We start from the raw sequence: 288,358 nt of genomic DNA, 5'->3' as shown, positions 1-288,358 counted from the left end.
GTCCAAAATGGCTTTGACTTTTTGCATGACATTTTCCCCAATCACCCACGTATGTCGCTACCCCTAAATGATGGTGGTTGTGAAACGCCCCTTAGTCACCGAGCAGGCGAGTGGTGCGAGCGAGCAAGCCCTCATTGGTTAAGGTCAGCAAGACATTTTTTTTAAATGGACCCAAACAGAGCACGTTGCCGCACATTTTTCAAACTACATTGGCCAGAAGCCATAGCTTTTACAGCCAGTTGTGAAGAAGAGCTGATAAAACCATCTATACTTTGCTGGCTGCCACATTACTCAGGAGTTGCAGTTTCCTAAAGCACCTAAACATATGAGATTAATAGAAAAGATTGTCAGTTTGCTAGATTGAGGGACAGTTGGAAGAAATCACCTCCCTCCCCTGCCCACCAGTCCTGGGATAAATACTGAGTCAGGGTGTATGGTGGCCCTCACTGCTCCTTCGATAGAGGGGATCCGAGAAATAGACAATAGCATCAGAATTCCCCCTCTTTTGTCCCTATGCCTTCGCCTGCATAGCCCAATGTTATGCCCTTATTTGATATTTGTATTGCACCTGCTGTCATTGCAATGGATTTGAAGCACTGTGAAGTGGAAGGCACTTCGGAAGACCGTAGTCTGTGCAAACATGAAAAGGAAAAGAGCACCACATGCAAATGGTAATTGGAATGCACGGCTCTGAAAAACGTGCAGTGTCCTTTTAAAAGAATAAGAATGAAGACTCATTTTACAAGAAGCGACATTCAACAGTTGCAAATGGAGGTTTGCCACGGAATTGCACAGAAGAGCGTTATTTTGAGTGTGGACGTGGTATAAATCCAAGCGAAACAGGATTGTGTGGATTTCTACGATGTGCAGTCAGTCTAATCACTCAGGACATTGGGCCTCATTACACAGGATTACCGGCACCGGTAAGGTCACCCGTGCTGGTAATCCCTTAGCGCCCTACTACGAGGTCCCTCAGCGGGTCCCGTCCTCAACGACCAGGCGTTAAGGACGGGACCCGCTGAGGGACATCAGAGCTAATAACGGTACCGCAAATTGCGGTACCGTTATTAGCTCCTTCCCCATTCCCATTGAGCCCTATGGGGGCTCAAATGGGAATGGGGAATGGTATTTGGAATGGGGACTTACCGGGTCCTCCAGGGTCGGAATGGCCCGTTAAGTCCCCATACCGTCTACCTGGACCCGGTATGCAGTAAGGGAGTAGCCATGCCGCTAATAGCAGCATGGTTACCTCCTACCGTGTAATGAGGCCCATTGAGCGCTTCTGACAGGTGCGGGAACCTAACGGACAATGATGATTTTCATGGGGTCTGTGCTTTTTCCACAGATCTTCATAAACCATGGAAGTTGCTCGAAATAAACCAGGGATAGTGACAGATGCAGCTTTACTTCCAGCAACCACCGAAGCAGTGCCCTCTGTCTTTACTCATCTCTGCTCTGTACATTTGAAAGGCAGCACAGCCGGGGTTTCTCCACAATTATGGGTGTATTTACTCTTTGCCTCTCCTGTTGGTAGAGCTCCATCAGAATGGCCCAGGACCAGAAAACCCAACTTTGAATCGCAGTAACGGATCCGTGATATCCCTCTACAGCCATTCTGAGGACAGACCAATGAAACTGTAAATTAGGAGCCGAGACCTCTCAGACAACAATAGGCAATCTTTCAGTTTTATAAACCAAAAGTAAGAATCTGTGCCCATCTCATGCATGAAGGAAAGAGAGTTTTACATTTTATTTTATTTTATATTATTTACAGCGCAGACCCAGCTCGAGAGCAGCGGAGAGCTGTACAGAGTGTCGGTAGACGGCATTTGGGCTGGCACGTTTAACAGTAGACCTGTGAGGTCTGTGTGTCAGTATGTGCGTCCACTGGAATTAGTCTTTGGTCAGGTGTTGTTGAAAAAGCCATGTTTTGAGAGATTTGCAAAATTGGAGAATTGTGGGGCATTCCGAGCCGACACCGTAATCGAGTTCCATCACCGATCCCAAGACATGGAACGAATGATATGTCCTGCACACCCCACACAGTCTGTCCTTTGAATTATCTCAATACCGGAAGTGCTGTATGGTATCTGGAAATCCCTTGTGATCACAGCAGTAAGAATCTCATTGTATGCGTAGATATGCTTACATTCCTATCATGTGTCCCCAACATGACCCATCAAAGGAAGTTCATAAGACCTACTTGTAGCCCCTACAGGTGAGGCCAGGGTGCTAGGCTATGTGACTACTGTACTGAGTGTGTGTGCAAGGAAGTGGAAGCCCTCTGAGCTATTGCGGAGGGTGGAGGCAGCAGAGTGGTATAAATCCAGGTTTCCATGTCATTTCATCATGTGATGTTTTTTCGTTGGTTTTTTTACCACTGATTTTTTAATGAAAAAACTCATCGAATGTTTATTTTTTTATTTTTGGGGATCTCCCCCAAAACCCCCATTCCTTTTATTTTTTTATATATTCCCGAACACCCACACCCCAGATATATATTTTTGTAACCCCCCTGAAAATATTTATGAGGTTTTTTTGTTAAAAAATCCGCTGAAAAAAAACTGTGAAAAAACATCCCGCGATGGAAGGACGTTGTACCAAATCCAGTACTCTCAGAGGCCGTATGGCAGGTCATTAGAGTGTAGCTGACCCAGGAACACGATGCTATCAAGCTCCGGACCAGAGCGAGGTACAGAAAAGGGCATGATGTCTGGCACAGTGCAGTCCTCAGAGTGGTACCAGATCATGCGGCATCATGACTGGGTGTCTGTAAAGAGCTGACCAGGACCTGCTGGGGAGCAGATGCAAGGTGTGGTGTGAACTAAGGATTACACAACACATGCTTCTGTGTGTGAAACCATGGGGCTCCTTGTCAGTTCAGCCCAGGTGCACAGAATGCAGGATGGGGAGCAGACTTTACATAGCCTCAGAGCAGGAAATGGCTGAAAAGGGGAACCATATTCATGTCCTGAGAAGGAGGAATGAATGAACATTAGAATGTTTTACACGTCCTAGCAGGCAGTGATGAAAGAGAGTGAAACTGCTCATGTGTCCTCAGATTGTGGGATAAAAGAATGAGGGGGGTGTGAGGGAAATGAGGCCACAAGAAGCTGCATTGAAGAAGAGGGGAGAATATGGCCATGAACAGCAGTAGGGCTTTAACACCCTGCCTCTGAAAATGTAGTTAGAAAATACAATGTGTGATCACCCTTAAAATAGTTGCTTCCCAATGCTGGTCAACACGCAATGTGATGCAAAATTATAATCAGATTCTTGAGATTAACATAAACATCAGCATCAGAAGCTGTGTCATGTTTAGATTAGCTGTGGAGGCAAAGCATTCTTACACCATGCATTGCATGACTCAGGGTTCATAAATGGAAAATAACACCAGCTTTTGGAAGTAGCTTGTTGAATGGCTCAGCCGGTCCATTCAATTTTCTTGACGTTTGCTGCTCTGATTATCTTTCAAATTCTCCTTAATCCATATCAGACCACTGTGACAAATGTCCCACTCCTTGGGGCATAGTCCCATATTTGTTTTTGGTGCTCTAGTAGGGAATTCTGCCCTTAAATCCAGATCTACTAAACAGTCTCACTTGCAGACGGTGCTCTGTCTTTTAAAAACTGGTGTTGGCGGGTTTGTTCCCAGATACGGGCCTCCTGGCCATTGGGTATATAACTGAACTTGCCAACAGCCATAAATGAGACATCCCTTGTTTACTTGCTACTGGACGTCACTAATTTACATGTCTAGAACAGGGTTATTGTCAATTTCGCATTGGCCATTTTTGGAATAAAAGTGGCAAACAAGCAGGTTTCAATTGTTAACTGTGTATCCACATGGCCTGGTGGTGGAATTTGTTAAAACTAAATATACACAGCAATATCTGGTTTGATATAGTGGCCTATGAGGACATACCATTATAACTGCCAAAATATATCTGCTGGCATTTTATTTTCAACTGGCGTCCTGTAACTGGGTATGTCACTAACAAGAGGTTAGGTCAAGCCACAGATGCCTCCTTGGTTTTCTACCTGGGAATGCTTGACACCTTCCTGGAGGAACAAGTCATATCCCCATGGAGTTAGTAGGGAGCCCGTGATTTAATGGAAGCCCTGCCAGCACAAAAGGAATGTCATGGCAGGGAGATAATGACTGGAGCCTTTTTGATCTCAGGCATGATAAACATATAGTGTAGCTTAGAAGAGGAGCTGAATCCAGGAGATGTGTCTGGCCATCTTGGAAACACGTAGGCTGCACTTCCTTCCTGCCACCCCAACATCCTGCATGCAAAACACTCTGAGAGCTGACATCAGAAGGCAAGACACTTTTTACTGCAGCTGCAATTGGCCTCTTACGGAACGCTTGACATGGCCCAAAAATCTGTGGCAAAATGAAAAGCAGGTGAAACTCCCCCCTTAATTGAATCATCTTGAAAACTTATCTTAGACCAACTTGAAGAGGATTTGACTGGAACTTTGTATGGGGAAACTCCTTCCAAAGTCCACAGCCATAGGGGGAAGATAAAGATTTTCAAGAATGGAGAAGTGTCCCCACTTCTCACTTAAAGTGAACATTTAAACTAACCTGCTTTTGGGTTAGGCCTGCCTGTTGCTTGGACACGGCTACTCAGGACTCTGCCTACTGAAGTCGCAAACCTGCAAGCATCGCTGGAAACCTTCCCGGCTGGGAAGGGCAAAAGAAGAACTCACCTCTCCTCGTGGACCATGGGCAAGCCTCTCAACACCCTATGAACAAACAAAGCTGCCTTTGGTTCTCTCTGAGATTTTGAACTGCTTCAAGCACTTGCGAGCAACGTCGAGTCAAACATAACCTGTCTCTCCCAAGCTTCTGTGAGCCAAGTGCTGTTGCCGCTTGCGGAATTGTACAGCATTGCTAAATACTGTCACATCAGCTCGACCACCTAGAACCCGATTCAACGCACTGGAAAATGACATAAGCACAGCCTGACACATCTGAGTGTCAGAAAAAAGATATTAAAGTATCTACAGTGGTTCTGTCTCCCTGACCTTGTTCTATGGGCCCTATTGACAATTAAGACCCAATTTCCTTACTTTTTAAGATGCATATATCTAGAATTGAACATTGCTGCAGAGACAATTATTGGAACATCCCTGTATTCATATCCAGAGTTCCACTGCCAACCAAAACTGTGCATATTCTGTGAAATGCATTAGAGAGGAGGGTGGTTTGTGTTTTCTTTAGTTAGTCGTTTCTTTTTGATTTAAATCTTCTATCTTTAAAGAACCTATGATTATTATTATTGTAATATTTGAGCATGGACCTAGCTTAGGGAAGCAAAACAGTGCTTTACAATAGTATGGGGAATAACACGGCGAGGGAGCAGAGAAACAAGGGAGGGGGGATCTAAAACCAGGGGAGGGCAATTGGCAGGAATGAATCTGCAAGTCACCAGGGGAGGAAATAGTGGGGATCAGATCATCCATTCTCAGGTGTGGTGGGGAGTGGATTGGTCGTTTCTTTTATTTCATTTTAGAAGCCATTACCCATCCCTGTACCCCTGCAGAGCAATAGTCATTTCGTGACAATCCCAGTATGGTAGATGTGAGAGACAACTTTTATTTCTTCTAGCGCCCAAAACTTCTCATATAAAAGTATCTCTCTGTAGAGTCACACTATTAGTAAAAAAAAGTAGTACAAACCAGAAATGGTATTTATTTGATGCTCGCCCTTTTTGGATTTCCTTTAAGGTGCCAGAAAGGCCAGGGGGAATAACTTTTGCTTGGACAGATTACTAAAGTAATCTCTTCTCTCTGTACTCAAGCACAGATTAATATTTTCTGGGTGGGGAGGAAGTGTCTTGGTGTGGACCGGTTGAATGGCAATTAGATATGCGCCACCGCGCAGTCTCTGGATGAACTCAGGTGCGGGGCAGTAGCTGTGATAAGTCGTTGCCATGGTCACCAACGCAGTATACCATGGCTCCCAGATGTCACCCCTGCATTGCAACTGGAGCACTGCTGCGCAGCTGCTGCTGACATTCCATGGACGCAATAGTGTGCAGTGAGTAACCTTGTTGTGGCGGTGGGGGCTGTACCTGCCATAAATCGTCCTCATGCACACCATTGCCACTGAGCAAATCAGGGGATACCTGTGAGCAACTCAAAATTGCACCTGCTACGCAATACCTGATCCACAAAGCGGAAAAGTGGCGCACTCCTGGAAACACCTGTAGGATCTCTGAGATGCCCTGGAGCAAACCCTTGTGAAGACTGGATCCTCACATTAATTATAGCGATGTTCTGTCAGTGCCAGGAAGAGAGGTGCTGGTTAGGCACTCCCTTTGAGTTCCATGGTCTGCAGCTGGCACGGATGGGCACAACTAACATACAATGGCATTTGCAGTGACCTGGTCTGGAATCCCTTAGCAACACCCTTGTGAATCTGGGCACTAAAAGTCAAGAGTCTCCCAGGCCTCCCGGAATGTCTGAGAGCTTCCAGGGCTCTAAATCGCCTTGGCACGTTCACATTCCGCTGCATTCACAGGCGATGAAAAGGCTGGGTGTCAAGGGTTTAAGTAGCCAGGCCAGGATCCTTAATTTATGGGTTTATATGGTTATGCATTCAGATATATGTTTCACATAGTGAAGCAGTACACCAGTAAGTGAGCACGTATGTATGCATGGGATTTCTATGTTACAAACCCAGAGCGCTGGGCGAGCAGAAGGCCAATGAGAGCCGAGGGTTTCCTTGAAGAGCACAGTCGTCAGTTCCTTCCTAAAGTGCGCGAGCGATGGAGCCAATCCGATGTGCATCGCTTTATTTATCCCCTGACTTTGAAGCAGGGAGCGCCTGTTTTCTCTCCATCTTTAAACTCTGCCCATGTTGCTGCGTCTGCTGCTGCGGAGTGGGGACCTACATGCAAGGCAGAGGGGTCTCTGTGGTTTACAACCAGCAGAGGGATTTACACGCGACTAGATGGGCTATTATTAAAAGTGTGAGAGTGGCAGCATATCTGCTTGTGGCTGTCGATACAAGCTTCTTGCCGTGCTTTTACTTTTACGCCACAATGGTGCCATGTCTCTTTGGAATTTGAGGCTTTGTCCACACTGTGGGATGATCCAGTCTGTTCACTTTGGAATTGCCATCATGTGAGATATGATATGATATGGCATTTGTAACGCGCCTATACACAAGTGTTTCAAGGTGCGTATACACAAGTGTTTCAAGGCGCGACGAGGCAGGGAGGGGGGAACAAGGGGAAGACAGACAACGATCCTACTAGGCCAGGTGTCATTCAGACCGCGCAAGTGCAGGGGGAGGGGGAAGGGAAAAGTGCAAGGGGAAGGGGAGGGGGGAAGTGCAATACAAGTAAGTAGAATAAAGTAAATAAATAGGGCCAGCTGGTGGCAAGTGCAAGGTAAGTGCAGACAAGTGCTGGGAAAGGGGGGGCTGTAGGGATACAGAAACAGTCCCTCAGTGCAGGGGTTGCCAGGGAGGCAGTGCAAGAGGAGAGTGGCTGGGCCCAGGACCGAGGTCGGTGAGAGTGGCCCAGTTGCAGATTAGGTGCAGATTCAGTCGAGAATTTAGCAGGGGAGAGGGAGAGAGAAAGCAGAAGCAAAGAGGAAGGTTTTGAGGTGCTTCCTGAACCGGAGATGGTTCTCCTCAAGTTTCAGGGAGGCAGGAAGGCTGTTCCAGAGGGAGGCCCCTGCCACGGCGAGAGATCTACCCCCAGCTCGTTGCTTCGAGAAGCGGCTGACCCTGAGGGAGTTGGAGATGGATGAGCGAAGGGCTCGGGAAGGAAGATATTTAGGAAGAGAGAGTTGAAGGTATTTAGGCCCCAGGCCCCAGAAGGCCTTGTGGACAATGCAGAGGGTTTTGAACTTAATCCTCGCAGCCACTGGGAGCCAGTGTAGAGATTTCAGTCCTGGAGAGATACGGTCCCTGGGCTTGAGGCCAAGGACAAGTCTCGCAGTTCTGTTCTGGATGAGTTGCAGGGGGCGGAGAGTGGAGGCAGGCAGATTAAGATAGAGGCTGTTACAGTAGTCCAGCTTCGAGAGAACCAGGGCCCGGGAGACAGTGAGCTTCTGGGGGAAGGAGAGGAAGGGAAGAATACCTCTGAGGAGGTGCAGCTGGTAGTGTGACTTCTTAGAGACGTCAGATATATGAGGAGAGAAGGAGAGTGTGGAGTCGAAGATGACCCCGAGGTTTTTTGCCTTGCAGGTAGGAGCAGGAGGAGAGCCAAGCGAGGCTGGCCAGAGAGCTACAGGGAAGGAGGGAGTGGGTGTGCCGATGAGTAGAATCTCAGTCTTACTAGCATTAAGGCAGAGGTCATTGGCGGCACACCATTCCTGGATGACAGACAGACATAAGGATTCCCACCCTAGCTCTTCTATCCAAGGCACTTGTTTCTTAACTCTCAGTTGCTGCTTTAAAGGACTCCCACGTATATAATTGGCATCTTGCTATTGACTCAGTTTTTCTCCCCTGATGAAGATGTCAGAATCGCATAGGACATCGAAACCGGTCGGTCGTGTTCTAGATAGTGGCCGGAAGATGGAATTTTAACAATACATAATGGAAGGTATTTTTTAATCAGCCTGCAGCCCGAGCTGTGGTGAGGCCGCCCTGCGTTTGGCCAAGCCCTGTCTGTAATCCCACCCTTCAATTAAAACCCCTCTGTTGGTCGCGGGAAGTTTTCATGTCTTAATAGCTAGATGTGCCCCCAAAAGTACCTGATGGGAGTTAATTTCATGTTAAAATCACATTTTCAGAGAGCATCGACCGTTAGCTACTTGTATGCCTAGCCACAGTAAACCTCATTCCATGTCTCCTTTTTCCCACTAATAATGCACCGCCGCAAAATGCTTTCCTCCTCTTATACATTCACTTTCCCCATGTATTTAAAAATCTCTTTAATGTGTCCTGGCTGCCTTCCTCCCACAACAAAATTACAAAGCTTTTCATGGTGGCCGTTTCACCCGTTTTTTTCGCTGCATTTTTTGGGGCCAAGCCTCCGATACACCGATTCTATGCTCCCTCACTTCATGAAAACATTTGGTAAAATGGTCGTTCACCAAATGCTGTGAATCAAAAAAGCTTCTGTGAGTTGAGCAAGTACCATAAATCACACTGGTGCGTGAAGGTCCACACTGGTAAGAGGCCAAAGATGCTACATTGGTTGCGAGTTCTGTGGTGCACACAGGTTCCTCGGCCTTCCATAAATGAGCCCAGCCATGCATGTGTGAATCTGTGTTTATTTAGATGTTGGAGAGTACTTAGCATTACTTCAAACAGAGCTGGAAGCGCCTAGGCCTCCTTTCTACGTTCTCCCCTGGGGCCCCACCTCCTTATGGGTGTCCATGCAATTTATAAGCACAAAGACTAGTAAGCATCTTTCAGACTGCTGCTTGTGTTCGAGACTGGAATCCTATTAGCAGAATTTGTCTGGGTGCATGTGAACTGTGAGTTATAGGAGCTGAGAAAGGTGTTGGGGGTGATTGACGTGTGTGGTATATGTAGGAGCTAGTCATGCACTTGTTTACAAGTGAGTGGTGTTGGTGTTGTTTTGTATATGCATTGTGAGGAGTGTTTGTCACATGGGTGTTGAGAGGCAGATGAATATGTCATTCATGGCATCTGCTCCTGCCTCTATACCGTAAAAGTGGGATGACTATGTCATTCATGGCCCCTGCCCCCCCATCCCCTTACTGCAAATATGAGAAACGTTATGCAGTAAGGTATCCATGCCGACCTTATCCTGGAACAATACAAGAAGAAATGGAGCTGATGTAACTGAAGATGGTGAGAGCAAGTGGCCTCATTGCCAAACTGGCACACAAGAGTACAATAGACATGATGCAGATATGTACTCACCATGAAGAAACATGAACACTAGGTCAAATGTGCATTTAGACATGAAGAATGATGCTTGCACCATATAGAGATGAAGAATATACGAACGATATACACATATACCTTGCATAGAAAGGCAACAGTAATGAGTTGCCATTTTGAATAAAATGGACAGCAAAGCCATGCTAATGTGAATGGAAAGCCTTGAAGAAGCCTCCAAGCTGCAGGGATATTCGCATGGCTGAGTTAGCTGAAATACAGACCTGTACAGGTCAGACAGTGGCTACGCTGCCTCCTTCCAAGATTACTGTGAAGGAAGGGAGGTCGGGATAGCTCATAAGAAAACAGAAGATAAAAATTCCCAAGTGTAAGACATTTCTCTTAGATTAAATAGAGATCAAACAGGCTTTGAATACCAGGTGCCTATTAATCAGAAGCTTAATACTGTATGAGGAATAATGCGACCAAGTCTCCAGTGGCCATAAAGGGTAACAGCACCCATATTAACAGGGGCTAAAATCACAGTAAACACATCATAAAATAAGTCAAAACATGGTCTGCTTACACGTGAACTATAATTGGGAGACAGTGTCCACTCATTAACTCCAGACACAGACAGGTACCTGCTCAATTCCCCACAAATTCTCAGAACAGAGACGCCACAAAAGGCCAAGTTCAAAGCTAGATGCCCTGGTCCATGGCCTAGGAAATAAGGGATGGGTTCTTATTTAATTGGAAGACACAATTCCTGGGTGTCACTCCCCCTACCACTATTTTTGCTCATGTGCTGATGACCTGGAAAGTACACTCAAGATTAGTAGGACCAGTGCCAACCAATCACAACTCTCAAAATGATGCCGCCCTTTAACTGTTGCATTAGCCAATTACTTGCTGCTAAGATGATGTCTTTATTACCTGCATCAATTTAGATGTGCTCCAAAGTGGGGCCATCAGATAGTTATATCCAATGAAAGGACTAACCCATAAACATACTATAAGTAGACAATTCCCCTAACCAATCCCTCAACCCCATAGGTTTTTCCAAATAAGGTTGTGATGTGATGTCAGCTATGACATGTTTCTTGGTTATGACCTGATGTTTGGAATTGGTAGGAGGAGAGAGCTTTTGAGACTTGCATGCTTATTGCTGTCCCTGTTTTATGTGGATTGTTAATAAAGCAGAGTTTGCCATTCACTTTGACCATTTCCATCATTGGGAACAGGATTTCCTGACCTGTCTGTTTGACGTGTTCTAGAGTCTTTTGACGGCCCATTGCACATGCGTGATCATGAGAGACATAGTGAGAACATAATCTTTCCAAACACTGCAAGAGGATAAGTTAACATATTAGTAACACATTATGATATTGAATATAAGTAATATAACTAATGAATAAGTCAATGATCAACCAATAAGTGAGATATGAATAACATAAAGAAAATCTTATATAAGCCTCATTCGAAATGCATAGCCATAAATTACATCGACAGTATTAACTGCAATAATGAATAAGTGTACTGTACAGAACGGGAAAGATGGACAAAAATAAGAAGACACACACGATACAATATGGGGAGATGGGAGAGTGTGAAGTATACTGGTTTTAAGGAAAGTCAGGTGCAACATACTGTATCAGAAGTACAGACTTAATAAAGATGATGTGATTTGTCACAAAATGCTCCTGAGCCATGTGTAGACGTATTATGAAAAGTAAGATAATTAGTCAAATTAGACCATTTGATATCATGGTTAGCTGATACGTTGAGACGGGTAGACATGCAATGTTCAAGTCCCTGTATGTATTGGACGCAGTATGCATGAGATGGCTGCTGTGCTCTTGCAATTGTGCCACCATGTTGTGAGCACCTGCTGTAACATAAGGCTATTATTAAAAGTGTGAAATTGGCAGCATATCTGTTTGTTGCTGTCTATACAAGCTTCTTGCCGTGCTCTAATTTTACGCCACTATGGCGCAAATTATCTTTGGAGTTTGAGGCTTTATCCACTCTGTGAGATGATCCAGTCTGTTCACTTTGGAATTGCCATTTTGGAGACATAAGGATTCCCACCCTATCTCTTCTATCCATGGGACTTGTTTCCTAACTCTCAGTTGGTGTTTTAGAGGACTCACACTTTCAAAGTATATAATTAGCATCTGGCTATTGACTCAGTTTTCCTACCCCGATGAAGATGTCAGAATCACACAGGACGTCGAAACCGGTCGGTGGTGTTCCAGATAGTGGCCGGAAGATGGAATTTTAACAATTGAAGCCATCTCCACTGTTTAGCCACTTACGTTTTCAGTTTCTCACTGTTCTAATGTAGCATATGAATTATATTGCTTTTTGGTTTCATTAGATTCAATCTATTGAATTATTAACTGTATAGGTGTGTGACGTACCATTGAAGTGTGGTGGTGTTCTAGATGGTGGTCAGAAAATTTGATTTTGTGTCATATGATTGGAGTGCTTGAATGGTTTAAGTCCTTGATTTTGTGGATTTTTGTGAATGATTTGGGTCTTGCTCTCTGTGGATTTTCAGAATTGTGTCCACATTTGTTCCATGTACTGTTGTTCATTTGCTCATTGTAATTGTAATATTGATGTATGAATTGAATTGTTTTTAATTCCATATTAAAGAATATAATTTTAAACAATATCCCCATATCTTTTTTTTCCGCATGGAAGTTTCTGTATATGACATATATTGTTCCACCTGCCTTTCACAGTGATATTTTGAAATTGTTTCCAAGGTGCCATAATTAATTTGATGGCAATAGCAATAAAGAGATCATAAAGAATAAATTAAATATCAATGTCATCTATATTAAGTGCAATGCTACCAAGCAGAGTAATCGTGAAGGATAGTGGAAGGTTGATTTTGAAAACATTAGTCAAATGTTAATCAAATGTATCCAAACAATCTGCCAGAATGCATGCGTGTACGAACATTCATAAAACATATGCTTAAAAGAACCAGGATAATTCCCACAGGGCCAGTATGCTCTATGTAAAAAGAAAAAGTGGTGTTTTGTAATGTTGGCTGAGGTAAGAGTAAGTTTCACCTTAGACCTTAACCGCACCCAAATGCTTCAATCAAATACCTCGCCACCATCAATTTCCCATTGAGATACAGAGGCCCATTTCATAGTTGGTGGTATAACATTCAACAACAAATTATACAATTTGGCAGCCTTAATGTCAGAAGCTATAGCCAAAAATTGTAATTTTGTGGTATCAGGTATTAGTTCTTCATTAGTATAATGATCAAATGTATCCAGGCATTAATTAAGTTATTGTAGAGGTTGAGATCTGAAACCGGTAGAGAGAAACTCTCTCTAAAATCTCGGAAGGATCTCTTATTGGAACCATAACAAATTAGGTGAATATACCTGAAACCTTTGTTTAGCCCGAGCTTCCGATAAATAGTTCTCCTATTTGCTGGATTGATTTATTATGCCATAAAAACACAGAGTACCACTAGGAAGTTGACATTGTGAAAGTGAAAAGTAAACCCTTCAGAACGTTAGAGGAGGCCTTGATAGGGCTTGAAAGTTTAGAGGAAACAACACCAAAATTGTAAATGATATCAAAGATGTTAATTGGGGAAATAATTTCTTTTTCTAGAGTGAGCCAGGTAGGGATATCATTATTTACAGAAGAAGAGAACCACATACAAGCCTGCTTCAACGTGCCGTGACTGGACTTACAGTCTGGAAATCGGACCCCACTATTTTCATATTGAGCCTTAAGTTTACTGATGGCAATGCTCTAATTTTTCCCTGTGCCCCACAAGAACTTACCCAGAATAGAGTTAATGGGTCTAGGAAAGGAGGCAGAATGCGGAATTGGGAGTATTTTCAGATAATAGAGAAAAATAGGTGATAGCATCATTTTGATAGCCTCCAGACGTGCACACCAGGGCAGATACAGAGGAGACCACACAGACTTCAAATCTCTAAGTCTACCAAGAAGAGACTCTGTGTTGAGTTTGATGGTGCTAGAGACTGTTGAGGTAAATTGCAGTCCAAGTTATTTAAAACAGATTCACACAATTTGAAAATAACAAGGGGGGTCCTGGGAGACTCTGCCAGACAAGCGTCCTGGTTACAAGAGCCTTACCCATAGTCTTTAGCTCACTATCTTTCACAGAGGAGACATTTCCTAAACATATCAGTCTTTGTCCTGCCCTGGGGCAGTCCAGCACTGAAATGCTAGGCAATTCTCCTCTGAACAAGAGTACCAACAGCAACCCTAGATGCGTGTTTCGGTCTGGTTGAACCTCATCAGTAGGGTGTAGCTGTGCCTCTCTAAGAATAGTGAGCAAGGGGTCCACGTCTGGATTCCCCTAGTAACTGACGGTGAGACCCAAAGTTACTTGAAATATGCAAATAACAAGGGGGGGGTCCTGGTAGACTCTCTGCTAGACATGAGTCCTGGTTACAAGAGCCTTACCCAGAGTCTTTATCTCACTATCTTTCATAGAGGAGACATTTCCTAAACATATCAGTCTTTGTCCTACCCTGGGGCAGTCCAGCACCGAAATGCTAGGCAATTCTCCTATGAACAAGAGTACCAACAGCAACCCTAGACACGTGTTTCGGTCTGGTTGAACCTCAGTAGGGTATAGCTTTGCCTATCTAAGAATAGTGAGCAAGGGGTCCACGTCTGGATTCCCCTAGTTAATGAGGGTGAGACCCAAAGTTACTTGAAATATGCAAATAACAAGGGGGGGGTCCTGGTAGACTCTCTGCTAGACATGAGTCCTGGTTACAAGAGCCTTACCCAGAGTCTTTAGCTCACTATCTTTCACAGAGGAGACATTTCCTCAACATATCAGTCTTTGTCCTGCCCTGGGGCAGTCCAGGACCGAAATGCTAGGCAATTCTCCTCTGAACAAGAGTACCAACAGCAACCCCAGACATGTGTTTCTGTCTGGTTGAACCTCATCAGTAGGGTGTAACTGTGCCTCTCTAAGAATAGTGAGCTAGGGGTCCACGTCTGGATTCCCCTAGTAATTGAGGGTGAGACCCAAAGTTACTTGAAATATGCAAATAACAAGGGGGGTCCTGGGTGACTCTCTGCCAGACCGTGAGCTAAAGACTTTTGTAACCAGGACTCATGTCTGGCAGACAGTCTCGCAGGACCCCCCCTTGTTATTTGCATATTAGAGAGGCAGAGCTACACCCAACTGATGAGGTTCAACCAGACCGAAACACGGGACTCATGTCTGGCAGAGAGTCTCCCAGGACCCCCGTGTTATTTTCACACCATTTGAAACCAAAAGGTTGAATTTCATGTCTAAGACAGTAAGAGATAAGGGGTAGAACCTATGATTTCACCCTATTGAGCTTATACCCAGACATGGAAGAAAGGAGATCCAATCTATACATTAAATTATGAAGATGCATGTGAGATCTTTTATGAGTATAAATATGTCATTGGCATAAGCAGCAATATTGGTCTTATGTTTGCCACTAATAATCCTTGAAAAGTATATAACATTTCTAATAAATTCTAATAATGGTTCAAGGGAAAGAACATTTCAGAGGGAGACAAGGGGTATTTTTGTATTGTTCCCTTTTTAAGAAGGATGAGGTCTGGCCATTGGTAAGCATAGAAGGGGTACAAGTAAAGGAGTTTGACAAGGGATATATAACCCTCACCACATCCATGCCACCTTAATGCATGAAATAGTCCCAAATCAACGCGATTGAACTCCTTCTCGGTATCCAGCGCAATTCTTAATTATTCTTAATAAGAGGAATGACAACAAGTATTAATCTAGCATTAGATGAAATATTTCTACCTTTGACAAACCGCACCCTATCAGATTTGATCATTTTGGGAAGAAAAGGCTACATTTTATCAGAGAGGATTTGGCAAAAATCTTGCAATCAACATTAATTAAAGTTATTGGTCTACAACTCTTTTGAAGATGTGAATCTTTCTGAGACTTTGGATAATGAATTAATAAGGCCTCTGTAAATGTACCTGATGAAAATTCTGCTAGAAAAGTATTTGAATAGTGACTCCGACCTAGAGGACATAATATTGGAGAAGTGACTGAAAAATTCAATGGCCAAACCATAATAGCCAGGAGCCTTTCCTTTATGTAAGTCTTTGATGGCTTGAGCAGATTCATATTTGGTGATCCTATTGTCCATAACACTAAGGTCTAAGTTAGAGTAGGAATTTCTATTAATACTATGGAAAAAAGCACTAAGATTGGTTGAAGTGTGATCGCTTCACAAGATTAAAATAAAATATTTTAAAAACTTCCATAATTGCTCCAGTATCTGTGGCTGTAGCACCACTATCATTTTTAATGTGGGATATAAAGGTTCTATCCTTTTTAGGTTTAAGATAAGAAGCTAATGCTGTGCTGACTTTGTTGGATGTGTTGTTAATCTTAGATTTATATTTTAGAATGGCTTCATAGGCTTGTTCAGTTAATTTCTTATTAATGAGGAAACTCAAAGACAAGACCATACAGTGCCCATGTTCATTAGGAGATTCATAATACTGTTTCTCAGTGATAGTGAGCTGTTGAAACTCCTTTTTATGTTCTCTTTTTTCTTGCTCACATAAGCGATAACATGACCTCTTAACGCTGATATGAAAGCATCCCAATTATTAACCATAGACGTGTCATCATCGCGATTAGTAGAAAAATATTGTCGATGGAATCTGACAAAGGACTGTTGAAACTGCTTATCTTGCACTGGGAAGTTATTAAATCTCCACCTGTTAGGATGCTTTTTAATATCCAAAGAGTCTAAGGTACTTATAACAGGGGCATGACCAGATATGACAATATTTGCAATTTCCAAGTCAATTATGGCCCCGCATAGGGTTTTAGCTATGCAAATGTAATCCAGATGTGAGGGTGTGTCCTGAGAAATGGAATGAAAAGTGAAATCAAAGTCAGAGAGATGAGACAACAGTCAAGAGTCTACTAGTCTGACCTCTGATAAACACCTAGTGAACGATTTATGAGATCTAGAACTTTTGAAGACACATTTTGATCTCATCTCCTATCCATAAAGGGATCGATAATGTTGCTGAAAACACCGCAAACAATGAGCTTAATGAGGTTAGACTGCAGAATAACTTGAGTGATGGTGCTCCAAAAATCTGGATCAGGATTCGTTGGCCCATAAATATTCATAATGGATATAACATTTGTGCCTATTTGTAATTTAACCCAAACCTATCTTCCCTTATTGTCAGAGTCACTATGCAGAACTTTGTGGGGCAAATTCTTGTTAATGAGTATTACCATGCCATTTTTGTTCCCGTCAGCTGGACTAGCAATAACATCCTGAACCCAAAAAGATTTAAGGTTTCATAGATCCAGGCAAGGACAAATGGGTTTCTTGGATACAGGCAACTGATGGGATACATTTCTTCATATGTGATATTATTTTATGTCTTTTGTTTGGGTTATTGAATCCCTTTATACTTCATGACATGCATCTAAACACCATTAAATTAATAAAAAAAATGTCTAATTAACAAAATATATGCATAAGTAAACCTAGTACAATAGTGGTGGTGAGGTATTAGAACATTCAAAGGTTTGACACTGCGAAGTGGATGTTGCACCAAACATATCAGAAAGTGTACAACATATACCGGGAGATACACAATAGGAAACAGGTTGTTGTAAAACTTGACCAAATGACTGACCGTAATTAGAGAATAAGGAGTGAGTAGGAACATAGAATAGCATAAGAAAGAAAAAAAGAATAACCAAGAGTTAGTCAAGTTAACAAAAGGAGACAAAAGGGAGACGCACTCAGGGCTTGGTGGCACCAGAGGGGCCGGGAGTGTGCCCATGGGAGGAGCTGGTACCAAATCAGTTCGCCATCTTTTGGAGTAATACAGATATCTGGGGTACGTGACAACCCATAACATAGCAAAGGATATTAAGAGCAATGTATGTACACACTCAGGAAGTTGTTGCTGAAGTATTTGGTGGTTTTGAAGTATCCACATTTTCTGATTTTAGGAATCTAATGAATTTTTTTGAGATCCGTAGGATCATGAAAAACTGAAGTATGACCATTAATGGTGCTCTTGTATGAGCACAGATGGTAGAGGCCATATCTGATATTAAGTTGCTCCAGAACAGGGCTGTAAGACGAAAGTTCCCTCCTGCTTTGTGCCATTTTCTTGGCCACATCTTGGGAGATTCATATTCTGTTTCCTTTCCACATTAGAGCATTCTTTTCCTTTACCTTGGTAATAATGGGTTGCATTTGTGTATATTCCAATATTTAAAAAAATTGTTGTGCAGAGCCGAATGCAAAGCATGAGGTCCTGTATTAGGACCAATGCAGTGAGCCTGCAGAATATTGAGGCTGACTTCAGGTGAGACATGAAGAAGGGCCGGTAGCATCTTTTGAAGAAAAGATATAGCATCTCCTCCTTCGCCTTCACCTTCTGGAAGACCAGATAGGTGAAGGTTATTACCTCAACCCCTGTTTTCCAACTCCTCATTATGCTTTTGCAAATCTTTAATGGCCTTTTCTAGTTTCAAAACACAGGTTGATATATCCTTGACAGTACTTATTCTATTCTCTATTTCACCCATACTGCTTTCAAAAGCACCCCATTGGTTGTCGCTGCTGCTTTTGGTTTGTTGATTCCACAAATGGCCTGGGTGAACATATTTCTTGCAGGAGAACCTCCATACCTGGGTCTGAAGCCACATTAAGAGTAGGGGATTCACTCTTTGGCCTCTTATGCGTAGTGGAATGTGCAAAAGCCTGGATTTCTTTGACGACTGAAGAAGACACCTCTTCCAGAAGCCATTATTAGGTGCAAAGTAATTACTTTGTTAGAGCTGGCAGGGGCTGGGACATAGAGGTGTGTGGGATGCGTTATGACTCAGATGCAGTCAAGGTATGAGCAAAATTGTAAAAAGAGTCACTTCAGAAAATATTGCTGCAGTGCACCCATTATATTGCAAGTTGAAAGTGTCAGTGAAATAGCATAGAGCGCAGAAATAAATATTGTTGGACTTGTATATTCTTATCTTGCCTTTAGGTGGTGCGGCGTATTAACAAAGCAAGGCCAAGCTCAACGCACCAGGCAGCTCCTCACATGGAGCGGGCACCGGTCCGCAAGACAGACGCTCCTGCATTCATTGTCCTCAGTGCACACGTAGACGGGCTTCAGCAGGAAGGAAAAGATCTAGCCACATTGTCGACTCGTTGTAAAGTAAATAGTGAGGCTTGGTGTAAATATTAAAGGTTAATGTGTCACAGACCTTATTTATATAAAATAATGGGCGGGAGAAATTTGATCAGGCAGCAATTCTCCAACGGCACCAAGCCACTCCCTGCGCAGCACATTTTTGAGGAATCCACCCTCCAGCCCCCATCTTTTCTGCTCTGTGTTTTACCATGAAGAATCCCCTGCAGTCTAACAGCCTCTCTGATACCGACGGCCTGGTGCTATGTCAGAACCTAGTGAGATTGGCCCTCATTACACGGTAGGTGCTAAACCATGGTACTATTAGCACCATGGTTCATGCCGGTAATTTACCGATTCCGCCGTGGCGGAATGGGGAATTACCACGTCATTCCAAGGTTGGCAGGCGGTAATTCCCCATGCCGCCATGGCCCTTCCCCTTTCCCATTTTTGCCCCTTAGGGCATAATGGGAATGGGGAAGGCGCTAATTACGGTACCGCAAATTGCGGTACCGTAATTAGCACCAAGGTCCCTTCGCGGGTCCCTACTTTAACGGCTGGTCTACACCAGCCGTTAAGGTCGGGTCCCGCAAAGGGACCTCGTAGTAAGGCGGTAAGGGCTAACGGTCACCGGTAGAATTACCGGTGACCGTTAGCCCTTACCGCCTTCCGTGTAATGAGGCCCATTGTGTCTGTTGGTGGTGGTGGAGGGTGTATTTTTACTGTGTACTGTGTGAGAAGAGTTTAGAATTGAAGGAGATAGCAAGGTAAAACTCTGATCAAAATGAGTAGGACTTCTAGCCCCTGCCCAGACCAATGCCTGATGAATGCCTGACAAATGCCTTTTTGCCCTGCCCTAGATGGGCCCTGCCATGACGGGTAGAATTCCCAGCAAGCCACTGAGCATGGAAGAGTGAGCCTGAGTCATCTTTCAGCCAGCCAACCAGCATGTTAAGCAAGGCAAAAGGTGGCTACAGCACCAAATTGCAAGTAGCCCTTTTTATCCTTAGCTGTTGCTTATGGTAGTTGGCTGTAGTTAGCATGCCACCTAGCCCTTCCCCCACGTCTGCCAACTCATAGATGATTGTTTTGCTGCACATGCGATTCAATCTATCGATGTGTGCGAGAGAGAGGGGGAGGTAGGGTTTTGGGGGTATGAGAAGGGGGTCGGACATATGCAGTGTGAGCTAGTGAAATGGGACCTATGTGCAATAGGCCAGTGGTGGGAGTGGGAGGTTGCAGGTTGTTTTGCCTTGACTACACGTTATTCCGTGGGCATGTCTTCTGCATGCAAAGTATAGCAGAGCCTCAGCTGTAGACTGTTGCCCTCTGGGTGCCTAGACTATTTAAAATACAAGTTGCCCCTCTGGCATGGCAACCCATAGAATACAACTGAATCCCACGAAAAATTCAGTCCAGCTGACATAGCAGCCATCTCGGTGTCTGAACACAACCCTCTGCGTGATTTTGATGATGTTTTAAATGAGTCATCTCTGCTAGTAATTGAACAGTCACCTAATTCTGTTTACCATTTGAACATAATGTAATGTTCTTTTTATTTCCATGCTTGCACAGACTGGGGTCTAGCGAAGGGCTTTCTACCCCACAGGGCTTCGAGGCTATAAAAATGGCAATACGCAGGGCTATACCAATATCAAATAACATATATAGGCAGTCTGTGGGTTGCACCACTCCACCCTGTTCCCCAGAGGAGTGACAGCTGTTGTGGCACCATTTAGCTGATGTAGAACAATGTGTCCCACTGCTGGCAGATACTAAGATCAGCCTAATGGCCAGTCAGTTGAATTCATTATAATTGTTCTTTTGTAGCTCGTTTAATACCAGTGGGTGGTTTCTTAACGTGGGATCGGTTTTCGAACCTGTGTTGCGCTGTGTTGTCTTGCTTCCAAGGAAAAAGCGCTGCCCCTGAGCTGTCCTTCCTCCCTATGAGAATGAGATGAGTTCTCAAATGGTGTCTGATTAGAATCTGAGTGTTTTGTTTTAGGAAAACAGTTTTTTTCCCATACCGATAAGTTAAAGTAATAAATATCAAGGTCATGTATTTATAGGTCAAAGCATGACATTTAGGGAACATTTTACATGCCAGCATACTAAAGTGCATAGCATTACATTATTACATCCGTAAATGTTTTTTTTTAATCCTAAACAGATGTGTATCATTCGTTTCCCATGGCAAAGATATTATTACAAATATGGTGACATAAAAACCTTATAAATTACATAGTTTATCACAATTAGTGACCAATGAGGACCTCTCAATTTACCTATGCAATATGTTTGCTTAGTAAACTCTTTAAACATCTTTTTTTAATTTGTGTCGGTTAATGAAATTAACCTTTCGAAAATCTTTATAAAACACAAAATACAAAGATGGTAAAAAAAAATGCAAACTATTAAATATCACACTACAACTCAATGGGCCTCATTACGACCTCGGCGGTAGCCATGCCGCTATTGGTGGCATGGCTGCTGCCGAAATCGCCTCCGGGTTCACAGAATGAGGAATTACCGGGCCATTCCGAGTTCGGAGGGCCCGGTAATTCCTCCCTCTAAGGACCCGGACCTTCCCTATTCCCATTTCAGCCCCCATAGGGCTGAATGGGAAGGGGAGAGGGAGCAAACAACGGGCCGATTACGAGTTGTCCCGATTACGAGTTGGCCCGTTGTTTGCTCCCTATTCCCCTCGCGGGACCCGGTAAGCCAGGCGTGCTTACCGGGTCCCGCGAGGGGATGCCGTAATGTGGCGGAACGGGTTTAACGGGTCTGCATCCTTTTGCACACTGGTTAACCCGTTCCGCCAGGGTCGTAATGAGGCCCTACGTGTGTAAAAAGAAAATGTACAAAACGCAATGTTAAGAGAGGTACATATTGTAAAGACTGAAGGGGGTATCTGTACTCCTGCTCTCTATATGGCAGAGTAGAGGCACAGAGCACCCCAGCCAAGATTTTCTATTTGGTAACGTTGGACGAGCAATCAAGGCTTTAGCTCTCAGGAGGTGATGCAGGCTGGTTCCTAAATACAGTGTAGTCCCCAAGCACCCACAAAGGAATGTCCACACCCTATGTTGATGAAAACAAAGTTCTTTATATAAATAAGGTTTCAATTATATACACAATCACAATAACACACTTTGTGCTCAAGTTAACCTAAAATGGAAAATATATACAGTCTCAATGTGGTACCACCATTACTTCTTAGACAGTTTCAAAAAGCCTACAAATCAATTTATAAAGTGAACCAACAATAGACTTATGAGGAAAACAAGTTGGTTAAACAATTGTCAGAATACTGGGTCCCTACCACTAGGCACAGTCCTGTGTGAGGATTCCCCCACCAGGGCAACCTGTAAATAAAGATATAATACAAGCCCAGTCCATATATTGTTTTTATGAGTCTTGGTTCCCGCTAAAAAGATTCTACTGCCCCAATGTACCTGGAATAGCAGATTTCTTCGATGGGTCGTTGACAGATCCTTCTTGAGTGTCTCCCTTTAAGACAGGAGCCACGGATCGTCGATAGTCCTTGGAGAAGGTGAACCTTGGTGTCGAGAGTAATCGACAAAAAGGTTCGATCGCGTCGAGGCAGCAGCTTCGATCCTGGCGATGCTCGTCGATAATCGGTCGTGGATGTCCTGCGAAGACGAGGCGTGTGGTGCACCTTGATGACAAGAGTTAGTTGCCACAAAGAGTAACTGAAGAACTTTGGCCCAGCAAGGGCGTCGGGTCATCGGTGTCTTTGTGGTCTTTGGATGGCGGGAAACCCACCGGCGGATTCTCCTCGGTGGGTCGGCTGCTCAACTCTCTCAGGCGGGACAAAATGGTCAGCTGTGCTGGCGAGAGAGTCCTTAGATTCAAATGTCTTAGGCAATGGAGCATTACGGCTCCATTCCTCGGCGGCACGGCGCCAAGCTGTCCCCGCTTCTGGGCAACACGGCTTCGACGGGTCTCCAGCAGTTACAGTGGTGCTCCGAACCCTGGTCGACGACGGTGGACAGAATGTACAGGGGCTTAATTTCAGAGTGCTCGGTGGTCCCTGTCCCCGGTCAACAGTCTTTCGAAGATTGGCTTCCAGGGCACTGCAGTGAAGGTTTAGCGGTCTGCACGATTTTGCCTCGTAGCTCGGGGAGAGGTCTCTTAGCCAGGTGCTCTCTCGGATCAGTCCTCCACAAACTCGACAGCTTTCGGATCGGATCGAAGCAAATGCAGCAGCAAGTCTTCTTCTTCCAGCTGGGCTTCAAGGATAAGCATCAAGTATCAACTTCAGCTTCTGAACAATTTCCATCAATGAGAAGTCCCAAGACATACTGATTGGTCTCTCATTCACTCTGCTCGGTCACACTCAGGCAACCAATCATCCAGAAGGGCATTCAGGCAGCCAGGAAGCCAATCAGGTTCTCAATCCATTCAGGCCATTCTCCTCCCTCCAGACACTCACAACAAGGAATGTGTATTGGGACATGTACCCAGCCATTCAGCACTCCACACAGCATTCATTCCAGTTTCGGGCAGGGCTGTCTCAGTCTTTGTGTCACATACCAGAAACCAGACATCCATAACATGCAGTGTATATTGGCCACACTCTCCATTCACCCAGGTCCCACCCCAAGGGTGTTCCCACAACATACAGTCACTGGGTAAGGCTCCAGCCAGTCTGGCCTGGACTTCCCCACAATACCATATATGGAACTTCCACCCAACAGCCAGTCAGGGGAAGGGACAGAGTCAGGGCTTCCCGGGACTTTGGGAAAACAAGGTAACAGGCAATAGAAAGCAAGAGGCCACAGGGGCCATCTTGTTTCCTATCAGGAATCAATTGATTCCAATGGCAGGGCCTGAGTATCCCAAAAGGGAGGATAGTCAGAGCACCTGTCAGTTTCAGCATGGCCCTGCCACCAACCCATACCCTGCTCTGTGGGCCACACACAGGTGCCCAAAAACATCCACCGGGTTACACCCCCACCTATGGGTGCCATAAAGGTGTCCCACATGGACTCCTGTGCAGAAAACAACACAGAACGCACATGATAAAAGGACTTCAGGACAAGGAAATGAGGCACTGTCCCTCCAATGCATTTCCAGCATCACAGTGGCCCCCCAGACTGAGGTTAGGGTAGTTTAATCTCCCACGAGATTGACACCCTCATCCAGACGGTCAACATACCTTCTGGAAAGGCCATCCGCATTATAATGACTCTTCCCTGGTCTATGCTCAATGGTGAAGTCTTGCCCTTGTAGGCTAATGGACCACCTGAACAGTTTCATGTTTTCACCCTTCATCTGCATAGGCCATTTTAAGGGCGTATGGTCTGTTTGGACCTTGAAAGTAGACCCTGTAAATTAGGGCCTAAAACGCCTAAGGCTCCAAACTATACTGAAACATTCCTTTTCAACAGTAGCCCACCAAAGTTATCTACCCTTGAGTTGTCTACTGATGAATATGATCGGATGTTCCCTCCCTTTGTCATCTAACTGGGACAAGACAGCTCCAATTCCGGCGTCGCAGGCATCCGTCTGGACGATAAAGGGTTTACTACAGTCAGGCGCACACAACACAGGTGCCCTACACAATATTTCCTTCAAGCCAATAAAGGCCTTCTGTGAGTCTTTGGTCCAATTAACCTTCCTCGGTTGTTTGGGCAAAGTCAGAGCTGTCAGAGGGGCAGCTATGGTTCCATAGTCTGCCATGAAATTGCGATAATACCCAGTGAGGCCCAAAAAGGCTCTCACCTTCGTTTGAGTAGTGGGAGTCTCCCAGTCATGTACATCCTGTACCTTACTGGGGAGAGGTTGGGTTCGACCCACTCCTACCTCATGACCAAGATAAGTGACTTTCCCCTGAGCTATCTGGCACTTGGTGGCCTTGATAGTGAGGTTAGCCGTTTTCAAGGCCTGCAACACCTTATCCAAATGAGTCAAAATCTCTTCCCAGGTGGAACTGTAGACAGCAATGTCATCTAGATAGGCAACACAAAAGGCCTCCAGCCCACTGAGCGCATGATTGACTAATCTTTGGAAGGTGGCAGGTGCTTTCTTCAACCCAAAAGGCATGACTCTAAACTGGTAGAGCCCCTCAGATGTTGAGAATGCAATTGTTTCCTTGGTATGGTCCATCAGAGCTATTTGCCAATAGCCTAAGGTAAGGTCAAAGGTGCTCTTAAATTGGGCAGCACCTGTGGTGTCCATGAGCTATCAGCCCTGGGTAATGGGTGCGCATCAGTTTTGGTGATGGTATTGACCCCTCTGTAGTCCACACAGAACCGCCAATCCTTGGTACCTGCCTCGGAACATGCCTTGGGGACAAGGACCACTGGACTGGAACAGGGACTGGTTGAGGGTTCAATAACACCTAAATCCAACATCTTGGCGACCTCATCCTGGATGTGGTTCTTAACAGTGCCTGACATCATGTAGCATCTGCTTTTGATAGGTACTCTGTCACCAGTGTCAATTTCGTTCCTGCACCACGGGGTGAGGCCTGGTGTCAGCGAGAACAGAGGCGCATATTGCTGGAGCAAAGCCATGCAGGCCCTCTGCTCCTCTGGAGTCAGATCTGGAGAGAGAGATGCTCTCCCTCCACTGAGCCATCCTGAGGGTTGCTATGCAGCAAATCAGGAAGGGGCTCACTCCCATCCTCTTCTTGCTCTGAAGCTAGCAAGAGGCATGAGACTTCTGCTCGCCTATGAAAAGGCTTGAGCCTGTTGACATGGAATACCTGAGGGGCTACCCAAGGGACTCCCATGCCAACCAGATAATTTACTTCGCCCATCTTGGAGATTATCCAGAAGGGTCCAGTCAACGTATCTGCCAAAGTTCTAGGCTTGGTAGGCTCCATCACAAGGATCTCCTGACCTGGAGTCCAATCCACCTGTGATACTTTAAAGGTCATGCCAGTATTTGTTCAATTCCTGGCTTGCCTTAAGGTTCGCTGTAGCCTGGCCCATCATCTGTATCATCCTCCACCTGAGGCCTAACACACAGTCCCCCACTTGTTTGGCAGGACCGGGAGGGGTGGCTTCCAAACCTTCTCTGATCAAGGCAAGGGGCCCCCTCATGGGATGTCCAAAGAGTAACTCAAAGGTGCTGAAACCAACACCATCTTGAGGTACCTCTCTGTAAGCGAACAGCAGGCATGGCAGGAGGAGATTCCATTTCCTCCTTAGGGGCTCTTCCAAATCACCCAGCAAGCCCTTGAGAGTTTTATTAAATCTCTCAACCAGATCATTGGTCTGGGGATGGTAGGAGATGGAGAACTTGTAGGTTACTCCGCACTCTTTCCACATCGTTTTCATGTAACTCGACATGAAGTTGGATCCTCTTTCAGAGACAACCTCCTTAGGGTCTGCAACTCTGGTGAAAATGGCGAGAGGAGCCCTGGCAACCACCTTGGCAGTAACCGTCTGAAGGGGTATAGCCTCAGGGTACCTGGTGGCATGATCTACCAAAACCAGGATGAACCGATGTGCACCTGAAGTGGGAGGGTCAAGGGGACCAACAATGTCGATGCCAACCCTCTCAAATGGTATGCCAACCACTGGCAATGGCTGCAGTGGAGAATTGACATTGCCTCCTGTCTTGCCAGACAACTGACAAGTGGGGCAGGTCCTGCAGTGGGAGTCCACTTCTACTCCCATCCGGGGCCAGTAGAAATGGGCAGAGAGCCTTTGCTTTGTCTTCTTGGTACCAAGATGACCAGCTAAGGGCACCTCATGCACCAACTGCAACAGGAAGGGCCTGTAAACCAGGGGTACCACCAACCTCTTGAGTGCACCAGGTTCAGGCTTAGGAGGCTCCCTACAAAGGAGCGAACCCTCCCAATAAATTCGGATTGACCCAAGCACTTCTCCTTGTGCCTGGGCAAGGGCCTGTTTCCTCAGACCCTCGAGAGAGTGGCACTCTCTCTGTCCCTTACAGAAGTCTCCCCTAGAGGGCCACCCTTCAGCCAGCAGGCATTGAAGTTCGGGGTGATCCTCTGGGTTGAGCACCTCTCCTGCAGGAGGGTCTTCTGCCTCTTCACCCCCAGGAGATGAGTTTGGGTTCACCACTGGACGCAGCCTGTATGGAGCATATATCCCAGTGGATGCTGCTGAAGCAGCAGGAATAGAAGGGACCCCCTTGCCAGAGGTGGCCTTCTTACTCTTCTGTCTACTTGCCTTGGGTTTCCCCTGCGGCGTGGGTACCAGACTGTCAGCCGGACCAGGTGCGACCTGTGATCGGGTGACTGCCGCAGCAGTCATGGGTAGACCGTTGGTGATCATCCCCAATTCCACCAAATCATTGCCTAACAAAATGTTAGCAGGTACGTTGTCCTGAACCAGGACAGGAAGCTTTGCTGTCTTGTCTCCAATCGTAATGTTGGCTAAGGCTACAGGCGATAATTTGGGTGGCCCACAGCTACCCTGGTGGTTCTCAGAGGAGCACCTACATAGTCCTATGGCTTGAGCAGGGTCCTGTCCACCACTGTCATGCTTTCCCCAGTGTCTCCCAAACCAGTAGAAGGCTGGCCATTCAAGAGGACACTCGCATGAAACCTATGGGTGTTCTGTGGGATTATAGCCAGTACTTCTGCGTACTTGTCCCAGGCCCAAAGGGACACTAGGGAAATCTCTACAGGAGCACTGAATGTGATCCCTGTAGAGGAGGGGAGGACAGTGGCCTCCACCGCAGGCATGGGGTAAGGGTAGGTCAGGCTGACAGCCTGGACTCCAAGTGCCTTACCTTTACACTTGGTCATCCTTCTTGTGTTACAGAGCCCCACAGTCCCAACAAGTGCCAGGAATGTGGAGTACGGTACTGGAGCCAGTGGGAGCCTGCTTTGCATCAGGTGGACCACTACTCTTACTCCCACCCACATAGGACTTATCGCCACTAGATTTTTGGGTGTTTAGGAGAGGAAGGTTTTGGTTTAGTCTACTGTGAATGCTTCTGGGACTCCCCAGCCTTCTAGGAGGTCCCCTTTTCTTTGTCCTTGTCCTTCCCACTGGAGTCCTTGGCCAGCTTAAAGGGATCTGACATGTTCTGGTCAGCAACATACTGACGCAGCTCTGGTGAACAGGCTTCAGAAAAATGCTCAAAAAACAAGAGGTGTGACAATTCAACAAAGGTTTTCACCTTGTAACCATCAATCCACCCCATCATTTTCATATATGCAGCATTCACCCAGTCAATCCAAGAGAGATTCTCTCTTTTCCTAAATTCCCTGAACCTTTTAAGGTATTGGGTAGGTGTCTTGCCAAACCTTGCAATCAAAGCAGATTTCATGCACTCATACTGACCCCTTTCTTCCACACTCAGTTTCAGAATACAGTCATACCCAGTATGAGGCACTCTGCTTAACAAACACTTAGCCACATCTCTTTTGTCAACATCATGGATTCTACAAGCCATTTCAAATGCATCAATCCACTGGAGGATATCAGAACCCTCCACATACACAACAACCAAATCTTTCATAAACTTGGTGGCTGGGGACCTGACGCTCTCAACTGGTTTTGCTGATGTCTCCACTCTAGCTTTCTCTAGCTGCATTTTCAGACATTCAGATCCTTTTCTTTGAGTATCACTTGCTGTGTGCCAACTACTCTTTCTTAAGTTCAACTTCAGTTTCCAACTTTCTATATTCAAAAGCCAATGTCATCCTTCCTTAATAATTCAAGTTCCAAGGAATTCCCTGAAGAAACACTGCTGAGTTTCAGAATAGAGGCAGCAGGAATGGTGGCATTCCCAGAATCAGATTCAATAAAAACCGGGGCCTCAATGGTTGCACCCCTCCCCCCCTTCAGCAAGAGTTTCACAATCTGTCTGGTAGTCCACCAGGGCAGCTATCAGCTCAGCCCTAGACTTATCCTCAAAGTCTAACTCCCTGGCTTCACAAGCACTCTGGAGAGCCTCTCAGCTCATCAAAGTCAATTTACCATTTGCAATAGATTCCATTGATTGTAATATAGTTATCTAGCACACAACTAAACCTCAGTTTAACAAAGTGTAGATATTTTGTAAGTGGCAAGGTTACATACTGATTCTTAAAACCATACGCATCCCACTGCTGCCACCAGTGTAAAGACTGGAGGGGTGTATCTGTACTCCTCCTCTCTATATGGCAGAGTGGAGGCACAGAGCACCCCAGCCAAGAATTTCTGTTCGGTAACGTTGGACGAGCAATCAAGGCTTAAGCTCTCAGCAGGTGATGCAGTCTGGTTCTTAAGTACAGTGTGGTCCCCAATTTCTGTTCGGTAACGTTGGACGAGCAATCAAGGCTTAAGCTCTCAGCAGGTGATGCAGTCTGGTTCTTAAGTACAGTGTGGTCCCCAAGCACCCACAAAAGAATGTCCACACCCTATGTTGGTGAAAACACGGTTCTTTATATAAATAAGGTTTCAATTATATATGTTATGTTATGTTATTTTGCATTTATATAGCGCCTTATGTACCATTGGTGTGGTCTGAAGGTGCTGGTAGGTTGAACGCCCCTGGGAACCGAATTGAAGTCAGTAAAGAGAGTAGAGAGAGTCAAAGGTACGTTTGAGCACCGGATATGTGTGCAGCTGGTATGGCATTCATGCTGCTTCTTAGCGGTAGGTGTGGTGGTTGAGAGATCAAGAGTATGGGCCTCATTACGAGTCCGGTGGTAACCGAGGCGGTAAAACCGCCTGGCCACCGCCGGACTCCTATTACCATTCCGCCTCTGTGATTCCCTGAATCACCGGGGCATTACAGCCAATATACACAATCACAATAACACACTTTGTGCTCAAGTTAATCTAAAAGGGCAAATATATACAGTCTCAATGTGGTACCACCGTTTCTTCTTAGATTCCATTAAAATGCATCAACTGTAGACAGTTTCAAATGGCATACAAATCAATTGATAAAGTGAACCAACAATAGACTTATGAGGAAAACAAGTTGGTTAAACAATTGGCAGAATGCTGGGCCCCTACCACTAGGCACAGTCCTGTGTGAGGGTCCCCCCACAGGGCAATACACGTCCAGTCCATATATTGTTCATATGAGTCTTGGTTCCCTCTAAAAAGCTTCTACTGTCCAATGTACCTGGAATTGCAGATTTCTTCAATGGGTCGTCGACAGATCCTTCTTGAGTGTCTCCCTTTAAAACAGGAGCAACAGATCGTCGATAGTCCTTGAAGAAGGTGAACCTTGGCATCAAGAGTCGTCGAAGAAAAGGTTCGATGTCATCAAGGCAGCAGCTTAGGACCTGGTGGTGCTCGTACACGATCAGCCGTGAGCGTCCTGCGAAGACGAGGCATGCGGTGCACCTCGACGATGATAGTTTGTTGCAGCAAAGAGTTACTGAAGAACTTTGGCCCAGCAAGGGCATCGGGTCATCAGCATCTTTGTGGTCTTCGGGTGGAAGGAAACCCACTGGCGGATTCTCCTCAGCGCATCGGCAGCCTCGACTTTCTCGACAAGGACATGGAGGCCCTGTCCCTCCAATACATTTTCAGCATCACAGATATTCCATTCAATAAATAGTTCCAGAAATTCATACGATTTACAGAATCCCCCCCGATAAATGAATTGTCTAAAATGCATCAATTGCAGATGTGCTAACTCTGTAGAGTCTAATAGTATGCGTTGTACAGTTTCTATAGTTTTACTATCCTGACAATAATATGCTTGATTGCAGGTTAGAGGCTTTCTTCTCCATAATATCTCTGTGTATTAAGTTAAATCGGAGCTGCATAGTACATTTAGCCATCAGTTTAGAAGGATACTTTTTCAGGTATGGGAACCAAAAGGCCCTGTTTCTTATGCTTAAATTGTAGCTGTTCATACAAGGGGTAGATGTGCAGAGTTTCCATTGTAGTAGCCCTGTCGCTCTCATAGATTACTTTTTTTTACCCTGCATGGGTGCTCTATCAGACGTTCCACTGATGAATTTTTATCAAGATACCGGCTAAAGTTGATCTTTTTACGTACTGGATGGATGAGGTGGAGGAACTGTGATTATATTTAAAGACACCCTTAAGGTTCATAGGCTTACTCTTTCGCCTTTAGAAAGTTGTGAGTACACACTTATTGAGTTAAGGTTTAACCCTAACATAACCATATGTTTTCTAGTTTTGTATTGTCCACTTATTAGTACGCTGCTGTTTGCGGAACAATTGCTTACCCTGTTAGGGGATTTTGTCTAAAGTAACACCTACACCATCACTCTAGGTGATTTTAACCTCTGGGCTTATAACAACAAAGAGCATGAGGCTTCCTCTCTTTTATCTTCCCTGGAAGCAACACCTACTCATAAAGAAGGCAGTATTCTTGATTGGGCTCTTACACAAAATCTTTTAACCTCTTCTCTTACCATTAATGCTAGCCCATAAACAGACCATTTTTTAATCTCTTTTTTCATAACGCAACCAGCCTTATGGAAATCATCTCATTTTTATCCCAGGCTGCTTTCTACGGTAGGAACCCTCTGCAAAGTCCCACCTGAGGCTTTCACCAATCTGGCTGGCCCTTTGATATCTGATCGAGCTCCCATGTAGGCGACTAAAATCTTGACCAGCCAGTTCCATAATATCACCATTTCTGTGAATGATACCTCAGCCCCTATGACAGACAGAAAAGTGAAGACTGAAACCTTAGGTAAAACCTGGTTCACACCTGACATTATTGAAAGCAGGAGAACTAAGAGACAAAGCAAGAGACTATGGAGGAGACAACCCTGTCAGGCTGATTTTGACATTTACCAAATTGCAGAAGCCAGATATAAAAAAGAGGTTCTTAAAGCTTAGAAAGATAGCTTAGATAATAGAATAAATCACACAAACTCTGACCAAAAATTACTTTTTAGCATTTTAAGACAACTTGATGCAAAAAAAGTTATGGGCCCTGCTGGTCATAAAAGTGCTATATGGTGTGCCACAATTCAAACGGGATTTTTCAACAAAATAAAGTCACACCTTACTTCCATTGAGGCAAGCCGCCAGAACCTATCGAGCCCTATTTCTAAAATCTCAACTCAACTAACAATAATGTCTTGACAAATCATCACCTACAACCCCTTCTATTTTCATGGGAGATATTTGCCCAACTAGTATAATAAAAACATAATTGCTTTGCACCTCTTATTACTGAGATAGTGAATGCTTCTTTCATCACATCCACTCTACCCCCATGCTTAAAGGAAGTGTTGATAACCCCTATTCTCAAAAAAGAGACAGGTGACCGTGGGGACGCGGGTAGTTACCGCCCTATCACAAATGTTCCATTTTTATTGAAGATACTACTTAGGGCGGCCTTCTTGCAGCTTCAAGATTATATTGACACACACAATGTGTTCAGTATTCGGCAGTCGGGTTTCCATTCCTTGCATGTAACAGAAACTGCAATGCTTGACTTGCGACCTAACATTGCTAAGATAGCTGACAATGGGCGGATAGCCATGCTGATGCTCCTCAACCTCTTGGCGGCATTGCATCTGATAGATCATAAATTGCTGCTCGAGAGGTTGGGTAAACTGGTGAATTGTACTAACCCCACAAATTTATGGATGGCACCCTTCCTTGGCCCACGAATCACCAGAGTTGCCTCCGATGACTTCCAGGCACCTCCAGAGACACTGACATGTGGTGTTCCACAGCGCGCATGCCTTTCCCCCACATTGTTCAATGTGTACACTCGCCCAGTATTCGACCTCCTGGAAAGGGTCACAATCGGTCATACCATCAATACCGACGACACCCAGGTGGTCCTGGAGCGAACTGGAGATTATGATGAGGATACAGCAAAAATAAACAAGTTATATGGTATAATTCAGGAATGAATGACCACGAACTCTCTGGACATGCTAAAAAAATAAGACAGTATGTATGACCGTGGGCACCAACCAGAGAATACAAAAATTGGGGAAGGCAGGTACAGTCAATTTGTGATCTCTAATTGTACCATCCAAGTTAGTCCATGACTGAAGACTCTGGGAGTATACCTGGACTCATGTCTCACCATGTGATAAAGCATGTCTTAGAAAACAAAGCTGGATGTGCATATACTATGAAACTAATCAGGCAAATTAAACCTAGCCTGTCCTTAAAACATATTTTATCAGTGGCAACAGCATTGATAAACTCAAGACTAGCTTATTGCAACAGTTTACTAATCGGCACCTAAAAGGCAACATAAAAATATTGCAGAGCAGAACAGAGCTGTTAGAACGTTGTGAGGGCTGCTTAAAATAGACCATATGGTGCAGGCAAGGAAATCCCTGCACAGGTTGCCTGTACACCACCGCATCGCTCATAAAGTGCTCTCACTTGCGCGCAAATGTGTCAATGGTAAAGCACCTACCTGCCTGCAACAGCGGCTGAAAAAGAACGTGAATATACGCTTCCTTCAGTCAAATGCACCTGATAAATTGAATGTACCTCGCTCTAATCTTAAAAGATTTGGGGGTACTTGCTTTGACACATGCTCAGCAAGTCTGTGGAATACTCTTCGGCCGGATCGTAGAAATATTCCCAGTCTTATGACATTTAAGAAAGCCATAAAAACCCATCTTTTTAATTCAAAGGATTAAACAAATCCACACTTGTTGTCCATACAGCTGACCTAGGCATTTTCCAGCTATACCTTGTTTGTTTGTTTTTATTATTTATAGTGCGCACCTGACCCAGAGGTATTCGGCCACAAAGGCAAAAAGAGGGATGTTAAGCTTAAGTTACACGGAGCACAGGAGTGAGTACAGCTACAACCTTCTATTGTCTTTGTTATGTGTGTGCACTGAGGCCCACTGGCGTGTTGCACTTTAGAGAAACGTAATGATAATAATAGTAAAGATTAACATTTTCCTTTTAGAGCTGTTTATTTTGAAATTATTATTTTTAGCATATCCTTCAAAAGCTTCAATCAGCCTCTGAAGTCCGCTGGGGTCCTGTGCATCAGCAAAAAAGCCATCGTCATATGACAGCCAGGTTAACCGTCAAAAAATATCTGTGACGTTTCCCTACCAACATAAACGGCCCTACTCACTTTGTGAGATAAAACTGAAACGATTGTACTGAATGCAGAGAGGAGCCGGCACGTAGGGCTTTCTCCACCTGGTTATTTAGGATCCGTGTGGCTTTTGGTACCTCCACCGGCACAAACTGACTTCGCTGTAGATCAGCCCCAAGTCCCCCACAGCATAATGCAGCTCTGTCCTTCTTGAGCTTGAGTAGTGGGCTTTGTTCTCCCCAATCATTTACAACACCTGATGCAAATGATCACTCACGGACCTGAATATCCTCGGACTGGGATATACGGCTGAATCCCAGTGGGCAACACGTGTGTCACCTTCTCCTTCAGTCGTTCAAGCGATTCCAATTTCTTTCCAGTCCCATGTAGACCCTTTACCATGGACTCCCCTTCTCTTCCAATCTCTTGGCGACGTGTTCACAAAATATTCTCCTTCTCTTATAGACTTGCAACACGTGATCCTCATCCTCCCTCAACACGTGATCCTCACCCTCCCTCAACACGTGATCCTCATCCTCCCTCACCACGTGATCCTCATCCTCCCTCACCACGTGATCCTCATCCTCCCTCAACACGTGATCCTCACCCTCCCTCAACACGTGATCCTCATCCTCCCTCACCACGTGATCCTCATCCTCCCTCACCGCCTCGTGTAGACTTTGTAGCATAGGATTTCGCTTGTCTTGCAAGTTTTCAGACAGGTCACCAAGGATTCAGCTTCTCGCTCGGTCCCTATTAGACTTTGTGGGGGTTCGGTTGATTTATTTATTGTATTTATATAAATGATTCACTCCCTCTTTCTTCCAGTCCTTCTTGGAGTTGGGCTGGTTCTGAGATTGCATTTCCCAACGTGCATCAACCATCTTCCCTTCTTTCTTGCTCCCTCTTGAGCTTGGGAAGGTTCTGGGACTGTAGGGTGCAACAGGAGTCACATTCTTTCTCTCTCCGTCTTTTCTAGATGTGGTCCGGGTATGAACTTTCCTTTCTCAGCATGTAATAAAATAGTTTTCCTCCTCTCTCAGCGCCTTGCGGCATTGGGCAGAGTGCACGTCTTTGATTCTCAGCATGCACCAAGCCATTCGACCTCTCCCTCACTGTCTTTGTGAGATTTGGGCAGGGCATTTGACTTCCATTCCTACCATTCAAGAAATTATTAATGTTCTGTTTTGCAAGCATTGCTGGGCGTATCCTGGGGCTTGAACTTCTGTTCACAGGATTCACCAAAGAGATCAAGTGCTCTCCCATTGTCTTTGTTAGAGTTGTATTGGATATTTGGATTTCAATGCCCAGCATGTAAAAATGATTGCGTTCTCCCTCACAGTCTTTGTGAGACTTCCTCTGGGCATCCCAGCATTCAACACATTCTTAATGTTCTCCCCCATAGTCGTTGTTATACTTTGGATGGGTATTGGTCTTCTGTTCCAAGCATACAACAGATGATTTGAGTTTTCATTCAAATCTTTTGTAAGACTGGGGCTCGGTATTGGACTTTGATTACAGCATGCAACAAATAATTGAAGCTTTCTCTCGTAGATTTTGTTAACCTTAGGCTGGCTATTGAACTTAGCTTCTCAACATGCAACAAATGATTCCACTTTTCTCTCGCCATCTTCTCAGGCTCAGGTGTGCATTCCCATTTCGCAGTGTGACCGGGTGCCCACCAGCCACAAATAACCATGCTGGATCCGATTGCATGTCCAAGGGTGTTTATTGAAATATAGGCAGATTAAATGGCTTATGGTCTTAAGATTCTTCGAGGGTCTGCTGGGGTCGTAAGGGGAATTGCCACTAGGACTGTCCCTACCTATCTCAACTTCCCTGACCTTTCCCTCCTCCCTAGCACAGGCGTCCATAGCAGGATGTTAGTAACACCTGTCTGTCTGCTTGCTGCCTAATACTAGTTGGTTTTCCCTATGACGACGACTGACTAACTCCCTGGGGAGTTTCTATACTTTCCCTAACTTATCTCGCTTAGCACTATAGAGTGTTAAGGATGGTGTCTTCTTTCGCCCAGTGTCACTCTCCCTTCTCTCACACCGGCTCGTACCCGGCCCTTTATTATACTGGACTCTTAAGATGTTCTCCTTTCACGCCTGCTGTCTGTCGACTCTGACACGCCGTCTACCTCCACACTTTGATATTTGATCTCCTCCTGTTTCTCAAAGCCATCACTTACTGTGGTCTTTACCTCCCACTACTTCTGTTGTCGTTTCCTCCCACCTACACTCCTTCTGTACATCTACCACTGCACTCCTACTATTATCAACCCTTCGTGTCAAATACTACTAGTTCTGCTACTACCGCTCCCTCTCACTACTGTGACCTCTTTGTTCTGCTTCTGCTAATATTTGCTAACACACACTGCTGCCCACTACTACCAACTACCGCTCTGCTCCCTCTTCCACTTCCAATCTTATCCTTCATGGCCTCTGCCACTAACACTACTTACTACCTCTCTCTTATTCGCTAGCATCACTTTCAATTTTGTCACTACCGCTCACTACCACTTCCTCCGCTACCACTACCCCTACTCCGATCTACTACTTCCTTCTACTCTATCGCTATTCCACACACTCCTTACTCTCAAACCCAAACACTCCACAGCCCCCCCACCCTCACTCCAATAGCCTCTGCAATCCTTTAGCTCCTGCTTCCTCAGGCCTCACAGACATCCTCCTCCACCTCCTGTCCTCACCCAACTAAACCACACTCAACCATTTGCATAATCCTGTGTGGACCAGTGAAGTCATCATGAATAGTGGCTTTATTTAGGTCTGATCCTGGTGGTTTAGTGGCGGTTCTGCGCTCTCGTGGGCTCCAGCAGACCCTGCCTGCTGAAGCCGCACAGGTGTGGCGAAGGATGCCCTCTGCATTCCTCTGCGGCTGCAATTCCGCCATCTCACAAGGTAAGGAGGGGCTGAGAGGGGGTCCCACACTGGCAGAGGAACTGCAGGTTGCTTGGGGTGGGCTCATGTGCTCCCTCGCCTGGCATGGCCTTTATGCAGGCCCTGCCATACCAGCCTTAAAGACACAATTCAGACTTATTCAGGGGATCTTGTGCCTGTTGTTCCCATCCTCCTTGGACCTTGCTCTATTTGTGTATCTCCACTAACCTTGTCTTTGCAAGTGTGTAAGTTGTTTCTACTCCTTCTGCTGCATTCTGGCTATGTTTTTCTTGTTGCGCTTTGTTCTCTCTTCATGTCCTCGACACACCGTCTATAGCATATTATCTTATTTATTTATAGTTTACATTTATAGCAGCGCACAAAGCCCTGAGGCATTTAGGTGCTAGTTACAGTACAAGTAATCTCATGGTGCAGGGAGGGGGCTACCTCAGGAGTACGAGCAGGCATACGTGTAGATGCACCTTCTGGTAAAGCCTCACCTCATGGTGCATGGGGCATAGCATTCAAGTGTTAATCAAGTCACATCACCATGGCTAGATCCAGATTGAGGCAAGTTAGGCATACAGGATCATACCACGTATGCAAGGGAACAGTAGCATGATAAAAATGTCAAGGTGGGAAGGCCTCATGGCATGCACCGGCAAAGCATCAGCCAGTGTAATTAGGGGCTACATCAGTAATGCAGGTGCTGGAGACATAGTTAGTAGGGATGTGAGGTATGGTGCATTCTTAATGAAACAGAATAAGGCCTTGGGACTATGGAGAGCAGCGTCTCAGGCTGCTGGTTGGCCCCTTGAAGAGCCACATTGATCAGCCACTTAGCTTGTGCCAGGACGCAGGTTGGGGGGCAGTACAAGGGGATCGCTTAGCACAGCGTGGGTCGATACAACAAAAGGGCAGCAGGGATTAGAGGAGGTGATCTTCTTACCTTTGGGCATTGAATCTTGATCGTCACTTGCTGAAGGTCAGGTGTGCGAGGTAAGGGACTTGTCAGCGGAGCATCGTTGCCGAATCGAGTGAGTGGCCTGGCTCTGGCGGACACTGCCACGCACGTACAGGCATAGACAGGCATAGTCCTTTTCTCTGGTCCTTCGCTCTGGGCCCAGCACAGCACCATGCCGGCTGTGTATATTTAGTGTGGCTTGGTCGGTGCACAACCAATAATGGCCTGGTATGGGCAAGGCATTAGGCGGAGAGTGGGGCTGCAGAGGGAAGCTGGAATCAGAGGTGGCCATCTTTTCACAGGCAGCAGGCCCATCTTGCAATGTGTAGAGACCACTTGGGTGACTCTCGCTCATGGTAGAGAGTGGGCACCCAATGGACGTGGGGGCAGCCAGATGAACATTCTGCTAAATGTCCCCTCTAACTGGGGGGACATTCTACTCTGTGCTTCTTTTCCTTGTTTAGGCTTGCAGCAGTTTTTTTTTAACTCTCTTAGCTCACACACACACACACACACACACACACCGATTTCCATCACATGTGTGTGTTTCCATATCAGTGCCTCCTGCTCAGTCCCAGGATTATTCTCCATCAGACTACAAGTGGGGACCTGCAGTCTTGTTGCTGAATGCATTCAGGTTGGCAGTGCTTCCTTTTCCTCCTGGCCAGAGACCTTCTGTCTCCCCCTCTAGATGCGCACACCTCTCCTTCCTGTTAGCACTCTTCTAAAAGGACAGGAGCTCTATAGGCCTGGTCACATGATAACTTTCCATGGAAAACAGACTCTGGAATATTCTTGTACAACTCCTCAAAGAAAGGTTATTCACCACATAACATAACACAGTTTAATCAAATTACTTCTGCACAAAACCTCTAATGCTACTTGTGCCAAAACAAGTAATTTACTTGTAAACAGGCAGTAAATGAACTAACTTCAACTAAAAGAATAAATCACTAGAAATTGATTCTTATCTGTGAGCACATAAACAGCACAATCTTTTTTTCTGTCTACTCTGATCCAAGGACCTGTGAATGGTATCTGACCTATTCTTAAAAGAAGGAATTCCTATCATCACATCAAAGGTGAAGACAGCTCATAATTAACTTATTGACTTAGATGTAAGCTATGTGCACATTCCTTTAACAAGCATATGCAAATACAAACCGTCCATACTTCATTTTGGTTGTTTCAATTTCTTCTGGGACTTAAATTGCACTCATGTAATTACAGCATCCGCCAGCTCTCGCTCTGCCCAACAAATTCTGACATCGTTTTTGGCAGAGGGTAAAATGCTAAGTCATGTCCACCCGTCTGATATTTTCCCTACCAAGTCACCCAGCTCAGCAATCTTTTTTATAAAAGGTGTTTTTAGAAAGGAACCTTGTTCCTTGACTCTTACAGAATTTAAGGCAAACTTTCAACTAATCTAAGGCATTGTGATAATATGGCAAACACCAAGCATGTATTCACAAGCCTTGTCTTCTTAGTGACACAGATAGTATCACTTCACAATTCCACTCCATATCAGCCTTCGGAAACTACCTTGTCATTGCAGGGCCTAATGATGTATCAAAGAAGTCAAGACTAATTGTGATGTTTACATTGGTGGAATTCTAATTTTTTTAAACTTGAGATTTGCCTTTTTTTATTACAAAGCAGCTACCCTTTTTCCTTTTGAATCTATTTGTTTTTTTAAGGAACTGTTTAAAAAAAGATTGCTTAAAAACGTTAGCTCTGTGCTGATTCAAAGAGATACCATAAGTCTTGCTTCAATTTAGAGGAAGCGCAAAGCGGTATCGGCTACTCAATGACAGGTGGTGACAAGTCAGAAAGACAAAGCCAGAAATTGGCATAAACCGCAACAAACAGGGGCCATTAAGATAAGCTAAAACCAGCTAGTGATGGGCAATATCTGTATAGTAAAGTGTACATACGTCAATGTAAGACATCAACGAATATTTAAGCAGCGAGCACATATATGTATTTATTTACAGAATACTCCAGCAAGAGAAATGCACCATGGTAGATGAGATTCAATGTGCTTCATTCAAAGATAAATAACCTACAGCACCTTGGATAACATGGTAAGATTGATAGAGTAGTGGTCTGCGGAATGAAAATGTTATTACAGACACTGTAGAGGAATTATCCCAATAGCAGCATTAATCTTGGACTAATTGGTATATGTCTGCATTGATAGGTGAAGTGCAGATCATAAGAAAATGGGGGTCATCATGAGTTTGCTGATATCCCGGTGGTATTACTGCTAGGATACCAGCAAACGGTAATACTGTTACTGGCACCCGGTCCAGTGAAATGTCCACCGTATTCCAAGTGACGGTAACAGTGGTAAATCCCCATTCCATGAGTCCCATAGGACTCCATGGGGGGATTGCCGGTATTTCCAACTATTTTTTGTCGATAAGGTGGTGGAATGACCTCCAGCTTTTAGCCGGAGATCATTCCGACCACCTCACTGGAATACTTGTACTTTGCCGGTGCAGTAACGTGCCAGCAAAAGGAATTACCAGCCCATTATTAATGCACCGGCAAAGTTATGATGACTCCCAGTGACTGACTGTATGGGAAGGTTAATTTGAACGATAGAAGGTAACGATTGCTTTCAGAATATGATGGATCGCTCTTAATGGTGTTCACACTTAGGTTGGTGCACGCTGTAAATGAGCAGTTTTAGGCATGCAAATTAAAGCACATCAGATCTTGAATTTAGAAGAGTTTTAATTATAATGATAGGTGGTGATGATGTAGTGGAAAATATATGTGGTGAGCAAATGTGACTGCCAACACCACAGAATTGTAGAAGGTGTTCGGTTGGGGCGGTAAGGAAAGGTCCCACTGAGAAAGAGGGGTTCACATTGCACGTGCCATATTTGTGCCTGGGGGAGCGGCGAAGTTGGCGTGATGTTGCAATTTTATATGCATCTAGCATAGATAATGTGAATGGGCTCTGTGTTACTTTAAGTTATACTTTGTGTTTATGTTGATACATTTTAGATTTGCACGCAACAGCAAAATAAATGTCAAAATCGCCAATGAAATATAAACAGAATCTAGATATGATGTTCCACGAAGTGTCTAAAAGCTGGGCAGCGAGGAGTTTCATAATGTGCATGTGAGGAAGGAGACTTGTCACGGAAAACCCCGCTGTGAAGAAGACACAATAGTTATTAAACATGCATGCACTGATATAAACACATGGGGAATTTACAAATCTATATGCAGTGTGCTCTTTTATAAATTGGTTAAACTCTGCAGACAGGGTTTTTTGCCAGGTGAATTCTGAGTGACTGGGAAAAACTGGTTTTGCAGGGTTGGAGGCCTAATGTGAGGTAATGATTAGTCACAACATTAAGCAGATGGTCAACCAGCAAGCTGGCCTGGGGTTTTTATGGCTTGGCATTAACACAGAAGGAAGATATCATCTTTTCATTGCATGGGAGCTTGTTATTTATTGTTCAGAGGGATCTGGCTGTTTGGTTTTGACCAACAATAAACTTGGGGTGAAGTGACGCTCTAGGCCAGAATGACAGATACTTCATGGGTTTTGATTGTTTTCTCAGGATGTGACTAGAGGCCAAGCGTTTTGAATTGGAAGTCGTTTAGTTTAGAGTGTTCCAAAGACACCAGCAAGTCGGGTGGGTGAGATGGTTATCGCCAGTTCAAAGGGAACCTGTATATTCTTCCACTCCTCATATTGTTTGAAGTATTTTATGCAAACCACTTGTAATTATGTTTAGGGTTAGGAGCTCTCAGGCCAGCTGAGACTTGTAATACATTATGCTTGTATATGAATGAATAACTTTGTGAGGATGTCACGACATACCACAGACAAATCCTAAAAGAGGATGTGCTGTACACATGAACTGAAGATGGTAGTTAAGATAAAACATGACCAATGAGAATGGGGGGATTGGAGAAAGATTGGATTTCTTTTGTATAGGTTTTGACCAAACACATATGGGGGGTAGATTGTAATAAAATACATGGGAATGGGAGTGTTTTAACTTTTGAAAAAATTCTTCCCCATTCCCCCATGGGTCTCAATGGGAATGGGGAAGCTGGATGCACATAGGGCTCAATGGGAATGGGGAAGACGGATGCACGGGCACCGTTTATAACGGTGCCCGTGCATCCGACATACTGTGTTCGCAGATGCCTTTCATTCCGCCAGGTCAGACCTGGTGGAATGAAAGGCACCCGCGAGCACAACTCAGAGTTTGCCAGTCAGGAATCAACAGTACCGGAAACCTTACCGGTACCGTTGTATCCGGACCAGCAAGCTCGTAATGAGGCCCAGTGTGTCAATTTACCTCTAGCCACGAGCTGCAGGAAAATCAGGCCGCCACTGGCCAAAAACAGCTGGAATTGCCATTCCTGGTATTACGTGTGCCGGAAATACTGGCAATCCTCTCCATGAGTCCTGTTGGACTTCATGGAATGGGAATTGACCACCCTTTCTGCCACCTGTAATATCCTGGTAATTCTGAGATATTAGGCGGTGGAAACGGTAGGTCAGTTTGCCGGTATTCTGCTGGAATTACCAGTTGGATACCAGCAAACTTGACATGAAGGCCTATATACTCTCATTGTGGAACATTTTGTACAATTATGGCTTTTTGGCTTTCAATATGTTTCTCTACCAATTGGAAGACATGTCATGCCACCATCATAGAACAACTTTGTGAGTGTGTGCATTTGTGTGTGTGTTATGCGAGGTGCAGAAGCATGGTATGTGGGTATCCCTACATATTATCCCCACCAAAATATTTCGCCATTCATATGGTGGTTTGTCTCACCATAGGCAATATTTTTGGTAGGGATAATTTGTGCGAGCGGGGGTTGCAGGGTTGTCCCCCCCACATTTAAAAATAATGCAGGGATTGCGGGGTGTCCCCCGCAGGGTCAAAGGCTCAATATCGCCGCAAAAATACAGCGATATTTTTGTATCGTGACATTTTTGCGGGGGTATTAACACATGGAACCGGTATGTGGCATTAAATGTCCTGGGTTGCTGCATGCTCCTCTTGACAGACTTGGACAAACATCCATTGCATCTGTCTAATGGGTACATGCACATTATGAGTACATTTCTGGTTTTCAATATACTATATTTGACAAAATGACTACTGCTCTGTACAGGCACGAGTAATGGCTTAAATGACCACTCAGTCCCACAATACTACTAACTCAGCAAAGATCCCATTCCTTTCTACAGACAAGTCAGTGGTGAGACGATTGAGTCCTGCAGATCCAGTAGCGAGTCTTTTTCGAGGTGACTTTAAGACATATCTGTGAACTGAGTCAGCACTCAAAATGGGTTGAATCGATGTTCTGTGATGTTCCTGGGCTTCTGGGTTCCTGAGAGGCCCAGTCCAGTCTCCAAGGACAAGGCAAATCCTTTGTTTCTGCAGTTTCACTCCAGGAATATAGTATACCCAACAGAGTTCCAGGTGAATCCTTCTTGTCTTGGCTTTGGGGCTCTACATTGCTACTTACCTCTGGGTCCCCACTGCCACCCTAGCGTCCTCAAAAGCTTGGAGGCTTTTTAGAATTTCAGGTTTGTTAAGCTTGCCGCCAGGAGGAAGTCTTCTTTCCGGACATAGCACCATTTGGTCACTGGACTTCAAGACCTTCAGTGAGTCCATGTTCAGATCTACGTTTGAAACATAAAATAAAAAATACCTGTCAGTGTTTCTAACTTTGCCTGCACAGTCCTTGTTTTGGCTAACTAAGCTCTAGGCGCAGTGTGAACCAGATGTAACTGCTGGCTACCAGTGTGGTGAAATGCCTACTGCTTTGCAGGAGTATATGGAGTGCCTGAAACACCTACTCAGCCCCACATAACTAGTAAACCGGCAGTGATCCCAATCCTAAAGGTGAAACAGGCATAGCCCGACAGGGATACCTTCTTAGCCTGGTTTGATAAAGTGGGCCGATGGCAGGCTATACCCTTCAGATGGGGTGTGAGCTGCGCAAATTTGGGGTGTACCGAATAGCAGATGTAAGTATTCAGCCAAATACCGAATAGTTGGTTAAGTATTCGGCCAGTGCCGAATTCAGAGCCAAATAGCTGCCTTTAAAAAAAATAAAGTTATGTAGACAAGAAAGACACTTTGTAAATGAAAACACACTTTAAAATATGTACATCCATTTGCATTGCATTTCCTTGTTGTCTACAGAAGATGTTTGTGTAAACCATGAAAGGAATGGATTATCAGAAAATAAACCATTGAATAACAGCACAGTTTGTATTGTTGTGCATTCGTGGGTGTTGCTTGGTGGGCAGGACCCAAGTAACTAAGACTATCCCAAATGTATGGTATGTATGTATGCAATCACTGTGAGGGAAGACTGGGATGTGTCTACTTGTATTTTTCAATGTTACTTTTGGCCCTTTCCCATCTTCAAGAGTTCTAGCTCCAGCAAGGCAAGGAAATACTGAAGGAGTGATTACAAGAACCTTCTGACCGCTAAAGTGCTACTGAACACAAACCTTTGTGATGCTACAACCATGCTTTCTACATGTGGTACTGAGTGGGAATGAGGCATTTGAAAAATGTCTTTTCATTTATAGATAGTATTATTCTTTGTTTTTCCAGTGAGGAATGTGTGTGGTGTTTTGGGGTATGGTAAAAGACGCAGGCTAAGAATAAATAGGGAATGCTGAGTCCTTTATGGATCTCGGCTGACCATATAGGGAAGAGAAAGTGCTGATTTTCAGATCTTTAATTGGCATGTGCATGCTTATTCTACTTATTTGCTTGACTTGTACATCCATTTGGTCCAATCTTTCTAAATTGTAAACTTGGATCTCCTCATCATTATTACACAAATATCCCTTTTTTTTAACTCTCTAATGTTGGGAGGAGTATTTATGCTGCCACAGACTGGGGCACATATATTTTTGTAAAACTCCCAATAATTTGGATAACAACATTCTCTAGTAACATCTGTCACTTTTATCCAATTTAAAGAGACCCATTTTGCCAACATGAGACAGTTGGAGGGCAGGAATTGTAACATATGTTTCGTTATTACAAGCACATCTGTGCTGCAGGCACATTTTCCACTGAGCCACCTTATGTACTTCATAACCTTAACCTGCAGGCTGAATACCGTTTTTTTTGCTGCAGGGACACTAGCCCCTGAACTATTTTACTCAGTGTTTGGAATTTCCTGGATCTCCACAGTAGTTAAATTAGTCCATGTAGTTATATTACTTGGATGGGAATTGGTGGATTGGAACCTGTAACTTTCAGATTACTCTCACAGGTCATCAGCAAATTAATAAATCCCTAAACTGCATAGCATTTTCCAATAAAGACTTTGTAAACTATTGTTCCAGCTCAATGGTTTTCAACTACAGAATACAGGGAGACCAGAGACATATCATTGCGCATAAAAAATATTGAAGATTTTGCTTCAGCTCACCCCTCCCAAGAAGACCACCAGATTAAAGTCTGTCCGTCCAGCACATGAAGGGTTGAGACTTTGCACGTTCACACCCCTGCTCTGTCTGCAGTCAGTCAAAAAAGTGACAGAAGCATTTGTTTAATGATCCTTTTAAAGGATTAATATGACATGCCTGAATGTTTTCAGGCACAGTCAAAACACTACTTAATGTATTTTGTAGGGGAAACTATTTGGCGCTGAGTGAAAATTAAATGAAGTATTCGGCAGAAGTTGAATATCTAATTTTCAGCTGGAATAAGTACTCAAAGCCAAATTTCAGTACATCCCCTAGCACAAATGGAGCACACACAACAATGGTATGCTGATAACAGAATCAAAGTCCAAGGTTCTTTAAAAATAGTAACTTTAATAAAGCTAACAATACATACAACTGCTTAAAAACGGAAGACCCATCCCTGTAAAGGAAAAAACATGGAATGCATACGACTTTGGGGGCAATTGGGGCACAGAGCTGTAGGTAACTGATTTGAGTAGAACATGTATTTGTAATTCACAGTTACTTCAAAGGCGAGGAATGCAATCTTATCAGGAACCCAGGCTCTTTAAGGGACAGGACCACTGCAAACCCCTTTATTGCTTGTTTTGGCGGCTCAACCAGTGGCAAGTTGGCATCGAGGTGGCTTGGAAATGGGGCTCTCTGAGGATAGAGACAGAGCTCAAGACCGGATGAGGAAATGGCCCCAACAGGTCGAGTCTGGTTAAGACAAATCCTCCTCTGGGTCAATTGGGCAAGTTGATGGCTTCCAGTGGGTCGAGTTTACCTTTGGGTTAAGACCAGTGGTCGAAGTGGGCGGGAGCGGACGGGAGCGGTGTTCCTATACTTCTTTTAAATAGATTTTACAGCTCCTATACTTTTATTTTAAAAAGAAACCGTTCCGGAACGGTTTCGTTTTAAAATAAAGGTGTAGGAACACTTTGAAGCTTGCACTTTCAGTGCACTGCACTGGATGTTCCCTTAAACATCAGGCGCATGTGCTTTGGGGTTTGTATTGTGCATGGGAGGGGGTGCATCAATGGGGTTTGTGGGGAGCGGTGCAGGCCAGTAGGGAACATAGCTCCACTACTTCTTTTCATACACTTCGACCACTGGTTAAGACAATGTTTCTGATGAGTCTCAGGCTGTGGCAAGTTGGGTGCTTCCACAGCAGTAAACCAGTGGTCAAGTCGCTGCGGCAATGAGCTTCACTGGGTCGAATGGTATTGGGATTGCACAATTAAGCAGCTAAGCAGTTTGAAATTGTTGGAAAGCCAAGCACTGCAGGTCCTGTTGTGGCCTGAGGTGAGTCGAACCCGTTTGGAAGTGTCTTGAGGTTGTAAACAGTCTTTTTAGCCTTTTCTTGACTTCTGAGTTGCTTCGAGGACCAATCTGGGGTATATTCGCTTATTTACCTTGCCGTCCTCTTGCACTCTTTCTGTACCTTGCTGTGCCTGTGCAATTTGCCCTCTCTAACTGGGATGTCTCATACATTTTTGTATTTTTATATTTAGATCCTCCCTGCTCTGACTGCCTATGCACCATGCATCCGGCAAACTAAGCACTGCCTGAAGTACGCTCATCTTAAGTGCTCCACAGTCAATAACACTGACCCTCAGTGTACGGCTCACCTAGGCTCCAAGGTACTTTCTTTAATGCTGTACTTATAATCATTGCACTCCCCTATGCCTTCTGCTGCTGCTCCCTAATAGCAAATATAGATATATACATTCTCTTCCTTCTTTTTACCTTTTCATGCAGCCTTCCTTAGTGAGCATTTGAGTATCCTAGTCATCCAGTTGAGGATATCACCCATCGCTTACCACCAGCCACTTGGCTTCAACCCAGGACGCAGCCCTGAGTAAGGTCAGTGTATGACCACTAATTTGTGAAAACTAGGGTTTTTAAAATAGTTTTGTCCTATATTTCTGTGTAAACACGTTTTAGTACATGTCATTTAACTTACTACGCTTTGCAGTGCCCTACATTATCCGACCCGTTTTTTAACTCACCTCCCCTTGATTCTTTGTAGGGGAGACCACGCCTTAGCTCCAGAAGAAGGCTGTGACCCACAGAAAGCCGAAACGTCCAAGGACCAAAGTACCCATTGGTGCCCCGTCGTCCATTTTGTTATAAACTGTTTGTTGATTGATGTCTGTGACGTCGACCCACCATTTGGTCACCCTTTAGCCTGGCTATGTTAGACCTATCCACGGTCTTCCACCTAGAGTAATGACAACATTTATGCTCTATCTGGTTGGTAAAACTTGTTAAAAAACCATGATGTATTACTAGGACAACCAACATGTATTATAAGGATTCTTTCATGTATGAGCTTCCATGTTCCTTTTTTATTTTTATTTTCACTATTAAGTATATCCTTGTATTAATTTACTTAACTTTGTTTATGCTTATAGCCCCTTACCTTTGTTGTACCTATTGTCCACAAATGTTGTTGTATATAATAATTGCACTTCTGCACAGATTGTAACAACTGTGCTATTCCATGATATGCCAAAAAGAGCAATTAGGTCAGCAACATATTAAAAGCTGCACCTAACCTCACCAAAGAGAAAGCGCATGTTGTGTTTTTTTATGTACTCCTATCCATGAATAGGCAAAAAGTAATGCTACCAATGGATTGTTATTACACAGACTGAACTTGCATTGAAATAAGTTGCATACTTTTTGACTACTACAGCCCGGACATACCCCTCTCTAGTATATACCTTGGTGTGCCTCTGGCACACTTCCTCTCTTTTTGCTTCATGCTGCCTGAACTTCTCTCACTTTTCCTTCTTTCTTTTGGGTCAATCGCACCCTCTTTTTTCTTTCTGTTCTTCACAACACACTGTTTCTGCTTTTTCTGCTGTTGCACCGCTCGCGATCCATCTTTCTCTTGCTTTCTAGTGCTTTTCAATTATTATGCCGCTTGCACCTTCTGCTGCTACTGCTCCCGCTCCAGCCACCCGCACGCTACTGAGTTTTTCTCTCTCTCTCATGAAACTCACTGAGTAGCGCAGCGCTGGCTGGCAGTGTCCTTGGGATGTGTGTGTTAAGGTCAGGGTCTCACCACCTGCCCCTCAGACACTCCTGGGACCTTCACATGTACCAGGGGAATATTGGCCTGGATACGGCCAACTGGTCACAGCTTTCTCCATTCCGGCTCCATGGAGACACGGCTCCCTCACCATGCTGCAACCACTCTGACACACCGGGTCAGTGTCCTGGCATCCCATTCTCCTTCGGATCCTCTGGGCTTCTCCAGCTGCAATCTCCTGTTCCCTGGCTTCCACTGTCCATCCAGCAACCCCAGTTCACTCATTCACTCTGGCAGAACTCTCCCTTTTATACCGTAACTGAAGGTCAGTTGGAGTCAGATGTGTATGGTTAGTGTCAAATGCCTGACTCTATTAAATGGAAAGATTAGTGGAGTAGTGTAGGCCTCTCCAGTAATCTTCCTCTGCACAGTACTGTTCCTATGGGTAATCTTTCTTACTCCCAGTTGCCTCTTCCTCGTCCCAGTACAGGTTGGAAATGCGGAGGGGTAAACAGGACAAACCAGAAATTGATATTTATAGGCTGAATAATCATAGGTGATTGAAAGAAGAGGAGAGAGAGGAATCCCCTGGCTCTGTTTTTATACAACTGGGGTGATTCCCCTTTTGTTAGGTTACCCCCTACCCCTGGTACCCTGCCATGAAAGTACTGGTCTTGACAGCAGACCCTATGGTCTGAAATGGGGGAAGGTAAATAGGTGTTGATGTCAAACCCATGCTTTTGTCTCATCTGACCCTCCCCACTGTCTCCTTCTGTTCTGGTATGAAATGTCTGCCTCCCTCTTAGATCAGGGACAGTGGGACCTGCATATCCCATTAAGGCTTCATGGACTTCTTCCTCTTCGTCTATCATCCTATTTGGATACCATGTCTCATCTGGGGTCTTCCCATGGGTGCAACCCCGGACTTCCCTACTCTGGTGATCCTCCCTCACTCGTCCACCCCCAGGGTCAGGATCCAAACACGATGGCCCTTCCCTGGCCACCTGTACGAAGGAGTGAGAGAGGGAAAATGTGAGGATTCTGTCAGGTTTCTCAGACTTACCTCTTTCCTCACTAGGGCCGTTCTTACCAAAGGTTTCTGGATAATATGGTTCTGTTCTTGTTCATTGCCATTGCCAGCATTACTTTTTAGGTGATTGTTTGCACTTTAAAAGTCTTATACCATAAATACTGTGGCTGATTTCGGCTTAAGCCAATTAGTGAAATGTCCACCTCACACAGGTAATCCCACACCTGACTGCTTTTTTGACTCACCTAGCCAATTACAGGCTGGCTTAGTATCCATTCTTTTTTATCTATGGACAGACCATGCAGGAAATATTGGTACAAGCTCTATCTTCATCAAGACTGTTACCTAGGTTTCTGTGAATAATTGGACTAATGTATCAATGAATCATCTCAGTCCTATTTTTCCCAAATCCACTTTAAATTATGAGGATTTCCAAACTCTTTCTCCTGACCCCTCGCTTCTGCTGATCAGTTTCTACTCAAAATGGCCAAGGGCAATTGGCACCACCTTCTACATTGTGAAGAAAACCCTGACTTAACATATAAAGCCCTGGTTCCGGGCATAACTATTGCAACAACAAAACACTTCTCCATCAGTCGGAATGTCACTGGAAAAAGGGCTTTGCAGTTAATTTGAATAACTTTGTACAGAACTACAAATGAAAGAAGAGAGTAGCCAAAAATAAATGTTACTCAGACATACCTTTCTCTAGTTCTAATACTATACAAGAACTATTTACAGTCCTTGTATAATTTCGTACTCCCAGATTTTTAATAGTCCCCTCACAGATATTCTGCAAACAACTTGGTGTCTTCTTTTTTGGGAAGATTGAAAAAATCTAAGCAGTATTTACTCAATTAGCCCCTTTTGGGGGTGGGCGTGCTACCTCTTCTGGGTCTCATCAGAAGCCACTAGGAGGTATTGATCGATCTGATCCTAAAAGGAATGTTCTCGCATAGCCGTATAGGATCACCTTAGGATCCTTGTCCGCCTCAGACTTAATCTCGCTCCTCAATTGAAACTGATCTTTGCATTATCATTAATTATGAACTTCGTACAGAACTAGACCCCATCAAATTGAAAACAGCTGTGACTATCCCACTTTTGAATAAGCACATACTGGACTCAACTGAGCCATCTAATTTTCTAAACATTTTTCAGTATCCGTTCGGATTATTATCGAGTTCCCGCAGCATGAGAATATTGAGGTTTTACTATTCTTCACCTTTGAATCACGGTAAGTCAGGTATAGAATCTATGGTGCGACAGTTATTTTACAGAACAGAATTAGCCCTGATAATGGACCTGTATCCGAAATGCATCGGCTACTGTTTCTGAAACTTCAATTAGAAGAACAAGATTAAATGCACCAATTAAGGATGCTATGAAAGAAGACACACAGACTTTGTTTTCCATTTGTTTTTTATTTTGTAACAAGAATGGAATTAATGAAGTAGTGTTCACTGCATGTTGGTGTCTCCAGATCTGATGATTTATATCATTAGAATTATTTTCTTAATCAAGAGTGTGTTGCCTCTACCCTCTTTGACATGCACTGCTGTGGTGTCAATGAGATGTTCGTGGTTGAAAAAGCTGTACATGGCTTGACTGGATGGCTGGAGGTAACAGGCCGACATCCAGAATTCTCCAACTTCAATGCATGTCCAAGTTAGGCTTTATGTGCAAGAGCTTCAAAAATGGCATTGAGCCTTTTATAAGATGCAGCTCTTTTCTACTAGGAAAGTGGACGAGGTGCCGGATAATCAATCTTCTGAGGTAACTGAGGTCTGATGTAGGGGCTTGCGAGAAGGAGAGAGTCACACTTTTCAATCATTCAGATTCAAGAAATACTGACCTTACCCACTCATGATATTAACTGTCTGCAGTTTTTCACTTTTTATCTAATTAGTATTTGCGTAATTTAATCAAATCCCACTTCAAAATGGGGAGTGAGCTTTAAATAAGAGGACTAGTATTAGGTTTGCTCTACAAAACGACTAAAATTACCAGCTAAGACCAGTTTCCCTGGCTGGAAAAAATGCCGGTGGGAGCCATGGATCTATCTCCAGACCTGACCTGCCGGTAGATTACACCCCCACTGGCAAAAGAATTCCACAATTACCGGCACCTGTACTACCAGTGCCAGTAATTGCAGGACTCCCCTCCATGGGGGACTCCATGGAATGGGGAGGTACCGGCATTCCCGTTGCATGGGATGCCAGGTAGCAGGAATGCTAATTCTGTTTTGGTGGCATCCCACTAGAATTACTAGTCGGATACTACCAAACTCGGAGTGAGGCCTCTAAACCAACTGATCAGGGCATGAAAGATCTTGCGTGAGGTGTGGGGAGCCTCACTTGTGTGGCAATATTCATGTTATTGGTAATTCATCTTTGATTGTGGGGGCATGGAAATGAATGCATGCTTCTAGGTGTCTCAATAATAGCTTTTATTATCATTCAATTAAGACCTTATCTACGACGTGAAAAACCTTCATTTTTTTCTCATAACACATTAGAGATGAAAATCAAAAGATACCATGGGCCTCATTACGAGTTTGGAGGCAGCCATGCCCTTAATAAGGGCATGGCTGCCTCCAAACTCAGGTCCGGGTCTGTGGTCCCTGAACAGGGAAATACTGGGCCATTCCAAATTTGGAGGGCCCGGTATTTCCCCATTCAGGGAACCCGGACCATCCCCATTCCCATTTGAGCCCCCATAGGGCTCAATGGGAATGGGGAGCATGCTAACAACGGGTCTGTTAATGACAGGCCCATTGTTAGCATGCTGGTCCCCTCGCGGGACCCGCAAAGGACGTCTGGTCTGACCAGACGCCCAGAGCGGGTCCCGCAAGGGGACCTCGTAATGAGGCAGTACGGGGTTAACAGCGCCGTCCCCTTTACCGGCGCCGTTAACCCCTTACCGCCTCACTTGTAATGAGGCACCATATGTAAAAAAACAGACCTGCATCCTCAAAACCATGTCAGAGGAATCCCATCTTCAAAATATATGGCTGAAGAAAAAAGAAAAGAAAGTGAGAAAAGAAATTATGAACAAGGAAGACTCATACATGACTGAAACCCTGGAGACAAATACGTATGACAGAATGCAGAGAATGGGAAACCTGGGGCGTGTGGGGTTGAGGAGGTTACCAGGGGGTAGTAAGTGTGGCACCAATGGTTTTGCATCTAGTGGCAGTAACCCCTAAGCTGAAGGAAAGGAGAGATAAAATAATAGTCATGAACGAAGAGCCACAGTACACATATTTACTGACTGGATGTCAATTTGAGCAGTTTAAGAATGGTATATTGTGGGGAGACGGCAGAGGGCGTCGGATGCAGACCTAACTCCCTGTCGCTCCGCTGGGGCTTCCCGTATCCTTCATCATCCTGCTGTCTTTCTGGGATTAACCTTAATCGTATTGCCATCTATGTCGAAGGAGGTATAATTATGGCCAAGTTTATTAATGTTGGACGTGGTCCCCAGAATGATGAGTTCTGTTTTGTCATCATTCAGGCATAGACCATGGAGCGCCATTCATGCCTGGATGATGAGGTATATTCTATTCACCAAAGCCAAATCCTTATTGTAGTCCCCTGTAAGTGAAATGAGAATCTGGGTGTCATCTGCATAGTTAGTGTAGGTGACACCGAGACAGTCCAGATCATCAAAAAGGGGTTTGGTGAATATATTATACATGGTGGGGGAGACGCAAGACCCCTGAGGAACACCACAGGTGATGGGAATGGGATCTGCTGCTGCTGTTGTAGAGAAGACCCTCACGTTCTCTCACTTAACAACGATTGGATCCAAGCTACAGCTTGTTGTGAGAAGTGCACTGCTGACTCTAGATGGTTGCAGAGGACCTTGTGGTGCACCAGGTCAAACGCTGCTGAGAGATCCAGCAGAAGTAATAAGGCAGATTTACCTTGGTCTCTAAGCTCGTCGACCTGGGCCTTAAGATCAATAAGCGCAGTTTCAGTACCATGCTGTGGTCTGAAACCGGATTGCCGGGTGCTTTCTCTCTCACTCTCTCTCTATGCTCTCTTCAATAGCTGCAATGATGTTAAGGAAGGACCTGGCAGCAATCTAAAGTATATTAAGAAGTAGCCAGTCATTGCTTAATTCTTTTGGGAGTAGGCTACCATTCTGTGTGAAACTCTTGTTTTACTGTAATTATCACTTAGGGAGGGTTTGGAAAATAGTTATTTTGGCATTTCCAGTCAGTAATGTACATAATATATATGATCACGATTTTTGCCCCACTTGTAATGGCCTGGAAACAAGAGAGAGAAGATCAGAGAACCAAATTGTTAGAGCATTTTCTGGAACAGCGGAAATTGCAGAGTTGTGCCAATTTTTACAAAAACAATTTGGGTGTAAAAAGGGGATTACTTTATGAAACACCTGTGTATGGGTGCAATATAAATAAAATATCATATCATATGTTGTATTTGTAATTATTAACTTAAATGTTCCTGAGATATTCCCCGTTGTGATTATATGGAGTCACCACCCAAGCAAAAAGGAGATCTGATGTATCGTGTTCATCAAGTCGCCATGGTGAAACCAAACGTATACAAGTCAATGAATGTGACAGAATTAGAATCTCAATTGACAATTGAAATGCAATCCAACAGCTGTGGTTATTCTTATGGTATACTTCTTTTTATTAATCAAAACCCAAGATAATCACACAGCCTTGAATACGTATACGTAAGGCACATTGATCCAAGCATACAGACTGTCAGAAAGGTGTCATTATTTACCAAGCTGATGGAGACTGTGACAAACCCAATTACTTCCTGGTTTATCGGCAAGAAAACGCTACCCCAAATATCAATTCCTGCAGTGGCCAAGTGATACTTACCAATTCCCCCACAGCAAATTGTGCTCCAACTGTGACGAGGAAGCCCCACATGGAGGTAGGAGAGAGGTTCTTTGTCATATTTCCACATTTTAAAGCCCGAACACAAAACAACTGATTTTTTTGGGCCGGTTTATTGTTGGCTTTAAGATGCCGAAATATTACATACTGCCCTCCTCTTTCCACACCCCACACTTTCCCTCTCATTCTGTCATTAATCGGGGTGGGGGGACTTAACCCCTCGAACTCCCCATTTCCCCACCTACCACCCCTTTCCCACCTCTAAACATGCATCCTCCCCACACATATGCACACAGACACATACACGCAGACACACACAGATACATTCCCAAATTTACCTCTCAATCCCACGATGAGTTTGCTGGAGCTTACAGAGCCTGTTAGCCCCTGCACGCACTCGTGTGTGGCAGGGGCATCACAGTTCGACTTAGAAAGACTGATCTGTGTGATCACGGAGTGGTATTTCTAAATTGGTCTTTTTTCCTTCTGGAGTAAAAGAAAAAGGTCTTTTGACCTAGTACCAGCAGAGATGCACCTGCAGCGTTCTAGTTGTTACTTGAACGATGAAAATATTCTTTCTATGAAAAGTGAAGACGTTTTCTCCATAATGGTGGCGCCGGCCCACGTGCATCACTTGATTAAAGGGATGCCTCGCAGGTGCGGTGCCACCATTATGGCTAAAAGGCATTTTTTTCTGAAGCTATCGCTCACGAACGAGAGCTTCAGGCTGTAGAAAAAAATGCCTTTTCGTGTAGTGGCCGGGGCTGCCATGGGAGATTAGTGGGCCCGGGCAGGGCCCCGCCTCAAAATTAAATTTCGGAGCCTGCCGGGGCCCAGCCCTGGCAGGCCCCGGCCCACTTAAAGCCCTGGTGGTAGCAGCAGGAGCCGTGGGGACAGAAGTAGTGGCAGTGATTGCAGGAGTTGGAAGACTCACCTAGTTAGCCAGAATAAAGGAAGGAGTAGTGATAGCGGTGGTGATCGGAGCAGATGAGGCCGTGGTGGCAGAAAGAGTGAAGTGAACATTATTTTGGACCAAAAACGAAATGTTGGAGGGCTGTGTAGTAGAGCAAAAGAGGAAAAAGTAGAATACACTGCTTTACGAAGATGGAGCCGGGCGGAAGACCGCTGCAGCATCCCAAGAGCCAGCAGAAACCAGGGCTTTGTGCAGTGGTGCCGCCTCTGTCTTTCTAGGACACAATTGTGGCGTGGGCAGACTAAGGCTGCAGAGGAGGCTGCCTCGCCGCTCCGAGTTACAGCCCGTAGGCCCAAATTGGTAGCAAAGGGGTTCGCTGGACAGCTTTTTGACACCTGGTGCACGTTTAAAAGTGGGGAAGCAAACTGTGCTGTTATAAACTCGAAGGAGACAAGAGAGGGAGCTGTGGACTATGAATCAGCTGGAGCCTGAAGGGCCCCCGCTTCGGTGACTTTGATCGGCGCAGAGCCGGGGTGGTGTGGCAGACTGAAGAGAGCCAGTGGCACCCAGTCACAAGCAGAGCCTCGAAAATGCTGCAACTGCAACTCTCTCCACAAAGAAGATGCACCAGAGCCGGGGGCCGAGAGAGAGGGAGCGGCTGGGCGGAGTAAGGAACACCTAGAACTAGCCGGACCCTAACAAGAGCTCAGACAAGGTAAGAGCCAAATGGGTGCTGACTTGGAGGGAGCACTGAAAGGAAAAGATACCATGGCTATAGAAGACAGGAAGGCTGTAGGTTATTGTGACAGCCAATACATTGCCAGGTGAGTCTGTACCACGAACAGGAAAGGACTAGTGGGCAAGAGAGTACACCCATTTTGTCTGAAAGACCCTGAGTATAACGAGGCACATCGCAGATCAAAATACTGATCACCATCACTTACTCTTCTTCGTCCCAGTGGTTCTGGGAAAATAAAATGTACGATTCCTGCAGCAAAATAAACCGCGTCTGCCAGAGACTGGAAAACAGTAGTTAGTCGATTGCACAGAATCATAATTCTGAGGCAAGTTCAGGTATGTAGATTTACCCCCCTGACTCCCCAACACACACCCTCAGCCCCCAGCATTTAAGATCCACGTGATAGGGAAGTAAATCACTTCCCAAACAGTGGGTGGTTCAATAAGTAAGAGGAACTTACTTGTAACTTTATTTTGGGAACATTTTGCATTTCTTTCTTCCTGCATTGGAGCTTGCTGCAACAGTACAGTAGAAGGCTGCAGAGGAGCAGCCGAGAGACTGTTTATGATTCCCTGTAGTAGATTTTGAAGTGTTTAGAGTGTGAGGGTCAGAGTAGGTTTTTGACACAGGATACTGAACGTTATTTTTGACATTCTGACAAGCACTGTCTTCTTAGTTCATTTTGTTGAGGCAGGTAAAATCCTCATAGAGTTAGGGCTAGTGAGGCATTTTTCCAACCGCTTTTATTATTTGAATAAAAGCAGTGTTGAATAAAACCATCATCTGTGTCAGTGTGTTAACTCTGACTCTTCACAAAGCCCAGCACTGGAAACACAAGCAAACAAACAAATGATACCCTTTTGTGTTCTCCAAAACAGCAGTCATTGAAAACGAAAACAATTCTCAACACATCTACTCCCTGCCAAAAGTTAAATTCTCATCTACAGTACATGGCCTTTTTTCATTGCAAATGAACAGAGCAGCATGGAATCCTTTTTAAAATAAATAATGATTCCTATCTCCCCACTTGGTTCTTGGGAATTTAAATCAGAACAGCATTGCTTCTTAAACTGTAGCCAAGCATTCATTTTCATTTGAGTCTCTAACTAAATTTACATACAAATGAATGTATCTTCCTTTCTTGACCATGAGGAAAGTCACTAGCTTCAGATACCGTCTAGCAAAGTCTGCATTAAATGCGACAACTAGCAGAGCCACTGCAAACCTTGGCAACAAGGCTGGATTCCTCCAGAGAGCAAGGCACACACCTCTCTTCCGAGCATGGATGACAAGCCATCCCCCAATTGTGTAATTTAAAATGTTGGGACACTCCGCGAGCCATGCTGAGGCCCTCCACCCCCAAGCTCGGCAGCAAAGCATGGGCCGTGCCACACTCCGGACTGGACCGCCACGCATGCGCAATGAGCACAATGATCATGCTGCACACTGCACTAGGTGAAATATATAAGTATGTGTTTAAATCAAACCTTAAATCTTTCACATAGTGTCGAAACAAAGAGGCTGTCCCTGGCTAGTGGCACCCAAATGTACCAGCCAATGTGCGTGGCTAGCAATATTACACTCAGTAATGCTAACAAAGGAATATGCCAGTATCCCATGTATGAACATTCTTTTGTTGGCTTGACACTTAATTTCGGTAAAATTCTCTTGCCACAGGAAGAAAACTCGCTATTGCTGGCTGCATAAATGCCTGTTCAACTCCTGCACCACCATGTAAGAATACTTTCATTCAGTATTTCTTTGAGCAATTCAGAGGAGTCTTCAGACAGGTAATTCAACCTTATTCTCCTGCGCAGGTTTTAGTTGTTTCCTTTTTCAGGTAAAATCTGGAAGAAGGGGGGTTGTGCCAGGCTTCTGGTGGGTTCCCCTATCATTGTACTTGGGGTTGGGACAAGCAGGTTTTTTGATCTCACTCTGAGGTGATCTTCAGGGATCATGAGGAGGGCTGAGTGCAACGTGGCTAGTGAGCAGTAGCCCCTCCATCATGGTGGGAGGTGCAAGAATGCCTGCTGTCTACACACCCAGTTGTAGTCCTTTTCTGCAGCAGTGCCTATTTTGAGGTCTGGAATGAACATTGGCCCTCATTACAACACTGGCGGTAACCCATGGCGCTATTAGCACCATGGTTGCTGCCGGTGTTGTAACGAGTCCGCCAATGTTCAATGGGGAATCACCACCCCATTCCAAGGTTGGTGGGGCGGTAATTCCCCATTGAACATTGGCCTTTCCCCATTCCCATTTTTGCCCCATAGGGCTCTATGGGACTGGGGAAGGCGGTAATTACGGTACCGCAAATTGCGGTACCGTAATTACCTCGAAGGTCCCTTTGCGGGTCCCTACTTTAACGGCTGGTCCAGACCAGCCGTTCAGGTCGAGTCCCGCAAAGGGACCTCGTAATTAGGCACTAAGGGGTTAACGGCAGCGCAGCCTTTTACGGCACTATTAACCCCTTAGCGCCAGGGTCGTAATGACCCCCATTGTCTTATTACATCTTTGGTTGGCCCCTACAAAAACAGTCCCTTTGATGCAAAGACATAGTTCATAAGTCTCTTCCTTTCGCACTTTCACTGGCTTCTCCATTGCTTCGATCCACATCAGGTTTGCAATATATTTGTTCCAGAATGGTGCGCATGCTTCGTTCGCTTGGGCCAATACTTCATCTCTGAACCCCAACAGTCCTTCTGCAGCACAGCTCATTGATGTTTTGAGCCACTTACTTGTTACATATTTCACCCCTTGCAATTTTAGGTATGGTCTCCATGGACACTGGATGCTTTTGGGATTTTTGGTGCATTGCAGCTGGTCAGGGTCCATTACTTCTAGTGGCACACTTTGCGCCTGGAAAGTGCCTCGCAGCCTGCACAGTGCCAGATGATCTAGGCATTGAGCCTCTAAAATTGGTAATTCTTCTGATAGTAATAGCTTAGGTGCCCCTGACCTCTGTGGTATCAATGAACAGACATAACAACTCCCATTCACCCTCCTCTTCCCCACCGAGCTCATGTCTGCGTACCAACTAATCAAGAGCTCTGGATGGTGCACATCTTCTATTGCATCTAGACCAAGTCCATGGTATTCGTCATCGTTGGACCTTTTAAGTTGCCTCTTTCTACGTGCTAAAAATAAGTTATATACATTATCAAAAGAATTTATATATCCATGTTCATTGGTACTATTTACAGTATTGTTACTTTTGATCTGGTCATTGAAGTGGGAATACGTGGCCACAGTGTTGTTTGTTGAAAAGAATTGGGACACATGTATGTCTATACTCTTGGTAGTATTCACATGCTTAATAGTCCCGTTACTGGTAACATTTGTTTCCATTGGCTGGGGTGATGTGGTTGTATTTGTGTAGACCCTTGATGAGGCATGCAGACGAATGTAAGACACTTCTCAGGGGCACGAGAGAGGACGACAGGAAGCCTTCGAGGAGTGCATTGCCCCCATCCAGTTGGGATGGGACCAGTGCTTGTACAGTGGAGGGCTTGACTTTATGCAGGGGGGAGAGCTGATACCAAGCTGTCTGAGTTTTCTTAGCTATGTGTGTCTTGAAGGAGAGGTGTTTGTCGATGTGGAACCCAAGGTCAGCTCAGGTGTGAATCCCTCATTGTGCTTTATAAAGTGCTTCCATGACACTTTGTAGCATCATAAATCACATTTCATCATATCACCCAACTTAATTATCCTAATTTCACTATTTTCATTAACCTTGGGAGTATGAAAGGCTGGGTCGGTTGATCCTGGAAAGTATGTCAGTGGTTGAAGTGTAAAAAGAAATAGTGGAACTATGTTCCCTTGCCCCGTCCCCTTTTGCTCTCTCTCCACTCCCCCACCAGCCGCCCCACCCCCTACTCCACAGACACCCCATACTCAAAACCCTCTACAAGTCAAACACTGTACCATCCTTTTCTCCACTCCACTCCACACTGCTGTGTTTACAGTACTATTAAGACAGACCAGAACAAAAGGAAAGAAAATGCAGCATTTAAATAACCACCATTAGTTGGTCATTGTGCCCCACAGCGTGCAGCTTTAAGCAGCCTCCCCCTTCCAATCACCCACCATTCCCAACTCTGAAGGATGACACCTAGGTCTATAGCCACACACCCATACCCATTATCTGTACAGACATGGGCCTCATCACGAGTTTGGCGCTAACCCTTAAATGTGGCGGTAGCGCTATTACCGCCGCATTTAAGGTTCCGACAGATCATGACCTTTGTGGATTTCCCCCCAGCTCTGAGCTGGGGGGAAATCCACAGCAAATTTGCTGATTTTCGGCACGTTTACCGCCGGTGGGAAATCCACCAGCGGTAATATCGCAAATTTTCCCCATTGGGCCCAATGGGGAATGAGGAATTCCCAAATGGGCCCAATGGGGAATGGGCAATAACCCTTCCACCAAACCTGTGATCCGGCGCTAATAGCGCCGGGGGTTTGGCGGTAGGGCTATTAGCGCCGGCGCTAATAGCGCCAGCGTTACCGCCCAACTCGTGATGAGGCCCACTGTGTCTGCAGTAATCCATGGGCCTCATTACGACCCAGGTGGTAAGGGGTTAACGGCGCCGTAAAAGGTTGCGGCGCCATTAACCCCTTACCGCCTAATTACGAGGTCCCTTTGAGGGTCCCTACCTTAACGGCTGGTCTTGACCAGCCGTTAAGGATTGGACCCGCAAAGGGACCTTGGAGATAATTACGGTAGCGCAATTTGCGGTACCGTAATTACTGCCTTCCCCATTCCCATTGAGCCCTATGGGGGCAAAAATGGGAATGGGAAAGGGCCAATGGTGAATGGGGAATTACCGCCCCGCCAACCTTGGAATGGGGCGGTAATTCCGCCATCCACCATGGCGCAATCGTTAAAATACCAGCGTCAACCATGGTGCTAATAGCGCCATGGTTAACGCCTGGGTCGTAATGACCCCACATGATTAATGGCAGAAGACACAGATCAGTGCTGACCAGGGCTTTGCTACTGCTCCGCAATAAGCGTTATGTCCCAAGCAGTCTATACAAATGAACAACAACCCACAACCTGCAAGATAGCTCAGCCCTGTTTCAAATACGCAGTAGGGGAGAAGTTGCTAAATAAATAAATAAATAAAGGTGTCCATCACTGCCTGTCCTGGAACCGTGCTTCGGGATACATAAGGTATATGAAAGATGACTTATTTCCCCAAAAAGTAAGGGAGGGTCGTACCCTTTAGTTCCTTCCCACTTTGACCTATGTGTGACCTTCAGGATGCATATCTCTATACAGGGTCAAGTGGTCCATCCATGGCGTCTACAATTATTATGTATAACAATTTCAGGATGGCTCTCAACACCAGCCATTATTTTTAACAATGTAAATAGTTCTCATTTTATCAACTCATATGACTTGTCAGATTCAAATGCATACCTTTCAAGGTATAGATTGATTTCGGCAGCATGAGCATTAACCCCCGGGGTTACATGCCATATCGTTGATTTCATGTATATATAGTATAAAGTGATGCATGTTTCATGGATCAATTGTAACACTAGCAATTGTTTTCAAGGCGTCATGCACCTTGACATTTGATGCTTAGCCTGGCTCCGTGTGAAGTCTTTAATTTTCTACCTTGTTAAAGTTCACAGCTGTTTAAGGTAAATGGATTTTCAATGATGCGGAATGACCACAGGACATTTACACACAATATACAGTATTGTGCTCGGATTCTCAAATATGGTTTTCATGCCCTGCCAGGAGGGCAGACATGGCCTTTAACGCCCAAGCTAAGGCAAAGTGAGGGCCTCAGTTCAGGCTGTGGGCTGTTAAAGGCCATGTCCGCCTGACAGGCAGAGCATGAAGGCATTTCGCACCCCGGGGTTCGTCCGGGGTGCGTATGGCTTTCACAATTATTCATCGGGAGATCTGCACTGCCTGTGCAGCCGATCTCCCGATGAAAAATTGAGAAAATAAAGATAGCTGCTGCCACATGGAAAAGGGCTTAGTCCCTTATTCATGTCTTTGGCAGCCAGACGGGAGGTGCGCCGGGAGCCATAGTGCAATGCTCCAGCCCCGCAAGTAAGTTGAGGTGGTGGGGAAGGGAATCGGGTCATTTTTGCCTCACCACATTGAAAGAAAATAAAAGGCACCGCCCGTGGAAGGGCCTTGCATGCCTGAGACAGCAGGCAGGGATTGTGTATTCTTGCCCGCTGTTCCAGCCGCCTGATTGGCTGAGCACCCTTCCCTGGCTGGGAATACCAATAAATGAACACAAAATAAATTGTCTTGAGCTTTACTCGTGTTCCTTATTCTAACCCCTAAACATTCCCCCATGAGACCTCAGGCATAATGGACACAGGCATCCACCGCTGGGCGTTCTGTACAATTTGAAGTTCAAATTGAAATCAAAGTGTTATGAAGGGAATGTTGGTGAGTGTGCAATCTGGGGTTGCAAAAACTCCTACTTTGCCCCATAACTAAGATGGGAGTAGTCTCGACCATCAAGTGATAAACAAAAGAGTCCTAGTGGAATCCGTCAAATCAAAATGACCTATGCTAACAAAACCTAATGCCTTCCTAGCTCTTGTACAATAAGTGTATAAAAGAGAAATGTATGTAAAGGAAAAATCACTGTTCAAAAGAATAAATGTGGCTGAATCAGCTCTCCTCCCCACATTAGACCACACAGAGTAAGGCGGTCCCTGTAGACCGTATGACATACTATGGCTCAGGTTTTCAAGACAATAAACAGTTGCAGAACGTGGATCGAGGCCCGCCTGGCCTTCCACGTGAAATTCTCTCTTTGCAGACTTCCAAATAATGCTACAACAAAATCTTCATGTAGAGCACCCTCTGCCAGGCTCAGACCTCTTCAAAACACAGTACACGTGGGTCGCCCTCTGTCGGGCTCAGACATTTCAAAACACAGCTCATATAGGTCCCCCTCTGTCAGGCTCAGACCTTTTCAAAACAAAGTTCACGTAGGTCTCCTGCATCGGGCTCAGACCGCTTTCAAATGGTGAAGACATTCAAATGTGCGTGACTTTCTTTACAGACCGCTGAAGGACAGCTTTCACTAAAAAGTTCAAGGTTCAACTTTCACTCTCTCCTTCTCTAGGAGTTCATTTTGCTAACTTCTCATTTGCAGTTAATCAGCTTTATCATTACAAACAATGCACATTTCACTGAGACTTTCGAATGGGCTACTTCCTTTTGCCGGACCACTCCGTTACTCAGTATAGCTGATTTCACAGCTGTCCTTACTTCAAAGTTCATTCACACGTCTGCCATTCTTTGCATCTCATCTACACTCATGCAGCCTTCACTTGCGATATAATGTTGCCACTTCAAACTTTCTTTAATACACACTGGATTTTCAGGTCACTTGCCAACTCACCGGCTGTGTGCGTTTCTTTCTTTGTTTTATGTTTTCAAATTCACGAGTCAAGGTTGGTACCACAGGCTTGCCTCGCCTCCCCGACTCTGCCATTCACCAGGAAGGGTCACTGGTGTCCTTGAAACACAATGCAGCCTTCTGATGAGGGATCTGGCCTTCTCCAAGTGTCTTTCGCAGCCTGTTGGAGGCAACAACCTCCAGTAACAAACTTTTTGGGGGTTTTTGACCAGCTGCTCTCATCCCTTGGTCCGTCACTCTGCTCCAGTAGATTTGCCTTCGCCCGGGAAGTGCTGCTCATACTCGTGTTCCGCCTTGCTCAGGCAGTGTTAGATGACCAAAAAAGGGGGGAATGCCACGTCTCACCATCGGCTGCCTCACCCCCACTCCCCAAAGACCCCTCACCCAGGCGATCCTCCTGCACTTGTCCACCCCCAGGGTCTGGGTCCAAAGGTGATGGCTGTGCCCTGGCCACCTGAGAGAGAGATCCCCGAGGACTAGTGGGTGAGCCACCCTATGGTTTCTCACATACCCTTCCCCTATGCGATGTAGCCACATCTGTTTCACAGGGAAACCAGGAAAGGAAATCAATGTTCCCCTGTTTTTTACCTTTTTGGTGTTCCTGATTGAAACAGTAGGGTTGCAGATGTAAGAACCATTGCATAACTCGATGGTTAGAGCCCTTTTGTTGACTTATCCATACGAAAGGTGAGTAGTTGGTGACAAGTGTGAACTTTCTCCATAGAAGAAAGTACCTAAGATGGACTTCCGTCCATTTGATGGCAGGGGCCTCTAATTCCAACAGAAAGTAGTTCTTCTCTCATGGGAAGAGTTTACGACTAGTGAATAGGATGAGGATTTCCAATCCATCGTATATTTGCGATAAAACTGCTCCTAACACTGTGAGAGAGGCCTCAGTCTGTAACAAAAATTCTTTTGAAAAGTCTAGTACTTTAAGGATTGGGTTCTGACACAAGGTTTGTTTTAGGTTTATGTAACATGCATCATACTCATCAGTCCAGTGGATCTTCTGGGGCTGAGCATTTCTTAGCTTGTCTGTTAATCCCACTGACTCCCTCTGACTCCTCACCTGTAGATCTGGTGTCTGAATGACAGTGAACTGGGCTCTCTCTATAAGGTTGCCGCTGTGATGATGGAGACCTGCCTCGATTAGAAGCCACAGTGACCACCGGTAAACGGTAGCACTGCGGCCCCCTCACCGAAGCAGGCGAGTTTCCGGGGAAAAAGCCTTCGGTAGAAAAAACCCTGTGGTCGATGAGTCGTCTTGATGGTAGTGCAGACAGTAAGGAGTGGTTGATGGTGAGTTATCCCAGGAAGGTAAGTGGAGTCCAGTCGGCTGTGACCGGAAACAAACATCTATCCACACACACACAGGAGGAAAAAAGGAGGGAACGGCTGCTGCGAATCCTGTTACCGGAATGGGCAAAGGGCAGAGAAAAAATGGAAAGGTAAGGAAAAGAGGGAGGATTAGCGAAAACAATAACAGAAAGAAGCTGGAGAATGGTGGAAGGCGAGAGAGAGGGAAACAACGAGGTAAGGGGGAAGAGGAAGAGAACGGAGGAAGAAAGAGGCGGGAGCCAGGAAAAAACGGAACCCGCAGAGAGAAACGGCAACACCGAGCGCTGGAATTAGGAATGAAGAGAAAGCAGAGGCAAAAACTCTGATGTTGCAATGCGTGGCTTGTCAGGAGGAAGAGTGTAAAGTACTTCCCAGGCAGCTGTGCGCTAGCAACCTAGGAGGAAAAAGACTAGACCACCACCATAGAACAGAGATAGCGTGACAGAACATTCAATGGCTGCTCCAACGGAAGTGATTTCACCGCTTCCAGGAACCCGGGCGTATGACAGTTCTATCTGAAAAATCTGGGATGAACCTATGGTAATAGCCACTTAATCCTAGGAATGCCCTGAGGTCTCTCTTGGTCTTGGGTGTGGGGGCATCAAGGGCGGCTTTCACTTTTTTTGTTGATGCTGAACACTGCCAATCCCCTACACATAAGCCTAGGTATTTCATGGCTGATTGAGCCAGCTTACATTTGGATGGATTGGCAGCTAAGCCGACCTCCCTGAGGGTTCTCATAATAGTAGAAAGATGAAAAAGATGGTCTTCCCAGGTTTTACTATAAATTACAATGTTGTCAATATTAGCCCCACAGAAATCACAGTAAGGCTGTAGTATCCTGTCCATAAGTCGTTGAAAAGTGGCTGGGGCCCAATGCAATCCAAAAGGGAGGACTTTGAATTGGAATAGTTCCACTGGTGTTGAGAAAGCTGTCTTTTCCTTATCAGGTCCACGACCTGGGACCTGCCAATATCCCTTGGTTGAATCTAGGTTTGACAGGAATGTGTCATTTCCAAGTTCATCTATGAACTCATCAATGCATGGCATAGGAAAGGCATTGAAAGTGGAGATTTGATCAATAAGGCCGTTCAAATGTTCTTGTTTCTGTTTAGATAGACAACTCTGAACTTATTCCCCAAGTACTATCTCCTCAGGTACTTCTGTTGGGCTTCAGCTTTCTCCAGGTGAGTGTGGACTCAACTTCGGACAAGTTTCATGTGCTTTTGCAATTGGGTAGCTGTCTTGAGAGAGGGGAATAGGTGCCTCTTGTATCTCTTCCCAGGTCTACTGGAGCATGTCTAAGACATCTCTTGAATCTCTACCGTAAAGTAACTCAAAAGGGGAGAATCCGGTGGATGCCTGATGGGTCATTCTTACATTAAATAGGGCCCATGGGATCATGCGACCCCATTCCTTCCCATCCTCATCTACCAATTTCCTCTAAATCATTTTAAGTGTTTTGTTAAATCTGTCTACCAATCTGTCCGTTTTGGGGTGTTAAACTGAGGATCTTAAGGTGGTAATGTGTAGTTATTCCTTGACTTCATCCATAGGTTTACTCATGAAATTGGATCCCTGATGAGGGTCGGACAGGGACAAGATATAGGCCCGGTCACCCCAAAAAGAGTGGCCCACCCATCGCCTCAAAAAAGCGGCCCACCCCTCGTCTCACAACCCTTGACCCTTAATGACATCATGTTAAGGATTGTTTAAACATTGTTTAAACGTAAGTAAATGCACAGAGCTCTGTAAGAGTAACTATTCCTCCGAACTAAAGCAGGTTTGGGGTGGCGACGATGATATGCACTCACCCCTTATTCTGAGAATCTGAGATGGTTTCCTATCCTTTTGACTCCTGCGATGGCAGAGCTCTGGATTTATTTATTTATGCATTTGCAAAGCATGCACTAGCTCGGAGGCATCTGGGCACTGGGTACATGAAAGAACAGTGACAAGCGAGAAATACAAGAGTGTGAGAGGTATATCAAGACAGTATAAATCGGATTAGTTAAGGCAGACAACTGATGGTATATAATGTTCATGAGAGAATAAGCAATTTAGCAATTTCGCTAATTAAAAAGCCACATCTTAAGGTTCTTTCTGAGGGACTTGTATAAAGATTGAGATCGGGGGGCAGGGAGTTCCAAAAATGAGCAGTTTTGACGGGGAAGCTAGAGTCACCTGTTTTCATTGTTTAAATCTAGATACGCTGATCTTGAGGCAGTTGCAGGAGTGAGTGGGTCTTGAGTGTGTGGGTAAGGAGAGTCTTTGCGAGAGGTAGGGCAGTGCTGTGTTGGAAAGGCACTGATGGGTATTGGCCAGGGTTTTGACGTTGATACAGTCACGACCTGGGAACAAGTGGGCCTCCGTCCTAGCAGTTATGATGTGTTCCCATTTGGGAAGGTCAAGGGCATTGTGGAAAGCATTGTTTTGGATCACTTGAAGTTTATTGAGGTTTTGTTCGGTGGTGCCCACAAAGAGGGCGTTACAGTGGTCTAGTTTAGCTCCAATAATGGCACATGCAATGGCATGGTGGTTGCTGGTTGAGAGGAAAGGTTTGCAGGGATTGAGGAGTCTTGTATATGCAGCAGAGGATTCAAAAGCGTTGATGTGCCATGACATGTTAAGGGTGAGTCAAGATACATCCTAGTGTTTTGATAGGGGGGGAGACTAATATGGAATTGACGTCAATAAGGAAGAATTGGTTGGCCGGATCACGACTGGCAAGGGAGATATGAGTGCCAATGATAAGAATCTTCATTTTATTTTTATTCAAGCAGAGGCTTTAGGATGAAATCCAGCCTTGGATAGTTTAATAAATGGAGGTAAGGATGGAGGTATCTTTTGAGTTGATGCCTGAAAGAGGGATGAGGATCTGGGTATCATCAGAATAGTTGGTGCAAGAAATATCTAGGGAGTCGAGTAGCTCGAAGAGGGATTTAGCATAAATGTTGTAAAGGGTTAGTGAGACGCATGAGCCTTGTGGCACTCTTCAGGAGATGTGGGTGGGTGGGTGGGGCGTTTGAATTGCCGATGTAAACACAGGAAGACCTATCGGCTAGAAATGATGCCATCCAGTTGGTTGCTTGGGTGGAGAAATTGGCTGTAGAAATGAGATGGTGGCAAAGGATGTGGTGATTGACCATCTCGAAGGCAGCAGAGAGGTCGAGTAGGAGGGCGAGTTTAACTGAGTCTTGTAAATCATTGATCTGATTACTGAGATCAAGATGGGCGATTCTGTACAGTGACAAGGATGGAAGCTGGATTGGCAGAGTGTAACGCTCACCTGATTCCCGTAGAGGCGCCGGTCTTGACTGGGCGTATACCGTATCTTCAAAGGTGATGTGTAACACACGGCTGGCTCTTTGGGCTGGACCTCTGTGCACTGTATGTCTGACTCGAAGGGTAAGATGTCTGCAGATAGAAAATATGGGATTAATGAACTGGGTTATTGAATGTCTCTCTCTTCTTCCCTTTCTCTTCTCCTGTAGAACCCCAAAGGTTGACGCTCTCACCTTAGGTAAGTGAACGCCGTGCTCTCCATCTGCCTCGGGGCAGGGTGCTGTAACCAGTTTCTTCACTGGATAAGGCAAGCAGGCCTCTTGACTTCAGAGGACTGCTGTCCGTCGTTTACTGCACGAACGGTAAGTTTCGAGTAATTCTAATGTCTTTAAAAGTCTTTAGTAATGATGTCTCTTGTTTTTGCAGGGTTCCGGCGATGGCGGATGACGGGCTGAAGTGATTTGAAGATGGAGCCGTGTGATGAATGGAAGCGCCTGGAAGCACGTAAGTAAGCGCTTGTTGCCTGCTTCACGATACGCTCTAACTGTCTTTTTATTTTGCAGGTACAAGTTCGGAGCGGCTGCAGGGTGCCGGAATACCCACTGGGTTAGATGTGGAAAGGAGTAATGGCACGTGAGTATTAAAGTTCTCCAATGTCTTTAAACGCACCTTGTTTTGTCTTTCAGATGCGGGATGCAGCGCCGAAGGCCTCCGGAGCGTGCGAAGAGCTGGTAAGCTTTTGTCTTTCAGATGCCGGAATGCAGTGCGAAGACCTCCGGAGCGCACGAAGAGTAGGTAAGCCTTTGTCTTTCAGATGCCGGAATGCAGCGCGAGGCGTTGGTGACAGCCGATGGACCAGGTAAGTGAAGCGCTGTCACTGAAGACCGTAATGCTAACCTGTTCTTTCTTGTCTTTATAGGTGTTGCTGAAGACTGGATTCAGGATGGTAAGCCTTCTTCCTTAGGCCCAGGATCAGATGCAGAAGACACGATGAGCGTTCTGCTGCAGAGGATGCAGAATAACGCAAAGCAAGATTCATCCATCGGGTGTGGTTTAAATAACCTCCTGTAGTGCTTTGGTGTCTCCTTCCACAGCCACGCTTAGGTATGAAAAGAGTTCCTGCTTTCCAGAAGAGTTCCAGTGTTCTGAACCTAGGGAGTGGCTCCTGCCCCACCCAACAGGAAAAGTAGTTCCAAACAGAAGAGGATCAGAGGCTCAACTGGCAGGCAAGTAAGTAGCATGGTCTGCTGCAGGTAAGTCCACCCAAGCATTATGAGCCCGGCGCTTCCAGCGCTGGGACTGGGCATATTTATGAGCCTGGTGCCACTGGCGCCAGGACTGGGTCCAAAAGGTCCCAATTGGGACTGGTTGGCACTCGGAACCTGGGTTATGGATCTGCTTCCAAGGGAGTTGGGAAAACCCTGACCTTTTGGAAGCAGAGATCATGACAGTACCCCCCCTCAAGGCCCCTCCCAAACCGGGCTTCTCCGGGGGTTTTGGCTTGTCAGGAAATGTTCGGTGAAATCTTTTGATTAGGCGAGGAGCGTGGACATATTCAGCAGGTTCCCAGGATCTCTCTTGGGGGCCGTAGCCTTTCCAGTCAATTAGGTAAAATAGTTTAGATTTGGAGATCTTGGAGTCCAGAATGCTTTTGACTTCAAACTCGAGTTCTCCATCAACTAGGATGGGTTTTGGAGATTTAGTTAGTCGGGTTTGAGGTTGCACGGGTTTTAATAGAGAGACGTGGAAGACTGGATGTATCTTCATGTGCGGGGGCAAGTCCAACTTGACCGCTACTGGGTTTACTATGGTAGTGATGGAATAGGGACCAAGGTATCTTGGGTTGAATGTGCGTGGCCCTTTTAGAGGTAGATATTTGGTGGATAACCAAACTTGATCCCCTACTTGATATTGAGGTGCTTCCTTCCGATGTTGATCTGCTCCTTTCTTGTATTGTTCTTTAGCCCTTTGAAGGTGAGAAACAGCTTCCTTAAAGGCTTGGGTGATTGTAGAATGCAGGTAGTCTACTGCTGGTGTTTCAAGATCTTGGAGGGGATCCAACTCCGAGGTTCGAGGGTGACTGCCGTATAAAAGAAAAAAACGGGGTTTTCCCAGTTCCCGAATGGACAGAGTTATTGTAGGCATATTCGGCTATCCAAAGGATGTCTTTCCAAGTTTTTTCAGTTTGTTGCAGCATGCAACGTAAATACTGTTCCAGAGTTTGATTGGTCCTCTCGGTTTGTCCGTCGGTCTGAGGGTGGTGACTGGTCGATAGTCTCACATCAATTTGAGCCGACCGACAGCAACTTCGCCAAAAATGAGAAATAAATTGACTACCTCGATCCGAAATTAGAACCGAAGGAAAACCGTGCAGTCGGACGATGTTTTCGAGAAATTCTCGGGCCAGAGTTGCTGCTGTTGGCAAGCCTTTGAGCGGAATGAAATGCGCCATCTTGGAGAATAAGTCCACGATTACTAGAATCGTATTATATCCGGAGCATGGAGGTAGATCGGTGATGAAGTCCATAGAAAGCGTATGCCAATGGCGAGGTGGGATGTCAATAGGGCGTAAGAGGCCTGCTGGTCTTTCCTTTTGACTCTTGTTTTGGGCGCATACTCCACAGGACATTATAAAGTCTCTGATATCTTTTTTCCAAGACGGCCACCAGAAGTAGCGCTTGATCTTTTCTGAGGTCTTGGCCATACCGGGATGTCCTTCCATTAAAGAATCGTGATAACAAGAGATTGCTTTTTTCTGTAAATCTGTGCTGGGCAGGTATAATCGTTCTTGGAAATACAATAAGTTGTCCTTTACTGCAAAGTCCTTTCCCTGCAGATGCCAATTCTGTATGTCTGCTGGAGTTACCAGTTGCCTGGCTTCATCCTTAACTTCCTCTATGGATGGTGTGGCGATTACACCCAGAATTCTTTGTTCGGGAATGATTGGTACAAGTTTAGGGTTGATCAAGTGTTCTTCCACTCCCATCCGAGAAAGGGCATCAGCTTTACCGTTTTTTGTACCAGGTCGATAGGTAATTATGAAGTCAAACTCGGCAAAGAATAATGCCCAACGGAGTTGTCTAGAGGATTGGGCTTTTGCGGTTTTCAAATATTGCAGGTTTCGGTGATCCGTAATCACAGTAACGGTGTGTCGGGCCGCCAGCAGATAATGCCGCCAAGCCTTAAAGGCAGACTTGATAGCCAGAAGTTCCTTGTCAGTAATCGTGTAATTGATTTCAGGAGGCGAGAATTTGCGGGACCAAAATGCCACGGGATGCAACTGATTGGTTACCGGGTCCTTTTGTGATAGAACTGCCCCCATGGCAAGGCTTGAAGCATCAGTTTCCACGATGTAGGGGAGTTCGGGGTGAGGGTGTTTTAAGATTGGTGCAGAGATAAATTTAGTCTTCAAATCCTGGAAAGCTTGTTCCGCCTCGGTAGACCATTCAAAACGTTTGTTTTTCTTTAACAAGGCAGTGGTGGGCTGGACTATTCGAGAAAATTCGGGGATAAACCTGCGGTAAAAGTTAGCGAAGCCTAACATGCTTTGCACACCTTTTACGGAGGATGGTGATGGCCATTTGAGAACTGCATCGACCTTCTTTGAATCCATACGCACTCCGCCAGGTGATAATATGAATCCCAAGAATTCAACTTCAGTCACGTTGAAAACACATTTTTCCAACTTAGCGAAAAGTTTGTGTTGATGCAATTTTCGAGGACCATTTTCACGTGTTTCCGATGTTCAGATTCCGATGAAGAATAAACGAGGATGTCGTCAATGTAAACAACAACACACACATCTATGAGCTCTCTGAGGACATCGTTCATAAAATATTGAAAGGCGGCCGGGGCATTGCAAAGTCCGAAGGGCATGACCTGATATTCAAATAGCCCATATTTGGTGCGGAAGGCTGTCTTCCATTCATCGCCCTCTTTTACTTGTACCAAGTGGTAGGCTCCTCTAAGATCCAGCTTTGTATATATGCATGCTTTTCTGACTTGGTCCAGGAGTTCAGGAATCAAAGGTAACGGATATCTATTCTTGACGGTGATCTGGTTCAGGGAGCGATAATCTATACAAGTTCTAAGGTCTCCTTCCTTTTTTGGAACGAAGAACAAAGCTGAAGAAGCAGGGGACTTGGAAGGACGAATAAACCCATTTGCCAGGTATTGATCCAGGTATTGTCGAAGGTGAAGGTTCTCAGGCTCGGTGAGGGCATAAATTCTACTACAAGGAGGAGTAGATCCAGGTATCAGGTCTATCTGGCAGTCATAAGACCTATGAGGAGGTAGAGAGTTAGCCTGGTCCTTCCGGAAAACGTCTTGTAATTCTAGGTATTCGGGAGGTAACTGGGGAGTCTCTGAAGAAATTGCTGCCAGTGCAACACCAGGTGGAGGGTGACAAGTAGAGACACATTCTGGAAACTGGACCGTTCTTGCTCGCCAATCGATCAGAGGATTGTGTTTCTCTAACCAAGGTATTCCTAGAATAATCTGAAACTGAGGAGCCTTGATCACATCGAACACGATCTTCTCATGGTGTCCATCTTGACTTACTAGCGTCACTTCTTGAGTGGTATGCGTTACTGGTCCGGAGGCTATCTCCGTTCCATCCACCGTAGTAATGACGTCCTTTACAGCCTTGGGACAAAGAGTTAGATTCATCCTCAAAACCATTTCATGATCCACATAATTGCCGATGGCACCGCTGTCGACGTAAGCTTCAATTGCATGTAATCGATCCGGATTATCAGGGCTAATGAGGACCATAGGTATCACGAAATGCGAGGTCACGGAACTGGTTTTCACGCTCGGCAAGAGGACCTCTATTCTTGTCGGGCGAGGTTGTTTCCCTGCTCAGAGTTTGTAACTTTGGTAACTGCAGCTCCTACTGCTTTCTTGGCAGGTTTCACCGGACAGTCTCGAAGAAAGTGCCCTGAGTTTCCGCAATAGAGGCATAATTGCAACTGTTTTCTCCTTTCCCGCTCCTTTTGTGTTAGAGGACCTTTCAGGCCCCCTATTTGCATGGGTTCCCCGGAGTCTACTCCTTTGGAAGGAGTTGGCGGTTTGGAAAATACTCGAGCATCAAACTTGGAACGATCGGCCTTCCTGTTCTGCAGTCTTTGATCTATTTGAACGACTAAGTCTATATAGTCCGAACAATCTTGTGGGGGATTCACTACTTGGGCGAACACATCTTTGAGCTCTCCACGTAGACCTCTATAAAACAGCGTAATCCTTTTGTCCTCAGGCCATTGAGTTTCCACTATCAGTCTGTTGAAAGACGCAATATAAGCCAAAAGGTCTTGATTACCTTGTCGCAACGAAAGAAGCTCATTGTCCAAGGCCTGCCCCTGTGAATGTCTTGCGAACAGTTTTTCCATACTGAGCTGAAAAGCTTGAAAATCATGGAGGACCGGATCATCTTGATTTACTAGAGGGATCGACCAGTCTGCCGCATTGCCACTAAGGTACGAAAGCACGAAAGCTACTTTAGCTTGATCAGTTGGAAAGGCTGCTGGCCGGCATAAGAAATGCAACCGGCACTGATTGATAAATACTGCAAACCTCTTTGGGTCACCAGAAAATCGTTCGGGCGGAGCCAGAGGTACATTCCCAGGTAGGTTGATCTGCACTGGATTCATAGAGGATGTAGAAGGAAGATTTCCCCCAGATGCGGGTAACGGGGTCTGTCCGGCTTGTGACTGTAGCAATTGTCTAGCGAGATCAACTGTTCGCTCCTTGGAAATAATCAGTTCCCTTCTTAGAGCGTTCGTTTCCTGACAGGCTGCATGCACTTCTACCCTTAGTTCCCCAAGTAACTGGGCTAGCTGGTCGGTATCCGAGGTTTCCATAGCGCCTGGACGGGAGTTTTGCGGTAGGCTTTGCGTTCTGTAACGCTCACCTGATTCCCGTAGAGGCGCCGGTCTTGACTTGGCGTATACCGTATCTTCAAAGGTGATGTGTAACACACGGCTGGCTCTTTGGGCTGGACCTCTGTGCACTGTATGTCTGACTCGAAGGGTAAGATGTCTGCAGATAGAAAATATGGGATTAATGAACTGGGTTATTGAATGTCTCTCTCTTCTTCCCTTTCTCTTCTCCTGTAGAACCCCAAAGGTTAACGCTCTCACCTTAGCTAAGTGAACGCCATGCTCTCCATCTGCCTCGGGGCAGGGTGCTGTAACCAGTTTCTTCACTGGATAAGGGGAGCAGGCCTCTTGACTTCAGAGGACTGCTGTCCGTCGTTTACTGCACGAACGGTAAGTTTCGAGTAATTCTAATGTCTTTAAAAGTCTTTAGTAATGATGTCTCTTGTTTTTGCAGGGTTCCGGCGATGGCGGATGACGGGCTGAAGTGATTTGAAGATGGAGCCCGTGTGATGAATGGAAGCGCCTGGAAGCATGTAAGTAAGCGCTTGTTGCCTGCTTCACGATACGCTCTAACCGTCTTTTTATTTTGCAGGTACAAGTTCGGAGCGGCTGCAGGGTGCCGGAATACCCACTGGGTTAGATGTGGAAAGGAGTAATGGCACGTGAGTATTAAAGTTCTCCAATGTCTTTAAACGCACCTTGTTTTGTCTTTCAGATGCGGGATGCAGCGCCGAAGGCCTCCGGAGCGTGCGAAGAGCTGGTAAGCTTTTGTCTTTCAGATGCCGGAATGCAGCGCGAGGCGTTGGTGACAGCCGATGGACCAGGTAAGTGAAGCGCTGTCACTGAAGACCGTAATGCTAACCTGTTCTTTCTTGTCTTTATAGGTGTTGCTGAAGACTGGATTCAGGATGGTAAGCCTTCTTCCTTAGGCCCAGGATCAGATGCAGAAGACACAATGAGCGTTCTGCTGCAGAGGATGCAGAATAACGCAAAGCAAGATTCATCCATCGGGTGTGGTTTAAATAGCCTCATGTAGTGCTTTGGTGTCTCCTTCCACAGCCACGCCTAGGTAAGAAAAGAGTTCCTGCTTTCCAGAAGAGTTCCAGTGTTCTGAACCTAGGGAGTGGCTCCTGCCCCACCCAACAGGAAAAGTAGTTCCAAACAGAAGAGGATCAGAGGCTCAACTGGCAGGCAAGTAAGCAGCATGGTCTGCTGCAGGTAAGTCCACCCAAGCATTATGAGCCCGGCGCTTCCAGCGCTGGGACTGGGCATATTTATGAGCCTGGTGCCACTGCCGCCAGGACTGGGTCCAAAAGGTCCCAATTGGGACTGGTTGGCACTCGGAACCTGGGTTACGGATCTGCTTCCAAGGGAGTTGGGAAAACCCTGACCTTTTGGAAGCAGAGATCATGACACAGAGGCTGAGGATATGGTGTTGGTTGAGCAAGGTTTGGATTTGGAGATATGCAGCTCTGTCAAGGATTTTTAGAAGGAATGTAACTGTGGTGATGGGGCAATGGTTGGTGGGGATTGAGAGGTCAAGTGAGTGTTTTTTTAGTAGGGGGGATATCCAGGCTTCTTTGAGCTTGGGGGGCAGTATGTCTGATTCAAAATATGTGTTGATGATGCCGGTGATGAGGGGCAATAGGTCATCAGTGCAATCTTTGACAATTGGGCGGTGCATGTGTCGCCTTTGCAAAGGGAAAGTTTGAGGTCCTTTATTCTTTGAGCCACATATGTATCAGTGACTGTGTGACAGTTGTACGGCGGGAAGGATGGTGGGTTGGTAGGTTGAGGGGATGAGTTGAATCTCGCATTGGCGGTCAATTGTTTGGCAAGAATGTTATTTTGAAGAGAGGCCATTTTTCAAGATAGGGGGTTCTGGATTTTGGTATACCAGGAGTCATCAATGGTGATCGTGGTGTAAGGGGTAGAGGGGGACTCTAGGTCTTGTAGGATAGTGAAATGCTCACGAGAGTTGGAGTTAGCATTGGTGATTCCAGTGTTGAAGCTGGAGGCTTTTGCTGCGTGTACAGCGAGTTTGTTCTCATTGGCTAGTGTGGAGAATAGAGATTTGGTAGCGGTAGAGGGGTTTCGGCACCATTCTGTTTCACGGACTCATTTCTTAGCACAGTTAGCTGCGAGGTCTGGGGTGAACCAGGAGTTCCTGTGAGTGGTAGATTTAGATTTGTGAATTGGAGGTTTCCAGCCCTTTAGGATGAGGTAGCAATACCCCTGAGATGAATGGGGATGCAGAAGTTACTCAAACATCAATAATCGAAATGATTCAGGTAGTTGGCAAAAGGATAACTGTTTTAATTTCAATTATCTAAAACAGGGAGTACAACGGACATCAACTGACGTCTCAGCGCAAGTTCTCTCAGTGCATCTTAAAAAACACATTCTTTTATAGCAAAAAAATGACATGGGTGACGTCAACCTACGTATTACTAACTAGCCTAAGACAGTGAAAGAAAGTGATAGGTTTCTTAACATCAGGTGGGGCAACTAAGCCCTCCTCTTACACAGGTCACTATGAACGTCAGAAAATACACAACATGCCATTGGCTACACAAACTATAGGACCCTTAATCACATGGCCCCTTACCATTGGTTGGCACTCTAGCCTCCGTCAGTACTTTTCCACTTACGTTAGCATCACACAGGCTGAGCTTCCATGTGCTGGTGAGCTAGTCTTAACCATAGCTTCCCACCAATGAGCATAATCATCTATCATCACCTCAGTGGTCTGCTGTCAATTAGGAATTTGAACTTGTCCTTGGGAGTATTCTTTTGCTCTGGAGAATTCAGGGGAGTGAAGGCATAATCTGCCTCCATGCGCAGGTGTGGTCATCATGCTCATACAACTTATTCCCTCCACGTGACAGAAGACCACAAAATTGAGCTTCTGGTGCATTCAAATACTATTTTCTAATAGACCTTTGACGTCTTCCTTGTTTTGTCCATGCCTCCTGAACAGGAGTTTCGTTCTTACACACGATTGGTAACCAATGTCTGCTCAACCCAGCCTGATATTGCCTTGGCTTCTTGGCTCATCCAGCCTCACCTTTCTGGGATTCACTTTGTAATTCACTTGTTTTCTAACTGCGACATTATATATATAAAAAGGACCATAAGGTCAATTGTGCAGAAGGTCAATTCGGACCCCTGTAATTTGGTCAAATGTATCATTCGAACAATTGTACTCGAGCAATTTGGGTAATACTGTGGTGGCAGCGTATACTGAAGAGAGTTAAACGAAAGCAGGCCTGCAAAGAGCCCTGGTCACAGAACTAACACAAAGGACAGGAACTAACACCTCTTTGATATGCAATGTGTCAACTTGAAGCTATCTCCCACCCCTCTGTATGAAGGGCAGTGAATGCCATGTCTGGCACAACTGTTTACAGTAGGCAAGCCCTGCAGGGAACCCCCTTTCAGAGGGAAGAACTATGTGATTTGATGGAGACAGAAAAACTGTTTTTGGCACAAACTTCAAGGGATGCCTGTGCTTTGATCAGGAGTCACAGAGAGCTCAATTAAACAGAGAGACACGTTGATCCACGACAGACAGGAAGATGGGTGGGACTTAGTAGCACATGTTGTCACCCCTTACCTTTCCTGTTGCAAAGCACTCTGAGTATGACCTCATGCATAACAGAAGATTGTTGCTGGGGACCGAGGAATGGTTAATTAAGGTAGGCTTAGCCTGCACCAATCACTGGGGCCCATTTGGCTTTAAAAGAGAGTTGAGCCCCTCTTTTGGCAGATCATCCGATGGCTGTGAAAGGAGTAAGAAGAAGGACTCATTTGGACCCTGGCTGAAGGTACAATCTGCCTTTCAGCTTCCGCAAGTGAAAGAAGACCAGGATTTCCAAGAGGGAAGCAAGATCCCTCCCCTAAGCATCTCCCAGGGAACAGAGGGAGATACTGTACTCAGAGAAACCATCCAGCAGCTCTAGGAACCGTACACAACCAGCACACAGCATGCCTTGCTAGGTTCGGCCAGCAAGCTTCCTAGGTGGGAAGTGCCAGAGAGTCCAAGAACAAAGGGCAAGGCCATTGCCTGCAAAAACTCTCCTCAGCTTTGGGCCGTCTGACTTAAAAGACGACACAAGCCCTGCGAAGAAGCTAGGAGTGCCAGAACAAGCATCAACTAGCGTCCATCTTTTAAGGACATTTTCGCGGCAGTCTAGGCCTTGAACAACGACCGGCTGCACCACTGACTTGTCACGCTGCAGTCACTAAAGCTGCCCGAGACGCCTCGACCAGCATTCCAGATCCGCCAACCAGCACAGAGAGAACGATTCTTGACCCTGAGTCGCCATGTAGGCCAGCCTGCAGCCGTCCATCCAGCCTCGAATGCCGAACTGCCTGCCACCTGACACCCACAGCTGTCTCCCATCTTGAACTCTGTTGCAGGAGCTGCAAAGCATCCTGGAACCGACTCAACGCTGTCCAGCATCAATATCATCTCAAGCACCAGGTACATTGTGGTTCTGTCCCCCTGGTCCTCCTCTGAAGGCCCTTAGTGACATTTACGACCCCTTGCTCCCTTGGTGATGAAACCAAATAACCGTGAACAGTTAAGACTGATACTTACTATCCTGTCAGTATCAGGGGAGTTGCTAGGTCTGGAAAAGACCCGGGGCTAAACTGATGTCGGAACTGTTGGGACTGGGGGCTAGCTAGTCTTTTGGCTGTAGCTCCTGAGATTCTATCCAGGGCTACAACCAAAACATCTGGGGCTATAGCCCCCTTAGCCCCCCCTAGCAACGCCCCTGGTCAGTATCCAGAGTGCATCCCTTTTCTTCTTGAAACGGTCTGTCCTCTGTGTTCCTTTACAGGGTGGGATGTATTTTGTAGTGTGCTAGAACTGTCTACGACCTTGTGCAGATAAGCCTGCCGTTCCATCCATGTTACCAAAATTGGACAAGGTGGTTTATAATTTACTTGTGTTTCCAATCTGTTCAGATCCCTTCTGGTGTACTAGAGGTGTGGGGCTGATTGATGGTTTAGAAACTGATATTCATCCCTTGACCACTGGTTCCCCTGAAAGTTGATTCGTCACAAGGGTTGTGTTGAAAGTATGGGGCGATTCTATGCTGGTGCATAAATGGGAATTTCTGGTACCCAGGGAGGTAGATTGTGGTGTCAGGTGTAGTTGTCCGGGATGTGGAGAGGCAGCAGTGTGTGTGTCTTGGTTGGCTGGTTGGGGGCTTAGTAGTCAGGTGTGTAGCATGCTGACTGGTGGGCCATGTGAAAGTAGATGGGAAGGGGGAGTAAGGAGCGTATGGAGGAATGAAGTGGGGGGAGGAGCAAGTATGGCTGTGTTGTTGGTGAGACTGGTAGGAGGGGGTCAGTAGCAAGTGATAGGTTTACCTGGAAATGGGTGCGCAGAGGGCAGTTTGGTTGCAGGTGCGACAAGATTGGTTATGAGAAGAGGCTCTCCTGCAAGGCTCCTCCAGGCCCAGACAGGCCACGACATGTAGGCCTTCGGTGGGGCTGGCTTCGCCTGCCTGCTCCCAGACAATTGCGAGAAGTGGTAATGCAGAGATTAGTTAAATTAAAAAACAGCTCTTAAGCAGCAGCTTCCCTCGTAGTGTGTCCATGCTTTTTTATTTTCTTCACTGAACGATTTCCTGATATTTTCTCGCGCCAAAGTCTTGCCTGGTATAAAAGTCACATAACTAGTTTGGGTGGAGCTGCAGTGCGTGGACACTCCTCCCCCATACCTGGCTGGGATCCGGGGAGCGGCCGAGCGGGGCACAGTGACAGACAGCAGCAGTGAAGGACTTGTTCATCTGCACTTTGCTGTCGTCGTCTGCCGCTCTTTGTCAGTCACCCACCATCTCCAGCATGCAGACCCCCGGGCTCAAGCGCGCCACCCGCGGCGGGGGAGCCACGCCGCTCTCCCCCACCCGCATCACCCGGCTCCAGGAGAAGGAGGACCTGCAGGAGCTCAACGACCGGCTCGCCGTCTACATTGACAAGGTGCGCTCGCTCGAGCACGAGAACGCGGGCCTGCGACTGCTCGTCAACGAGTCCGAGGAGGTGGTGACCCGCGAGGCGTCGGGCGTCAAGTCGGCGTACGAGCTGGAGCTGGCAGATGCCCGCAAGACCCTGGACTCGGTGGCCAAGGAGCGGGCCCGCCTGCAGCTCGAGCTCAGCAAAGTGCGCGAGGAGTACAAGGAGCTCAAGGACAGGTAAGATGGCTGAAATGTCCAGCATAATAATATTTGATATAGCTCTTCGATGACGCTTCATGGCACCATAAATAAGATTCCTATCTATTACCCAACTCGAACATCTTCTGGAATATCAAAGGCTGTGTTAGTCGCTCCTGGAAAGTCTGACCTTCAGGATACATATGTCTACTTACATGGCAGATTGGTCAATCCATCAAGTCCTCATTTATAATTGCGTAACATTTTCACGATGGCCCTCAACACCAGCTATTATTTTTAACAACATACTTGTTCTCCTAATATCAGCTCATGGAAGCTGTCAGATGTATAGGTGGTAGTTGCAGGGGATAGGCTGATTACAGCAGGCGCACTAACCCTCGGGGTTACCATGTCACATTGATTTCATGTACATATAGTATACAGTGATGCATGTGGTTGGATCAATTGTAACACTATACATTGTTCTAGAACTAAAGGCCTCGTGCACCCTGACAACCTGTGGTGGACTGGGAACCAAAAGAGGCCCTGGAAGTAATGTGCAAAGTGGCCCATATTACACATATTCAGCAAGCCCATCTCTTTTCTATGGGGAAATTTGGATTTGCGGAAATCTCCAGAGCTCCCTATTGGCCCATACACCCCTGCTGACAACTGATGCTTATCACGCCCCGCGTTGTTAAAGTTCACTGCGACTAAAGGCAAATGGCTTTTCTACGTTGCAAAATTACCGCAGGCACTTCACACACGCCACCATACAGTATTGTTCTCAGACCTTCGAATATCAATAAATAAATACATTCTTCTGTGCTCTCCTCGGTGTTCCCTAAACACCCCCCACCTTTAACTAACACATCTGGCCTATCCCGCAACTAGAAGAGTTAAGGTCGAATGTGGGGGGTACATCCACTCATGTCAAATGGAGCCCAAGGCAGTGAGGTCTATAATTCATTCATTCACTCGTTCATTCGCTCCCTCGTTCTCCCGAGGTGCAAGACGACGCAGTACTTAACACCTTTTTTTTATTGCGCACTCATTCGGGTGATAGTTTTGTCAATCCTAGTCAGGAGACGTGCAATGAAGTTTCGCGCTCTTTTCAGCGGTCTGCGGTAGTTCGTGTCGCGCACCCCCACCATGAAGTTACTGATTCTCGCGTGACACCCCTGTAGAGCTCTGCGGAATGTGCGTTTGTGTTCTCATTTCTGTGAAATACGACGATTTCCCCTTTGAGGTGCTGTGCGCTTTTATTTATTCATGTTCAATGAATGATGGCATGTCTTCAGGAGTGTGTAGTGGTCCCTGCTTGATCCTGAAGGTTCATTAAATGGACGAAACCTAATTCAGGGCAATTTAACAAACCCACTAACCCCCACAAGACACGAAATTTTAAAATTTTTATTTTAGCTAATCTAATGTAATTAACTACAATGGGGTCACTCCCACACTCTGCCACAACAAAAGTGGTGATGGTTGGAAGGTTTTGAATTAATCTTAGCATCTGGCAACCCTCTTCGCCCCACCAAGCCATTACAGAACGGGAAAAGACCACATGAAAATCGGGCATGGTCCCACCCAAAGGTATAGTATAGCCTGAACTGCTAGGGCACATCCCTTCTACACGAGCCCATAAGCATCCCCAGACATCTTTCATCCTCATTGGGCATCATCAGTGTGGAGTAGCTTGGGTCTCTAGGCCTAGCAGGCACGAGGCCTACCTCTGGGCATAACCGTCCCACTCCGGGTGGCTTAGACACAACAAAAGACGTCATGACTGGAAGGTTTTGAATGAATCTTAACCTCTGGCATTGCTCTGGGCAACCCTCCAGACCATCATCGTTCTTCGCTTGCCAAGCCATTACAGAAAGCGAAAGGCCATATGGAAATCAGGCTTGGTCCCACCTAAAAGAGGTTTTCCAGTCCAAACTGCTTGGTCACATCCCTTCTGCATGAGACCATAAGTATCCCTGACATGTTTCCGCCTGAGTCTGGCTTGCAATAACCATTGATTTTATTTCAAATATTTCAGGCAGTAAAATATTGATATAGATGACGCCCAATGTATTACAAGAGAGTGCCCCTGAATCACAAATCAATTAACGCTGTATTTATTATATAATTATTATATTAACATATTTATTATATAAAGCTCTCCTTTCCTTTGCATAGTAGCTAGACTGCTTCTATTATCTCCTGAGTTATCCACTGGTTGACCTAGACCTTAACTTGATCATGTGGTGAGATTGGAGCCAGAGGACCCGGTTCGCACAGTTTCAACCCTTTAAAGTACTGTGATGAAATGATCACAGCCCTGCAAGAGTATAAGAATGAGTTGAGGTTAAACTACCTACTCTTCCCCACACCACTACTAAACCCACAGTTATTCCAATCATAAAGGAGAAACAGACACATCCCAAAATGTACAATTCCCTCTCCTCTTTTCATAGCTATATATTCATGAGTGGTGTGGGCTGTTACCAGTAGCAACCCAGTTAACCTATTTGCAGTGGTTCTAAAACATACCAATGGCCAATACAGGTTATATGAGAATCGATTTTTAATGATGAATAAAATCCAATCAACAAACTAAAATAATTTACAAAAGAACACCCCTGTAAAGAAAACACAGAAAATGTGTATTTTGTAGAATGCCATTAGAGGAGTGGAGGTGACCAGGCACGGAATTGCCACAATGTCAATGTTCAAGAGTGTCTTGGAAGAAAAAGTGAGAGAAGGGGGCTTAAAAGTCACTTTGCTCCCACAAATTGACAAGGAGGACATATCTCTTCACATTACCTTATTCTTGCCTTTGGATCACAACAGCGTTGAGCAAGGCTTTCTGGTTTCAGACCAGGAGTCTGGGTGCTTTTGGTGCCGAGCCAGGCCAAGTTGTGGAGCGGCGACAACAGGTTCCAACGATGTGGTGCTGTTGCGCAGCACCCGCATCTTGCTGGTCAAAGATGCTGAGAATGGCGGGCTGTGTCTGGTTGGCATTGCTGAAAGATTCTGTGACCTTGGGGATGGAGAAGCAGAGACTAACCTTCGATAGCGAGCAGGCTCAGCTGGCTCAACACAGCACTGGCACACTGCAGCAGTGTCAGATTGGAGTGCGAAGAAGCTGGTGACTAGGCATGGTGTCGGGTTGGGTGTGCTAAAAGACTCAACAGGTCTCAGATGCAGAGATGCCTGAGCTTCAGTGTTATTGTAGAGTGAACTCAGAAATGAGGAGGTAATTGTGCATTGAGGTCAGAGAGAGACTCAGGTGGTTCCCGTGCAGCAGCTTGGGCAGCATCTATGCAGATCAGAGATGCAAGGAGACTAGATATGGATGTATAATGTTATATCCTTAGTAGTTGCCATATCACAATCCTGGATTGGGTCATATTTAAAGATTCATCAGCCACCCAACTGGATAAGGGATACAATTATCAGAATTTAGTTCAGAGGTGCAGACAGTTAAAAAGCTACCTATACCTTTAGGGACTTCCCAACAGCTTCTGGGGATGCAAAGGAAACCTTTGAACTGCTCTGTGCAGCTGCAGAACTGGCACTGTAGATGTCATGTCATGACGCAGGTTAGTGCAAGCACATGTGCACACTATATTTTGGCCTGGAGCATTTATTAAAGCGGGGTCTGTTTAGCAGACCTGCCTTTCAAAAACAAAAATACCTGCATCATTTAATTAATACATTGATACATTTATAATAAATAAGCAATTAAAAAACAAAAATAAAAAAAACAGGGCTTTTGCTCCCTCACAGATGGCAATTGGCCACAGTCGCCCTACTGATTTTTACTTCAGTAACTCCATCTATTAGAATCTCTTTTCCATCAAAATTGGGCGGTTGCCCAAGTAGAGGTTGGAAGGTAGTGCAAGGATGTTCTCCTCTTCCTTGGTTCAAAGCAGTGAGTACTTCTTGAGGGAGCAACCTTACTTGAGACCTTCAGCCAAATAGGCACAAAAAAAACAAAAAAACTCATCTTGTATTTCCAAAGTACAGAACTAGTATAAATTGGTGGGCAAATCTGATGTGTCTTTCTCATGTTTGGGGTTTCATGAACTTGACACTTCAGCCTCCACCATGTGGGCAACCTCCTCAAGCTTAAATTCAGGCGAGTTTGTCAAGGACTCTGTAGGAATAAAAATACATTTCAAAATCACAAATGGCAGAAGGACATCTCTTCCCGTCAAGTTCTAGTTCAGTGTCTCTGTTTGGACTGTGATCTCTAAAAAGGTCTGGAGACGAAGGAATATCATATTGTTTTGGTTTTTCAATCAAAGTTATTTTCTTTTCTTTATTTCTCTATCGTGTGACTAGGGATTACTTCGCTAATCTCAATCTTCTCCTTTAAACTATTTGTTATACTTCTTTTAAGTTTACTATTTTAATTATTTGGTGGTGGTGATGCATCTTTTGAAAAAATAAATGAGAAAAAAATCATGGTTCTAGCTCAACCGAGTTCTCTTCTTTCTCAAATGCAATTGACACATTTTTCTTGTCACTGAACTTTACTTTCTTGTTAGTAAAATTGTTCGCTATTGGCCTTCTCCAATTGTTCAGCAAACTCAGTGGAATTTTCACACAACGTAAAATAATCTTGCTCAAAGTCTGGCATACCTTTCAAAAACCTACCCCTTTCCCCCTTCTCCCTGTATATTTTTATTCGGAATATGTTCCTCTTGTCAATTTTCACATTTTCCTTGGCATTCAGCATTGGCAATGTTTCTGGGAACATTAAAATAGGGATTTCCTGTTGGGCTCCCAAATTCTGATCCACACTGTCTGTTAATTGTTTTACCTGTTTCTCCAATTGAGAAATCTTTTCTCTTCCCACTTGCATAGGGAGTGGTCTTTGGTTATATCTCTATCCCTCCTTTGTGACTAATTTTCGAATCTAGGGGAGTAATTCGGGTAATTCTGATAACTGTTGTTGTTCGGTCTTCGCTCAATCCTGATATTGTGAACTGTTATACTGTAACTTAGCAGGAGGAAGGTTCGGAACGTTAGGAATGTTATCTTGGTAATTAGTTCTAGGAGGTGATGATTGGTTTCTTTGCCAAGAGAAATCCTGGTTTGTATTTCCCTCGAAAGCTGATCCTGGGTTCTGATTATTTCTATCTTTGGAGGAATATATTTGTAGCCCAGAATAGGCCTATAACCTAAGTCACGGTCTGAAAAACCTGTGTACGAGCGTGATAGAAATAAAATATCAATATCAATACTGGGAACTTATGCAAGTCTACAGTTTCATTGGATCAGCATTTTGCATGCCAGCTGCTGGACTAGTTGCTTGTCTTTGAACAGAGGGTCTTCTCTGCTGGTTAGCATCTTTACAGCAGAGGAGTAAGCCTTTCCTCCCTCTCTAAGTCTTTTGAAGCCTCAACACACAGTAACGACACATCTCCCTAGAAAAGGTATCCTCAGCACATATTGTTATAGGCAGACTTGTGAGTTTCTTGGGGGTTTCTGTGATTTGAAAGATATTTAAAAATGGCCGTTTTATGATAGGAACATTTGCAATGATTTTGATTTTCCAGCCCAGCAAAAAAAGAGAAAACTACGGTGAATCCATTCATTTTATTTATTCAGTGTTGTTTTGTTAATTCTTGAATCAATGTTCCCATGAGAATATTTTGCATTTTTACGATTGGGGGGGGGGGTCAACATTTTAGGGCCTAATCTGCTTGATTGGGCCTTTCAGAAAATATGATTGTGGTTTTCTTTTTCTATTTCTCCTTATTTGGGTCTACTTCCCTTATTAGAGTAACGGCCACAAGTTGAATCCCCCGGCCTGCTTGCATATTTTCTTTCCCTCTTACAATGACTTCAGGAAGGTATCCTACGTGTAGGATACAGAGGGTCCTCTCTTTTCTCTGTTGCTCTTTATGGATATAGGTTTCAAATCTATTTGAGGGGGAGTGGATAGTGTTGTGCTTCTTCCTATTGTTCCTCAAATTTAGTGATTCCCCATCTACCTAGGGGCTTTGGGTTTCCCTTATAGTCCCGCATCTAGAAAGGGGTTTTAAGATGCCCTTTCTGGGTTTCATTCCTTGTTTCTCAAGATTAGCCAGATGGGCAAACGGTCTCATTGTTGGATCATACATTGTAATTCTTGTTCTCTCAATTCATTTTGGCACATTTCCTCTCCTGACATACTAAATGCACCACTCCCTCCTCCTACCACCTGAAGGTCTAGATATTCCTCTGTGTCTGACAGGGAACTCAGCTGTTCTTGTCTTTCTGGGTGTGTTTGGGAAGTGGAGATGGTAGTCTTAGAATAGGAGAGAGACTTCCTTCATCCATAAAACTTATTTTTTTCTGAGCGTTAGCTACTGATTCAGGATTTTTCTTTAATGCATTGTCTTAATTTAGCATTATAATCAATCTTAATGATCATTTGTTGATTGCATTGTACATTTAGTAAGTAAATCTCCAGACAACCATGCCACGAAAAAACAATCCTCTAAGGAAAAAAGCTTGGTGCATCTACTTGCAAGGAAAACAAGATTTATTCGGTATACAGAAAGGAACAAGATGTCAGAGAGTGCCATAGAACCCAACTGCCACTGAGCTCACTGGGTTAGTTCAATGAATGCAGACAGTTAAATAACAAATAATCGTCACTCATGACACAAACAGTGTTATCCCACCACCTTCATTGGCTACCACCTATATACATACTAACAGTCTTCTATAGTCCCTTGACCGATTGGCCACCTGTAGCTACCTTGCCCTTCCAACATGTGGTCATCTACTCTGTCACCTTAGTTGCCCGCTACTTGATTGAAGGGTTACGTGATACATTACCATTACGGCGGGCATAGTCACATGGCGTGCACCTAGTCGTTAACATGAGCTCAGAGTATACTCTCGAGGTCATATTGACCCTTTAAAATAAATAAGAACTTCTCTTGATCCCAGGCACACAGGTGCCCCATCATGCCTCAATGTCGCAGGGCAAAATGTTTTGGCCTCCCTTCACGCTACTCGTAGTAGAAATGGCAGAATGGTTCACTCCTGACTCCCCCCTTATCGGCTGCCTCTCGTGAGAGCTCCGCCTGGGCCTCTTAGAGACCCCACTAATAAGCAACATTCTGGAGGATTTAGGGATCTTGTTTGTGGGCATCCGGCAGTTCAAAAGGGATGGTCATTATTCTGGGGGGTGCTAGGGTCCAAAATCCAGACCAGACCTCTGGCAGCTCGAAACCTCTGCCCGACTCCCATGGGCTAGTCCTTGTGGGATGGACTCCCATGGTCTAGTCCTTGTGGGATGGGCGCAGCCCTGTCCACATGTGGACATTTGCATTCCTTTCAGGTTTTGCAGGCCTGCAATACAAGACCATTGTATTTTATGTGTCCGGCCTGTCGGCCTCTACCTGCAGTTTCCCTGCTGGGGCTTGGGATGGGGAAGTGATTGGAAACTCATTGCAATGCCACGCTGCTATTTCTGCAATGCCTTGTGGCAATACCTAGGCCTCGCTTTAAACACAGCAGTACCTTAGAAGTCTCACAGCGGGAGGCAGGACCTACGTTGACGTTGATATATATGCTACATTTCACTTCTTACACTCTGACATTACTCATGCCCTATGATGGCCCTACCTACGTTTTCATGATTATTTAAAAACACTACATTTGTTATCCCCACTTTATGTGCCCCACACCCTGCAGCGCTCACATGCATTTCCTCATGCATTATTATATTTTCCTCAATTAAATCATTTGGGGGGACATGGGACCTGAAACTGCATCCCAACATTCCCCCCTTTAGTTAATCCTCCATTAACTAACCCGGCTGCCTCTCATGCTCCATAATTGTCATCCTTGGGTATTTACACCCTGCATATGTTGCGTAAACTCCCCCCATCTTGGGCATACTTCACCGGGGTACATGTGAGATAAAAGGTGTCACTATCTCTAGCTAGGTCCAATTAGTGCTCTACATCATTTTCTGAGTCCAGTGGGGGTGAAGTTAAGGTTCCAGTTAAGGACTGTTCTATTCTGCCTATGCACTGTTTTTGTGATTCATCTGTTTGAGCATGCCAACGTGCCCCTATCAAGACCATCATCATGGCACTGTTTGGGAGTGTCTTTACACAGCACCAGAGTATCATTTGCCATGTGCAGAACAGAACCATGCAACCTCACCACGATAGAAACCAATATCTTCACCACTGCTCCAAGCCGAGAACAGTGTATCAAACCAATCTTCAACTTCCACGCCTGCTTCATTTTCCAGGCCCGTCTTCAACTTATAGAGAGCCCCTATGATGTGTGACGGGACCCCTTTTCTCCATCATTTGGGGGGATGTATGTGCAGCATGATAGCCCAATTTGTGCACACCCCCTTACATGGTCACCCAGAGGTCCAAGACATACAGGTTCTGGATATTCACCCACTGGATCGCACACAAATCCGTCTTGATCTTGTTCAGCCCCTGATCCATAATGTTAGCTAACTGGATCATCTCCCACCTCACGATCGGTAGCCACTTGGCTTTGGCTATGGCTTGGACCCCTGGCAGCAGGAGCGAGGAGAAAAACAACTTCATTTTGCTATAAAGGCAGTATTTATCTGTGATTTCTTTCAGCAACTTTGAGGAATCTTCAGACAAATAATTTGATTTGTTCTTCTGTTTTCTCATTGAGTGCTTCTTTCTCTTCCCTTGTGGGGGTTGGGATTGGGGCTGTTTGAATAGTGTTGTGACAGATCTGGGAGCTATGGTCAGGTGGGTCTCAAGATCCACAAAATGGCTGAATGCAAAGTTGTTAACAAACATGTACCTCTCCATGATGGTGGGAGATGCATGTATTCCCGCTGACTGCACACCCAGAAGACATCCAGGAGGGCTGCTGTACCCTTGCTGAAATCAGGGATATACATTGTCTTATTACATATGCTGATGGTTCCCACTGGAAATGTTCCATGCCCTCGAAAACAGAATTTGTATTCATTCACTATTTATACTTTCACTGGAAACTTTGGCTTCAATCAATTTTAATTTCGAGAGATACCTGGGCTGTATAGGAAGATAGCTCTTGTTTATGGTCTATATTACTTCTTCTTTGAACCCCTCCAACCTCCCTGCTATGCAGCTAACTACTGTCTGCTCACATCTATTCGATCCATATAACAGTTGGTTCATTCTTAGCAGTGGGCGTATTTTGCACCCCAGGTCTTTTCCATTGTTCGCACATCTCTCTTCATCTTTATCCATCGGTGCAACTTGTACATCATGCCCGTGGAACTTACTCTGATCCAGACACAGTGCCAAATGAACCCAACACTGGGCTTCTTGAGGTGGCATCTCCTGAGGTATTAACATTTTGGATGCCCTTGATGTGTGGGGGATGAGAGAGCAGACATAGCAAATCCCATTTGACCGCTGCTTCCCCACTGAGCGCATGTGACTATACCATAGATTAGTACATTCTGGATGGTACACATCAGCCGTTGTATCCAGTACAACCCTGGTCATACTGTGTTTCCTTCTCAATGCCTCTTATCACTCGAAACCTCCAGTGCCATGTGGCTGTATACACTACCCGTGTTTGTGGCGCAAAACCAAAACCATCATGTTTTATACTACAACCCCCTTTATATGACCTACCCATATAACCTTTTCTAGCAAACATATACACAGACCTAAAAGAAAAGCAAACAAAGATACAACACAGTACAATAAATACATGACGCTTGTGATGACGCTTGTGATAAGACGTCTGCAATGGCGAGAAGAACCGGTTAAACATACATTATTAGTTTAATTTTGCCTATAATGCATCATGTAATTCTTCATATAGTCCTTCATATTACACAATACAGTAGCAATAGATACATACCAATAGAAAAACATACTGATAAAAGGAATACACATTCTTTAATTAATTGAAAATCACTCAGTTGGGGTTGAGATGCATGATGAAAAAGATATATATGAAAAGCCTAACTTAGTAATAAAAGAGGTCTGTAAAAGAGATATGTAGGAAAATAGTAGAATCAGTGTGAAAAGCAAAAGACAATTACTTCATGGCACAGATAGAGAACCGGGCGAAGGAGGTGCTGTATGGGGAGCTTTTCAGACATCCGAGAGGTGTACCCAATACCGCAAATCCTTCACTTTGACCGCAAACAGAGAGGCATAAACAACTGTGTACGAACCTTTATATCGTGGCTCGTTCCATCTGCGGGCAAAGCTCTGCACATCAACTAAGTCACTGGGTTGCAGATGGAGAGGTGCCGAAGTCGCAGTTTCGGGTGCAGTGCTGTTTTTGTCCTCTGTTCTTCGACACAACAACTTTATGGTTTTGGTTACCTGCTACAAGTGCATCTTAATTTAATCACCCAGAATGGACACAGCCCTGTGAGCATCTGAGGCACTATGCAAAGGTGAAAATGGCATGTGTATGCGCTACCCTGTAACTATTTTGTGAGGGGTGAGGTGATGGGCCTTGCAGGGTTGTGTCCGCAAACTGAATAGGGCCAAGGGCAAACAGTGGACCCAATTAATTTTCGGGGAACACATAATTCAGATAACTCGGCCTTTAGGAGGCCATTTAACTACTCAACAATATTTTGGCTTCAGGATGGCAAATTTAGCACATCTTATGCTTTATTCCTAAGCAAGCTGTTATCTCTTTAAATAGTTTGTTAAAGAAGTGGGTGCCATTTTCAGATTTGAGGACCTCACACACTTCCCAGCGGGGAAACACTTCTTGCACCAAAAATGTGGCTGCTGACTTGGCGTCTGGATGTGCACAAGGTCCATACTCAACCCAATGGGTGAAAGGGCACACAACAACAATCAAGTATTGCTACATGATGCACCATTGTCCCATGTCAGTGTAGCCTATATATATTTATTCACAGAACAGACCGATGGGGCGTGGTAGTGTGTCTTGCAGCATCCATAATGTTTGCCCAGTATTGTACAATTGACAAACGGTACAGTTGGAAATAAACATATTTATCAATTCCTGCAGGTTCAGCATGTACCGGTCCTACTGTATGTCTGCAGCTGTATGCTGCTTCGATACGTGCGAGGGGCAGTGAAGCTGCTCAAATGCCACCGAGCATTACCACCTCACCTGTGATAACCTGCCTCCACAATAGATCAGTGTGAGATTGTACGCACCCCCTTTTCTGCCATAGCAACTTTTCATCCTGGGGTGCTTGCCCTTGTAAGTCTATAGTTTTAGTGACTTTTATCACAGTATATGGAACGTCCAATTGTAGCTGCATGCAAACTACTTGTGGGTAATCTGCAATATCTGATACTAGGAGATAGGCAGCTAACTTGGCTGCCTGGTCTGCTGCTTTGTTACCAAGAGAGATTGGGTCTGTTTTGTTAGTATGGTTGGCACACTTGATGACCTTGACAAGTGTAGGTCATGACAGAGAATATATCAGTCTCTCAAACAGAGCAGAATGTTGCACTGGGGATCCGTCTGCTCTCCAGAACCCCCTGCTCTGCCGTCGTGACAACCCTGAGGGAACGGTAGCGGTAGTATATGCCGAATCAGAGTAAATGGTAACTCAGCACCCTTGGGATGCTTTTAACACTTCGGTTAGTGCAATATGCTCTGTAGCTTGGGCTGAATAGTGCATGGGTAACCTTTTGTTCAGGAGCACCTTATACTCTCCATCCACCAGACGTATTACTGCAGCACCCATGTCTCTCTTACCTGTCTCCTGGTCAATGATTGCTGAACCATCAACAAAGAACACCTCGCCATCCTCAAGAGCAGAATCCTTTGCTTTTGGTATGTCATTGTCAGGGAATTAATTTGTTACACAGTCATGCACGTCATCAGCATCAGTGATATCTTTAGTTATGAATGTGGCTTGGTTCACTGTCTTACACTGTATGATATGAATAGCTGGACTGGACAGTATTACTTCATATGCAGATGGCCTTTGTGTCGTCAGTGTGGATTTGGACCTTTATAGAATAGCGAACACTCCATGCTCTACATACAGTGTCACTGAGTATCCCATCATGAAAGAGGCTGACTTCTTGATGGCAAAGGTTGCTGCGGCCAGAGACTGTTCAAAGGGAAACTGTACTTGCATCACTGTGTCCAACATTGCCACTGTAGTACGCTAAGGGTTTGTGGCCCATAATACTCTTCTCTGTCAGGACAGCAGTCATTATTTGTCTTTCTCACTGTGAATGGAGATAAAACTCTTGTGTATAGTAAGGTGTTGTTAACACTGGGGCAGTAGCAATTACATCCTTAGGTTCATGGAAACTATTGATCATCTCTTTCGTCCATGTAAGGATACTCTTAGTCTTATGGGCCTCCTTGAGTGCTTGCAATAATGGTCATGTGTATGTCGTGTAGTCAGATATCCAGGCCATGCAGTAATTGCATAACCCCAGAAACCTTTGCATGCCTTTAACCATCACTGGCCGGGGTGTGCTATGCACTGCAGTGGCACGCTCTGGGGTTACCTTTTTTGACATTAATAGAGATAAGCTGTCCTAAATACAGTACTTCTTGTTGACAGTACTAAAGCTTGGCTCTGTCCACTTTGGAGCCTTTGCCGGCCAGTGTTAAGATGGATTTCTGAACTCTGACCCAGTGGGCAGAGGCTGAGAAGGCCAGCCTAGTTTCTTGGTACAGGGTAACCTTCTGGACATGCCAGACCAATCAAGGTAGCATTGGCGGCAGTCAACACTAGGTCTCAGGAGGGGTGAGGTTGATCGAAAGCCCACAATGAGCACACACAGTAAACAACACCACAAACTACTCTCAGTCAGGTGTATACATCAAAAATACATATACATTTATTAAAGGCCTTTTAAATCAAACACAAAGCAAATCTCACCTGTATTAACGAAACCAACACAACACTAACTATCAAACAAATATACAGTCACCAATGGCCTAAAAGAATATTTACAGTGAAGATCCACAACCTGCAAAGAAAGGGGTCACACAGTGCAAATATAATTTAGGTAGTCCTTCACAATTCACACCCTAGCTAAGAGGCAGTCCAGTCCCTAAGATGAGTGGAGCATTGAGCTCAAAATTAAATTCAGTGCTGGCGCACGCAATTGTGCAGTTAAGTTCAAAACAGGGTCTCTTCAAAGGGGTGTAGTGACTCAGGAAGGTGGGTGAGGTAGTGAAGAATAAGTTCCCACTATTCGAGGAGGATCTCCCCAAGAGGGCAGAACAGGATCCAAGAGTTGGGAATAGCTCGGTAGCAAAGGCTACCTTGATAAAGGAAGAGTGACCCTCAGGGGACACTCATGCGTAAAAGTCCATGGATGTGCCAGGGGCCACTGGTAAAGGTTTCAAGTACTTACTGACCCTCGGCACACTCCATGCAAAGCTTCGGCAGTCTAGTCCACTTTGGTTGCAGGTTCAAATCCTGCTGTTGCGCAGCTCTGCGGCTTTCAGGGGCTGCGTTCCGGGAATGAGTCTGTGGTGGCACAGGGGTGATTTCTCTCCTCCTGGAGAAGGGATCAGGCCAGTTCCAGTTCATTGAGACTGAGGGCATACAGGGACACGGCAGCAAGGCACCCGCGAAGTTTATCGCCACAGCTGTGCGACACAGTGTTCGCATATGCTTGGGTTCAGGCGTACTCTCCAAATTCCAGACCTAGGAATGCTAGGTATAGGAAACTCAGCGGGAGAGTGATTTATACCCAGAGCTTACAGTCTCCAAAGGCTGAAGTCGAAACTTGAGACAGTGGCGGTTCCAGGGCAAAGATCCTGTATGAGCTGGTCAGATCACTGGGCAGTCCAGGAACACTTCTGAAAATGCTTGCTTACAAGTTAAGTTCCTCCCACTATTCCAATGGATCAAAGCGCCCTTGCAGGCCTTCTAGGTTCGATCAGAAACAGGGGGTCCGATGGGACAACAGCAGGCTCAGGGTGCAAAATCTTCCACGGATCTGCTTCTTCGTTTCAGGATACTTGGATTCTTAACTAAGTTCTGTGTGAACTCAGAAGATCGACCTGGAATGGGTGTAAGATTCCTTCTCTTATCCAAAATCTCCTTCATGCCAAAATGAAGAGAAATCAATAGTTCTGCTCACATACAGCCATCCCAGACGTGGACCAATCATGGACCACTGTGGTCGCAGCCATCCCAGGACACCAGACAACCATGGCACCCAGGATGTGTATTGGAACTAGACAGCTCCAGCCCACATCCTGGAGGCACACACACAAGATATGCAGAATCCCGTGAAAGCTTCAGTTTGTGCGGGTGTCTGCATGACCAAATAAGGAATTTCCCAGGTCTGCTCGACCTGGGGAAGGCAAACGGACAAGATGGCCAATGGACAGAACAAAGGACCTCGTGGCACGGTCATTTTAGGCACTGGCAATTGTCCTGGACCAAACACAGTAAACACGGTATGGACCATAGAAAAGAGTTGAAAATATCTAAACAGTAACAGCTGCCACCAGCTCTGTCCAAGGCACACTTGTAAATTAGCCAAAAGTCCTTTGAGGGTGTCTAGGACCTTAAAAATGAGAAAGGGACCCCCGCACACTATACTGTAAGGTACGTTGTGCTCTGATAAAATGTTACTAAAGAATAGCAACACAGTGAAAGATCAAGGGAAACAAAGTCTTCCAGTAGTGACAGTCTAAGGGCATGTCAGTTTCCCCATAACAAAATGAGCAAAAGCCCAGCGGAGTACAACAGAAGGCTGGGCTCCACTGGCAAAGGTCAGGCTAGGATGGTCAGACAAAAGCAAAAAGTTGGGGGATTCACAACTGGAGAGACAATTACCCATAAATGGAAATCTTTTCTAACAGCCAGTAATCTTAACAATGAAATGTAGTGCTCCCTGCACTGCAGCTCTTTGGTGTTACATACTAGTAAATCATCAACATAATGAATGATGGTACCTAACACATATGTTACCCAGATCCTCATGCAAAACCCTGTTACAAATACTGGGAGACTCGCAGTACTTTGAATGCATCATGAAGCAAGACACAGACAACAGACTACAGTTCAAACAAAAGATATGTATTAACTTAAATGTCAGGATGGTAGAAGGCCTAACTTGCCCTATGCCAAAGGGAGATTTCCCTACCTGAACAAAAGTAAGGAAAGTGTGAGTCAGAGCTCAACTTTAAAGTCTTTCCGTGTCCAAAACCTATTCTTGCTCTCACAACTAAATCTAAACGTGTGTAGGGATGTCAATAATCAAATAAACGGTGATCAACACAAAGTATGAGATTCTCCCAGCTCTCATCTTATTCTTCGGCTCCCCTTCCCCAAGTTCAAGACAGTTCCACAATAAGTCTTAGGATTTACCTTGTTCAAGTTCAAAGGGTTCCACAAACATCTCAGGACTCCCTTCCCCAAGTTCAAGACAGTTCCACAATAAGTCTTAGGATTTACCTTGTTCAAGTTCAAAGGGTTCCACAAACTTCTCAGGACTCCCTTCCCCAAGTTCAAGACAGTTCCACAATAAGTCTTAGGATTTACCTTGTTCAAGTTCAAAGGGTTCCACAAACTTCGCAGGACTCCCTTCCCCAAGTTCAAGACAGTTCCACAATAAGTCTTAGGATTTACCTTGTTCAAGTTCAAAGGGTTCCACAAACTTCTCAGGACTCCCTTCCCCAAGTTCAAGACAGTTCCACAATAAGTCTTAGGATTTACCTTGTTCAAGTTCAAAGGGTTCCACAGACTTCTCAGGACTCCCTTCCCCAAGTTCAAGACAGTTCCACAATAAGTCTTAGGAGTTACCTTGTTCAAGTTCAAAGGGTTCCACAGACTTCTCAGGACTCCCTTCCCCAAGTTCAAGACAGTTCCACAATAAGTCTTAGGATTTACCTTGTTCAAGTTCAAAGGGTTCCACAAACTTCTCAGGACTCCCTTCCCCAAGTTCAAGACAGTTCCACAATAAGTCTTAGGATTTACCTTGTTCAAGTTCAAAGGGTTCCACAAACTTCTCAGGACTCCCTTCCCCAAGTTCAAGACAGTTCCACAATAAGTCTTAGGATTTACCTTGTTCAAGTTCAAAGGGTTCCACAAACTTCTCAGGACTCCCTTCCCCAAGTTCAAGATAGTTCCACAATAAGTCTTAGGATTTACCTTGTTCAAGTTCAAAGGGTTCCACAAACTTCTCAGGACTCCCTTCCCCAAGTTCAAAGTAACACAGTTCAAGCAAAAGGGGTATTCTGGCCCTCTCCTCAAGACAGTACTGGTAGTTCATCAGGTCTCAGGGTTCCCTTCCCTATGACTTCAGCATAGCACCCAATATGTAATTCAGTCTTTTAAAGTTTGGCTTAACACTGGGTCAACCTGACCCTCCTGGTTTGCCTCACCAGTTCACTTGCAGCACGCCTGCTTGGTTGGTTTCACCATGTCTTTATCTTCACAATGTAGGGCTCACTGGTCTAGGTGCAGTTGTCAGACCACACAGTCCACCCATCACAGTTTGTGCAACTGGGGCGCCTTGGCTCTTCAGCCCACACAGGTTCCTCTCCATTTGCCCCTGTGTACAAAGTCACATTTCTTTAGTTCCTCGTTGTTGGCTTCTTGGCTTTCTGTGCAATATTTACACTCCTCTGGCTACTTCTGATCCGCCTCCTTGCTCTGCCATAACATGTTACACACCTCTTGCCAGTCTTTGGCCCTGCCAAACTGCATTTTCTTACAAAGTTCACTTGGTGCTGGTCTCGTTCATGACACACATTTGGTAGCACTCCTTCACACTCATTCCTTTCCCCATAGGTTGCTTTCATATGGGCATTTGTCCTTTTATCCTTAATTAGCCATTTGATATGCTTATAATTTATGTTTCCTCTCATTATTCAGTATGGTTTTAATTGTAGGTTTTAAGTCAATTTAGTATTCAATCTACATGTTTTAGCAAGCTTTTAAACTTCCATTCAGTTCAGCGTTCAATACGCATTTTTTAACACTGTTTAAAACTTTCATTCAGTTCAGTATTCAATATTTATAGGTTAAGGTCTGTTCGCAACTTCCATTCAGTTCGGTATTCAATATATATATAGTGTAGTGCTATTTAAAAACGTCCATTAATTTCGGTATTCAATATGTAACTCATCTTGCTTTGAAACTTTCATTCATACAGCGCTTGACTAGTTGTATGCAGCCTTCCCAGAGCGCCCCGGTTTCCAAGTGTCTTTCCCCAGCACTCACTGGTCTGCTGCATCTTGCTCCGGTGACTCTTGCTACTCTCTCTGGCTTCCCAAGCTGGCACTCCGACTTATGCGAAGCTCGCTCACCTGCCGGTTTGACTTCTGCATTCGCCGGCAACCTTGTTGCCTCTGGCTGGACGCGGACAGCATCCGCTCTCTCTCCTTTGCTCTTTTGCAGCTCCCAGCTGCTCAATCTCCATCATGGAAGCCCCCACACCTCAGGGATGTCAGCCGCAATCCGGGTCAGACTTCAGGTCCCACCATGGCTGCCTCCTCATGGAAAGGGTCCCCTGGTGTCCCCTACACAGGCCTCACTGTTGGTCATCTCTCTTCACTGGCCTCCCGTTATACAACTACAGGCCCTTGACAGACTGCAAGTGTGGATCTCTAGTTAGAATTGCCTGGCCATGATTAAGGGGACATGCCTGACTCTCACCATACTTTACAGGCATCTTCTTCATCTCAGTACCAGAGTGGTAAAATGAAGGTGTAGTGTTCATTACTCCTAGTCTCCTCTTCCTCGTCCTAGTACTTTCAAGTGTTAAATGTGGGAAAATGAAGGGGAGAGGCCTTGCAATGACCTAGAAAGGTCAGTGGAGGGCTAGATTGGTCAAGATTAGGGAAAGAGGGATACCATGTCTCACCTGTGGGTACCCCACTCCCAATCTCTATGTACCCTCCACCCAGATGATCCTCCCTCGCTTCTCCACCCCAGGGACAGGATCCAAAAGCGATGGCATTTCCCTGGCTACCTGATGACAGGATCCAGGGGATCTAGGAGTGAGAATACCCTCATGTTTCCTATAGTACTCTTGTGGTGAATATGTGTACTGGAATCGCCTTACAGCATAATTAAGAATGCATTCTTGAGATCAATAACCGTGAAATGGTTTGCTGTGGTGGGTATGTTGCTCAATATTGTTGTGGGGTTGGGCACAGTGGAAAACTCATCCTGTACTATATTGTTTAGAGGGTCATCCTCCAACTAGATCCCTTTGGTTTCTTTACAGGGTATCTAGCCATATTTCAGGCAGAATCGGACAGCACTGTAAAACCTTGGTGTAAAAGGGCTGTGATGGTGTCATATTTCCTTTTCTCAGCTTCCTTGGACAATGGGTACTGTTTAGCTCTGGGAAATACCTGTTAAGACGGATTTCTGAACTCTGACCTGGTGGGCAGAGGTTCAGAAGGCCAGCCTAGTTTCTTGGAACATGGTAACCTCTGGACCAGCCAGACCAATCAAGGTAGCTATGACAGGCCATCAATACTAAGTCTCAGGAGGGATGAGGGTGACAAAGACCTCAATGAGCACACAGAGCAAGGACACTTACAAATTACTCCCAGACAGGTGTATATATCAAAAATATAAACACATTTATTACAAGTCCTTTGTAACTCAACACACAGTAAAAGAATCACAGCAATACTATCCAACCAACACAACACAATCAATACAAGATATATACAAGACCATTGGGGTCTAAAGGGTTAAAGGCACAAAATATGTTCCCAACCTAGAGGGGGAGTAAAATAGGCAATGCAGATAGTCTTTAGTCCCCTTCAACATCCAACACACACCTAACTAAGAGGCAGTCCAAACCCTAGGAAGAGAGGAGCCTTATGCTCAATAGTACATGTACTGCAGGCGCACACAGTTGTTCCAGTGGGCAAAACGGGGTCTCTTCAGGGGTCTCTAGCAGCTCAGGAAGGTGGGTGAGGCGATGAAGAATAGATTCCCACTATTCAAGGAGGGCCTCCACTGGAAGGCAGAGTTGATTCCAAGGTTCGGGAAAAGGTCGCTAGTTCACACTAGCAGTGGAAAGGAGAGGGATTTCCAGGGGCCACTCATGCGTAAAAACAGATGGAGGCGCTAGGAGCCACCGGTTAAGGTTAGGGTTACTCACCGGCCCCAGGCGCTCTCCGATCCAAACTTCGCCAGTTGGGCCCACTGCAGCTACAAGTTCAAATGCGACAAAAAGGACGTCTCTGCGGCTTTCAGTTCCGGCGATACAGTGATGATTCCCAAACGGGACAGTGGCGATTTCTCCACTCCTGATGGATGGATCAGGCCAGTTTAACTGCATCAGGCTTCAGGGGCAACAGGGTCACAAATGTAGTGCACCTGCAAAGATTGTTGGTGCGGCTGGGCAACACGATAACTGTGTTTACTCCGGTCCTGGCGCACTCGTCTCACTTCAGACCTGGAAATGCCAAGTATTCACAATTCGGTATGAGGGTGCCGAGGACACAGAGCTAGCAGTATACCAAGTTTCGAAGGCCTCCTCGAAACGACGGCGGAGATAGAGCAAAGGTCCTGCGTAAGCTGATCAGCCCACTGGTTGGCCCAGGGACACTTCGGAGAAGGCTTACTTTCAGGTTTTGTTGAAGGTGTCGAGAATAGTTTGTCCCACTATTCTAATGGGTCAAAGCATCTTCTCAGACCTTCTAGGACGACCATATGCAGAGAGGTCCCATGGGACGACAGGGGGCTCAGGGTGCCAAACCTTCCAGCGGTTCACCAGCGGCCCCTCAACTCTGCTTCTTAGTTTCAGGATGCTTGGATCCTATCCTTCGTTCAGTGAGAACTCCAGAGATTGACATGGTATGGGTGTTTTTGGACTCCTCTTATCCAAAGTTCCCTTTGCGCCAAATGGAGAGGTCCCAATGGGAGATCTGCTCACAAACACACATTCCATATGTGGCCCAATCACGGACCACAGTGGTCCCAGGCATTCACAGCACTCCAGACTCTCTGGCACCCAGTATGTGTATTGCGGACAGACACCCCAGCCCACATCCTGCAGGCGCACCAACAAGGCATGCAGAAGCCCGTGAAAGCTTGGCGTTTTGCGGGAAACTGCATGACCAAATAAGGACCGACCCGGGTCAGCTCAACCTGGGGAAAGCAAAGGGGCAAGATGGCCAAAGGACAGGACAAGGAACCTTGTGGCCTGGCCACTTTGGAGCCAGGCCACCTATTCGTGCCAAATGCAGTTAATTCGGTTGAAATCACAGGAAAGGGTTAAAATGATATGAAAAGATAAGCTGCCACCAGCCCTGTTCATGACACACATGCGCATCTCCCAAAAAGTCCTACGAGAGTATCTAGGGTCTTTGGAAATTACTATGAGACTCAAGTGCACTGTACTGTAAGGTACATTGTGCACTTGTTACATGTTGTAGAAAAGTTGCAACATTGGAAAAGGACTAAGGGAAACAAAGTCTCCCAGTGCTGACTGTCTTAAGGGCATGTCCGTTTCCCCATAAAAAGTGAGTGAAAGCCCTGAGGAGTGCAGCAGAAGGCTGTGCTCCCCTGGCAAAGTCAGACTAAGGTGTTTAAACAGCAGCAAAACTTTTGGGGGTGTACAACTGGAGGGAAATTACATATAATATGAAATCTTTCCTAACAATACCGCACCGGACTTGAAGGTGATGTGAATCGGGGCAACATCATGGGGATTAATCATCCACAACTGCATGGGTACTTGTGCTAGAAAACTTTGGGCAAAGGGTGGGACACTACCTTCTAACAGCATGAGGCATGGAATGTGTAAGTATTTTACCATTACTTCACAGTGGACACAAATTTTCATTATTATTTCCCCATTGTTTTCCATATCTTCGAACAAATCACTGTCTGTAACTCCCCTTAAAGGCTGAGTCAGGTCAATACACAGAACTGTGCGTCATTCTCCTCCCTCTGTATCTGTCCCTATTAGTCTCTTTTGGCACTACCACCACTTTTACATTCTGTTGTAAGTGATGAAATTCAGCTTGCAAATCCATATCCTTTATGATGGGTTTTGCTGTTGTTTGCTGACTTTCTTTGAGTTGCATATTTATAGACACTATGTCACCTAATAACCCATTGGTATACATGGTGTGATTGCTTAGTTTACTCCTTAATTTGTCAAATGTTTATAAACACTGAATATGAATGTTAATAATATTAAAAATTCTCTTTATAAGAATTATTTGGCTCTTGTGGGCAGTTTCAATTAATCTCTTATGGTTTTCACGAGGCAGTGTTGTTTTTGTAATGACCCCTGGTTGCTATCCATGGCCTCTTTCAATTGTTTTATTTCCTGTTTTTGATGATCACTAACTTGTTGAAAGAGTGTTAGTTCTGCTCATATCTTTTAAGTTGTTTCTGTGATTGTGCTCATATAAGTTTTCCTTTTAGTGAGATTGTCATCCACCATCCAGAAGTGGAAGAAGAGAAAGGCACCACTTTAGCTGACTTCCACGAGACCAGTACCAGTGTGACTCTCTTCCTTTCTGTCTGTCTTCTGCTTTCAAATCCCTCTAAGGAAGTCTGGTCCTGTGTTAGGGAACATATTCTGGATTTAGCTCCTACTGTAAAAGGACTTCTTAAGGATGATTTCCATCAGCCATATCCAGGTGGATCCCCAATCAGCTGTACCCTTATCAGACAGGCTGTCTTCTCTTCATTTTTCCCCAAAATATTTCCAACTTCCTATGTGTTTGAACTTAAATGTTCAACAAACTCCACCAAATCAGCATCATTTGATGCAGCAATTTTGGATTGGATGGGGCTTATGATACAAAATCCTTCCCCTTGCTTTGACTGGCCCACTGTATATTGCCATGTCATAAAGGGGGCATTTCATTCTTCCCTTTGGGAGTTATCGCATTTGACTGAAATGTCTCTTTCCCATCTAATTTCTTTTATGGACCTATTTCATTGGTAAGGCCTATATATTTAGAATGGCAAGAACATTCCGAATCCAAAGACATCATGTTCCTATAGTTGCAAGCATGCCAGAGTTAGTAAAATATATTAAGCATTCATCATAACTATTACTGTATCATATTTAAAGGCATAAGGTGGGGACCACTTTGCTGAATCCAAATCTATTCTTGGTTTTTCAATCAAGCAGAGGGATCAAAGGTTAGAACCAATAATGTATTTTCATTATTTTGTCTATTTTAAATACACAAATATACCTACTTTTCAAGTGCTACCTTGTATGTATGTTTATTGTAAGTACAGACATAAGGAAGCTGCTTTGTTGCTCTCTTAATGTTAAGGGTTAAGGATGTATGTGAACATCTGTTCTTATGAAGCAACCATTTTCTGAATAACCAGGCTTCTAAACTCTGGTCTGGCTTCCACATAAACTGTTTAGCTCCATAAAAGTCCAGAATTTGCAATGTACTGAGCTTATATGTGTTGTATTTTTTCCATGTAAGACCCTTTGTTCTAAATACCCACAGATGTATCTGTTCATCTCAGCTAATAGATTAGTTACTGATTGATGGTGGTCCGTTTTACAGAACACTGGCATCTGCACGTCTTAGCTCTTCAGATCTGGGCATTGGATAAAAACATCTCATCTTTGTCTAGGGTCTAGCTGTTTCAAAGTTATATGCACTGGCGTAAGTACATTGTTTTGTGTCATTCTTACTGGTAATGACAATTTAATAAATGTAGGTCATTCCAACAGATTGGACTCAATCTATATAACACATACTGTACATTCTGCCATCTTCTTGCAGAATATTGAAATGCAATATATATGTTGTCTATATGTCACTCGTGTAACATGGCTGCACAAAGAAAAAACACTTTTTTGCATCAGGCATTTCACTGAGAAAAGAAACTTCTTTGATATTATATGGATGCAAGGCATGCACAACGCACCTCGTTTAATGCAATGAATTTGTTGTTTTTAAATAGACATGACAACTCCCCACTTCTACTGGGAAATGTCTACTCTAAATTGCCATATCTATTGATTCCCTGGCAGCAGCTCCTACCTTGTGAAAAAAAACGGCTTAACCTAAAAAGTCTTGGTTTTCAGCAGAACTATTGTAAAACAAACAACTACTCCATACGTCACTAGAGGGAGGACTGACCTGGTAATTTGAAACTCAAATGTGTTTGTGGACTTCAGAACCATAAGTGAAGGATCAGAGTAGCCAAAAAGAAATTGTACTTTTACCAGTTTTGATACCACTTAAGAACAATTTAGTTGTTTAATAGTCCCCTCACAGATATTCTGCAACCATCCTCCTGTCCATTTTATCCAGACAATTGACAAAATATAGGCAACATTGATATAATTAGTCTCCTTTGGGGATGCACATGCTACCTCTTCTGGGTCTCATCACAAGCTATCTTTTTTTGGATTGCTCAGTACTAATAGATTTCCATGAGGTTGTGAAGGAACTGATCCTAAAACAAGTATCATTGCACCGTCATAAAGGATTGCCTCATGTTCCTTGTCGACCTCAGATCTTTAAATGCTCCCACTCCTTAACTGCATCTAATCTTTGCATGATTATGAATTCATTACTTAATAGAGGACCAGCTACCTTCAAATTTAAAACATCAGTCATAATTGCACTTTTGAAAAATATCACACCAATCGAACTGAATCCTCTAACTTTTAACATAGTGCTCAGCTTCTATAACTGGCAAATATTGAAAGCTATTGTAACCTCTTAGCTGTGGTGGAAAATTCTCCCTTACTGGACAACTTTCTGGTAGATTTCTGCCTAGGACAGAGTACAGAGTCAGTTGTGGTCTCCCTCCTGGACAGTTTAAGATGGGTGGTGGATGGCAGCTGTGTCAGGGTACTAATCTTGTTGGACTAATTGGGGGCCTTTGATACCATCGATAATCACATGCTCTTAGAATGGCTATGTGGTTTTGGCATTGAAGATCAAGCTTTAGCTTGAAATATATCTTTTTTGACCAGCTGTTATCAAATTCTGATTCTGATTTCCCAGGGAAACTGTCCCTTCAGTTTGAGCCCCCCACCTTCATTGCAGGGCAGTGTATCTGTAGCCCACAATGGGCCTAGAACTCAGGTACTGTTGACCTATATAGGAGTGCCCAGAGGTTTGGTTAAGTAAGGGGCGTTCTTCACCTCTGCCACTTTTGTGTTGGTAATTGTTGTCGATGTTTTAGAGTTTTAGGTTTGTTTTTGTTTTCTGCACGCTTTTGGACCTCATGAATCCTAGTATCTTGTGATATATTTGATTGTGTATGTTCGAGACTTCGCAAATCATTGAAGTCACTCACTAATTCGGTGACCATGTATTTTGAGAGTGGGAAAATGTAATTAACTATTGTTGGTATTTACCCGCTGAGATGTTTGTGTGAAGGCACATTTCAAATTTTGGGCAATTTCTCTCTGAGACTGCTCATCATGACACACAATATTGTATGCATCGTTAGGGGACTCCTGTGGGTTTTGTTGCACGGAAACATATTTTTAAATGGCTGCCTTATAAGTAGATCATATATGTTGGTTTTGCTGCTCCAGCCCTGCAAGGAAGCTGGAAAACTCAGGGGAGAATGTATATTTGGCATATTCTATATTCTTTAAATCATTGCTTATTACAAATTAGGACATCATTTTCTCATACAACTCTATTTTGACATTTTTATGATAAGGGGCCATAGAACTTGTGATGGCTTTCATTTGTTTGATGGGGACTTTGATGAAACTCTTTGGGATCGGCACTTCTTGTGGCTCTAAACCTGGGTCCATCACCTTCAGAGTTAGAGCTACTGCTGGGACCGCATCCCCTATTATCACCAGGGCCTCCCCTACTGTTCTGATTTCAGGAATGCCTTCAGGATGCCAAGAACACAGGCTCCTCCCTTTGTTGTTTTTTCAGGGATATCTCAAGGTTATTTTCCCAGGATCCCTTTTTAGAGGTTGGATAATATTGGGTTCCTTACTCCGAGGGCTGAAAATAAACATTGTCTCTTCTCCGGGATGACCTAAACAGATTCTCACAGTCTCCATGAGACGTTTCAAATGCCCATTCTGGGCTGAAGAAGTTGTCTTTCTATCTCAGCCAATTGGCTAATTGACTTATCTGCAGTATCATTTTCTGCTGTACCAAATCTCTCAATACTTCTTTATATTTTTCCTCAGATTCAGAGGTATCTTCATTTCCACTCCCATCCCCTCCTGACATGCTGAATGGGGAACCCTCCCTCTTCTCAATGGTAAAGGCAGGAAGTCATCTATGTCTCTTAAAGAATGCTCTCCTTCCTGGTCAGAAATATTAGGGAGACGGGATGACAGACACTTCTCAGACTTCCCATACAGAGTTTTTGATCGGTAGAATGAGGCCTTTGGCAAAAGGAATGGTTCCCCTGTCCAGCGTATTTGTCTCTAGTGGTTGCCTTCTGGGTGATTGTAATTGTACGGGCCGTTTATGGTTCCTTACTTCCTGGTGTCATTTCACATTTATTTCCCCTTTCAATAATCATTTTCTGTTTACACTGAACTAACTCCTCTCTCAACTCACACATATTGGCTTGATTACCTTCCAGCGTTTTGCTGTCGGAAGTTAACAATTCTTTCTTAATTTACAACTCCTGCTGTAAACATTAATTCTGGCACTGGCTATTTTGAATAAGGCTTGACCTTCCCCGACTTTTCTTCTGCCAGTGCAGCATTTCAAAGTACTTTTTGTGTTGGACTGCCTATTTCAGGTCAGTCTCTTTTTGTTCCAATTTTTCCTGTAGGTTACAAGTTTGCATCTTTCACCATGTATAGTTCTTGGGAAGAGACTGAGCTCAACTCCTAATTTTCCTGCTCCTGATGTAGTTTTTGCATCAGTTGCTGTTTCTCATAAATGTGAGCATCCCACTCTTCTGCGAGCTGATCTTTCTGACTTTTTTTGACACTGAAATTGTAATTAATTTGATCAGATTTGTTTTTGGACTCAACTTCTTTGACAATTAATATATTATTTTCTTGTTTTAATTCTGCTGTGTGTTTTAGTGTCACAATGTTTTCCAAGAAGGCATTATTATGCACAGATTGGTCATTATATTTTCCTTGTCGCTGATTTCAGGCCTCTATTCGCTGATTATAAGTTTCCTGGAGACTCACAAATTGTGTCATCTGATTCTGCTGCTCATCACATCATGTCTTAATTTCAGCTTACATTTGATCCATGACATTGTGCTGTTGAAATATGGAAACCTGAATTTCTTTCAGTGCCTCAAGCAACTGCAAAGCGTCTTTCTGTTTGTTGCTACACAATTGCTTACAACTCAGCTCAGCAGCTGTAAGGAATTTTTCTGTTCCTCTTATTGGCACTGTTTAATCTCAGCATCCCTGTTTTCAAAGCTGCCCTTTGCCGATTGGAGGTGGAAATAATGGTCAGCAGAGATGAAGATTAGTTACAGTTTTCTTCCTTGACAGTGGAAGTCATATATAAGTCCATGGTACATGGGTTCTAGGCTCATTGTGGGCTACCGATACATTTCCCTGCAATGGGGAATCAAAATCAAGGGAAAGGACCCCTGGGAAATCCTAATCAGAATGTATCTATTCTCACCCCTCAGTACTTCCAAATACCAGGAGCCAATGTTTAATCGAATTCCCTTTATATTATCACTCCGCTCCGGATTTCTTCCCCTTTAGATTATACTCGCATATGAATTTCTTTTGGCTGTCTCACAGATAGGAGGGCACCCTCTTACGGACTGGTTCGATTCTCCCCTTCTGAGAACAGGTGGACATCTGTCAGCAAGATGGGGTCCTTTTTTTCCCTAGCCTGTCTGCTGACTCTTTCATTGAAGAAGGCCTAGGATTTTAACTCCTGGTATGCTTTACTTACAGTGCTCTGCTAATAATCCAAACATTGGTCCAAAGGAGAGCAATCTACTCCATCTCCTTTCTGTTATTAGCAATTCTCCTTTCTCTCCTTCACTCAATGAGTGAGCGAATGAATGTGCAGAATCTTAGTGGGTTGTCCTTTTATAGAACAGAAACTACTCCCTGTTGAGGTAGGTAAAAGTTCTCTAATCGAATTGGTCAATACATGTGATTGGACAGTGTTCCAAAAGTGAGATTACATTAGACTTACCCCTCCGTGGCCAATGTACATATGAATGATGGGGCAGTCTGATGGGAGTAACTTCTAAATCCAGTTTCCCTCCCATGTTCTGTGATTTCATCTTGGAGCATTCTGGACTAAGCAATAGTAACTTTCTGAAACAGCATATTGTATACATGTAGTCATGTGACCAATAGATTCACCAGATTGCCCTTTCTGGCACAAATTAAATGATACAAGCTTCATCTTGTTACAGTTTATGGTTGAGGAATTACACATTTGTTCATATAACTCGCTTATACCTTCATTCACAAATAATTTTTCCATCTCAAAGTAACAATCTCAACTAATATGAATGCTAGGAGATCTGGTTCACTGGTGTGTGCCATTTCTGCATCACAAAATACAAATGTGCCTAATTTACATAATGATGACAGGCCAATTTCATTTTTTTTGTCCATCTAATAGATGTTTTCAAGTTGAACATTTTAAAGACATTTAGCTCTCTACGATTTTTTTTGTTTCAGAGTTATCAGAAATATGAATAAGCTGTATTTTCCCTAATTTATTCTTTTTACAATATTACATGGCAGTCTTTGTTTTTCTGCCTGGTAATCAAACCAACTGGTGTTTCAGAGCTATTAATTCAGAGCTGTGGCATTTATGGCTTCAGTCTTTTGTAGTTTAAATTGGTGGGCCGATTTTGACTTATGTTGGGCCGCTCTATAATAATCTCAGGGCTTGGTTTGTCTTAGATAAGACATTCAGTTTTACCAGGTGTCAGATTCCTTCTTTCAGTAAAGGCCTGGGAGATTGAAATGTCAGATTGGATGAGAAAGACTCACTGGCTGAGTTGAATTCCTTGTAATTTTAAGATTTCAAGCTCACACTTATAAATGGATGTAGGCTCTAAAGTCAACATGTGGATTTAATTGCAGGGTCTGCCTTCATGGGACCTAATTCAAGAGACGGTCATCATCTTTATTGCTCAGCTTCAAAAAGGATTCCTTTCCTTGAGAAGGCAAGGCATCTCAGCTCCTATCTTGTTGTTTCACTGGGGTTGGTGGATTGAAATGACATATACAGGGTAATTCATAGAATTCAGCGCACAAGTAGCGCACGCGGCTGGCGCACAGCGTGCGCGTGCGATAGTCTGCGCCAGCCGCGTGCGCCAAAACCGAATCCGGCGCACAGCGTATTCATGGATTTTAGCTTCCCCAGGCAGCCGTGGCGCACAGTGGCGCAGCGACTCGCTGCAGCGCCAGTTACGCCCCCAGGAACGCCCCTTGCGCTGGGAAATCCCATCAAAATCCCAAACCAGCGCAAGGGGCTGCGCTAACCCTGGACCATCACGGCAAGCGGCCCATGCGATTGTCAAGGGTGCGCGGGAAGTTTCACACGGCAAATCCCAGGCTACGTCCATTTCAGGGGTGCGCGGGAAGTTTCACACGTGAAAAGCTAGGCTACGGGAATTGCAGGGGTGCGCGGGAAGTCCCACACGCGAAAAGCCATGGTACGTCCATTACAGGGGTGCGCGGGAAGTTTCACACGCGAAAAGCTAGGCTACGGGAATTCCAGGGGTGCGCGGGAAGTCCCACACGCGAAAAGCCATGTCATGTCCATTACAGGGGTGCGCGGGGAAGTTTCACACGCGAAATCCCAGGCTACGTCCATTTCAGGGGTGCGCGGGAAGTTTCACACGTGAAAAGCTAGGCTACGGGAATTGCAGGGGTGCGCGGGAAGTCCCACACGCGAAAAGCCATGGTACGTCCATTACAGGGGTGCGCAGGAAGTTTCACACGCGAAAAGCTAGGCTACGGGAATTCCAGGGGTGCGCGGGAAGTCCCACACGCGAAAAGCCAGGTCATGTCCATTACAGGGGTGCGCGGGGAAGTTTCACACGCGAAATCCCAGGCTACTTCCATTTCAGGGGTGCGCGGGAACGTTTCACACGCGAAATCCCATGCTACGTCCATTTCAGGGGGGGCGTGGATAGTTCAACACGCTACTCCGATCGTTGGGTCTTCACAGGTCTCCCCTGTACAGCCTCCACGTCCCCTGCATGCAGTCCACACCACAGGGGATTACCCTGCACACCTGCCCATGACTCCCACCCCCCAGCAGTCAGGGGCACCTTCCAGCAGGCCCCCACTCATGTCCCACTCATGCCTCCCACCACCCCCACCCCCCCAGCAGTCAGGGGCACCTTCCAGCAGGCCCCCACCCATGTCTACCACCACCCCCACCCCCCAGCAGTCAGGGGCACCTTCCAGAAGGCCCCCACCCATGTCTACCACCACCCCCACCCCCCCAGCAGTCAGGGGCACCTGCCAGCAGGCCCACACCCATGTCTACCACCACCCCCACCCCCCAGCAATCAGGGGCACCTTCCAGCAGGCCCCCACCCATGTCTACCACCACCCCCACCCCCCCAGCAGTCATGGGCACCTGCCAGAAGGCCCCCACCCATGTCTACCACCACCCCCACCCCCCAGCAGTCAGGGGCACCTTCCAGAAGGCCCCCACCCATGTCTACCACCACCCCCACCCCCCAGCAGTCAGGGGCACCTGCCAGAAGGCCCCCACCCATGTCTACCACCACCCCCACCCCCCAGCAGTCAGGGGCACCTTCCAGAAGGCCCCCACCCATGTCCACCACCACCCCCACCCCCCAGCAGTCAGGGGCACCTGCCAGAAGTCCCCCACCCATGTCTACCACCACCCCCACCCCCCCAGCAGTCAGGGGCACCTTCCAGCAGGCCCCCACCCATGTCTACCACCACCCCCACCCCCCAGCAGTCAGGGGCACCTTCCAGAAGGCCCCCACCCATGTCTACCACCACCCCACCCCCCCAGCAGTCAGGGGCACCTGCCAGCAGGCCCACACCCATGTCTACCACCACCCCCACCCCCCAGCAGTCAGGGGCACCTTCCAGAAGGCCCCCACCCATGTCTACCACCACCCCCACCCCCCAGCAGTCAGGGGCACCTGCCAGAAGTCCCCCACCCATGTCTACCACCACCCCCACCCCCCCAGCAGTCAGGGGCACCTTCCAGCAGGCCCCCACCCATGTCTACCACCACCCCCACCCCCCAGCAGTCAGGGGCACCTGCCAGAAGTCCCCACCTATGTCTACCACCACCCCCACCCCCCCCAGCAGTCAGGGGCACCTTCCAGCAGGCCCCCACCCATGTCTACCACCACCCCCACCCCCCCAGCAGTCAGGGGCACCTTCCAGCAGGCCCCCACCCATGTCTACCACCACCCCCACCCCCCCAGCAGTCAGGGGCACCTTCCAGCAGGCCCCCACCCATGTCTACCACCACCCCCACCCCCCCAGCAGTCAGGGGCACCTTCCAGCAGGCCCCCACCCATGTCTACCACCACCCCCACCCCCCAGCAGTCAGGGGCACCTGCCAGAAGGCCCCCACCCATGCCTCCCACCACCCCCACCCCCCCAGCAGTCAGGGGCACCTGCCAGAAGGCCCCCACCCATGTCTACCACCACCCCCACCCCCCAGCAGTCAGGGGCACCTGCCAGAAGGCCCCCACCCATGTCTACCACCACCCCCACCCCCCCAGCAGTCAGGGGCACCTTCCAGCAGGCCCCCACCCATGTCTACCACCACCCCCACCCCCCAGCAGTCAGGGGCACCTTCCAGAAGGCCCCCACCCATGTCTACCACCACCCCCACCCCCCAGCAGTCAGGGGCACCTGCCAGAAGTCCCCCACCCATGTCTACCACTACCCCCACGCCCCCAGCAGTCAGGGGCACCTTCCAGCAGGCCCCCCCCATGTCTACCACCACCCCCACCCCCCAGCAGTCAGGGGCACCTGCCAGAAGTCCCCCACCCATGTCTACCACTACCCCCACGCCCCCAGCAGTCAGGGGCACCTTCCAGCAGGCCCCCACCCATGTCTACCACCACCCCCACCCCCCAGCAGTCAGGGGCACCTGCCAGAAGTCCCCCACCCATGTCTACCACCCCCCCACCCCCCCAGCAGTCAGGGGCACCTTCCAGCAGGCCCCCACCCATGTCTACCACCACCCCCACCCCCCAGCAGTCAGGGGCACCTTCCAGCAGGCCCCCACCCATGTCTACCACCACCCCCACCCCCCCAGCAGTCAGGGGCACCTTCCAGCAGGCCCCCACCCATGTCTACCACCACCCCCACCCCCCCAGCAGTCAGGGGCACCTTCCAGCAGGCCCCCACCCATGTCTACCACCACCCCCACCCCCCAGCAGTCAGGGGCACCTGCCAGAAGGCCCCCACCCATGCCTCCCACCACCCCCACCCCCCAGCAGTCGGGGGCACCTTCCAGAAGGCCCCCACCCATGTCTACCACCACCTCCACCCCCCAGCAGTCAGGGGCACCTGCCAGAAGGCCCCCACCCATGTCTACCACCACCCCCACCCCCCCAGCAGTCAGGGGCACCTTCCAGCAGGCCCCCACCCATGTCTACCACCACCCCCACCCCCCAGCAGTCAGGGGCACCTTCCAGAAGGCCCCCACCCATGTCTACCACCACCCCCACCCCCCCAGCAGTCAGGGGCACCTGCCAGCAGGCCCACACCCATGTCTACCACCACCCCCACCCCCCAGCAGTCAGGGGCACCTTCCAGAAGGCCCCCACCCATGTCTACCACCACCCCCACCCCCCCAGCAGTCAGGGGCACCTGCCAGAAGGCCCCCACCCATGTACCATCCATGTCCACCTTCACCTGGGTCACAACCCCACACAATCATGACCGTAATGGACAGTCTGCCCTGCAAGAATTCCCAAACAACTATCCCATCCACCCACATATCAAACACAATGACATGTGACACACCCAATGTAAATCATATGAATGAACACATGTCTGTCACACACAGATGTTGAAAGTGAATGTCCAAACACCCCACATGTCATGCATGAAAGCAATGAGATGATACAACACATTGAAGGATCAAATGAAAATGTATTAAAAATAAACAAGGATGGTAAAAATTAAAAATAACAATAAACATGCAATGCAAACTAAATAATAAAAAAGTACAACCAAAAAAATCAGGAACACTAATTAACAAAAAAAAATCAAAATAGGGGTCCAAAGTCAAAGTCCAAAATTAAATCCAAGTACAAATGAAAGAAGAAACACATTGCCTCATGTGAAAAATTAAAACTAATATCAACATCCCTCAAACCATCAACATGATGAACCGGGTCCATGAGCCCTAATAAATGAAACCTAACTATTTACACCAACTAAGAAAATGACTATATACAAAAATGTGGAGCATTGTCCTTTGGCAACCAGATAATAACATTCAAACAAAGGAAACCTAACTACAACTAAACTACAGAACTATATACAAAGGCGGCGGGCAAGTCCTGTGGCTCACTGATTGTTGTTCCGGGCCAGGGCATCATCGAACTCCCGCTCGATGTCCCGGAGGCGGCCCCATTCCACAGCCCCGAGGGTCCGCAGGGACGCCGATGTACCCACCTCCAACTCCCTGCGGATGGCCTCGAGGCACTCGGCCCGCCTCAGGGCCCTCCGCATGGAGTTCTCCGCCCTGACCATAGCGAGCCGCGCCTCTTCCGCCCGCCGCCGCTCCACATCTATGGCATGGCCCAACCGCTGCCACACGGAAGTCACTTGACGTCCAGGGTCCTCCTGCCCTCTGGCCGATGCCTGCCCCTCTGATGGTGATGGCCCCGAGCCATAAAGGCTCCCACCTTCTTCCTCCTGCTGCTGACGTGCTGGTGCCGGTGCCCTGACACCTGCTGCCTGCACATCCTCCATTGTTTGGGGTGCTGTTGTTGCGGTGGCCACCCCTGCTGGACTCACGACTCCCGACTGGGGCAGGGATGTGTCCTCCACCAGCCTGGCCCCATCGTCAGAGGCAGCTCCACAGGGCACCCAGGTGACAGGTGGGTAGGAAGATGGCACGGAGGACGACTGGCGCATAGGGGGTTCAGGTGAGGAGGGGGTCGGAACAAGGCCCAGTGTATGGAGGAATACAGCCTGGTCACCCTGAGAATGGGTCCGGACGTGGGCAACCCTGCTGGTGCAAGATGATGCAGACACAGGACCGGGGACAGGATTACACACAGGCACCTCCGCGGCGGCCTGTGCTGCCTCCTGTCCCTGCCCCTGTGCTGCACCACTAGCACCAGTGGAATGCCCACCTCCAGACCCCATCTCAGTCCCTTGCACGGCCTCCTCCTCCAACAAACCCACCACCAACCTGGATGACTCCCTGCCATCTTCCGCCGCGGAACCCTGTGGGGTCTCAGCTGCCCCTTCTGCTGCCGAGGAGTCCAACTTCCCCCTGCGCCTCCTGGACCTCCCCTTGGCAGCTGCGACCTGGGACACAGCACCGGACTCCTCACTCCCCGACGAGATGACAACAGGTGAGGGGAGCCGGGCCTTGCGTCTCCGGCTGGCGGTGGCATCCCTGCCGCTGTGCTCCACAGCACCTTCTCCGCCCTCCACATCAGATGACGCTGCAGGCAGGGAGAGACAGGAGACAGGCATCAGGACACTGTACAATTGACTCACACACATAACAGTTGTACAAGAGTGGCATTGTCATACTCCAGACCTGGCATCACAATCCCCAACACACTTGTCTCCTCAATGCACACACATGAGACATTCAACAGCCATATTGCTACAGCCCGCTACATACATTCACATACAGCAGCATGAGCAGACAAAGGTGAGCCACACATCACATGATACACACGGACTCAAATACACATGCACACATGCAAAGCACACATCCAAGCATGTGTACCACTCCGCAAACTGTCAGTCATGAGATGAACATCCATGTCACATTTGCAATTCACTCTCCAACATGACAGTGTCACCTGCATCCATGTTGCAACACTGTTGCACCCTTCACAACTACACACACGCACACACTGCAGACTAATGCACCTGGAATCAACATCCATGTGTCACACCACAAGCATGCCAACTCACATGCACAGTCAAACACATGTGCCCACACACAAGCATTTGCACTGCAAGCACACACACACACACATGCACCATCCTTGTCTCACACATCACAGGCACACATGTGCTTGTCTCACAGCCCTGCACACACACATTCATACATGGCCACACAAAGACATGTGCAACATGCACACTCCTGGCACACCACCACACACACAGCTTACAATCAGTATGCATGTACACTCACCGCTCGACTCCAGACGGGTCTGCCTCCCAAGGACCTGGACATGGAGCGCTGGGGATATGCGTTCCAGGACCCGAAGTTGATCTTGCGACAAGTGGCCCCGCCGCCCCTTGGCATCCACTGCCTTCACGAGGCGCCGGGCCTTGTTCAGGGTCCTGGACCTGTAGTCCTCCCAGCGCTTCTTGACTTGATGGAATTCTCGGACTGCCACCCCCTCCGCGTTGATGGCAGTCACAATGTCCGTCCAGATCCTGGTCCGTCCTTCCTTGTCGAGGCGCATCCGTCCGTAGAGGGCATCAAACTGCCCCAGGACTCGCTCCACCAGGACACCAACTTCGGTGGCACTGAAGCTGGTGGCCCTCTGCCTCCCTGACCGGGGGTTGCCACTCGTGCCAGATGTTGTGCTCCCTGACATGGCAACCCCAGAGGCAGGAGTGGGTGGGCAACTGGGTCCTGGGGCTGGGCTGTGGAGTGATGGTACGGCTGTCGGGAGTCTTTGGTTCCAGCAGGGGTGGTCACAGCAACTGCACCCCTGGCTGATGTGCAGGCAGCAAACAGCAGGGCACGTGGGCAGCAGGCAGTCAGGCAGCAGCAGATGGCAGGTGGGAGCGTGCTCGGGGCTCTGGGGGGCAGGATTCCGGCCTTCGGGGCAGGAGCGTGGTCTTCCGTGTGTGAACGCGTGGCCAGCTTGATACGGAGTGAATTGGCACGTGAAAATCATGCACGTCTGCGTGGAATCCGAGGAAAGGGCACGTAAGCACGTCAGCACGCGTACGCAATCTCATTGGTCCAAAGGGCCAGGCGCGTAAGCGCGTCTATAACGCACGGACGTTTCCCAACCCGCGTGAAAAAATAAACCTCCCGCGCCAGCGCGTCAGCACGCGTACGCGATCTCATTGGTCCAAAGGGCCAGGCGCGTAAGCGCGTCCATAACGCACGGCCGTTTCCAAACCCGCGTGAAAAAATAAACCTCCCGCGCGAGCGCGTCAGCACGCGTACGCGATCTCATTGGTCCAAAGGGCCAGGCGCGCAAGCGCGTCTATAACGCACGGCCGTTTCCCAACCCGCGTGAAAGAAATACAAGCCAGTGTCAATGCGTGTGATTGGAGGCTGGCCCTTCAGCGCCTACACGCGGAAGTGACGCAGGACCTGTGGGCCTGCATAAAAGGTACATGTAGAACGCCATTTCCTTGTACGTGCTTTTCGTGGAGAGCGAGTTGGTGTATTCTGGACTTCTTGTCAGTTGACACGCGATTTACTTCACGGCGTTCAAAGGTCGTACTCCCTGTTACCTCTGACAGCTTTTTCTCTTTTGCTCTTTTTCCTGGGCCTGTTTCCTCACACAGCGTTCCCTTCTACTGTTGTCCTGTCTCCTCAGACAGCGTACCATTCTTCTTTTGGCGGGGGTGTTGCCAACGTGCACACGCGCGTATTTTTGACGCATTTCTCCCTGGCAGACGGTGAGTTGCGCACGCATCTATCATCTGTGCTTGCCCCGTGTGTCACGTACCTCTTCAGAGGTCAATCTAGGCTGCGTGTGACACGCATACGTTCATTCTTGTGTTACTGGATGCCACAGCGTAGTGCAGGGTTTTTCATCCGCGCACGTGGTCTAGGAGGGGTATCGTGCACGTTCCTTAACTTTTTTGGGGTGCCTGTGCGTTGCGTGACCCGTCATCTTTCCCCAGGGGTGTCATATAGCCTTGCCACTGCACTAGGGTACGAATACCATCTGGTACCCAACCCCTTTGACACCCAATTGCCCAGGACAATTGTGCACACCGACTCCCATACGCACAATAACATCAGTGCCATGGTTGGGAGGCGTGCAAGCCGTAAGGGTGGCAAAGGTGGCCGAGCCACACGTGGTGGCCGTGGAGGATCCACTAGGGGACGTGGTTGTGACTTGCAGGGTGCCCCTGTCCCCCCCAGTCTGGAGGACCAGTCAGGGACACCCATGCGCCCCCCCCCTCCCCCCCCCACCAGGTTGAGGGTCATGTGGCTGATACCAACCCTGATCAGCCCTTGTTGGACCAGCCCATTGTGGCACCAGACCTGTCCGAGGGTGACTCCATCGCTGACATCCAGGTCAGCAGGTCCACTGCACGTGCACCGGTGCACATTGGTGTCATCAGGACACGCGCATCTATGCCAGATAGGTCATCTGCTGCCCCCCGTGGGCAGGGTGTGGCTCCATCCACCCCACCTCTCATACACCCTGCCAAGACTGTGTCGGTCCTAGTTCATGCACCTCAGATCAGGCCTGACCCTTTCCCTCTACCCCCAATGCCTGCACCTACTCCCATGCTGAGTGTGCAATCCCACACACCCAGTACTGAGTCCACCACGGCTCCTGCCCCTAGTGTCCACAGCGGCGTAGGACACTCTGGATCCCCACCCCCTTCCAAGCGGAAGAGGAAGAGTGCACGTCCGGCACAGGCTGATGCCCCAGGCACGGCTGCACAGTCCGGCCCATCAAGGAAGCCCAGCTTCACAGACGCCGAACTGAATGCACTTGTTCAGTATGTGTCAGACCATGATAGGGAAATGGTCATCGTTGCAGGGTCCAAGACCACACATGCCAGACGCCAGGCACACTGGCAGACCATTGCTGACAAAATAAGTGCCCTTGGAGTAGTGAGGCGCACAGCTAGTGATTGCCAGAAGCGCTGGAATGACCTTAAGCGCAGGGCAAAGGATAAGCTGGCCTCAAGTCATGCCGCAACCTTGGTGACTGGAGGTGGGTCCCCAGCACAGGAAATAGAACTCACACCACACGAGTCCGTAGCTGGATCCTACGTCACCGAGGGACAACTACAAGGTGTGGGAGATCTTCCTGATTACGAGGCATCATCCGGTGAGTGCACATGCATGCGTGTTATATCCATGTGCATGGTGTGTGTGCGAAGCCTTCATGTTGGGTGCCTGTCAAGGGGGTGTGTGGCAGAGTTGATAGTGTCACCCATGTGCCTCATCCAGTATGTTCAGTGCAACACCATGTGCCCACAGCACTATCCCTACTGCCAACAGTGCACATATGGCCCTACACCATGGAAGTTCCCCTTGAATTGTCATTTTTTCACGACATTGTTGCTCATTCTCCCCTGTCTATTAATCTTATGTCTTACATACCATTCCTACACTTACCCCCAGCCATTCAAGTTCCATCGTCACATGCCTGACATGCAATGATACCACATGCTAATGCGTCCTCTGTATATACATGGCACTCAACATGCTGTCATACTGTGGAATTTGCCTTGACACCCACCTCCTACCTGTGTGCTCTTGTTCCGTCTGGTTCCAAGCCCCATTCCCTCACACTCCATGCTGCTCTTCATGGTCTATCTTCCCTGACTTCTACTGTTCAGACCATGTTGCCCTACTCACGACACCTGCTTGCAAACAGTCAAATGAGGGCACCCTGCCCTCCAATGCAACCCACCCTATTGCTGACAAGTACACCTGAGCCTACTCAAGGTTAACTCTCACTGACATCTGCTCATACATGCCTTTGCCTGTCCCATGGACCCTTCACATGGTCCCAGTCCTCTCTCCTTGCTCCTCTTCCACCATCAATGGTGTGACCCGTTGGGGTGTACTCTTGGCCTCCTTCCAATCCTCAGAGGCCACAATTGATGTGTAAGGTAATGGGATCATCTCAGTCCAAGGCCCTCAGGCCAACCTTATTCTCCTTGACAAATGCTACCCACATCTCATCAACTTCCTTTCCTCTCCTGCTGTCCCCCCTCCTCTCTCCTCATCTATCCTGCACTGCCTCCCTGCACCCTCCCATTATCCTTCTCCGCCTCCCACTCCAACTCCTACACATGCTGCACCTCTGATCTGTAGCACTCCCCCTAAGTCCTACAAGGCTGTCAACCTCCTCCACATTTACACTCCTTACTCTGCCGCTGCATCAGGCATTCCTCCCATATATGTCACTTACATGAGGCAATGCACCTTGACATCCTTGGTCTCATGGAAACATGTCTGACGGCCAGCTCTGTCTGCATCTTTGACACACTCCTACCTGACGTTCAGGAGATCCTCTCCTTGGCCCGGCACTACTGTGCAGGGGGGTGTGTGCCCTTGCCTTCCCTGAGGGTATTCCTGCCACTGTCACTCCTATGTAGACCTACTCCCCTCTGGAATGGCTTGTGTGACGTCTCTCTCTATCTCACCTCGACATTCACAAACTGTGCGTACTGTGTATCGGAAAACTGGTCAAATGTACTACTTCCTTTCTGAGTGTCCTCACCTCTCCTCCTCACTCATGTCCCCAGACACTGAAATCCTCTTCCTTGGTGATGTACGCATCCACCTGCATGCTTGTTGTCCCCACCACGTGACTTTTCCGTGACCTCAGCAACTCCCTATCACCCTCTAAACTCCCGTCTGTCCCTACTCATTCTGCAGGGCACACTCTTGATGCTCTGATCTCATCTGACCTTCCCCTCTCCATCCCTCTCTGCACTCCTCTCTCCTGGAGTGATCACTTTCTCCTCTCCTCCCACCTCACCCTCACCACCCCACAGGCAAAGCCACCCACACCACTGTCACACACCTTCTTGGTATTCCAACCCATGAAGTGTGTGTCAGTCGAGGCTTATGCTGCCAAAATCCCCCCCCATCCAGCTCCCCCTTAGGCTCACTCCCATCCTGACAGGGCCCACTCCATGCTCCACTCTATGTCAGGTACACTGGATGTCTTTGCCACGGTCATGACAATCCGCCTGAAGCCCCATGCCAATGCTGACTCCTGGCATGACTCAGATCTTGTGAACCCAAAAGACAGGTGCCGGGTGGCAGAGAGGAAATGGCCTGCATCATGCTCATCCTCTGGCAAACTGGCCTGCCGCCTGCTCCAAAGGCAATAGCGTCTCACCCTTCTCACCAAGATGAGAGCCCCAATCCAAGGCCACATATCTGCGGCATCTGAGAACTCTGCAGGACACATTGAAATCTGCAAGGACCTTGCCGAGGCAGATGCAGTGTGTACCACCCCTGTCCCCTCCGAGCCCACAGCACTGCATGACTGTCTCTGTACCCCTATAGGCCACCCCCCAGCACTTGTCTGCGCCTACCACCATCTGCCCTCGACGTGAAGTCCTACTTACCTTGTACAGCACTTCCAGCCGCCACTTCCCCTTGCACTTCATTGTGCCACCCACCTCTGCACTTGCGTGACATGAATGACACCGGCACCAGTAGGATTGTTGAATGGCATCCCCTTCTGCCCCACCACCCCTCAGTGCTCCGCTGTACCTTCATACATTTCTGTACAGGTGCTTCACGAATGCTATATGAATCCATTACAGGTGATGGGGAGGTGGAATCTCATTGTTTACTGCATTTTGTTAATGTTGACAAGGCACTGTGCATCGTGGCCAATTGGGACTAGCAGATCCATGTCCAACATGTTAACTTCTTGATGTGATGAAGCAATGTCAGGACCAGAGTGGCCAAAATCCAAATTAGTTGCCCTCCTCTCCCTCTTCACTTGGTGGCTATGTCACATGCCATGTGTGTGATGGCATGTGCATTTGACATGGCAATCACCGGCCAATGTGTGATGCCAGTGCTAGGCAGCATGGGGAGCAGGCGTTGCTCTCCATTCTCTGTGTCATCATTGTGTGCCCTGAGCCTCCCCTCCAGACCCAGTGATGGTGAATGCATAGGAGGTTTCCCAGTCATGTGGGACATGTGTCATTGAACTACTGCCTCTGTTGTTCATCAGCCCTTGTTGTATGCCATGGTGCTAATGCCTGTTTCCATTTCTCTCTTTCATGTCTTTGCAGGGGACGACGCACTTGTTGATGCTGGGGATGTGGTGGTGGAGCCGTCCCAGGAGGGCAACCCGGGCCGACCTTCCACAAGTGAGGGACGTGGTGTGTTTGTGGGTGAAAACCCACAAGTGCTGCAGGTCGTGCTGTCGAGGGGTGTCTCTGGGGGTTCCTCCCCCGAGCAGTATTCAGGTGTAGACTCGGAGGATGACACCTATGTGCAGTCGCAGGTGAGTGTTCTTGGGAGAGAATCTCCTCTGTCCGACCCACCTGCAGCCGGGTTATTGCCCTCAATGGGGATGTCAGTGTCGGCAGCTCAGCCTCCGGTGGTTACGGATGCTGGGCCACACCACACAATCTCTGATCCTGTTCCTGGGGCTGCAGATCAGAGAGGGAATGCAGTCCTGCAGCCTGAGGCTTTGCCGGCACAGCAAGGCGCAGTCCGCCTTGCCCCAGGCAGGTGTGGTGCCCGCCAACGTGGTGGCCGTATGCCACCTGGCAATACCGCTTGGGAGCAATCCATCTACGGTATGGCCACCCAACAGGCAGCATCATCCGAGATGATTGCACAGGCCATGGATAGGGTGGCCACTTCCATTGTCCCCCCAGAAAGGCTGATGGAGCGACTGGAGCAGGCTACAGAGTCCATCTGCCACGCACACAGGGAGGACATGTTGGCGTCCAACATGGACAGGCGGGCGGCACTGGCGACTCTGCGGGAATCACTTTCCATGGAGTCCCAGCGCCACAGGGAAGGCCTGAGGGAAGAATTCCATCACCTCAGGTCGACCCTGTTAGAGCTTGAGGCTTCATCCCATAGAAGGACAGAGGAGCAGCTGGAGCGTCTGACACGGACGCTCTCGGCTGAGATGCAGGCAACTCGTGCGGAGGTCAGGTCATCCCGGAAGTTACTGCATGGGGACCTCCGCATGATTATGATCCAGAACCAGAACTACCAGACCCGCCTGCTTGCAGCCATGGAGGAGCAAACTCGGGCTTTGCGTGGGCTGCCTCCCATTGTCACACCATCTTCTGAGGCAGCTCCCCCACCTCCTGAGTCAGCTGCAGGGTCTGGCCAGAGCGATAGCGACTCATCTCCCACAACAGAGTAGCCGTGTGGGCCACGAGCCTATGGGGTGTTTTTTTTTCCCATGATCCACACAGGTGGATTGTGGCGTGCATCCTGTCCTCGGACCTCATAGGTGGCCCCCCCCTCCCCGCCGGCCCTTTCATGGCCATTTTTTCTGATCATATTTTTCTTTTTCAAGTGTGTTGCCTTGTGTGGGTACCTGGGCATACACTGTATTGTGGCTGGGCACATGCAGGCTTGTCCTGAGTTTGGTTTCGATGCTTGGGTACCTGACATCCACACCCCTCCTGCTTCCGTTTCCATGGGCTTGCAAAGGGTGTGCCCAAGTGACAGCAAATTACACGGTGACATCGGACTCCCATGAGCTGTTGGGCAGTCCATAGTCAATACTGTGTAGACATTCATAGTGTACATTGTTGTTGCACCTAACTATGCATGATGGTTTGATATGTGCCTCAACTTACATATGTTACTCATGTTTTGCAGGTATATCACACAGTTCTTCACACGGGCATACTCTCTGGAGTCAGACTACATGTCGGTAGATGTGCAGTGACACTTTTGCGTGGCGCCATCAATGTACATCTGGACGGTGAGGACATACCAGCACAATCAGGTATTGAGACTACCATTGATTACATGCATTGTGTCTTGTTTGGGTGGGCTTCAGGGTGGCTTGGTGTGTAATTTGATTGAAATGACTCTTACACAGGTGTGTAGTTGTGCCTCCATCACGGTTAGCTGTTCAAGTGCGGCTATGTTCCATTTGGGGCACTGCAATTTGTGACACCGGTGTCATGTTGTGAGGGTCAGTTTGTTTGCTCTCACATACCATGACATGGTGTCCTCTGTGGCGGGACTGTGAAGGGATTGGGTGACATGGCAATGTTGTCATGTAGCAATTCGCATGTGCCAATGCATATTTGATGAATGGAGTTGTGTCTTTTCGTAGTTATGCATTGCTGGTGTATGTGTAGGTAGGGGTGCACACATAGTGACACTTCCATGTTACCAATCTCAGGCTGATGTGTTTCTGACAGTTTATTGTCAAGTAATTTTGTGACATTGTCAGGTAGTGTCATCATTGATCGTCAGATGGTATGTGCCAGAGCAGTGTGCACTAGCCAGCACTGTGATTCCTAGGTGAAGAAGTTGGCCACAAGTTGCGTCCGGGCTGCCTCCCCCCGTGCCCTTTCCCCTCCCATGCGCAGCGGGCGTGCATGTGGTTGTGGATGTGGGGGCACCACCATGTCCACGGGCAGGCCCCGGCGTGTTGCAACGTTGTGCAGGACACATGCTGCCACTATGATCCTGCACACTAGTGGGGGAGCATATAACAGCTGCCCGCCAGAACGGTCAAGGGAGCGAAAGCGTGACTTCAGCACTCTGAATGTGCGCTCCACTATGCCCCGTGTTGCAATGTGGGCTGTGTTGTACCTTACCTCGGGTGGCGTGGTGGGGTTCCGGATTGGGGTCATCATGTGGGGGCTGATAGGGTAGGCACTGTCCCCTGCGGAGGTGGTGATGGGTATCATTAGTGGTGTTGTGACATGACCCTGTTTCTGACATGCATGCATGTGCAGTGGCATTCATGCTCACCAAGCAGCCATGTATCTCCATGCCGGTCTGCCTCTAGGTCCCGGCTTAGGGTAGACATTCTGTAGATGAAGCTGTCGTGGGTGGACCCGGGATAGTTGGCATATACTGATGTGATGATTCCCTTGGCATTGCATACAACTTGCACGTTGATGGAATGCCAGTGCTTGCGGTTTCTGTAGATGTGCTCTGTTGCCCTGGGGGGACGTAGAGCCACATGGGTGCAGTCAATTGCACCAAGCACTTTGGGGAATTGAGCCACACCATAGAATTCCTGGATGCACGCCCGCCTTTCTGCAGGAGTCCTGGGGAGATATATGTGCCTGCGGACTGATGGCCGTGCAGTGATGATGTTCAAGACCTGGTGTAGACAGCGTGACTGCGTGGCCTGTGACACACCACCCACTATGGCACTTGTCCGCTGAAAAGATCCAGTGGCCAAGAAGTGCAGTACATTCAGGACCTTCTGCAGGGGGCTGAGTGCTTGGGAGCACAGGGTGGGTGATGTGAGGTCATCCTCCCACTCACTGACCAGGTCCAGTATGATGTGTGCTGGAAACCTGTACCTCCCATACACTTGGTCATCAGGCATCCCGAATAGGCTGGTTCTGGGTGAGAAAATTCTGGCCCTGACTCTCCTCCTCCTCCTCCTTTGGTAACCCACAGCCACTGCTGCTAGGAACGGTATGTTCATCTTTGCACTGAGCTTGTAGGATGTTTTCACGTGTATATTTAGACGTGCCGGGTCACGTACTGCACGTGTATTTTTTTCACGTGGGTTGGGAAACACCCGTGCGTCATAGGCGCGCTTACGCGCCTGGCCCTTTGGACCAATGAAATCGCGTACGCGTGCTGACGCTCTCGCACGGCACGTGTATTTTTTTCACGTGGGTTGGGAAACACCCGTGCGTCATAGGCGCGCTTACGTGCCTGGCCCTTTGGACCAATGAAATCGCGTACGCGTGCTGACGCTCTCGCGCGGCACGTGTATTTTTTTCACGTGGGTTGGGAAACACCCGTGCGTCATAGGCGCGCTTACGCGCCTGGCCCTTTGGACCAATGAAATCGCATACGCGTGCTGACGTGCTTACGCGCTGAGGGCCTTTCCTCGGATTCCACGCAGACGTGCATGATTTTCACGTGCCAATTCACTCCGTATCAAGCTGGCCACGCGTTCACACACGGAAGACCACGCTCCTGCCCAGAAGGCCGAGTTACTGCCCCCCCAGTGCCCCGAGCAGCCTCCCACGTGCCATCTGCTGCTGCCTGCCTGCCTGCTGCCACCGTGCCCTGCCATTTGGTGCCTGCACATCAGCTATCTGCAGGCGTACAGTTGCTGTGTCCACCCCTGCTGGAACGGAAGACTCCCGACTGGAAGAACACCACTCCACAGCCCAGCCCCAGGACCAAGTTGCCCACCCACTCCTGCCTCTGGGGTTGCCATGTCGGGCACTGAAACATCTGGCACCACTGGCAACCCCCAGCCAGAGAGGCAGAGGGGCCCCAGCTTCAGTGTCACCGAGGTTGGGGTCCTGGTGGAGAGAGTCCTGGGGCAGTATGATGCCCTCTTCGGAAGTAGCCACGCCAACTGTGAAGGACGGACTCGGATCTGGGACGACATCGTGACTGCCATCAACGCGGAGGGGGTGGCAGTCCGCGACAACCGACATGTCAGGAAGCGTTGGGAGGACTGCAGGTCCAGGACCCTCTCAAAGGCCCGGCGCCTCGTGGAGGGGGGCCGGGGCCACATGAGTTCGATCCAAATGAGGGTCCTGGCACGCATACACCCAGCGCTCCACTCCTAGGTCCTTGAGAGGGAGACCCGTCTGGAGTTGAGCGGTAAGTGTGCAGGCATTGCTGTGTGAGACAGTGCATGTTGCAGTGTGCTGGTTGTGTGATGCTGTATGTGTGGAATGGGCCTTGTAGGCATGTATGTGTGCAGTGTTGTCATGGCGATGCATGTGCGACCAGTAATTTGTGGATCACATGGTTGTTGTATGTGTTGCTATGCAACCTGAGGAGGCCTATGCAGATTGGACACATGTGAGCATGCAAGTGTATGTTCGTGGACATGGGTGTGGGTGAGGGATGGATGCTGATGCCAGGTACATGTATGGTGTCGAGGTCGGTGTGCTTGACCTGCATGTCTGTGACTTTTGAATGGCATGGATGCATGACACGTCTGTGACACTGTACAGATTCACTGATGCTGACTAATCATCCTTGTATCCACTGTGTTTGTGATGTACGAGTCCACATGGATGTGACCGAGGTGAAGTGTGTGCGTGTGATTTGCATGACCAATGATGCATGTGCATTCCATGACCTCGTACTTTCGAAGAGTGCAGTGGACATGTATGTTGATGTGCATGCCATGGACCATGGGTGTTGCGTGTGTGTATTGCCTGACCCATGTGTTGTGGAGGGACATGATAGAAGTGTACTTTACCATTGCCAGTCATCTGATATTGCTTCCTGTGTAGGGGACCATTGTACAGTGCCCTGATGCTTGTGTTCTATGTCTCCCTCTATGCAGCGGCTAGTGATGGAGAGGGCGGAGACGGCGCTGTGGAGGTAGACGGCGGGGATGCCCCCACGGCTGCGGCGGAAGGGGTGGGTGAGCCCCCACAGGGGCCAGCTACAGCGGAAGAGGGCAAGGAGCCATCCAGGTTGGTGGTTTCTACAGAGGAGGAGGCGGCCGATACTGAGGCGCACCTGAGGCCTGGTGGGGGCATCCCTGCTGGTGCAAGTGGTGCAGTCCAGGGCCAGGGGCAGGAGGCAGCACAGGTCGCCGTGGAGGTGCCTGTGCATGTCGCTGTCCCTGACCCTGTGAGTGCACCACCATGCACCAGCATGGATGCCCCGTCCCAGGCCCGTCCGCAGGTGGAGGGGGTGTCTATGTCATCTGACTCCCCTCCACCTGCGGACGAGGGGACCCGTGGGCGCATGGAAAAGGTCCTGATTGGGGTCGCGTTGCGCACGGGGGTCATTCGTGATGACGTGCATGCTTCCCGGGAGGAGCACGCACATCATCACGAAGAGCACCGTGCCGACGTGGCCCAGTTGGGATCTGCCATTGCTGCGGGTTTTCAGCAGGTGATGGCCAATGTGTCGGCCATCTCCTCCTCTGTGGAAAGTATGCGCCGGTCGTTCTCCTTGCTGTCTTCCGGCCCAGTTGACACCAGGGCCCCCTGTGGACCTGCCCCAACCAATGCAGCCGGCTCAGTGGGGATCCCATCCCTGCCACAGTCGGGAGTGGGTGGCCCAGCAGGTGTGGACACCATGGCAACTGGACCCCTGCAAGTGGAGGATGTGCCGGCATCATCAGGCAGGGCACGTGCACGACGGCGTCGGTGGATACCATCAGCCTGGATGCCGTCGTGCTGGCAGAGGCAGTGGCTGCAGAGGCAGCGGCAGCGACGTGGGAGGCGTCATGGCTCGGGGCCATCAACATCGGAGGGGCAGCCATCGGCTGGAGGGCAGGAGGACCCTGGACAGAATGTGTCTTCCGTGTGGCAGCGGTTAGGCCACGCAATAGATGCGGAGAGGCGGCGGGCAGAAGAGGGGCGGCTCGCTATGGTCAGGGCGGTGGACTCCATGCAGAGGGACCTGAAGCGTGCCGAGTGCCTCGAGGAGATCCGCAGGGGCTTGGAGGTGGACACTGCGTCAGCCCTGCGGGCCCTCGGGGCCATTGAGGATGAACGCCTCGGGGAGATAGAAAGGGAGTTCGATGATGCCCTGGCCCATAACATCTCTCAGTGAGCCGCAGGACTGGCCCGCCGCCTTTGTATATAGTTATGTAGATAGTAGGTTTCCTTTATTTTTATTTATTATTTGGGTTGATTGGACAATGGCCCACGTTTTTTGTATATAGTTAGCATTAGTTAGGTTTTGGGTAGGTTTCATTTTATGGTTTTTAGGGATATTGGACCCGGACAATCATCTTTGTACATAGTTTGTGGATATTTTACATTTTATTATTTGGACCATGGGGCAATGTGTTTGATTTTGATTTCCATTTTGATTGTCTTTGCACCCGTTCTTTTGGATTTCACCTTTCATTTGATTTTTTTTGTTTATTACCTGTTACTTTGTGTATTCATTTTGGTGTTTATTTTATTTTCCTTCTTACATTTTAATACATTGTTATTTTGATTCTATTGTGTGGACTTCTCTCATTGGTTTGTTGACTGTCACAATCTGGGTTTTCACAGTCATGTGTTGCCATTGTGTGAGTCTGACGGACTTGGACTCATGCGCATACTGCTCATTGGTTATGTATCATGTAATGGGTATTTGATTTTTGAATGGATGTGTACCTTGGATGTGTGTATGGACTGGGGTGACATGGGGTGGGATGTGGTTGCCCATGGGATCCTGGGATCTGTATTGTGATTTCCTATTGGCAGGGGAACATCTGTGTGGGCCTGGTGGAGGGTGCCCCATGACTGCTGGGGGGGGGGTATGAGTGGGACATAAGTGGGGGCCTGCTGGCAGGTGCCCCACAGTGCTGGGGGGTGGGGGTGGTGGGAGGCATGAGTGGGACATGGGTGGGGGCCTGCTGGCAGGTGCCCCACAGTGCTGGGGGGTGGGGGTGGTGGGGAACATGAGTTGGACATGAGTGGGGGCCTGCTGGCAGGTGCCCCACAGTGCTGGGGGGTGGGGGTGGTGGGAGGCATGAGTGGGACATGAGTGGGGGCCTGCTGGCAGGTGCCCCACAGTGCTGGGGGGTGGGGGTGGTGGGGAACATGAGTGGGACATGAGTGGGGGCCTGCTGGCAGGTGCCCCTGACTGCTGGGGGAGTGGGGGTGGTGGGAGGCATGAGCAGGTGTGCAGGGTAGTCCCCTGTGGTGTGGGTTGCATGCAGGGGACGTGGAGGGTGTGAATGGAACACCTGTGAGGACCCACCCAGCAGAGCCGCGTGTGAAACTTCCCGCGCACCCCTGTAAATGACGTACCCTAGTTTTTCGCGTGTAGGATTTCACGCGCACCCCTGGAATTCCCGTAGCCTAGCTTTTCGCGTGTGAGACTTCCCGCGCACCCCTGTAATTGACGTACCCTGGCTTTTCGCGTGTGGAACTTCACACGCACCCCTGAAATCGACGTGGCCAGGGCAATCGCGTGTGGGACTTCCCCGCACCCCGGGATACACGTACCCAGGGCAATCGCGCGAGTGACTTGTCGCGCAACCCATTGTACACACACGCGCGAATTTTTGAACAGTGGGTGTCCGTGTTAATGGCGTACACCTTTGCACCTCATTTGTCCTTTGGGGTCACGGTATGGCCCATTGCTGTATGTGGGTGGTATTTGTTGGCGCAGGTTTTGGCGCACTTTCGTTAAGTGCGTCGGGACGCTACCGCCTGCTTACTTGTGGCGTACGTTTTTGGGCCTGTGCGCTGGTTTGATCGAGCGCTGTTTTGCCCTGTTCGAATCCATGAATACGTGTTGCCGGAGAGCGTGTGGGCGTTCCGCGCACTTGCCTCCTGTACTTCCCCGTGCCGCCCACATTCTTCCCCATTCCGAGTGTTGTGCCCCATTTTATTCCCCATTCCGAGTGTCCCGCCCTGTGTTCCGCCTACTTTAGAGCTGTGCGCTGCGCTCGGAGTGATAGCGCAGTGGCCGTGGCGCACGCCGTTGGTTGACCTGTGCGCCGGCGTGCGCCGCGCACTTTTTCAGCGCACGTCCTATGCTTTTCTTGCGCACGGACTTCCATGAATCGACGTGCGCTGGTTTCCCTGCGCTTTTCGCTATTTGTCGGCGCAGCGCACGTATAGGCCTCTCTGCGCCTGCATTTTCGGCGCACATTTATTCCATGAATCGGCCTAATAATCTCTAGGACCAAAGCTGGTGTTTGATTCAGAAAACTACCATTTAAAAGTATTTTTATTCTTCATGTGTCAATAAAAAACCAAACAGTATAGCATAGTGTTTGCTCATCAAATGTATGTCCACCTCTTGAACTCCTTAATTGCTAAGGGCGAGTGTGTTGATCGTGTATTCCCATGAGGAATCTTGGTAGGCGCTGCACATTCCTGCAGGTTAATGCCTGTACATGCTTCAGTGCATGGAGTCTCAATCCTGTGAAGGAATAAACAGAGCAAAGCCCAAATTCATTTTATTTCTGTCACTTTCAATGCTGTGCTACTAATATTAGAATGAGCAGTTTTGCGTTTTTACTAAAGTTGCAGGATCTTTACTTGAAAATGGTACTTGAAAATATTTATCTAGGGCCTTGTCAGTGATATTTTTATTTCAGAGGAGTTGCAATCATTGCACCTTTTCATGATATGTTTTTTTCAGATGCTGTGCCCAGGCTGCAGCCTGCATGTCTGTTCTTAAAATGGCGCATTTCTTTGCATCTTTACTTTGAATTGGATTTCCCCACACATGGCACACTAAAGCAAGATTGTTTGTGTTACATTACTACGGTCCTGCACAGTGGACTGGTTTGTTAAACTATGTCTTATTTTAATTGCACCACCAAATGCTGGCTGACACTACTTTTAGCTGAAACTAGATAAACAATTGTATATCCTCTATAATGAGCTTGGAGCTACTGGATGACGTGTGGGGTGAACATGACGGGTCCAGGGAAAGTGAGAGAGTGATAGCATATGTTTGAAGTTCTTGAAGAAAAGCCAGAAAGCAATAATCCCTCCTTAAAGTGAGGTCACTAGTTTGTGAAGCCACCCCTCTCTCATAGGTTTTAGTGTATTGAGACATTTAGGGGAGGGGCAGTCAAACTGGATTTTGTTTGTCGGAAACTGCCCTGTTGGTGTGCGTTATAGTGTTGGGTATTGCTTCGCTTTTGGTTTGCTGCTACCAAACAATTTACAGAGCCTACCTCAATCAGCATATGTATTCTGATCCTGTATTTTTGTTCTGTAACACAAGCAACTGGGTATACATTCTTTGAGCTCTGGCCCATCACTGGGTTTTCCCTTTGCTGTAACTACATGCACATCAGCCACATTCGCCCCAAAAGATGCAATCTTACCCCGACTTTACGGCCTGGATAGTGGCAGTTAGGAGCCACATAACATCATGCAGCAGGACTCACCAGAGGTTGGACTAACACATTGGGAATCACCAAAATAGCTGACCTCTGACTTTGGTGAACGGTGTGCAGCCCGTTGTCACGTGGGCCATGTGCACAAGTACCACTACGGAACTGCTATCCCCTAGCATGTTCATTTAACCAGCCGCTATTAACAGTGAATTTACCACCACAGTCACTGCTTTCAATACCACTACCTCTACCGATCTTGCCAGCGTTGACATCGCCCCCTGATCTAGATGTGTGGTTGTTGAACAAGGGTATAAGTGGATCGAGCGATATCCCCTGACATGTCCCTGAGCCGCAGGGTTAGGGCAGTGATGTGCAGTCGGCTCATCGAGCATAGCCGCACAGGTGGCCACCCCTCAACATTTCTTATCCTTTGAGTTAAAATTGAAATCAAATGGTTTGAAGGGAATGTTTGTGTGTGTGCCTTGTAAACATATTAGAACATATCCTAGGAACGGCAGTCATTTCTTCACATCATGTTAGCTCCACTGTGCCCTACAAAGGAAAGAGGTCCAACCACGTGCAAACCAGACACAACCCGCCACAAAGGTGTTATTTGACTGAACTAGAAGGCCCCGTCCTCTCCACGTGTAAAAACAGCAACCTGGTACTTGGCTAGGCCTTTTGAAGCTTCGTCAGCTTGAGCCACAGGAAACACTACTTTACCGTGACTTAGCCAGTTAACCTAGCTAGCAGACAGCAAGTGGCATGGAAAAGGGCTGACGTGTATCTTGGCTGTGCCACTCCCTATGTCCGCTATCCTTGGGTACAGTCAGACTTCGGACTAGGAATGTGCTAGGTTTATTAATGTGTGTTTCTCTGTTCGACCGGGCCAAAGAAATGTCCCCTTTGCCGGGAAACTGGGGCATACTCCACCTTCCCACTCTCTCGGTGTGGGGAGGTGGGGTGCGCAATGTGCGCAGCGTAACTCCTGCCTGCCAGGGACACAGGATGGCCTGAGGTGACCCACACCGACCGAAGGGCAAATGTACGTCGTCCGTGGTGGGCTTTGCGCGTGAGCTTTTCCTCGTCGCTACCTGCAGAGAAGCGTCGGTAAAAGCGCGGATGCTCTCGGCTGCAGAGCAGAGGTTTCCCTCCCAGTCAGCGACAGAACATGCCTCTTTCCAGTGAAGGAAAACCAGCTCTATTCAGCCCCTGCCCACCAAGGGCACGGTGCTCAATGAGGGACACCGTGAGTGACCAACAAACGTGGCAGGGAGAGGGCACCGAATGATGTGGAAGACGGAATCGGGTTGAAAGAGGCAATAGGTATGGATTATATAGACGTCAGACGCGCCATAGCAGATACGAACACATTAGTGCTCCCTCGTGAGGAAAACTAAAGCAAATAATACATCAAAATGGATGCGTCTGTTTTCCCTTAGAGTGACTATGCCTCCGAACCGAGACAGTTTTGGGGTGGCGACGTGGGTGTGTCCCGGGGTGCGCCCACTCCATCATCTGAGCATATGGCATGGTTTCCTATCATGTCGTCCTCTGAGGTGGCAGATCCATGGAGCTAAAGTGTATTTTTAAAAAACAGCAGCTTTTAGCAACGGTTCCTCCGCTTGTATATACTCTTTTTTTTCTTCCCTTAACAGTTTCCAGATATTTTCTCTGTTCAAAGACTTGCTCCGAAGAAAAAATAAAACTAGACGGGGTGGAGCTGCCGTGGCCCCTCCCCGGGGCCTGCCTAGGATATGGGGGCTGGGAGCAGGGAGCCGGGCATTCTGACAGCCAGCAGCCGAGCAGTACAGTCCAGCTGCCTGCCTGCCTGCCTACCGCTGCTCCAGACACCGGCCGCCCTCTCGCTCCCTCAGACACCCGCCAGCATGGAGACCCCCGGGCACAAGCGCGCCACCCGCGGCGGGGGAGCCACGCCGCTCTCCCCCACCCGCATCACCCGGCTCCAGGAGAAGGAGGACCTGCAGGAGCTCAACGACCGGCTCGCCGTCTACATTGACAAGGTGCGCTCGCTGGAGAACGAGAACGCGGGCCTGCGACTGCGCATCACCGAGTCCGAGGAGGTGGTGAACCGGGAGGTGACTGGCATCAAGTCGGCGTACGAGCTGGAGCTGGGGGATGCCCGCAAGACCCTGGACTCGGTGGCCAAGGAGCGGGCCCGCCTGCAGCTCGAGCTCAGCAAAGTGCGTGAGGAGTACAAGGAGCTCAAGGCCAGGTAAGATGGCCGAATAATATTTTTTATAGCGCTTAAATGACGCTTCATGGCACCATAAATAACATTCTTTAATATTACCAGTTCGAACGTCCTAATTTCATCAAAGAAGGATGAAACGCTGCATCAGCCGCCCCTGGAATAGGTGTGACCTTGGCGTGTGAAATGTCTCTTTAGAGGGGGTAGTGCTAGTAGCCCCTCAAGCCACCGTGTCCACAATGGCAAAGGATTACATGTTTAGGGTGTTCCTGAATGCCAGCTTTTTTTAACCACCTAGATGGCCCTCATTTTATCAACTCGTAGGACTTATCACATTCAAACGCACAGCGTTGAGGCCATAGGTTGATCTCGGCAGCAGGCGCATTAACCCTCATGTTCGCATTGGTTTCATCTCCCTGTCGTATATGCCCCCTGAGAGGCGGAATTACTGCGGTCATGCACCCTGCCAAGTGCCTAGCAATGCCCTGCGCCTGCGCTCAGTCTTTGGTTTTCTAGGCTGTTCGAGTCCACAGCTGCGGAAAGTAAATAGCGATGCAGTGCTGCGAAAGCACCGCAGGCCGGGTACACGCGCCGGAACGCAGTGTAACCGCATTCGGGATCAAGATCAACAGAGGCTTGCAAAAGCCATTCTCGTGTGCTCGCCTCGGTGCGCCCCACTCTAACACTAAGCAAGCCCCACCTTTACTAAAAACCCACGGACCACTGCGCCACTAGTCGGGGCGAGTTGGGATGGGTACACCCACACTCATGTGATCGGAAGGGCAAGAAGGCGAGGTCGATAGCAGCATTCGGCGCTCATGCATTCACATGCAGGGGCTCTGCCTTTTACTCATTCATAAACCCATTCATAAGTTTCGTGCTCTTTTCAGTGGTCTGCCAACGAGGTACGGTCCTTGTTTTCACGTCGCCAGAGCCCGGGCCAGGATAGCTGGCGTCGCGGGCCCTTGGAAGGTGCCACCAGTAAGCTCCCTCCCAGGAGAGCTGCGGGGAGTGTGTGTGTGTGTGCCCGCATGTCTCTGCCGTTCGAGTATTTCCCCGCTGAGGCGGCGACTTCGTGGATGCTGGCAGTGCCATGTCTCGCGGGGAACTAGTGCCAGGCGCACGGTTTCCCCGGCCTTCTTGGGAGTCTCGGGCTTGGAGCAGATACAACGCCGGAATGATCGAAGAATCCTACTGCGTCACTAGAAAAACCAGGCCATTCCTGGTTTAGTCAAGAGGGCCTTAGCGGCGAGGACGGTTCTCTGAGCCCTTGCGTGGAAAATGCGGGATATTTCCCCCATATACGTTAGGGGATCTCTCTCCAGGCTATGAAGCACGCTGAGGTTTCGCACCACCCCATGTTCCCGCGAATGTGGACAAATGGGCCGCTTCCAGACGCCACTTCATTCTTAGAGACAGATTTTTAAAGGAAGTGCTTGGAATGACCTCAGTAGGACGACCCCCCCCCCCCTTCTTCTTGCCAAAGCCCTGCGAGCATGAGGGGTCCAGTCCAGAAAGGGTTCGGGAGCGGGTATTTTTAGCCGGGCATGCGACACAGCCTGGCAGGCACCGTGGCAGCACTGATAGTCCATGCTGCCCGGGGCGCAGAGGGCGACCTCGTTTCAACCGTGCATTAGAAAGTGAGAAAAATGATCTTTCATCTGACAGTAACAGAGAAATAAAAGACTGTTTTTCAAATGAAGTGTGTTTCCTGATGCCAAAAAGCACTTTGAACGTATTCCAGGACTGGGCGTAGTAACTCATCTAACGCCAGGCCTAGAGGATTCTGGGAAAGAACCGGGAGCAATGACGAATATATATTGTTTAAAAAATGCACTAGATGCAAGAAGTCACGCCCACACCCCATAATCCGCGCAGGCCAGGGCCCGCTATCCTCTTGCCCTGGATAGTGTTGTCAATGGTGACCTGAGGCATTCCCTTGTGGTTGGCAATAAAAGGCGTGGTTTTTATTGCACACGTTTAATCCTACAAAACATTTGGGCATAAGGAAAAAGTCTCCTGTGTGCACAGATCACTGTTGGTGCTCCGTTCGGAGAACCAAGGAGAACTGGCTTCTTCCATCCATATCGTCTTCTTGCTGATAGATTTTATCCATCAGCTGTGATTGTTGGATACCGAGGCTTGAGCCTCATTACTCCATCTTCTCAGGGTGAGTGTGTAGTTGTGGGTTGGGATTCTTCTTGGTCTGTGTGGTCTTGTCATAGCAGGGCTGGTTTCACAGGGTCTCTGCCGTGAACCTCCCAGCTCCTTCCTTTTATTCCCTGATCCTACCCTGAGGCTATGCATTTTCTCAGGGGCTTCCTGCCCCTCGGGCCGGCTGGCGCCGATGGCCATTCACACCGAGGTGGGGCCTTCTTTCCCCTTTTATCCCCATGTTTCCTGCCCTGGCTTATGACCCTGATGGTGTCTGCACTAGTGTGCTGCTTGGCAGGAAAGGAGGGGCGCCAAGACTACCTCCTTTCCCCCATGTCTCTGTTCGGCTAGTTTCTGAATCCCAATGTTGTGGGTTGGTGTGTTGCGCTGCCCTGGACCCCAGGGTTATTCCCTGTTCCTGCTAGCTCCATTGGTGCCCTATTCCGCGACACTGGCCACAAGTGCCCTCACAAGCATTCTGCAACACCCAAACACATTGCCTCCAATTGTACAGGATACTAAAGTTCCGCTGGAATCAGGAACTGGCGTTCTCTTTACATGTTCAATCTTTTCTTGAAGTTTTCCACCAGAGGCCCTGTCCCTGAAAGCATGAGCGGCTGTGAGGAAAATCTTGCCATGCACTGCTGGAGAGGTAGGCACACCTCAGATGTGCTCATGCCACGCTCTCTCGGTTCCTTGTGCCTTACTCGTCGATAAAAACCTCCCTTGCCTTTTTTTTCCCCTCAAAATATCAATGTTTCTCATCTGTTTAGCTACAATTACAGATAGCCACCTCCATCCAGTTACATTTCCCACCCTAATAAAAACAAGCTTGTTTCATATAAGTGTAATTGGTTCTTTATAACGCGCTTAATACCCACAGGTTTCTACGCGCAAACCCGGGAATCAAACCTGTGCTATGATATGGGATTTATAACACACCTATATACAAGTGTTTCAAGGCGCGACGAGGCAGGGAGGGGGAACAGATGGAGGACAGACAACAATCCTACTAGGCCAGGTATCATTCAGATTGCGCAAGCGCGTGGGAAGGGGGGGGCCTTCAGTACAGGTAATAGATAATAACAATAAGTAAAACGGCCAGCGGTGGCAAGTGCAAGGGTAAATGCAGACATCAGGTGGCAAGTGCAAGGGTAAATGCAGACATCAGGTGGCAAGTGCAAGGGTAAATGCAGACATCAGCTGTCAAGGGCTTGCAGGGGGACTGTAGGGATACAGAAATAGTCCCCAAGTGCGGGGGTTGCCTAGGAGGCAGTGCAGTGTGTGAGACTGGCGGGGGAGAGACCTGGGCCAGAGATCAGAGGGTGTCCAGGTGACCTGTGCAGTTCAGGTTACAGCCAGCAGGTCAGCAGGGGGGAGGAGAAAAAGCAGAAGCAAAGAGAAAGGTTTTGAGGTGCTTCCAAGGCGAGCGCGTTGACCCTGAGCTGTCCTCCCGAGACACTATATAGCATCTGCTGTAAGAGCCTTGATGCTTCTTGGCCACACAGATTATTGCTTAGGGTTACTAGCAGGTATTATTAGTATTTATTGAGAGCAGAACCAGCTTCGAAAAGCAATGGAGTGCTTTTCAGAGGTAACAACAGATGACATATGAAGGCGAGGGGGTGGGGGATACAGAGGACACAGAGGAGGGGTACCGCTGTACTGTGTGGCGCGCAGGAGAGCTGCGGACGACGTCGCAAGCCAGGTGGCGGGTGACGTGATGCCCTAGATGTTGAGGAGAAGAGACTCCTTGTAGAGGTAATTTGATGGTGCGCCACTACTCCTATTCTTTCCGCCAGAGGGTGTCAGGCTGATAGTAGACATGACATGTTATGAGCGTTAACACTGTAGGTTGCCACGTGGACCAGTGATTGAGGTTCACCTGCTCGCCCCTTGTTTGATCAAAGAAAGTGACTGGTATTGGCCAACCTGGAGGCAAAAGGAGACAAGCATACAACCAAAGAGCACCCCATAATAACAGCAATATCCGGTTTTCTTAAAGCGCTTTATGCAGCTCGCCCGCTTGTCAGCACTGTACATAAAGCTTTTATCATTAACTAACTGAATGGCACGCACTTTATCAAACAGGGACGAGGTCCTAATCTGCGGGATGCGCCTGCTTGCGCCATGTCAGAGGAGGGCGCTTTTCTTGTGAGCTTTCGCTGGTTACTGCACCGAGCCGCGTGTCTACGGCACTTTCAGCTGCCATGCATTCTAAACATGTCATCAGCATTACCCAAAACAATCCTGCGCTGGTAAATATTTGCCAGCTAAGTAATTTTTTTACATTTCAACACCACTGCGGAAAAGCTATCGCCTCCACCATTTAAAAAAAATAAAAAATAAACATGGTTAGACCGAAAATGCTCTGTTCGAAAATGAATTAAAAAAAACAAAAAAAAAACGTTCCTGATCTCATCACAGATACGGTTTTATCACCAAACAAATCTTTAATGTTCTACTCGAGCCAGCGAATACAGAACATAGTTTTACTTCTAACAGATGTTGCATATCAGCGTCTACGCAACTGTCTCTTAATGTTGAGGGGCCTCGTAACGCAGAGGTGCGGGTGCGCGTGCGCAGCAAGATGGTCTCCGGCACGCAGTGTTTATTGCTGCCACTTTCGCTCTGGTGAGTGAAAGAGAGAAAAAAACGAGCGCCAGGCGGGTGCTTCTGGAAGAAGGCCAAAAGGGACAAGCCCAAAAAAAGGAATGTTGCTCCACAATGAAGCGTCAACTCTGTGGTAAGTGTAAGCAAAGACGCAGACGTTCTTCCAAATAAGGCCCTGCGCGCGGACGCAGCCCGCTGCCACGGTGCTGGCGCCAACAGCTGCAAAGGCCGCGCGGGCCGTTGAAAAAATGGGCATTCTCTTCCGGCCCCCACGGACTTCGGAAAACTTGCGGGGCTGGGGTGCAGACAGTCTTTGGTAAGTGAGGCTCCTCCGCCTGTCACGTGACTGGCCGGCCTCAGATGCGCGACTGTTGAAGAGGATCCGGATGTCCCAGTAGGCCAGTCTGACTCTGCGGAGGAGTCTCAGTGCCAACCAGGGCCGGCCTTAGGGCAGAGCGGGCCGGGGCACCATAGACCCCCAGGGCGCCATTAGCCGCCCCAACCCCACCACGCCAGCTCCGGTGAGTCTTTCAAGGTCTCCCTGAGCAGCCGTAATGAGAGAAGGCGGGACAGGCACCCTTGCTCAGCATGAGATGATTACCTCCCTGCTCTGACACGGGAGCGGGGCGATTTCCATCAGTATAGGCCACTCATGCATTCGCGCCCTATTTCAGTGATTAACTCCCTGCTCATGCGCTGGATCAAGGAGTTAAAAAAAAAATGTACGCATTGACCAGGGGCGCGCCAAATTTTTCTGAAACCGCCTGGGGAGCTGCTGCCGCTAAGGCCGGCACTGGTGCCAACACAGGAAACCAGTTAAAGGCCAAGCACTGACAAGAACAGGCAAATAACACAGGCGCCGGTCACAATATCATCTTTGACCATTTGCGTGCGTGCTTGATGCCAAAGACGTTATAGTTCCTACACAGGACAGGGCCTGGTGGCACCCAATAGTCAGCGATCACCCAGATGGATCACATTGGAAGCTGCGCATGCTTCCATCTGGTAGGGATCTCTGTGTGTTCGCCGCATATTGCAGAGGCACCACTTCATATTGTGTTGTAACAGTGTGCAGATGCTACTCTTATACCTGCACATTGGTACTCATTTCATCCACCACAAAGTGAAAGGTGGAGTTGCTCCAAAAAAAAGTAAATTGTAGCCAATTCCTCACAAAAGATCACAGGAACTGAACGTACACCTGGATATCTAATGTGTTTACTACACCCCTGTTTGAACCGAACATTCGCAGGATGCCTATTAACTGGACACAGTGACTGCAACCCAGGGTGAGACGTCTAGTCAGTGGTTGAATTATGAAAATCAGCGCCCAACCTCAGCCTAAGAGGACTCCTGCTTCAAACACCACCACAAACATTCCCATAAAGGTCCTGGCAGGACTCGGGGAACCTCCATGAGGCCCAGGTCGGGACTTTTGCTCCCAGGGAAGCCGTGGTCAACATCCCACAATCAGTTACATGTGGCTATATTCCCTTCCAGCTTTGCCATTACAGACCCTGGCCGTTCAGTGCCCAGTGGAGTGAATAGAGGGGATTTGCACACTGTGTATTATTGTGCGTGGTTTCTACATCTTGGCACACCATGACACCGTGGAAGGCTGAAAGCCTGACCACTGCAGAGCCATGGGCAGCCTTAAGCACTTTTCACAGAAGCACAAGCTTAGGGTTTTGGTAAAAAATAAAGTCCTGTTGGTGTGCACGCCATAAATGAGTCAACCCCAAAACATTTGGGGTTGTTTTTACTCGATTTTCAGGGAACTTTTTTCAAACTTGGCAAATTCGGATTTCTGACATGCAACCCCTCCCAAATGTTTGTTGGGGGACTAGGAAGTAAGTCGAAGGGCTTTGTGGTCTCTATTTTCTTGGGCATGGCTCCAACATCAGCTCACCAGGCAGTGAGTAAATTCCAAACACACACACACACACACACCCCCTTCACCGTCCCGGCTTGGTCGAAAACCTCCCCAGCTGTCTCTCCTTTCGGCGCTGCGCCCCATAGGATATAGTGGAGTCCCACAATAAATTTGGAGCAGTTGTACACCTAGTTCCTCCACCTTTTCCTTCTCATGGCTGTGCATCTATTCCTCGCCCTCATCCCATCTACTGGATGTTCCCTCACACTCCTCCTTTGCCTCTCTGACAGGCAAAGCGCTTCAACACCATGAACCAATGGGCGGAGGCGCTATTCAAATGCAGGATAAAAAACAAACATAAAAGGTAGAGAATATTTTGTCAAATGTAAGCCTTGGCCCTGCATGCCCCCAAGCCACTTGGTAAATGTGAGATTTGATGTAAATACGATACTACAATACATACTAATAAAGAGCCGCTTTCAATTGCCTTATTATTTTTTCATTGCTTGCCGTATATATTACTAATATGTTTTTTTCTGATTCGTCCAACTATGCTCTCCGAGACTTGCCTCCTCACGCGTGGACCTTTATCGGCCCTGTACAGAAATCTTTCCCTCGCCACAGGGACTGCTCCTTCCATGGAAAAAACTAAACCGCCGTGTTCCGCAGCTGCTATAATGCGCATTAGAAAATAAATCTAATGTTATAACAATCTGTACATAGATCGTGTTACAGAAGTGAACTTTGTTTCCTGGCTCTGAAAAAAAATAAAAGTAAGAACCAGCTGTTGCTCCGAGCAGCTTTGCAACCATCGCAGGCTGGAGGCGGGTGGGGGCCGGATCACCAAAGCCAAGAGTCCTGCTTGTGCGGGGGTACGTTGCCGACCGAGGGCGCCCCTCTATCCTCACAAATGCATCCTATTAATAATAACATGCCCCCACTTCTAGAAGCTGTCATAATGATTTATTATTAAACATTTTACGGGACAGAAAGATGACGGGCTGCGTAGGACCTGCCCTGATTCAAACTTTGAAAGTGCATATTAGACTCCCCCCTCTTCTAGGCTTTTTTTTTTTTATAAAAGCCGGTTAATATTAACCCTTTTAATGGTACTCCATGGATCACCCAGGGAAGGATGACTGTGTGTAGGCCCTGCCGTGAATCAAACTTTCAAAGTGCATACCAGACTCCCCCTCTTCTAGGCGCTTTAATAAACGGTGTTATTATTAACCCCTTTAATGGTACTCCATGGATCACTGAGGGAAGGATGACTGGGTGAGTAGGCGCTGCTGTGACTCAAACTTTTGAACTGCAGACTTGTCCTATTGTCAGAGGGGAGTGCTTAACCCATGAACTATTAGCCCCTAGCTATTTACTTGGTATCACTCAGCACTATTTATACATTTGTAATCATATCGTTAAAATGCCTCACCGGTGTAAGGGTACAATAATATTGAACTATGTATAGTATGTACTCTAAAATGTAGATATCCGTCTATGTATATCAAGACAGTATAATGAATAAGCACTCAAGCACAGCCGAATCCCGGCAGGGCAGGCTCGGGCCTTCGCCCCGCGGATAATTCCAAGTGCTTTAGGGCAGCTTATTCCCACCTCTAGGCACTGTAATAACCAATGTGATGGCTTTCAAACTCTCCACCTCGGACAGATGCAGGGACCTGGCAGGTTAGGGGGCTCTGCAGAGAGCCTGCCCCTTCCCGGCGACTTGAGTCTGACACTGGTGAGCATAGTTGCCTGCCTGCTTGCTGGCTCAGGTGTATCTGTTTAGTGAGCTGGTAGGAGCCCCGTTGGCCTGTGTCCCGTTCAAGCACAGCCCACCATTGGCGCGCGCTTACTTCCACGCTTGTCAACCATCAGTAGAGATGTGGGTTCACAGAAGAGGCTCTCTGATCCCCTCACACTCCTGGGAGGACAGTTGGGACCGCTCAGACGGAATGAGATCTGACGGCTCTGAATGAACCCTCTGGCTTCCCCCAGGTGCTTAGAAGCGTTTTGGATCTCAGTGCGAGCGCTATAACCAATGCCGGGTGGAAGCGGTTACTGAAACGCAGGCACGTTTCCAGGATATGCGCCATGAACCTGCATCAGAAGAATCATGGCATGCATTGGGTGCCAGTGGGCGTATTTGCGTGCGCTCTGTTCAGTCTGGCTGTGGGCCTCAGTGATCAGCGGGTTGGTAAGCCCATGCCTACCTCCATGTGTCTGCGTCAGGTGTGAGGTGTTGAGCCAGTCCTGGCTTTTTAGCTCATGTGTCATGTCACTTTGCATTCTTGCCCATTTTAATTTCACTTTCTTTTTTTTTTATTAAAAACACACAATTTAAAGTACTTGAGTGTCGTGATGGAAAGCCACGATTTATCGTACATCCAAGTCCCGTGGACACTTCCGCGCGCTTCTAGAGGCCTCATGGCACGCAGACAAACATCGAGCAGTCAGGGGGTGTCTGCGGTGTCCCCGTTCTGGCGGTGTTTAGTTAGCAGCCCAGACTACCCTGCCCACACGAGGAATGTCGAAGAATGCAAGGATCGTACCTAAAAGAAAACATGTTCTCCCGTGTACACAGAAATTGCTTAGAGTGAAGCTGAATTTCAACTTGTTTTGCATGTAAAACCCGCGAAAGTGCTACCGTGAAACCCAGCCATGTGCCAGCAGTCCAGGGTCTGCGAAAGGCTGGGGCAGAGGCGGGCCCCTGCCTCGGCGCGACCCTTCACCAGGCCTTCTGGCCCTACAGAGGCACCCAGAGCTGCCATGACATCTCCTTGGATGGAGGTAACCCAGGCCATCTCGTGCCAGTAACATCCTCCATGGAATATTCGTAGGTGCCAGGGTGCCAGCGGGTCGTGATCAGAGGCAGCAGACGTTTGTTTTACTTAGAAGAAATAATGCCCGGTTAGACTGCCTCTTGAAAACTCCGCCCATCTGGTCGCCTTTTAGAGCAGCTGCCCGTCGGCGCTATTCCAGGACCTGTTCTGAGGTGCACGTCATGCTGGCTCCAGTGCCACCACCCTTGCCAAGTCTGGCACCCTGAGATGATCTCATCAGATCTTCCAATGGTTTGAAAGCCGACCCTCACGCTCGCGGGAGTAGGCGAGCGCACGTGGCCTTCCAGAACATTCCAGAAATTGCTCAGCGGTGGCCAGCGCCATTCGGGAAAACTCCAGAGAGCGCGAGACGGAGTCTAGGCCGCGCCATGGCAAGGCGTCTGCATGCCGACTTCTTTCTCTGGTATGGACGTGTGAGGAAGTTAGGTTTCCAGCCCATAAGTCTGCACCCACACTAAACTCGTGGCCCAACTGGGAACCATTGCTACACACGCTGGCACAGTCCGCCCCCGCACACACACACGCTTCGAGCTCCACAGTAGTGAGTGAAATTAATTAGAAGGGCTCAAACAGGGGCGAACTGGGGCACCAATGAAAAAGTGGCCCACAGTTGCAAAAGGCTCTTAATGTCTTTTGTGACTGACGGTTTGAGCAGTACCCAAGGGGGAGTTAAAAAATGTGATGCAAATTGTTCAATGTAAAGAATATTTTTCAGCAGTGATGGTCAAAAGTCCCTGCCACATACATAGTGAGGTAACTCATCAAACTGGCCCACATTGGACAAAAAAGTGCCCCACTTTGAGCCAAAAGCGGGCCCACACTAGCATTTTGTGTTTTTGTTTTGGGGGCATCGCCCTGTAGGCCGTCTGAGCCTGGGCAATAACATGTGACAAAAAAAAGCATATACGACTTGTTTGAAAGTAGCAGCCTTAATTTAGAGCAGATCGCCAGATTACACTGCACACTACAAACCCATCCAATCCCTCAGAGGACGTCACGTGTTGGAAATACCGCAACTGAAACTCGGCAGACTGCCATCACCACCACTTGCACTGACGCTTCTGCCACCTCTCTACCACATTGCCCCTGTGTGATGCTTAACCCCCAACACTGCCCCAGTCCTCTCTCTCCTTTCAGCACCTCCCGCTTATCCATTTCTATTCTTCTGTGTCAACATGTTTCTTCCACTATAAATCTGCCGACGAAAACCACCTTCAAAATGTATGACCCTATGAGTGCAAACCCTGGAGTGCCTTAAGAGGGCCGCGCAGTACATGGTGCAGTAGGTGAATCCTCGGGTCCGGCGCAGTGTCAGGACCTTTCCACCTTTTCAGATGCAATGGGCACCGAGCCGCAGAGGGGACCCAGTAGCCGCCCCCATATTGGCAGTCATCAGTCCCATGACACTGCAACATACTCTTTTTATTCGAGACTGAATCGTGCGCTTTGCACTGCACACATTACAGGCTGCATTTGCAGGTGCCCTCGGGCCGTCACCACCCTCCGACCGCTGCGGTATCCAGCAACGCTCTTATCACCCTGTTGCCTTTTTACTCTGGTTTCATCTACCTTAGCCCACTGATTTATAGCTTGATAATCAATCACTTTTAACCCCCTGGCTCCATTTCCTTTTCACCTTTATAATGTATGCACCCAATGGGGGCTTACGGCTGTTTTCCTGCTCTAGGCGAAGGGGCCCCATCATTTTGAAATAGACCCTCTCAAACCGTGACATATCTTTAGCTGATCAACTTCCTTGTGATGAGTACAGGGGGGTCACAGTGTTTTTAAGATGTCTCCTGATCCCAGAGGAGAGTGGGGGCAGGCCTGATTCAATGTTCCTGCTTTTTGCCTGCCTTCCGCTGACCCTACCCACCTCCCTGCCCTGAATGAGTAACGCAGGTTCCCTGCTCATCCCTGCTTGACTCAATGACTGGTTTCCTGGAGCAGATAATTCATGTCCACCCACCCATTTGTGAAAACACACGCCCCCGTTACCTCATGTGAACGGGGTGAGTCAGATATGTTGAATTGGTCATGTGATGGTACGATTCGCCAACCAGCTCCCGTGCTGCCCGGGGACACCCATGACTCCCGGATTGGCAAGTGAGCAGATCCTCCTCTATGGCTGACTTCCGGTTCCTCCTTCCCGTTGATCCGGCCCGACCCATTCAAGATTTTGGCAGCGCGCGGAGGAGGACACCGCGGCTGTTGCTTTGGAAACATTTGTGGTGTCTCAAACAAGAGATTTACAGGGACATTTCTGGGCGAGGAGCGATTTTTTTTTATTGCCGAGCACTTGGCACAAACGAAGTCCGCGGCGCCTTGCCAGCTCCTGTGCCCGACCAGGACTCTCTCTAAAAGAGCGCCCGTGCGAGCAGCTGTTCATCTTTGACAACTTTGAACATTTGCAGATAATGGCAATAAAAGGTAGCCCCCAGTGCTTTAAGTGGGGTAAGAAATAGAGGGGGGCCCTCATTTGGGGGCATGGCTTCTATGATGGACATGGCCTGAAAAGTGCACAAACAATAGTCATAATATAGTTACATAATTCAAGGCATCCTTTAAAAAGCTTTGCCAACGTACAAAGACGCTTCGGGCTCGGTGATCTATGCCATATTAGATCACTGAGCCGAAGACGTCTTTGACCCTCGGCGAACGTGGGGACTCTGTGATCCTATCCAGTTTCAGCGATGCTGTCACTGACTGGCACACACTTTTGTCAGTCAGAGCTTGCCTGACTTTAAAATGGTGGGTGCAACTCCCTTCGCGTCTCGTGTGGTGGGACTGGACCCTTATTTTTTAGCCTGATGGGGCCTGGCCCCAGCTGGCCCCTGCCCACTTGAAGCACTAACTGTGTGCATCCCGGTCACAGTACTAGCAATCCACCTAAAGATGTAGTCATCCCCTGCGAGTTTCTTCACTCTCCCCTCTGCCCCTCCCCACATCCATTGCTGAGGCACCTCTCCAGCTGACGAGTTTATCATTTCGCCACCTCCAAGGATCAAGTACGCAGTAGCACTTCATTTTCTTGCCACCAGTGATGTTTTGGATGTTGGCTGTACTTTTCGAAGAAAATGATCAGCTTGGCTGGCTGCCACCTGCCAGACTTTCCTCTGGCTCCTGAAACAACCTCTTGGATTGATTATTTGGGCAGGCCTGCTCAGAAATGAATGAATTAATGAATAATGACCAGCGAAGTCCATCACCCAGAGTTGCTGCTCCTGGCTTGTAGAGGTAGGTGCATGGGGAGCTCGTGTTTGCGAATGAACACATGCCGCTTGGCCTCGGTGCAGATTATAGGAGGGAGTGTGGTCCATAACGTGGGTCCTTGGACAGTGCACATTCTCCCAGCACATGGAGTAGGTTTTGCTTTCATAAACAATGGGCGCGTCAAGAGGTGGGTTTGTATTTTGTAGCTGAGGTATTTGTGATTGTGGTTCTTGTTCGGATGAATTTGTGGGTGAGGCCGAGGACTTTCCAGGTAGAGGTGGAATGAGTAGGCAGTTGAGTCCGGCATTATTGGTTATTATATTATAATTGTTCTTTTATAATGCGCTTATATGCATTATCTTGCTTCCAAGACAAGTGCGTTGCCCCTGGGCTATCCTACTGGCCTAAGGTTGAGCCCATAAACCAGTCTCCTCTAGGGTGAGGCAAAGGGCTGGCTACTGTCAACATAGGCAGCTGTAGTTGCGGGTGTGCTCAGCACAGCTCAAATCTGGGTGCTGGGTGTCGATTTTCAGTAAAGGGTGACCCTTTGGCTTTATGCCCTGGCGTTTGGTGTGATTTATTTCCATAAGGAGAGTGGAGGCTTTTCAGGAGGAGGACGGGGGTGGGAGGGCGGGGGTGCAGGGTATATTTTCCATCAACTTTGGAGAAGTGTAGATCCGGAAAGCTCACTGTCATCCATGATCTCTTGGTGGCATGCCCGGGCCAGAAGTCAGCCGGTTGGTGGGTTAAGGTGGCTGCGCTTGTCAATGTCAGCATGCGGTTTGAGGTAGGCAATGTCTTTTCGAGGATGGTCACTATGGTGTAATGATGATCATTGAGAGTTCTCACAATTAGTCCGTACTGAAGGCACGTTCTGTGAACTCCCGTCTGTGGGCATTGACTGCACGTTGCCACTAGGCGACGAACTGACTGAAGACCTGTGGAGCGCCCCTTGGTGCATGCCCAGAGGTTGGTGTGAGCGAGGAGGCACAGGCAGAAGAAGGCACGCTTAGAATTGACTGCCATGAGAAGATGTGCTGCTATTTATTCGCTGGTGGACTCGGGCATGTAGGATATCATGTTTACTAGCTGGTGGGGCTGGCGGGGTGTTTGAAGCATTCCTCTGCACAGAAGAAAAGTCATTGCACTTTGCAGGCAACACAGCTTTGGTTTATGAGAAATAAACAAAATGCATCAGACGCCGTAGAGGCTAATTCATAGAAGTATTTTATAATGGCAAAACCTCATTGAAAAATGCTCTGTGAATCAGGCTCTTCTCTTGCTCATGAAAAACAACTGCACAATTTTGAAACTAAATATGGCTATTCCAATAAATACCTTAGGCACCTAAGCAAAAAACCATGATCCAAAACCCAGCCTGGCTTTTATTATATGATATGATGTGTAATTGAGCACCATTCAATTTCAATCTGAGTGGCAGAGTGTTCCCACCAACTCCCCTTAGTTCAATGTATAAACATATGGTCACTGGCCAGCAACATCCACTACCGGTCGAACGAACCGCCTTATCTTGACATTTTCACATGCTCCTAAAAATATATTAAGAGTTGCTCGGAAACCTAGTTTCCAAATCCTGCGTACAGCCGAACCGTGCGGCAGTGCTCCACTAAATTACCCAATTAATGCGATAATTCACCTACCTTCACAGAGTTGTACGTATTTGTTTTAAGATGTGTGGTTGTTGCCATCACTAGAGAATCCCTTGTCAGGTAATAATGTAAGGTTTTATATAGTGCTTCCTTCTAGATCTTTCCCACTTCTAAACTCTTTAACAAGAGCTATTATCATTACCAATTTGATAATACTAAGTTGATCGAGCTGGGAAGGACTAGGGGCTGAGGTGGCATAGTGCAGGCCTAGTTTTTGGCAAGGGGGAGTTTAACTCAATGAGCTATTAATTTATTTATTTTTGTTATTTTGGTATCTGGGCGCTTTTCTTAAACAGTTAGCATGGTTACATATGTAAAAAGTAGGTTGATCATTTACATTTACATGATTGTAAACCATTGTAGCCATACTACCAGAATGATGGTTTGCATGACGCTTCCCAGAATTATTTGCAGTCGCTGCTGATCTATGTTGCAGCTGCTGAAGTGATTAGGGAGTGAGCGAGGGAGGAATAAGACATGGCTGTCAGTGGCCTTACGGTGGAGCGCACAGTGAGGACCTCTGTATTCGCTGCGCGCATGCAGGGAACGGCCCAAACCTGAGAGCAGATGTGTACACTCAGATGTCAACAGAACCTCATTGTGGAGCAAAAACACGTGTACCACCTGGCCTGGGTAAAGTTCTCAAGAACTGCACCTGATCGAGGACAGGTGTTTGGGAGGCGATCGCTGCCCCCATCCACTCACCTGGCCCTAATAACTAGCACCTTTTCGCACCCCGAAAGCCACTGGTGTCGTGACAAACCAAGTGCCATCAAGGCAGGCAGGGGGGCGCGGTGGGGTAGCAGCAATGCAGCTTAGACATGCACGTGGGTACGCTTTGCTACATGCCTTTGCACTGAGTAAAACAAACGTTATATGCAACATTACGGAAAACTTGTATGTACAGTGTGCCTTTGGGTGCACCCTTAAGACAGGGAAGGGAGAAGCTAACAAACATGTAGGCAAAGTTCACACAACATACGATGCTGCATTCAATGAGCACTGCAATTTGGGGGTTTGCACAGCAGCAATCGGGTCCCAAAGAGCCCTAGAGCGGTAGGCCGGAAAATAAGCACTATTCCTAGAAGTAAGAGTCTCCTGCTGCTTTTAGTTTTGTCACTGGTCCATGCCCCACTTCTTTCCCACACCTCATCAACTGCCTCACCACTTGTTCCCATCCTTTGATATTGGTCAGGCACCGTCCCATTGAATTCCACCATGATGTGTAAATGTGCTATTGTAAGTTATCTCTTGATCGACATTTCACATCCCTGTTCTTCTATTAAATACAGATATAAAGGGGGCACCAGAGATGACATTCTCATATAAAACAATATATGGGAGGGAGTCAAAGAGTAGGAAGGGGGTTTTGAACAAAAAAGGATGTATATGATAGGTTATTTATAACGCTTTTAATATCCAGAGCTCCCGGGGATCGAACCTGTGGTGCTCTGTGTCATCTTGCTTCCAAGGCGAGCACGTTGCCGCTGTTCAAGTTTCATAAAGCTATATGGGCAGAATAGCATTTTGTTGTTGTAAAGTGGGAGGTAAAGATGCCCACCATGCTTGTAGGTATAGAATAAAGTGCCCAGGCTTGGCCTGGCAGTGTGAACCGCCTGTGAAGACACTAAGGAAAATGGCGCATGAGTTGTCTTGCTTGGAGGCAAGTATTTTGGGAGAACCACGAGAAGGGAGTTGGGAAAGTGTTTATAATCAGAGAATGTAGCTGAAAATGTTGGCCACAGTGGGGCACCAGTGGCGTCTCTAGGGAGTGGCCTGGGTTGGCACGTGCTACCCCTGGAATCTGATTGGCCACCCCATTATCCTAAACTATGATCATTATGTGTGTGTGTGCGCTCGTTCTTCATGCCACCCATGCATAAGTCAGTGCCCCACTTGCACCACCCCAGGCAAAAGAGTCTGACATGCCACTGTGGGGCAAGTGGCTGAATCAGGTGTTTGGCCAAGGAAATGTAGACTTTGAGTGGCCTGTCAGCGGAACTGGAAACTCTCTTTTATGGATAGCTGTTTGAGGAAATTGGAAAAGACTTTCTAAGAGCGGAGCTCCAACTAAAAAAAGACATACAAACTGTTCATTGAACTCGAGGGCCTTTGCAAGGAGCTGCAAAAACCAAACAAATCACAAGGCGGGGGCAAGACACCAAAGGACTACAAAGTCTGTAATCCGTGCAGTGCAACAGAACGAGTTACGCAGCCTGCCCGCCATCCCGTCCATGCTGGATGAGGAGAATGCGCTTTTGCCAATGGGGGCAAAGCAGCCAGCTCGATGCCTGTTAGATTCTGCATGTTTCTGAAGTCCTAAAAAGTAACCAATTTCTCCCATCTCAAGCGGTTGGACTCCTTCCGGGTGGGGGTCTCTATATAATATTCCTGATTCTTAAGGCGAAGGGGGCTATTCACCGAGGTAAGTTACAGAGAAATCCGGCCATCCTTTTCATTTGCTCGTAAGACTCTTCATTCTGCCCAGTCCTAGGAAGTAGCAACCCCCATTCCAGGGGGCGGGACATGGGGGCATCTTAATCAACTGATTTCTGTGGGAAATGCTGCATTTGCGTCATTCCGTTCCTCTTCCTGCAGAGAATAAGGACATGTTTTTATTAATGTTCTGGGACTCGAGAGCCGAGAGATAACGAGCAATGCCAGTTTATAAAGCAGAGAACACGAGCATCCTATGAGAGCATTTGCAGTCACAATAATGCTGATGTTTAGCGAGAGAGAGAGGGTGTGTGTGTGTGTAAGAGAGAGAGAGAGAGAGAGAGAGAGAGAGAGAGAGAGAGAGAGAGAGAGAGAGAGAGAGAGAGATCAGTAATAGCAGTCAAAAGCCTGTACATTAAAATACCTGCCCGTTCATCCAACATTACTTTTTCAAATAAACATGGGGAAAGGCCCCCATACTCCAGGTCATAAAGTTATGAAAATTCATCAAATTATTTTCTAACCATAAAGAGGAAGGCAGGCAAAGGCTGATTTCGCTTATAAGGCCATGGTACGCCATGGTGCCAGGGGACTACATGTTCATGTCCTGTGCCCCTCGAGGAAGGACTACATTTCCCAGATTCCATTGCCTTCTGCTTGGCTCAATGGAGCAGCCCCATAGGACTACATATCCAAGAAAGCAAAGGACCCCAAGTAGCAGAGTGCATGTCTTAGGATGACATGCCCTGTATCGCACTCGCCTCTCTGGTCAATTGTACCACCGCCAATGTGGTCAGCTCTCTAGCCTCTCCTACCCTCTCACGTAAGACCTCCCACACAGAATTCTCTTGGGTAGGCGTGAGTGACGAGCTTATAAGCGTGGCTGGAAAGATGGCAGAGAGCCCTCTGGGCAAGACAAGAGGAGCTGGCAAGGCATTGGGCAGTCAGCAAATGGCTGCCCCTTCCTGCCTTGGCACTCTGCCGCACACAAGCACCTATGCTACTCTGCCGCCCTACGGGTTACTAACTGCGTCATCATGTGGATATTTGCTGGCACTCTAACCACCTTTTTACCAGCACAAGCATGTTATGTTTGTAAGTGCTGGCATTATTAGCCTCTGTCTCGGCACGGTCCTGGCCTCCAGGGGCCAGTCTTCTTAGCCAGGCAGGCAAGGTACTCCCCGCATGATACTTTAAGGGATCGGCCTGTTTCTGGAGATGCGGATCAGGTAACAGAAGGTCTTAGACTTGGCTTCAAAAGGACCCATGCAGCCGACGCCCAGCATAGCCTCGACAATAACTACAGAGCTCTCATGTCTTCGTAGTCCCTGTTCCCCGGGAGCACAGGCCGTTCAGCAGTCTCAGCTCTTTCTGCTTGCCATGTTCAGCATTAAACCTCCACCCTTATCCTGGCAGAAGGGCTAGTAGGATCGGACTAGACTTGCGGCTTATTGTAACCCATTCTTAAGCTCCAGCACCAATGCATCCTTGCTCCCATAGTAGGTATTTTCCCGGCCTATAATGCAATGGGCGTCTACACTGCAGGCAGACACCCAGAGGCAACATTTAGGTCCCAGGCTGTTATACCCTGGTGGGGTGACTCGTCCTTTAAGAGGTTTCCAGAAGGTGCGCCATTGAGTTGGAGGTAGGGACGTCTGTTATTTACAGCACTATGGACTGGAGAAACGGTTTCAGAGGTCTTTCCCCTTAAGCGTTGTCAGGTGCCAGTAATTCAGCCAGGCCTGGTTTTGTCTTTCTGGTTAGTGTTGTTTTGGATTTGACAAGAATACAAAGACGGAGGGACTGGTCTAGCAGGAGATTACAGGGTGTTTTAAACATGCACAATCCAGCTCCTCGTTTTGTAGTAAATCTGCAAAGCGCTCTCTAGTCGTGGGGGGGGGGGGGGAGAGGAGGTTAGCGCTGACAAGTGCAGATTTCAGTTCTCCGTCTTCCAGGTGCAGCTTCCGGTTCCAGGTCTTAGGTGCTGAATAGTAACGATTCTATTTCCGGCAGAGCAGTAGAGTGCATTGAGGGAGATGCCGTCAGTTCTTGGTCATGCGAAAAGCACAGATTATGGCTAAAGACTTTAGCACTGAACTGCGGGAGTGGGCGCAGCACAGGATTCCCTATGGGAATTCAGGACGAGCATAAGCACTGGAGGAGTTGGGGGCTGCAGCCAACCCTGCAACTCAGAACTAATACTTGCCAGAGGCATGGATCCCGATGGACGGCCCTACTCGGTGCAGAATGTACAACATTACGCATCGCATAAATCCCTCGGCCACACGCAGCAGACATGACGAACCCCCCAACATGCAACTAGCTTAGAGGAAAGGGTGTCAACCACAGGGAACACTGCCGCCGTAGCCGCCCTACTCACAAACCCACCCACCCAGACTCCCATTGGTTAGATACTGAGGGTGCAGGTAGGGAGAGGGTGGGCGTAGAGGGGAATGCAGTAGGAGGTGGCCGGTGTCAAGGATGGATAACATGGCCTGTCTCATCTGCCTTCCCACAGTGTTTCATAAAAGGGTGCCATTTGACCAACCAATGCAAACTGTTGCGCTCCTCCATCGACCACCGCTGGCATCACTCTCTTTGGCACTGCGGATCCCTTTTCTAATCTGATTGGATTCTTTTGTCCAGATGCAATAGCGCTGCTGCGTCACCCAGAAATACAAATGGTGAAATTATAAGATGGCGACTAAAGCCCAGTACAAAACACAACATTAAACACTGCACACTAGTTACTCCCATGTGTAGCCATGCAGGGTTTGATAAATCCCATGACCAGTTTAAATTTGGCATTCAAGGAAATGCAGCGGAAGGCAGATAGCCAGTCCTTGCTTTGGAAGGAGGAGGGGGAGAGGCTGTGGAGGCTTCCAAATTTAGCAGATTTCTCCTTTGCACAGTTAAGTTGTTTTAATATGCTCTCTTGTGCTGGAGATGGTCCTGGAGTGGAGAGAGCACAGCTCGGGTATTTGCTGGCCTTGTCAGCTGTTACTGTGGAATGCATGCTACTGCTTCTTCAATATCCACAATCGAGGTTAAAATGAAGATATAACTTCTGTTCAACATAAACCTGACAATAGTGACTGTATATTAATCACAATATGCGTGCCCGGGAGGATAACTCAGGGACACCGCATTTGTCTTTGAAGCAAGACAACACAGAGCAACCGAGGGCGAATGCTGGTCCCCCGCTTAGAGACTGGTCTCTGGTATTAACAGTGGAGTAAATTTACTGAAAATGTTGGGAGGGACATGACATCTGAAGAAAAGGTGCCCCAGCCAAATGAATGGGGACAAAATGGTGAGCCATGAAAGTTGGGCGGGACAAACACCCCAGTCCCCCACTAAAATTACACCCATGGGTATTAAGCATGTTGTAAATGATTCGTTGATATCACTGTTCCATAGTTGTCAACTTAACTCATGTTATTATTATTATTTTTATTTAATTTTTGGAGAGCGCCACCTGCCCACGGGTCACAGGGTGCACAAAAAAAGACACAGAACAAAAACATGACCGACAAGGATCAAAGTTGGGGGGCAGGGGCGGCTGCCAATGCAGCTGGGTTTCAGATGGACTAACATCGCTGTGCACACTGGGACTTGTAGTTTCCCTTTTTTCATTGTAATCAGGAACTATATGGCCTATGCTCTCTACCAACTTGCATGAGCAGGCATTTGCAAAGGCAACAGTTGGATATTTGCTGGAGGGAAACGCTCTGGTTGCACAGGCCTCCTTCAGTGACCCGCGGGGTGATGGTCGGCAATTCTTGTCTAATCAGCCATATGATCGACCAAGAGTGGCTATGGTCGACTAAATATGGAGATGGTTGGCAACAGTCGTCAGTGGTCGACGATTTTTGGCATTGCCCTCCTGCATTTGGCGATGGTCCACTGTGATTGTGATGAAGCTGGCCAGAGGGCATGCTCACTGTCTGAATAAAAAAACCCTATGCCAATAAGAACACTATGGAATTCATGACAATAACATGGCTGCTAACAGATGCACAAGGCTGTGCAGCCAGACAACACTCAAGATTTATATCTGCCTCGACATGCCAGCTCTCATCTCTACATCTATATTGCATGCGGGTGCACTAAGGTGCCACCTAAATGAGGAAAAATTAAAAATGAGTCTTTGCGCTTTTCTGTAAAGGTTAAGTTACATTTAACATGATATCTCGGCAACGGCAGACTGGTCTATGGCAAAATCGGAACAATTCCTGGCAGCCAGGTCGGTGCCTGTGAAAGGGGTGTCATAGGGTCGCTCACACACACACACCTAACGCCGAGAAACCCGCTCCTTGCCTCTGACACGCCCTACTTCCTCGTCTGTAGTTACACAGTCTAATGGAAGATTGTTTTGCTTGCGCCTTACCAGAAAACCTGTCTGGTGAAACCTGTGCTACCCGACTGTGAATGCAAAGACAGACGCGGGTCTGTCTGGGCCGCAGGATGAGCCAACGCCCCCCCTGTATGCACCGTGCACAGGCCTTCTTTGTGCCAAGTCTGTCCAGATCCTCAGCTGCGACGACAAATAGGTCACTGGGCACTATGCCTATCTCCAAATCGTGAATCCGGTGCAACCCTCGCCAGCGGGCAACGATTCTACATCATGACCCTACACAATGCTTTGCATCTTATTGAATGAATGCTGGGTTGGTACAGCTGGCATTCTCACCTGTGGATTTCCGCTTGCACTCAGATCTCTGCAGCAGGCGCGCTGCACATTGAGCTGCTGTGTGTTCCTGGCTAAGTTACTTGCCAGAAGATTCCCGTTTGACGACAATAAAGTACAATTCAGCCAATGTACTCCATTTATTCTCATACTGGCTGTGTCATTTCCTTTGTGTGCAGCCCTTGCTTAGCTATACGGGCGCGAAGTGCATGTATACATACAATTGATTTGCAATAATCTTAACCTCTCAGGTGCAGTTGGGGACATGACATCCATGCCAGGGTGAGTTGGTTACCTTTCGTGGGATGTGGCATACCCTAAATCAGCCTGGATCCCCCTTTGCTGCAGGGGTGCCTGGGAGGCCTTCCTCTGTAAATCAGGGCATTTATTGACTATTTGGGAAACTCGGTCAAGTTCAAGGACCTCGATGAGCCTGTGTAACGATTTCCCCTTCCAGAACCGGCCAGATCTGTTGTGGCTGCAAGTGTGTGCAGCGCGCGTGCCGCAGTTGCAGCCAATCCTTTAGAGAAGTTTGTGTGTGGGAAAAGGCTTTAGACACACATCTGCAAATGTTCACAAGCGCGTTATTCTCAGTATCTGCACTAAAATATGTGTCACCATGTTGCAAAAGATCCTATTATCCGTAGCCTGTGCCTTTTTATTTACCACTGTCCATTGCCAGCAGACCTTGGTGGTTCCAGCGGGTATGGAGTATTTGCAGGGCTCTGGGTAGGTGTCTTTAACCCCAGGTGGGTTTAAGACTCAGCCTCACAGGGCCAGCATTACTGGTCTGTCTGCCCCAACATGCCATCTAATCCTGCTTCCCCTCAGCTGGGCATGGCCCTTGAACACTATAGATAGAAAGGGGGTGGGTACTTTGGTATGCCCCTATTGCGTCACCTCGCCTGTGGAATGTCCTGCCGATTTCTTTGCACTCCTCGGATTCCCTTTCCTGGTTTTGCAACGTCCTGAAGACTTTTCTGTTTAACTGATCGCCACTGAGCTTTGTTCTTTTCTCTTCATCGTGGCTATTCGATTCCATCTGCGCTTAGATGAGGTTCATTCTGCTCGGAGCACGATACACATGTATAAGCCTAAATAGACAGAAAAACAGCCTTAATTTCATAATTTCTTCAGAATGCAGCCAGTATGAGACAATTGACTTTGGGTACAATTCTGGGGTTCAAAGAAATCTTGCAAGGCGGGGCTCAATTTGAGCGACCACGCGCGTGGGCGGCGTCTGGCCACTGTTTTGAGAGGGCGGACGCCGTGCCCCCTGTTCAAGACATTTTAAAAAAGAAAGAAAAAGAACGGGGTGCAGTGCTGTGGACGGGTTTTGAACTCTGGCCAGCACTCGACCCCAGGTCTCGCAGCTCTGAACCAAGACAGTTAACCGTAAAACCACAGCAAGCGTTGCATATAAACCTACAAAATGTCTCACAGTGACATTTTTCTATATGGACATGTTTCGTTACGGGTTGTCAGATTTAAAAGGTGCATGTATTTTATATTTTAGCATCAAGGGAATATGAAAATCTGTTCCCTCGGCTAATGCTTTTTTTGGTGTGTGTGGTTTTCTTAAATTGTGTAAGACAAACCTGAATTAAATTAGCATATTTCACCTTGACGTCCCATGACATCACTTCTCAATGGTCACCAGTGTCCCACGACTTTTTTTTTAAGCATTAGAGGCCTGGTGTAAGAGTTCATAACCACGGCCATTTTATTGATAACACACTCCTGGCAACACACTAGCTGTGAGAACTTTACCTGGAGCTCCTATCATACCCAGCCTTGGGGGGGGGGGGGCGAGCTGGGTGACCGCGTGGGGCGCCACGCCCCCCAGGACGCCATTAGCCCCTGACACGCCAGCTCGGGGGAGTCTTGCAAGGGCTCCCCTGAGCTGGAGTTGTGGAAGAAGGTGTGGCAGGCGGCCTTTTACAGTAAAATGGGCCAGCGGCGACGGGTGCATTTAAATGCGCCCCGCCGCGGGCACTTTTCATAAGAAAAGGCGCCATTAGCCCCCCACCACACCAGCTCGGGGGAGTCTTTCAAGGGGTCCCCCGAGCTGGCGTAGTGGCAGGCGCCTCACTGCCACTGAATGCACCCGCAGCGGTAGGCTTATTCAATGAGGTGCTAACGCCCCCTAATTTAACCTCCTCACCAAGAAAAAAAGTTGCTCATCCTGGCCCCGCCCCCTGTTAACCAGGGGTGGGCGAGGGGGGAGCCATTTCGCCCTGGGCGCTGCTGCCCTTAAGGCCGGCCCTGGCTCCTATGACGGAGCTCATGCTAATATACCACCCAGAACTGGGCACAGATATTGCACAGACAACCCCACATACTGCAATGTGAAGCTGGGCCTTTCTGCTTCTTCGCTAGTTCCTGCTATTCCCACCTTACGACGCACCTGCGTTTTGGCTCCATGACACGCTTCCGGGTTCCCTTCTCCAGGCAACCGAGCCCGCCTAGGGCGTCGTCAGTCTGGCACAGCGCGTTCCAGACAAGAAGGGACGAGGGCCCGGGGACTAGCAGGGGAGACGGAACCGGAAGTGATTATCACGCACGCGCGCGCCCACGAGGCCGAATGTCGCAGACAGCTGCAGGCTACAGGAATGCCCCGTTTCTGTAGGCGCTGCTCTTTTCAGTGGCAGGGGAATGTGTTCTTTCTGACCCTGCATAGCTGAGGAGAAAAATGCGCTGCTCTTTATAACTACCGGGCCTCTCAGGGTGCCCCATTACCCCTTTTAACGGCTCGCAGTCTTCTTCCAAGGGCAAGCTGCCACATGCTCGCAAACGCATAATCCCATCATTCTGTGACGCCCTTGGGAGGTTGGGTCAGCAGGTTAAGTTGCATATAAAATACAATTCACTGCGATAACGTGAACAGTTCGAGGAGAACCAATGGTTTCTTTTCCTAGCACTGCGCCTCTACATATCAAAAATTGGAGCATGTTTGATGAAATACTGTTGTTCATTTTAGTCCTTTTTAGGCTTTTTGGAAGGCCTGCGCACCGTTTCCTTATAAACCATACTGCCGGGCAGTGCATTCATGATCATTTGACCAGGCAACTGGCTCACTTCATTTTGCTTTTTTTTAGGTGGCTCTCCATTCAATGTTTTTGGCTTTTCAGTTCATATAATGATGCATAGATTATGATAATTTCAACATTGGGCAGCTTTTGTATTTTTCTTATGTATCTGTTCTTTTTTGTTTGCTGTAATTGTAATTATGTTTCTGATATTTCCAGCATAATGTATATTCCTATTGCCACAAGAATTTTGCTTGCTAAAATGTTAGTTTTCATATCGTGATGTATAATTGTTATTTTTTTATAAATATGTATTGTTCTGTGAGATGTTATGAGGATAATGAATAGATATGAACTGATATATATTGCCATTTAAGGAATATATGAGCACATAAAGTATGTCTCGGGAGGACAGCTAAGGGGCAATATGCTCGTCTTGGAAGCAAGACGACCCAGAGCACCACAGGCTCGATCCTCGGGTCCGCGCTTAGAAACATCTGGGTATTAAGCGTGTTATAAATAACCTATCATATCATATGTATAGGACCAAGGAATCATATAAATGAGAGGATTAAAGCCTTGATATGTATGTAAAGGGACCACCATAAACATAGCAAGAACATAGCCCTTGGCTTTGTGTATATGTCATTCTGTTATTGTCATATGTGGAGGGGCGATCAAGATATGTTGCTGCTTACCTACCCAAGATTAGGAACAGGCCAAAGTGTGTCGGAAGTTGAGGTAGTGGAAATAAAGTTAGTCTTTCAACCTTGGTGATGATCCCTTGCCATTGACTGTGTTCACTAGAGATGGTGGCAGTTGTAGTCCAAAACATCGGGAGAGTCAAAGTTTCCAGACCTCTGGGTTCTTCATCGACTGCCCATGTCCTTCATGGTGTGTGGGCTACTTTGTCAAAGTGATACCCCAGTAGTGACAGGAGGCCAGCATTTATGATTTCTTCTTACCCAAGAGAACGTGGCCAACATTTCCCCGCTGCCCATGCAATCTTCTAGATGATTTAATGACCACCAGTCATCATTGTTGGCCCGCTGGGGTAAATCCAGGGTTCCCCCCTCAATATCTGTTTTAACTCAGAATAGTCTAATGTGGCATGCATGGCTGGTCTCAGAGTCCACAGCTTTAAACTAGCAGGTGTTATTTTTAACAATATCCTGTGCTACTGCTTCTTATTTTAAAAGTGTCTTGCCTGAAGAGTACATTCCCCAAAAACGCAAACAATATCGCTATAAGCAATTAAACTGCAATTGCAAAATAAGGTATTCAACCCATATCGTCTTCGATATACCCGTCTAACTCTCCAAAAATGTCCTAAGTTTTTCTGGAAGGATGGCTTTCATTCTGTAGCTAACATTATTCTCATGATGCCAGCATTTAGATATCTGTTATCAGTTCTCAACTTTTTGGGATGATCCCTTTTCACTCCAGTAGAACCAACGCTATCAATCTGGCAGGTTGGGGAAAATTGCAAGAGCCAACTCCACTCAGGGAACAGGCTTCTGGTGTAAACACACCACAATCTGATATTAATCTGCTCCACCCATAGATACTCTGGAAATCTTACACCCACCCAGCAATGCCCACCTTGTCAACTTGTGCTCTGGTCGCTACTCCAATAGGCACTGCAGCCTCCGTCCATTGCCCTTTTCAGAAATTCTTCTAGCTTCAATCAAGCTTCCGCCGGCCTTTCTTCTTGGATCCCTCTTATGGCACATTTCTGAGCTGCTCCTTTACTCTGCAGCATTCTTAGATGTACCTGGGGATGTCACATTCCAGCTGAATATGACAGGGGAAGATGGCACCTCTAGGCTGTGTCTTCCTGGAGTACATCTGACTATACGTTTTGGTGCACGAAGCAGGTGGACTGTGTGCAGAATGGCCTCACACAGTCCTCAGAGGTTGATCTCCCATCATTCATTTTCATTTATCAAAAACTCAAAATGCCTAGGCGGATACACTCTTGCAGTGATGGTCTAATTCCTCACAAAGCCTCTTTTTGTCTTGTTAAAATGTGACTGTCACAGTGCACTCGTCAACATGACGTCAGATGATCAATTTAGTTGCGATTGCCGTCCGCTTCATGAAGATCGCATTCAAATCAAGAACCAGTGATAGATCCTGGATGCAACAACAATTCAATTGTCTTCACACAAGCCTGGATTCAACAGGTGGAATGGGACTGGAATGGAGTCAATTTAGGAGAAGGATTACAAGAGGGTCAGTAGGGGAAGAGGGACTGATACAAGGGAGGAGGCTCAAAGGGGAATTTCGCATGTTCGTATGCCGCTGGGTGGGAATTTTTGCAAAAGGTCGTTCTTCACCTCTTTCCTTACTTGCCAAGCATTGGAATTTCCCCGAGGGCTTGTGCTCTTTTGCAGTTAGGATTGCAGTTTGGCGAGAGATCAGCTTCTCATCCTAATGGCTGTTTGAGACGCCAAACATTTTGACCATAGGAATCGTGTCTTTTTTGCTCCATTTGCAAGAGTTGTGATGAATGTGCGCTATGGAAATGTGCACTTTTCTCTGATCCGCGGGTGGCGAGCTATCTTTTTTGTCCCGGTAGCTAATTTACCTCTCTCTGAAAATGGATCTGGTGCCAAGAGAATAGGGATGCAGGGGATCGTTACTTTCAAGACACCCGGCAGGACAAAAGGTACTAGCCTTTACCATAAAATGGTTTAACCAATAGGAGAAGAAGATTACTAAAAGAATACCACGTTAAGCAGACTGTGTAGACTGATGATAAAAACATGAGTTCCATCATGTAAACTGTGATTGTGCTTGAAAAATAAAGTGTTTAAAAAAAAAAACACGAGCTCCAGTTTTGGGAAGTTTTGAATTGCTACTACACCATTCTTTAATAATCATAGTAATAGGGAAATAATCCTCATCTCAATAGTAATAATCATACAGATTTTAAAATGTATAAATCGGAAACAGGGTCGGACTGGGGCATAGCATTGTCACAGGCACCAATGTAAAAGTGTCCCACAGTTGCAAATGGCAATTAATTCCTTTTGTGACAGACTATTTGAGCAGCAACCAGAGGGCTGATTTTTGATCAAATGTGATGCAAATTGTGCATTTTAAAGGATATTTATTCAGTAACACTGGTCAAAACTACTAGCAGCATGTAATTTAGCAAACTGGCCCACAAGGGCCAAAAAGTGTCCCACTTTGGCCCACACTAGCATTTTGTGTTTTTAGTCCGGGAATTGCCCTCTTGCCCTATAGGCCAGCCCAAGCCTTTCTAGGAATTGCTATTATTAATCATAGAACAATGAATGGCCGACTGATCGTGCTGGCATTTGACCCATGAAACTCCTAGATTCCCAGATCTTGGGAGAGGGCTTTGTCCCAGTTGGATACACTACTCCAATCATAACACCCCTGCCAGTTCATGGGTCAAGTATACAACGCTCACTACTTGTTTCGTAAACCGATGCGGGCCAACAGTTTGTTAATCAGAAAGTGTTTCTTATCGAAGTCTTGGCCCTCCCAAATAAATACAAAAGCTAAAGGAGGGTAACTCATTTTCCTTACTATCCAAAGTTCCGAAGAACATTTTCAACTAATCCTGCCTTTAGCCCTTTGTGCACTTTTGATTTTGGGGCTGCCTTGCCCCATTCCCACATTCAGAACAAGCCACAGTTCCCATAACTGTTGAACCCATATGCAGCAGACTTACCTTAGTTGTTGTGGGGTGTGTGCATCATGTCTTACGGCCCTTGCCTTCCCCATGAATTATTACACCACAACAATATGGTCAAGTGTTGTCAATAAAAGGCCGTAGGATTTTATTGTTACAGATATGGTTATGAGAACATAAACAATAATCGCATATCATAATAAATCATACTTTTGGGCTCCGGGCCCAGAGGTTACCCCCTCTGGCCCGTGCCGCATTTCTTGTCCCACGACTTGTTGTGGCTACTGTACGATGTCCTGAGTTTCTTTCCGTTGTTCTTCTCCCCTTTTTCTGTGGTGGGAGGGTTTTTGAGGCAAAGAAAAAGAATGGGGAGACACTGAGTTAACAGTGAACTTCCCTGGCACTGTTTGGGTCCCTGTGCAGGGTCGTCAAAACAGTTTGTGTTTTAGGAGCTGCTCACAGCTCATTATATAGGCCCCAAGAGGCCCTTATTCTTTGTACTGCATGGGGGGCTGAGCGCCAACCCCCACAGGCCAGCCTCTGCTGACTAACTGCCTATGCATCCAGGTCTCCCGAGTGCACTGCATCATATATTCTTATTTATTATTTATTACCTCACCCTTCCTGCCTTCCATGTGCCAGACCCTGCTGACTGCCTCCCTTATCTGAAAGACAGAGAGGGGCACTGACCTTGGAGGAAGGCTGTGCCCCTCTCTTGCGCCTGCCGCCATGTAACAACAGTTACCTGGCCTCGCCTTGGGCGTCCCTGCGGCATTGCCCAAAATAAAGGATGCGGTTGGCTACAACACCAGGACTGGCTGAGCAAGTGCCCCCTGACATGGGGTCAGTTGATATCTATGGCTCCAGCATGGTGGAAGATGGTGAAAGAAACCCATCTTCTGTTGCAAGGATACACAACAGGCCGCTGGAGAATGATAATCTGGCAACCTTGAAGCTCGTCTTTTTGTGAACATGCCGAAGGCAGGCTAGGCAATGGAGCTCCACTCATATCGATTGACTTGTTTTAGGCCCTTGCACTACCTGGGGCTTTATATGGGATTGAATTGTGGGGATGCCGCCAGTGTCCCAACATGCACCGGATTGAGAACACATCACCTAAATGTACGCCCCCTGCTGCTCTACACCCGGAGACTGGGTTTAAAGGTGTCTTTTAGGATATGCTCTGTAGAACAATATTACACTGGCTATGCGGTTAAACAGATGCGAGGAATTAAAATGTATTAAACCTATACTCTGGGATATCTTAAGAACAGAAGGGATCCATGTGATCACTACGACCCCCCCCCCCGATTTCCAACAGCCGAAAATGCTGACTTTTTGCTTTAATTTTTAAACCCCCTTTATACCACATACATATGTGGGGGGAGACCCCTGCAACCTCCCCCATACTACTATTATATCCCATACCCCCCCACACATATATATGTGGTGGAAAAGTCTGAATTTCAGGAGTCGGAATTCTGAGGGCAACATTTTGGCCCATTACCGAACAGAAGGAGGCAAATCCTGGCAGTGCTTAGGTCATGTCAACAACAGCTGAGAAACTCTAGGGCTTGCCCACCTGCTGTGAGGCCTGAATATCCCCTGAGGCCAGGACATTGTTGCACTCAAAGATGCCTTATAATGGAGGCACATGTGTTGCATGGCGGACAGAAGCAGCAGCTCTGTTGGGTCATTCAGATATAGTTGCTCTGGCCGAGGTTACTTAAGGTTGGCAATCGTCAACTACCTCCTCAATACTGTTGATGCTGTTCGCCGGCTGTCAACACTGCAATTCACTTTTTCTTGAAGTAGCCAATGGATAACACTCCAAGAAGAAAATGGCTGATCCCGCGTCTGCCCAACGCAAAGGTAGCAACAATGGGTCATGCACTGAATGTATGTGAGAGTGACGTCATCCTCTGATATCAATGCTGTTTGAAATGTCCTTTGCAGCCTAGGGACACTCGGATCGAGGTCTTAAGAGTAGTGAAGTGAACCTCTGTTATTAAACCGGTGCTTATTTTAAATTTATTTTATGCATTGCTATTTCTAGATGGGTAATTCCCAAATTGCAGTGATGACATTTATTTTATCTTTTTAACATTTATTTAACACTGTAATTCACATTATGTGCTATCCATGTATAGTTTAGCAAATAAACTTTGTATTAAGGTTTGGCAGTGGTCTTAATGGTTTCTTACTATGCTGTGCTGTGTGTATCATGTTCATGTGTCGCTTCAATGGCCCTCGAGCCGAAATAAAGCTGGTCTGATTTTGGTGAGGATGTTTCAACATCATGCACCCCACCCACCATCGTCACTTGTCAACACTTTGCAGCTACCTCCAAATAAAAGTCACATTGTTGCTCTCCAAATTCAGGCATTAATTCCGCTTCTGAAACTAGATGGCCCAGCAAATAATGACAGTTCATCTGCTTGATGTCACTGTCAATGACTAGATAGAGAGGGACGGCCACAGGCCCAGGTCCCAGAGTCCTCTCTGTGTTCTCCGATTGGGGGGCTAACGTGCTAGGCAATGCTCCCATGCAGCCCCCCGTCTATGCCATCAAGAGGTCTCCCCACTGGCTACAGAGCAATATGGTTGTCAACAGAGGACGTCTACTCCCACGCAGTTCCTCCCAGCAAACCTTGTTAGTCCACGTAATTCAGGAAGTAATAACTGAACTGACGCTTCCCAGTAAGCAGAGACTGGTTCCTGCCTCCGACAGAACATTGCCTCATTCCTTATGCAGGCAGAGTTTGTTTGTTTGTGTGTTTATTTATTTATATAGCGCTCCGGACCCAGGAGTAAAAGGGCGCAGTACAAGTTACAAGGCACAGTACATGAAAGTTAGCAGAAATACTTTAACATGAGTTATATACAGCAGGTACAGGCAATGACGGTACAGAACATCCAGAAGTGACATAAGTGCAAGTACAAAATATGCAGAATATAACTAGGTCTGGCTTGGAGGTAGACTTTTGGTCAATAGCCAACCAATGGGAAGTTTCCTGAAAGACTGGCAGGATTTGGCCGACTTAATGTTCAATGGCAAGGAGTTCCAAAGTTGGGAGGCGAGGACAGTGAAGCTCGAGCCCCCGGCTCTTTTGGATGTGAATCTGGGCACTGTGAGACATAAAGTGTTGGATGATCTGGTAGTTCTGATGGAAGGCTTCATAGTAAATTTGTTAGTGAGGTAAGGTGGGGCTAGGTGGTTGATGGCTTTATAAGTGAGGCAGAGAGTTTTTAGATCGATTTTGTTTTGTTGAATGGATAGCCATTTGCATGTGATTCTGGTGGCAGAGATATGTTCTCGCCTTGGGATGTTTAATGCTGCTCGTAGCATATTGTTTTGAAGGACTTGGAGTTTGCTGATAATAGCTTGGTTGACCCCTAGGTAAAGGCTATTACAGTAGTCTAACTTAGATTGTATTTGAGCTCTAGCTAACGTAATGCAGCTGTCAGTAGATAGAAATGGTCTGCAGGTTCTAATTAATTTTCCTGTATAGGCGGTAGCTGAGGCAGTCGAATTGACTTGTTTAGTGAGGTTGATATTGGCATCGAGATAAAAGCCAAGTGTTTTCACATTTTTGGCCACAGGGATGGTGTTGCCATCAATGATGATTTTGGAATAGTTGGGACTCAGCTTTTGTAAGTTATTCGGTGAGCCAACAATGAGCAATTCAGTCTTCTCGTCATTCAGGCAGAGGCCATGTGTGGCCATCCATGCCTGAATGATAGAGAAGATTTAATTGATCCTGTTAACATCAGTGTTGTAATTGCCTGAGATGGTAGGGAGTATCTGGGTGTCATCCACGTAGTTTGTGTAGGTGACACCCAGACGATCCAGTTTATCAAAGAGCAGCTTTGTAAAGATATTATATAGGGTAGGGGAAACACATGAACCTTGTGGGACACCACAAGAGATGGGGATGGGATCTGCTGCTGCCACAGGGGAGAAGACCCTCATGGTTCTGTTGGCCAAGAAGGACTGTATCCACGTGACAGCAGAGGGGGAGAAATGGGCGGCAGAAGAGAGGTGGTTACAGAGTATTTTATGGTCGACCAGGTCAAAAGCTGCTGAGAGGTCTAGGAGGAGTAGGATGGCAGACTTACCCTTGTCTTTGATGTCGTCAATCTGACTTTTGAGGTCAACAAGGGCAGTTTCTATTCCATGTTGAGGTCGAAAGCCAGATTGACGCAGACCGAGGAGTTGGTTGGACTCTAAGTTTGCAGGTAAGTAACTCTGTCAAGGATTTTTAACAGGAAGGGAACGGTGGTAATGGGCCTATAATTAGTAGGAATGGCTGGGTCCAGGGTCTGTTTTTTCAGGAGAGGGAGGATCCATGACTGTTTCAAATTGTTGGGTACTGAGTTAGTGGTGAATAAAGCATTTATAAGTTTGGAAATGAATGGGGAGAGGTCTCTAGCCGCATCTTTTATAATCCGTGCAGGGCAACTATCCCCTTTGCAATTTGACGGTTTGAGAGAAGTTATCATTTTTTGCACTTCAAGTGTGGTTACCTTTTTGAAGGTGAAGCCAAGGTTAGTATTGGCGGTGGTGGGTAAGTTGGGGGTGAGGGTGTTGGAAAGTTGTAATCTTTTGTTTTCAATTTTCGTATGCAGGCTGGTGATTTTGTTTGCAAGGGCATTTTGGATATTTGTGCACCATAGATGGTCCTTCACGGACATGTCCGTCAGTGGATTGGGGTTTTCTAACTGCTTCAAGATAGTGAATAGTTCTTTAGCGCTGGAGCTAGCATTACTTATTCTTACATTGTAGGCTTCCTTTTTTGTACGAATTATTTCTTTTTTATATAGGGAGGATGCATTCATAAGATTAATTTTATGTTCCTCTGAGGGATTTGTTTTCCAAAGGGATTCCATTTTGGTTTTCTTGTTTCTTAGTATTTTAAGAACTGGTGTGTACCACGAATTAAGATGGGCACTAGGTTTACCTTAACATAGTTTAAGGGGGCAATGGTGTTAATAGCTTTAGATAGAGCGTTGTTGTAGGTGTCTACTAGTAGGTTCGGGTCCGATGTGTCAGGGATCGAGTTGAGGGTAGGTAGAACCAATGGAATGAGGGCTTCTACGGTAATGTTGCGCTTATTTATAGTCAGACATGCTGGTGTGGGGGGGCAGTGAATGTAGTGCGGGTTGTTGGTGCTGATGTCAAATAATAGTAGGTGGTGGTCGGTCCATATCGGTGGTTGGGGATCTTTGCAAATGGTGTTGCAATTATGTGCAACTAGCCAGTCTAGGGTTCTGCCTAGAGTCTCTGGTAGACGTGGTCTGTGGTGGCTCCAGACAACAGAAGTGTGCTAAGATACATAAGGTGATTGGCATAAACTGTGAGGGCAGGGGGAGGTTAATGGGCAGCACAGGTCAAAGTGCAAGCACATGCCCACAGCCTGTTAATACTCATGCTAAACCTCTTACAGACGGTCAGATCTGGAGTAAATCTGGACCTGAAGGATGCTCCCTGGTGCAGGAAGAAGAGCATCGGCGCGGTGCATTAAGTGCAGACACAGTAAAGGGATCTTCCAATCCCAGTCTCTCCATTTCAACAGCTGAGCTGGGATTATCAAAACAAACGCCAAGGGCAGATGCATTTTGCACATCTGCAAATCGTGTTTGCAGATGTGCAGTTGCATCAACATGTCCTCAGAGAGGCACAGCTCCACCTCACTGATGAGGCCTGACTAGGCCAAAACACGTGTATGAGGTTGCTGTTGGCACTCTTGTTCAAAGGAGGTTTGACAGGCATTTCGGTGCTGGACTGCCCTTGTGGGCGGGACAAAGACTGATATGCAAATGGATATTTCCCATCTGTGAAAGGTACAGTGAGCTAAACGCGATGGCTGCAGACTCTCATCTCAGAACAGGTTATCATGCCACGTTCTTTCTAGAGATGGGTGCCTGCTACCTTTTTTGTACGAGTGCAAATTTGATTGCACAAAGCGGTGATGCAGTTGCACATGAGGAAACTTGCTTTACCCTCTGCAATTTTTGATAATCCACCCTACAGTCGGTATTATGATAAATTGCACATGTGCAATTGCCTCTGCACTGTATTTGCTGGTGATGCTGTTTATCCACAAATTGCATGTGGTGACTGAGCAAACTGAAATAGCAGACATGCAATTTAAAATAATACCTCTGATGGAGCAGCTCTGGGGAGGAGGGGCAAACGTCTAGACCCCAGTGTTGATCAGTGTATCAAATCTGGACTTTTGCCTTAAGTAGGGAAATGGACAGACTTGATGGGAATGTTGTCCTTTTTTGCTGTCACTTCATTTGCTTCTGTATCCAGTAAGGGTGCAGGTCCTGTGGTGGTAAAACTGTTACCCAACATCACCTAAGCCGGGATAAGAGGTGGGTGGGAGATGCTTGGAACCAACTGCACGATTTGTGTCTTCACTCAACATGTTCAGGCACGCACAGCGTGCGATTCTAACTCCTGGCTCACGTAATGATAATCTCGGGGGAAGGGTGTGGCTTCTGAGGGGAGGCATCGGCAGAAGGTCCTCGCGTTTGTGGCAGGGAAAGCTATCTTTCTTCTTCTTGATGATAGATTTGATCCATCAGCAGTGATAATTTGATACCGAGGCTTGAGCCTCATTACTCCAACCTCTCGGGTTGAGTGTGTAGTCGTCGGTTAGGATTCTTTATGGTCTGCGTGGACTTGTCACAGTAGGGCTGGTTTCACAGGGTCTTCGCGGTGATGGGCAGAAGGCGCCAAGCTTCCATAAGGGCTGTGCCTCTCGGAGGCCAGGATCACCGTCTCTTCAGGGCTAGTTTCGGAAATTGATCACAGATTTTGCCATAAACTGAGGCATTCCAGGCACTTCTCGCCCACACCTTGGAGGTTGTGACTCATGCCTTCCGGCTGCAGGTGAAAGTTGATGTTGGTCTAACACATCTGCACCAGAGGAACGAAATGAGATGGAAGGTGACGGGTTGATGGGGGCGGGGGAGCGTTATACCTCACCCAGGAAATGAAAGGGGCATAAGGAATGTGAGAGATTCTCTTGGGGGGGGTGTGGGCGGGGCTGTAATGGCCTACAGGGAACTCTGGAGATTTCCCAGCAGGCCTCTGCACCCTGGGCCTCTTTTGTTTGGTAACCTATTTTATTTCCAAATTTTTTCATCGGAAAAGGGTTGGACTTTCTGAAACTGTATAATATGGGCCCCACTTTCAACGTTATTTCCAGGGCCTCTTTCCCAAGGTTCCCAAGCCACCCTGGGTGCGGGTCCAGATGAGGAGCTGCTCCTCAGTTCGTCCACTTGCATTTTTATTGAACAAAGAGAAGCTGCCAAATGACTGCTAATTGGTTTAAGATGTGCCCAGGAAGCTTCTTTAATGCGACCCCCTCTTTTGGTGGTTTTTTTCCGGTTCATGAACCTCCAGACGGTGGGGGCTGGGCAGGCAGGACACAGGTGCAGCTACGACCCCCACGCCTGCAGCGCATCCTTCCTGGTGCCCCTGCGTTATTAAAGGCGCCAGAGGCAGGATTGAGCCTAGCCATGACCCCCAGTGTCTGGCCCAGCTCCGCCGAGAAGTGGCCATGTGCACTGTATGGAGGCGTATGAAAACGGTGGATCCAGACGCGCTGTGTGTACCCGGCCCCGCGGAGAAGTGTAGCCTTATTGTGTGTAGGGGGTCTGCAGTGAGGAGTTGGCACTGGCACCTGCTCGGAGCGCGCGCGGGCCTCCATTATGTCACAGGAGCTCCCCCTAGCAGCATAGGGGCACCGCCCTAGTCTATTCTGTGAATGAGGCATGCGTCACGGTCATCTGTCTGTGGGGTCGCGTGCTGAAAGGGCGAGACAAAGTATCCAACAGCCTTCCTGTCCTCTCCTTCGGGCACAAGCTGTGCCACTGACAACGAATGCTGGGATCAACAGAGGATGTCAACATGTATCGTGCAAGCCACGGTCTGGCTCAAATCCAGTTTTTTCCTTTTTAGAAATGACTGCAATGATAATTGAAAGGCTTCACTGGTCCGTCCTTCCTTCCTTCCTTCCTTCCTTCCTTCCTTCCTTCCTTCCTTCCTTCCTTCCTTCCTTCCTTCCTTCCTTCCTTCCTTCCTTCCTTCCTTCCTTCCTTCCTTCCTTCCTTCCTTCCTTCCTTCCTTCCTTCCTTCCTTCCTTCCTTCCTTCCTTCCTTCCTTCCTTCCTTCCTTCCTTCCTTCCTTCCTTCCTTCCTTCCTTCCTTCCTTCCTTCCTTCCTTCCTTCCTTCCTTCCTTCCTTCCTTCCTTCCTTCCTTCCTTCCTTCCTTCCTTCCTTCCTTCCTTCCTTCCTTCCTTCCTTCCTTCCTTCCTTCCTTCCTTCCTTCCTTTCCTCCTTCCTCCTCTTCCCTCCCCCTTCCTTCTTCCCCCTCTCTCCTCACCACTCTTCCCCTACCTTGTTTTTTTCTTCCTCCCTTCCCAATATTTCTTTCTCTTTGTCCTTTTCCATTTCCCGCATCCTCTTGTTCATTTCCCCATGTCTGCCTCTCTCCTAATTAGGTCTAATCTTGCCAAGGTGCTGGGATACACGCGCCAGATGTTCCCCATTAGCCCCCATTCTGCTGCTGCCGCTCGGTTCTCTTCACAGAGAGTGTTCACTGAAAGGCGCCCCAATAATTAAATCCGCTCCTCATGTCTCAAAGCCAACTAGCCCTCTGGAAAAAGCATCAATTCCAATGACTTTCAGCTGGAAAAGCACAGCTCGGTTTCCTGTGGCAGGCCTGGCTGGTTTTCGGGGAATGTTTCCAAGTTGTGCACGAAGCCAAGAACCATTGTAACGAGTCCGCCCAGGTTTTCTCTGGCCATTTCTAAGGCCCTGCCTCAAACCTGCCATGTCTATTTCCCCGGCCTGCCGAGTGCTAATATTTCCACATCTTATTATTTAATCACGGCTCTCGTGCTCTTTTACTCCGCAAACTCTTCCTGCAGCGTGTTAAAGGCCATGAACAAACGGAGCAGGGTTATTGTATGGTATTGTGTCTAATATGGCGGCAGTGTCTGCCAGTGTCATGGGCCCTGCAGGAGGTTATCCATGCGATTAGCCCGAGGCTGGTGGGAGGAGGATCACACGTGCAAAGAAGTGCGTCTCTTTCCCTTGAATTACACTGGCACTGTTTGATTCGCTGCGAGAATTACACTGGCACTGTTTGATTCGCTGCGAGAATTACACTGGCACTATTTGATTCGCTGCGAGAATTACACTGGCACTATTTGATTCGCTGCGAGAATTATACTGGGAAAGTTTGATTCGCTGCGACTCCGTTTCTGCTGTTTAATGCTATATTCTTCTGGTCCGTTTGGGAATTATATGGCATGGATGTTTAATAATTTCCCTGATGAAGACGTTTCCAAATCCAGTATCAACGTCGAAACCAGTCGAATGATATTGTTTTTCAGCTTTATTGTTGTGATATTCACAATTTCATGTTTTGTTATATTGGTTTATGTACACAATAAGTGTGTATATGTTGGTTGTGTACATGGTTTCAGTGGGCGTGCTGTATGATTGACTGAATTGATTTTTGAGCATAGAGAAAAACATATGTTTGTGTTTGGTCAATTGTTATTCAGATATAGTTTGGATGAGTTTCTTAATTTGTATAAAATGCAATAACATTTGCTTTAGTTGAGCAAATCATTTAATTAAGTGTTGATTTATTGTTCCAGAGTTACATTATCAGGTTGTTCTGTGGGCTGCGCAGGAGCCGGCAGGCTTTGCAGTTATTGTGCAGTGCAAAAAGAGAACTTTACACCCCCAGGACATGATGTATTCGAACAACACTGAAGTCCTCTTTTTCTGTTTCAAAGCAGCAGATCTCGGGGTTTATAGTGCGATACGTACCCCGTCTTGTGGGCCGGGGTACTAATAGCAATATGCCCCGAGCCGCGGGGCCTTTACAGAGTCAGGTACTACCCCAGTGCCTTCGTTAAGGCCCTCACGCTTGAATCCTTCTCATGCTTTGTTTAACCCTTGCTTTGGAGATGCTGCTTGCGCACTGCCTGCAGACATCGCTCGTGGGAATAGTGCATAGTGCAGTTTGTCAGAACGGGAATGTAGCCTCACAAGGACAGAGCCCATTCAGATGAGTCCTCCTCTCAGCACAGCTGGGCACTAAAATGTGTCTTCTGCTGATATATATACTGGCAGATGATATCTCTGGGGGATCCCTTCCCTTCAATGAAACAGTAGCTGTGAGTGCACCACTGGACTCTTCCACTGATGGCTGAATGCTGGCAGTGTTAGGGTGCTTGAGCAGATATTGGGGAGCAGCTGGCCAATGTGACAACTGCTGAGCAGTTGGGAGCATCTTCAGCCTATCGAGACAGGGCTGCTCTTTTCATGAGCGGCCCTCCCTGCAGCTGCCCGGGTCCAGTGGCTGACTGGCCCACCGGGAGACCAGAGAGTCCCAGCCAAATCCACCATGGCCTTGGCCACAAGCTAGCGTGGATGCTCAACTTTCCACAGTCCGCGTCCCAGCAATAATTCCAGTTCAACATGGAGGCAGTTAAGGCTCAGCATCCCGGCAATTTACACTTTGTGTCACAGGAATTGTACCACCGTTTACCAGGGATTCCAACTCTGCATAATTGCACCCCTGCATAAAAGCAATTGTAGCTGTGTGTGCAAGGAATGACAGCTCCATATTCCAAGGGTTGTCAGCTTTGCATCCCGAGACTTGCTGCACGGTGTCCTAGTATGTGCAACTCCACTTCCCAGTAATTATATGTCTGCATCACAGTAATTAGTAATTGCAGCTACGTATCCCAGTAACTGCGGCTGTGCATCCCAGTAATTGGAACTTTTCTTCCCAGTAAATGTAGCTTTTCTTCCCAGTAAATGCATCTCTTCTTTCTAGAAATGTCTGCTCTCCTTCGCAGAACTTGCAGCTCTGCTTTCCAGTAATTGCAGCTCTGCTTCTTCACAATTGCAGCACTGCTTCCCAGTAATTTCAGCTTCCTTCCCAGAAATTGGAGCTGCGCTTATTAGCCATTGCAGCTCTGCTTCCCAGTAATTTCAGCTTCCTTCCCAGAAATTGCAGCTGCGCTTATTAGCCATTGCAGCTCTGCTTCCCAGTAGTTTCAGCTTCCTTCCCAGAAATTGCAGCTGCGCTTATTAGCCATTGCAGCTCTGCTTCCCAGTAATTTCAGCTTCCTTCCCAGAAATTGCAGCTGCGCTTATTAGCCATTGCAGCTCTGCTTCCCAGTAATTTCAGCTTCCTTCCCAGAAATTGCAGCTGCGCTTATTAGCCATTGCAGCTCTGCTTCCCATATAATTTCAGCTTGCCACCCCTGTAATGGCTGATGTGCCTCTCTGCAATGACACCCTCGCATCTCCTGTATTGCAGCCTGCACCACTTTGGCTGCAGTGCGGACCGAGTGCTTCATCTGCACTTAGATGAACACCAACAAGAGTGTGGCAGAACAGCCGCAGGGCTTCTCGATTCTGCATCTGACACCTGTCTTCACATGATACCCTTGTACTGTTTATGTTTTTAAATAAATCAAGTGGCTCCTGTGCAACGCACAGCGCACACATGCCTTGTTTCCTAATTTGGAGAAGGTCCTTCTAATTAGTTTTGGTGCATTTTGGTGGTGCTAGTACATGTGTACAGACACATTACATACAAGAAAAAAACCTCCTGGCACCCTCCCCACGCACTGCCACGGAGGACTAGATGGCCCTCCTCTATGCAGAGTGGACAGCTGTCAATCAGCGTGTCCATACTGAGATGGGGAGGTCATCCGGCCCTTGGTGGCGAGGGTGCGAGCAGGTGTGCTTTTAACATTTATGTAATGTCTGTATGTATACAAATACAGAGACACATGACATAACATTAAGCAAATTAACACCCCTCCCTGCTCGCACCCTCACCACGTGCTGCGCCTCCACGGAGTATGGGTTGGCCCTCACTTCCTCTGCACAAAGTGGACACGGAAACTGACAGCTGTCAGTCAGCCGTGTCCACGTTGTGTAAAGCAGCCACCGTGATGAGCTGTTCAAAGCGAGGAGCTTCCAAGCTCAGAAGAGCTCTGCTCTCGTCCCTCTCAGCTTTCCGTTTTCCTGTCAAACTGCAATTAACCTGAGATAGCCGCAGACACAGCAGGGAATGTTTGATTGTCCCCTCAAGAGGGGTGCATAAAGCTGCAGGGTGTGTGCAATAATTCCAGAGGAAGCCTAAAGGCCCTTCAAGAGTTACATCCAATTGTGTGGACACGGGAAAACGCACGATCAGTGGTTCAACTGATTTAATATACAAGATGGCAGCTACAGTTTGGAACCCGGAGAGCGCTCAAATTCGGCCGCCAATCTCGAATTGGCCTTCTGGACAACATTAAGAACTAGGCACGTGGGGAAACTGATTATGGACAGACGATCTCCGGATGCTGAAGAAATGTGGGATTTTCTTTTATTAGCTGAAAACTTCTCAGCAGTGTTTTGATTGATAACATTCTTAAAACTCTCCTCCTGCACCTTTGGCTAACTCACACTCTGACACAGCCCTCTCTAACCTCCATCTCTCTATCTCTAACACTCTTGAAGTCCTTTCCCCTGTCGTGAGAATCCATTTGAATCCCACATCCAAGTGCAACTCTTGGTACGATTCTGACCTCGCCAGCCTTAAACGCAAGGGTGGCTGAGAGGAAGTGGAGGGCATCAGGAACTCCCCTTAGCGCACTGGCATGCGCCTGCTCCAAAGGCAGTGCAGTCTCTCGGCCCACTCAAAGTAAAGAGCCTACATCGAAGCCCGCATCTCTGCAGCATCTAACAACTCGGGAAAACTTTTCAAAATCTGCAAGGAGCTGTCCAATCCTGTTGCTGTCTCTACCTCACCTGTTCCCTCCCTAGACCTCTGCACGGCTCTGACTTACCACTAAAACTCTGGACATCCTGTCCACTCTCTCTTACTCTCCCTCTTCTTCCTCCTCTACCACCCCTTCCCCTCTTCAGCTATTTCTCCTCCTCCTTTCTCCATTCCCCTGTTCACTCCAGACAATTTTTCTAGACAAGTCTGATCTATGAAAGTCTTGTCAAAGCAGGTGCTCCCCTGCTCATCCAGAACCATCAAGGACCATATCAACACCCTTGCTCCAGCCTTGCCCGATTTCTGCAATCACTATTTTACCACTGGAACCTTCTCCCCCAACCCTTAAGCACTCCCTTGTGCACCCCCTTCTAAAGAAGCCGTCTGCCAATCCTTACTCTCCTGCTAACTATCGCCCAATCTCCATCACTCCTTTCCTGGGCAAACTCCTGGAGAAGCTGGCCATCTACCAGCTTAATCTTTATACTGAATCTGTCGGTTGTCTCCATGATCACCAGTCTGGCTTCAAAGCTGCCAGAAGCACGGAAACTGCTCTCCTGAACACGTGAAGACCTGCTCTCTAATCTTGACTCTAACCTCCCTTCTGTCCTCATTCTCCTTGATCTATCCTCTGCTTTCGACACAGTAAACCACGCCATCCTGCTCAATCACCTCTGTGAGAACCTTGGTATCACTGGCCAGGCCCAGGCCTGGTTGTCTTCCTTTCTCACTGACCGACCCTCCGAGGTCCAACTTGGGTGTTTTCTCTCTTCTATCTCTCTACTTGTGGTGTTCCCCAGAGGTATAACCTTTCTCCCTGGCTTTTCAACCACTACCTGGCACCTCTTGCCCACCACATTGCTACATTCTGCTCTAACTTTCAGTGTTTTGCGGATGACATGAGCACTCCTTCAGGCTCCGCTCTGCCACCACTGCTCCATCTCGCATACCAGACTGTCTGGCCACAAATCAGGAATGATGTGATGCCAACAATCTCTGCCTCAATACCAATAAGGCCAAGATCCTCCACATCAGTACACCTGCTCCCCCCTTTCCTTTCTCTCTCGGGCCGCCCACCCTGGGCCCTCTACATGCTCCTTCCTGTGAGGCTAAGAATCTTGGTGTCATCTTCAACTCCACCCTCCCCTTCTCTCCTCACATCTCTGATGTCTCTGAGAAGTCACACTACCAGCTGCACCTTCTCAGAAGAATTCTGCCTTTTCTCACTTTCCCCCAGAAGATCACTGTCTCCAGAGCCCTGGTCCTCTCTGGGGTGGACTATTGCAACAGCCTCTTTCTGAATATGCCTATCTCTACTCTTCGACCTTTACAACTTATCCAGAATAGGACTGTGAGACTTGTCCTTGGCCTCAAGCCCAGGGATCGTATCTCTCCAGCTCTGAAATCTCTCCACTGGCTCCCAGTGGCTGCAATGATCAAGGTCAAGACCCTTTGCATCGTCTACAAGGCTTTCTGGGGACTGGGACCGCACTACCCCCAAGTTTCTCTTCCTAAGCAACTTCCTTCTTGAGCCCTCGGCTCATCAACCTCCAACTCTCAGAGAGTCAGGCGCTTCTCCAAGCAGAGAGTGGGCGGTAGATCTCTTCCTCGGCTGGGGGCTCCCTCTGGAATAGCCTCCCAGCCTCTCTCAAACTTGAGCAGAACCAACTCAAGACCTTCCTTTTCACTTCCACTTTCTCTCTTCCTCTCCCTTGCTGATGTTCCTAACTGCTCTGCTCACTAGTCACCTGGCCACCCACTGAAACGTGGGCCCAGGCTCCTGCATGTCCAGTTGCCCTCACACTGCCTCTGTGCTCCCCCAGACCTTAAGTGTCTGCATCTGCAACCCTACGGGCCCTTGTCTCTCTGCACTTACGAGCCACACTCCAGCAGCACTTACTGAGTTACCTGCACCCCCCACAGCACTTCCCTGCTCCCCCTCACTGCACTTGAAAAATCTGATTGACACAAGGCCTAGTAGGTGTGTTGTTGTGGCCTCCTTTTGCACCCCCCTCCTTGTCTTGTGACGCCTAGAAACAATTGTGTACAGGCGCGTTATAAAATACTTATATCATAAGGGAGGTGTTTTTTCAAAAGAAGATGGGTCCTATCTGATTATTTAGTGGTTGGGCTACAAGGTTTTTCGGAGTGGGAACAAGGGGTTTCCTTTTTAAAGTTGGAACAGTTGTCAGAGGGTAAAACGGATGCTGTCAATTGATTTTATGCAATTATTTGTTTGAGGGGTATGACATGATGTTAAAGAAAAAGGTTTGTAATAAACCAACATTTTAATTAAAAAATGTAAAAAATAATGCTTAACTTAGGCAATGATGATACCTTTTCTGGCCGTTTCTTTCAGTTTTTATAGTAAATTATACACAGGTTACTTTTTTAGGCTAAATGCATGCTGGTAATTATAAACTTCCTTTCAGTGTGTAAAACTCCATTTGCTCAACATTAGTTACTTTAGCAATTTATATATTGTCAGGTAGGTTTGTGATGTGATACATTAATGCTTCAAGACATCTTTATGAAACAAAGTCTTCCATTGCTTTATTTTTGTGTATTTTTGTGCATGACTCCACCCGTAGCTGTGCCTGTTCGCTCCGGTACCTCCCAGCACCCTGCCGGCGGAATCTCAAGAGTATTTTTCCCCATTTGCAGTAATTGTTAACCCCACCGCACTTTCAGCACAACCAAGGTGCAGCAGCGTAGTTGTGCACAAGGTCTTGCTAGGCTAGGTGCACTCTTTGTGGCCTATGGCCGGGGAGCTTTCGTGGCAGCACGCGGGGACTTTGCCTCAGTGCCAACTTCAAGTGTAAATTCTCGAAAGCACATATGAGCTCAGAGGCACACCTTGCTCGAAGGCCTGAAAGAGCACGAGCTTCCGGGACGCTCCAACAGCTCGAGGACGTCTGTAAATCATTCACAGTTCCTCCCTACCACTCACGAGTACACCTCACAAGCCGCCTTCTTCAGTTATCTAAATGATATGCAACGGTAGGCTCAACGGCTTCATTAATCATTTACCCACATCCATGCTGGCACGGAAACTCAGCATTTGCGTAGTGAATTTCTTGCCAGTGGGCCAGCGATGGCCGGTGGGCACTAGAAACAGAATTGAGAATTCTCTGCACAGCGCTGACTTCTCTGCGCTGGGGAACTGGCTGCTATCGTACGGTCCCATCACCTGTCAGATATGGGTGAGAGGAAGTGGCACCCAAAACTGGCATCTTTTCAGCCGGAGAGGAACCACCACATATGTTAGTGGCTGCAGAGGCTTTAAGCAGTGGCCATCGGTGGCTAAACCGCTCAGATGTTTAAGGTGCCTCTAGAGCCTTCCCCGCAATTAACAGAGCGGAGCAGAGTGGTTGCAGGTGCAGATGGAAAGCATTCCGTCTGCATTCCTGTTGTCATTTCCATGTTGGCAGCCATAGCATGCGTTGCAAGCACGCAGGCGTGTCCCTCTAGTGGATTTGCTGTTTGCCCCAGCTCAGAATTAGGCACAAGGACTTCTGAGTGGTTGGGAGATGCCCTGGGAGATAGTCACTGAAAGGATTTAGTGTCTCTTGTTGTTAGCCACACCCACTGCTTCCAGTCTCAGCAAGGGAGGCAGAATCATGGCTTTAAGCGGGTCGGAGCTGAGCGCCGACAGGATCAGAAATAGCACTCACTAATGCCCCCTGGCAGCCCCTGCTGCTTGAGAGCAAGGCTTTTTTTTCTAAAGCCTGAAGCTCTCGCTCATGTGCAAAAGCTTCAGGCTACAGAAAGAAAATGCCTTTAATCCAAAATGGTGGTGCCGGCACCTGCAAGGCATCCCTTCAATCAAGAGATGCCCATGGGCCGGCACCACCATTTTCGAAAGCAAAGGTGTGACTGGTGGAAGCCGAAGTTCTTTATTTTCTAAAGCCTGAAGTTCCTGCTCATTCTGGGGCCTTCAGGCTTTAGGAACAAAAAAAAGGCCTCGCTTTCCAGAGGCCTCACCCTTTCAGCCTTAATGATGCTACTGTCCCTCCCCAGGCATGATGCCTGGCGGGGGGCAGCGCCACCATTAAGGTACAAAAGGTGAGGTGCTGTCCCCTGCCAGGCGAGACGTTAGTAAATAAATGCAGAGATCAGCACCCTCTTCCCCAAGAAGGGAGAGGGTGCTGATCTCTACAATGGGCTGCCTGGCAGGGGTGCCTGTAGCTCATTAAGCTGGGACTCATCAAGGGGGTGTGGCCTAACGAGCCAGCATGTGACCCCCCCATGCCTGCCATAAGGCCACTTAAGGCACTGTGCTGAATCCCCCAGTTACTGCTACAGCTCTTTCGTGGCCGCCTGTGCCTCTCATCCTGGTCCACCATATTTTGCTTGGCCCTTGACCCAATGGCTGCCTCATATTTTTAGGGAAACCAGATGATTGATACCAAGGGGTATATCTTCTGAAACGTGCAGTACACCAAAATCCAAAGCCAAATTTCACAAAGCAAATAGAGCTGGATTTATAAATGTTGAACGTTTTGGACCAGGCCGAGTTTTCGTTCTAGGTCAACTTTTCTATTCTGGATAATATAGGCAGGGTGGGTAGGAGGAGACGTGATAACACAGTGAGAACCCTTTGGTGTGGCAGAGAGCCAGCCTTACCCCTTTGGAATGCAGTGACAACGGGCCCAGGAATGCAGGTGGGTGTGAAACACCTCCGGTCTGGCTTTGCCGCCATGCTAGAGGAAATTGGCAATGGCTCACCTCTCGCCGACTTGAGAGCTCTGATCAGAGAAATGCCCTTTCTGTGAGGTTGCAGAATTGTTTCCCTTGGCATGCTGCCTGCATGTGGAGGCGGGAATTGAAGGAAGTGGGGAGACACACACATTCCTTTGTTCCATGAAGTGGTCACGGGCGACAGTGCGTCGCCTGCACTTGACATTTCGCCATGTTCTGTGGGTAGGAGGACCTTCTATTGTGGCCGCCTGCCGCCGCACGTGAGCCTATGGCATGGGTGTAGTCCAGTTGTTGTGGCTCAATGGGCAGCAGAAGCCTAGACAGACAATGCTTTGTCAGCCAGAGCCGCGCCCCACGTTTGGACTGTACGTTATGTTGATTTATACTGTGCACCACGACCACTTAAGGGCAGTATTCAGGCACTCACGTGGCTCTGCAAGAGAAGAGGACGCGTGTGTTAGTGGTGATAGAATAGGAGGATAGGATAGGTTCAGAACCAGGAGGAACTGGCATCTGTGAGCATTGTCTTGCGTGTGAGAGTTGGTTTCTGAGGCCCTGTTTGTTGTACTGTTCGTTGTAACTGTATGGCTAGGATTCAGTGCCTCGGAGGTGTGCTAGTGTTTGTGTTCGGCATGTGTGTTGTGTGATGTTCAGGTGAGTTTTGTGGTTTAGCACAATGCTTAGTTTGATGACCATGGACCAGGTGTTTCAAAATCCCATTACGTATCCCTCTCCCAAGATAATGTGGCCTTTTGCCAAACCCTGCATGACATGAGGCCGATATATTTGAGGATATGATCATAGGGCTGAGACCCATCCAGGTTCTCATGCCGGCACTTCCAAAGACAGAGGTGGAATGTGGAAATCTAACTGTCAGTGCAGAACTGCCCCTAATCAGCTTATTCTTGATGCCCTGGCCTTGGCTGGCACTCTAGGTGTAGACATAAACCCAGACTTCATCAGTGCAATACATCTATGGTGGCTGCCCCAGTGACTGTAGCATTTTCTCACGGCTCGGCCTGCACCCCTTCTGCTAGAAGGTCCATCCATACAATTGGAGCAGTTTAAGAAACAATACACTTTTCAGTGGCACTTTGCAAAGCAAATACTGCAATTGCACAATTAGGTAACAGATGTCCAAAAGGATGGATAGAATATTTCTATTGTCCCAAAATGCACTATCCCCGTGGCACTGGCGCTAGTTGGAAGTGCTGTGAACCATCACTGTTAACAACCAATGCATCAACAATTACAAAGGGAAAGCATATTTGGAAAAATGGACTCACCTGCATTCAGGTCTAGTAAAAATGAATATCTGGGCAAGCAAATTTGAACTGCACCGTGTAGTTGTTGATTTCTTTCTAATTTGCCAGATGGGTGCTCATGCTTTAGCAACCAATTTGTTATAACTGAGACCCACTGACTTTGTAACTGTGTGTTGGCTCCTATGACTCCACCACTTGACCACAGCACGGCACTCCGTAGTCCCCGCCTATTGCTCAAACTCATTGCTGCCATTCTTGTCCCCAAAAAGTCTCTGGTCTCTTCTAGGGCTGGCCTCAGAGTTAATGTTAGCTGATGAAGCCTAGATATTGTACCACGTTGTGCTGTGTACTTTGCACACAAGGCCGCTGTGGAAGCGTCGCCTCTCCCCGGTACACCTTATCTCGTTTCTCTGACTGGCGACATTGGTGTAAACAGAGTATTTCAACTGAGGTGTCAAGCACACAAAGAGCCATTATGTACAGGCCTTGTGCTGTTACTGCTATAGCAACAGGTGTTTGAGTGAATAAACATGGTGCCGGATAATTGCCAACCACTTTACATCCAGTTCCTTCCTTCTGAACGTCAATTATTTATTTCAATTGGTATTTGCATCCGTCCCCTCCCACCCATTTTATGATACACCTGTAGCATTGATGGTAAAGCAGGGCTGCCTGGTTAGCATTTGGTAGGCAGTCAACAGCCAACAAGCCAAATCCCTCTCGGCCCCCAGTACCACATCAGCACCAGATATAGCTGTGAATAATCAGGCTTGAAGGAGACTTGGAAGCATTCTTTGGTGCTGCGAGATAGTTATCTGTGACAAAAGTCCTCAAAAGCCTCCATTTTGTTTCGGAAATGTATACAAAATGTACAAAATAAGAGTATAAATCAAAGGTCTTCTCCTTTGGCTTGGAATAGTCCTGTGAAACACAGGAAGATACCCTCCCACAACATGCAGGGATAATTGGGCCATGACAGTCCTGAGTCAGCACCAAGCCCTCTATTTCGGAGGACTCGTGGCACTCTTCCCATAGACCTTTTTGCAGCCAATTTGGTAGTCTGCTGTGACCCAATCACTAGAAGAATACTGACGATATAGAGTTCTCCCTGGAAGTCCTTGAGCTCCGGGAACACATTTGTGTTCTACTCGTTGCTTCTTTTCGAGGAGGAACACACATATCCGTTATATCACAGCTGAGTTCCTGAGATCAGAGTTCACATCATCCTCTGAGTTACTAACCCATGGTTCCAGCGGTGGGGCTGCTTCATCTGCACAACTCTGGGTAAGGCTCTTGTAACCAGGACTCATGTCCGGCAGGGAGTCTCCCAGGACCCACCTTGTTATTTGCATATTTAAAGTAACTTTGGGTCTCACCCTAAGTTACTAGGGGAATCCAGACGTAGACCTCTTGCCCACTATTCTTAGAGAGGCATAGCTATACCCTACTGATGAGGTCCAACCAGGCCGAAACACGTATCGGGGGATGCTGTTGGTACTCTTGTTCAGAGGAGAATTGCCTAGCATTTCGGTGCTGGACTGCCCCAGGGCAGGACAAAGACTGATATGTTTGGGATATTTCTCCTCTGTGAAAGATAGTGAGCTAAAGACTCTGGGTAAGGCTCTTGTAACCAGGACTAATGTCTGGCAGAGAGTCTCCCAAGACCCCCCTTGTTATTTGCTTGTTCAAGTGAGGCTCCATGGCCTGGGCGTTGCACATTTTTTTGGTTATCACTCGATTTCTTGAGTTCTTTTCCTTGGGTAGCATTTCCCTTGGTAGGCATTTTCAAGTTTCTTTCATATATTAAGTGGAGGGATATCATTTACATGTCCATTTGATTCCAACTGCCTTTGATGGTGCCATGGCTCCTGCTACAAAGTATCAATAAATTCAACCCATTGGTGCTGGATGCAAGATGGTTTCTACAACAATGAGAGTGAAGGGCCACTGCAACAATACATCAACAATGGACATGACTACAGGAAAAAAAAACAACTTTGAGGTTATATGATGCAGTTCCAGTTGCAAGTTACTAATTCATAAGTAGTGCATTTGTATACAATCTTATTTTGCAATTATTTTACACACTTTATACCTTTCTTTCCTTCTTTCTATCAATCTTCCTTTTTCTTTTTTCTATCTTTATATTTCTTCATTCTCTTCCTGATTTTGTTTAATAATCTGTTCTTCAACTCTTTTCCAGTTGTCTCCCACCTTCTCTTTCCTTCCTGCCCATCAATATTTCTCTATCATCTCTTCAATGTCTTTGTACATTGTTCCTTCTCCTACCATTTTTCCATTTCCTTTCCTTTGTTTTCTTTTTTCATTCTCTCTTTCCTCCTTTCTTCATGACTTTTATGTAACCTTTCTTTACTTCATTCAGTCTTTCTGACTTTCTTTCTAACATTCCTTCACCCCACCAACCCTCCCTACCTCCATTGAATCCGATTGTAGGGACCATGGCCCACTGTAGAAATGTGTGTTTCACATTTAAATAATAGGCTCACAATTTTGTTTAGCTGGTTAATTGTTTATGAGTTTGACAACATTATGGTGATTTCCTTGGTATAAACCTGGAGACCATCTTTGTTTTAACTTTACTTTAATCACTATCTGTTATTCTTACCCAGAATTGTGGGGTTGGACTGTATACTGGGGTACATTACTAATTTCATAACCCCAATATACAGTCCCACCTCATAAACATTATTTACTGATAAACAATTAATCAGCAAAACAAAATTGTCTCTGACTACATGAATCTTACTAATGGCAATTCAGACAAGCCTTCATTTCCACAAGCAATCATATACCTTATACAATTTCAAGAATTGCCCATCTGTGCCGAGTTTTATTACGTTTTTCTTTTGTTTCCTTTTGCAGCAACTTAATTATATTTCATGTTCACAAGAACTATTACATCAACTTTTTCAATCAACAGCCAATTTCTCATATCATCAACTGGATTCATATAACCTTCAATTTCTTCATGTTTATGTCCCAAAGCACCAACTTAATTTGTTATGAATTCATTCATGGATAACTTTTACAGAAGGCATAACATTGACAAATCTTTTCATCATTACTTTACACCTTATTACCTAAATACCTTGCAGCCTGCAATCCATTTTTATATGTATACCGCTAGAACAGCCCCCCCCACATTATTGCAATTCTTTTTTTATAAGGCTCCAACAAATGTTCTGAGGTGTGCGGAATTATTTTGGATTTGGTGAAGACACTCTTTCCCGTGTACACAGTTACCACGTCCCTGTGCATTTTCTTTTTCTACATGTCTTCACATACTGATCAGGCAACAGTCGAATCAATACACGCGTTGCATTTGTGTCTTTAAAGCAGGGAATCAGGCCTTGTTGCACTTTTACATGTAGAAGGTTCCCATTTAAATAACTACAGTTGTCAGCATGTCCTTAGCATTGACAAGCTAGTCTCTGGGTTGAATTAAAGGCTTTAGAAATGGTTGAAGTTTGTGGGATTCTCTTTTACTTTGTTGATGTTCTCGGGCGCATGCTCAACTACTTGCATTCCACTAGGGCACTCCTTTGCATCATGGCAGAGAGTAAGATGCACAACCCAACAGGAAGCATACTTTTGTGAAAGGTGCCGCTCTCGCTCTTTCAGAAAGACTTTCTGATGTCAGTTCACTTTAAGAAAACGACCCGCCCTGCCTTTTCTTCTGCACCGCTGTAAAACTCAGCTATCCTCACAGAGAGAACAGGAGTGAACCCAGCTTGAAACACTTTAGCGGTTGTGCTGTACCTATGTAGAGGAAGGCACTGCACCAGTACTCCTGCATCATTGGGAGTCTAGGGAGGATAGCTCAGGGGCAACGTGCTCGCCTTAGAAGCAAGACGACACGTAGCACCACAGGTTCGATCCCCGCGTGCGCGCTTAGAAACCTCTGGTTATTAAACACGTTATGAATAACCTATCATATCATATCATCGGCATGCACACAGCGATGGAACAGGTTGCACTGATATATGGACACCCAGTTTATCTGGTGGATTGGGTCGCACCGAAGTACACCAGGTGGATGAAAGGCACTCTGAAATTGGCTGGAATGTGCTAGTCTGGTGTGCTACAAAATAAAATATATGCTGCTTTGTACCATGGTTGGGCTTTAACATCTACTTAATGTCCCCCAAACGTGTCTCTATTCTTCCAGCATGTGTCCGATGTAGCCATCTTGGCACACTTGTGTCAGTGTCAGCCTCCATTTGGTGCCCAGTTCAGCAGCACAGGCGAGCAGGACAATGCCACGTTTATACGCAGCAGCGCAGCAGCTGAGGCCGGGCTCGAGGGCGCAGGGATGACTCATCACGCTCCCAGACGTTGCGCACAAACAGGCCCAGATCCCTGTCCCGCTGCCAAGACAGGATCTGCACAGACTTTCCCTTCACTCTGACTTTTGTTTCTTTACACTAAACAACTGGCTCCTCCTTGTGAAATCCAGGATGCAGGGATTAGGTGCTGGCGCCACAACAGGAGCTCTTTGTATTTTTTGCAAATGGATGCAGTGAAGACAAGAGAAGGCAAATCGATACTTGTAGGTCTCACAGAAGTGTTACATTCCTAGTGTGCACCAGGGCCTATTATCACGCCCGTCTACAGCACAATGCATTTTTCACTGCAAGGTAGACATGTGTAACTCTTGAATGCACCATTTTGAGTATGTTTTTGTAGGCCCATTGAATGGGTTTTCGCAATGGTGAATGTGAAAGTTGTATGCATGTAGGAACCTGCCAGCAAATTTAGCAGTGACAGCACACACCTGACCCCCTAGCAAGCCTTGTTTTGGGCTCAGTTCTTTAACAACATCTTCAAACCTTAGCTACCCACTCAACCCGTTAAACAGCCCCCCCCCCCTCCTGAACACCCGGTTATGGACCCTGACCTTTTTGCATGGGCAGAAGAAGTCTTCAGCTGCTTTATTGTGGCTGGAGTTAACGTACAGATGCTCTGTACGAACATCGCAGCCTTCGGTTCTACACTGAGCCGGCATCCAGGCTGCACCCCTACATCAGGACTACATTAGGATTCCATACTGGAGCCACTCTTGATACACTGTCCCTTGCAATAAACTTTATTTTCTTTTTCACTTTTACATTTTACTGCCATCCTTCTTGCCACCCATTTTGATGTCTGGAAGGGCTTATGCACCCTCGTTTATTTCCAGGCAACCCCTGATGCCTTGTGCCCCCTGAGCACTGTTGTTCTAAACCTGGGGCAGTGCAGTTCCCTTGTCGGTCCTGGCATCACTTTGCTCGGAGGATGCACCATGTAACTCTTGTGCGACAATCCTCTACAAATAGGAAAGAACTACCGGAAACTATGAACTTTTTCAATGAGGTAAATGTCCATGATTGAGTGGGTGGGCAAATTCAGTAGTTATGAAGCATTAGAACACGAGGGCTAGTGGAGTCCTTGCCTTGCTTTTAAAAGCTATACTGGTCCCCACCCTTCAGGTTCCAGACTGCAGCCCTTATAGAAGGCCCATCTCCCATTCCTGTCGGCAACCCACCCTCTTCCTCCCACTGGGGGCCCTTTCTTACCTCCTTATGATACATCCTAGGGGCACAGGCATAGACAGGGTAGGGCCTGCATGGGCAAGGCCCACCCAAAATCTGTAACTGCCCACTCAGCAGCGCTCTGCGGGCATTTACAGATGTTAATGTGGCCCAATTACATTAGCACCAGAACCCACTTGTTAGACAATGTTGGGTACTCCTCTGCCTAGGGGTATCGTTCGTGCCTCGCGAGTCAGTGCACATCACCACCAAGAGTGACGGGCACCAAGGTCTAGCGCCGGTCGGTCCAACTGCTGGTATTTATCAGTCTACGGAAATTGTTGTTCTTCATCACAAGGCGATGTTTGCTGTGAGTGGGCATAAACTTTGGAAACCCGATCTATAAATGTCCAGGCGGGCCTTTGCAGGACACGTTTATAGGACTTTAAAGCTATTTTGACCCAACTCAGAGCTTAAACTGAGCTTTTATTTCTGGGTAACATAAATGTCCAGCTTCAATCTTTCACTTTTTCCTGGACATGTTTGCACCTAATTCAGTTTCTTCTCTTGTGCCTCGCCTGTCTGTAGCAAGCGCCCCACTCTCCTTCTGTGAAGCATAGGGGTTGGCGCTGTCTTGTGATCAGCCACACTGTTCACTTGAAGGAGGAGGCGTCCTGCTTCCGGAATCACCAGAGAAACCCTGACATATGGGCGCAGGTGCGAGGACTGTAAGTGGGAGGTGCACTCTGGGTCTTGCGGGTACTGGGAAGGTCTCCTTCAAGCTTGCACTCTACCCAACTTGTCGTCCTCTGTATGGCCCACACGCTGCCATGACCGCTTTCCCTCTTTGTATCTTTCTCTCTGTAGCTTGCCCTCTGCGCCTCTGTTTCTGTAGCTGTCCATCAAGTTTTGCCTATTTTGGGAATCTCATTCATGTCGTGCTTGGGTTATATGGGCTTTTCCCAGCTCAAGTAGGAAAGGCAGGCGCCATGACCATTGCCACACTCCACATGCACAGCCTTTATCAGCATCCAGTCAATCAGGAAGTGTGTACAGCCATCTTGCCCCATGGCATTGATCTCCGCCCTCCTGCCTGTGTGTGCCAGATCGGGCTGTGCCACCACTGCTTGAGGGGAAGCCCATGCGTATTTCTTCCTAGAGATAGGCTGACCGCATCCTCACGGCGTGTGTCTGATAAACACGTAGGCAGGCTTAGCGCACACACAATGCCATGCACCATAGCAACATAGCAAAACACCATTACTGATGTTACTAGCTCCACTTCAAAACATGTCATGGCAGAGATGTGAAGAGTTTTCATCCTACTGGAAAGCACTGGCCTCGAAAAACCATAAAATACTAGTTTACATCCCACTTACCTCCATTCCTGAGACCTTTGGAGGAGTTGGAGGTTGACACAGCATATTAAACCTCACTAGCACGAATGGAGAGCTAACAACCCAGCAGTGAGTGATGAATGTGTCAAGCAAGTGCCTGCATGAACGTCTCACTGGATTCAGATCCACTGACGCCCACTTTCCTATGATTGAATCATCAGAGAGCTTTTTTTGTGGCTTTCCAATAAATCCTGTTGCTGTACCAAACGTGTTACGCACATGATGTGTGTCTAGGTGGCTGTGGAATGGCGTTGCAGTGTCTCTGTGGTGCTTGGAATGTGGTGTGCCGTGTCCAGTTCTAGGTAACCTTGAGTCTTAGTGGGGCATGCAGGGATTTTCCTTTGCTGCAAGGAGATGGTGCATTGGACTGGCATCGCTGCATGTTGTCTTCTTTAGACCCTGTTGCAATTATGTTGCAGATTTGGAAAGAGGATATGGACTTGCCCCTCCTAGGATCTCTAATGTGCTAAGCAGTGCACATCATCTCCTGCACTCTCTCATGACGTGGTTATATGATAGGTTATTTATAATGCGCTCTATACCCAGAGCTTTCTAAGCGCAAACTGTGGGATCGAACCTGTGTTGCTCCATGTCGTTTTGCTTCAAAGGTAAACAGGTTGCTACTGAGCTATCCTCCAGAGACATGGTATGTCTAGGTCTTTCTCTTCACCAAACTGTTCAACTGTATATATTTATGCATCTTCTTCGAATACAAGCTTCTTCTAAATCTGTTAGTTCGAATAAACCTAAGCCATTTGGTAGGGTGCTCAAGTTCTGTTTTTGTGTTTTCTCTATAAATATTGCTGGTTGCACTGTTCCCCTTGCTCGTTTGCAGTAGGCTGTCATTTGGTGAACTCCATTGGAGTGGATCAGACGTAAGATTGCAAATATCCCTATAGGCACCACCCTCAGAGGTATTACCCAAATTGACCTTTTACAATTGACCTTTTGTCCTAATTGACCTAATAATAGTGGTCCGAATTGACCTCCTGCACAATTGACCTTTACCTTTTATTTTACTTTTATATACATGTGTGGGGTGGGTTTGGGGTAATACATAATATAATGGGTTTGGGTAGGGGGTTCCGGGGGTTTTCGATTGAGTTGGGTGTTGGGGGGTTCCCCCCACGCATATATGTCCTAATTGACCTTCATTTCACGATCAATTGTGAAAAGGTCAATTAGTATTCATCCCCCTCAGAAGTGTCAGTCTTCAGCCCGACACACGCCCATGAGCAATAAACAATCTTTTCAAAATGGGTAATTACAGTTTCCTTCCCCTGGATTGCTGAGATGCTCGAGTCAATATGGGCCATGCCCATTGGCAGCTCATGCGCTCACAACTACCACCACCACGTGGGATGCTGTTATTCAGAGGAGACATTATGTAAAGAGGCATCTGAGAAAGGAGATGGGCCTCAGTGTCTGAATTGTTCGTTGCAGAGAAGCTGTAATCCCAATCCCTCTGACTAACGAAGCTAGGGCTCAGTGCCTGAATTATTGTTTGCAGAGTCAAAAAACGTGAGCTGTGATGCTAATCCCTCTGACTAACGAAGCCAGGGCTCAGTGCCTGAATTATTGTTTGCAGAGTCAAGAAACGTGAGCTGTGATGCTAATCCCTCTGACTAACGAAGCCAGGGCTCAGTGCCTGAATTATTGTTTGCAGAGTCAAGAAACGTGAGCTGTGATGCTAATCCCTCTGACTAACGAAACCAGGGTTCAGTGCCTGAATTATTGTTGGCAGAGTCAAAAAACGTGAGCTGTGATGCTAATCCCTCTGACTAACGAAGCTAGGGCTCAGTGCCTGAATTATTGTTTGCAGAGTCAAGAAACGTGAGCTGTGATGCTAATCCCTCTGACTAACGAAGCCAGGGCTCAGTGCCTGAATTATTGTTTGCAGAGTCAAGAAACGTGAGCTGTGATGCTAATCCCTCTGACTAACGAAGCCAGGGCTCAGTGCCTGAATTATTGTTTGCAGAGTCAAGAAACGTGAGCTGTGATGCTAATCCCTCTGACTAACGAAGCCAGGGCTCAGTGCCTGAATTATTGTTTGCAGAGTCAAGAAACGTGAGCTGTGATGCTAATCCCTCTGACTAACGAAACCAGGGTTCAGTGCCTGAATTATTGTTGGCAGAGTCAAAAAACGTGAGCTGTGATGCTAATCCCTCTGACTAACGAAGCTAGGGCTCAGTGCCTGAATTATTGTTTGCAGAGTCAAGAAACGTGAGCTGTGATGCTAATCCCTCTGACTAACGAAGCCAGGGCTCAGTGCCTGAATTATTGTTTGCAGAGTCAAGAAACGTGAGCTGTGATGCTAATCCCTCTGACTAACGAAGCTAGGGCTCAGTGCGTGAATTATTGTTTGCAGAGTCAAGAAACGTGAGCTGTGATGCTAATCCCTCTAACTAACGAAGATGGGTCTCAGTGGCAGAATTATTGTTTGCAGAGTCAAGAAACGCGAGCTGTGATACTAATCCCTCTGACTAACGAAGCTAGGGCTCAGTGCCTGAATTATTGTTTGCAGAGTCAAGAAACGCGAGCTGTGATACTAATCCCTCTGACTAACGAAGCTAGGGCTCAGTGCCTGAATTATTGTTTGCAGAGTCAAGAAACGCGAGCTGTGATGCGAATCCCTCTGACTAACGAAGATGGGTCTCTGGCAGAATTATTGGTTGTAAAACCAATAGACGTGAACTGCAAACTTAATCCTCCTGAGTAATGGAGATGGGGCTCAGTGGCTGCCCAGTGATTCTAATCCCTATGACTAATGGTTCCATGTCATTTCATCGCGGGATGAAACAACGATGGGTTTTTCTCCATTGATATTTCATCACGAAAACTCATCATTTTTTAAATTTCATTATTTTTGGGGGTGGGGGGGTTCCTCCCGAGCCACCATCCCCTTTAATTATTTAACTATTCCCCGAACACCCACACCCCATCTACATATTCTTGTTAACCACCCTACAAAATCCTATGAGTTTTCACGTTGAAATGAGAACGGTGAAAAGCCCAGCGTCCTTTCATCCCACAATGAAAGGACGGTGTACCTGACTCATGGAGTTGAGGCTCAGTGGCCATATCATTGCTTGCAGAGGCAAGAGTCCCGAGCTGTATCTATTTCTCAGTTACAGTGCCAGGAGCCTCCTAGTGCCAGACTGTTCCCAAGAGGGTGTATCTGAGGCCTCGCAAGCAAGATGGTGGCGCTACTCTGGTACATGATGTTTGTATTGGGCTGCCTAGGGCAGGAATCGAAAACCTGCTTTTCTAACACCGAGCTCGGACACTCTTATTCTACCGACCCCGTCTAGGGGGAGACATGAGTGGCATTGTGGTGCGTAGAAGGACTCCCCCCTCAACCCCCACCCCCCGCCTCGACTTCAATAAAGGCAGCAGTGTTTATACTTCCAGACGAAAGGAGGCTGTGCGTGTGTGTGGGCAGCAGGCCTGCTAGCGAGATGTTTCCTATAAACAGTCCCAGCGTAGCTATGGCATTACTCATGCCGGGCGCGGGGCCTCCCAGAAACGCTGACATTTCTGCACCGCTGGCTTTTGACTCACTTCTCCCAGAACCTTCTGCGGCTGTATTTATAGCTGGAGGAGTCCCCAAATTGCACGACAGGGGCAACACCGGTGGCGAGTCGCATTCCCCGCGCCGCCCTGTTGCTATGGAAACGGCCTCTAGGCAGCGACAAACTCCTCAATCGCGGTTTCCATTTTCGTCTGGGGACGTAGATGGGCGTTTCCGCCTGTGACTCAGAGCGGGTTCTGGAACTCGCCGACGCAGGCGGGCCGCTGCCTCATTCCAAACCCTGACAAAACTAGAAAGTGTGAATGCTCCATGTTAAGAGCAGAATCTGTTCACTATGAGTAAACGCAACGTCATTTGGAAACTGAGGCAACACTTCGATCATTTGGCACTAAAGATAAAGATAAGGAACCCTTTGCACCTGTTCAAATGTAATTAGCATTATGGCAACAATTACCCTAGTGCAAAAAAACATTTTCTTTCTAAGGGTTTTTACACATAGGTAAAAGACTAGAACATTGTAGACACATTGGGCAATGTATTCTTCTGCATTTAATATTTAATACGTTTCCGAGTTATATAAGCTCTTACACTATAACCAGAGCGAGAATGCAGGTGCAGGGAGATACAATGATTTGCAGAGGAGCACTCAATATGCTAAAATGGGGGAGCCGAGATTCAGCCACAGCCTCACACTAGTAAATCCGTAGTTTTTAAAAGAATAGCCTGCCTATGTCCCTAGGCTTGCAGTGTCCCAATGTAGGCAGGAGAGACCTTGTAGGAAGCGTATAGCCATGGAAGTGCTCTGGACGATGACCAGCATTCTGCTCAGTGTTTATTCACAGATATGATGGACATTTCCTGGAAACAACTTTGATCCTGCTCACCAACACACAGCAAACGTATTGTGTATATTCTGCACACGTGCACTGAACACCTTCCAGGCCAACAGCTGCAGAACATGTTGGCGTCTTCAAGCACTGGATATCATACAGAGCTACAGGCTGCTAGCTTTTTGGTGTACCTGAGTGGCGCACACAGTGCAAACTTTGCACCATTTTAATCGTGGACCAAGTAAACAAAATCTGCATAAGGAGAGGGGCCTTGTTTGGTATACATGTATGTACCCTGCACAGGTCACTGGGGGTATCATGTGTGATATCAGTGGTACCCGCCACCAACATGAATGTATGTGGTAAATCTACCAAATTAAAAGTGGCAGGGTTGCAGTGGGAGTCCCCATTTTGGAGTCACGTAGGACCCCCATTGGCGTTTGGAGCCTTTACCACAGGCAGTAATAATCCTTACAGCACGAAATCCTCGATTTTTCCGGAGGAGTTACCTCGTGCAAGGTGCACCACCCTACTTATGATAAGGTCCATGTCTATAAGTGGAGTAAAGTGTGTGTCCCTATGTATGCTCATAGATTATAGGGGTATGTTCCCTCTTTTGGTGGGAACTGAGGACTGGGAACAGTTTTTTCCTCCCTTTAATGCCACACAGAACCTTCTCCCATTTTCTGGGTGGCTATGGCATGCGCCGCGACACTCATGCCCCTTCCCCCTCTCCTAAAGAACCTGTCTGGGGGTGTGAGAGGTTTTTAATTCGCTCCGCCAGCCTCAGCGTTCCCTGGTCCCCACCATGATCTGGAATGAGCCATAGTGGCTGAGGATATTTGCCTGTAAGATCCTTTCGTGCACTGTCACTGTGCTGTACTCCCTTTGGCATGTTTTTCCTTCTAGCACCCGACACACAGAAGATGAAATAATCAGAATAGCCGAAACGTAGAACATTTTACAAGCTTAAAAATCGTATTTTTGATTGGAATTACATTTCATTTGTGCAAAGCAAATATGTTTTATTGCCATTAGCTTCTTCTATCAAATGTTTAACTGACATTTTGAGACCTGTTTTTGGAGAAACTACAGCTGTAAATGCCATTTTGACTCAGAAGAGCACATGCTTTCTCCGATGAGTGTTAAAAAGCGCCTCCTTGCGTGGCCTCCTCCAATAGGCCAGATCTGCACCAATGGCCTCGCCGTCCGGTTACATCATTCTTTCCAACCTCTTGTCCACTCCATATTGCTTGTTATGTAGTTCACACAAACAAGTGTCAGAGAAATTGACGTTAGTATAAACAGTGGAAGGAACTCCCCCTGTGCGCTGGGAGCCTACTACTTCCTAGATACCGGCTTGTTTACATCTTGTGTGCGAGTTCTCAGCTGGAGAGTCATCCAGTGAGTCATTTTGGAATAGAAGGGAGTGTGCGATGACCTGCCAACACATCTGTGATCCTGTGCCTTTAAGGATTCTCAGGCCGCCCTTCCTCACGTCAGTTCGCACAGGATGCTCTGGTACCTTAAATAATGGCCGCCCGCTTCCAATGAATCACCAGAAAGGGCTTGCCAGCCTGATCCCAGGACAATTGTGATTTCCAAGGACACCTAGTTACCCAGCCTCGCCCGATACAGACATGGAAACAAAGACACTGATGTCATACAGGGCACTGCCAAATCCACCTGATCGACCCACTGCCCCGCCCACTGCAACAGGTCAGGAAGAACTTTAAGCTTTACTCGAGCCCTGCCAGAAAAGGAACATCTGAAACATGTTGGGAGCATTGTATGCAATTTTCCAGAGCAGACTTGTGGAGCTCCTAGTTGAATTCTGCTTGTGATGAGCTATGGTTCATTTTCATTTCTAAGGATGCTTCTTTGGAAATATTACTTCTATTAGTGATGCTGCCCTCGTAAACCATGCATGGAGGCAGTCCCTTTCCACAATCACTTTCTCCCTCTCTGCACCCACTTCCGTTCCACACCACCTTATTCTAAGACCTCTTTCAATGGCAAAACGTCCAACCAGTCTATATAAACACACTTTGGAGCTTTCATTTTTCCATGGTTGGACTGAAGCGGGGGTCCACAACCTGCATCTCTCAAAATATGTTGGACTATGACTCACATAATCCTTCCCTATTGATTATGCTGACTAGGGCTGATTGGGTCTTGTTGCCAAAAACATCTGGGCAGCCAAATATTGCAGGCCCCTGGACCACAGTCTTCCATTTTAGGGCTGTTGAAGGCGGAATCATGTCTCCATGGGGTGGTATCCATAAAATGCACGTACCGGTGTTCCTTATGAGCCTTGCTTGGTTCCGGGTGAGAGATTCCATCGCTGTGGTCACCTGCCTTGCGATTTCCTGTTCTTTCTAACCACTCACAGTGAGTCCTAGCAGTCAATACGATTTCTAGGTTGTGCATTGGCGATGCAGACTCATATGTGCACTGGTTTCACCTCACACTACATCCTCCAAGCTCCCCATTGGCTCTCCTAGCCAGTTGGTCTGCGCTCACAATTTCACGTTCTCATATGAGATGCAATGCCTTCAGCTCCCCATCATCTATGGATGCCTCAGTAGGTTAATAGTTCCTAAATGCTTTTCTTCAAGCACATATTGTGTATTTTTAAGCCTGCCTTCACTTTCCCCCCAATAGCAGTGTAGGGGTTACATGCAGTGCTGGTTATTGGGCCGGCTCTGGGCGTATCCGAGATCCAGCACCAGATATGGAGCCGGATCTCAGGATTCTGCCAGAGTCTGCCGCCCAAGACTATGAACCGCACTGGAATACTAAAAAAAAAAAAAAGCGCCCGCGACAGCAACATTGCCTTTTACCGCGGCTTTGTCACTGATGTGTAATGCGCAATGCTCGCTACATGTACAACTGATTCCTTTCAGTTGTACATGTAGCGAGCATTGTGCATTACACACCAGTGCCAAAGCCAGCGGTAAAAGGCAATGTTGCTGTCGCGGGCGCTTTTTTTTTTAAATGCTGGATGTCCACTACGAGCCTCGCCCCCTCTAGACCACACCCCCTCAGGCACCGCCCCCCAACTCCTCCTCCACCCCAGCCCATGTGTTGTGGTATCCCCCACCAATGTTTTTCCATTTCCACCACTGCTTACATGTGATTTAAAGGTATGCCCTGATAATCGCAGCTAAAATGTTGCCTGTACAAAAAAGTGCTGCAGAAATGCTGTGGTTTGACCTGTTATTTGTACAGCCCATTACACCATTTAAGGGGAGCGGGGGTTGCGGGTGTGTCCCTCGCATCCTTTACATGGATTGCGGAGGCAAAACCACAGCCTTTTTGCCGCGATATTTTGTGTCCACGGCCATTTTTACCGCGATTTTAACACATGGAAGCAATTTAAATTAAAAAAGACTGAATGAAGTAATAACGAAAACAAAATATCGATTTCTTTTTTTTTTATTGGTGGGGCCCCCCGCCCCTCAATCCCCCATCTCCCCACGCTTCCAACCCCACCCAGAAATCCCCACACCTTTTAACCCTTTACACCCATCCCCCATATATTTATTTTTCGGTATTATTTCGTTGTTGCATTGGTTATTTTGTAATCACTGCATACCATTAACTAGAACTGGAGGCAGGACACCCAGAAACATGATGCCATAAGGATCGCGTCTACTCTTGTGAAGGCCCTCTTTGGCCCATATATGTAAAATCTCCCACCACCACCGTGAAGGTGTGACAGACCCTTTGCCGCTCGATGGGAGGAAGCACCAGTGCCTATAAATGGGGTCTCTGTGCACCATAGAGTATATAGAAGTGTTCCACTCACCCAGGAGAGGAGTTTGCAGCTAAAGTAGGTGAAATAGACTATCCCCCCTTAGCCGTGCGGACTTCCCTTCTTGTGGTTTTGCTTTATGCATCATTTGCTTCCCTTTTCTCCCTGACAACTGGTCTTCCCCTCTTACACATATCAGACTGCGGCCTCTCACATGAGACCAAAATGGAGAACATGTAGGTTTGGAGGGAAAAAAACCTGGTGATTCAGATATGAATGAAACTGCGTGATGCACGCGGCCGGAAAGTCTGGCTAACCACAGCTAGTATCACTACTTATATCTCTGAAAGAACTACAGTAGAACCACACACACATAGAAACATTACCCGATGCCACGATAGGGTATTCTGATGTGGCTGCAAGGCCTAAGGATATCTGCACGGAGATCTTTGGCGGGCGGTTTTGTGAACACTTGAGAACATTCAATCTTGAATAATCAATATTTCTTTTGATTCGTCAAGTGTCATGTCTGTGGTACAACATCCTATGCAACAGTGTACACACACGATTAGGATCTGGAACGATATATGATCTCCCATTTAACACTTGAAAAACTGATCCTTCAAACGGTTCCATAAATTAAAATTGCATCAAAAATGGCTGTGCACACAAAATATTGCGGCAAAAAGGCACCGGTTTTGCAGCCGCAATCCATGTAAAGCATTCGAAGTACACCCCCGGACCCATTATGCCATTTAAGGGAAGCGGGGGACACCCCCGCAACTCCTGATCCCCTTAAATGGTGTATGGGGTACACCTTTAACGGGCCAAATTTTTGCTGCGTTTTTTGTACAGGCAACATTTTTGCTGTGATTTTATCACTGCATACTCTTCAAACTCTTAGTAGATTTTCTTTATGGTAGTGATCCTGTGGGGCTTATCGTAAGCTTTTATTGAGCCACTGCTCTTTTAGGGAAAGAAAGGGATTGCTTGGAATGCGATTGTGAGGGTAGGAGATCCACTGGATCTGAGATGATGTCAAGCGTGAGAGGGCTTGAGGTGTGATGTTACTACTGGGCAAAGCATACTGATGTCACAGTAGGAGGAGGGGAGGATTATGTCAAAGAGGGCAGAAGGTTGAATACATGCTTTCAGTAGAGCATGCTATCAGGGGGGGGGCTATTTTTCTGGTGCCAACCCAGGAGCAAGAGTCGTTGTGATTTAACGAGGAGATAGGGTGATTGTGGTGACGGTGCAGTTAAAGGAGAAAGTGTTGTTATGGATTAACTAAGGTGAAAGAGGGTGTGGGTGTGGTTATGTTGTCGCTATGAGCGGCAATTCCTGATTATGGCGCATTTTCAGGAAGAGAGGGGTTCAAAGGACATCTGAAAAAGAGGCATGGAGCTGATTAGATGTTAGGGAGCGGTAGGGTGATTACAAAACTTGAAGATATGTGGTGAGAACGGTGACGGAACAAGGACACTTTTTATGTCCTGGCAGAGTGCGATAAGGTCATTATGGTGGCATAGTAGAGCAAGGGGGATTATGATTCTGGTGTAAAAATGGACAGAGGTGGTGAATCTTTGTTAAATCAGTTTTGCTGAGTGATAATTAGCACCCAGCGATCGTTTACAGCCAATCAGAATCTGGGCAACTCAGATCAAAGTTTGTGTTCCATGCTGCTGGGTGGTGACACGTCCCGCAAGCTTGCCTTTGTTGGCTTTGCCCTTGAACACCTCACCCCCTTCCCTACTCCCTCTGTCCCCCTGCCCCCCCACATCTCTTTACTTGCCACTTGGCCGTGATACTGCTCTCTATTATCCCGCTCCAAGCTACGGTCTCCTCCCGCATGGTGGCAGCGCCCTGCTCTGTTCATGGAAATTGAAGAGGAGTTCTGCTTACAGTTCCATGTGCCATTTAAATGGTGGACATTTTTTTAAAAATCCCTAATTATTTTCATTTTTACATTGGGCAGGCCTTTAGCTCTTGTGGGGTTTGCCCAGTAGGTCCAGAGCAACAATGCTTTGCTCTTCGGGCCGATGTCACCCCATACGTCCCTTGAAAGGCAGCACTGCAGCCCCATGATAAAAATGGCCAACTAGTAAGGTCCGGTCCGGCCGGGGGAAGTGCTCCAATACCTGCAAGTGGGGCTCGTCCCGTGTGACAGCGTTTCTTTATTTTCACATTGTAACTACTGTAGTGGTTAAACACGCATGGCCTCCCCGTGTTGCAACATCCCCAATCCTGTGCCTACACGCCCTCCCAGGCGTGTACTGCTTAGTGGTGGGGAGTTGCCTGGGTCATTTATTCAGGGGCATATCATTACGAAAAAATGTTAAGCCTTTAACGAGACGCACGTCTAGCAACTACGACCTGAGCATTGCGCACTAAGCGGCCTACACACCCGTCTCCCGAGGCGTGCAGAGGACAATGAACCAATTTGCTCCTCCTGACAGGAACTTTCCGTTTTCTACGTGTTTTTTCTACTGGCATACTAAGATGCAAACGTTTACCTCTGAAAGGGCCTGCTGCGTGGCGGATCAAGCCATCTGGCAGAATGACACGCTGCACATCTGACTGCATTGGCAATTTGCAATATGCATATGGAAGACTACCGGACTTTGCTGAATGCCACTGCCAGAGACTCGCACTGCAGTGCAGCCCAATTCTACAGGATCCCACTGCCACAGGCTGGCACTGCAGTGCAGCCCAATTCTACAGGTTCCCGCTGCCACAGGCTTGCCCTGCAGTGCAGCCCAATTCTACAGGATCCCACTGCCAGTTCTGCACTGCAGTGGATTACATTTCTACAGGATTCCACTGCCACAGGCTCGCGCCACAGTGGATCCCACTTCTACAGGATCACACTGCCACAGTCTCGCACTGCGGTGGATCACACTTCTACAGGATCCCACTACCACAGGCTTGCACTGCAGTTCATCTCACTTCTACAGGAATCCACTGCCACAGTCTCGCACTGCGGTGGATCACACTCCTACAGGATCCCACTGCCACCGGCTTCCACTCCCGTGGATACCACTTGTACAAGATCTCACTGCTAGAGGCTAACACTGCAGTGGATCCCACTTCTACAGGATCCCACTGCCACAGGCTCAGGTTGCAGGGCATCTCACTTCTACAGGATCCCACTGCCACAGGCTTGCACTGCAGTGCAGCCCAATTCTACAGGATCCCGCTGCCACAGTCTCACATTGCAGTGGATCACACTTCTGCAGGATCTCACTGCTACAGGCTTGCATGCAGTGGATCCCACTTCGACAGGATCCCACTGCCACAGGCTTCCACTCCTGTGGATCCCACTTTTACAAGATCTAACTGCTACAGACTCAGGCTGCAGTGGATCCCACTTCTACAGGCTCCCATTGCCGCAAGCTGGCACTCCAGTGGATCCCACTTCTACAGGATCCCACTTCTACAGAGTCCCATTGCCAGAGCCTTGCACTCCAGTGGATCCCACTTCTACACAATATCACTTCTACAGGATCCCATTGCCAGAGGCTTGCAGTCCAGTGGATCCCACTTATGTAGTCTCCCACTTCTGCAGCTCCCACTTCTGCAGGCTCCCACTGCCACAGGCTCGCACTGCAATAATTACTATAGAGGGCCTTGTTTAGCGGTAACACGGGTTATTGGCAAGATAATGATGGTGAAGTGTTTTACTACCGACTTCTGATTGAATAACCTAACTTACCATACCATAACCTCTCTAATCGGGACTGAAACTGAACCGTAAGGACATACACATTGCACCCAGTAATGTGCAGAAATAAACAGATGTGTGTTTTTCCTCAGAGGATAATTTAGGATAAGAAAGCAGAGTGGACACCTGCTGTGGTGTTATCTGATTGGACGGATCCCCATGTCAGTAACTACTGTCTATTTGGGAGGGGTGGAAGGCGAGACTTCCATCCCAATCTATGCAATAAATTGAACCCCACTTGCTGTATCTCGATCCCCGGCTGTTACAGGAACATCCTTGCATGAGTTCTAAGGAATTTGCTTTTGTAACAGCTTAAAACAACTATGGTTCATTGTTCAATAAAAACATTAAGCAGGGGGTACGGAATAGTTGGAGTACTTCGTTTTCATAGCTCTTTGAAGTCATGGAGGGTTGCAGCAAACGCAACCTCCAGCCGAAGAGCATTCCGTGTGATCTCCAAGGCACTTGAGGATCCCAGGGGAGGGAGATCAGCACCTCCCAGAATCTGCTTGCAGGTGATGGGCGTTCCTGCAAGCAGGGGTGTTGCTAGCTCTGGAAAGGATCAGGGCTCAGCTAGGCTAATGTTGGGACTGTCGGGGCTCGGGGCTAGCTAGTCTTTTGGTTGTATCCCCTGAGCTTCTATCCGGGGCTGCAACCAAAAGACCCAGGCTATAGCCCACTTAGCCCCCCCAGCCCTGCTAGCAACGTCTCTGCTTGCAAGCCCAACCAAAAGACAATCCGAGGGTGGACGTCGCCAATCAGACATTGGCGTGGTGGGCACTGTTGATGGGACAAGTGGGTGCAGTCGTGCGGCATTCCAAAAGGTGCCCTCAGCCTCCTCTGCTTTATTTGCCTCTTCCTTGGAGCCATTGTAGTGAGTTGGTAGAACTTGACCAGAAATCAGTGCAGCCCTTTACAGAGAACGTGTAGTGAAGCCGGATCCTCGGGGCATGGAGCAGTGAGGCGCGTAGTGCGTATGTGGGTGTACCTGGCTCAGCCGCCATTAAACAAAGAGCATTAAGAAATTAAGGAGGCGTGGAACAACCTTGTCTGCACAACTATACCTGTCAATGGTGATGGTCAATGGGGTGCAAAAATGTGTCGAGTTACCAAGGGCCTCAATTTAGCCCTATTGTGGTGGGAGCCTGAGTCTCCCGCCTCCTATTCAGTCTCCCGCCTCTCACTTTCTGTCAGACAGCAGGAAGGCCATCTCCCAGAACTCCGCCATGAGGCTGGTGTCTGAGAGGGGCACCAATCTCCCTTCACCGTTGGAGCTGCTCTCTCCTCACCACCAGGCGTCTGAAGCACACAGTGATTGCAGCCAACTCTTTTCTAGAGTCAAACGATTCTGCACAGGATTTTTAGAGGGGAAATATGATATGTAATAAAAAAAATAGACAGGCGCACGAATTTTAAAATGTAGGCAATGTAATTATGTAGCATTACGCAGAAAAGACAAGACTTGCAGGAACAGGAGAAGCAATTTAAAGAAAATAATGTTTTATTTATTTATGTGTGTTTCTTTTCATGTCGTCTTTCAGCCACTTCAGGGCACTTATTCTGGGGAATTAGAGATTTAGGGCAACTCCAGGGGCAGCGCCATGGTCTGATTTACAGAAGGGTTTTTGAATGGGGAACCCCCATTGAGAAAGGCTTTGTAAATCAGGACTGTAGTCTTTACCGATAGGGATGCTGAGCCCAGCAGTTGAGTTTATAGTGCTCGCTTGCACTTCAGGCAGTCTTTGTGGTCTCGGTCAATGTGGAGCTGCTGAGCCAGTTCCTTAGAAACTAATGTACGTCATGTCTGAGATATTGCTTGAGGTAGCAGTCACTCAAGAAAAAGACTTTCGCTGCTCCACAAGGTCGGCCTGTGCCATGTCTCCTGTTCTGCCAAGGAACCAGCTTTCTGTTTGAGACCCCTGCTGGCAGAAGCGCGCATTACAGCCAAAAGAAACTGATGATAGGTCTAATTGGTTTCCCGCGGATGATGTCGCGTGGATTCTCATGTCGAAATCCCACTATGATGAAGCCATGATGATGATGGTCAGCATCTTCTGCAGGCATTACAAACCGGTGTAGGGCTTCGGAGCACTACAGCATGGTCTGCTCAGAATGGAAAGAGTCTGGACAGTGTCAGCATCATCATCAAACGCTTCAGCAAAATTGTCTTTTTCTATCCAGTGACAAAAAAATCGAGACTTGCTCCTGAAAAATGGCGAATTCAGCCATTGAGAACATTATTTTCTGTCAAAGGCTAATTCCAATAATCTATTTGCAGCACCATCTGGGCTACCCTTTTATATTTCTGACGAGCGCTGTTAACATAAACAGGCCCACCAATATTACCAGGTACTCTTGTGGTAATGCTGCGCACGAGGCTCTTGCGCGCCTCCAAGATGTTGTGTTTAAAACAGTGAACACCTCAAAGCCTTTATTGGACAGCCATTTTTACTGACACAAGATCCATGACTAGGGTGACCAGACATCCCAGTTGTAGAGGGACTGTTCCAAAATGGTGCCGTCTTTCGCCTGTCTTGAGTAATTTAAAAATCAGTACTGGTTTTGAGAAAAAGGCAGGGTGTCTGCTGGCATCATTATAGCTTTGAGTATATAAGTGGTGCCTTCTTGCTCATGAACAATTCTAAACCAAATAAACATTATTATGGTTTTGTAATTTTACATTGTGACATAAACCGCCATTAACTGATTGAACCACAGAGGCGACTTGTGAAAGGCCTTGACAGAGGCCTGGAATAGCGATCCGAGCAGACGCTCCTTTGTTTTGCACATGCTTACAATCATCCACACAGGTTATATCCAGGGGACCTACCTCCCCCAACAACAGGACCTCCACTTCCCACTTCTGAAGTGTAGTCCTAATAGCAAATTGTAGTCTTACTTTTATGTCGCTGGCGTGTCCTGGTTTTTTACTTTTAAAATCTGGCCACCCAATCCTTGGCAGCTGTTTGTTATAGCTTGCCCTGTGCTCTGCCTTCCTGCAGGTGGCCTCGTGTGTCCCTTGTAACCGTCATTTCAGTTCCGATGTGTGCTTTCTCTCTCCTTCAGTGCTTTTAATTTAGAACGTGCACATGTCCCAAGATGTTCTTTGCTTGATTAATAGATGTTTTAAGATTTTTCTTTTTGATGGTGTTGAGTTGATTGCTCTTCAGTTAAGCACTCGCTGCTGAGATGGGGGCAGTCGGCTCACCCATGACCTGGGTATCAGCCTGCTCCTCATAATTTAAAATCCCAACAGGGTACTTACCACTAATATGGGCCAGACGGCTCGTCACTGGCACAGGACTAGGAACTTACCGCTGATATGGGCCAGACAGCTCGTCATCGACATAGGACTAGCCTACAACTCACATGTTTGAATCCTGCCAGCTGCCAGGGTGTACGCCTATGATAAGGGGCCAGCCTTCACCACGCAATTTGGAGTACCGACATTGCACTCGCTGCAGCACTGGAGTCATCTGTACCCCATAAAATGAAATTCCACCAGGGCCCTTGCCATCCTGTGCTTCAAAAATTCGAATCCCTACATGGGGTCATCCTGCACCTCAAAAACTCTAATCCCAACATGGGGTCAATGTGATGAGTCAACTTATGGGGCACCAGTGTTCCAGGGATGAATATCGGTTTCTAAACCATCAATCAGCCCCACACCTCTACTACACAAGAAGGGATCCGAACAGATTGGAAATACAAGCAAATTATAAACCTCATTGTCCAATTGTGGTAACGTGGACGGAATGGCAGGCTTATCTCTGCAAGATCGTGGATCGTTGGTTAGTTAGTTGCAACACATCGAAAATACAATTATTTCCCAATGATAAAAGCGACTGTCCAGTCAAGGTTGTATAAAAATATCTACTTTATTATTATCACAACAGACAGTTCTAGCACACTACATAATACAACCCACCCTGTTAGGAATGCAGAGGACAGACAGTTTCAAAGAAGGAAAATGAATGCATTCTGGATACTGACAGGAAGGTAGTCGGTAAAGTAATTAATAGCAATAGTTCAAGGATACTAAGTTTCAGCACAAAGGGAGCAATGGGTCGTAAAATGTCAATAGGGACCTTCCGAGAAGGACCAGGGGGACCAAACCACAGAGTAGTGTGTGCTTATAGAAGTTGTTGGTGCTCGAGTCGGTTTCAGGGCACTTTGCAGCTTCTGCAACAAGAGTTCAAGATGGGAGACAGCTGTGGGTATCAGGCGGCAGGCAGTTCGGCAAGCACGGCTGAACAGACAGCTGCAGGCAGGCCTACATGGTGGCTTGGGGTCAGGAATCGTCTCAGTACTGGCTGGCAGGTCTGAAGCACTGGTCGAGGCATCTCGGATGACGTCAGCGACTGCAGCGTGCCAACAGTCAGCGGTGCAGTTGTTTGCATCTCGAGGGGCTCGACTGGCTCAAATAAATGTCCTTTAAGGCGGAAGCTTGTTGATGCTAGCTTCTTCACTGGGCTTGTGTCATCCTTTAGGGCAGATGGCTAAAAGCTGAGAAGAGTGTTTCAGGCAACTGCATTGTCTTTGGTTTAGTTTAGAGACTCTCTGGCACTTCCCACCTAGGAAGCTTACTTGCAGAGCCTAGCAGGGCATGCAGTGTGGCGGCTGGGTACCGGTTCTGGAGCTGCTGGAAGGTCCTCTAGATTCAGTATCTCCCTCTGTTCCCTGGGGGATGTTGAGGGGGGGGCTCCTGCTTCCCTCTTTGGAATTCCTGGCCTTCATTCACTGGCGTAAACTGTAAGGCAGACAGTACCTTTAGCCGGGGTCCAAATGAGTTCTTCTTGTTACTCCTTGCAAAGTCTTCAGATGATCTGCCCAAAAGAGGGTCTCGACCCTCTTTTAAAGCCAAATGGGCTACAGCGATTGGTGTAGGCTAAACCTACCTTAATGGACCAATCCTGGGTCCCCACCAACAATCTCCTGTATGCATGTGGTCATAAACAGAGTGCTTTGCAACAGAAAAGATAAAGGGGTGAAAACATGTAATACTAAGTTCCACCCATCTTCCTGTCTTTTGTGGATCAAAGGGTCTCTCTGGTTAATTGAGCTCTCTGTGCTTTCTCATTAAAGACAGGTTTCCCTTGAAGCTATGGTGAGACCAGACTTTTGGTCTCCGCCAAACCACATACACGTACCTTCTGAATGGGGTCCGCCTGCAGGGATGACTACTGTAAATTCATAGTTCCAGAAGTCACTTCCCTTGATACTGAGAGGCGGTAGCTGGTTTCAGGTTGACACATTGCATATCAAAAAGGTTGTTGGGGGTTTTCCTTTCCTTTGTTCGTCCTGCAACCAGGTCTCCCATGAGCCTGTTTGAATTAACTCCGATTAGTATGTTAGACTGCCAGCAGCAGCTAACAAAGGAAAGGGTGATCCATGGAGCCTTTGTTAGTTAATTAGGCTGGCCATGGCAAGTGGAAGGTTTTGCCCTTTTGCAATGCCTTGATGTAAATATGAGAGGGGGGACGGCGCCTGTAGGTTGTGTCCACCCAGAGTACCCAGGTCTATGTGCATGTCGTGCTGTAATTATAATAAAATGTGTGCGGAATAGCCCCACACATTTTCCAGAGGTTGATCTACCATCATTCGATTTCATACATTTTTTTTAAAAAGGCCAGGCGAGCCAATGGTCGAATTCCTCACAGTCACCCTGTGCCTCAAAAGTTCAAATCGTGACATCGGGTCATCCTGTGCCCCAAAAGTTTGGCTGATTCAGCTCTTCCCCTTTCCAAGGCTGTTGAATTGAGTAGCATTAAATTGGTCGATAATGGCCGCTACTTTTGCATCACTTGTGGAGTAATGCGGCACTCAGCACTATATGATTGTTGTTACTTGCTGCATGCCTTGCAGCGCTGTGTGTAATGGTAACTGCTGTGTATTTTCTATAGACGTACGGCCTTCACCCCTCCCCCATCCTTCGCTCAAAGGATATCTTCAGCCACCTGGAGCGATCTCAGTCTGCTGGGAGCTAGGGCACGCTGGAATAAACAACCGAGTTTAAATAAAATAAAAACTGTACGGAGCAGTAACACTCAAGAATAAAAAAAACCTGTCAAAGTGCACTTTTTAAAAGGCAAATTGGCCTGGCCGGCCCCACCGAAGGGATTCTCTCTTTATGTAAACACAGAACATCTGGTAGGAAACATTGGCCCCTTTAAGTAATGGAAACTTGGACGAGATTCACAAATGCTCGTAAACCTTGGACATGCTCCTAAAGCAGCACCCTTCTAGCAGACCTTCTGGTGCAGAAGCTATAAATATGGGCTCCCATCTACCCTGGTTTTGCTTTCAGCAACTTCCTGGGGAGCCGCGCCCTAAACTCTAAAAATATCGCTCCACGGAGATGTGTAACTCCCCTGTGCTTTACTTTCTTTTTTATTGTATTCCCGGTGGCCTCGCTGCCTTTCCATCAAAAGGTCAATTAGGGGATGACTAACGGGTTCATACACACACCTCCCATTCAATCTGCTGCCATTTTGGAGTTCCAGATTTGCCCAGTTGCCAGGCAAAGTTTCTTTTCTCCATGGCAAGAATCACACTCCACTCCAAATAATTCAATTGACAGTTGAACAATAGGCAATTTTTGGAGTGCCCAAAATGGCCTCTTGCTTTGATAGCTGACACACATAAATTAGCTGTCTCAGGCGTAACATATGTCAATGGGCCTCATTACGGGTCCGGCAGTAAACGTGACCCGTAAACCCGTAGCCACCGGATCCATAAACAGTTACCAGAGCCTGGCTTGCCGGTAACACTGGGGTATTACAACCCCTGCGGCCGGAAATTCAGGAGCTGCTAATATGTTGTTCCCCATTCTCATAGAGTCCCATAGGGCTCTATGGGAATGGGGACCACAGAAACACTGGCACCAGTAACAACGGTGCCGGTGCTTCTGTGAGGGTCTGTGGGCGGGAGCCGGTCTGCCCGGCAAGTCAGACCTGCCGGGTGGGAGGGCACTCGCCCACCAGACTTGTACTTTGTCGGTCTGGAAACAACGGTGCCGGTTAGCTTACCGGCACCATTGTTTCCAGACCGGCAAGGTCAGCATGAGGCCCAATGTGGTTGTTTCTACTTTCAGCTAGGCTGCCTTCTATCAGTTTCTGCGTTCAACTCTGCTGCCATCTAGTGAGGCAAGTGTGAATTTCACTGATTTTTCACAGACTGCTTAAGCCTTTTATATATAGATGGCTGGATCAATGTATGAATAGTGGATTTTAAACTACAGTTACTGTCTCACCTTCTGAGTTTATTATTTTAACCCAAATACCCTCCTCCTTGCTATTTAAAGGTTCCACTACGCTTTGTGTTATTATTTTCTAAGTTAGTCTTTGATAATTCCACTATAGAAGTCATTTATCTTTTTCAGACATGTTGCCATTCACGTGTAGATGTACTATTGCGTTTGCGATTTGGCACGGCGCCCATGCTCATCCCTTCAATTTTATGTGTATAGTTTCTTTCATCTTCATTACAATTGTCTGCGTATTTAATCTACGTGCCCTGCACAAGGTATTTGTGAGCTGTCAAATCTCTCTAAAAATAATGGGAGCTATGACACATTTCTGGGAGAGACGATTGCCTCTTGCCCTCCAATACCAGACTACAGCACTTCTGCCAGACCGTCACATGGACTCGCACACACGGCTGCCAAGCCGTGGTGATTACAATGTTTCACATTGCCATGGAACAACTAAATCAATGTCTGAAAGGATCAAGTATTTGTGTTGGTTGTGTGAATTGCTGTGACAGTTGTCCTTGTAGTGTATTACTCCAGTAGTGGATCATGACAACATATTAGACAGAACAAGGCCTGTTCTACTGTGCCAAGGCAGCCAGGCCAGGATTGAAGTGTCTGCCCCCGAAGTGCCCTTGTGGCGTTACTCTACCAGCAAACAATGTGGAAGCGTTGGAACTGGAAGCGTTGAATGCCAGAATGGCACCCAGAAGCCTACCTGCTGGTGGCGTGCTAGTTGGCGGCCTGGAATTGCCTTATTGTAGCACCGCTCTTGAGAGCTACAACAGTGGTGTGGCTGGCGTCGGAGGGGGGGGTATAGCCCCAGGTCGTCTTTTGGTTGCAGCACCAGATAGAAGCTCGGAAGCTACACTCGAAAGGCTACCTGGCCTCGAATCCTGACAGTGCCGACATTAGCGTAGCCCCGGATCTTTTCCAGACCTAGCAACTCGCCTGAGCCATGATATAAAAACTAAGGCCCAGGAAGGTCGCAACCGAAAGTTCCATCCAGTCATGGAGGCCTGCGCTTCTATTTTAAGATTCACAGATGGCAGAGGAAGGGGGACGGGGTGGAAAATCAAGAAGCAAATGTAAAACAGATGTTACCCAAGCTTTTATTTATTTTATGCGAGGAGCGGATGATAAACGATTCCTTGCGTCTGGACATTTTGGGGGATTATAGATATATACGTCCTAAAAACGTTTACTGCTGCATTTCTAATCTGGGGTCTCATTCCCATCTGGGAGGGCTGGGCTATTGCATAGGACTGCTGACCTTTAAAAAAGAAAAAGCATGAAATGATTCTTTTGGCGACCCTTGGTAGGTTTCTGTGACTGATCTGCTGGCTCCCAAGTGATGGGAGAAACAGCCGCCGCTGGGTTCCTTTGCCCATCCGTCTGCAGAGTAGATACTAACGGCAAACGTAGAGCACTAGGCCTGGCTGTCCTATCTCCCACTAGTCTGGGACACCGAAGACTAGTCTCCAGCTCTGTCTATGCCTATTCCAAGCCCTTTTTCACACACCCTCAACCCCGGATGAGGCGTCCACACGTGTCACCTTTTTAGTGATTTAGGATTGAAATAAAAGATTGATGAGCAAGAGTTAAAAGCAGCTCCTTGGCAGGGCGCATCCCGCAGTATCTAGGCGCTATCTCCCTGTGCGGCAAATCTTAACTTCCACATGAAATGCAAACTATAACTTTTCTGCAATTGTATAGAACTCACTATGCTATAAATAACGTATAATGTGTCCTAATGCCCCTGCAAACGCAGTCCCAAGCGCACAGAGGTCATGCCACGTAGGTACGATTGCATGGCACCAGGTGGCACGGGGAGTCAAAAGCAGCTCCTTGTAGCGTGTTCTCTCAATCTCCGCAGGCTCTTCTAGGTGAAACATAGGTGCTTAATGCCTCCCAATTCCTGCTGTGTCACTCCTGATCCTCCATCCATCATGAGCGAGCACTGCAAAGGGGCAGGACACTTGGTAGCCTGCCCAGTTGCCCACTCCTGTATCGCCTTCACTGTGTGCAAGTCTGTCCTGACCCCGGAAGGAGGCTCATTTCTAATAGGAGTCCAGTGCAGGGCAGAGAGGCGGCCCACGGGGATGCTGGATCACCTCAACAGTGCTTTGGACTGCACATGGTGTCTTGCACTTCGGGCATGGTTTCTGGGGAATTAGAAGACTATGCTATGGGGAAATGAGGAGCCGGGCCGGCCTTAGGGCATTAGTTCCCCGCCACGCCAGCTGAGGGCGCTGCCGCCGCTAAGGCCGACACTGAAGAGGAGTCCCTGAAGCTAGTCTTGCAATATGAATCCATGGGGATGCTTTGCAGGAGTGCAAAGTGTTACATGTGCTTTGTATATCTTCAATTTAAGAAAAAAGGGTTGAAGAGCCAATAACGGCCAAAGCTCGTCTAAGCAGAGGGTGGAGTGTTCGGGTTGACTGGCTTTTCTAGCAATAAATGGCCTTTTCCACCTAGTCCCAACATCTCTAATATGCCTAAACTTCAATAGCAAAGCTTTAAGTCATTCCAATGCGGTAGCAAACGGCTGAGCACCCGCTGCCGGGATCTACGTACCAACTGCGCGTTCCGTGTTCGAACCTTGTGTGGCAGACTCACCCTTTCATCGTGTTAGCTCAGAGTTTGGAAAAATGAGTACCATAGCAACTCTAGCGCCCTTGATTTTGGCGCTGCATGAAAATATTATAAATCCTTGTGACAGAAGTTTACAGCACAGGAACACTACTTGCGTCAGCCTTTCTGTGGTAAGAGAGGCTATCAGAGGGCTGAGTAGACTTTGTGGGGGGTGGCGTCGAGCGGGTTAAAGGGGATAGGGAGCTGACTTTGTGGAAGAATACGCCGAATACGAATTCGTACACTTTTTTTTATCGAATTTGGCCGAAAATATGTGGGGGGGGTGGGTATTCGTGATCATTAAGATAGGGGAAAAGAAGGGTTTGCGGGGGTCTACTCCTACATATATTTGCGGCCAAAATGAATTAAAGAAAAAACAAAACGGACGAAATCGTATTCATTGAATTGTTTTCGATGCAATCACATAGAAGCGATTGCAGGATGGAGCTTGTTATCGGGGTACACTGTGGCCTTGCACTTTACCAGCCCCCGCTAAATGTCTCATCACAAGGCGGAAAGGCTCGCAGAGGAGAGGCAGGAACGAGAGGGCTCCATTAGAGATCAAAGGTTATTTACTCTTGGCTTGTGGTAACAGAAATATTCAAGGCAAAAGAAAAATCGGTCGAGGAAGCGCCCAGAGTTGATGTCTGTGATAGAGAGCGCCTTCCAGTGCGTCAGCGGCCCGCGGAACGGCTTTCATTCGTGATTAGCGGGACAGCAGGCCCCCAAGTCCAGCCACGACAGGCCTCTGTCGACGAAGGAACACGTCCGCCCCTGTTGAGAAGATGCAATCAGGCTACGCTGGGCGCGCGCGTTGTACACCGGTGAAAGCTTCCGCGTTCAGCGGGCGGGCAGGCTCCGGAGAGTGAACATGAGTACGTGCGAGGATGAATCCGCCCACGCGCAGGATGCAGGTGGAGAGAGTGGCTGCTACAGATCAAGGCGCATCCTGATTCGCCTGAGCCCGCCTCCAGCACCACCTGGTCTACTGGACGACCCGGAAATGTAGTGCAGCCGGAAGCGCAGGATTGTTTGGGGTCAAACCACTCATGGTATTTTGTGGCCCAACCAGAAACGCTCCAGCTTTCCAATGACATTTCTACTTTTTTATTTTAAATTCCTGTCTCTCAAACACAGGGGGACATTAAAAAATTGCACGTGCACTGACCCTTGCTCTCCCCACACACAGAGTTTGATACCCAGTACATATACAGGGCTTGGGGATGCCCGTGACACCACTTAGGTATGCATGAAGTGGCTGGTGGTGGGTCCCGTGTGCCCACAGCCAGCGTGCCCAAGACTCCCTTGTGAATCTGGGGCTTGTGGGCAAAGGACTCTGTGCTAGGGTGACATATTTAAAAAATAAAAAAACGGGACAGGGCCACCGACATAAAAGTAGGACTTACATTTGAAAGTAACTACCATGCAATGCCATGCATACACATCAGTAGTGAGATGATGGGGGAGGGGAGAGGTTGGGTCCAGACATTCCCCGCCCTGGATATCAATTGTGTATATTTGTCTGTGACTTGTAAGCATGTTCAAAAGTAAGCAACTTTTGTTCTGATTGCTATTTTAGGTCTTGCTATGAAGCCTTTACACGTGCATCTTCCATGGCACATTGCTGCTAACCAAAAGGTTGAGAGTTAGAGACTGGTGCAAGGGAGTTTAATGTAAAGATTAGGATTTCCATCCCCAAAATTCCCAGCGAATGTAGGGAATTGGCCTTGTTGGTAATAGAGAGAAATATGCCTTTAGAGGTCTTCATTTTTGTGTCTTCCTTTCCCTCCCGAACCCGTATCTCCTGCCTGCAACCACCTGTTCCCCTCTCTGTGCTTCCAAGTGCGCCCCTAATATTCTATCCTTTTAAAAGTATCTTCTTACTGCATCCCCTTATTGTACAGTGCTCTGTTGCTTTCCGAGTAGGGTCGCGCTGTGTAAAACCCAATACATACATATAAACATACAATGGCTTAAAGGCTATATATAAAAAAAACAATCAGACAGGTTCCCCGCTTTGCTCCCCTGGGTGTGAGTGTATTCTCTGGCAGGGCATTGGGGCAAGGAATTGGTCCTTGGACAATAGAATTAGCGCTTCCTTATTACATCACGTTTCATGCGAAACCTGTGTTTAAGCAGTAGATTAGCAAATCAGGATGTGTGCCAATTGCTGGCGCATATGCTAATTACAACAAAGTAGTTACTACGAGCTTAGGATCCTTTAGGTCCATGCATGCAATGGATGGGTTCACAGAGTAATTCTGAGTCCAAATAACCGAACCGACTCAGGAAGATGCCAAAGATACAGTTTTATTAACAATGATCTAAAACGGAGTTACAAGGGACATCAACAGACGTTCGCTCAATTTTCTCTCGCCAATCTTTTAATAAAAACACTCTTATATACCAATGATATATCAGAGGTGATGTCATACCACATGGCAAATAATAGAAAACCTACCAGGGATTGTGATAGGCTTGTGGGGAACATCCAAGCACACATTACATAGGATCTAGGATTGTGATTGGCTGCCCACCCACTGTCAGGTGGACAACACATGCCTACCTTTAAAACATGCAATCTTTAAAACCATTAAGTACACAGTTTTCAGTTGGTCTTCAAACTATAAGGTCCTCCGTTATACAGACCTCTACAATTGGTTGACATGCTTGTGCCATGTCTGGAACATTCGGTTCATTTTATCAGCACGTAAGCCCAGACCCATGTGTAAGGAGGTGGGCCTGACTCTGTCTCCTCACCCAATTAGCCCAACATCTCTCATCACCCACGCCTTCTGCCATGAAGATTGTCTTTGAACTTGGCCCTGCAAAGTATCCTTGTCTCTGGGAATACATGGGAGTGTGAGCACTCACTATCATTGTTCTAGGACTCCAAGTTCCACTCTATTTTCATCCTTGGCTCATGTGAAAGGAGACCACGATTTGATTCCTTTTTTGGGTTTTTAAATGTCTTAAATGAACAGCTCTTGGCACCCTCAGTGTTCTTTCTTTGCACCTTAACAAGAAATGATTCATCCTCTGCACGTTCACCCCTTTCAAGAATAGATAACTGACCTTGGCTACTTCAGTTTTGATACCAGGCCAGACAGCCTTGCCATACGTTTTCACGACCTCAGCTTATTCTTGCTGCGACACAATTCTCGACCTTTTCTCTCCATGGGTCCTGGCTTACTAAATTCATGACACCGATGTCCAGCTTCTGTACAATGGCGGCTTCGCCTGCATTCTATTCACTAGGTATAGCCATCTTCTATGATGGCTTAATCTACCTTGCGTTTCAGCATCTGTACAATTATTGAACAGTTAATTTTCTGCAGCACGTCGTGCATGTGTAATCTTCTTTTTCACATTTAAGGGTTCACTCCATTAATTTTTTGATCATTAGTTTCTGTAAGATCCATGCATCCTCTTCAGCCAACATCTTGGAACGTCGCACATGTCTTTTGTGATGTCACTAGCTTCTCTCTCTCTGGTCCTTTTCAGATTCCTTCAGGGAGTTCCTCCCTCAAATTGTCGTCTCTTCGGGGATACATTCGATAGGGTTGACTTAATGGGTATCTTCTTTCGAATATCCACTGCGGTATTGGCACAACTGCAGAGGCATGAAACTGCTCCTCTACAACTATATTTCTTATTTTTACTAAATTCAAACATGCTTGCCGATCTAATCATTGTCAAAATAATACAAAGTGTAGTAATAATTGCTGATTCCATCCTGGAAGTTAATCATCTTTGTGTTTTGGTCCTGCCAGTCGATACATTGTGGGTTCTCGTCTGCATGCCCAAAGCCCCACCCCGCTCCTTTCTAAGAAGCCGAACAAAAGGATGTCAAAACCACAAACGTGCTTTGCTGGACGTGCACTGTGGCAAACAATAGATCCATATTGATGGTGCCAGCCCTTAAGCTCTTTGAAAAAGAATGGTACCTGCAGCATTTGCTAGGTTTAGAGACTGGTTGTCCCTGCTTTCTGTTAAAAAACACCCAACAATAAAGATAGTTTGGGGAAAAGTATGCATTGGCCCGTCATTGGGGCCTATGTATGTGCTCTCATTTCCTGCAATATCTTGGGGAGGTCATGTGATATCCACATGCAAACATGCTTTAAAGCTCACTGTAAAAGTCATGCTTTCAAGTTGGATAAGACCACCTCTCCTGGTCAAGCCACACCATTGCATGCCTACGGTAAAGGTCCTGGATTTTGTTCTTGACCAGGGGTTCTCCAACCTTTACATTATAAAGGGCTAATATTACTTGAGGGCCAGTTAGTGGGAGCTACTCGTGAGAGCAACTGGGGAGGTGATGTTCACAAGCATGGGAATTTGTGCCTATTTTTTTAGCACTTTATTTACTCTTTATACAGAAAAGAAAAAAACATATGCATTCGCCATTAGCACCCGGCATGGGAAAAACAGCCAATCAGGTGGCTAGAAACGCAGGCTGCAACCTGCAATCTCATCCCACATTCCAAGCCACCTGATGGCTGGTTCCCCCGACTGACATCTTCCCCTCAGGCCCTGTCCCCTTATTTATATATTTTTAAAATGTTCAAACCCCTCCCCATCCCCTCTTACCTTTTTGTTGAGGCTGCGCAGACCACTGCCGCAGCTTCCCAGCTTATCCGGCTGCTATGGAAATAGAAGAGGGGCTCCGTATGGACCCTCACCTTACCTTTCCAGGCGGCCATTTTAGCACAGTATTATCAGTCATTGAACGGGACACAAGAGGCGTCCCGTACAATGACTAAAAATACATACTTTTTTTTTTACCACAGTGGTGGATTGTGATTATTCAATTTGAGGGGAGTAAATGTTTGCGCTGAATCTGAATCTACACTATTTTTCGTGGCCGTCTACATATACTTTCTTAATGTGGCATGGCACTTTTTACTTTGCCTCAAGGGTGAAGCAAACATGATAAGTGTTATTACGTGGCTAGAGTGGCATACATTCACTGACTAATCCGTGAGTTTTACCTAACCTTTCCATGAGATGGCAGCATCGTAAAACTGCTTTCTTAGCACATTATTCAAAATGTCATCTTTCCAAGTAAGAGTTATGTTTTATTTGGCATCCATCCTTAATGCTAACCCATGTAAAGCCATAGGCAATTTTATATCCTTGAAAAGAGTCACTTGAGTTTGAAGAATGTGGCCTCAGTTAACATTATTAACTCTTTGTGTGACAAGGGCGGATCCTTCTTTTCTGCGGCAGGAAGCCGATTGCTGGATTGATCTGCGGTTGCACCCAGTGGGTGTGGCCTTCATACACTCGGTCACTTGAATGGCTTTAAGTAAATCTATCCCTGTTTACAATAAGAAGCCGTGGACATATGCGCATAAAGCTTAGATAAGATTGGTGTATAACGACTCTGCCCCACCCTGGTAGTCTTTCCACTGCTCAGCGGTGGCACAGAGGCCCGTTGTATCGCCCAGATCCTCTAACTGACACAGTCACCCGACATCTGTTATCAGCAGAATCTTCATACAAATAGTAAGTCCTCCATATGCCTTTCTGCTGCTGAATATTGAATTAACAAATGAAAAAAAACTTGGCTTGCATAGATGCCTGTGTGGAAACGGAAAAGCACGCAATATGCATCTGTATGAATTTCCGTCACAGAGAAGAGAAGCAAGCAGTCATCTGGGTTCTGTTGCGGCTTCGCGCGTAATTTCATTATCAACATTGGATGGATGTCAACGGAGGCGGATCATAATTCTTACGCAGCCATGTCCTTTAGGCACAGCTTGCCTCATGACGGGCTAATAGAACCTGAATTAAAGTGTACCGTTGGGCTAGTCTTCCTTACCTATTCGCCTGCGCAAGGTCCTTGAATGAACAGTCTCAGATCCCCCAACTCTCACGGCTTTAAAGAGAAGGTGGCCCACACTGGACACCACTTTGGGTCTTTGAGCTCCTGATGAATATCTGGATTGTGTGATGAGGCGAAACACTCTCCCTGGGATAATACATGGCAGCATGAAACCTCTCCATAGTCCAAGGGCCTGGGTGGAAAATCAGAAAAGGTGTTCGAGTATTGTTTGTTTGATGGCTGAAAACTATTTCCACTCATTGGCATTTGTATTGAGATCACTCTGTGCTTCAGAATAACTTGTATTCTGGTCTGGTGTTGGGTTGACGTAGTCGGGATCATATAGAAGATCCAAAAACGATGGGAGCCACCCTGTGGGGTTTGCCTGTTGAATACCTTGTTGATGTCCGAGCGATGGTAGCCAGAGTAAAAATGTCCACCCCAAAAGCCTGAACCTCGAAACCACATAGTAAGGTCAACTGTCTGGCTGGAATGATTTATCCACTGAATCCACTTGCATTGGTGCAATTGATGTTTGCGCATTTTCAGACTGCGATTGATCGTATTACCTTTCAAATTCTGGCCTCAATGTAAAGGAAGGGGTGCCAACATGGCAGTTTACCAGGGAGAGCACACATGCATGCTATTTTGTTTGTTTGGGTTTAAGAGATCAGGGGCCTTAAGACCAGTGCTTTCAGTGGCAGAAAGAATCGAGCGGGAGGCTCCAGTTAGTGGGCATTGCCTAGGTACAGTTGGGCATACTGAGGCCATGCCCCTTAGCTAGACCCCCCCCCCCCCCTCACCTATGGGTGTTCGGGGCCTGGTAATTGCTTGGCTCCCAGGCAGTGGGAGCCAAGCAGGAGAGCTGCGGCGCACTGGCATTCTACCTTGGTTTCAAGCCCTGCTGGCTGGCTACCTGTAGGGCGTCGGAACCTGTGATTAAGAAACAAAAGGATGTGCTGGGCTCAGTAATGGTGTGATACCAGTGCGCCTCAGCTCTCCTTCTGTTTCTTAATGAGCCAACCCCCTGCAGGCAGGCCTTTCTTTCAAGGAGCTGCATGGTTAAAGGGTTGCTTGTGGGAGCCCCGGCCCACTTCAAGCCTTGTTTGAGACCTTTTCTCCCAATGCAGTGATAGGCACTTTTCTATATTGTGTGAATTCCCATTTTTGTGCAGTCGCCCTTCCATTGGAAAATAATTTGGCTGCAGTGCCAATGGGGTGCTACCTTGGAATGGCCCCTAGGTGGCCCCAGCGGCAAATGCTTACAGTTGGCTTGCCTTAACATGCCCGCCTTTGACGTCAGCGCTCTGTGCGTTTTTTTTGGCTTCACCGAAGGAAAAAATCTACGGAGATGCCGAGAACTCGCTGGATTCAAACTAGGCAGTTGGCGTGTATTTTTAGAACGTTTACAGTAGCAGAAGCAATGGTGAATCGGCGCAGATTTAGAGAACACGGTGTACATTGCAGGGAAACGCGTTCTCCTGACGTAACTGGAAGGGAATGTGGCTCCACCCTGCGGCCGGGGTTACATGAGGAGACGGAGGAGGCCGAGCCCCGCAGCGACACCGCGCCTGTCAGAACCAGAGCCCGCGCTGCCGTGTGCTTCTTGCGCGACAGTGAGGTGATCGCTTCTGTTAGCGGTAGCTTTCAAAAGTAGTGCGTAACCAATGGAAGTTATGAAATGAATGGTGCAGGGGTGTTTTTATTTGTTAAATTAATTCTTTTTGAGATTGTTGTACAAATCACAAGCCTGGGGACTGGTCCCAAAAGGGCATAAGAGTGGCGTGCAAGCTGTACATGTGGACGCCTGGAGGGTTAGAGGCGACAGGGGCACTAGAGAGGAGAAAGGCTTTGAACCATTGGATTTGCCAAATATTCTATAGGAATGCTATAGGATGACCAGCGTCAGCTTGTGAACATTATGGGTAAGCATCGCCTGCACACTAACGCAAGGCAGTAAGGAAGTCCAGGGCAGTGATGGGGAGAGAGAGAACGAAGAGGTAGAGCCGAGTCCGGGGTCTGGCTTGGCTAAGCGCTAAAGAGGAGTCAGGCCGGCGAAAACGAACCATACTTGGCCTCCCGTCTGCCCACCCCTACAACACAAGGCCCATTCTTTGTCTCGGAAGGATAGCTCAGGGGGAACGTGCTCGCCTTGGAAGCAAAACGACATGGAGCAACACGAGTTCGATCCCTGCGTCCACGCTGAGAAACCTCTGGGTATTAAGCGTGTTATAAATAACCTGTCATATCATTCTGCCTCCCACTCCCCACAACACAGAACCCATACTTCAAGTCCTGCCTTCTCCCTACACATCAAAAGGCCAATATCTGGGGCCCTGCCTCTCCCACAAAACACATTACACCCTGCCTCTGCCCCCTCAAACTACCCAACAACAAAAGACCCATACTTGGAGGCCTTGCTGTCCAGAAAAACAAAACCCATACCTGTCGTCTTTCACCTGTAACGGTACATAATCCTTAATTATTGTCCTTCCTCCCCCACCCCCGCAGGCGTGCCTACCCACCTCTGTGCCTCAGAGCTCGACCGCATATTTTCTTGGGCCCAAGTGATACTAATATGTGCAAATGAATTACTTTAAATATCTAAAACAGACCTCTACTTTCTACCGAATTCTACCTAATAACTCAAAAACTGTGCAAAACCCATTTTAAACCACCCTGAAAAATACATACCTTATTTTAAGCAAAAGTGGTACGGTTGTAGCTGAAAAGGCAATACCAGCTTATAAAATCTGCTCCGAGTCTTGCAACTGTATGTTAAATACTTAAAAACACAAAAAACTTCACGACAAGGGCACCTGATTGCAGTCATTGTTTAAAACATGAATGCAGTTTCTCATTATGCATTATATGAAGAAAATGCAAAGTGCCACAAAAAACGAATCTTGTTTGTGTTTGTTTAACCACATTAGTGGAATAAACTAGACAGTTATTGGCATGCATTTTTATTTTACTCAGGTTGTCTTGACAGAAGGCAATGCTTTGCTAGTTAACTGGTGGTGTGTAGTTGGGAGCTTTGAGGCACACCTGTACATGTCCAGTTCTTATCACTCAACGTCCACGCTTAAACAATCTCTTGTCACATACAATGATCTGGTCCCCACCACACAGTGCTGTGATGCACTTAAAGAGCTTCCCAATTAAATCCACTGCAGATAAAAATGAGATGTGTTCAAGGGGTATTTACGAGGCCCGAATGGCAGGCCTGGCTCTGCACGACACCTTTTCTCTTGCTGATCTTAAATGCTGTGAAGATTGCAAGCACCCCAGGTAGAATACTCTATGCTAGTGGATCAGACGGAAAGTCGGGCAGATGGCGCACGCACAATATTTAAGAATTCAAAATCCAAGGATGAGCAGTTGCAGGTAGGCTCCCCCTCCTGCTTCGCTAGTTGTTCTAGTGTCAGCTGTCTGGTCTCAGGACAGGATGTGTAGTTAAGCAGCTAGAGGCAGAGGTGTGGTCTAGCATCAGAAGATGTGGAGTAGTAGCATGAGGTCTAATGGCAGGAAGTGTGATTTAGTGGCAGGAGGCTGTGACCTCCCTTCAGTAATTGCAGACGAATGGCAGGAAGTGTGGGCTGGTGGCACATTGTGTATTATAACAACTGGACATGGGATCTAACAACTGGGATGTGATTTAGCAGGAGTTGTGGTCTAGTGTCAGAAGGCATGGTCTAGTCTTAGGATGTGCTGAGGAACTGCATGAAGTGTGATCATCTGTTCTATGTAGTGTTTCAACGAGAGATCTGATATAGCATAGGCTATGTTGTCTGTCACCATTTTTTGTAGACTAATGGCAAGAGGTGTTGTCTCGTGGCAGGAAGAGGGCATTTATGGGTGGCAGTATAATTTGTTGAGCAGTTGTATGTGTGGTCTTGTGGCCAAAAGTGTGCTCTTGTGATCGGGGGGATTGGCCTTGCCACTAGCAACAGAGTGTAGCCTTCCATATTCTATTAGCGGGACGTTGGATCTCTACCAGGGCTCAAGTCGAGGGACCACCCAGGTAGACAGCATCAGCCCACTTTTTTGAGAGGGCGGACACCTTCTCCCTGTGTGTTTAAGACATATATATATATATATATATATATATATATATATATATATATATATATATATATATATATAATAACAACAGGCTCGAGTGCTGGGGCTGGGTTTCAAACCCTGGACAGGATTCAAATCTGGCCTCTGGCCTCTGAAACGAGCCACTTAACTGCAAGACCACGGCAAACATTGGTACGGCAACTGCAAAGAGTCTCACGTTGACATCGGACATGCTTTGTTACAGGTTCTCAGGTTTAAAAGGTGCATGCATTTTAAACTTCAGCAGCAAGTTTATGTGAACATCTGTTTCTTTGGCAAATTCTTTTTTGTTGTGTTATTTTTTTTCAATCGTGAAAGACAAGCCTGAATAAAATGTGCATATTTCACATTGACGTTGCGTGGCATCACTTCACAATGCTCGTCAGAGTCCCCCCACCTTTTAGTTTTGGCTATTAGATGGCGCTGAATGTGCTACATTTCAGCCAAAACTATTGTCATTAAAATAAGAGATTTAACAAAAGAACTTCAAACAGGGTCTTTGAATGAGGCTCTCTAATGCTTTTCATTGCAGATGACATATCAGGATGGATTTCTGTTGTTCATCTATGTGGCCCACCCATTTAATGGCTAACGCCCATCTCTAAGTGAAATCTATATGATTTTCCTCCCTTCCCCATCCATCTCACCCCAAACCACACCCCTTTTTGCACTCTTTACCTGCATCTGTATTGTGTGCAGAATTTGTCAGCTATTTTTACTTCCAAAATGGCAGACGCCATATGTTAATGTTAATAAAAAGTTATTTGACTTGATTGGGGAGGAAGGATAGCTCAGGGGCCACATGTTTGTCTTGGAAGCAAGACAATGCAGGGCAACACAGGTTTAAATTCCGATCCCACGCTTAGAAAGCACTCACTGGTTTTGAGTGTATTATAAAAGAACAATTATAATTATTATAATAATTGATGCTTTAAAAATATTTACTGCAGCTTTTCAGTTATGTTACATATTTTAATGTATTTTGTATTAAAAATAAACAAGTTACTAGTTTTGGCAAAATGTCTCTAAAACTGTCCATGTACTTATTTGTGGGCGTGTGTCTTGAGTGTTCTGATGAAGCAGTGTCTGATTGGATATGCAGTGTGATGTCACTATGATGTGATTGGTTGTATAGTCTGTGCTTTTTTGCCCCACAGCAGCCATTTTGTTTCCCCGAATTGGCTGAGCTTCCAAGGATAGATACAGCTGGCAGCTCTGGGGACGCTGTGGGTTGCACCCTCGCCACCCCTGCTCAGAGAATACTCCCTCCACTGGATTGCGTTGGCGAGCCACAGGGTTTTTTAATGCGCCGTAGATGGCGCCATTTATTTTGTTAAGCGTATATCTCACTGTTCATTTGGATGAGCTGTAGGTGGTGCGAAGGAGCGTGGGCTGAAGACGCAATTTATGGCAGAGAAGCTTGTGCTGGAGCTGCTGCATACAGCGCTAATATTTAATCCTGCCTGTCCCATCAAGCTAAGCACTGCCTCTGAAGAGAAAAGTTTCCAGCTGACTTAGCCACCCTGCCCAGCAACACTGCACTGCCCAAATAATGATGTCCAGTGCTTAAGAAGATTGGTATCATATATCTTATTTAAAAAATAAAAATGCAGAACCGATTCTAAGTGACACCCTTGAGAATGGCAAACTGTGCAGCTTATTAAGAGTTGCGCAGATTTTTGTACAGGAATATCAACATTACTTATAATTCACTTGTCTGATATAAACTTGTGCACTGCACATAGCGCTCTCCATCTCAGCACGCTCATGTGTGCAAGCACACTGACCCTTAGTGGAATGAACACAGCGAAAATATCACCCTGCTCTAGTGAAAATCACTCTGCTGCACATGCCAGTGTGTAAAGGGGAGCTGATTTTCACGGGGAACAGATTTTGGCATAAATACTGCCCTCCCCCCTGCTTCTCAGTGGCATGGACTACATTTCCCAGTAAGCAGAGCTGTCCTGCGCACTGACTCCAGCAAGGAAGCTACAGCCATCTGTAGAGCTTGCATTGGATGAAACTAAGGGATAGCTGAGCAGTGTTCATTGCTTCTACAGCAGTCTCTGTGCAGCGAGCAAGGGACAGTCACAGAGCTTGCCTGGCATTCACAGCAGGGGGCAAGCTCATCACCCAGAAACTCTGGAGCTGCTGGTCTTCAACTTCTTTCTCATTCTCGCCATTCCAACCATATGGCTGTTGAAAAAACATTGCTTTCGCTTCTTGCACGAGTCAGGAAGGGCAATGGTGTATGGTTAGTCCATGTGTCCGTGATGCTGCTTCCCGGTGACTGCTGAACCGGAGAGGCTTAGAGAGGTGCTTAGTACGTACGGTCTCTTCTTGGGATGCTGTGCGGGCACGTGTCTTAAAAGTATTAAAAGTACTGGAAAGGATGCTGATAAGGAATTAAGTAGCCATGATGTACAAACTTTCGGTATGTGGCTATTTGCAACATTTCTGAAAACACTGTTGGGAAATCAAGGGAGATACTTTCTCCCTATGAAAAAGAATCACGTGTGTTTTCCACAAAGCAATGACAGGATCTTATGTATTTTGCTAAAACCCAGAATTTTACATGTTTTGCTGCACATAACAAGCTCTGTGGCTGGTAATTGGAACAGAATTCCAACAGGGCTGAATAGCATTTCGTAATGTGTTTCACAGGGTGCACTAATTAATTATTGATGTACAGCACCTTTTGTATACCCGTGTCACTTGTAGGATGTTTGGCCTAGCTCGTCTTTCAACTCGCATCTTGCTGGCCGTTGTTTATAATACAGAAAGTAAAACTCCAAGTACCTGAATGCAAAGTGAATTCAGATCGAAAGTCTGAACTTGAACTAGACTAACATGCTAAACCTGGCATGCAACTACATGAGATGTCTGCATAATACGATCTCTAAATGTGCATCTTACTTCTGGAGTAAGGGAATCCATCTGCATTCTTTAACCCCGCATCTGCCGCTCCTGCGCTCTTGGATATCCTTCCTTTCATAAGATTTCAACCTAAACTGCGTATATTTGTAGATAGAAATAATTGAAAGACTGAATGGATGTTGGATTGTAATTATTGATTACTCTGCCCCTCCTAAATCAATGGCCTATATAATTCTATCACAGACCTAGTCTATGGAAAAGTAAGGTGTTAGAGTAAAATCCCACTGTGACCTTAAATTTGCATGCTTTATATTATCCATGTGATTCGCTGATTTAGTGGGAAGGGGGTGCAGCGCAATACAGACTCAGCCAATTGGTACCCACTAGTCACGTGCATGCTATTGTCAATAACTCAAATTAAAGAAGAACGTCTGAAGGAATTGACTTAAACATGACCTTGTTTTCTTGATCCGATTCTAGGAATATTCCACCGCCAGCTTCGCGCGTTGTTGGTGTTGTCTTCATGAAGTTTGATAACTTGAAGTAGCACTGAAATCCACAGCATTTGCAGAAAGTACATCCCTATCCTGGCAGTACATTCTGTTTGGCTCAGTCCAGGCCAATCAATCTGTCCTCTAGTCAAATTCTTTTCTTCTCATTTGTATCGAACATGGAAACCTAAAATGCAATTAATAGACTCCTGGAATTTGATTTTATATGCATACAGAATATGCAATTGAATTACTTAGCTATTCACTGACTGGCACTTATATCATTTGCCAACATGCGCATATCATTTAGAAGACACTCATCCAGTTTTGTTTGTCTTTGCATTCTGGAACTTGTAGTTTTGCCTTTCCCATTATTCATCCAGAACTACACATTCCAGAATTCGAAGACAGAAACTGAATGACAAAGGAATGACATGGCTAGGCCTTCAGACCCAACAAGACATTTCTGTAGTCCAATGTATTTCCATGGAAAGTTCATATACTGTCAACATATGCATTTTAAATATTTTGGAGGGTGCTGGCAAGTGTCTTTTGACCACTTTGCCACACGTGGGAAGTCCTTCCCATGAATTGGCTGCAGGGTTTCCAAAGTTGATATTGTCCCCGAGGATACTTAACACAACTTTCAATGCATTTCTGCCGAGTAGGCCCATGCCATGGGGGAGAGATTGAGCCAATGCTGACTTTGCATTGTGGGGCTTGTAATTTAGTTATCCAGAATATGTACAGACCTGCGACTACCACAATGGAGTCATGTTGTCTTAAAAAGGCTGAAATGCCTGGAGGTGACATTCATAAAATGGGGACCTGTTGCATCTATATTAAAGTGATTCTACGAAAGGCAGTGAAATAGTTCACACGTTGCCCATCGTTGGTAGTATTTAAGCATCATTTACTTTTTTTTAAAAAACAGAAAGCATCACATTATTTGCAGAGATGCAGATTTGAAGCTAATTGGTCATCTAGTCCTCCAGTCCTGCTGTTATCGTCAAGCAGCTGTGTCCTTCGATGACCTCTGCCCAAACCGTGCCTTCTTAGCAGCAGTGTCATGCTTCCACAATCATTATGTATACTCACTACTTCCTACTGTAGTCCCCCTGAGGCTTAGATGCTGGAATCATTCGTCCTACATGTTTTCATATAGGCCAACGATCCTCAACTATTTCTTCATCTCAATGGCAACTGAGATGAGATTGCTGCCAAATTGAACACCTATGTAATTGCCATCGCCCACTGTCAAAATCACTTAAACCTTGGTGGCTTTAAGGTCGAGATATTGGTTTTTGGTTTTCCCATCAGCCACCTATCACTGCTCTCTATCTTTTGGATAACTTCTATAGGCCCTTATCCAGCTTCCACAACCACACTATATAATCGCTGTGTTAAACTGAATGCAATCTCCACTTTTCTACTCATAAATTGTTTCTGTTGCTCAGGTAATCGTGTTCTTACCAACTTAACCTTCTCCACCGAGTTCTAAGCTTATTTAACCAGCACAGGTGATGCTTGTCAACAGTCTCGTTTCAGCCCGTTGTTGACTTTTGCATAGTCACTCTGATTTTAGGGGGGGCCTCATATCTGGGCCTACCTATATCAGCGCTGACCAAACTTTAATATGTTTTCAAACTCAAAAGCCAAACTGCTTCTGAAATTGAAGCTGGGAGACACCATATCTTCCTTGCCCTTCACTGGGTCCCGATGGGAGAAATGGATGAAGCACAATGGGCCCCATTAAGAGTATAGCTCAATTACTTGTGATACTTCCGCCAAACTCTTCTTTTGGCTGTAAATCCACCAGATTATAAGTGATGGTGTTATTACTTACCATGGGGTCAGTAGTACTAGGGGGCACCCTTTCTTTCAATGTTACATTTTGACAGGTAGCCCTGCCCCCATTTCCAGTCGGGGTTGTGCCTCTCAATCGCGTCTTTATCCTCAGGAGAGGAGTCTCTCTCCATGAGGTCCTTTCCGCATGTTACCACCCATAGGGGGGGCTATTGGTTAGCAGCCCCACCTCCATAGCCCCATGGAGAGGGCACTGGGTAGAAGTGATGCCATCTGAAGGATCGTCACAGGTGTCACTTTCTTTCCTTGCATCCTTCCTCCTTGCGCACTAACTGCACCTCTCAGCCTGGCACTCTTGAAGATATCCCCTCTCACACCTTCCTTCCATCTTATCCAACTCACCTTGGCTTGAAGCCCTTACTTTCTATCTCGCCATTCCTTTTTCTCTTACCCTCCCACAGCTACATACCTTCTTGCATCCCCTCTTAAAACGTTGTGCTCTTCTTGCACCCTGGTGCGTATAACTGCAAAAGCCAAAGAACAGCCATTAATGCCAAAACGATTGGATTTTCCAATGCTTGTTTTTTAGGACTTGGGCCCTGGTCTGTACGTAAGAGTTGGGCCATGGGTGGGGGCATAGGCCTGGCAGGTAGCTATTGACTGGAGGGAGCTTCTGCTTCACCCCTGTGTCTTCTGACTCAGCTGTTTTGTTAGCAGCTACCTGAGAGTGTCATTGCCTTAAGCCAATGTTGTGAAAAATGTGTATTCATTATCTCACTAGACTTGTACTGCAGGTAATCTTAACAGCAATGTACACAAAGCAAGAGTTGCGGCGCTACCACACTGCATGAGCGGCTCCTGCAGAATCTTATCCCCCATGTGGCCGATACAAAAGCTTTGAGGGTCGCCAAGGTTTAATGCACTATTTGTATGCCGGACCTTCGCTCAGAAGCGTTTTATAATGGCAAAACCCCATTGGAAAACGCTCTGTAAATAAGTTCCTAAAGTAGTTGGCTAATTCATCCTGGAATCCGTCCAAAGTCAATCAAATGAGTGACACGTGTCCTGGTCAAAATGGCGCACGTTGAAGTACAACTCTAATTTGTTTGCCTACAGTTCAATGTCTCTTCCGCGGGGAAGGGATTACATAGTTAAAAGGCAAGATGAAAATAGAAGAAAAAAAAACTTCATTTGCAACGGACTTAGCATAGAAATCAAAGTTCCCGAATGATCAAAGCTCTGCGCCCTGATCCCATGAAAAGGAGTGACGCCGCAAGGAAGAAATTAAGACCGGGCTGTTCGCGTCTGGCAGAACCGTTTGGCTTTCGAGAAGCTGTTCATTACCCATGTGTGGAGCGCTGGCAACCCCAAAACTCCCTCCGCCGACATTTTTTCCTACGTGTGTCACTGCGACGCACAATGGAAATTAAAATCATATTCCTCGTAAAAGGGCTCATTTTGTGTTGCCTTTGGACCCGAGGCGCGGGCGGAGCCCGGGGTTGCCTGCCTTCCTTTGGCGACCGTTACTCGTGCGTTGAGCGCGGCGATGACGCTCGTGCGGCCTGCGTGTGTGGGGGCGGCTGGCGCGCGCCACTGCACTACAGTTCCCACAAGAATAGCGACCGTTTACACGCAGGGAGCGGCACGAACCGCCACCTTCCATCTTGGCGATGGAACAGCCAACTTTTATAAAAACCAGTTCTGTCAGGTTTGGGAGAGTAAAGGCGTGAGTGGCTCCTGAAGGGATTAAAACCCGTTCCTTGTGGGTTACAACCCATCGAAATCTCTTTGGTGGGTAACCATTAGGGTACAGAGAAAAGTGCATCTTCTGACAGGGTCAGCGGCCTGGACAGTCTCCATGGCTGCCCCGACACTAAATCGATTTTACAGCTGGGTTTTTGTGTGTGACTGGAACCGTCGTTTCTCCTGTAGCAAAACATCAAGAACTCCACTGTCACAATAGTTGAAGAGCTCACACCTTTGCAACGATTTCAGTAGAGACAGACCTCCATAGCAATGGTGAAGTTTGGGGAATCTAGAGAGACACACACCCCTCTTCAAAAGTTGAAATCGCAAAACGACCCAAGGTCAAAAAGGTGCGTACGTGCTGATATACATTCAGTTATTCGGGATAAAGTGCTCTGGGACGTTTTAGATGTTAAAGGTGATGAGCTATTAACAGCTGTCCAACATGACATTTATCCCCCCCCTCCACCCCAACCACCATGCTCTGAACAGGGTTGGACTGGGCCTGGGCCATAATTTTCTCAGGCGCCAATAAAAAAGTGGCCCACAGTTGCAAATGGCTATTCATTCCTTTTGTGAAAGCGTTTGAGTTGCACCCATCGATAAAGTGTGATGCAATTTGTGCATTTTAAAGAATATTTATTCAGCAACACTGGTCAAAACCAGTGGTCGAAGTGGGGGGGAGCGGTCGGGAGTGGTGCTCCTTTACTTCTTTTAGTTAAGTTTTACCATTCCTATACTTTTATTTTAAAAAGAAACCGTTCCGGAACGGTTTCGTTTTAAAAATACTTGCACTTTCAGTGCACTGCACTGGACGTTCCCTTAAACAGCAGGCACGTGTGTTTTGGGGTTTGTATTGTGCATGGGAGGGGGGTGTGGCGATGGGGTTTGTGGGGAGCGGTACACTTCTTTTCGTACACTTCGACCACTGGTCAAAACTACTAGCCACAGAGTGCATTAACTAATCAAACTGGCCCGAATTAGCCAAAAAAAGTTGGCCACTTTGACCAAAAAACTGTCCCACACCGGCATTTTGTGTTTTTGGTTTGGCCCTGGGCCTATTGCCCTATAGGCCAGTCCGAGCCTGGCTCTGATTGAAAACTGGAAGTGGCATGGAGGAGGGGGGGGGATCGATGTGTGGTAATTGACCTTCTGGTGGTGCATCAAGCTATTGACACTGGTACCAAGGGTTCAGTGTAAAAAAGTCGCCCCACACTTATCTTTGCCGGAATGTATTGGATAGGTTTACACAAGTGGCTCAAGAGAGCACAGCAAATTAAAACGAAAACAGGAGATTTTGTTACCGTTTACGCAGCACTGTGCTTTTCAGTTAAACATTACGGACTTGAGTCACAAAACGGTTTTCAATAGGTAAAATGTCTTTGAATGGTACTACGTCCTTTTGCCGACAGTAGATTTGCGATGGAATTTTACTGAAAAAATGCCATGGAAAAAACTCATTTAAATATATCTGGAGGTGGGTAAGGGGTTAAATGGGATGGGGAGGGGGTCAGGGTGGCGTTAACATAGGGAAATGGCAGGTTTTGGAGGAACCCCCCCTAAAAATAAAAGAAGTCATTTCGATGAGTTATTTCGATGGATAGAACCCTTTGAATCTGGCCCAATCCGCCAAACCCTAACGTGCCCGAGTCTGATCGTACTTGAAAGAACCAGTTCCCAGCCTTGAGGACGATTTCCAGTTCTATTTTTGGACATGATTTGATTTCTGGCTGGCTGGTGACGTCTCAAGGACTTGGGAGATCTGCAACCAAACAAGAATGTTAGAAAAGTAAATTGCCTGGACACCCCAGCAGTGCCAGTGACAGTAGCTTCGCCAGAGAGTTCTAGAAAATAGGCCCTTTGGGAGGAAGTCACCTGCGTGGCTTGGCAGGATAACACGTCAAACATTAATCTGCGTGCAGAGTAAGTACTGTGGAGGAAATGCTGAAGCCCGTTAAAAATAGGAATCTGGCCAACTATTGTCAACTTTCCAAATCCAGTCACGCTCTTTGGCCATTCACACTTACAGCCTGATTCATGGAATTATTTGCGTGTAAAACGCAGATTTGCGTGCCTTTCAGCCTGAAAATCCCTGTTGGAAGCATGGGGATTTTCGGGCAGAACGGCGCGCAAATCTGCGTTTTTCACGCAAATAATTCCATGAATCAGGTTATTCATTTTTAAATGCATGCAGAGAAACAGTTCCCTAAAGATGTTTCGCAGGCCTTGGCTTTTAGCTCATGTGATTTTGCTTTCCATTATTGAGTGTTAGTTTTCAGTTTAGAAAGGTTGAACTACAAGTACCAGAATGCAAAGAGGTGTGAGCTTGATTTAAACTGTGTTAAAGCCAGGGCTAGCTTGCACCTGCAATGGATATTTTGAGTACTCTGTAACACATCCTCAAATTTAAACACTTAAAGACACAAGCCAAAGCTAAACATTATGTAGTAACTTGCTTGTGGTCCTTCCTTCAGACAGGAATGCAGCCTTTTGATATGCATGAGATTAAACCTGCAGTTTAGTAATACATATAAAGATATCGTGAAACTTAAAAGACTCAAGTCTCTCATGTTGCAGGCAAAGGTTTTTCTTTTCAAAGGCAGAATAATAATTGAAAGCCCTTGCGGTCCCCCGGGCAGCTGCTCTGAGATGTTCTCAGAATGGGAGAGCTCAAAATTAAAAGTAGGTGAAACAAGTTTTGGCAAAGTCGATTGTCAAGAGCACACTCAAATACAATAATACAATTCACACAATTACTAGTGATAATCATTAAAGTACTTAATATAAGACAGGTGCACAGTGCAATCAAGAACAGGAAAGCAAAACAAATGATCTGTTAAAACCCCTGTCGGTCACTGCTAGCACACCTCTCTTCACCATCCGGCAGCCGTCCCATGTATCCATCTGCTTTTTTATGCCAAGGTTCTGCACATTTTTTTGGAGCAATCCACACCCCACCCTCCATCTTTTCTCTGCCATATTTTGTCATGAAGAATCGCCTGCCGGGTTGCAGCATCACTCTGATTCCTGAAACCTGGTGAGTGTGGTGGAGTGGGGGCTTTACATTTTGGGCTGTGTGAGAAGAGTTTGGGGTTTGAGGGAGGCAGCAGGGTAGTCCCCTGGGTGAAATGAGCATCAATTCTAGCTCCTGACCGGACTGATTCCTGCCGTACGCCTGACAAAGGTCTTCTTGCCTTGCCATTATGGGCAGAATTCCCAGCAGGCCACTGAGCACAGCACCTGAGCATGGTAGAGTGAGCTTTGAGGCATCTCTCAGCCTGCCAGCTAGCATGCTGAGGCCCCAAATGTCTTCCCTGTCTCTGAACCGAAGGTTATTGCCTCCCATAACCCTCCAAGGTAGTTTATGGTAATTGTCGGGAGTTTACAGACTGCCCTTTCCCCCTAATCTGCCAACTCGCAGATGCTTGTTTTGTTGCACGTGGAATACAATGTATCAATATGAGAGAGAGAGAGAGAGAGATAGAGAGAGAGAGAGAGAGAGAGAGAGAGAGAGAGCGAGAGGGAGGGGCAGTGTGAGCTAGTGAAATGGGACCTACATGTAAGAGGCCACCGGTGGGAGTGCAGGGTTGCAGGTTGTTTTGTCATTTAAGGTCTACTCCCTGTACCCCTAACTAACCTTCTCCCCCTTAAGGTCAGCTACCACCTTACACTACACACACAAAAAACCACAGCCGGCCAACACAGGCCTAGCTGTGGCCACATCAACACAAAGCGAGCCACGACTAAGCTCTCCGCTTTAGCCCTGTTGCACTCTCCCGCATCCCAAAGCCCTGTGGTCTGTCACATCTTGGGCTCTTACCTTTGGATAACATACTCCCAAGTATCATCTCCAAACCCATAGAAAGTAGATTGACACGCAAGAACTGGGTACTTCCGGCTACTTACATTACATAATACCTATACAAAAGCACAAACCTTTGTCTTTGTTAGTACTTGTTTTTAACAGGACTTAAGTGCTTAAGTGCAAAAAACAGGTGCAAGGGCACACATTTGTCTTATTTCAATTACAGAAGGACCTCATTTCCATGAACAATTAAAGCATTACATCTCAGAAGACCACTAAAAATAACACTGGCAGGTCCTATACAAAACAAACTTTGATGTTCCTACATAATACACTATGTTTTACACTGATAAGATCTCCCGCACCCCATATATCCTCATTTATATGTTAGACTTTGAGTTGTAAGAGATGGTTTTCAGATGATATGTTTCAGAATATTTCACGATGTTGTTGCCTTGCCGTTCCCACTGATATATTGCCATTTATACTACTGAGTATACTTGAGAGTCCACACGAAGGGTGGACGTGCATTGCAGTGTGTCGTAGATGTGACTGCCAAGCATGCATGTTGATTTTGTGTTGTCATTGTGCTTGTGGTGTAGCCATGGGCTTGTCCTGGTGCAAGGGGCACTGCAGGGCCCCAGAAGGTTGTCTTTATTTGGGGATGAAGAGCCGAGGAGAGGATATATCTGGAATAAACTTGCATGTCACAATGAGAAAGTACAAAGAGTGAAGATCAAAAGCAAAAATGAGGATCTAAAGATCAATGAATGAAAACATGAAATTAAAAGAGAGGGAGCCAAGCAAATAATTTGTTTATCCTGATTCCCGTCAGGTTACATGACACTTTATATAGTACATATAAAGAAGGAGCTCTGATATGATAGGTAATTTATAACGTCCTTAATACCCAGAGGTTTCTAAGCGCGGACCGGGGGATTGAAACTGTGGTGCTACGTTTCGTCTTGCTTCCAAGGCGAGCACAATGCCCCTGAGCTATCCTGCCTCTATGGGTTAGGCCACTCGCATTCCTTAGTGACATGCCCATCATAGCTGTGCCGTGAGGCCCATCCATTTCGGATGCTCTCAATAGCTTGAAGAAATGAGTTCCGTGCATTAAAAGAGCCCTAATTAGGGTTTTCATCGCACCCATTCACAAGAAGCTGCACTGGCTACCCCTTCAAGCATGAATCATGTCCAAGCAAGGCGGCCTTCGTCACCTACAGAGCAGTCCAAACCTAAGCACCACTCCACCTGGCCAACAAACTCACCATCTGCGGAGGCCAGGGCACCACCAGGAGACAAAACATAAACAGGTTGGAAAAAAAAAGCTGCATGAGGGAAAAAACAGGAAAAAGACATGTTCCTTCTATGTACCCTACCTCTGGAACATGTTACCAATGTAGATAAGACCGGACCCAAAAAACCTACACTTCAGGAAGGACCTGAGCACCCTACTCATCAAAGAACATCTCACTGATCGCTTCACACGCAAACCTAGTCCCCCAACCCATGCCAGCTCCTCTGCCATTCCTGCACCCTATTGATACCCCTGGGTGCGCCCCATTTGTACAGCATGCCGTTGCTTCCCATCTAGGCTTGGCTTTATGAATTCCACACAGGCTCGCATCTATTTGATCTGGGGACTTCATTTTTTGTACGAGGTAGCTTGTGCCACATTCGACTGTATGTACCACATCTGGAAGCACTGCTATTCGATCTTGTGTTGTGCAATTCCTTTCATGGACCTGCAGGATTGTGTGGGAAGAAAATGGGTGGTCTCTGCACATACTTGACTGCATAGGAGTGACAGGGGGCCAGATGCCTTCCACATGGCAACATGCAGCAGGCTTTGCTATTGCACTGAGATCCCCTTTCCATCCCATCTTGGAGTTTAATGAATGTATATTGTCCAGATGTGGCAACAATTAGTCCGTTTTGATGTAACGAAGAACGGATGGAACAACTTGAGAATGGTTTACACTTCAGCTTCACCCATTCTTCATCTCCAAGCATTAGCTCTAACCACATGATGGTCCCCTTCTACACTTAAGGTACCAGATAAACCTTGCAGTTCTCCCTGAATTCTGGGTTGGTGAGCCCCAGGTACAGCTGCAAGAGTGGGATCATTACAGTATTCAGCTCCCCGCCCCCCGTTCCTTCTCCTACCTTATATAACTTTCCCAGCACTGGGTGAGAGCTGCCCCCGCCCCCTCACCCCCGGTACCATGCATGGACACAGGTACTTAAAGGGAAAATGTACAATGTGCTATTAAGCTGATGCCATGTTCCTCAGTTGTTAAAAGAAACAGGCAAATTGTCTAGTCCCGTTCCTAGTCACTTTTTCGACAGTCCTATTTTCGAAATACAAAAGTTTAGACACAAAATGGTCGAAAAAATGTTTTTCGAATGGGTTTTTATTAATTTTTTGTGGGGTGTCCCCCCAAACCACCGTTTAAAAAAAAAACACTAAATACACTATACGAAACTAAAAAAACAACATTTACATTAAAAACAATGCATTCGAAAAAAAAATGTCGACGATTTTATTTTGACATAATTGTATTTCGAAAGTATGCTTTCGAAATATTGACTGGATACCGTCTAGTCCAGAAGCACACCATCAATGTTAGCAAGATTCCCCGCGCCCTGCACCCCCATCTCTAGGTCAACCATCTAAATGGGAGTTGTGCTACCCTCCTAATGACTACTCTTTAAGTGTAGGACCCCTTGCTGGTCAAGATATATAATGAGGCCCTAATCCTAATGTAAGCTACTTCCCTTTAAGGCCAAGGCTTTAGGCGGGCAGGAAAGAACTAGTCATGGCAGAGCACTGGCAATCTCCAAAAGCAGGTTTCTGCCAGAGCTCCCTCTGTCGCCCGCTTGTAAGCAGCTGGCACGGTCTCTTCTGCACACGAGCCTGGAGTAGCCTTTCAGCAGACTCGTGCTTGAGGTAACTGAGAATTGCAGAGAAGCATTTAGGGAAATTAGACATTGCTCACTCTCAAGCAGAGCAGCAAAGCCCCGTTCTGGTAAATTGAAGCTATGCATACTGACTATACATGGCTGCTGGTTTGCTGACATTTTACGAGTAGGGGGAGTGTTGTGACAAAAATAAAATGAGCACCAAGCCAATCGGGCATTATCTGTTCGGAATGGTTTGCACGCGTGAATTACTATCAAGATCGATCTGTCAAATATAAAAGATGTTCTTATCTACTCGAAAAGTTCTTTGGTATTATGCAATGCAGCCAGGAATCCCATTGATGCCCTTGGCTTTCTCAAAGGTGATTTATTTATATACAGAGAGTATGATTTACTCACCAGCTGGATTGTTTAACCACAGAGTGAGAGAGTGACTAATTTACGAAACGATCCAGAAAGATGTATTTCCAATATGTAGACTGAGGGCAGACAGGGCCAGCCGAGGCCCTGCTGAATGGCTCGCAATGCATGTTTGCAGGGTCTCATGATGTATTGTTTTGGTCAGACGGTGCCCACTATAGGCTGTGCTCAACACTCTTTAGGCCACACCCAGTACTTAAGCCATGCCCCCTTATTTGAGCCTACCCCCTCGATTTCCGATTTCACATCCCGCTTTAAGTACTGGCTACCTCATAGGTGATACTATGCTTAACTTGCAGCGCCCCACGCCAATAACTCGCCCCATCTTTTCGGCACATCATTGTTATTGTAGCCCTTTTATGCAGACCTCAAAACCGCTTACACCTTAGTAATTTATAAAGCGCTCACACAGCCCGCAGGCATCGAGGCAATTGTTTGTTTTTCTTAGTTGTTTTTCTTAGTTGCGTAATTGTATTTTTTTTTGTTGTCTTAGTTACGTATTTATAACGCGCTTAAACATCGAGAGGTTTCTAAGCGCGGAGCCTGGGATCGAACCTGTTGTTGCTTTGTGTCGTCTTGCTTCCAAGACACGCACGCTGCCTCTGAGCTATCCTCCCGGGACATTGCAATGCAGCAGTCCCTCAAACTGGGGTGCAGCTGTGAGCGTGGGTGCTGCCACCCTCTGCATTGCCAATCCTGTCAGACAGGGCTTTCTGTGCAGGCTTTTGACACTGCGCTGTTACACTCCGCCTTAATTTGATCTCCCTCCAGAAGCGTGCGTCAATCACAGTGAGGCGTGAGGTTGGATCTGTGGCGCAGTGCTTGTCCAGCCGACTGTGTGGGCAGGACAGAAAGGTCGGCTTCATCGCTGAACATGTGCAGACATGTCCCTTGGACAGAAGGGTGGGCGGAAGTACCCGTGGCGCAATGCCATTGAGCTAATCGGATCCAGCACTCCATCAGGGACAGGTCTTACACAGTTTCTTTTTGTTCGGCAGAGAGGGGATGAAGCCTTCCCTGAAACTGGTGGTGTTCAATTTTTACTTGTGTTGGTGCAGAAAAATGTATTTGCACAAACGCAACAAAACTTGAAAGCTGCTAGTTTCAGGAAAGGCTTCCCTCAGCGCTCTGCCTGACAAAAATCAAATGCGCATATCAGCCCTCTCCCCACAGATGCAAGCCAACATATAACAACGTATTTGCTCTTTCACATCCGAGCGGAGCCGGCTGATGTGCGCACTTGCTTTTTGTTAAGCAGAGAGGGGAGGAAAGCATTGTTGTATGTTAGCTCAATATGTATGTATGCATGTGCACAAGGAGTGTGTATATGTATTATGTTGTGTGTGTGTGTGTGAAGGAGTGCATGAAGAATAAGGGACTGGGCGCTTGTGAATTAGCGAGTGAACGGTGAATAGGGGAAAGAGTGAATGGTATATTTACATGAGTAAGTGAATGTTGTGTAAATGTGTGTGCGTGCGCTTATGTGTAATGCATGGCCGAGAAGCTGATTTTGGCTGGTAGAGGGTAGGAGTAGGGGGGGTTTGTGGGTGGTGGCACACTGTACTTCCGTCTGGTTCCCCGGTGGTCTCTTTTGATTAAAGGGCGATGCCTAATTGGATACCTGGGCTTTAGATATCAAAATGATCAAAGCAACTAAATGGGTAAGTTATCTTTAAATCCAATCACTTAGTTATTCTTACTGGCATATTGCACTTTCTTGAGCCCCACACCAGACAACCCTTGGGATTGAATACCGGGGGCGGAGCCTCCATGTTTGCCCCGCCCAGTTTATGAAGTGGCCACTCCCATCACCAGCTCTCAGTGATAAACCACTGTCACTTAGCACTTTGCGATTTCAGAGATGCTGGACCTCCTTTTGTTTAATTCAATAGACTGTTTGACACATAAAAACGGTTATGGGCTGTATGTGTCAAGCTGTCTACCTAAAAAACAAAAGAAATTGAGCATCTATGAAATAGCACAGTGCATGCCACTGGCTAGTCAGCAGAGGGCTCGGATTGGAACCCCCAGGACAGGACAAACAAAAATATTATTGTCCCGTACTAGGGATTCAAACCAGTGGCCCGTCAATAACAAACCAGTGTTGCATTGAACTGTGCTATTTCGGTACTCCATTTTGCATATTTCATTTTATAAACTGCTTGACACGTAAAGCCCTTAACAGGCTTTATGTGTCAAATAGTCTCTTAAATGAAACAAAGGAAACTGAGTACTGATGAAATAGCACAGTGCAAGGCGACACTGGCTGGTTAGCGGCAGCATCCCCGGCACGAGACAATAGAAATAAAAGCAACACAACGGCAAGGAAAGACACGTTTTTTATCGTCTCGTGCTGGAGACATTTAAGGCCACACCCATCATTTAGCCCACCCCCCTCATTACAGCCCCCCATGCACCGAGTGCTCACCTCACTTAAAGCGCGAGCTTCCAGCATGACAGGAAGACAAAATGAAAGCAGGCCCAGGCAGGGGCGCCAAGTGCGCGGGCGCTCCGCGGCTCAAGCACCTCCCGGGAAAGGCCATCTGAGTAAAAGTCCCTATACTTTAAATGGCACCTTTTTTTCGGATGCCGGCATCATGGGGAAAACCTGAAGTCGGTGTACCTGGACACAGCGACGAGTGAACAACCAAGGCTCTGTACCGTGGTCCCATCACCGCGGGCAACTGAAAGCTACATATACACCCATGTGTTTGCATCTGCCACGTGAATACCATAACATGGAAAGCTATGCTAGAGGAGTACATGCGATTGAGAAGCATAGACTCCAGCTTGTGCAGCCATTACTTTTGGGTTTTCCTGAAGTTAATGTCCAGGTTTTCTGTTATTTTCTCTACGACTGCTGTTTGTCTCCCCAATCTTGCATGGAGTCCTTTTTACTGTGTATTTCATTGTCATGCCCTACCCATCACCCCCTGCTGCCGCCTCTGGTCTAGGAGTTGTTCATTGCTTACACTTTAGATTTAGTGCTGACCTACTGGTCTACGGGCTTTACACCGCTCATAAGTGCTCAGTGGTGGAAATGGAAAAAAGTTGGTGGGGGATCCCACAAGGGCCTGGGTGGGGGGTGGAGTTTGGGGGTTGGGGGGCGGTGTCCGAGGAGGCAGCGTTAAGAGGGGGCAGAGCTGGCCGTTGACCTCCGATCAAAGGAAATGTCCAAAATAATAGTTTAAAACAGCAATATCAAACATTCTGGCACAAAAGGAATGAATGGCCATGTGCAACGCTGGGCCACTTTTGCTTTGGAGCCGAGACAACTTTATGCCCCAGTCCAACCCTGGCAGCGAGTATGCAGACGCATAACATTTGCCCACAGCATCACTCACAAAGCACACTTTTACTCATGCACAAACCAAAACAAGACAAATTACACAGAGTCACGGAGTCAGCACACATTCAAATCTGACATCTAAAAAATGCAGCACATCACAACACAGAGGATCTGGTCCCCGTTTGCTTGCTGGGTCTGTGATATTTCTGTTTACAGTAGGCTTTTCACTGATTTACATGCGTGGGTTTTTTCAGACCTTCATTTTGAAAAGGAAAGGTGTGTGTGGCACCAGGGGTGTTTCGTGTGTTTTCAGCAGTTTTCTTTAAAATACCATTTTCCTGCCTACCTTTTGATTATGAAAAATGGAGATCCCCGTCACTCTTTCAGCCTATCTTGTGTGGCGGGCACCCCAGTCTTATTAGTAATGTGGTTATGCCTCTAGTGGTCTATTTTTGTGCTGGGTCTTTAAAGAGTGATGGGGTGTGCTAGGAAGGTTTGTAGGGTACCGCTCCATGGCAAAGAGTCACAATGCTGGAGTATTTACAGATCTGCAATTCAACAAGACAGAATAATTAACAGAAAAGTACAATTGTTTTTACTGACGCTGACATAATTGAGTATTATCAAAACATGCAAAAATGTGTTTCATAGAGTTTTTGAAAGGGTGATAGTCCTATTCATAAGCAACTTCATAACGTTGACAGCCATGAGTGCTTAGACACAAGATTCTGCGTGATGAGGTACCTCTTTTCCTCCAAATATACCAAATTATTGATTTCTATTCTTTTTGCAGGAATACGAAGAAGGAAGCGGACTTGCTGGCGGCCCAGGCACGGCTGAAGGACCTGGAAGCATTGCTCAACACTAAAGACGCGGGACTCTCCACCGCCCTCAGCGAGAAGAGGAACCTCGAGAAAGAAGTCCGAGAGCTCAGGGACCACGTGGCCAAGGTACAGTGCACCGTTCTTGTCGCGTGCTGACTTGCGCACTGCCAGTTTGCAGTCCCAGACTGCGTGTTTAAGTACTTCCCTCCTTCTGATTCAGAAGGGGCGAATTTGGGTTTCTTTCACTCCAGCCGCGGGCAGATCGTGCTCTGACGGATCACCTTAACTCTAGAATTGTTTACCCAGTATACAGGACCACTTAGCTTGTACAATGGCTCTGAAGACCTAGCTTTTCCTCACCATTTACCAACCCCTCCATGTCAAAGGCCAGGAACACGTAACCATAGGGATAGGCACCCCATGAGCTCCCCCTCCAGCTCAAGTATCAGCTAGAGAAAGTCACCAGGCCTACAAAACAAGTAACATTACACCCAGGACTAACTGCAGACTACACCACTACAGGCAGGTGCCAGTTCAGCTCACCAAATGCATTTTAATATAACTTAACATGATGCGGCAGCGCAGGTTTATGACGCATCAGGCCCTTCCACATCCCACTGTTACATTGGATGTATGGAAAACTTGATTCGTATTAGGATTTTCTGGAGCGTTTTCCCCCTCACAAACGTGATGACGTACTTCCCTCATCATTAATTAGCATGTTACTCAGAATTGTCCCCATTTTCCTGTGTCAAAGATATATCTAAAGATTGTTCTGATCTTTTTCCCGATATTCTTTTTATAAATATATTTTAGTCTGTGAACTACGCGTCACTCGCACCCGTGTATCCTCCATCTTGCTTCTTTGCTCTTCACATTGTGGACAAAACTAAAAAAAAGTGCAGAACACGCTCAGCCATAGTGCAATGTAGGCAGTTGCCATTTTCATGCCTCACTATTCGAAATAAATGTGGATGTTGTGCAGAATGTCCAATTCTTCTCCTATTGAGTGTTGTGTCTTATCTCAGTACATTTTTGAATTGTATCTTTTGAAGCCATTGTTGTCTGTGTCCCTCCTCTCCTTCCATTCCACTGCTACCTTCCTTTTTTATAATACTGTGTACATCTCGTACTGCCAAAGCTATTTTATGCACAGCTGGTTCATTAGCAGTGCAGTCCCCACCTCTGTGTTGGGCATTAGCGAAATCATCAAGGTCCGTCCTTAAAGCCCAGCAATAATGACGGAACAGGGTGTCTGCAGCATGCAAACAATGGGATCTGAAGTCAGCTATTAATAGCATAACAAACCCTCGGACTCTACCCATTATCAACGAAGGTGATTCTAGGCGGCTGCCCAGGAGGGCAGCAGCACCCGGTAAGCAGCGGAGGTGGTGGGGGCGTCACCATTCGGGATCCAACACGTAAACAGTTACTCCACTGTAAGGGGGTGAAGTGCCACAATGGCATACACCTTTGTAGCAGACTTAAACCAACACTCCATGTTTGAAGCAGCATAATAGTGAGGCTTTAAGCCTCACAAAGCCAGTGCACCTGTACATTGGCCAAAGCAGGCACACATGGCAGTCTGTGTTGTATGTTTTGCTTCCAGCTGTCTGGTAAGGTAGGAGCTCAGCGTAGCAGATGAATGCTGCCTGTCATGTTAGGCGCTCCTCAGGCAGGAATCCGCTTAATTCTGAGCACCTCCCCTAGTTCTCAATGGTCCGATGGAATTGAACTTACTTGGCCTGCATTCCTTAGATACTTTGTGGGTGCCTCTTAGAGCCCATACTCTTGGATATGTATTTCTTCTAGTGGCTTAATTTTGGTTGCTCCACAACGCAGTACACTCACCTTGCTGTTTTTGCAAGGGAAGGACTCAATCCCATGAAAACAAACGTAAGGGAGGAAAGGAATCAAATTAAATGATTTATATCCTGTTCAACTGTACCTTAATTATACAGACTATCTACAGTATAAAAAGGTTTTTATTTTATTGATATAATGTGGTGTTACCCGATCCCATGGGCCGTAACTATCCAATGAATCTGACGGGCCGTATCAGGTGTTATCGGCCTTGGGCTTGAGTTAAAGGCCTGAGCATTGTGAGGCCCTCTAAAGCGGGACCCCGGGTTGATAACACCCGATCCGGCATGCCGGAGAGGGTGTTAAATCTATTAGTACCCCAGCTTTTCGATCCTGAATCCTGCTTTTAGGAAACATTTATTTTAGTTCAAGGAACAGAATGCTGCATGCATCTCATCCTTGAATGAAAATACTGGCACAAGATGGCCGTCATGGATCTGGAAGCAGGGCTCCATAAGGAACCCCTCTTCCATTACCATGGTGGCCGGCAAATTGAGACAGAGTGAAGCTGCGGCGGCGGGCATTGCTGCCGCTACAATCAGGTAAGTGCGGCTGGGGAGGGGGTTTGGGGTTTCTAAACAAATTGAAGCGAACGGGAGGGTGGGAAGAAGATGGCGCTGCGGGGTAGGGAATCAGCCATCAGGTTCCATAGAACACAGGCTCAGATCAGCAGTTTCAGCCCGCAATCAAGGAACCTGATTCGTTGCTGCCCCCCACCCTGGGTGCTAAATATCACTTTAAACCTTGAGCTTCATTACAATTTCATTTTGGGAGATTTGAGAACCACACTCAAATATACATATATAATACGCTGCAATTCTAGCAGGTATAACTCTAAAGCCTTGAACATAGCATATGTACATGGTCTGTTTCCCACCACTGTTAGAAAACTAAACCACATCAACATATTCTTAAAATGATTCAAAGGACTTCCAGAAAAAGAATCCAGAAGTGTATATCAGTGCTAGTTGTGCAACACGATTCATTTAAAACTCAACCACCCAAAAAATTACATTAGACGTTAAACGTATAGGGCCTGATTCACAGATTGTTTTCCTATGGGATTGTACCACTATACAATGCTTCTATGAATCAGGCCCATAGTCCATTTCAGGCATCACCATGCTGGTATATACACTTAACACAATCATAAAATCAAATGTCTTTCTACAATAGGCATCACCTGTTGTATACAGCGCCTTGTCCCTACATGTTTCTGTCCTGTATTCTTTTAGATCCTGGACCTTCTTCTGGGGACATTCCAACTAAAATGGGTACACTGTGGGGATTCTGTTATGTGGCTATCTTGGTCCTTAGATAGTGTTCTAATTCACCAATACTGGGGAAGTATAAACAGATAATCAGCCAGATCAGGCTTTTTATATTCCACTGTGTACACATATCATTTTATAGGCGATTTTAAACCCTTATCTGGATATTCATTGCTAGACATCTTTCTTCATAAATAGGATAGTCATCAAAGTTTTAATGAGTGCCATTATTTTTTTTAAATATGAGTCTTCCTCAAAATCTGCATGGACACCACATTTTTTCATAAACCTATATAATTAAATTGATATAACAGTATTAGTTGACATCCACTTATATGCAATACTATCTGCTTAGTAAAGTATTGTGTACTCAAAGTTGTCCAAAGCATCTTTACCTTGGCACGTCTTAGTTTGTAAATTGATTCTAATGCAATCGTTCAGAGCTCTTGCACATCTTTCCAACCCTACAAAAGGCATTCCCAAGTACGTTTTAATAATGCTATAATTTATGACTTCCAAATGTCTAAAAATCAAACCTATGTTATTTTAGTGATTGTGCCTGATTTTATTACTTATGTGTGTGCAAAATATACTGCTTGGGTTAATAAATACATGCCCCTTAGAGCTGATGTCACGATGCCTCTGTTCTGGTAGTATGTGGCGAAAATCTGCACAGTTTATTACCGGGAGTTCCTTGTAGTGAGGTCTTTGCTTGTAAGGAAAAGGGACACCCTTTTCAATTGGGCAGTCACAACACAGCTTGTTTGGGAAATCAGCAATTTCACATATGGAAAATGTACACCTTAGTCCAATGTAAAAGGAAGTGGATATCGAAGGCATTGCTTGCCTTCCTGGATCATACCATTCACCAGGGGTGTCCTTGAAAGTTTGCTCCGCCGATGAATATTTACTTGCTAGCTGCTGCCCCCCAGGCACTGGCTTGCACGCTGACCCCGACACAGCTACCCCACACTCCCCAACAGCAGGGACACCAAGGGGCAGTGTTTTGAGCTAATCTCCCTGGCCCTGAGCAGACATGCTAGTGGCCGGGCCTAGCTGCCATGGAACATTAAAAAGTAGGGAATTGCTCGCCTGAGTGGAGGTGGGCAATATTTAGTTATGTTTCGCCTGCAGGACACATTTGCTCTGCATTATTTGCTGTTTACCGAGTCCCGGTGCATATCTGACACATTACATTTCTACATATGGGTATGCTGCAACCTCATCCCTACCTATAGAAATGCTGCCCTACTAGTGTCATGAGTCCCTCATCCTTGGTACATGCTTACCTGCCACGTACTCTATTCTATTTAACAAGACACACTAATTGTGCGAGCTAATGCCTCCTCTGTCCCTACTTGTGTAGCAAAGCTAACTATTCTTTGTGCCAGCTGCATTTCCAGGAGGATTTAAAGTGCAGTTTCAAATGTGTTCTTTCTGATTGTGCAATTCTGTTTTTCTGGGGAAGTCAGGGGGGAACCTGCTCTCTAGCCAACAATTGCCCCACTACATGACCATACAGTCTCAACTGATTATCCTTTTTTAGGAGTCACCCAAAGGCAAACCCTGCTGGCTCTAGATTAGCCTGGGTCAGGCTGTGGGGCCAGTTCCCTGCCTCTCGCCAGATTCTTCCCAATAGGAAGGCAAACGAAATACACGTTCTCTCAAACCGCCCCCCCCCCCTTTCCCCTTTGTATAGGCTGTCTGGTCCTATCCTCCCCTGCCTGGCCACAGAGTGATGTAGGACACAGTGGCTTGCATAATACCAGGCATGGCACGCCCCCAATCATATAGGTACATGGAGACCAATAAATACAAATCTACATGGAACTATTGCCGTATACCACACGTAAACGGGACCACCGGCCAATGCGCTACGTCGAAAGGGCTGTGCCGAAAGAGGGGGTATAGCATCTATCAGAGTGTATTGAAATGAGTGGCTAATAGCCACTCTTGCTGTCAAATGTTGTGCCACCCACTTCTTGGTACTTTGACTTGTAAGTAAACTCACTTGAACAATGGCCACATGCTTTTTCAGTGCTCAATGTTTTGTAAAAGGGTTGCATTACTGGTAGGTGGTATTTTGATTGAAGAGTCCACAGTTGCCCCCAAACACCCAGCAGTGCCCCCTGCACCGTTTAGATGTCCATTTACCTTGTCCTTACTCCTCGGCCACCTGTCTAATTAGCACCCATGTAGGGAACTGCACGGGGGCTAATGGCGATAGGTCCCTCAGCAGCGAGCCGACCCTTCCGGTAATGGTACCGCTACCATCGTTAAGCGATCCTCGCTGTGCTCGGGCCATTAACTTGGGCGGCGGGCCATTACCTACAGGATCAGCCCTCTGCCTCAGAGCATATCGCCTCATTAAAGCCCCTGCCTCTGCTTGTCTTTTCACCATCATTCCCCGCTGTTGTTCACGTCGCTCTGCACCCCTCATTTATGACTACAACCCCCTATGCAGGCCTTTCTACCCTCCTTTGCCTGAGTATTTCACCTACCCTGCATATATGATGCCCGTGCTGGCCCTCCTCCTGTGCGCCCACTGTCAGATTGAACCCACCTTATTTGATGTACCCGGGGTCTGACCAGCATCGTAGCCGCTCATTGGCAGAAGCTGCCTGCTGGGCCTCCGCATGCTTGGAACTAAAGTGCTGTATATTGAGATGCATTGCCATGGGCGTGCCAGTATCATTTGATATCATGGTGTACAAATGTTGACTGTTGTCTGAAATAACAATGTTATTATCGTAATTGAGCACAGATGTTGGATCTCTGTGAATCTTGCATTCGTGCTTGGTGATCGTAACTGGTTTCTTCTTCCTCTTGGTCTTGCTAGTTGGAAGCGAGCTTGGCTGATGCCAAGAAGCAGCTGCAGGATGAGATGCTCCGTCGCGTGGATGCGGAGAACCGTCTCCAGACGCTGAAGGAGGAGCTTGAATTCCAAAAGAGCATTTACAGCGAGGTGAGTTCACCCTCTCTTCTACACGGCGTTACGGATCCCGAATGACCAAGCGCCAATCTGAAGGGTGGCCTCCTGCCACAAAGCCCTCCCTCCTGCCCGTGCCAAGACCTGCACCTTCATTCACCTTGGCATGTCGCCATGGGGCATGAATGAGGAGAAAGATTGCAAGGGAACAATATTTGGGCTGCGTGCCTCTGCATGCATTCTGCTATCAAGGGCAAAAGTTGCCCATTTCAGTATTTTAAGGAACTGCATGTTTTTAGAAATCAGTTTTGCAGATTGCAATTCTTCAGGTGGAGTTCCAAATGCCCGATCTATGCCAAACAAAGTGTTTTTAGAGTGCGTATTTGCATTTTCTTTTAACTAGTCTGTCAATCCTAAAATCTGGAAATTCAAATGGTTGTACATCAAGTGGTTCCAATATTTGCACACTCCTCGCGAATACACAAAGGATTTGTGCATCCGGCATAGAGAACATTGCGCCAAAGATACATGATGCAACGTTCCACCTGCACAAACAAACAATACTAATGATTGCTTGAGAGTAAAAGGGAGCCTCTTTTTAGGGCGGAAGTCCATTTCGCGCGTATCCTCCTGCAATTGTACCTGCTTAGGGTGGGGTTCAAGGAGCAACCCACCCCGCTTATAATCCGCGCAGGAAACCTCAATGCAGGCACTGCTCAGACCTTTCCAACAGTGAGTGTAGTGTCAGCTGACACAACCGGAATTGTACGGAGAATTTATTGTGAGGAAGCACTGATAGCGGGCACAAAGACTGATGAATGTGTCCCTCAAGTATGTTAGAGAAGGGTAGTGCCACACGCATCATGTTTATCAGTGCATCTTCACCGCTGGCTCAGGAGGATAGACTGACTGAATACCATTATCAGCCATGTTTGCAAAAGGCCCAGCCAGTCAAACTCTTCTAGATATGCCCTCAAGGATTGATAGAATTGATTGAGACAAAATGCACTCTGTAATAAACCAGGGCTGAAGACGCCTAAAGTATATGAATGCTCCATCCATCCGGAGGTGGATCACACAAGCAAGCACCAAACATTACATTCCTTCTTACACACGATGCAGGAGAATGCTTAATCCCCTTGTGCCAGGGATTTGGGGGGGGGCTGTAAGTGCCCATTCACACTCTGGGTGCTATTACAGCGGCGCTGTTAGCACTGTGATAATTGCGCCGCAATGGGAGGAAAGTGGAGAGATTTACCTCCAGCAAAAAGCTGGAGGTAAATCTCCCACTTTCTGCCCACACTCAGGATTGGGCGGAGTAGTAATGCAGCGGCAATAGCATTACCACTGGATTTTGCTGCTCCACCCAACCTGTGATGACCGCCTTTATCTGAACAGTGTGGCAGCCACCCTGTTAACTGGCACTTAACGGTGGGAGCAATGGCATGGAGACCCTGCCGATCGACCTTTCCCAGTGTTATTCAACTATGGGCCTCATCATGAGTTGGGCTGTATTCCTGGCTGTAATACTGCTGACTGTAATAGCCCTAGCACCGACCGGCCCAGTGGTATTACCACCGGATCACGTGTTGGGCCTTAACGGTAAATCCCCATTCCTGATTGGGTCCATTGGATCCAATGGGGAATTATCGGTGCTAATACTGCGGGGTAATACAGCCGGCTGTAGCACCGCCAAAAACAGGGATTTTCACCTCCAGAAAAAAGCTGGAGGTAAAACAGCCGACTTAGCACCCAACTCATGATAGGGACAGCCCTTAAATGTGGTGGTAATACCTTTACCACTGCATTTAAGGGCTACAGCCCAAATCATGATGAGGCCCAATGTATTCTTTGTCCCCTAAATGCATGGTCAATTCCTTAGTTCGGCACTCACTGTCTGTCTCCAAGATACTCATGACAGTATGGGTTTAAGATTAATATCCCCATGGTCATCTAGACATTTAGTGATTCCACAGCCGTGTCTAGGCACTATTCATAATGTGCAGTCTGCTCATGGTGCAACCTGCCATAGAGAGAAAGAGAGAGGGCGAGATAGAGAGAGAGAAGAAGAAATTGGGAGTCCAGGATAGACAAGTAAAGCAGAAGGCAAGTCCTCTGCAAGGTCACACATTATATGATATGATATGATTTGATAGGTTATTTATAATGCACTTAACACCCAGAGGTTTCTAAGCGTGGACCCGGGAATCAAACCTGAGTTGCTCTGCATCGTCTTGCTTTCAAGGTGAGCACATTGCCCCTGAGCTATCCTCCCGAGATAAGATGATGGGGAGAGCAGGCGATGCTGGAAAAAACAGATGTTTTTCAAAACAGTCCTTCATTCAGCTCCATCTGTGGATTGTCCATAATCCAAACACATAATACTGGGGCTGCTTGTTTCATTCAAAAGTTGGGTGAGAAAAGAAGCAGATGGGCCTGTCCACAACCAAAAAGGCAAACATTCACTCAGCTTCATAAAGAAGGGAAAAAACAGGGTAGACCCAGGTTTGTTCATTTATTTGAATGATGAGGTTTGTGAAGTAGATCTCTTATTTTATTTAAGGAAATCCGTGAGACAAAGAGGCGGCACGACACCCGCCTGGTGGAGATTGACAATGGCCGGCAGCAAGAATTTGAGAGCAAATTAGCGGACGCCCTGCGGGACATGCGCGCCCAACATGAAGACCAAATTAGGCAATACAAGGATGATTTGGAGAAGACCTACCATGCCAAGGTACCGATGCGAGGATCATTATCATTATATATATATATCCCTAATCTATGTTTCTTATTGTGTACGCTAAAGTGTTTCAATTAAGCCTTGTAGACTGAGTGAGGGGTCATTTTTTTGGGATAATGCCAGCCTCAAGTTCACCTCGGGCAATACCCGGGGAAGGGCATTAAGTCATTTGATATTTACCCCACCCCAGTGTTTTAAGGTTATTCACCCTCTCCGGTAAGGCATTGCAATTGTGAATGAAATGTCGGCTGTAGAGTCAGAATGTTTAGAATGAAGTGAGTAACAGAGATGATTGATATGATATGATAGTTTATTTATATAGCGCCTATACACAATGTGTTTCAAAGCGCTTCAAGGCAAGGAGGGAACAAGGGAAAATACAATGACATTCTTACAGGCCATGCACAGTAAGGATTGAGTGCATTTCGAGCACCCTGTTTGGTTCAGAGGAGGTCAGTAATTAAAGTTGACACAGGGAGGTACCATGCAAGCATAGTTTCGGACTACACGGGGGGCAGAGGGGGCAATTGACCCCATAGTCCTTGAACCACGGGGGCAGGAGTGCCATTTTGCCTCCCTGGATATTCTGCATGTATTTCTATGGGGACGAAAAAAGAAGAAAACAAAAAAAAAGAAGTCAGTGCTGTGCACTTAAAATCGCTCAGCACGACCGGGCTCTGGCTCCTCTGCTGCTGGGCTGAGGCTCAGTGAAGTGCTAGCACGCGCCTTGCAACAGTAGCATGCGCTGCTCGCTCCACAGTGAGAAGTCCCCTCATCAATGGACCGCTGGAGCCTTTAATGCGGGTGGAGGGGGAACGAGACGGTGGACAGGCCGAAGCTGCGGGGGAAAGGTGGGGATCTAAAAGTAGAATGCTGAGGATAGACAGCTCAGCAGATGAAGTGACTGTTGCTAAACTGTTGTATGACTCGACCTGTCTGTAAATCCAATGGCTTTTTTACCCAATTATTGCTGCACCACGTGCTCTAAAATGGGTTGTTTCGACATGGGAATGGGTACAACAGCCTCGCTTCGCAAGCTGTGGGAATTTCTGCCCCCATAGTGAAAATCAAAAGTTGGCGCCCATGCATGCAAGTCCAATGACGACAGAGGCCCTGGTTTACAGTTTGGTGCAGTGGGGTGCCCTGTACTGCACGCTCAGTCTGCCCAACTGTGACAGCATGAGGGGCCTCCCACAGCCCCTGATTTTGAGTTGGGGCTGGGTGATTTTGTAGCAGTGCAAGGAATGAGGAATAACCCTCAGCAAAGTGACAGCCCTCCTCGTAGCAGGCGCTGCAGTGAAGCAGCGCTGTGTGTGTGTGTGTGTGGCGGGGTCCGGCGCTGTAAAGGGGGCAGGTATACGCCTGCTCGGAGGCAGATCACACAGTGAATCTAATTCTTTAGACAAAATGTAGCTGCGTTTCATGTGGGTGATTATCTTCAATGTTATCATAAAAGAAACCTAAAATAAATGTGCTTTTCGTTTTTTGTTTGAACGTTAAATAAAAAATGAAACGCGCGTTTTTTAAGTCTGTTTTAGGTTAACATTGCAGCTCATCACCCAAATCAAACACCACTATAAATCGTTTGTTGAAACTCTGATGGGGTATTTCTCATTGTTTCAGGGTGGGCGAAATGCGGCAGTCCATCCCTGCCCATGCCCCCAAATGGACTGCCATGATATCAGCACCACCTCAGTGGTGGTGCCCTTCTATGTGACAAAATGCAGCACCACTTTAAAGCAAGACCCACTCAAAATGGAGTGCAGAACACGATGTGAGTGAGGATGGCTGAAGTGCCGGTTGTGAGTGAGGATGGCTGAAATGCCGGTTGTGAGTGAGGATGGCTGAAGTGCCGGTTGTGAGTGAGGATGGATGAAATGCCGGTTGTGAGTGAGGATGGCTGAAGTGCCGGTTGTGAGTGAGGATGGCTGAAGTGCCGGTTGTGAGTGAGGATGGCTGAAATGCCGGTTGTGAGTGAGGATGGCTGAAATGCCGGTTGTGAGTGAGGATGGCTGAAGTGCCGGTTGTGAGTGAGGATGGCTGAAATGCCGGTTGTGAGTGAGGATGGCTGAAGTGCCGGTTGTGAGTGAGTGAGGATGGCTGAAGTGCCGGTTGTGAGTGAGGATGGCTGAAATGCCGGTTGTGAGTGAGGATGGCTGAAATGCCGGTTGTGAGTGAGGATGGCTGAAGTGCCGGTTGTGAGTGAGGATAGCTGAAGTGCCGGTTGTGAGGATGGCTGAAGTGCCGGTTGCTTTGGCACCAGCGAGTGGATGAGGTCCTCTTGCCGGGAGCATCATGCGCGCTGCAAGCCTGCAACTCCATTACGGTGCCATGTGGCGCTCCAGGTTCAGTGCCACTTGACTCTCACCATCCCGATTTAGGCAGGAGACTCACGATTATTCAATGAAAAATATTGCTATTTTTCACTCTCCTACCTAAAATAATTGTAGCCCCAATGCATTCCTATGGGAATATTAATTCATCCCGATTTCTATGAGAAAATCTCCCTCCCATGTGCGTCAGGCTGTTGGCATGTGTGCTCCATGCACTCTCTTCTAAATCAGGGGCGGGTTCTGGTCCTCAGAAAACATTGACTTCACTGAAATGCTGCAAGTGACACAAGTCAATAGTCGCAGAAGGAAGGCAGTATTTAATTTAAAAAAAAAGGTAGTTAAGAATGCACGTGTAGAGTGATCAGTCGTGCCGGTTTGCCAAGACTGTCCCTGTATTTCCCCTCCATCCCAGGCTCCTGAGATTTTTTTTAACTTTAAAAAAGCCTTTCCCAGGATTTGAGGGCCAGCTGGATACCATACCAGTTTTTGCCAGACCTGATTAAGAAATCCTGAAATTGGATGGCCCCTGCTCTCCCCCTTGCTTTTCACTGTCCCTCCTGGAAAACCCATATAATCTCTCCCTTCGTCCATGGCCTCTCTCCACCAATCACATTGTTCTGTGCTTCCAAAACAAACCCATATTTGTGCTGGGACAGGCACTCACATGGACGTAGGATTACAGTTTCATTAGTGTCCTATTTGTGTTTTTAGTCCTTCTTTTGTGTTTATGGCTGCTGAAACTGGAGTCGTATTTCTATGACGGTGGCCTGTTCCGTTTTTTTTTAAATTTTGAATATCTCGTCACCCTATGCACGTGTACGTATTGGCACTTAAGCCAATTGTGGCAACGTGGGCAGGCAGTTAGTAGCTTTTGTCATGCGTTTTTATGGGGTCTGTGGGCACTTGTCCTCTTGAGAATGGCACAGGGCCACGAAAATATTTGAAGTAAGCTCAAGAATAAGAAGTGACATGGTAGTGGATTTTTATCACATTTGTCAGTGTCCATATGAAGTAAAATCTAATTATTCACTCTGTTTTTTTTTAAAGGTTTTAGACATTTTCTTTTTCCTTTTTGTGAATTCTAGATATTTTGGGGCAATGAAGGTAATTTCATATTTCATGTTTTTTTACGATAATTAAGAGATTTTGCAGTGTTCTGACTCCTACAATGAAGGAGTTTGTGCTATAAGAAAACTTAAATAGTTACTTTTTTCTGACTGAGAGGCGTGAATTCAAGTGTTGTCGATGGGAGATCACCCACTTCTAAATGATGATGATAGGCGAGATACTAAGCCTTGCTGATTCAGCCAAGCGGCCGGCGCTGCCACCTGCAGTGCGCGACGAACCTCCACCCGACTGACTCTGTGTGTTTCATGTCTTTCTCGTACCACCAGCTGGAGAACGCCACGCAGTCCGCGAGCCGGAACAGCAACCTGGTCGGTGAAGCCCACGAGGAGATCCAGCAAACCAGGATCCGCATTGACAGTCTCTCTGCACAAGTCAGCCAGCTTCAGAAACAGGTGAGCTCCATGGTGACGACGCCAGTCTGCGTGCCTGTAATATCTATTCAGCGCTATATTGGAGGCGCGTCCCTGTGCACCAGCAGTTATGCTCTCGCACTTTCAGTCCATTTGGTGGAACCTTTGTGAGGGAGCACAACATTTCGCCTAATACTTACTCTACCATAATTCCTAGGTGTATTCTAGCCCCTATCGTATGCCAACATCACTAGCCCTGCTAACCTCCCTATCCTTTTCTGTACAACTTTCCCAAATGATTACTCTATTAGCCTTACCCTGACACTTAATCTACCCTAACCACTAACTTAACCTCAACATCTTCAGCATCCAACCCAAACCCCTATTCTTACCCTAACCCCCTACCCTTACCCTAAACTAGTCAAATACAAGCCTGCTAAGACCTCCTTAACCCTAACACCCTAGCAGCTCTGCAGTTTTTGCTACTTTTCAGCAGCACTTTTTGAGTACTTTTTGCTTGGCAGCTATTTCACTGCAGAGGTATTTTTACCACGATGTTTTAACTGACCACATTTTAGCTGTCAATATTTTCACTGGGTATCTTGTTTGCTTGCTTCTCTTTATATTTAATTTAGTTTTTAAGGGCAGGTTGTCATAATTGCCTTTGGGACCAGAGGCAGCCATTCCCTAGAATTTTCGATACCTTTTAAGGACAGAATGCTCTATGCAATGCATGAAAACGAGTCCATCTTTGGTGTTACTTTCCTCAGTGCTGCTTGCAACTGTCCTTTAACACACAACACGTAACCACGTAATGACTGATAAACCCATACCGAGATTAATGGTCATCGACACTAAATGCAGATATAGCGCACTTACGCACCCTTTTTGTTGAACGCTCAATCGAATGTGAACATGTTGCCCACAGGGCTTATTGTAAGTGCTCGGCTCCAGTTCAAATTATGAATTGTTGTCAGTCTCAATATAATTTGGTTTGTTTACGGAAAAAGGAGAAGTTGACCTAAGAAATGGCATGCGGCCAGCCAGCAGTTCCATACCCATGTGATACATTTCCCCACAGTTTCCAGTGCAAGCAGGCCGACTCTGCTGATTCCGTCAGATCAAAATTCCCTATACCCAACATCCATGATAATTCCTGGGCCCGTTGGGTCTTGTTATAGTGAGAAGCAGGGACGGTTGAGGGCATGAATGGGGTGGTCTGGGCGATTATCAACTTTCATACACAGACCATTGATTCTTGCACAGCAAATGGCCATGCCACTCTTGCTTCATGACTTGTCTTATTGTTTCTTTCGATGGACAGTTGGCTGCACGGGAAGCGCAGCTGCGTGACATGGAGGAGCAGATGGCCAGGGAGCGCGACACCAGCCGCCGCATGCTCTCGGAGAAGGACCGGGAGATGGCAGACATGAGGGCCCGCATGCAGAAGCAGCTGGATGAATACCAGGAGCTGCTGGATGTCAAGCTGGCCCTTGACATGGAGATCCACGCCTACCGCAAGCTGCTGGAAGGAGAGGAGGAGCGGTGAGTGATGTCAACTGGGACACCGCGGAGAGCGGACAATGAGGGTGTCTGGAAACTCTTCCAAGCAATGCTCCCTTTTCCAAAACTAGGAATCTCCAAATGGAATCGGATCCCCGCCAGCGTAAATGGCAGATTGTCAATGCTGGTACCATGTCAAAATGCTGGGGGTGGGGGTGGGTATTGGTGATCAAAGAAAGGGTGTCAGGGCACACAGGAATATTTGAGGAAAGACTCAGTCGAGTATACTTTGTACTACGTAGTCACCAACTCGAACAGTCTATTGGGAGTTGTCGACCCCACCATAGAGGAAAAGAATGTTGGAAAGGGAATATGGGGTTAGTTGGCATGGGGCATAAAAAAAGAAAAAAAATGGTGCAAAAAATGATTCTACGTGTGGAAATGAGGGAGAAGGAATGGGAGTTGAAGGGTTGGGAAGGAAGTTAAAAAGAGAAAAAAAAATTCTGAAAAATGTAAAAACGAAATGAAAGGCAAATATGACCCATTCTCATTAGAGGGACATTTGAATTTCTGACGTATAACTGTTGGCACTACTTGTAGGAAATCTATGCCATCTTTCAACCATTCTGGGGGCTGGCAGTTGGCACCCTTGGCCCAGTGGCGAGGGGCTTTGGTGAATAGGGGGCGCTGACTCAAGGTGGGACCTATAAGTGGGCAGGAGCTGCCTTGTGTATGGAGCACTCGTGGCTTGTTCGTGGGAACTACCTAAGGAATGTAGGTGGCACAAGAGCTTTTTGATAGTTTTTGATTGGTTGTACAGCCTACTGCTGGGCAAAGCTATGACCCTAGTTTATATGTCGAGTTCGCGGTGACTCTGCCTAGTGTAGATGCCTCTTGGGGGTTATTGTTAGAGTTAGGGTATTGTGGGCATTACTGAGTGAATGTTGGTGGCACTGTGGACAGTTTCTGCTATTGAACCTTGAAATGAGAAGCTGACAGCGGGAATGCGCCACCTACAGGAGAAAGAGCTTGGGTGCAATTGCTGCCCAGTCTCTCCTTAATACAGGTCATCTAGGTCCAGCAGTGCGGGTGGGGCTACCAATGGGTGCCTAGATGCCACCTTCTTCATATTTCATCCGTTTCACTTTCAGGCTGAGGCTCTCTCCCAGTCCGTCTTCTCAGAAGAGGTCAAGCGCCAGGACGAGCATGGGCCACTCCTCCGCCCACGGCTCCGCCGCCAAGAAGAGGAAAATGGAGGACGGAGAGGCCCAGGGCACCACCTTCTCCCACCACGCCAGGACCAGCGGGCGGGTCGCCGTGGAGGAAGTGGACCTTGAAGGGAAGTTTGTCCGTCTCAGGAACAAGTCCAACGAGGTATGTTCAGGGCATTAGGAGGGATCTCCCGAATTGGAGTTTGTGTGATTATACCACCCTTTCTTTGAAATATTATGTATTTTTAATGCTAAATAGGAATGTTAGCTCAAGCTGAAAGGCACTGAATGAAAACGTTGGTCTGGGTTCTTGCTCTTCTAACAGTGCGCCCTGTTTTGCCGCTATCGTTTTGGCCCGGATCGTTTTGGTGCACCACTGTGGCCGCAGAACCCCTTTCGGCACGGCCACAGTGGCGCGACAGACAACTCAGCGCCACTTATATGGGGCGACAGCGATTTAAGCACAGCTGCTAAATGTCAGCATTTAGCAGCTGCCATTGTGTATATTGCCCTCACTCCAAATGGGCAACATACACTTGTTTTAAATGAATACAAAATATATACGATTTTGGTTAAAATATCATATAAATTAGCTGGCAATGTGGTTTGTGAATTCTGGAAATGGGAGTTTAAAGCCCAGACCTTAACCAGAAGCTCAAACCAAGCTTTTATATTCTGATGTTAAATCTGGGAATATTTTATGTACTTTGTCCAATTTCAATCAATGGAAATTCTATTTCCACTAGAGGGCAATGTTGGGTCATTTTAGTGATTTATTGTAAGTGTTTGTTAGTAACAATGTAGTACGTCGTATTTTGGTGCAGTGCTTTGGGCTCCGAGCATTTCGGCGCCACGCTTTTGACTGAGGTCCCCTTTAGGCGCATGGCCAGTAGGACACAGAGACCTGCGCTCCAGTATATCTATGTTTTACTTAAATATGTGGTCAACGAAAGGACATGAAAATGCAGTGCTTTGGTTGACAGTATATTTAAGCTTACAGTAGCCATTCAGCCCAAATAGCTGCACTGCGAGTGTACGGTCTATGCAGAAATAGGTTGCCTTGTCCTGCATGTTATAGTTTGCAGGACACAGGGCACGTCTAAAAGGGACATGAGCCAAAAGAACTGCGCAGGAATGTCGGGCTTCGAGTGTGTGATAGTAACGGTGCGCCTAAAGATGCCGGTGCCTAGTGGTCCCTGTTGCTGCGGCCAACAGGGCGCACCGAGAGGGGTCCTGCGGCAAAGCAAATATGCCAAAACGTCAGGCGCCGCGGGGCTCATGCCTAAATATCCTGCTCCGCTCTGCTAGTGCTACAGCGAAGACACATGATACAACACTGCCATCTGCTGGTCAATGAAATAATACTGTTGAACATCTAGAAGCTGTTATTATCTTTACCAGTGTGATTTTTTTATAAGGAATTTTAGAAATGTGCCTCTTTTGTCTGAGTGGTGTCTACTAGAGACTCTGTGATGTCTCCGGCTGATGATTAGTGATCAGCAGAATCTCTCGTAAACTTCAACAGAGAACACAAAAACACGAAATCATTAATTAGCAACTCAGGGCCTGATTCACAGAAGCGTTTTATAATGGCGCAATCCCATTGGAAAAGGCTCCCCTTCCCTGTCCCCAGAGCCAGCCTAGCCATACCAGAGCCAGTCTAGCTTACTTACTTGCTCTACTTTCCTGCAGATATTTCAAACAGCTTCCTAGGGCAGTTCTCTGCAGACCTGCCACACCAATGAAAGGCCTTTTGAATACATTTCCCATGCAGTCGCATTCTCATTCCCTCGATTAGTTCCAGTGCATTTTGCTCTGCGGCCATGTCACTCTAGCCCTGCATTGTTTTTTTTTCCTTTTTTCAGTCCGCACCCCGACCTGCCAGTAGCACTCGGCCCTATGGCTGGGTGCCAATATCATTTTTACCCACATCTGCTTGGCAAAATGGGGTCTTCTGATCCTGGAAACCCTGCTTATGGCTTTGCTCAGGTTCATAAGTGGAGCTTCAGGGCTCATCAGATCCCGTATTGCCTGCAGCTGCGGGCATTCGTGCTTAAAAAGACCTTTGGCCATTGACTGAACTTTAATCATATTGAAAGAAGGCCCAAAACTCATTTGCATTTGGGTGAAGTTCTACCCGTAGGGCACCAAGAGCAGGGTGGGATTGAGGATAGTGGACAGTCTCCGAAGGGGGCGGATTCCCAAAAGTAACGCAAATAAAAGAGTGCAGCCGATGCACTTGTTTTATTTGTGGTACTTTTAGAAGTGTGCTGGTCCCTTCATTCTCAAAGGCGACCTGAGCATTCCTTGGGAGCTGAGCGGCAGAGCAGAAGATGTGCTGGCCAGCCCCTTGCATACATTATGGTCGAGCGCGCGCTGCAGTCACTAATGTATGACTGGCTCCCATCACCCATGTGGTGCTACGGGCCGCAGCGGTCACACTCCGAGAAAAATGCAAGGCATGGCCAGAAATGACCCTGTGTCCGTTGGCAACAGGCGCAGGGTAATATGTTCCTCATTTCTGCACATTCAAAGCGCATCTCTTTTGTTTTTGAATTGCCCCCTTATTTGTGGAAATGCATAAAGGGGGTGGGAAAGGGCATCTGTGATGCAGATACTCTTTGAGAATGGGGTTCATCGTATTTTGACGCAAGTGATAAGATGCACAACGTATACGATGTTGGCCCCTAGCGGCTCATTTGGAGAAAACTGTGACGCCTTCTCTACCTGGGGAAGAGGCTGTGTCATGTGGTGCGAGGCTTCCTTGCTTGCCCACTGCTCACTAGGTGAAAATATGAGCGTTTGATATCTTCCAAATCCCGGGATCTTGCATCTGAGTTCATGCTGATAGTGAAGAATGCCATTCTGACCCAATGTGGGAGAGGATGGCTAACTTCCTGAAAAGCTTCAAGGAGGCCAAAAAGCAAGAAGCAGAAACGTGTGGAAGGAGGCCAAAAAGCAAGAAGCAGCAACGACTGGAGGCGGCCAAAAAGCAAGAAGCAGCAACGAGTGGAAGGAGGCCAAAAAGCAAGAAGCAGCAACGACTGGAGGCGGCCAAAAAGCAAGAAGCAGCAACGAGTGGAAGGGGGCCAAAAAGCAAGAAGCAGCAACGTGTGGAAGGAGGCCAAAAAGCAAGAAGCAGCAACGACTGCAAGGAGGCCAAAAAGCAAGAAGCAGCAACGACTGCAAGGAGGCCAAAAAGCAAGAAGCAGCAACGACTGGAAGGAGGCCAAAAAGCAAGAAACAGCAACGAGTGGAAGGAGGCCAAAAAGCAAGAAGCAGCAACGACTGGAAGGAGGCCAAAAAGCAAGAAGCAGCAACGAGTGGAAGGAGGCCAAAAAGCAAGAAGCAGCAACGACTGGAAGGAGGCCAAAAAGGAAGAAGCAGCAACGTGAGGAAGGAGGCCAAAAAGCAAGAAGCAACAACGACTGCAAGGAGGCCAAAAAGCAAGAAGCAGCAATGACTGGAGGCGGCCAAAAAGCAAGAAGCAGCAACGACTGGAAGGAGGCCAAAAAGCAAGAAGCAACCTCGACTGCAAGGAGGCCAAAAAGCAAGCAGCAGCAACGACTGCAGGCGGCCAAAAAGCAAGAAGCAGCAACAACTGGAAGGAGGCCAAAAAGCAAGAAGCAGCAACGACTGGAAGGAGGCCAAAAAGCAAGAAGCAGCAACGAGTGGAAGGAGGCCAAAAGCAAGAAGCAGCAACGTGTGGAAGGAGGCCAAAAAGCAAGAAGCAGCAACGTGTGGAAGGAGGCCAAAAAGCAAGAAGCAGCAACGACTGGAAGGAGGCCAAAAAGCAAGAAGCAGCAACGACTGGAAGGAGGCCAAAAAGCAAGAAGCAACCTCGACTGCAAGGAGGCCAAAAAGCAAGAAGCAGCAAGGACTGGAAGGAGGCCAAAAAGCAAGAAGCAACCTCGACTGCAAGGAGGCCAAAAAGCAAGAAGCAGCAACGACTGGAAGGAGGCCAAAAAGCAAGAAGCAGCAACGACTGGAAGGAGGCCAAAAAGCAAGAAGCAGTAACGACTGCAAGGAGGCCAAAAAGCAAGAAGCAGCAACGACTGCAAGGAGGCCAAAAAGCAAGAAGCAGCAACGACTGGAAGGAGGCCAAAAAGCAAGAAGCAGCAACGACTGCAAGGAGGCCAAAAAGCAAGAAGCAGCAACGACTGGAAGGAGGCCAAAAAGCAAGAAGCAACAACGACTGGAAGGAGGCCAAAAAGCAAGAAGCAGCAACGACTGCTTGGAGGCCAAAAAGCAAGAAGCAGCAATGAGTGGAACTTTGCATTTCAGTGAATCAGTTACATTGGGTGACGCGCACCATGTCGCAAGGCCAATAGAGCCAGGTATCACCCGCACAAGCCCTTCATAGCTCAGAGGAGCAGGGGGCCCCAAAGGGTTTTTCGTCGGGTTGCCTTCCATGGGACCACACTGTTTGGCACAAACGTTCATGAATTACCACAAAGAAGCTAGTAGAATTGGCCCCACGCAATGATGCTGTGCCAGCCGTGCAAGATGTTTAATGGGTCACAGCAAGTGCTGCGGATGCAGGGGACATTTTAGGCCATCATAGCAAACGCGCCTATTCTCTTACACACCGCGGTCACCGCCGAGTCAAGCCAAACAGTTCCAGCAGGGCGGACAATGTGCACCCAAGAGTTGAGGTGCCATCGCTGGCATGTCTACCTATTCTCTGTCCACAGCCCCCTGCTTGGGGGTATTGCTGTCACCTTGGCAACAGCATCCACTCATTACGGCTGCGTATGGGGCTTCTCAGATTTTCAGTGGAGGTGTTTCAGTTTGATTCTGAACCCCGCATCACCCCCAGTCTCTCTACCTCCTTCCAGAAAGGGAACCAGATTAGAGCTGTATCTGCGCTCCCAATGTGGAGTGCCACGTTCTGTCCTTTTTTTGTCCCAGGAAGTAGAGCTGTTTGTGTCCCATGTTTCTATACAAGCAGGTGGTCAGGCTGCTGATGTGGGGCGGGAGGGGGGAGATGCCGGGGAGTGCAGCATTTCATGTCACCAATAGGCCTCAACGACACGTACCTTCATATTCTTTTTATTCTGGGAACGGGTATCTACTACAGTTTGCGATGGATAGTACATAGCAACAGTCCAAGGTGTTACTTTTTAGCAATAAGTCATTGCCCAGATGGCCCACTAGGTGACCAGTGGTGGTAACATCACATCTGCAAGGGGCAGGGGTCATACACTAGTGGAACTATGTACTCCCGTCCTGGCCCCTTTCCTCTCCCACCCCCACCATACTTGCCCTCACTCCCTCCCCCAGTACAAGCTCCATACTCCACTCCACACCACATAGCTGTCTTTGACAAGATTATTATCAAGACTGAAGAAAACACAGGGATAGAAAATGCACTTAAATGGCCACCATTCATTTCAGTCATTGTCCACCACGGGTTGCAGCTTTATGCAGCCTCCCCGTTCCAATTATAATTGTGTATTTTTTTATTTTTAAAATTGTTTTCTTTAAACGCGCTTAATACCGATTCGAACCTGTGTTGGTCTGCGTCACGAGCATGTTGTCCCTGATCTATCCTCCCGGCCCAATCACGTTAGGGGTGTTATCTCAGAAGCAGTCTTTACAAATAAACAAAAGCAATCCAGCACGCCAGATAACTCAGTAAGATACTGACCTGGAATGGTCCTCTGGGTGAGTTAAGGGAAAGGTGGCGGATTTCCCTGAACAGTAGAGCAATGTTGTACCCTTTAGTTCTCACCCACTTCGACCTGGGGCAAGGAGGTGGGTGGGATACATCTTTAGCCCTGTGTGGATGAGTTCTTTCAGAGGACACCCGCCAGAGAGAAGATGCCTGCTGTCCTTCCGCTCTAGGAATGTGTGTGAAGCACAAGGGAACCACACAGACAGAGGCCCCACGTCAGCCCCCTGCCGCGCAAGCCATGCCGTGGCTCTCAAGGCATTTGGGCCTCTGCGGAAAAGGAAATCGGAGGCAACCGCACAACAATGCACAGCTTAAGTTAGCAGCATATGCACGCTTGCCCGGCCTCTGAAAGGAAGGCGCGTGGCCTTGCCATTGGGCTAGTCAGAAAAAGGGACTGTGGCTGCTCTAATACCTTACCACTGGGAAAAACAGCATGCATTGCACCTAAGGTGGAACAAGGATACCACCATCCGTTTAGAAACATGTCAAAACGCCACTGGTAAACTTGCGGATTTCATGAAAGGAAGTTCATTAGTAATTCTCTTTTTTTTAATACTATAGTGTTATTATTTTCAACATCAGGTTACCAGTCATCGAGAAACAGAAATACCACACATGATGATGTCATTTGTGTCCATAGGCCCATTTATGAAGTTATAACGCACTCCATGTCAGTGGTCCATGATTAAGTGGACGAGGCCAGAAGGCGCCCCCACTGGAAAATGTTACTGTTTAAATGTAAACAGCTTTGTGTATCACAAGGAATGAAGGGCATTGGATCCCTGCTGCACCGGGTATTTATTGCCTCGCGTGTTTTGCTTACTCACGGCTTCTGTGCACACCTTCTAGAGTTCACTTTTCGTCTTTAACTGACTCGCATAGAGGACCTAATATAAGTGATCAGTTTTATAATGCTCATTTTATCAACCTCAAAAGGATGAAGGGCTGGATTCAAACATGCAGTGCGCAAACTAGCCCCCTGTTTCAGGAGAGCGCTGAACTCACATGCAATTATAAATGGGTAGCTAACAACTGCGCGCATATAATCCACGGAGGGTCCCTGAGGGACATCTGATAGACAAAAGTGCGGCTCCGGTGGCCGGTGGTGGGAATCGGAACACTGAGATGGAGGACACACCGGATTTGCAAGCTGCCCATCTGTCATTTTATGTTGTGTATAGCCCCTTTGCATTCCCTTTCCCCCGCCTGAGCTACCACAGGGACCAGCATTGTAAGAGGTGTACAATGGAGGCATAATTCCTGGGGCCTTTCCCCTCAGTCGTAGTTGTGTTGAATCCATCGGATTACAAGTGGTGGAACAACAGTTTTAAGGTGACGAGATAAAAAAAAAAACGGGACCTGTCATGGAAAGAAAAGTAGGACTAAAGTAAATACGAATAAAACGTTAGTCCTGCTTCTATGCTGCTGGCCTGTCACGGGGTCAGGGAGAGTGCTTCCAGGCACACGCCTCTCACAGCACCTGGGAGGGGAAAGAGGAGGAAATGGCGGCTTGAAAAGCAATTCATGCCCCCCTTCAAGCAGGAAGAGTTCCGCCGGGACCCGATTTTGGGACTTCGAAATCGGGTCCCGGCAAAAACAGGGACCATAGCCACCCACCCTTACAAAATCCAGACAGGTTTTGTAACATTAAAAAAAATCCTGGGACCCCGGGACAAAGGGTGATTTCCCCAGACTGTCCTGGGAAAACCGGGACGTCTGGTCACCCTAGGCAGTATTGATCCCCATTTTAGAGTTCATTGGACTCCATTAGAGACTTGAAGCACTTGCTGCCAGCGGTAATTCCACCCACGTCAAACCCTCCATTTATCAGTAAAATGCAGGGAGGTTTCTTCAAATTACCACCAAACTTGAAATCTGACGGTGTGGTAAAAGTAGGGGTAATTTCATTATGACCATGCTAGAGAAAATGCTGTGTCCCGTTGTTATGAGGTCATAGCAGCGGATTGAGACTTCCATAGTCCTCTGCCATGACGTCACAGCAGGAGAGTTCAGCATTTGGAAAGGGAAATGGTTGCTGTTAGCCGCCTGTGGAGGCCAGACACAATGTGGCAATAAGGAGCCCTTTCTGAGTGGGCTGTGGAGACATTCCCTCGTGCTGCTCCACACCACCCCCGTTAAGACAGCCACACCCTTCCTGGGCCCTTAATGTGTTGTTATCCAAACTCATGGGGCAGTGAGTAAATCCCACCCGAGGGTCGTTTAAGCATAGATATATAGTTCGGTAGATAGATAGAAGATAGATAGATAGATAGATAGATATAGATATATGAGTTGTATTTATCAGTTGCTTTCAGTGCAGCAGCACAAAGAAATGTTATGTCGAAGTCTGGTCTTTTGCAGTGGACTTTAGCCCTTGCGGAGCAGGCTGCTCCCACTATTATAACCCCCCCCCGTTTGCCAAACACCTGTTATGTATGTGGGTGCTGGGAATCTCGGGACCACTATAGGGGTCCCCATTCATTTTGTTTTACACTGCTGGCAACTTGGCCTAAGCCATATTCCACAAGTGGCCGGCTGCTATGCTTGCACTCTAGGGTAATACGCCATTGGCACAAACCTTCACCATGGGCACCCTTTAGACTTTCGTTGGCCAGGCGTCCTGAGACATAACCCATTCAGACAGCACACATTCACCCCTTTGCCTCGCTTCTGCACACAGGGTGCAGTGTGCTACCTGCCAGCAAGCACAGCCTATCTGCACATGTAGCAGTTTCCTGTGCACATTAAGAGGTTTCTTACCCGCCCTGAATTGATTTGCACCCCATGCATCTCAGAGAACCCTCCCACGCCCTCCAGAATGCAACCCTGCCACTGTAAATATAGACAACACAATATGTCATCACAACTCAATAGTTCAACAACAGAACCTCAAAATCAAATAAAGTGTCAGGCTTCTAGACGGTCCACCAATGCTATTAGAGTCCTCTGATGCGCGCACACAGCCTTATTTTCTGTCGAATGGTAATTGAATGCAGGGGGCCACCAGCGTTTGCAAGTGTGTGCCACTGAATCTGCTGCATGCAATTTTAAGCATTCATACAATGGAGGGCAAAAGGAAACAGCAACGCGAAGCAAACTCACTTCCACTCTTTCATTTTTCTCTCTGTCTTGATTGAATGTAGGTGTATTTAATTCAAATAGGAATCATGTGTTTTGCACCTGCATGAAAATGTCATGCCGACATAAAATGAAGCGCACTGGCAAGACTGGTGCGGTGAGCCCGGCGGAGCTCTTGTCTCTGCTCCATGCCCCTCCTTCGTCTTGTAACTCCTCAAAAATGGGGCAGAGTAGGCATTTTCAGCTGCGTCCCATTCAAAATGTGGTTAACACTGTTCTGTTGTTTTTTTAGTTGCTTTCTTTTTTTGTGCAAACCATTCATGCTATTCCCAATCGAACCACTAGATGGCAGCAGTATAAACAAAAATTAATCCAAACCAAATACTGAGCTGTAAAAGCAGTCCGCCAGGTGTTCTTATCTGGTCCACTTCAATTTTACATTTTTAGTTTGGTCTATTAGGTGGCACTTTAGCACTACCTATAAGCCAAGACTATTGCATTAGAGGACAGATAGGGAGAAATGACATATGAGGAGGGGCACACAGCTTGTAGATGTTCTTTGGTTATTTGCCCAGCTATTGACTGCCCATGGCCATGCTAATCCTTATTGCCATTCCCACACAGTTCCTGCCCCAAACCCCTCCTTATTGGAATGTTTGAGCTCACTTTAGTCAAGCCTTACCATCAAACTTCACACTCAAAATGCTTGCCAGTGTTTTATCAAAGCTGTCTTCTGAGACAACTTAATTGAAGTGCATGTACAACTTAATTGAAGTTGTACATGCACTACTGGTGTAATAAAAATGTCTTAACCAGGTTGACTTTTGCACACAAGAGGACCTATCACCTGTCAGTTGGCAAAGCTTGCCCAACAAGCTTAGATAATGGTATCACACAGAAATCGAGCAGGGAGAACTCAGTCAGGTGTATGCAGACTTCACACTCACCTTATGACCCCCCCACCCAGAAACAGAGAAATGTCGAACTGTCCCTCAAAGAGAAAGCCCTCACCCGAGCATGTGATGATGAGCCGCCTATCCAAAAAGTGTATAGAATAATAAGAAACCTTTGAATATTGTGTATTTAAAATGGACAGCCCACCGTGCAGAAACCTATCATAGATGAGGTAACTGGACAAAGTACTCGACACAAACAGAACAATCTAAATTACTCATCAAAAAGCCAAAAAAGGGAAACAATAAAGAAAAATGTATGAAAGAAAAGTTAAAAAAAGGTGTAAAAATGGCAACAACTTTGAGGAAATCTAATGTACTGACCTCATATGCATGCTCCCTATGGGTAATTAACCCCACAATTTAAAAGAACCAGAGATCTGGAATGTATCAAGATCGAACTGCTTTGAAGATCTCAGAAAGCCCTGTGCCATCCCATAGGAAGTGGTGGACTGGTTTCAGCGAACATACAACATATGTGTCACCATCTTCAGGTCTTTGTACGTGTCTTTATAAGTGTATCCCTTGCTACAGTGTAATTTCAAAATGCTAAACAGGAAATATATCCCTTGACACAGTGTCTGATATAGACACTGGGAGAGTCTAGGTAAATACCTGCAGCCAACGTTTGTCAAAAGTTTCACAAAATATGACTTCATAACCGGTCCGGTAGCACAGCGAGTAGAGCGCTCGCTTTGACATCTGTGCAGAGCCTGCTGATGCGGTTTCGAACCCCAGCAAGGCCAAGCTCAGCCTTTCGTCAACACACACCGTGGGTAATAATAAGCAGCGCTCAGATACCTGAGGTTTTGTAGCGCTATATAAATGCAAAATTATTATATTATTATTATAGGTAAATTAGGGATGATCCACTGCTCATTACTGCGTACTCCCCGTGCCCATGGGAACACCAATGGGTTCGCATCTGACACACACAGGAAAAGCTTATCTTGTTAGTGTATTCCTCCATTTCTTGACTAATACATTCTGTGGAGACCCTCCCCCTTATGTGATATGTGTGATTGCAATATCCCAATAATATGTAGGATACCCTGCGAGTAGGTCAGGATGTCCCGATATCTCCACTGTGGATTGCCTCAGGCACTCTATTTATAAGCACTATGCGTGTCCTTGACTGATGGTCTGTTTTTAAAAAGCATTTGCAAAAGCCACCATTTGTGGCTTGTGTATAAGTATTGGGAATTTGCCAGGCACTGCTATTGGATACTCAGGTACTCGCACCATTTTGCACCTGCTACCATCAATGGCCAGTTAATACCACTAAGGCAGTGCCTGGCAAGTGCCTTTCACATGCCTACACAAAAGCCCACACTGCTGGCTTTGCCAATGCTTGTTTTCAAATCATATTGCTTAGCCTTTACCATCAGAGTATAAATATTGTGTTATATTTGCTAGCTAGAACAACTTTGCCGTGTTCCCTCGTGTGCAATTGTGTGTATGACAGCAATATGTCTGGTGACCTTGTGAAGCCAACATCTTTGCAGATTTTAGTTTGGACAGATCTGTGAAGCAACCACAGTTAGACTAAAAGCAACAACAAAAAAAACGAAATTGTATCGAACATTTGAATCATGTTAAAAAAAATGGCCGACTTATGACCAAAAAGAAATTGATTTGAACGAGAATCTGTCTGACAAATCTGCAGAATCCCACAGTGGAGGACAGCGCTGTTTGTGAGGCTTCGACCAGAACCAGTCGCACTTTGCAGCATCTCCAGGGCGTGCTTTACCCGAATGCTGTGCCCAAGGTCACTGAATGGTAAATAACCTTTGGGCAGAGGCATAAGGCCTCATTACACGGTAGGCTGTAAGGGTTTACCGGTACCTGTATTTTACCGGTACCGGTAAATCCTTACCGCCTTACTACGAAGTCCCTTTGCGGGTTGGGGAATTTAACGCCTGCTTTTTGCAGGCGTTAAAAAACAACCTGCAAAGGGACCAGTGGAGCTAATTACGGTACCGCATTTTGCGGTACCGTAATTAGCGCCTTCCCCATTCCCATAGAGCTCTATGGGGCAAAAATGGGAATGGGGAAGGGCAATGGTGGAAGGGGGAATTACCGCCCCGCCAACCTTGGAATGGGGCGGTAATTCCCCTTTCCACCGAGGCGGTGCCGGTATTTTACGCGCCATGGTTCTCCGCCTTCCGTGTAATGAGGCCCATAGACCGGGTAGGACCTGAGCGGGCAAGACACCGCCCAGAATCTGTAAATGCCCACTCAGAAGCGCTGGGCGGGCATTTACAGATGTTAATATCTCTGTGGTGGACCCAACTACATTAGCTTCAGGCCCCACTCAATAGACAGTCCTGGCTATGCCTCTGCCTTTGCGCTTACCCTTCGGTCTTGCTAGAAGTTCAGGATGTCCTCCAGGTGGGCACCGCTTTGTATGTGATGCATGCATACCTGCGTGCCCTCCCTCCATGTGGGAGGTGCTCGTTCAGTCGTCTTCTTCTTTGCATTCTGGGACTTGTGGAAGTTATAAATGGAGGGTTACAAGTGCCAGCGAGCGAAGAAAGGCACAGCGCTGGATGAGCGTATCCCGGCTGGAATGGGACATGGTGGCATGTGTGGCGCTGCACTAGTGATTACTGACCCATGCATCTGCTTTTTCACTTTGCAGGACCAGTCCATAGGCAACTGGCAGATTAAGCGGCAGATTGGAGATGAAACCCCCATTATCTTCAGGTTCTCTCCTAAATTTACCCTGAAGGCAGGACAAGTGGTCACGGTAAGAATCTTGCTCTGTGGGGCAGCAGTGCCACGTGTCTCAATGGAATCCAAGGGTCCGGCATCCCTATCGTATTGTGCTACTTCCGGATCTATGAAGATTCCTTGCATTGTTTTTGCCAAATTGTATTTTGCCACATTGTTCTTTTCCCAAATTCACCACATTGTTACCACAAAAAGCACGGGGAGACCTCCTGCACCTTCCTTACTTCTCTCCCCACCCTCCCTTTCTAAACACCTTACCCAAAAACCGTCTGTATATTTGCGACATGAAAAGGTGTAAAATGCGTTAAAGAAAATGAGGTGAAATGCAATTTGTAAAAAGTGAGTGATCCCCTGCTTCTTGGGGGATGCCATGTTGTCTGTGCTGGGTTTTTGCTAAGAAGATTTGGTCTACCGTGGCTCACACTAGAGAGACTCTGGCTGGTTCTAGTTGCCAAAACATAACAACGTCCCAGCTCATTGAATCATTTCAAAAGATGCAATCGGCCAGAATTGGGTCCTCTACTCAGTGTGAGGCACCTGCCCACGTGTGCATGCCATAGGATGGGGGAGGCAGGATTTCCATTTATTTTGCAGGTTTTCTTGTACAAATGTTTGTGGGAGAATGTGAACTTTAACCTCTCTCTCTCTTCCCAGGTATGGGCATCTGGAGCTGGGGCCACCCACAACCCACCCTCTGACGTGGTATGGAAAGCACAGTCCTCCTGGGGATTTGGGGACAGTATTCGCACGGCCTTGATTACAGCCACCGGAGAGGTACGTGTCTTCCACTGGTAAAGCCTGTATATAGGACAGTCTACCTGTTGTAAGGGAGCTTGGATGCTTCCCACCCTAAACGTGTTCCTACAGCTCCCCTCTCTGTCTGCCTTCATTTCTTTGTCCCGCTTTCATTCATTACGCACCCTCTCCATCTACCCAGACGCCTGACTCCCACGCCATTTGAAGAAATGCCCAGGAAATGGTTGGCAGAAGCAGGCATGAGTGTGCCCCAAAGCCCAGGGCTGTTCTAGATTGTCCTGCTTCGATATAGCCTGCATTAACGGCTTTCATTTGTCCCTAATTCCACAGGCTTTATTCAGTGTCAATTTAGGGGCCTCGTTTTGAAAAAGGATGTACACCCTGCAATTTATTAAAGTGTTATAATGTGCATCACTGCTGTAATACATTACATATGATTCCCAACCATAACAATTCAGTATCCCCTGGGAGGTTCTCCATATCCCAATGGACTCTGGTTCAATACCCCAAACTCTTTAAGAAATTAGAACATTAGAAAATGACTCTTTCTTCACCCAGTAATGCCACAGACTTGGCTGGCGTAATCTTTGCTACTTAACCATCTCCTTTTTGTGGAAGCAACCACACTGCCTCTGCGATTTAGGTGGTAGAACAGGAAGCGAGCTGGGTGGCATTCATTGCAATGCATCTACACAATGCAGTGGAGCACCCCTGTCGGCCTGCAAGAGATTTGGAGCAACTTAAGCAGCCTCGTTTTACACTTTTTAGCTTGTTTCCACGACGTGGCACATTTCCTCTGCGTACACATCCTTGCTCCGCCTGGTCATGTTCCGTGAATCAGTCTATACTCTATCTCCTCACATTGCCTTACTGACCCTGTCGCGTCTAGTCGCAATGCCTTGTGGGCCTTGCCGCTCACCAGTGCCAACAAACATGGCTGCCAATGTATTTAACTCAGCCGGTCATATGCCATTCTGCTTCCACCATCCCCAAGAAAGCTTGCTCCATCCGCTAACATGCATGTCTGTTATGCTTATTCTTTTGCAGGAGACAGCGATGCGCAAGCTGGTCCGCACAGTGGTTGTGAACGACGAGGATGAGGATGACGACGATGACAATGAAGTCATTATCCAGCATCACCACCATGTAAGTTCCGAGATAAAGCAGGGCGCCCCCTGTGGGTGGGAGGAGAAGAGGGGAGCGATACCCCATGCTATTCCCCACAGAGGAAGTCACTCTTCAAGCAAACTACCCCACATCGCGACAGTGTGCAGACTCTACATGTGGGACAAAACAGAGTAGGCCGCCCCCTTGTGAGAGTGCCAATGTGGGAGGAGCTTCCCATGACTTCTGGGGGCAGCTCGTGAGATAAAGGATTACGAAACTACAATATTAGATACATATTCAGTGCTTTACATAGGGTGCAAAATCAAGGGGTGCTCTGGTTTAAGTATGAGTGTACTTAGGCCACGCCCCCTAACGAGAGCCCTCCCAGCCCATGCATTCAAGGAGCTGTGTGGTTTAAGGGCAACCCTTTAACCACCCGGCTCCTTGAATCCAAGGGCTGCCTGCTGCATGATGTCTCTTTATTCAGGAACAGGGCTGGGTTGGCTGGCCTCTCCTTTTGTTTCCGAGTAAAGAGCTAACACTCCTGTTTCTGAATAAAGAGATATCATGCAGCAGGTTAAGCCGAAGCACTGTTCGGTTAAAGGCTGACTGCAGGTATACGCACTTCAGAATAGAAAAAATGAATAGCATTGCCATTTATTTTTTCTAATTCACAGTGCTGACACCTGCAGGCAACCTGTTAACTGAGCAGTGCTTCCGCTAAATGGGCTGATCGAGGGGGTCGGCATGGCTGGGGCTAGTTGGGGGTGAGCTTTGACTAGCCTCGGCCCACCACATAAAGCCCTGTACATATTCCATTTCTAATGAATCCCTCAGGAACTCGCAGCCAGGTAGTCAGCCTGCATCCACTTGCTACAATCACAAGGGACCCACAGACGTCGACTTTGTATCAAAAATCGAAAGTCTGTGTTCCATTTATGACACCCCAAATTTTACAATTTTTGTTTCAAATGACAGTTTAAGGTATGGGGAGAGAAAGAAACAATTGGCCAGGACTACATTATGTAAATTATAGAAGACAAGATGGTTGTCTTAAAGTGCTTCCTGCAGAAATGTCAAATGAACGAATGAACATTTAATTCTATTAAAAATCTGAAATTCTTTGTTTCACCAAACAGTTACAAAAACACGCTGCCTTTCACTCAGAAGACCATGGGCCTGATTAACATGGGAAAGTCCCGTTGAAAACATGTTTGTAAACCAGGCCCCATATCTTTATCATGATGCGCTCAAGTGGAAGCTAGAATCTAATCTACATGATGAGTTGGGCAATACAATTCTGTCCTGCAGTTGACATTAATCACATTGAAGTTACACCTTCTGCATCCCTTCTCGCTTATTGTTCTGGCATTCTCCCAAATGCCAGTTTAATTAACTCCCTAATTGTAAGGCACTATACTCTGATTTTAACTATTTTATTTCCTTGTAAACAAGCCACTCCTACACCCCCAGAAGTCGATGTTATGGTGCATACTACTACACTTCCACAGAAGGATCCATGCACACTACTACATTTCCACAAAAGAATGCATGTACATTACTACTCTTTAACAAAAGAATGCATGCACACTACTAGACCTCCATAAAAGGATGCATAGAATGCATGCACACTGCTACGCTTCCACAGACAAATGCATGCACACTACTAGACTCCCACAAAATAATGCATGCAGACTACTACGCTTCCACAAACGAATGCATGCACACTACTAAACTTCCACAAAAGAATGCATAGAATGCATGCACACTACTAGACTTCCACAGAAGAATGCTTATAATGCATGCACACTACTAGACTTCCACAAAAGAATGCATAGAATGCATGCACACTACTAGACTTCCACAGGAGAATGCATAGAATGCATGCACACTACTAGACCTCCACAGAAGAATGCATAGAATGCATGCACACTACTATACTTCCACAGAAGAATGCATAGAATGCATGCAGACTACTAGACCTCTACAAAAGAATGCATAGAATGCATGCACACCACTAGACTTCCACAGAAGAATGCATAGAATGCATGCACACTACAATACTTCCACAGAAGAATGCATAGAATGCTTGCAGACTACTAGACCTCTACAAAAGAAAGCATAGAATGCATGCACACTACTATACTTCCACAGAAGAATGCATAGAATGCTTGCAGACTACTAGACCGCTACAAAAGAATGCATAGAATGCATGCACACCACTAGACCTCCACAAAAGAATGCATAGAAATGCATGCAGACTACTACGCTTCCACTGAAGAACGTTTGCTTTGGAGCCTCAGTGGTTCTAAGCAAGCACTCTGTGCAGTCTGAAGTTGGTGTCACATGCAAGTCATGGTTGTACATCGGTTCTCTGGTGGAACTCCTTGCTAGAAGGAGTGTGTGCAGTATGACTTAGCCAATGTCGTTGTAATACCACCATTATGTTTTCTTTAGTGTCACACAAGCATGTGAACTAACTATCTCCAGGCAGGTAGATTCTGACTCAGCTTGACATCGTTTTCTCTTTTTCTGACTTTTTTTAGGGAGCTCACTGCACTAACAACTCCGGCGACCCAGCTGAGTACAAGCTACGCTCTCGCACCATTGTGTGCGGCTCCTGTGGAGCCGAGAAAGCTTCCGGTGCCAGTGCTGTCCAGTCTGGGGCAGTCGGCTCTCTCTCCTCTGGATCCACATCGTCCAGTGTGACCGTGTCCCGCACCTACCGCAGCACTGGGGGCACCGCTGGTGGAAGTTCCCTGGGCGAGAGCTTGGTAACCAGGTCCTACCTCCTGGGTGACACTAAAAAACGTGGTCAGGTGAGTCCAACAAAGGATACAAACGAGACTTGAGTCCATGGTGCGTGGCAAGGGGTGCCCGGCATAAGTAGGATGATTTGATGCTCAAAACGCTCTCGCACAGAAGTCGTTTGGCCGCCCTGAGGTACTTTCTGGGGATCATTTTCTGTGGGCCCTTTAAAGAATTAAAAAAATAAGGTTAGGACGCACTGGGCAACCTGCTGTCAGAGATGGCAGTCTTTCCAGATCGCACCACAGTCTGCACTGCTTTTCAACACAAAAAAGGCTAGATCCTAAAGCCAATGCGCCCCCGTGTATGAAGAGCGCCTGCCGAAGGGCGTGCGAGGTGGAAGGGGAACACTTTACAACAGCCTGGTGCATCTCAAGGGCCCGCAGGCAGAGGCGTCGCTAGGGTGGTGCTGGGGGAGGGGCTATAGCCCCCGGTCGTTTGGTTGCGCCCGATGTCGGCAGGCTACCGGCACGTTATAAGTAAATAAATAAATAAAATAGAAGCTCAGGGGCTACAACCAAAAGGCTAGCTAGCCCCGAGTCCCGACAGTCCCAACATCAGCATAGCCCCAGATCTTTTCCCGACCGAGCTAGATCTTGCTTCTTTAGAAATCTGTCAAACTCCCCCTAGGGTAATGCCCGCATAGAGATTTTGCCACAGAAAGTTTGTATTATTACCCATGTACCAATCTATTGCTCCTCCTAAAAAGACATGGGCTGTGTTTTTCTCCCAATTTGTATCCCTTACTAGCTTAAGAATTTGAGCATTGCAGCTGTATTTTTACTTGTTTTACATCACAACAGTCTTTGTCACACTCCAGCAATGGCGTTTATAGGCTGTAATGGTATAATTGGGTAAAGCATCGCGGCAGAGGCAGGGAGGCAGTTCTGCCCATGTAAGGAGCCGTTTCCTAGCAGAGGGCCTAGTTGTTGTGTTGCAAAAGGAGGTCCCATTGTCGAATGTCAACAAAAATGTACAATCCCAAAAATGGCACAAATTTTTTTTTTAGTTAGTTGTTGTTACCGGATTTTAGCTGTGAGTTACCGTTGTGGTTTCTGACTAAAAGTGTAGCCTTTTTGAATCCCTCTGGGTCAAGGAAAGGAGTCCTATGCAGGTAGCAGCCAGAGAAAACAAGCCTGAAACCTTCTCTTTAACAGAGAAGCTTCCACTTCATCTTGTGATTTGTCCAGAGAAGAAACCTTTTGGTGTGGCTTCAGTGACTGACAGAGTACACAAGTCAATGCACAAATGCCTGTTGTTGTAAATGTAGAAACGTTTACTGAAATAATGTAATGTTATGTGCAGGCAGGGTGTCAAAATCGTGCCCTCGCGGAGGTACATTGTAACTTATTTCTCCAGTCCTGAGTAAGTGCCTAGTGGGCGAAACATGGGTCGATGGACAGTTTAGGATTTTTGCTTCTTGGGAAATGAAACCTAAAATGTTCTGAAATCTTTCCTTCTCAAATCTCCTCACCAGCTCGAATGCACTTGGGTAGTACCCATTATGCTGCAGAAACCGTGAACCAATTGTATTTGCATTTATTTATTTTAAAACAACTTAATATAGTGCCAACCTTGCCCAACGGCATGAGGAGCATTGTACATCATATATATAAAAAAAGAAAAACCCGTACACAGAATACGCAATCCTTAACTGTCTGCGCAGGACACAGTTCTTCCTCTAATCAATGGTTACTACTAATATAGCTCCTCTAGAAGGTTTACACTCTTTCAAGGTGCTATAGGAGTTTGACGAGAGGAAAAGACTGTTCTGAAATTCTCTTCAGAAAGACTGCATTTGCAATATAGCAAACGATAGGTGGTGCGGGTGACCGTCTGCGTGCCCAGCAGTGGCGGCTGGTGAGTTTGAGAGCTGGTGGGGCGTAAATTTCCCAGGGCGAATTTAGTAGCGAGCGCGCGAGCCCTTCCCCCAAGGAGGGTGCGGGGGGGTTCTCCCCTGGGACATTTTTGGAAAAATGGCCTACAAAATGTGCAATTCTCTGTCCAAAAAACCCACTGAAATATGAAAAAAGCATTCGGTTTTACATATTAATGGTGGTACACTATTACGTGCCTAAGTGTGAAGGCATACAATAGGGAGTAGGACTCGCCAAGGGAAACAAAGAAGCATGACTAGTTAATATCCTAAAGCCACTACAAACAGTAATGCACAATGTAAACACCCTTCACCTTCCCGTTAAGTGAAGTCCATGCTTCTGCCTCGAACAGGAGGTGGGCAGACATTCAGCAGGACAGCCTGAGGCGCAAAGTTATCATAACACTGGGGGTCAGTGAATGTGCACTAGACAGAGGTTCCAGACTCTGAACAGGCTACAGCTTGGCGCCTCCGATATACAGGGGCCCACAAATACACTAAGCAATAATGATTAGGCCGGGCTCCTCAGTCTACGCTCTTTCATGGCACTTTAGAGACCCAACCACTTCCATTGAATGCACTTTCCCTGCTCCCTCGCTTTAGGAAAGACGGTGGCCTACCCGGACACAAGCATGTCTCCAAGCCCACTGGGGCCTTACCTGCCCCTCCTCCACCTCAGTCAACTCCCTCCTCCCCCTGTACTTAACTCCCCCCACCGCAATACTCCTGCGCCGCCTCACACCAACAAAGGAACACCAGCAACCTGCTTTCAGAAAATACCAGTGCAGGGTCTTTTTAAGACGCACATATCCTCCAAGCTGAAACAACGCCAAAACTAGCCTGACATGGCCTGCCCGCTGCGTGGCCCAATGTAGGCCAATCTAGTAACATTGGCTGCAGCAGAAACCATCCAGGCCTGAAAGAGGGGCCGAGAGGGGGGGGGGGAGCAGAGTGGCATTCATTGAGTGGGTAATTACAGGGGGAGGAACTCGCCACAGTGACAGCAGGTCCCCACAAATGAGAAGTTTGGTGTCACAGACAGGCCCACACAGCACATAGCAATTATCTGGCTCCAATGGGGGGCCGTGGGCACATGCCCCGCCCAAGGCCTCCCAAATGTGTGCCCAGGGATTCTCCCTCTATGGAGGGGGCTCACCACCGCCTCACACGAGCCTGGCACTATGCCAACCAACAGTCCCTTTTTGGAGGAATGCTCTGCATTTCTTCAGCCTAAATATTGATTTTTTTTCCCCTAACATGTTACTTCCGCCTAAAATGCACTTTAATCTTAACAATCTATTACACCAGGATAGTTTGAGCCAAGTTAGTGAAAGCAGAGGAGTGCGAGGTGAATCTTTAGGTGCAGAGAACTGGATGGATAATAAGGCATCCATAGATCACAATAATCTACAAAACAAAAAGCCAGTAACAAGGAACCAACTAGTGAAAAGGGCCATTCCTTGTTCTGGCGAACTGTGTACTAAGAGCATGTGCATGAAGGTTTTTGCAAATCATACTGCATTCATTTGGAGGCTTACCAAAGATGCACACATCTAAACATAAATTACCTGCGCTATTATATACCTTCCCAAATGAATACTTGCTACCCTTGTTGTTAGCAGTGCCATAAGGTAAATGCAGTTATGCTACAGACCATTTTTGGTCACAAGTCCCAGTTAATTGACAGCGATAATTGGGATGGAGCGGTTGTTGCACTTAATGAGGGTTTCTCCAAAACAGCAACAAAAAAGTAAACCTTCCCAGATACCGAGTATTTCTAGGCAAGGCTACAACCATTGCCAGGATTCAGATTTCACTTAAGTGTGAGAACTTGGCAGCCCCTTCCTCGGGTGCTCTGGTGGGTGGTTTGCTAAATGACTTTATAACTAAAAGGCAATTGCAGCACCAGGCACACCTGCTAAATCTGAGACCATGTGCAGTATTCAGTGAGCAGTTTCCCAGAAAGGGAACTAGCACATGAATTATATTTTGAAATGTGTATTTGTTGTTTTTAGTCTGTCACTTTTCACTGTCATTTGTCTTAAGGAATTTTACAGATGTATGCGTTTTCTTTACCAAGTCTCATTTTGTTTGATGATCTTCCCCAATGTATTTTATTTACCATTCACACTCCCACCAGAATACAACATATTCATCACACACACACACGTGGTTGTACTGCAGGGTGTCCTGGGAAGGAAGAGCACAGGTATACAGCTGCATACACAGTGTGGTGACATAAGTGTCCCAGGCTATACACAATCAACGTAAAGGCAGTCCAACTGTACATAAAACGTTTATAAATATTGTTCATACTTCTGCTGAGTCAATAATTCCCTAATTAAAGAGTGGAAGTCCGGTGAAACTGTGCAAACATTTCAAAATCTGCAGATTTCTTAAATCTGTAGGGGATCTGGTAAGGCTGTGCTCGTTGGAAATCTGCATTTTCCTGCAGCAAACCGTGCCACGCAGATTTGGACTTTCGCTACATGAGCAAAGAACAGCCCCAGAATAGGCAGTGAACACACCCCGGCATGCCCCACATGCTCACAAGTATTTCAATTGGGAGACGGGTAAACATGAGGGCAGGCAAGCTCAAACAAGCAATGTATGGACAACCGGCGGAACAAGTGCAAAATCGTTACGTCGTGCAATTCTGGTGCTCCTGCTGCGCCAGAATGCCTCACCCAATTGCCATTCTAATAAAACTATTTGAAGCTGAGTAGCCGCAAGGTTCTTTACGCACACCCTGTCTAATCCCAACATACAATCCTAACCTTTGGGAATCGATTAGTCTGTTTTTTCTCAAGCTAGCAGTGTGAGAGCAGATGCGCGCCCATGCTAGAAAGTAAATGCTCCGTGCCAATCAAAATGTACGGCCCTGTCTCCGAGCAGCCCCGCACCCCTCCACCGCAGCACCTGTAATTCCGGCAAGTAGAGTCTGGAAGGCCGGCAGCACCGTGATTGTTGACACATAACTGACGGATGAAAAATGTAATTCACAGAAAAAGTCAGCATTTAAAAGGTAAACAGCAAACGCGAATGAAAAAGGTATGAGCAAAGAACACGGGCTATACTCATACCTTTTTATTTCGCGTTTGCTGTTTCCCTTTTAAATGCTGCCGTATGAACTACGGGGGCACATTTTGCAGGCGGTTAGTACATTTGTTTGCTGCCAGGGAGATGAAATGCTATTTCTTTCCACCGCCGAGGCTTAGAACATGATGGATGAAATGTCACAAATAATTAGACTTTTCTAACGTGCAGCCGCGGCCTGCGATGCACGCGACCCCTCCCGCGACCCCTCCCGCATCATGCTGCTAGGCCTGGCCACCAGGCACCGCACCAGCCGTGGTGGTGGTGCCACTGTGCCAGGCGGCCAGTCCTCTCCTTCACGCTGCCAGGGCTCTGGCTCTCCCTGGACTTACTTGTGCCGTTTTATATTTTCGGCATTTTTTGTCAAAAAATGACGAAAATATAAAACGGCACATTTTGGATGGACTTCTACTCGGCCCGCACTGGGCAGCAGCAGCACGCACGCCTGCCTGGGCCTTGCTGCCCACGGACCAGGGGTAAAGGCCCAGGCCAGGCGGCCCCCGCCTTGGTGGTATGGGGGCCCGGGCCCGCTACCACCAAGGCCCGCCGGAGACTCGACTCGAGTGAGACACAAGGCCCCAGTAAGTTGAGTTGACGGCAGTCAGCAACACTGAAAGACGTAGGCCCTGGCCTACACGTCTTTCAGTGTTGCTGACTGGGGCAGTGGGCTGTGGTCCGAGGACCACGTCCCCGGGCCCAAAACACACAACATCTGCTGGCTGGGACTACTTACCCGCCGGCAACTCGTGTCGTGGACCAGGGTCCAGGCCGTCTCTGCTGGGCTGCTGGTGGTCTTCAGGGCCGGGCCCGGGCAGCTGAGCTTGCGTTGACTCGTGACTCCTAGGTACAGTAATGTCATTGGCTGTTTGTCAGCCAATGCAAGGGTTGTCATTGGCTGGCAAACAGCCAATGACATTACTGTGTCCATGCAGGGGAGGGGAGGGAATTTCAGTGACGACCGGCACTAGTGCGCTGTTTACGCACATTTTAGACTGGCGGGGCCACCCCTGAAGCGCCCCGCCAGCCTTCTAATTAAAGGGGCTTACGTAGAGTGCGTGGAGCTACGAACTCCACGCACTCTACTATTGAAGAAGGAAGACGTAAAACCGGACGTGCCCCGCTGTGAAAGCAGCTGGGCCCGGCCCTTTTTTTATTGTTCACTTGCCACAGCGCCCTGCGCTGTTGGCAAAGGGAATGCAAGCTAAAAGAGATTCAATCAGAGAAGTTCTCAGATTGAATCTCTTTTAGCTTCCTCTTCTTTTCTGGCCGGGCGGCGCCCACCCGCCCTTTGATAGCAGCCGCCACTGGTGCCCAGGGATATCAATGGCGCACACCTTTCAGTTTTAAACATGCATATCGTGTGGAATTTTAGACGAACAGAAGGATAGAAAAAGCTAACAAACAAGTCATGTCATGCCTTGAAAAATCAATATACAGTTGATGCTGTAAGAAGCTGGTGCGATTTCTCCAGAGGACATATTCCAAATGCTGTGGATATCTTTGACAGCCCAACACCAGCCCACGGACATGACGGGCAGCTGGAGGCCACCAATCACAGAGGCTCTAGAACTCGGCCCCCACTTAGAGGCAGCCAATTGCGCACAGTCCTCCAATCACCGCACCCACCACAAAACAGAGCCGGGCTCCCTAACACCGGCTATGGCTTTGTGGTCACAATACGAGCTTTGTGGTGTGACTGCCTCTTGTTGCAACATATAACGCGCAAGTTACGCGCGCAGAAGCCATAACGCCCGCGGTTCTCAGTGTCGCCTTATCGAGGGATGGCTAATGCCATGCCGGAAGGGAAACCCCCGCGTGCCCAGCTGCATTATACTTACACAGTGTAAACCAAATATGTTGGTTTCTGTTTTTAATATGCTATTATCATATTACTATAAAGCAAACCACCGTAACTCGAGATTTCAATTAAAGATGTGTTAAACATTTTCCCGTTGACTACATTGCTTGTAAAGATTTGTGTTTGTGCTTAGTAAATAAAATAATCGTCGATTTCCAATATAGCACTGAAGAAATGTAGACGAAATACTTCTGCCATATTGAACATTTAAAATACATTATTTTTTATGAAAACGCATCTCAGAACTTGCAATAGGGTAGACCATAGTTTACAAATATAATGTGGCGCTTAACTGGCAACACGTGCAGCTTCTCACTGCGCTGTGGGTCTCTGAATGCTGCGTGCACTCCACAGCAGCCTGTGCGGGCTGCATACCTTGCTGACAGAAGGATACATGACAGCAGGTCACTAAATGGGGGCGTTGGCACAAATTAGCCACAATTAACACTGGGCGGTGGCAGCCTTGTATGGTTTCGTATTATGAGGAATGTGCTGCCCCCTAGCGGCTGAGAATTGAATTTGTTGTATTATCTGTAAATGAATGGAACAACTTGTGGGGCAGCAGCAGCTGGAGGCCGCTAGCTTCTTAACGCTCTGTATAATTTTGTTTGCACTGTTGCGTTCGACGGAAGTAAAGATTAATGGTTTCCAAGGAATGCATAGGAAAGAGCAATGAAAGTGGCAGCGAAAAGACGTCGCATGAGTAGTACGTTTTATTTTATGGCCCACTTTTCCAGAGTCCGGACACATGAGAAGAACTCTTTAATCACGAATTGCCTGGCTCTCACAGTTTTTGTAAGTATTGAAAATAATTTCTTAAAGTTGAATCGATAGAGCAAGGCTGTGCGACTGTCACTTATCGAGGGACCACGACATTGTACTTCTATTGATTTAAGAACCAAGTGTTATTTCGAACAGAAAGGACGTAGTCACTAACAGTGAGCATAGGCAGTTGTATCCGTTGCATAAGAGCATTGTATTGAGTGACGTGTACCAGGTACTGAGGAAGTAAACATAAGAACATAAACGAGGGGCAGGGACTGGAGGACGTTAACACTTTTTGAACGTTGGGAGCCGGAGGCCAGTATCTACATATTTACTCATTGCATAGAGTAGTCTGAGCGCAGCACGCAAGAGAGGGGGGCTGGGTGGTTAGTTTGGACAGGAATATGGAGGGGTTTGGGTGCTCCTTCCATTGCTAGAAGGTGGAGCTTGAGCCTCGCTTTAAATAGTTCCACTGAAGTGACAGTGTCGATTGCCAGCAAGAGCATTACAGTGAAGTGGGGTAAGAAGAGAGAAAAGGAACAAAATCGGGAGGAGGCACCAATGGGACTGCAGGACTGATAGGCTGTGAAGAGTTTGAGGCAGAATTTAAAGAGAGAGCCGTTTTTCAAGGATAGCTATCAAGTGTGGTGACGGTGCGTAGAGATGGGAGAGGATTGGGGCAAGTTGAAAATGGTGCATACCACAAAGTTAAGGGCTCTGTTCAGGGGTGCAAAAGGGTAGTGGGGTAGGCCAAGAAGTAGGCGTGTGCAGGAGTCTAGTTTGCTGAGTACAAGAGTAGAGATAAGGGTTTTAGTTGAATGGTGCATGAGGTGAGGCAGGTTTTTGTAATGTGCGAAGGTTGAGCCTGGCTACAGTGGCAGTGGTCATGATAAACTATAAGAGTTTCATGTTGCTACCTAAGGAAACCCCAAGGATGCCAGTCATGGGTGAGAGGTGAGGAGGTCAGAGGGAAGAGATGGCAGCTGGGAGAGAGGAGTTTGGGCTTAGAATTGGAGAGAGGGATCCTTGAATAGTTTAGCATGAGGTACCCTAAAGCAGCGTGAAGGAAATGGGACCGGGACTGATCCCCAAGGGAAACCCTGGGGCAAGGGACTGTTTTGACTGGAATCCAAATGATAGGGGGTCAGCAAGTGAGTGTACCCTGGGATAGTTGACTCTGCAGATGAAGACCACTTATTGGGCATTAGAGCAGTAGGGAAGGACAGAGACAGGTCTGTAGAATGAGGGCTGTTGGGGCCAGCGACTTCTTTAAGTGAAGTCGATTAGAGTGCAGGATGGGTTTGCAGAGCGAAGGATGGATAGAAGGTCAGTGGCAGAGGTGAGGGAAAAGCGAGATGGAGATGAGAGTGTGGAGAACATGGGAGGAGGGGAGCATGAGGGCCAGGGCAGGAAAGATAGAACAGTGGACAAGGTGTGCCACGTTTTGGTAATTTTAGTGGAGAAGTATGAGGAAAAGTCATTGCAGGAGAGAGATGAGGAAATGGCGAACTTCTCCGGGCGGGTACTGGAGGGTGCTGGGTGCTGGATAGTTTGTGTGGGTGCGAGTGGGGAGAGGAAACAAGAATAGGATAATAAGAGGATTTGGCATAGAGAGCCCACGTAGGCATGACTTGTGGCTGAGCTGAGAGTCCAGCATGGAGGCCTTTGAACCACACCACTGACCGTTTCTTAGAGTCTCCAGCACTCCCATAGGTATTACCCAAATTGGTCGTTTACAATTGTTCGAATGAACAATTGACCGAATTTAAAGGGTCACAATTGACCTTTTCACAATTGACCGAATATATATATATATATATATATATATATATATATATATATATATGTATATGTATATATATATATATATATATATATATATATATATATATATATATATATATATATAATGGTTTGGTTATATATATATGTATATATATATATGGGTTTTGGGGGTTTGGCGTTGGGTGGGGGGTTGTGGGGGGTTTCCCCCCACATATATGGTACAATTGACCTTCACAATTCGGTCAATTGTCATTCGAGCAGTTGTAAAACGATCAATTTGTATACAACCCTACCATAGGGAGGCTGGACACTTGTCAAAGGAAGAGAGCATCGAGTTGATAGTCGCTCCAAAAGGGAGGTAAACTGTGGAGAGCCTGCAGCTTGCAGATCTGTTGCCAGTGTGCCAGAGGTGAAAATCATTGCCACACAAAAACTAGCTACCCGTAGAGCTCCACAAATCATCATCAACTCAAAAGGAAACCTCACCCCTGTGTGCTTTGAAATTGGACTGACCCTCAATGCGAGCACGTTTAGGGGTAACGCAAGCTCTTCAGGTTCCTGATCATGGAACACCAAAAGAGTTTAACAACATCAAGCCCAAAGGTTGCTACTAAGAGTTTAGCATCTTAGGCCAAACAGAAAATGAATGCTAATTTGGCAAAATAGTTGGTAGCAATTGCCTTCTAGAAATGGAGGATTTTATTATAAAATAAAGAAGACACTTGCCAAGAGATAAACATCCTTCCCTTTGGTTGAAATGCACAGAGCCTAACATTTCAGCGCCATGGGTGAACACATGACAGTGTTATTTTTCGATAGAAGGGAGATCGCCTAAAAAAACAAGACCACACCCCAGAACCACAACTTCTGCAAGATCTTGATGGAGAACCAATGGGAGATGTAACCAGTTAATGAAGATGACCCAGAAATAACATGTGCATACCTGCTGTAGAGGACCATGTGTGGGGTCACTCTGGGCCAGATGCAATGGTAGCAACACAATCAGTCTCCAGAAGTCATTAGTTACTAGTTGCTCCCAGTAGACAAGGAAAATAAAAGGTCAACAAATCACGACCCAGGAGGGTCTACACTTCCATTTTAGGTCTCCGCTGAGGGTGCCCAGCAATTTGGTTCTCAGTAGGCGATTTCTCACATTGTGAATGAGAGCAGGGTTACCTTTCTGCTTAAGTGTAGGAGGCGTGCTACTTTGCTGCGGGGGGCAGGGGGCTGCACCTGCGCACCCATTCTATGCGTAGGGATTGCATCTGGGTAGTCCACCTTGCTGGACTTAGTTGCCCAGCTCTCTAGGTTCTTTGAGACTGTCTGCAGTGCCTTGCCCACTAGCAGTAAGGCATATAATGCACAGGGAAGTTATAATAAATAAATGACATGGCAACAATAGCGCCCCAACTAGGAACAAGAGAGGGACAAAAGGAAGGGATAGAAAAGGATGTCATGGATGAACTTGGAGGCGGAGCCTGAAATGTCCCTGAGTGGACTCCTGCTAAACCTGACAAAATATCCACGAAAACCTTCAGGGGCCCTTGCTTCTGACACAGCATGAGTGCCCGGATTCCGGTACACTGGTGAGAATATCCTACGAAGATCCTGCAAAGGGATCACGCGCACATCCTGCGTGGTGCGCCAGTCATCATGTTCCCCCTGGAGAGCCTGCATATAGCATGGTTCCTGCCCGAAAAGGACACAAGTGCGGGAAGAAAATGACTGTAACCTCTTTCTAGTAAGGCCGTTATTGCCTGGTAATCAATGTCGTCATTCGTGGATATAGTATCAGTATCTACTTTCTTGTGGTTTTGCTCAAGTAAAATATAAGGTGTATTAAGACACGCCATGTTTTTGCTGTTTCATCTACTCAAATATACTGCATTTGACACGTTGTGGTTATATTTTGCACAATATTTTTGAAATAGTAAAGGTTTCAAATATCCAAAGGCAAACATTCATTTAAATCATCTAAATATACCGTCATATTGATATGACGTAAACCGGTGCAGGTGTTTTTTTTTTTATTTTCAAAAATGAAAATGTAAAGTTACATCATTTGGGGTTTTTTTGTTTCGTTTTTATTGTGGTTTAAAAATTGTACCGAACCAGGAGCCGTTCATTGTCAGATACAATCCACCTGATGACATGCGCATTACATTTAGTGTGACAGTTTTCGACCAGCACTTCCTAAAAGAAACTTTCCTGGGGGATGGGTTGGTGCAGGGGGCTGTAGGGTTGGTGGACACAGACACCAGCTTGACTCTCTAAGCACCCATGACTCAATGTGTAGGTAGGTCCTTGCATGATGGCCAATATTTTTGGGAATAATTTACGTTGGTTTATTCATGCAGTTGTAGAAATGTTGACTCGTGATACATTCCCGGATTGTACATCGACATTTAGTTTAAAACGGAGCGAGTGGAATGCAAAGTATTCACAGGATTGTAATTTCCTGTTTGTGGAAAAATGTATTACAAAAGACACGTCTTAGAAAAACTCATGACAAAATTAACTCTTCTTTTCTCTCCCTCTCTCTCCCATCTCTTTCTCTTATTTCAACACCCTTTCTCTCTCTCATCTCCCTTTCTCTCGGTCCCCCTCTTCCTCTCCTCTTTCTCTCTTCTTTCACCCCCTTCCTCTGTCTCTATACCTCTCTCTCTCTCTCTTTCCCTTTCCTTTCACTCCCCCTTTCTTTCTCTCTCTTCATCTACCGTACTGCCTCTTTCTTTTGCACTCACTCCCTTTCTCATCCTTTGTGTCTCCCTCTTCTCCTATCACCGGCTTTACATCTTTTCCTCCTTATTTTGTATGCGCTTCTCTTTCTCTCTCCCTTTCCCCTGGCTGTCCTTGTCCCACCCATGTCCTTGTTTCCTTGTTTCTTTTCTTTCTGTGCGCATTTCTTCTTGTCCCTTCTGGAACCTTCCTTTTCTTCTGCACTCTGTCTCATCCCCAGGTCCCACAGCAGTGCAGCATCATGTGAACCAGCGGGATTCCGGCTGACGCCCCCCAACTACCAAAGCTGGCCCCAAAGCAAAGATGTTTTTTTGTTCTTTTAAAGATATGTATTTTCTACAGTGAAGATTTTATACAAAAAATCCAACAGAATGCCATTAATGGCACGAATCCTTTTTATTTTGTATTTTCAATGCTAGTCCTCTCTGTGTAAGCCATGATTCTGCATTTCCTCTCTTTATGAATGACAAGAATACTGACCCAAAGCAGGGATGGGCAGAGAAGCAGGCTCTAGTGGCTTCAGACGCGCTGCATTGTATTGGAATGCCATGAGGCTGGAGACTGTGGAAGGCGCCAGGCTGAGGCTGCTGCAATTGGTACAGGCCATCACTCCTGCACTTACTCTTTATATGAATATATATATATATGTATATTTTTTTGTTTATGAGAAAATAATTATGTATTGAAAACGGTGGTTGCCCCTGTTGCTTTTGACCAAGTAAGGCCGACTCCTAAAAAGTATTACTTGCTTTTCAGGGTGAGGGGTCTACCTTTGATGCAGCGCTTAACACCACAGGACATCCCCATAGTGTAATAAAATCAGAAATAAGCAGGACTTGAGAGAGGAAGGAAGGGCATTAATACAACCCCAAACACGTTAAAACACTACCACAATTTGATTTCCAGAGAAATAGATTGGAAAATGCAAACTGCGTTTAGCTTTCTGCGATCAGGAGCTTCTCCCCGCTCTGGCTGTCTGGGTTTCCTCCGTTTCTTGCAGTAGCTGCCTCTCAAGGCCGCTCTTTCTCGTCTCAATGCCTTGAGTTCTCTTACTTTTGCCTTTGGTGGACTTGCTGTCGCAGCATCGATTCGTTTTTCAGACAAGTCCTCAAGTTGCCCCACTCGTGTGGCCTCCCTGCAGTTTTGAGTGAATGGCTGGCGTTGTCCTGCGCTCAAGGACTTGAGTTGTGTTACTGTGAAGATGTCACTAGGTCTGGCCCTTCCTGCATTGTTCTTGCTTGCTTCAAGGACGTCAGGTTCTCGTGTTCTTAAGGTCCTGTCTTGGTCTCTGGGCCTTTGCTTTATTCCCTCCAATGCCTTGAGCTGTCTCGCTCGCAGTGCCTTTTCTTGTTCTGCTATTGTAAAGGTGGTAAGTTCTTGCAATCTCTAAATGCCTTCATTTGTTTTGCTGTAGAAGGCCTCATCATCGTTCTATCAATCATTGTTCTGCTGTTTACACTGCTCCAGCTCACCATGGTAGTAGTCTCAAAGCACGTAAACCATGTCCGGGTTAAGGTGTGCTAAGTCCCGCCCAGGGACAGCAAGGCCTTGGTTTGTTTAGGATGCTTGCCTTGAGTTATTGTGTTTTATATACCCTAAGTTGTCCTACTTCTGTTTCCATACTTTATTCCATAGTGCTCTCATAGCCCCTAGTTGTCTTGCTCTCTCTGCCTTGCTGTGCATGCCTTGCTTTTAGCTGTGCATTACTCACGGATTAGAATGGCGGGAGGCTATGATCCATTCAGCTTCAACGTACTGCCCAGAAGAACTTGGTTAGTTTGACAGCATCAGTAACCAAGAGCTACCTTTGACTCCCCGGGCCAACCTGTACTATACACACACACACATAACATACTCTTTATGATTGGGAATGGGAATCGTGGCGCATTAGAGCACACCTAGAAGTCATTTGCTAGTTATACAATAGCCACAAAGGTCCAGCTTGCATCTCATGTGTAAGTTATATTAACAGAACTTGCTCCTCCATCCCTGGCAGGAACTCCTTTCTGGATAATGTCTGACACCCAAGAGCTGCCTTTACCTCTTGCTCCTCGGACATTTATTTCGATCTGTGATTACTTGGGATATTTTGTATATATAAAATGCCACGAGTTGTCCTGATCTAGGTGCCCCAGTGCAGATTCCGTTCGTTGTTTTGCTGTAGGCTCTATGCATTATTGTGCTTTAAGTGCGTTGATGTGCATGGCGTTGTGTGTCTTGAGTTGTCGTCCTCTCATTGTCTTGCGGATGCTTGCACAGGTTACTTTGTGCTTCTTGCTGGGGACCATCTTGCTCCGAATGTCTTTATCCCCGTTTCCGAGTCCCTATAATGTCCTGGTGAGAGCTTATATATCAAATTCCTCATTAGTCCGGCTCTGAAATGAGTCAGCTGTCAGCATAGCACCTCTTTTCTCTAAAGCAGGTACAGGTTTCTCACTACTCCAGACATTTTACGGTTGTTATGAAAAAAACATACATACACTCCAAACAAGCAGGACTTCTGGATGTTGTAAAGTAGCACAGTGGTCACCAATGATGGGAACTTCATGTTTAAAGAAATACTCCTTTTTCGAAACTCTCACAAAACAAATTTCTGCTTATTCCAAAATATTAAATATTATTATAAAAAATTTAAAAATACAATGATTTTATTTTTTAGAATTTATTTCGTTGTTTTTAACATTCATAAATATAGTGTATTATATCAAAACCAATGTAGCAAACTTTACAAAATAGTATAAAATATATAAGATAAAAAATTGTAATAAAATCTGCGTTTTTGTATCGTACATTCTGCCAGAATAGTGTTGTCCTAGTACTGTTGGAAAAAAACAGGTCTTACATTGCCCAACTTAATGGTACTTGTCAAAGCGCACAACTATAATACTTTATTTGGCTCAATGGGAATGCTGGGAGACTTAGAACACTACAACCAGATGATCAAAACAAAGGATTTCCTCGCCAGGCAACAGCCTATTGGAACTCCCATTTGATCTATATTTCATTATGAGTTGCGGGAACTTGTTTGGCTCTTTTCGTCAGACCACAATATGGATTGATGGAGCAGCTATAGGTTTGTGACCTTTGCTGATGCATGTCTATGCACTGAATTATTTATTTCCGATACCTTGGTGCAAAAAGGTACTCTTGGTATTTGTCCTTTGTCTCTTCTTCAGTAGGGATGGTGTCCTTTGCCTCTTTTTCAGTAGAGCTGTGAGGACTTTAGGGTTTTAAAAGTTGGTTATTTTTTAAGTATGCAATTGCAATGGGCTAGTGTTTGTGAATAGCAGGAACCTGTCACAACTCGACTCAGATACCCCTCAATTACCTTATCATACTTCTCAAAAGACAAATCATGATGCAGGCCAGAAAGGCAGCACACTGGCTACCTGTCAAAGAGCGCATTACATTCAAAATACTTACCACCGCACACAAATGTATCAACCTGTCTGCACCCTCATACCTGTCTGATACACTAGCCAGATCTCACTCCACCAGACCAACAAGGCAATGCCACACCAACCAACTTAGGGTCCCACGCATCAAACGAGCTAGAGCAGGTGGAATAAGTTTCCCCTACATTGCCCCTAAGCTTTGGAACGCACTACCTAGCACGCTCAGAGCAGAAACCTCTCTCATTGCCTTTCGAAAAAAATTGAAAACCACCTTGTTTAACTAAGTCCTCTTCCTTTGTGTCGTTTACTCTTTTCTCCTCCTCTCCTGTAGCTACTACTCTTCTCTTGCAACTAAGTAATGACTTCATTGTATGTACAACACGTCATTTTCATATCTGTAACAAGCGCCACGATGCCCACCGGGCTGCCTGTGCGCTCAACAAATGCGAATAAATAAATAAATAAATAAGTATTGGTTTTTCTTTGTAAAAAGTGCAGGCGTACTTGTGACCCATCATGGCGTAGTGATAACCTCCTCTTTGAGCAGTGGAATTTAAACCTAGTTGTACTATCTTAATTTCAGAGGAATTTCATATTTAGTATAATTGTTCAGCTCGACTCTATTTGTAGAAATTATGGTAGACAGTGAACAGTGACCGTTATTCGACGAACATTCTAGATGAAATGGACGCCGGCTTTTCAAATTTGGAATCCCTTGAAGAGTTTGAAGGAATAGGAATTTGTTTTGAAACGCTGCCTCTTGCAGTTGCCTTACTTTCTTGATGGGCTTTGGGACAAGTCAGCAGGTTGATGTCAAAATTCACTTGAGACTCGTCAGTGTTTTTTGTGCCACTCAGTTGAGGTGGGTTGGCCCGTAGCTTTGCTTAGGTCAACTCGCGCTGTGGAGGAGTTGTAGGTTTAGTGCGTGTGTTTGGTAGGTTTTAGGGAGCCGTAGGGGCGAGTACACATAGCAGCAGTAGATTAGTAATGGGTCACTTCACACTTTTGTTTAAAGAGCTTTAATGTTAATGTTTTTGTGTAAACGTTACCACTAATTTTGCTTAAAAAGAGCCCACCTGGAGAACCTGTGAGCAAAGGAAAGCCTCACCAAAGATATGACATACCACTGCCAGTGCCTTAATGATGTTCGGTGCCTTAATTTCTGGAAGGATCTATCAGGCTTAGCCTTGCGCCTCTCTTTGCCTCATGAGCATTCCTGCTTTTCTAGTTGCTTCTATTCCAATATTTTAGCTGTACCTTATTTGCTAAGCTACTTGAAAACAGGATTTATTATGTAATTGTTGTTTTCCTGAACCAATACACTAGGAACCAAACCAAACGAGTGGTCTTGTGTCTTTCTTTAAGCGTGCCGCTGTGAGCAGAGATGATGTTTGAGTGTGTGAGCGAGTGTCCAAACTTGGGTTGTGAGTCCTATGTGATTACCATGTCAGGCACTGAGAGAAATAATTGCTGACAATGGTGGTAGCAGAAAGAAACTGAACTTGTGTAGTGGTTGTTGAAGAGGACTTAAGTGGTACACCTGGTGCAATTTTGCTTCAGATTTCAGCAGCCAAGCAGGTGAAATTCCTACCCACTGGATCCGGTGCATCTGGGAATTTGAGAAAAGTTATGACGCAATTGAACCAGTACGAGATTCGTTATTGTGGCGGGCGGATGGGGGAGAAGCCATTTAAAGGATGTATTGGATGAACATGCAGATGTGTAATATCCTGGGCCAGGTAATAAGACAAGAAACAGGAACCAGACTGACCCCGGTAAGTTATAAATGGAAGCAGGATGCTTTATTCTTCATAGCTGGACAGTATAGAGGTGGAAGAGAAGGTGGCACTCATCCACTCGGGTCCCTGTCTTATCTCCAAGTCCCTAACTGACATTCCCGAAACCTCCAGGTCTCCAGGGTTCCACATACCTCACAGCATTCTAACAGGCCTCTCACTGCAAACACTCAAGACTACACAATGTTACATGAAACCTTCTGAACAACCCGGGTCGCACGGACACTTTGCAAGTCTCGGAGAGCCTGTACTGTTTCCAGTCACTGTACTCAGCCCTCCAAAATCATCATTTCAAAGAGTTGCCGAAGTAATTTAATCCTGACTTAATCTCTGCCTCAAGTTGTCGTCATGGCGTTCTTGCATGGCCGCAACAGTAACGTATGTTTTAGCTTTGCTTTTCAGTGGCAGCTTTGTCGTCATTGAATGGCGTGCTATTCTACAGGTAAGCATGTGAACTTGGTGGTAATCCCGAGGCTCAGTATTAATTAAGAGGAATGTTAAACTGTCTGTGTTTGATGCTGCCCTTGCTCTGGTGCTCCTCGGCCTTGGAAAGGCTTTGTTTGCTGTGAGGCATGCAATGAAGAACCCATGAAAGGAGCTCCTTCACTCTCCTCCAGATCCAGGCTGTGCAGTCATTGTAGATGACTTTATTAAACCCTGTTGTAAAGCAATAATGATCACTATGCAACAGGCAGAAAGACACTTGACAGCTGCCCTTCAGTCCATGATCACAGGAACAAACCAGAGGCGTTCCAGCAAGAAGCCACAGGACTGCATATCCTTCCTGGCCAGCTCCCGTAAATGCTGCAATGGCTTTGGAAACATCACAGCTAATCCAATAGTATCACATAAACAGTAGAATAAATGGCAAACATCTTAGAATGGAGAACCCACCTGAAAGCGCTTGAAGCAGATATAGGGCCTCATTACAAGGTTGCCAGTCCGGATACACCGGTACCGGTAACATTACCGGTGCCGTTGTATCCGGACCGTCAAACTCTGAGTTGTGCTCGCGGGTGCAGACCTGGCGGAATGAAAGGCACCCGCGAGCACAGAAAACCTGTACCACCAGCACCGTTATGAACGGTGCCGGTGCTACAGGCATCCCCATTCCCTCTAGAGCCCTATGGGGCTCAAATGGGAATGGGGATCTACCGGCTCCAGCACCCCGCGAAAAGGGAAATTACCGGATCCGGTGGGGCCGGAATACCCTTGTAATTGCCCATTCGTGGGTGCCAGACTTAAACCGACAAGGCTACCTCCAACCTTGTAATGAGGCCCATAGTCTGCAACTGCAAGCGCAAGTGACTGCAAACCCAAGAACCATGCCGACTGGAACCAGAGAACAGATAAGCATCCAGAGAGGAGATGCAGGTGAACAGGCTTCTCACCACTTCCAGGCAGCGCTAACAGTATGCACATTTTCTCAATTTGGCACCCAGGGGTTAACAGGAAACCGCCGATGAAACTGTCAAATTAACAAAGGTTGCTGTCTACACATGCCTTTCACTGGTAGGATAAGACTTATAATCAAAAGAATTGTGATATGTCTTTCCTTCGCAATCACTTAGATTGATTTACTGTAATGCATTTTTTCTGTCCCACTATCCAGCACTTTCCCTAAATATTCTAGGACTAGAATTAGATGAGCAAATTAACCCAGTCCTAGAATATGGGCAGAATGCTTTTTAGGTGGCAGGAAAAAAATATTGGTGTGCATCAATGTAAATTCATGCAATGGAAGTACATGGAACCCAAACAAATACTGTAAGTGGGCTCGACCAATATTTGAATTACAGATTTTGAAAACATTAAACTGCTCACAGCCATCCACCACCAGGTGTGGTGTACATCTCAACATAGAACCAAAGCGATCTCAGGTTTTGCCTGAGAGACATGGAAAACGGCAGGGATCTTCCAACTCTTAGTCAACTTCCAACAATTAGCCGCAGGACTAATAATCAGGTCCTCCAAGAAGGACCAAAAGAGCAAGATGAAAGTTGTACAGAAATGAACGAGTGGACAAACCCTGATTAACCTTATCATGAACAGAATACTCTGAAGCTTTTCTGCAGGACCCAGGGGCTCTGGAGTGTGTGTGCCGGCCAGTGGTATCACTTCAACAAGATTATATGGATTCCAATGCCTGCTTGCTTCTTGCAAACCAAAATATGTTTTATTTGGGGGGACTTCTTGGATATGGGTTGTTTGACCCATAAAACTTGATCTACTGCCGATTTGACTGAATATTTTTGTCAAATTCTTTTTGATCTACTGTGGAGGGAGACCCCCCACATCACCTCATAATGCGGGGGGAGACCCTTGTGTCTGCCCCCCACAAATTCTCCCCTAATCAACACGTTCCCTTACCCCACCCCACCTCACATAAAAATATAACATTTGACCGAACAAATTCGACCAAAAAGATGCAGTCAAATCGGAGCAGGTCAAGATGCCATTAGGTCAACTATGCCAATACCGATTTCTTCACCACCAACAAGTCTCCTTCCTGTAAAATGCATTAACATTGCACCTCAGATTGCGCCCAATCATAAGATGTTTTAAAGAAAGCTAAATATCCAACTATTATTTGGGGCACACATTGGGCCTCATTATAACCCAGGCGGTACGGGGTAACGGCGCCGGTAAAGGAGCCAGCGCCGTCAACCCCGTTCCACCTGATTATGAGGTCCCCTCGCGGGACCGGGTTCCGCGAGGGGAGGAGGGAGCAAACAACGGGCCGCTCGTAATCGGCCCGCTCTCTCTCCCATTCCCATTCAGCCCTATAGGGGCTGAAATGGGAATGGGGAAGGTCCGGGCCCAGGTTCTTAGAAGGAGGAATTACTGGGTCCTCCGAACTCGGAATGGCCCGGTAATTCCTCATCTGGGAACCCAGATAGCGGCATGGCTACTGCTGAGATCGTAATGAGGC

At 47.0% G+C, this 288,358-nt stretch overlaps 1 protein-coding gene across 2 annotated transcripts; it reads left to right on the top strand.

The window, feature by feature from the left end:
- Positions 1-79,626: 79,626 nt before the first annotated feature.
- On the top strand, positions 79,627-284,969 carry LMNA (lamin A/C). Of its 2 annotated transcripts, none has more exons than XM_069607129.1 (12): positions 79,627-80,077; positions 235,646-235,802; positions 241,650-241,775; positions 244,303-244,473; positions 248,207-248,332; positions 249,615-249,835; positions 250,945-251,167; positions 263,354-263,461; positions 264,100-264,219; positions 265,249-265,347; positions 267,855-268,127; positions 280,456-284,969. In XM_069607129.1, the coding sequence occupies exons 1-12, from the start codon at positions 79,731-79,733 to the stop codon at positions 280,480-280,482; spliced, it is 1,998 nt and encodes a 665-aa protein (XP_069463230.1). In that variant the 5' UTR covers positions 79,627-79,730; the 3' UTR covers positions 280,483-284,969. The 2 variants fall into 2 exon arrangements, with proteins under 2 accessions (XP_069463230.1, XP_069463229.1); XM_069607128.1 differs by lacking the exon at positions 79,627-80,077 and adding an exon at positions 131,498-131,958.
- Positions 284,970-288,358: the final 3,389 nt, after the last annotated feature.

This window comes from Ambystoma mexicanum, chromosome 1p, assembly GCF_040938575.1.
Source record: "Ambystoma mexicanum isolate Mex_15411 chromosome 1p, UKY_AmexF1_1, whole genome shotgun sequence".
NCBI lineage: Eukaryota > Metazoa > Chordata > Amphibia > Caudata > Ambystomatidae > Ambystoma > Ambystoma mexicanum.
The sequence above is the reverse complement of the archived record's forward strand: the minus strand, read 5'-3'. Positions and strand labels throughout refer to the sequence as shown.

Coding starts and splice junctions, on each gene's coding strand:
- LMNA (XM_069607129.1), top strand. CDS start 79,731: ATGCAGACCCCCGGGCTCAAGCGCGCCACCCGCGGCGGGGGAGCCACG. Junction 251,168..263,353: donor TCAGGAACAAGTCCAACGAG/GTATGTTCAGGG, acceptor TTCACTTTGCAG/GACCAGTCCATAGGCAACTG. Junction 265,348..267,854: donor TTATCCAGCATCACCACCAT/GTAAGTTCCGAG, acceptor GACTTTTTTTAG/GGAGCTCACTGCACTAACAA.